The 243793-nt window shown below is 43.9% G+C and overlaps 1 protein-coding gene across 1 annotated transcript; it reads right to left on the bottom strand.

Moving 5' to 3' along the window:
- Positions 1–3922: 3922 nt before the first annotated feature.
- Positions 3923–142857, bottom strand: smpd3 (sphingomyelin phosphodiesterase 3). Its single transcript, XM_072279390.1, has 8 exons — positions 142683–142857; positions 86072–87705; positions 43492–43567; positions 40530–40676; positions 21559–21648; positions 20372–20435; positions 8313–8475; positions 3923–7294 (listed from the first exon to the last, which is right to left on the bottom strand). Exons 2-8 carry the CDS (start codon positions 87407–87409, stop codon positions 7193–7195), a joined length of 1980 nt encoding a protein of 659 aa, XP_072135491.1. The 5' UTR covers positions 87410–87705; positions 142683–142857; the 3' UTR covers positions 3923–7192.
- Between the last annotated feature and the right edge of the window lie 100936 nt (positions 142858–243793).

Here is a 243793-nt window from a genome sequence, read left to right as displayed (position 1 = left end):
CCCCATTTAATTTTTAAAAAATTGGATACGGCACAGAATAGGCTCTTCCGGCCCTTTGAGCCACACCACCCAGCACTCCCCCGATTTAATACAAGCCTAATCATAGGACAATTTACAATGACCAATTAACCTAACAATCTGTCTTTGGGCTGTGGGAGGAAACCCACATGGTCACAGGAGAGCATGCAAACTCTTTACAGGCAGTGGCAGGAATTGAACCCGGGTTGCCTGTGCTATAAAGCGTTGTGTTAACCACTATGCTACTGTGCCACCCCACATGCGCCCCCATTCTTCAGGTCCGTTCTGCTAGTTCATTTCTGGCGCTGATTCCATTACTGGACACCAAAGGAGCTGCAGGAAAGAAAGGATTCTGGATATCCAGAGTCATGGCTAATGTTGTGCTTTACTGATAAAACAGGTAAGATATACTTGGTGGGGGGAAGTATCAATAGTGGATTACACAAAAGTTCAAACCACTTCTCAGGTTCTATCGAAACAGGTGAGGAAAGGTGCAAAAAGTGCAGTCTGGACAAAGAGTAGAAAAGAGCATGTAAGTCTGAGTCATACTCTCACTGGAGACAGATCATGCTGTCAGTGTCGAACATCGAATGCAGCCTGAATGCTCTTCCAGTTTTTATATGGAAATTGTATTGACCTGTGTAAGAGCCAGGCTTTCAGTATTGATATCTGGTCAGTTGAATGTAAAGTGACATCTCTCAACTCTTTCTCATGCCTTGCTTCTACTTTCACTGCGACACTGGCTCAGGAACAACCCTGTCAACGTTTCTTTCTTGCCAGAAGCCGCTTCACCATCTTGTTTCCATTGTTTTTTGTAACAAATTTTAAGTGTCTTACTTTGTTGCTGTTCTTGATGTCATAAGTATGTATTTGTTTATTGTAGAACCAACAGGGAGCCTAAGACACGTCACTCGAGATTGCCTTTGCTGCTGTCTTTAATCCCGAGAATCGCTGTTCCTCAAATTCCATAGCTGTAGAGTGAGTGAAGCTCTGAATCATGAAGGAATAAAATGGCTCAAGGTGTTAAATAGCTGAGTCCTGTTACTCTTCAGATTGGGTAAAATAATGAATAGGGATCTTCTGCAGAGCGGCCCCTCATCTGCAAGTCCTGCCACAGGAGCTGTGATCTCCCAAACCCATCCTTTGGAATGAGTCCAGCAGGCACCCAATATTAACCAAGTATATGCAAGTCCCTGAACTTCAGCTGAGTGTTTGTGATAAACAATAATCCCCTCAGCTGCATGTAGCACCCTGTGGCGGACTGGTCTGCCAGTGACATTTTTCCACCCACACACACACATGCACACATCAGCTGGTTGATGGTTGGTACCAAGTTTTCAATTAATGATGCCGTATTGAAGTTAAAAAAAATTACTTATTATACATGGATATGAACTCCTGCAACAGATCCCCTCACTGTATGAACCTTCTCATCTCTCAGTTCCAAATTCTGAGCAGAACGTGTCCTGTGTTTGTGGACACTGGACCAGACTGAATTTTAGAAGTGAAACAACATGTTAGCTTCTTTATGAAAGAAACATGGAGAAAATGTATCTGTGAACTCAGGCCTTCAACTCATAGGCTGGGGAGATGGATTCTCCTGTCTTTATCTCAGTATGTGGGAACAACATATCTCTGAGGGCCAGGAAATCTCCTGCCTTCATGTCACTGGATCACAAACTCTCAGGAGGTCGTGCTGTGTGTGTGTGTGTGTTCAGGGGGGAGGTAGGTTGGGATTCTCATGCTGCATGTTGTCTCCATAAGTGTCTTGCCTTTAATTTCCATCATAAACTCTGTCCCCTAAATAAATCCACCCCCCTGCCAATTATTTGAAACCAAACCATGCTTTTTGATGTCGTATTCATTCTTGTGTTTGAGGTCTTGCATTCATTTCTTCACTAAAACTACCTTAGACCATCTCTTAACATCACCTGTGTTACCCTTACTCAGATCATCAGTTGCTCAAACCTTCAGCCATGCCTATGTTACTGCTGCTTGACCATTTTAGTACACTCATGACTGGTGTCCTTCTGCACTTTAAATGATCCCGCAACCCTGAGATTATTCAAACCTCTGCTGCAGTTATTCACCAAATCTCACATACACGTCAACCCCATGCTTGAGGATACACACCGACTAGTGATCTAAAATTTCTGCCTACGTACATCTACAGTTTCTTCCAAGAATTCGCAACATCTCCAATTCTGGCCGTTGACTCTCAATGTAAGTGCTCCTTGGTGGCTGATCACTCACCTGGCAATGCCCTAAGCTCTGAAATTCCTTCCTTCCAGCTTTTCCCCATTTTACAATGCTCCTTAAAGCATAATTTTCAATAACATTGTATCATATGCTGGGATATCTCCTTATTAAGCTAAATGTTGGGTTTTGTTGTTTAATCATACTGCTGAACTGCAATGAGATGCTTTTGCAACATCAAAGGTGCATTATAAATGGAATTTGTTTACATTTGTCTCATCGTGTGGAGACATTATGTCACTTATGTTATCTTCTTGCCTGCATCTCACCAGATCACTTGCCTTCTAATTGCATCTGAAACACAATGTCTTAAAAAATTTCCTCAATGTGAGGGGATATTCTCTAATGCAGTGTTACTCCTTAAATAGTTAATATTCTCTCATTTTGTATCTGCTTTCATGCAGAGGAACTCAGAAATACAAGCTAAATTGGGGTAGTAAGTTGGCTTGGAGTGTAACTGGGAACTTCACTAGCTGGTGAGGAGGGCTTTGCTTTAGGGTTGTTGGTTGGTTAGTTCACGGTTAAGGTCTAGATTGGTCATGTTGGGATTGGATTGAGAATGAGATGGGATGAGGAACCCATTAAAACTACCCCAACATTCCTCGTGGACTCATGAACCACTCTGCCAAAGGGCAGAAGATGTTGGAGTTGTACTATGTTCACAACAGTAAGCATCAGAAATAAGTTGGGCTTTGAGTCCTGATGAATGTAAGTTGAATCAGACCCTGGGCAGAGGATTATGCAGTGACTGGGATGAAAATGAAAGAAATGAGGGCCTTGGTGTTCTTTCAGATGGGACTTTACAGCTGAGCTCCATTGATCTTTTTGGCTCGGTGTAAAAGATCCCAAAGAGGAGAACAGGGGAATTCTTCCTGTTGCTTTGGCCAATACTTAATACACAGTCAGCATTACTAATGTGTGGCCTAGCTGCTAAGCCCGTTGGAACTGTTTCTACTGACAGGAGAAGGGTCAAAGGCGTGTTACTAGCACCTTAAAACCAGTTGCTTTGGGCAGATGGGGCTTGTCAGCTCCTCATTTAAGAGAAGAAAACTCATCTCAAACCTCCTCTGCCTTGCGACTATACCCACTCATAGGGAATCCTTAGGGAGTAAACCCCGAGGGAAAAATCCAGAGCTGGAGTCAATTGAGTTCAATGCTGACTGGCAACTCCTGTGATACTGCTGGTACCAAACTGTGTAGGTCTATACCGTGCCTTTCGATTCATCAGATGCATGGACAGGGGGAGCTTGCTACATGGCCAACAGCTTGCCTTCCATATCGTACCGCCCAGGCTTACGTATCTAGACAGCTAGGGTGCAATATCCAAGGTTGACCCTGACTGACAGAGGCCTCTGACTCTGAATACTAACATGTTTATCAGCTTGCTGCACATGGAACCTTGTTGACTGCAACAACTACATTAATTGGAAGGGAAATGCTTTGGTTTCTGGATACTTTCCATGCACAAGACAAGGGATATTAGATGGTTAGTATCTTCCCAGGTGGACTGCAACTATGCAACAGCTCCTGGAAAAGTCCACTGAGGAGACAGATCTAATGAGGCTGCCCAAGGTGTTCAAACTATTTTGATTCTCTATCCATGGCTGAAAGGGAATCCTGGTCTGTAGTTCAAGGGGTTCCAGCACAAGGTTGTTATGTTACCTAGCCTGATAATAAAGCTGAGTGGGTCATCAACCAGTCAAGTTGTTGGAATACCATTTACAGCAATTGGGTGTAAGGGCTCAGGAGCAAACTATGGACTTGTACAGAAGAGTATCAACATTTTCCAGTGGCCACTATGTGGCAGGTAGGTAGATTCATGGCAGTGAGACCAGCATTGTTGAATTTCATTGATGTTCCATCTCCAGGTGTACAATGGATTGACAGTAGTTAGCTGAGTCACAACTCAGCAGGAAGTTAAGTACCTGAACCACAGTCTGCTCCTGCCCACTTATGTAAGGACTGAGACCAGGGCTGTATCCTGCAGTGTTGTATCATTTGATTGACTTTACAACATAAATCAGTACACCACAGTACAGGCACTTCAGCACATGATGTCATTGTTGTTGTTCCTTTCCACATTGGGTGGCAAACTTGTCATTTCTTTAACAATTTTGTTTGCTTTTTACAAGGCTGAATTGCTAACTCAAGGCTCAACCCAGCAAGGATCACCTTTTAACCCACTCCACAATCAATCAAACCCTTCTCTTCCACATAGCTTGCCATTTTTCATTCATCCATGGGCCTATCAAAGAGACTCTTAAATGTCCCTAGTGTACTGCTTCTACCACAACCCATAGCAGTGCATTCCCTGCACTCACTACTCTCTGTTAAAAACCTTTCTCTGACATCCCCTCAAAGAATTCTTCAATCACCTTATAAATATTGTATTAGCAGTTGCCACCCTGGGTAAAATGTCTCTGGCTGTCCACTCTATCTTTGTCTCCTATCCTCATATACACCTCTATCAAGTCCTTTGCTCGAAAGAGAAAAGCACTAGCTCGCTCAAGATATGATCTCTAATCTAGGTTTAGTTACAGTAAATATAAACACAGAAGATGCTCGGTGTACTCAAGCAAATCAGGTTTGTAGTTCAATTCAGTTTATCCCTCCGCATATGCTGCCTGACCTACTGAGTGCTCCCAGCATTTCTGTTATCTGCCAGCTTGCAGATTTTTGATTTTCAGTTACTCCTTTAGGGAGCTGAAGGTAAAGGAACCCTTCGGAGGCATTGATCATAATATGATAGAATTCACCCTGTAGTTTGAGAGGGAGAAGCTAAAGTCTCATGCATCAGTATTACAGTGGAGTAAAGGGAACAACAGAGGCATGAGAGAGGAGCTGGCTAAAGCTGATTGGAAAGGAACACTAGCAGGGATGATAGCAGAGCAGTAATGGCTGGAGTTTCTAGAAACAATTTGGAAGGTGCAGGATAGATACATCCTAAAGAAGAATAAATATTCTAAAGGATGAATGACACAACTGTAGCTGACAAGTCATAAGGAGAGGAAAGATGAAATATGAAGGTAAGCTAGCAAATAATATAAAGGAGGATATAAAATATTTTTCTGTTCTTTAAAGAATTAAAGAAAGATGAGACTGGATATAGGACCACTAGAAAATGATGCTGGAGAAGTAGCAGTGGGGAACAAAGAAACAGTGGATGAACTTAATAAGTATTTTGAGTCAGTCTTCAACGTGGAAAACACCAGTACTATGGTGTTTCCATAACTGGTTGACTGGCCTCATTCTGCTCTTGCATCTTATGGACGTGGTCTTCAGTTAAACTTATGTTTCCTCCTCCCCTCCCCCTGTAACAATCCTGCAACAGTGCAAATCCCATTAGTGTTTGTGCCATGGTCACAATTCCAACCCTCCCCTTCCTCTCATTGGTTATCTGGTTTGTGCCTGACCTGTTAAGCAATGTAAGTCCACAAAACCTTGCCCTTGGCCACAGGAGGAGGTCACAATACCTGGGTTAACTAAGCCTTCTCCAGACAGGGTCCACAGTGCTTTCCCTCTCTCCTACACTTTGTGTGGTTGGCACCATTGATTGAAATAGTCATCTGGCAGTAGCAGTGGGCTACCAGGTCCCTCAAGTCTGCCCCACCATTCAATATGGCCATCGCTGACCCATGCTGGCCTCAGCTCCTTTTCTGTGCTAGTTCCCCATCACCCTCAGTTTCTTGATCTTCCAAATATTTATCTGTTCCCACCTTAATCAAATAATCTGGCTTCCACCTCCCCCAGTGCAGAGAATTCCAGTGATTCACTGCCCACTGAAGGAAGTTATGCACCTCAGTTTTAAATGATAAGCCTCTTATTTTACAGCTCTACCTCTTGTCTGTGACTCTCCCACCGGGGAAAACCACTCACATTCCTCTGACAGACTCTCCAGTGCTCACAGTGCGATAGTTACCATCAGATGTAGCCCTTGGCTTCATCTGATGCATAAGTCGGGTGGGGTGGGTGACGGGTGACCAGTGTCATTTGAAGATCCCTCAACAAATGCCTGCAAATAAAAGGCTGCCACAGATTTATTCCTGGCAGAACTGACAAGCTGGTTGGGTCCTTTCCTCTGAGCTGTGACTCAGAACTGATGCTGGTGATCACAAAGCAACTTTCTGCACCAGATCCAAAGGGATAGTGGTTCTTCTTCAACTCGGTCAGCAACTTAGCCCTCCACAAAGTGAGCAGAAACACAACGTGTAGGTGGAGATGATGGGACACGTTAACCTTCCCTTTGCAGGGCCCACGTTGGCTTGTCAACAAGGCTGTGGTGGGAGCAGCAGAATATGCCCAGGGCTGTAGCTCAGCAACTGACTGCGTATCCCTGTCTCCTGTTGGTGTCTGTCTCTGTCTCTCTCTCTCTCTCTCTCTCTCACACACACACACACACACACACACACACTCTTTCAACGATAGGACATGTACTAACACAATGTTGGGAACAGGACACGCACTAACACCGAAGATGTCACTGCCAAACGCATTGAAAGGCAAACAAAAATCGTCAGATTCATTAAAAGTTGTACAAAGGGTTCTGCAGAAAAAAACCACATCAACGACTCATGGACTTGTCAAAATCTAAAGTTGTGCTAGGCAGTTCATAAAAAAGAGAGGGGACACCTCAAGAGTGGCACCAGTCCAAGGCAGTGTGAAATATCCACGTCAGCTTCAGTTTCCACTCTTCCGGGAGTCCACAAGAAGGCCTCTGCCCTCTGCCGTAGAGCACGGAAATAACCAAAATTGATTGTTGCCCTCTAGGCCACCTTCTAATCATTTCTATAGACAAATCAAGTAGGATGCCTCAGGCCTAGTCAGCTTGGATGTCTTCTTTATCTGTGAGCCAGAAAATGAGGGCTCTCATTCCCACAAAGATACCACCTTCTCCAATGGTTTCTTCTTCCTCTGGAAGTCAAGGGTCCTCATCTCTGATGGACACTGAGAGACGCATGGCCACAGCCAGGTGATCGGTCAGGCCAGCCAGCTGGGTGACAAAGCTGAACTCCTCCACCTCCTGCACAGAAGCAGACAACAGACATTGGTGAGGCATTCATCATCAATGTTGCACAGAGCGTATCTCCTCCTGATGCCTGCTGTATCTACCAGGTGCCCAATTAACAATGTTGACTCTTGTCCTTACACCAGTTTACATAGTGCAGTACTCTCGTTCCCCTCCCTCTCCTCCTCTACCAACCCCCCACCCCCAGATTCATGGGGTTTGTTCCAAGCATCTGATGGTTGATGAGTTGCTGACATCAAGTAGGAAATAGTTTTCGTACTGGCCGGAAGTGGAGCATCGCAACATCAGAGCTTGTTTTAAACTTCTAAGCAAGAAGTAAGTTACTGAACAACAGTTGGACTAGCAAATATGCAGCAGCAATAAGGTAAAGGGATATGATTTTATGTAGCAAGTTATGATCAGGTATGTACTACTTGACAAGATTGGGGGATAAATGATTTGATCATAGTTTTCAAAATAGAATAAATACTTGAAATGAGAGCAGAGATGGGGATTCATTTACTAAAAACTCAAAAACAAGACATTAGGCCAATAATGCAAGTCTGTATAATAATATAGTATTTATCACAGATTGCCTAAGAATCCTTAAAGCAAAGAGGAGGCATCAATTGTTTTGTTTTTGAGCAATTGTTCAATATTCTCATTGAATATCTTGGCTGAATTTTGAATCTGCCAGGGACCAGCCACTGATTGTGCTGAGGAATGTGGCTCCCTCTCTGTTTCGGCTTCCTTTAGAATCTTGTTTCTCCTTTCATCGGCTCTCCCATCTTTAAGCTGTGGGAAGCCGTTTGCATTGTTGGATCAGTTCCCACCCATTGCTGCTCTCCCTGTACGTCTCATCCCCTTTGCACCGAGTAGCCATTCCATCCCTGTCTCCAGAGTACAGATAGAAGCCATTTGGCCCATTGTACTGGGGCCAGCTCTAAGGTGAGCCACCCAGTTGCTCTCTTTCACCTTTGCCTTTCCTATCAGGCAATATGAGCAGCGTCTTCAGTTGAAGGGTGACCCTTACCACTTTCCAGTCAGGGTTCAGGCCTTCCTCAGAGTACAGAGCATAGTCGATCCTCCGCCCACAGCCTTTCAGCGGCCCTTTCCTCCCTCTCTGAGAGGACAGCTGGTTCTTGCAGTGGGAGAACACCAGGTATTCCCTGCGACCCTCTTCGCTCTCCAGCACCCTGTGAAGAGGTGAAAAGTGATGGTGCCGTCAATGACTCAGCTCCCAAAGCAATGCTGGATGGAACTCATTATAAACTGACAGGGGGCTGGGGGTAATAGGACCATCTCTTTGTTCTGAATATCCAGTATTCACAGCTAATGCCATCTACTCCTGAGTCAGGGCTTCAATCTCCACTGAAAGCCCCTGGAGTCCTATCCGACAACCATAATTGTTATGTCAGTCAGTTTAGTACGATAATCGTGTGTGGAATGATAGGGAGTTTTGTCAGTGAAGTCAGCACAGGATACTCTCAAAGTGGCCAACAGTGTAACCATGTGGTCAATAGTGGTATCAGTACAGGAGTGAGGGAATTAGCAAATTGACAGAATATTTTTGTCTATTTGTAATGAGAGAGTGCCTCATTTAACTAATCTTGTGACATTGTTAAAAAGTTAAATTTGACCATAAGACCATAAGATCATAAGACAAAGGAGCAGAAGTCGGCCATTCGGCCCACCGAGTCTGCTCCGCCATTTTATCATGAGCTGATCCATTCTCCTATTTAGTCCCACTCCCCCGCCTTCTCACCAAAAATAACCTTTGATGCCATTTTATCATGAGCTGATCCATTCTCCTATTTAGTCCCACTCCCCCGCCTTCTCACCAAAAATAACCTTTGATGCCCTGGCTACTCAGGTACCTATCAATCTCTGCCTTAAATACACCCAATGACTTGGCCTCCACTACTGCTCCTGGCAACAAATTCCATAGATTCACCACCCTCTAACTAAAAAAATTTCTTCGCATCTCTGTTCTGAATGGGCGCCCTTCAATCCTTAAGTCATGCCCTCTCGTACTAGACTCCCCCATCATGGGAAACAACTTTGCCACATCCACTCTGTCCATGCCCTTCAACATTCAAAATGTTCCTATGAGGTCTCCCTCATTCTTCTAAACTCCAAGGAATACAGTCCAAGAGTGGACAAATGTTCCTCATATGTTAACCCTAGAAGATCATTCTAGTGAATCTTCTCTGCACCCTCTCCAACATCAGCACATCCTTTCTTAAATAAGGAGACCAAAACTGCCCACAGTACTCCAAGTGAGGTCTCACCAGCACCATATAGAGCCTCAACATCACAACCCTGCTCCTATACTCTATTCCTCTAGAAATGAATGCCAACATTGCATTCACCTTCTTCACTACCGACTCAACCTGAAGGTTAACCTTAAGGGTATCCTGTACGAGGACTCCCAAGTCCCGTTGCATCTCAGAACTTTGAATTCTTTCCCCATTTAAATAATAGTCTGCCCATTTATTTCTTCTGCCAAAGTGCATAACCATACACTTTCCAACATTGTACTTCATTTGCCACTTCTTTGCCCATTCTTCCAATCTATCCAAGTCTCTCTGCAGACTCTCCGTTTCCTCAGCACTACCAGCCCCTCCACATATCACCGTATCGTCAGCAAACTTAGCCACAAAGCCATCTATTCCATAATCCAAATCGTTGATGTACAATGTAAAAAGAAGGGGCCCCAACACAGACCCCTGTGGAACACCACTGGTAACCGGCAGCCAACCAGAATAGGATCCCTTTATTCCCACTCTCTGTTTCCTGCCAATCAGCCAACGCTCTATCCATGTATGTAACTTTCCCGTAATTCCATGGGCTCTTATCTTGTTAAGTAGCCTCATGTGTGGCACCTTGTCAAAGGCCTTCTGAAAATCCAAATATACAACATCCACTGCATCTCCCTTGTCTAGCCTACTGGTAATTTCCTCAAAATTTGGGTCTCAGGATGTTACTCCAGCATTATTCTAGTTAATATGTATGCAGGGACCAGATGTCAACATTAACATTGGAGGGTTTCTTACAACATTTAAGAGAAATCAGGGAAAATGGGTAAATCCTTAATGTAAAACAAACCTATTTATGGGTTGCAGTTGACCAGGTTCAACCTGTGTTTATGGTTCTGCTTCTGGAATAGATGAGGATAGCATAGAGCAACTGAATAATGGTGTAAGTAAATGTCAGTCACTGAGATGATAAGGCAGGTGAGGTTCTCTAGTTCCTTTCAGAACTGCTAACATCACCGTAATCAATACAGTGCTCACTTAAAGTACAGGAACTTTTCTGGCAAAGGTGTATTTGCTAAGTGTGAGGCCTTCAAGAGTGAAATTTTGAGAGTACAGAGCTCGTATGTTTCTGTCTGAATAAAAGGTAAAGATAACAAGTGTAGAGAAACTTGGTTTTCAAGAGATATTGAGGCCTTGGTTAAGAAAAAAAGCAGGTGCATCGCAGGTATAGGCAGGTAGGAACAAATGAGGTGCTTATGGAGTGTAATAAGTGCAAGAGAACACTTAAGAAAGAAATCAGGAGGGCTAAAAGAAAGAATGAGGTTTGCTTTAGCATGCAAGGTGAAGGAGAATCCTAAGGGATCTACAGATATGTTAAGAGTAAAAGGATTGTAAGGAGCAAAATCAGTCCTATGATAAATCAGAATGGTAATTCATGTGAGGAGCCAAAACAGATGGGGGGAGATCTTCAATAATTTCTTTGCGTCTGTATTTACTCAGATGAACACGGAGTCTACAGAGGCGAGGCAAAGCATCAACTTCATAGATCCTGTACTGATTAGAGGAGGAAGTGGTTGCTATCCTGGGGCAAATCATGGTAGATGAACCCCCAGGACTTGACAAGGTTTTCCCTTGGACCCTGTGGGAGGCAAGTGCAGAAATTGCTGGGGCCCTAGCAGAGAGATTTAAGTCACCCTTGGTGACAGGAGAGGTACCAGAGGACTGGAGGATAGCCAATGTTATTCCACTGTTTAAAGATATAAACCAGGAAATTATAGGCCAGTGGGTCTGACATCAGTAGTGGGAAAGTTATTGGAAGGTATTCTAAGGGACCAGATATATAAGCATTTGGATAGACACGGACTGATTAGGATAGTCAGCATGGCTAAGTGCATGGTAGGTCATGTCTAACCAATCGTATAGAGTTTTTTGAGAAAGTTACCAGAAAACTGGATGAAGGCAAGGAAGTAGATGTCTTCGTGGACTTTATCAAGGCATTTGACAAGGTCCTGCATGGGAGGTTGGTCAAGAAGGTGCAGCTGCTCGGCATTCAAGATGAGGTAGTAAATTGTACTAGACAGTGGCTTTGTGGGAGAAGACAGAGAGTGGTATGTTGCCTCTCTGACTGGAGGTCTGTGACTAGTGGTGTGCTGCAGGGATCTGTGCTGGGTCCGTTGATATTTATCATCTATATCAATGATCTGGATGATAATATGGTTAACTGGATCAGCGAGGAAGGCTATCAGGGCTTGCAGAGGGATCTGGACCAGCTGGAAAACAGGCTGAAAACTGGCAGATGAATTTAATATAGTCAGGTGCAAGATTTTGGACTGACAGGGTAGATAGGGTTGTAAAGAAAGCTTTTGGCACATTGACTTTCATAAATCAAAGGATTGAGTACAGGAGATGGGATGGTATGTTGAAGTTGTATAAGACATTGGTGAGGCCTAATTTGGAGTATTGTGTGCAGTTTTGGTCACCTACCTACAGGATAGATGCAAACAAGGTTGAAAGAGTACAGAGAAAATTTAAAAGAGGATTACCGGGTCTGAAGGACCTGAGTTATAAGGAAAGATTGAATAGGTTAGGACTATATTCCTCGGAATGTAGAAGATTGAGAGGATATTTGATAGAGGTATACAAAATTATGAGGGGTATAGATAGGGCGAATACAAGCAGGCCTTTTCCTCTGAGGTTGGGTGGGACTAGTCATAGTCATAGTAATACTTTATTGATCCCAGGGGGAAATTGGTTTTCGTTACAGTTGCACCATAAATAATAAATAGTAATAGAACCATAAATAGTAACATGTAAATTATTGCCAGTAAATTATGAAATAAGTCCGGGACCAGCCTATTGGCACAGGGTGTCTGACCCTTCAAGGGAGGAGTTGTAAAGTTTGATGGCCACAGGCAGGAATGACTTCCTATGATGCTCTGTGCTGCATCTCGGAGGAATGAGAGGTCACGGGTTCAGGGTGAAAGGTGAAAAGTTTAAGGGGAACATGAGGGGAAGCTTCTTCACTCAGACAGTCGTGAGAGAGTGTAATGAGTTCTCAGCACAAATGGTGCATACGAGCTTGATTTCACTGTTTAAGAGAAGTTTGGATAGGTACATGGGCAGTATGGACATGGAGGGCTACAGTCCTGGTGCTGGTTGATGGGAGGAGGCAGTTTGAATGGTTTTGGCATGATCTAGATGGGCTGAAGGGCCTGTTTCTGTGCTGTACTTCTCTATGACTCCAGGAACCTCTGCAGTGATCAGCTTCAGTCATTGCAGAACTCACACAGTGGTTGGTACAGAATCAGACAGACTGGTCAGTATCACTAGTATTGGAACTGAAAATGGTCATTGACTGTTTTCAAGAACTGGTCTCCAGCAGTGTTTCCAAGGTCAGTCAGTGAAGGATACAATGGTCACTCAGTGTGACCAATACAGAACTGAAACATACCTGCTGGAACAGACACTGTTTCCAAGGTCAGTCAGTGAAGGATACAATGGTCACTCAATACATACCTGCTGGAACAGACAGCTCAGTGGTCAGGCAGCATTGGTGCCTGGCACAGGATGGTTGACATTTCAGGTTGATACCCTGCATCAGGAGCCATCCAGCAGTTTGTTTTTTGCACCAGGTTCCAGCATCTAAAGACCCTCAACTCTCCAGTATGGAACTAATTGCTCACCTTGATCAGCACAGAAACTATAGCTACCCCGATAGCAACAAAGACACTAAGAAACAGATTGGGAAGCAGAGCTTTGTAAGGTGCAAAAATAACAGGGTTGCTGTTATGGGTGACTTCAAATTCCCTAATATTGATTGCCACCTCCTTAAAGCAGAAGAGCTGAATTTGTTAGGTGTGTCTAGGAAGGATTCCTGAACCAGATGCAGGCAGGCTGACTGGATCTGGTGCTAAACAATGAACTGGGTCAGGTGTCAGATCTCTTGGTGGGTGAATATTTCTGAGAGACACCACAACTCCTTGACCTTTACCATGGGATATGGGAATGTACTTAATTGGAGGAATGGGAATTCTGATGCTAGTAGGGAGGAACTAGGGAGGGTAAATTGGGAATGAATGTTCTCAGGGAATGAATGCATAACAGAGATATTGAGATTGTTTAGCAAGCACTTACATGGGGTTCTGCATTAGGTTGGTCCAATTCAGGAAGGGAAAGTTTGCCATGTATGATGTTGTGGGCATCACTGAATCATGCCCAGAAGAAGATTATAGCTGGGAGCTTAACATCCAAGGATAGATATTGTATCGAAAGGACAAGCAAGTAGGTAGAGGGGGTGGGATGGCTCTGTTGGTAAAAAAAAATGAAATCAAATCATTAGAAAGAAGTGATATAGGATCAGAAGGTGTAGAAGCATAGTTAGATCAAAGAAACTGCATGGGTAAAAAGATCCTGATAGGAGTGAAAAACAGACCTCCGAATAGTAGCAAAAATGTGATCTACAAATGACACCAGGAGATAGAAAACGTATGTCAAAAGGGCAATTTTATAATATTCATGGGGGATTCTGATACACACGTAGATTTGGAAAACCAGGTTGGTGCTAGATTCCAAGGGGAGAATTTGTAGAATGCCTAAAAGATGACTTTTTAGCACAGCTTGTGGTTGAGCCCATGAGGGGATCAGTTATTCTGGATTGGGTGTTGTGCAATGAACTGGAATTGATTAGAGAGCTTAAGATAAAGGAATCCTTTGGGGCCAGTGATCATAATATGATAGAATTCACCCTGCAGTTTGCGAAGGAGAAGCTAAGCTCTCACATATCAGTATTACAATGGAATTACAGACATCCCACGCCTCCCGGAAGTTCCGGGAGTCTCCCGCATATTGTTCCGGCCCGAAATGTTGACTGATCTTTTCCACGGATGCTGCCCGACCTGCTGAGTTCCTCCAGCATGTTGTGAGTGTTGCTTTGACCCCAGCATCTGCAGATTATTTTGTGTTATAGCAGCTCCCTGATGCCTGCAAATTATATACAATATCCCAGAAATTGATTTTTTTTGAGAGCGGGGCTGGGGGTGGGGGGTGTGCGGGTAGAGAGAGAGAGAGAGAGAGAGAGAGAGAGAGAGAAAATGAGAATGAGAGAATGAAAGAATGAATGAATGAGAATGAATCCTGATTGGTCTCTCTTTGTGCTAAGTAGACCTATCAGTTTTCTCTATGTGCGGGCTTTACAGCTGACCTCTCTCTTTCATTGTCCATCAGTTCAGTTTAGTGTCCTGCACCGCCATGGCAGAATGTTCCAAAAAAAGAAATTATAAAACGTACTTCACCCCAGACTCCACTAAAGTGTACCCCTGCCTAACAGGGGTCAAAAATAATGATAATGTTGCTCACTGCACTGTTTGCAACAGTGACTTTTCTCTTGCCCATGGTGGGTAAGACTGTAAAAGACATGTTGAGGTGAGTTTAACAGGTGTCATTCATTCATTAGCATAGCTAATGATATTTAAACTAGCTGGCTAGCTGCTAAGGAGCTACTCTATTATGTCCTACGTGATGAGGCCAAAGTCCCTGTAGACTTGCTTAAAGTTGTAAAAAAACAACTCCATGATAATATAATATAAGTACATATTTTAATGTCACATTTTCTGCAATAAGACAATATAGTAAGGATACACCTTATGCTTTTATTTCTTTTAGGGACCACAACATAGTAGGGAGGCTAAATCATTGACACAGACTGCTATGAGGTTGAGACTTCCGGTTGAGACCTCCCTGAAATGAGTTTTTGCAGGGTGGGAGGTCTGGAATTACAGAGGTATGATAGGGGAGCTGGGCAAAGCTGATTGGAAGGGGACACTAGCAGGGATGATGCAGAGCAGTAATGGCTGGAGATTCTGGGAGCAGAGGATAGATACAGATATCCCAAAGTATTCTAAAGGCAGGATGATGCAAACATGGCTGACAAAACAAGTCAAAGCCAGAATAAGATGTCAAAGAGAGGGTCTATACAGTAATAGACCAAAACTAGTGGGGAATTAGAGTATTGGGAAGCTTTTAAAAACCAATTTAAGGCAACTAAAAGTCATAAAGAGGGAAAAGATGGAATACAAAGGTAAGCCAGCCAACAGTATTGAAGAGGAGCCAAAAGTTTCTTCAGATATATAAAGAGTGAAACAGAGGCAAGAGCAGATATTGGAACCCTGGAAAATGATGCAGAAGATGTGAAGTCAGAATTCCGGGTTAATGGCAGGATTCTTAGCAGTGTGGAAGAACAAAATGTATCTTGGGGTCCACATCTATAGATTGCTCAAAGTTGTCATGCATGTTGATAGGGCTATTAAGAAGGCATAGAGTGTGTTGGCCTTTACTTTGTGGCTCCTGAACTCAACCCTCTGACTCATAATGTTACAGCTCTATAAAATCCTGGTTGGACCACACTTGGAATATTGTGTTCATTTCTGGTCACCTCATTATAGGTACGATGTGAAAGCTTTAGAAAGGGTGCAGAGATTTACCAAGATGCTCCCTGGATGAGAGAGCATGTCTTATGTGGATACTGTAGATTGAGTGAGCTAAGGCTTTTCTCTTTGGAGCAAAGGAGGATGAGAGGTGACTTGACAGAGGTGTACAAGATGAGACATTAATCAAGTCGGTAGAATAGAAAGACATACTTTAGACTTTTTCTCAGGGCAGAAATGACTAATATGAGGGGGCATAATTTTAAGGTGAATGGATTAAAGTATGGGGGGATATCATCGTTAAGTGTTTTCTTTTACACAGAGAGTTGTAGGTGCATGGAACTCACCGGCAGGGGTGCTGAATGCAGATACACTAGGGTCATTTAAAAAAAATTAGATAGGCACGTAGATAATAGAAAAATGGAAGTCCTCAGTGGGAAGGAAGGGTTAGGTTTATTTTAGAGTAGGTTAAAAGATCAGCACAACAGTGTGGGCTGAAGAATCTGTACTGAACTGTTATATTCATAGTGGCTGTTGGAGCTGATACATTGGTAATGGCCACAATACAAACTGATACAGTGCCATCTAACTACAGTGGTCTCAGCCAGGAACAAGAAATGGTCCCACTAGCCATTTGGTTTTGTTTGCAGGTGCAGCAGGCTATCAAGTAGGCCTTCACTGAGAGCAGGGAGGTTATGCTGCAACTGTACAGGGGACTGGTGAATCCGCACCTTGAGTACTGCGTGCAGTTCTGTTCTCCTTACTTGAGGAAGGATTATACTGGCTTTGGAGGTGGTGCAGAGGAGGTTCACCAGGTTGATTCCAGAGATGAGGGGGTTAGGCTGTGAGGAGAGATTGAATCGCCTGGGACTGTACTCGCTGGAATTCAGAAGAATGAGAGGAGATCTTATAGAAACATATAAAATTATGGAAGGGATAGATAAGGGTAGGAAAGTTGTTTCCACTGATAGGTGAGACTAGAACTAGGGTAACATAGCCTCGAGATGTGGGGAAGTAGATTTAGGATGGAGATGAGGAGCAACAGCTTTTCCTAGATGGTGGTGAATCTGTGGAATTCTCTGCCCAATGAAGCAGTGGAGGCTACCTCAGTAAATATATTTAAGACAAGGTTGGATAGATTTTTGCATAGTAGGGGAATTAAGGGGTATGGGGAAAAGACAGGTAGGTGGAGATGAGTCCATGGCCAGGTCAGCCATGATCTTGACCTACTCCTCCTCCTATTTCTTATGTTCTTTTGGCCAGTACAGAAACTGATACAGGATCTGGTGTCAGTGAATAATACAATTGCTGACACTTTTACCCTGCTGCTCTTGTTGTCTCGGACATTTCCTCTCTAGTCACACTTGCATTTTTCAGCTAGCCCCATTTTCTGCACATACAGTAATTCTCAGTCATAACAATATCTTAGGGAAACCTGCCAAACTTTAATTGACCCATTGATGTAGTCTGAGGAAAGATGAACTTCTTTGAAGATTACAGATTATCTTTAATTGTCACTGTACTTTGAAACATTCAGTGAAATGCGTCATTTGTGTCAACCACCGACGTGGTATGAAGATTGTGCTGGAGGTAGCCTTCAGGCACCACATAGCATACCCACAACTAACACTAACGTATATCTTTGGAAAATGGGAGGAAACCAGAGCACCCAGAGGAAACCCACGTTGTCATGGGAATAGCATACAAAATCCTCACGGACAGCGGGGTGAATTGAACCCCGATCAGTGATCACTACCGCTGTGAAGCATTGCACTAACTGCTATGTTATAGTACTGCTTTGGAGTGGAGGGGGCTGATGGGAGACTCGATATAAGCACACAAAAGGAAGGAGGACACAGAAAGCATGTACAGTATAATAGGAAACTTTTTATCGAACAAGTGCTGGCAGGGACATGTAACTGTGCCAGCACTGAACTCACCAAGGAACAGAAGACTATCGAACAAGTGCTGATAAATGAGATTGGTATGGCTGAAGGTTCAGTACTGTATAACTGTTTGAGTCAGGGGTTGAATTGTTAGAATCAAATAGCAAGTTCAGTGATCTGGGTATGATTGATATTAGTGGCCATCTGGAATAATTGTTCTGACTTCGCCTAATCCCTGAACCTCTCTCTTCCGGTAAGCCCCCAGCCTGGCTTTACCATCTTTTATACCTTGCATCTTCTCATGCAGAGGTCTGGTTACCTTTGATCACTTCTTGGTGATGTGACCCATCCCAGTCCCCCCTTCTATTTCGTTCTGGTACAAACAGTCTGTGTGTTACATCTGCACTTTCAAGTGATTGACTGTCTAACTTTCCATTTGCCAGAACATTGCTGGCCCAACCCATCAGCTCAACCAAACCCGTGACTTCACTATAGTTCCCATTAGATTCATGTTCTTCCACAGGACTGCCATCCCAATAGCAAAGCATGCAACTTGCATGCAATGAATATGGCAGGTGACAAGTTTACTTCCTTACCTGCAGAACCATTTGGAAAACTGAGTCATATAGATTGGTAGAGTTACAGATTAATTACACAGTCAGTTTGCACAGACAGAATAATAATAAAATCATTACGTAGTCATTGAGCAATAAAGTCAGAGGGCTGCCATAGTGTGATTGAGTGACAGAGTTGTAGTCATCAAACAGTCAAAGTCAGAGTAATGGAGGCATAGAGTTGTCATGGAGTCACCAAGTCAGAGTTAAACCTCAGAATTATTGAGTTGTTGAGGAGTTGTACAGAATGAAAAATGATCATTCAACCCAACAAGTCTTTACCAACCGACAACTAACTATTAACACTAATTCTTCTCTAATCCCTTTTAATTCTCCATCAAGCTCCCCTGTTTCTCCTAGCCACCTACACATTCAGTACATTTACAGTGTCCAATTAACCTGCCAGCCCTCACTCATGGGCCTCGCACAGATCTGCAAAAACTGCTTGCCATCCCAGTGTGATCTTCTCCCTGTCTTCTCCACCCTTAATGGAACACACATGAGAAGTTCATGGATTATTCATACTGCTATTGTCCACCTGCTGTTTCCCTCTGTGCACCCAAGACAAAACTTATCCAAGAAAGGATGTGCTGACATTGGAGAGGGTCTAGAGGGTGTATACGAGGATTATCCTGGGAATAAAAGAGTTAATGCATGAGGAGCGTTTGATGGCTCTGGGCCTCTACTCGCTGGAGTTTAGAAGAATGAGGGTTGGGGGATCTCACTGAAACCTATCAAATATTGAAAGGCCTAGTTAGAGTGGACATGCCGAGGATGTTTCCTTTAGTGGGCAAGTCTAAGATCAGAGGGCATAGCATCCTTTAGAACAAAGATGAGGAGGAGTTCCTTTAGTCAGGGAGTGGTGAATTGGTGGAATTGATTGCCACAGACAGCTGTGGAGGTCAAGTCATCGGTTGATAGGCTCTTGATTAGTGAGGGTGTCAAAGGTTAAAGGGAAAAAGCAGGAGAATGGGATTGAGAGGAGTAATAAATTGGCTATGATGGAATGGCAGAGCAGACTTGATGGGTCAAATGGCCTAATTCTGCTCCTATGTCCTGTGGTGTTATGATGTTCCTTCTAGCTCAGGTCAGAATCAACATCTTTCCTAAGTTCATTACGTATCTCACTCCAGGCTAACCAAAACCAACCAGAAATTGGACTGTACCTCCTCATTCCTGAACCCCATTTCTTGAGTTGGTAACCCCCTTCCGGTTATGTAGTTCTCCTTACCTTCTTCACTTCTCCCTTTTTTATACGGGTTGACGTCAGGTTCCAGTAGCCTTCCTGTAACACACCTACAGGCCTTTGTATTCTTGGATGTGATATGAAATTGAGTTGTGGCCATCAATGTTCAGTTCAATACTGTAACCTACAGTGGCCAGTACAGCAGCCGACCACAGTGCGGTCACTATGGGGCCAAAACGCAAGCTGATACAGTGGTGCCAGAGTACGACCAATACATGAGCTGATCACTATGTTTGCAATCCTGGAGGCAATCCAGATGTCATGCCAAGTGGCCAGTACAGGAACTAAAACAGTGCTCACTCAGTGTGGCCATTGGAGGGGATGAAAAAGAGGTCACAGTGTAAAGGCCAACTTACTGAACAATTAGTGGCTATTATATGGGGCCACTACAGTGGCCCTCTATAGCTAACACAATGGGTTCTGTGCCCAGTACAGGAGTGGAATATATTGGACACTCTTCAGTATGGCAGTAGATCACTGTATGTCCACTATGGATATCGTGATTGGTGACTATTAACTGACTGGTGCAGCATTACTAACTACCGAATGACTTTGCAGCAGTGTCGAACAAACATTAAGGGTGAAGGGGAAGAGGAAGAATTCTCTGAAACACAGCCACCTCCTCCCAAACCAGGAGTGTACAAACGTCTGGGAGAGGACTCTTACTTCTGCAGATTATCCGGTGTGATGGTATCTTCATCATAGAGTCCTTCTGGGTCCATCAGTGTACCTGCCATACAAATGCATGTCAGCCCTTCAGGATAAACACAAACAACCTCTCTGAAATCCCCGACACAAGTGAGTGGAACAGAAGGATTTTCAAACATGGGGCAAAGCCACGTCCAGCTTTAATCCCACGGTGATGTTGGACAACACCTAGGTACACAGACACAGCCTCATCTTTAGCCTGATGGGCTCCGAATTCTTACCTACTTTTCCCCAATTACCTCGCCCTTCTTTATCCTTTTTATAATATGGAAGCCAAAGCTGTTGCATCATTTGTGGATTCCATACTTCGAAGCCCCTCTTACTGCTCGTTTCCTGTGCTTCATGCACAGACTGAATGTGCCTGAGCTGAGGGAATCCGCTCAGGTTGGGATGGTCTTGAACAATCCACCCCAGTACACACTCGTCAGGGTCCGTGCTGATAGCAATCAATCAACTCAGAGTGTGTCCACATTTTTTGCTAAATGACCACAGTAACCTTGCCCACCCTACCCGTCCTCTTGTCATCGTCTCCACTGTCACCAAACTCCACCCCCGGGTAAAACCGGGGATGGGGGATGGGGGGGATGGGCCCTACTGCTGAGAATTGTCACCCGCACTCTCCTCACAGTCTCAATGTGCTCAGAACCTTGTTGTTCCACATCCCCACTCTAAGAATGGTGCCCTTCTCTCCAGCCCCACTGACAAAGGAGCAGAATTAGGCCATGCAGCCCATCGAGTCCACTCTGCCATTTCACCCTGGCTGATCCTGGATCCCATTCAACCCCATACACCTGCCCTCTCACCAAATTCCTTGATGCCCCGACCAATCAGGAATCTATGAACATCCGCTTTGTATATACCACGGACTTGGCATCCACTGCAGTCTGTGGCAGAGCATTCCACAGTTTCATCACTCTTTGGCAAAAAAAAATTCCTGCTTACTTCTGTTCTGAAAGGTCGCCTCTCAATTTTGAGGCTGTGCCCTCATGTTCCTCTCACCCTGCTGCAGCCTTCATCCTGCCCCACTGCATGGGCAGCCCTCATCCCTTCTTTCCCGCACCCCCCCGCACCCCGAGTTGTTTGCACCTCACCCCTGCACTACAGGGAGCAGTAACCATAGTTAGGCCAGTGGGGGACGGACTCACCAATCACCCAAGGCTGTTCCTCTCCAGGGCTCAGGCGGCAGGGATCCTTGTACTGGGTGAAGAGAGAATGCTGCTGTTCCAACTTGTCCTCTGCAAAGTGAAACAAATCAGGTCAGTGCTATATTAACATATAACAATTACAGCATGGAAACAGGCCATCTCAGCCCTTCTAGTCCATGCCAAAGGGGATGCCTTCTCGTTGAATAAGTGTTTGTAGAAAATCCCATGTTCACCACACTTTGCTCTCATGTCAAGATGAACACCAGATACAGCCAGTGACTGACAGACTACAGCTCCGTATTTATTATAAAACCACGTGTATGTCACCATATTCTACCCACCCTGAGACTTGCAGGCATTCACAGGAGAACAGAATACAACAGAAACAGTGAACTACTACACACAAAGACTGACAAACAACCATTGCAAAAGACAAACTGCAAATTTTTTTTTAAAAATGTGAATAAATAATACTGAGAACATGAGCTATAGAGTCCTCGAAAGTGAGTCTGTTGGTTGTGGGACCAGTTCGGTGTTGAGACGAGTAAAGTTATCCACAGTGGTTTAGGAGCCTGATGGTGAAGGGTAATTCCATTGACCACTAATTAGGGAAAAGGGTGACCAGGAAAGCCAGGAACTAATTACCTGCAAGCACAATTGTATTCTAGGACTGGAAACAGCCGGGGGGTGGGGGTGGATGGGGGTTGCAGTTAGAGCAACAGCACGACAGGAACCTGGAGACTGAGATTCAACTGGAAACTCTGGACTTGGACAACAGATGGTGAATGGAAAGAGCACATCAGACGCTGAACAGTACTGTACAGGAATAGGCCATTCAGCCCACAGTGTTGTGCCAAACCAGCAAACAGGGAAATCAAAAACACCCAACACTAATCCCTCCTACCTACACCATGTCCAAACCCTCCATCTTCCTTATGTCCATGTGCCTATCCAAATGTCTCTTAAAAGCCTCCAGTGTATTTGCCTCTACCACCGTACCAGGCAGCGCATTCCAGACATCCACAACACTCTGAGTAAAAAAAAATTTACCCCTCACGTCCCTCCTTGAAGCTACCCCTCTCACCTGCCCTTGGGTATTAAACATTTCAACCCTGGGAAACAGATGCTCTCTGTCCACTCTGTCTATGCCTCATAATCTTGTAAACCTCTGTCAGATCTCCCCTCAGCCTCTGGCACTCCTGAAAAACAACCCAAGTTAATCCAGACCCTCGTAATACGACATGCCCTCTAAACCAGGCAGCGTCCTGGTGAACCTCTTCTGCACCTTCTCCAAAGCCTCAACATCCTTCCTGTAGTGGAGCAACCAGAACTGTACACAATACTCCAGATGTGGTCTAACCAGAGTTTTATAAAGTTGCAACATAACCTCCTGACATTTGAACTCAATGCCTTGACTGATAACAGCAAACATTTCCTAAGCCTTCTTAACCACCTTACTGACCTTTGTATCCACTTTCAAGGAGCTATGAACATAGATCCCAAGATCTCTCTGCCCAGCAACACTGTTATGGATCTTGCCCTTAACAGTGTGCTGTCTCCTTTCATTTGCCCTATCGAGGTGCAACACCTCACATTTATCTGGGTTAAACTCCAACTCCCACTTCCCAGCACATCTCTTCAACTGATCTATATCATGCTGCATTCTTTGCCAGTCTTCTACACTATCCACAACTCCACCAATCTCGGTATCATCTGTAAATTTACTAACTCACTCATCGGCATTTTCATTTAGCTCATTTATATACAGTACATCAGAAACAGCAGAGGTCCCAGCACAGATCCCTGTGGAACTCCACTAATTACAGACCTCCAGCTCGAATAAGTCCCTTCAACCACTACCCTCTGTCTTTTATGAGCAAGCCAGTTCTGAATCCAAACAGCTAGTTCGCCATACACCCCATGAGGAACTTTGTCAAACAATGTACTAAAATCCATGTAGACAACATCCATTGCCTGGCCCTCATCAATCTTTCTTGTCATCTTGTCAAAAAATTCAATCATGTTGGTAAGGCGTGACCTGCCGTACACAAAGCCATGCTGGCTCTTCCTAATTTGGCCATGGATTTCTAAGTGCTTATATATCCTACCCCTAAGATTTTTGCTAGTAATTTCTCTACAACTGATGCAAGACTTGCTGGTCTATAGTTCCCAGGATTTTCCCTTGTTCCCTTCTTAAATAGAGGTACAACATGAGCCACTTGCCAGTCCTCCGGGACATTGCCTGTGGCTAGAAGGGACACGAAGATACTGGTCAAGGGCCCAGCAATCTCTGAAGCAAAGTACTCATTAAGTACCTCACTCACATTCTCCACATCCAAACAAATCTTTCCTCCTTTATCCTTGAGTGGTCCTACCCTCTCCCTGGTCATCCTCTTGCTCTTGATGTATGTGTAGAATGCCTTGGGATTCACCCTAATCCAACTAGCCAGGGACCTTTTATGTCCCCTCCTGGCTTTCCTAATTCTGGCTTCTTTATACTCATGTATGTCATTTGATTCTAACTTCTGAAACTTTACATACTTTTCCCTTTTCTTCTTGATGAAATTCATCACCTCTCTGGACATTCAATGTTCTCTTATCTCTCCATCCCCATCCTTCCTTTCAACAGGAATATACATTTCCGACACTCTGTGCAATTTATATTTAATTACACTCCACATGTCTGATGTAGACTTGCCAGAAAACATGTTCCCAATTAACTCTCCATAGTTCCTGCCTAATACCCTCATAATTTGCTTTACTCCAATTTAAAACTCTCCCACAAAGACCATGCCTGTCCTTATCTACAGCTATCCTAAAAGTTAAGGGGTTGTCACTGTTCCCCCACTGAAAGGTCAGTCACCTGGCCAGGCTGATTACCCAACACCAGGTCCAGTACAGCCCCTCCTCTTGTTGGAGCATCCAGATATTGTCATAGTCCAGTCCATGAAGTCCATATTCTGGTTCACGGTCCGGTCCAGCGACCCTTGCTCCAGGTTTTCCTATCTACCCTGTTTCTGTCTTGTTCAGCTAATTGAAGCAGCTGATGCTGGTTGGGACTGGCTGCATAAATAGCTCCAGAGACCAGGGCGTGGCTGCCGGATTGTTCCTGTCCTTACTCCTTGTATCCCTTCCCCTGCCCTCTGTTTCCTCGCCTGAAGCCCTGCCTTGTCTTGCTGGTAACTCTCGCCTCACCTGAAGTTCTTGTCTCGCCTTGCTTTGCCAGTAGCCTTGCCTTGTCTTGCTCTCTGGTCCTGGAGCCACACTATACCTAGCTCCTTTCCTGTCCCTTGCCTCCGCCCAGGTAAGCCAGGCCGTCTTGCCGTTACCTGGAGTTGGTTCTGTCCCTTCCTGTCCCTTGCCTCTGTCGGGTGGTGCTCTGCGCCCTGCCCAGGAGGAGCCCAGCCTCGCCTCACCTCAAGTCTGCAGCCTCCATCCTCGCCTCGCCTCAAGTCTCCATCCTTGCCTCGCCTCAAGTCTCCAGCCTCCAGCCTCGCCTCAAGTCTCCAGCCTCGCCTCGCCAAGCCAAGTCTCTAGCCTCTAGCTTCTAGCCTGAAGACTCCAGCCTTGTTTGTCCTGCCTGCCTGCCAGCCAAGCCTCATCCTTGCCTAGTTCTGGGGTCCCAGCCAGAGGCAAGACCCAGGTGCTGGGCCCTTGTCCAGTCTCTGGCTCGGAGTCCAAGCCCGGGCTCCCAGCTCTCTTGTTCAGTCCTGTTCCAGGTTCCTAGTTTTCCTGTCCATGTCCTTGCCATCGCCCTGAATCCTAGTCCTGTCCCTAGTACTTCAATGTCTGTGTCTTGCACTTGGGTCCGTTCCCAGCCACCGCCCTTATGACAGATATTGTTTTAAGAAACCTTCCTGGATACACTTAACAAATTCTGCCCCGCCTAAACCCCTTGCACTAAGAAGGTCCCAGTTTATAAGAGGGAAGTTGAATTTCCTCATGACAACAACCTTACTATTTTTACACATTTCTTGAATCTGATTAATATCATGTTATCCAGTAACTGAGTGATCACCACGACCTACACAGGCACCACAGGGTGGCTCAGGTGCACAGGCAATGGAGTTGCTGCCTGTCAGCTCCAGAGCTCTGGATTCAAACCATCACTGGTTCATGAAAAAGGATCTAGTGATTCCCAATGTATTCAATGAATAAACTCTTCTCGGGCTTCTAGCCGGGTACAGGTATCAATTATAGCCAATGGTTCAATGACAAACTCTGCTATCTTCAGAGATTATGCCTAGGCGTGTCTAGTCCAGTGGTATTTACAACCCCGTAGTCCGTCCCTCCTGATTGGTTAGTTCTCATCCAATCAACTTTCTGCTCTCCCACCTTGTTTACAATCGAATTCTGGTTCTTACTTAGAGCGAGACATTCATCTTTGTTAAAATTATTTTCCTCTAGTATTAATGGCTTCCTTTACCAGGTGGTCCTAAAAGCCATCGGCATGGCACAGTTGGTTTGTATCGTCAAAGTCAATCCTATGGCCATTGTGAATGCAATGTTCTGTGACCCCAATTTCTCCAGGTAACCCAAACAGATGTACCTCCTGTTCTCCATGATGTGGGTTTCCACTGTGTGTCCCGTCTGGCCGATCAATGTACGCAGCTCTGTACTCACAGGAAATCCTGTAAACGCCAGCCGTCCTGAGGCCCAGGTCATCTTTGACCAGCACAGGCTATGATTTGAGCTTCCTTACGGGTTTGTGGATGGTATTATTCCGATATTTCTTCAGGATCCTGGCAATCCTCCAGGAAACTGTGGAAATATAGGGAAGACAGGCCGTAGCGACAGGTTCCTCCTTGTTGTTAGATTGTCTGGTTTTTTGGTCAGCCCTTTCAAGGGCTCAATTCATTTTGTTCACCTTGTAGCCATTCTGTAGGAATGGGGTCAGTCCATCACAGGCAAAGCCCTTGCCCTCCAACTTACTATATGTTCTCAGAATTACTTATTACTTTTTTGCATGACTCGTCTTTTGCACACTGGTTGTCAGTCTTTTTTATTTATAGTTTTTCATAAATTCATTATTTTCCTCTAAATGACTGCAAACAAATGAGTATCAGGGTAGCATGGGGTATGTGCTTCGATAATACATTTACTTTGACTTGACCTCTCGTGCCATCTATTTGAAGTCTGCACATTCTCCATCTGACTTCATGGATTTCCTCCCACATCCCAATGATGTGCGGGCATGGTGGGAAAATTTGGAGGGAGGAGAGCTGATGGGAAGGTGGGGAAAATAAAAATGCAGGATCACTGTTGGGTAGGATGGTGCGAGTTGGAGTTGCTGAGGGGCTCCTCCGGAGGGCAGCAAAGAGCCACCCAGCGTATCAGGCAGTTCAGCTGCTGCCAGTAAACAATATTTAACCAGCAGCATTTAACCTGACCCAGCTGCCAGGATCCCCAGATGCCCCAGCACACCACCACTGCTGTGCCCACCTGGGGTGGGAGTACGGTCTGTAGCAGGCACAGGGAGAACAGTGCAGGTTGGGAAGATGTGCCCTCTAGATTTGGATGCCTCATTCTCCTGCACTCTGAGGAATAAGATTCAGCATGGCTAACTTCTGCCTTTACTTATAACTCAGGCCCTCCTGCCCAGGCAGTATCCTCATACATTTCTCCTCTCGACAGTGCTTTCCTTATAACAGAGAAGAAGACTGTACTCAATACTCCAGTTGTGTCCTTACCAATGCTGTGTTCAGTATAACTGCAACATAGTGGACCTATTCCTAAACTTGATGCTCTGACTGATGAAGGCCAGCATGTCAAACACCACCTTCACCACTGTGTCTAATTGCACAGCCTTCAACAAGTTGTACACTTGTATTCCCAGGTCCCGCTGTTCCACAATGCTTGTCAGTGCCCTGCCATTCACTGTACAGGTCCCACCCTGTTTGATGGTCCAAAATACATTACCTCACACTTATCGAAGTTGAAATCCATTTGCTATTCTTCAACTCATCTCCCTTCAATCTCTTGGTAATTCATTGTAACTTGTTTCAATCAACGAGACCCCTTTTTTCATATCATTAGCAAACTTGCTAATTACACCATGTACATTCACATCCTGATTATTTACATAAATAATGAATAGCAGAGATCCCAAACAGATACCTCCAGTCAGAGGATCAACCATTAACCATCACCCATTCACTCCGTTCATTCAGCCAGTTCTGAGTCCACCTCACTGGTCCCCACCAGAATCCCGTGGGACCTAACCTTAGATCAGCCTGCCATGCAGCACCATGGCAAAGGCCTTGCTAAAGTCCATGTACTGTGTACAACATCCACTGTTTACTTTCATTTATCACCTTACCCCATTGAAAGGCTTTAAAAGATTTGTCAGTTACAAGTTACAATACACAAAACCGCACTGGCTATTCCTAATCAGACCATGACTATCCACATGATGCTCAATCTTGTCCTCAGAATTCCCTCCAGTAACTTGTCTCAGTCCCCTTATCTGTCCTTGTTAACCTCCTCGAAGAATAAAGCTACATTAGCTGCATTTCAGTCATGTGGTACTTTGCCAGGGCTAACAACAAAGCAAAAATCTTCAAGACTGTAAATGCCTTCTTCCTTGTAATATACGTGTGATCCAAGACCTTACCACATATTACCCTCATTCCTTTGGAAAACATGATATTCCCCTTAGCAAACACTGAGGAGAACTAGACATTAAGTTCTCACCTATCTCCTGGGGCTTCACACTTAGGTGGCCTGATTGTTTTTAGGAGGACCTGGTCATCCTTTCAGTTAACGTAACAAAGAGTCTCTTGGGATTATCTTGAACCTTGCCTGCCAAATCCATCTCAACCCCTCTTTGCCCTCTTACGCCTTGCGTTAACCTTTTTATAATCATCAATGGCTTCATTCATACCCAGCTGCCTAAGCACAAAGTACACGTCCTTTAATCTCCTTACCAGAGCCTCAATATCTCTCATCAGCCAGAGTTCCCTGAACTCGGTGTGCCCACCTTTCACCCCAACAGGAAAATGCTACCCCCGGGCTCTTGCTATAAGCTTCTCACTTGCCAATTGTTCCTTTGGGTTTAAGTGGAGCCACCAGTTAACTAAGGCAAGATCCTGCCTAATGCCCTCAAACTTGGTCCAGCTCCAGTTCAGGACTTCAACATGTGGATTTATTATATATTTTTTTTCCACAACTATTTTAAAACTAATAGAACTGTGGTCACTGGACCCAAAGTGCTCTCAAACTGCCACTTCAGTTCCAAACTGCCTCATTCCATAAGAGGACTTCCCTTCCCGAGTAGCTTATTCGACGTATTGTCCAATGAGATGCACACATCTCATCCAGGCCCTTTACACTCTAGGTGGGTCAGTCAATACCAGGAATATTAAAATCTCCCACTGGCTCTACCCTACTATTCTCACAACTACATGCAATTTCTCAACCCATCTGCTCCTCAAGCTCCAGCTGATAATTGGGTGTCTATAATATACCCTACCAAGTGACCAACCTCTTGCACCTTATTTCTAAGTGCTACCTAAATGTTAGATGATCCCCTGAGGATATCCTCTGCTGTTACGCTCTTCCTTATCAAAAGGGCAGCACCTCTCCACCATTACCTGTTCCTCTGATTGGTACTCTGGGACATTGCACATCAAGTCCCACCTCCTCTCAGCCACGCTTCTGGTATGGCCACAATATCCCAGTCCCTAGAGACAATCCACACCATCAGGTCACCACCTTGCCTTTTAAGCTACATGTATTGAAACAGGTGCAATTGAAAGCAGTGGTCTATCTGCCCTTCTATTGTATACATGGCTATCCTGATTGCAAGGCTTACACACTTTGGTCTGCTGCCTGCATCCCAGTCTTCTCACTGATTTAGCTCTTTAGAGTTCTCCCCTCCTGCCCCCACCGGCTAATGTAGTTTAAACCCACCCAGGTGGAAAAAGCAAATCATCCCAATGGGTTATTGGTCCCCTTCTGGTTTAAGTGCAACCTGACCCTGTTGTACAGGTCACCTCTACCCCAGGAGAGATCCTCCGGATCCAGGAACCTGAATCCCTGCCCATGGACCAGTTCTTTAGCCAGACATTCATCTGGCCTACCTTTCTATTCTTGGACTCTTTAGCATGTGGCACCAGAAGTAATCCAGAGATCACTACCCTTGAGGTCCTGCATTTAAATTTCTTTCCTAACTCCCTATAGTCATCCTGCAGGACTTCTTCCTTGTTCTACCTCTGTCGTTTGTACCAACATGACCAATGACCTCTGACTGTTCGTCCTCACCCCAGAGAATTTTCTGCAGCTACCCAGAGACATCCTTGACCCTGGCACCTAGCAGATTAACACACCATCCTGGTGTTTCTTGCGGTCACAGGATCTCCTGTCTGTCCCCCACACCATAGATTTCCCCTATCACTATCGCCCTGTCTGACTGCATCCTTCCCTTCTCAGTGCCAGAGGATGAAAGAACATGCCCCTCAACACTATCAAGAGGGGTATAAACCTGTTGTGAGGGAAATGGCCGCAGGAGAATCCTGCACTGATTACTCACTCCCCTTATTTCTCCTGGTGTTCACCAACCTATTGGGTGTGACCACCTCAATAAAAAGCTCATCTGTGAAGCCCTTAATGCCCAGATGGTCCTTAGTACCTCAACATCCAGCTTCAGTTTCTTGATCTAACCTGCCAGGAGGTGCAGCTGGCTGCAATTCCCACAGATGTAGTCATCCGCGAGATCATGAGGTTCCCTCACTTCTCACATCTTGCAGGAGCAATACTCCACTGCCCTAACTACCATCCTAACTTTGCCAATTCAAGGACTCAGGATGAACAATAAAATAAAACCTTACCTGTGCCTTCTCAGTGAAGCCTTTTTTAAAGAGTCACTCTCACTCCCCGTAGCTGGGTTGCTTACTCCTCTTCCCACCAAAGCCTCAGGCACCCACTCTGCTTGAACCTAACTTATTCAACTACTTACTAACAATTTGCAAATGTTCCTCATTTAGAGTCCTGTAAGTGAGACTCACCAGCAAGTCCCGAGACCCACCTGTTTTAAATTATGTAACCAACTATGTGGTCATTGGTTAGTGTTTCATTGGTGGGATCTCTAGTCAGCGATGTGTGAATTGTGGGGGTGGTGTTACTGGACAGTGAATGCAGAGTGAGATGAGGTCCAGATGACTAAAGCTGTTACTGCACACAGCTGTAAAGTGAGACTGCTCATAGCACAGGATTAATTGGTCATCTCACATCAACGTCAATGGCACTTTGAGAAGTACATCACTGTCGATGAAGAGTGAATCATCTGAACTCTCACTGCTTGCCTCTAAAGTGTCCAGTAAATAAACATGGGCTCTTGGAGAAAGAACTAGATAGACAGAGAGATAGAGATAGAGATGACGATAGAGAGGGAGAGAGAGAGAGAGAAGAAAAAAAAACTAAATGCCATCAGATATGAAATTACAGACTGAACTGCTGTCCTCCCGATTCTGGATAAATAATCAGATACATGCTATAGCAATCCTTCACTTCAACATAAAGTCATAGCACATAGAAACGGGTCCTTTGGCCCATCAAATCCATGCCATCATTAACCACCCATTTTACACCAATCCTACCTAAATCTTATTTTTTATTCTCCCCACTCTCTTCAACGCCCCCCAGATTCTGTGAGTCATGTCCATGGATAAATTACAGTGGCCAGGTAACCCACCAACCTGCACATCATTGGCAGAAGAGATTCTGCAGATGCTGGAAATCTTGAACAACAGACACGAAATGCCAAAGAAACTCAGCAAGTCTGAAACAATTGACTGTCTTATTTCCTTCTATAGATGCTGCGTGACTTGCCGAGTTCCTCCAGCATTGTGTCTTTGTTGCTGCACAGTTTTTGGATAGAAATCAGGAGCATCTTGGGCAAACCCCTGGGTTCACAGGGAGGACGTGTAAAGTTCACATAGACAGCACCTGAGGTCAGCATTCAATCTGTGTCTCGAGCACTATGAGACAGCTCTATCAGCTGCACCACACTTGCTTGCTACCACAGACTTGGATTTAAATCCACTGCAGTTTTAAACCTGCCTTGATTATGTCAGAGGCAGGAGTGAAACACTCAGCTGTCCACCCAGTCTGGGGAACCAGGAGCCTCAGCTGGGACTCTGTGTGAGTAATCCTGTCTCAGTCTCAGTGGGCCGCAGGTTCAACGTCAAATTTATTATCAAAGTGTCACCATAGGAGATTCATTTTCTTGCAGGCATTTACAAGAAAGTAAAGCAGTGCAATAGAATTGATAAAAAACACTATACACAAAGACTGATAAATAACCAATGTACAAAAGATCAACTGTGCAAAATAAAGAAATAAATAATAGTGAGAAAAGAGTTGTTGAGTCCTTGAAAGTGAATCTGTAGGTTGTGGAATGAGTTCAGCGTTGAGGTGAGTGAAGTTACCCACACTGTTCAGGGACCCGATGGTTGTAGGGAAATAACTGTTCCTGAACCTTGTGGTGTGGGACTGAAGGCTCGTACATCCTATGAGAAGAGAGCACAGTGTGGATGGCGGGGCTCCTTGATAATGGATGCTGCTTTCTTGTCGCAGAGCTCCTGGCAGATGTGCTCACTGGTGGGGAGGGTTTTGCCAGGGAGGGACTGGGCTGCATCAGCCATTTTCTGTGGACTTTCAATTCCTGGGCATTGGTGTTTCTATACTCTGCTGTGATGCAATCAGTTAGAATACTTTCCACTGTGCAGCTATAGAAGTTTGTCAACGTTTTTGATGACATGCTGAATCTATGCAAACTTCTAAGAAAGTACAGGCACCGTCACCTTCTTTGTGATTCCATTTATTTGCTGAGCTCAGGCCTGAACCTCTGATATAACGCCAATGGATTTATAAGTTACTGACCCTCTCCACCTATGATCCCCTCGTGCAGACTGGCTTATGGACCTCTGATTTCTTCCTCCTGTAGTCAATAATCAGCTCTCTGGTTCTGCTGACACTGAGTGAGAAATCGTTGCTGTGGCACCATTCAACCAGATTTTAAATCTCCTTCCAACATACCAATTCATCACCACCTTTGATTTGGCTAGTTGTCAGCAAACTTCAAACTTTGGTTGGATTCATCCCCAGCTCCAGCGCTCTGTTACCCAGGAAAGTGGCCATCTCTCAGGTGAGTCGATAACTTAGGATCCCTCTATGCTCTCAGTGCAAGCAGACCCTTGTTTATTGGCATAACAGGTACATTCACCGATATTTATTTCTCACATAACACTAAAACAGATGATTTATTTCACTGCTCTTTGTGGGTTCTGCCTGTGAACAAGGTGGCACTCACTCGCAAAAAGGCCATTTAATTTGCTGGAAAATGCTGCCTACATATCCCGAGACTGTGAAAAGCACTGTGCAAATCAAGAGAAATAGTCAAGGTTCTGGTCTGCGACCTTTTGTTAGATTTCTTTGGACAGGACAGTGGTCGCCAGCCCAAATTGTGGACCTGTTCTCCCATCTCCAGAATTTCCACTCCTCTCAGACTTCTCCCTCCGGCCTCCTACCTTCTGTATCTGATGAAGGGTTATAGACAATAGACAATAGGTGCAGGAGTAGGCCATTCGTTCCTTCGAGCCAGCACCGCCATTCACTGTGATCATAGCTGATCATCCACAATCAGTATCCAGTTCCTGCCTTATCCCCATAGCCTTTGATTCCACTATCTTTAAGAGCTCTATCCATCTCTTTCTTGAAAGCATCCAGAGACTTGGCCTCCACTGCCCTCTGGGGCAGAACATTCCATATATCCACCACTCTCTGGGTGAAAAAGTTTTTCCTCAATTCTATTCTAAATGGCCTACCCCTTATTCTTAAACTGAGGCCTCTGGTTCTGGACTCACCCATCAGCGGGAGCATGCTTCCTGCCTGCAGCGTGTCCAATCCCTTAATAATCTTATATGTTTCAATCAGATCCCCTCTCGTCCTTCTAAATTCCAGAGTATACAAGCCCAGTCGCTCCAATCTTTCAACATATGACAGTTCTGCCATCCCGGGAATTAACCTTGTGAACCCATGCTGCACTCCATCAATAGCAAGAATGTCCTTCCTCAAATTTGGAGACCAAAACTGCACGCAATACTCCAGGTGTGGTCTCATCAGGGCCCTGTATAGCTGCAGAAGGACCTCTTTGCTCCTATACTCAATTCCCCTTGTTAAGAAGGCCAGCATGCCATTAGCTTTCTTCACTACCTGCTGTACCTGCATGCTTGCTTTCAGGGACTGATGTACAAGAACACCTAGATCTCGTTGTACTTCTCCTTTTCCTAACTTGACTCCATTTAGATAATAATCTGTCTTCCTGTTCTTACCACCAAAGTGGATAACCTCACATTTATGCACATTAAACTGCATCTGCCATGCATCTGCCCACTCACCCAGCCTGTCCAAGTCACCCTGCATTCTCATAACGTCCTCCTCACATTTCACACTGCCACCCAGCTTTGTGTCATTGGCAAATTTGCTAATGTTACTTTTAATCCCTTCATCTAATTCATTAATGTATGTTGTAAACAGCTGCGGTCCCAGCATTGAACCCTGCGGTACCCCAGTGGTCACCTCCTGCCATTCCGAAAGGGACCCGTTAATCGCTACTCTTTGTTTCCTGTCAGCCAGCCAATTTTCAATCCATGTCAGTACTCTGCCCCAATACCATGTGCCCTAATTTTGCCCACTAATCTCCTATGTGGGACTTTATCAAAGGGTTTCTGGAAGTCCAGGTACACTACATCCACTGGCTCTCCCTTGTCCATTTTCATAGTTACATCCTCAAAAAATTCCAGAGGATTAGTCAAGCACAATTTCCCCTTCGTAAATCCATGCTGACTCAGACTGATCCTGTTACTACTATCCAGATGTGTCGTAATTTCATCTTTTATAATTGACTCCAGCATCTTTCTCACCACTGACGTCAGGCTAACCGGTCTATAATTCCCTGGTTTCTCTCTCCCTCCTTTCTTGAAAAGTGGGACAACAGGAACTGATCCTGAATCTATAGAACATTGGAAAATGATTACCAATGTGTCCACAATTTCTAAAGCCACCTCCTTAAGTACCCTGGGATGCAGACCATCAGGTCCCGGGGACTTATCAGCCTTCAGACCCAACAGCCTATCCAACACCATTTCATAGAAACATAGAAACATAGAAAATAGGTGCAGGAGTAGGCCATTCGGCCCTTCGAGCCTGCACCGCCATTTATTATGATCATGGCTGATTATCCAACTCAGAACACCGCCCCAGCCTTCCTTCCATACCCCCTGACCCCCGTAGCCACAAGGGCCATATCTAACTCCCTCTTAAATATAGCCAATGAACTGGCCTCAACTGTTTCCTGTGGCAGAGAATTCCACAGATTCACCACTCTCTGTGTGAAGAAGTTTTTCCTAATCTCGGTCCTAAAAGGCTTCCCCTCTATCCTCAAACTGTGACCCCTTGTTCTGGACTTCCCCAACATCGGGAACAATCTTCCTGCATCTAGCCTGTCCAATCCCTTTAGGATCTTATACGTTTCAATCAGATCCCCCCTCAATCTTCTGAATTCCAACGAGTACAAGCCCAGTTCATCCAGTCTTTCTTCATATGAAAGTCCTGCCATCCCAGGAATCAATCTGGTGAACCTTCTCTGTACTCCCTCTATGGCAAGGATGTCTTTCCTCAGATTAGGGGACCAAAACTGCACACAATACTCCAGGTGTGGTCTCACCAAGGCCTTGTACAACTGCAGTAGTACCTCCCTGCTCCTGTACTCAAATCCTCTCGCTATAAATGCCAGCATACCATTCGCCTTTTTCACCGCCTGCTGTACCTGCATGCCCACTTTCAATGACTGGTGTATAATGACACCCAGGTCTCGTTGCACCTCCCCTTTTCCTAATCGGCCACCATTCAGATAATAATCTGTTTTCCTATTTTTGCCACCAAAGTGGATAACTTCACATTTATCCACATTAAATTGCATCTGCCATGAATTTGCCCACTCACCCAACCTATCCAAGTCACCCTGCATCCTCTTAGCATCCTCCTCACAGCTAACACTGCCACCCAGCTTCGTGTCATCCGCAAACTTGGAGATGCTGCATTTAATTCCCTCATCCAAGTCATTAATATATATTGCAAACAACTGGGGTCCCAGCACTGAGCCTTGAGGTACCCCACTAGTCACCGCCTGCCATTCTGAAAAGGTCCCGTTTATTCCCACTCTTTGCTTCCTGTCCGCTAACCAACTCTCCACCCACACCAATACCTTACCCCCAATACCGTGTGCTTTAAGTTTGCACACTAATCTCCTGTGTGGGACCTTGTCAAAAGCCTTCTGAAAATCCAAATATACCACATCCACTGGTTCTCCCCTATCCACTCTACTAGTTACATCCTCAAAAAATTCTATGAGATTCGTCAGACATGATTTTCCTTTCACAAATCCATGCTGACTTTGTCCGATCATTTCACCGCTTTCCAAATGTGCTGTTATCACATCCTTGATAACTGACTCCAGCAGTTTCCCCACCACCGACGTTAGGCTAACCGGTCTATAATTCCACGGTTTCTCTCTCCCTCCTTTTTTAAAAAGTGGAGTTACATTAGCCACCCTCCAATCCTCAGGAACTAGTCCAGAATCTAACGAGTTTTGAAAAATTATCACTAATGCATCCACTATTTCTTGGGCTACTTCCTTAAGCACTCTAGGATGCAGACCATCTGGCCCTGGGGATTTATCTGCCTTCAATCCCTTCAATTTACCTAACACCACTTCTCTACTAACATGTATTTCGCTCAGTTCCTCCATCTCACTGGACCCTCTGCCCCCTACTATTTCTGGAAGATTATTTATGTCCTCCTTAGTGAAGACAGAACCAAAGTAATTATTCAATTGGTCTGCCATGTCCTTGCTCCCCATAATCAATTCACCTGTTTCTGTCTGCAGGGGACCTACATTTGTCTTTACCAGTCTTTTCCTTTTCACATATCTATAAAAGCTTTTACAGTCCGTTTTTATGTTGCCTGCCAGTTTTCTCTCATAATCTTTTTTCCCCTTCCTAATTAAGCCCTTTGTCCTCCTCTGCTGAACTCTGAATTTCTCCCAGTCCTCAGGTGAGCCACTTTCTCTGGCTAATTTGTATACTTCTTCTTTGGAATTGATACTATCCCTAATTTCTCTTGTCAGCCACGGGTGCACTACCTTCCTTGATTTATTCTTTTGCCAAACTGGGATGAACATTTGTTGCAGTTCATCCATGCAACCTTTAAATGCTTGCCATTGCATATCCACCGTCAATCCTTTAAGTGTCATTTGCCAGTCTATCTTAGCTAATTCACGTCTCATACCTTCAATGTTACCCCTCTTTAAGTTCAGAACCTTTGTTTCTGAATTAACTATGTCACTCTCCATCTTAATGAAGAATTCCACCATATTATGGTCACTCTTACCCAAGGGGCCTCTCACGACAAGATTGCTAATTAACCCTTCCTCATTGCTCAAAACCCAGTCCAGAATAGCCTGCTCTCTAGTTGGTTCCTCGACATGTTGGTTCAAAAAACCATCCCGCATACATTCCAAGAAATCCTCTTCCTCAGCACCTTTACCAATTTGGTTCACCCAATCTACATGTAGATTGAAGTCACCCATTATAACTGCTGTTCCTTTATTGCACACATTTCTAATTTCCTGTTTAATACCATCTCCGACCTCACTACTACTGTTAGGTGGCCTGTACACAACTCCCACCAGCGTCTTCTGCCCCTTAGTGTTACGCAGCTCTACCCATATGGATTCCACATCTTCCCAGCTTATGTCCTTCCTTTCTATTACGTTAATCTCTTCTTTAACCAGCAACGCCACCCCACCTCCCCTCCCTTCATGTCTATCCCTCCTGAATATTGAATATTCCTGAACGTTGAGCTCCCATCCCTGGTCACCCTGGAGCCATGTCTCTGTGATCCCAAGTATATCATAATCATTAATAACAATCTGCACTTTCAATTCATCCACCTTATTACGAATGCTCCTTGCATTGACACACAAAGCCTTCAGGTGCTCTTTTACAACTCTCTTAGCCCTTATACAATTATGCTGAAAAGTGGCCCTTTTTAATGCTTGCCCTGGATTTCCTGCCTAATATAAATTTCCTTCAGTTCATCCATTACCCTAGGTCCTTTGGCCACTATTATATCTGGGAGATTGTTTGTGTCTTCCTTAGCGAAGACAGATCCAAAGTACCTGTTCAACTCATCTGCCATTTCCTTGTTCCCCATAATAAATTCACCCGTTTCTGTCTTCAAGGGCCCAATTTTGGTCTTAACTATTTTTTTCCTTTTCACATACCTAAAGAAAATTTTACTATCCTCCTTTATATTCTTGGCTAGTTTACCTTCATACCTCATTTTTTCCTCTACGTATTGCCTTTTTAGTTATCTTCTGTTGCTCTTTAAAAGTTTCCCAATCCTCCGGCTTCCCACTTATCTTTGCTGTGTTATACTTCTCTTTTATTTTTATACTGTCCATTACTTCCCTTGTCAGCCACGGCCTCCCCTTACTCCCCTTAGGATCTTTCTTCCTGTTTGGAATGAACTGATCCTGCACCTTCTGCATTATTCCCAGAAATACCTGCCATTGTTGTTTCATTGTCATCCCTGCTAGGGTATTGTTCCATTGAACATTGGCCAGCTCCTCCTTCATAGCTCCATAGTTCCCTTTGTTCAACTGTAATACTGACACTTCTGAGTTTCCCTTCTCCCTCTCAATTTGTAGATTAAAACTTACCATATAATGGTAACTACCTCCTAATGGGTCCTTCACCTCGAGGTCCCTGATCAAATCTGGTTTATTGCACAACACTAAATCTAGAATTGCCTTCTCTCTGGTAGGCTCCAGTACAAGCTGTTCTGAGAATCCATCTCGGAGGGACTCCACAGGCTCCCTTTTTTGGGGTCCAGTACCAACCTGATTCTTCCAGTCTACCTGAAATCCCCCATAACATAACCTTTGCTACATGCCAATTTTAACTCTTGATTCAACTTACACCCTACATCCAGACTACTGTCTGGGGGCCTGTAGATAACTCCCATTAGGGTCTTTCTACCCTTAGAATTTCTCAGTTCTATCCATACTGACTCTACGTCTCCTGATTCTATGTCCCCCCTCGCAAGGGACTGAATTTCATTCCTCACCAACAGAGCTACCCCACCCCCTCTGCCCATCAGTCTGTCCTTTTGATAGGACATATACCCTTGAATATTCATTTCCCAGGCCCTGTCCACTTGAAGCCATGTCTTTGTTATTCCCACAACATCATACTTACCAATTTCCAACTGTGCCTACTTTATTTCTTATACTTCATGCATTCATATATAATACTTTTAATTCGTTACTCTCCTCACCTTTCATATCAATTCCTATTTCACTTGGCCATACTGTACGATCCCTTCTTGAGCTTTCTGCTCTGTTGATTCTGTTGTCTATTGTCTATTGTCTTTTCCGCATAATAGCGAGACTTGCGGATATTTGGAAGATAAATCGCTATTAGTATATTACTGTCACATATACAGAGATACACTGCCTTGCTTACAGATCAAATCATTACACAGTGCATGGCGGTGGAACAAGGTAAGCCAATAACAGAAGGCAGAACAAAATACAATAGTTACAGAGAAAGTGCAGTGCAGGTGCAGGATCAAAATGAGATCGATTGTGAGGTCTATCACACTAGGGAACCATTCAGTAGTTTTACAACAGTGGGATAGAAGCTGCCCTCAAGTTTAGTTTTGCATGCTTTCAGGCTTTCATATCTTCTGCCAGATGGAAGACAGAATGCCTGGATGCTTGGGTCTTTGGTTATGCTGGTTGCTTTACTGAGGCAGTGAGAAGTGTAGACAGTAATTGACCGGTAAGAGTCAGTAATATTTGGGGCTGTAGAGCTGTAATCATTGCTGGTCAGTGATACTGCCAAGTCATTTTCGTAGTTAGAGAGAAATAAGGGACAGAGATAGGCCATTTGGCCCATCAGGTCTGTACTGACTGTCGAGTGCTCATTTACACCATCCTACATTCATCGCATTTACTTTTATTTTCCCCACATTCTCTTCAACTCCCTCCAGACACTACCGCCTACCTCCATGCTCAGGCCAATGTACAATGATGAATAAACCTACCAGATGTGACTGCTTGGAACGTGTGAGGAAACCCACGTGATCACGGGTATAATGTTTAGACTCTGCACAGGTCAGGATTGAAACAGGGTCTCTGATGCTGTGAGGCAGCAGCTGTGTACCTCTGTGTTGCCCCGAAGACACAGATCACCACCCCTCAGTGAGAAGAAAACATTAGTTTTAAGTTGCAGGTTGTGTCTTTGCTGACCAACTCTCACTCGTTTTTGCAGAGTGTTTTAAGATTGACTTCCCCGGAGGAAGTTTGGGGAGATCAGCAGCAGGGAAGATGGCAAAGGGGATAGATGTCCCGAATGGAAGTGAAAGTTTAATGGGGACAAACAAAGGAGTACCCGGACAATGCAAATCGATGACTGAGGTTCAGGCGACCTCATGTCTGAGTGACGGGAAAAGCTTCCACATTCTGACTCCTGGGAATCTCAGGCTCATGATCAGTGGAAAGGGATGGGTGATATGGAAAACTTCCAATTCCATGCACCAGGAGCACACAGAAATCCTGTATATAAGGAAAAAGTTGATCATCTCCCAAACCCACTTCTCCTTAGCACACCTGTGGAAGAGTCTGAAGTTCCCTCATCACCTACCTCAGAACGTAACAAAACTGGAGTATAAGCAAGTCATCCTTAATGTCGATGGGCCACCTAAGAAATGGTGAGATCTTACTTACCAACAACGCCAGCCTGAGCCCTGCTTCACACCACTGGCTCATTAGTTACACCACCAGCAGGCCCCAGCTGTTAGATTAATGCCACAAGCCAGTGTGATGCCTCGAGGAGAGGACTCACCCAAGGAGCAGTTATCAAAGTTGAGATCCCCACACAGGACATCAAACGCCAGCAGCTCTTCTGTGCTGGGTGAAGAGGTAGATTTTCGGAACTCGGCCAGCCAGTTCAGCAGGTGGTCCATCTGTTCACAGCGAATGGCAGTATCTCCTGGGTGAGAGACAGATGTGAAAAGCACTTAATTAAATATAGAGTCTGAGATCCGGAAAGCAAACAGCCACACATCATCTGAGATGTGCACTGCCTTTCTTCCGTGAACTGATATAACTGGGCACTTACAACCAAATTTTAACACTCATGTCCCAATGCTAGCATTTTGGTCTTGCCATGTTTAAGTATTTACTGACCCACAGTCAGTGCCTTTTTGAATTTCCTTCGGTAGGAAGAGGAGAGAATTGTGATGGAGAACTGGCATCTTTAAAAACATCCACTCTTTTCCAACAATACAAATTGCAAACAGGCTATTAAATCCCAGGAGATTAAAGGGACCAAGTGCAGGCTCGACTGATCTGTGCATTTGTTAAAATGCCAACAGCTGATGTCCGAGGTAAACCTGGTGCTTGATCAAAGGGCAGCTGGCCAAATTGGCCAAGCTGACATAACATAGATTAAGGCCTTAAACATCTCCTTCAGAGATTTCACATGGCGAAAATCATCTGAAATAAAACAGAAACTCTGGAAACACTCAGGCTGCATCTGTGGAATGAGAAAGAGAGTTAACACTTCAGGACAGAGACTTCTTGAGAACTGGGAAAAAGAAAACACAAGAAAATAGAAGCAGGATTCAGGTTGCCCTACTATTCAATACGGATCTGTCCCATACCTCAGCTCCTCTTCTCTAAATTCCCTGATTTTTCAAAAATGTATCCGCCCCGTCCTTACGTACCCCAATGATCCAGCCTCTGCAACCCTCCAGGAATGGATTTCCAGAGATTTACCACCTTCTGAGATAGAAAAAACTTTAGTTTGAAGTTGCATGGAGGGAGGGACGAATGGACAGGACGAAGGCAGTATCTCTGACAGGATCAGGCCAGGGTGTTGTTGGGAAGAGTTGTTACTGGGAAAGGATAAGCGTTACAAAGTAGAGTGATGTGTTGCAGATAGCAGGTCAAGGAGTGCTGATGGAATGCAAGAAATAACAACTGAATCAATTTCACAGATGGATGACTTGTGGCAAATATGACCGATCTGGATATAGACAGAGGAAAAGCATTGCTATCAAATGTCATCTCCTGCTTTAACACACTGTTCTATCAGATGTCTGGTAGTTGCAGTGGAGGACTCACTATGATCTCTAACGGTTCTCAGCTTTTGCTTCATCTGCAGCTTCTCCCTGTTCCACTGAGGCATGATCCTCCATGCTGTGCCTGACCTAATTTCTCACCAATTCTTGCATATTTGAGTCACGTGCAAAAATCAAATGATCTGCATGAGATTTCCTGAATTTCCATTGATCTAAGTAGTTCTTCACTCTGTGGACCCCTGACTTTTCCCATATCTCTTCTGGATGTCTGTGACTGGCCAGCAGTGGACAGGGTGAGCAGTTTCAAGTACATGGGTGTCAACATTTCTGAAGATATATCCTGGGCCCAACATATTGGTACAATTACAGAAAAGGCATGCCAGTGGCTATATTTCATTAGGTGTTTGAGGGGATGTGATCGAAGGTACTAGCAAGTTTCTACAGATGTAATGCAGAGAGCATTCTAACTGGCTGCATCACTGACTGGTATGGAGAGGCCATTGCACAGGATCAGAAAAGGTTGAAGAGGGATGTAAACTTTACCAGCTCCATCATGGGCACTAGCCACCCCACCAAGGGCATCTTTGAAAGCCGATGCCTCAAATTGGCGAGTAGTTCATTATCTGATGGTCATTCTTTTGCAACTCATCTGTTCATCAATGGAGGGGCGGGATGTTATTGGTCATACTTCCCACACTTGGACTGGCTCTCTGCCAATGAGGGTTGCACCTAGTCCTACTTTGGAATGGTCAGATTGGACTCTGGATCAGCCTTTCCCGATTTGGTTGTCTGAGCGCATTGAACATGCTGGTTGCATCCAAACCCTGCTCCCACTGACAAATCTACATGCTCGGCACAGAACTTGCTTCTGAAGTGCTCTAGGAAGAGCCACACTTAGCATACCCTTGATTTGTGAGCAGCCGAGATCTTCTGCAAGAGAAAAATTTGGGTGTCCTGGATGCTACTTATATCAGCCTTGTCCAACACAGGCATGCCGTGATAAAGGACTAGCTTTGGAGGAAACACACAAAATGCTGGAGGAACTCAGCAGGCCAAGCAGCATCTATGGAAAAGAGTAAATGGTTCATCAGGACTGGAAAAAGAAAAGATGAGAAGTCAGGGTAAGAAGGTGGGTGGAGAAGAGGAAGAAATACAAGGTGACAGGTGTGACCAGGAATGGTGAAGAGGTGAGGTAAAGAGCTGGAAAAAGATAAAGGGCTGGATAAAAGGGAATCTGACAGGAGAGGGCAGAAGGCCATGAAGAAAGGGAAGGGGGAGGAGCACCAGACGGAGGTGATGGGCAGAAAAGGGGATAAGATGAGAGAGGGAAATGGGACTGGGGAATGGTGAAGGAGGGCAATACTGGAAGTTTGAGAAATTGAAGATTTTCTCTTGTTTGTGATTAGCCTTGTAGGGGTTTCTTTAAGTAGTTTCTACAATTCTTTCAGCTGTGACTCTGGGAAATCATCAACAACCTGCAGCTTAAAAATTTATTTCCTACACTCTTTATATGGGAGCTTTGAGACAGCATCATCATTACTGGTGCTGGAAGAATTTACAAACAGCATTACAGAGAACAGTCAGCCTCCTGGTATCGTGCTTAATGAGATCACAAGCTGAAATCAGCAAAGACCTGTTGAACAACCAACACAATCTGTGCAAGGGGTAGGGTGTGAGATGGAGCAGTGTATGTAGACGAGGGCTGAATCAATGGAAGCTTACCTGACAGAGCTTGCAGGTGCGTGCAGGAAACATATCCCACAATTCTTTGGTCCTGAGCGGTGTTTCCAACGTGCACCTTGATGGGAGCAAGTGAAAAGGGGGTTACAAACATTTCCATCATGCTCATGACCACCACAAAACCTAACTTAGTCAATGCAGGAGGGAGTGCTGGTGGCTGCAGAAGTCAAGATGACAGATAACAGACCAACCCTTTCCAGTCTTGCCACCTTCTTGCAGAAAGATTGTTGAGGTAGGGTGGGGTCAGAATGACAGTACTTCAGCCAGGAGTGAAACTACTGGGTGAGAGGGGGAACTACAAAATCTCATCTCCTGGAACTGAACAGAACAGGCCCTTTGACCTGGAAAGTGATGCTTGTAATGTTAATTACAGAGGAACAAGAACTTTCCTGGGGGAGTGGGTAACTCTGGAATGCACTGTGCAGGAGCTGGCACCTCCATCATTTCAAAAGTAGTCACTAATAGAGTGAGGAGAGTGGTGATTAGAGTCAAGAATGGAAAATGTTTCACCAGAGCTACAAAGCTAATGGTTTGCTATCATAAAGGAGAATTAGACTATTCAGATGCAAAAGGAAAAAATGTTGCACCTTCTAAATTTTCAGATTAAAGAAAACAGAGTAATGCTTAGCGTACTGGCAGCCAGTGATACATTTTCCTCTGTAATGTGCTGGTGGTTGGATGAAAGTTCAGATTCTAATCACCAGAAACCAGCACTCAACAATTGATATCGTTCTGACTTTAACACAACTTCTGCAGTGCACAAAGCCTCGTATTGCCTCCTCCCCTTCATACTACATAAATGCAGAAATATAAATCCCTCAGTCGAAATGATGCATGTCAACCTCGTTAATTAAATAAAGCAGAACTTGTTATATATTGATGATTCATTACTATGTAACTGTACAGTGTTCCCATTATTCAACAAGGCAAGGTTTAATAATGTTTACAATGTACCCAATGGTTTGTTTGGCAGGGTTAGGATTAATCACTTTGCAACTTGTATCCTGCAAGGGAAAATTGTTTTATCAAGTTACCTGGGAGCTCCATAATAGTGGTGCCATGGCCTTTGTCTGAAGATTGAATCTTGTACGTTTTTTGGGGTAGCGTCCATGTTACAGGCACTGCACAGACACCCAAGTATTCACTACAGCTGGTGTAAAATTCAAGTCATCAAGACACTTGCCAAATTGGATCAGTCTGCTTTTGAAACCATTTCGCGGAATCAGAATCAGGTTTAATATTACTGGCGTATGTCATGAAATACGTTGTTTTGAGGCAACAGTATATAATTTAGAAAACTATAAATTGCTATAAGAATTATATAGGGTATATATAATTAAATAAGTAGTGGAAAAAGAGAGCAAAAGAAGAAAGAAAGTGAGGTACTGTACGTGGTGGGTTCATTGTCCATTCCGAAATCTGATGGCGGAGGGGAAGAAGCTGTTCCTGAAAACTGAGTGTGTGTTTTCAGGTTCTGCTACCTCCTCCTTGATGGTAGCAGAGGTGTTGAACGCTGAGGTATGATCAATAACGAGAAGCCTGATGTAGATATTCCTATTGACCAGGTGATCCAAGGCCAAGTGGAGAGCCAGTGAGGTTGCATCCACTGTAGACCTATTCAAATGCCCCATTTGAAACAGCTAAACCCCACAGCATCCAGCAGCCATTCCTGCCTTGTGACTGGCAAGTCTCTGAAATGGCCACAGCGCTGTAGTTCCATGTACTGACCTGTGCTCTAGCATGAGAAGCATGGCTTAATTATGACTTTAATAAGGTCAATTTCAGTGCTCAGCAAAGGTGGGGACTTTAATTGGAGGGATTCAAACACAAAATTGTGTTTAAAAAATAGGCATGGGTTTGGGAACTTAAGGTGTTTGGAAAGAAGGGAAGTTTGGAGATAGGTTAAAGTGATAAAATGAGTAATGCATGTGGCAGATTTGAAAAGGAGTGGGTGGTATATGAAAGCAGGGATGCAATGAGGTTCTTGTCTAATGTGGTGGAAGCTCAATGGTGGATGGATAGTCGAGGGCCTGAGAGGACCAGAGAAAAGGGCAGGATCCGCAAACTCAAGGAGAGGGCAAAGAACATCAGTAGAAATCATCTTTTGCAGAAAGGCACATCAATCTAGAATTTACTGCCTGAAAGTATGGTGGAAGTGGATGAAAAGGAAAGGAGAAAATTACAGGGCTATAAGGGAAACTGGGTGGATTGGATTTCAGGTAGAGAACCACATTTGATTAGAGAGCTTATGGTAGATGAACCCTTAGGAGGCAGTGATCATAATACAATAGAATTCACACTACAGTTTGAGAGGGAGAAGCTAAAATCAAATGAATTCACTATTTCAGTTGAGTAAAGACACTACAGAGGCATGAGAGAAAAGATGGCCAAAGTTGACTGGAAGGGGACACTAGCAGGGATGACGGTAGAACAGCAATGGCTGGAGTTTCTTGGAGTAATTTGAAAGATGCAGAATTGGTTCATCCCAAATAAGAAGCAGCATTCTAAAGTAAGGACAAGGCAACCATAGCAAAGCCAAAAACAGCATAAAAGCAAAAGAGAAGGTAAAAGTGGGAAGCTTTTTAAAACCAACAAGGCAACTAAACAAGCAATAAGGAGGGAAAAGATGAAATATAAAGTTCAATGAGTCGATACTATAAAAGAGGATCCCAAAAGGTATTTCAGATCAATGAAAAGTAAAAGGTGATGAGATGCTTTGAGAGGTTGGTCATGGCCAGGATGAACTCCTGCCTCAGCAAGGACCTGGACCCACTGCAATTTACCTATCACCACAATAGATCTACAGCAGATGCAATCTCACAAAGCCTTAGATCACCTGGATCATACAAGCACTTATGTCAGGATGCTACTCAGCATTTAACACCATCATTCCCACAATACAGAACCTGGGCCTCTGTACTTCCCTCTGCAATTGGATCCTCACCTTCCTAACCGGAAGACCACAATCTGTGCAGATTGGTGATAATATCTCCTCCTCGCCGACGATCAACACTAGCGCACCTCAGGGGTGTGTGCTTAGCCCAGTGTTCTACTCTCTCTATACCCCACGACTGTGGGAATGGAGATGAGAGGGCATACAGGAGCAAGACACACCAGCTAGTGGAGTGGTGTCACAGTAACAGCCTTGCACTTAATGTCAGTAAGGGAAATAAGCTGATTGTGGAATTCAGGAAGGGTGAGATGAGGGAACATGAACCAATCCTCATAGAGGGATCAGAAATGGAGGGAGTGAGAAATTTCAAGTTCCTGGGTGTCAAGGTCTCTGAAGATCCAATCTAGTCCCAAAATAACGATGCGGCTATAAAGAAGGCAAGAGGGCAGGTATATTTCATGAGGAGTTTGAAGAGATTTGGTTTGTTTGTCAACTAAAACACTTAAAAAAACTTATGTAGATGTACCATGGAGAGTATTCTGACAGGCTGTATCACTGTCTGGTACGGGCGGGGGGAAAGGGGCTACTGCACAGGACCGAAAGAAGCTGCAGAAGTCTAAGATTAGTCAGCTCCATCTTGGGTACTAGCCTCCACAGTATCCAAGACATCTTCAAGGAGCGGTGCCTTAGAAAGGTGACATCATCATTAGGGACCCCCATCACCCAAGGCATGCCCTCTTTTCATTGTTACTGTCAGGAAAGAGGTACAGAAGCCTGAAGGTGCATACACAGTGATTCAGGAACAGCTTCTTCCCCTCAGCCATCCAATTCCTAAATGGACATTGAACCCATAAACACTACCTCACTTTAAAATATATATATATATTATTTCTGTTTTTGCACTATTTATAAGGCATTCATACATATATATACTTACCATAATATATTTATTTATCTTTCTATATTAGGTATTGCATTGAACTGCTGCTGCTAAGTTAACGAATTTCATGACATGTGCCAGTGATAATAAACCTGATTCGGATTCTGAAGAGAGGCAAAAGTGAACAGAGGACCACTGAAAAACAAGCTGGAGAGGTGGTAACAGGGTACAAAGAAATGACAGATGAACTGAATAAGTAGTTTGCATCAGTCTTCATTGTAGAAGACACCAGCATATTCAGACAATTCAACCGTGTCAGGGGGAAGAAGTGAATGTAGTCGCTATTACTTAGGAGAAGGTGCTTGGGAAGTGGAAAGGTCTGAAGTCACCTGGACCAGATGGACTACACCCCAGGGTTCAGAAAGAGGTAGCTGACGGGATTGCAGAGGCATCAGCAATGATCTTTCAAGAACCACAAGGTTCAGGAATGGTTCCAGAGGATAGAAAAATTACAAATGTCACTTCACTCTAAGAAAGGAGGGAGGCAAAAGACAGGAAATTATTGGCTAGTTAGCCTGACTCCAGTGGTTGGAAAGAGTCCATGGTGAAATCATTGGACAAAGTCAGCATGGATTTGTGAAAGGAAAATCATGTCTGACGAATCTCATAGAATTTTTTGAGGATGTAACTAGTAGAGTGGATAGGGGAGAACCAGTGGATGTGGTATATTTGGATTTTCAAAAGGCTTTTGACAAGGTCCCACACAGGAGATTGGTGTGCAAACTTAAAGTACATGGTATTGGGGGTATTGATGTGGGTAGAGAATTGGCTGGCAGACAGGAAGCAAAGAGTGGGAATAAACGGGACCTTTTCAGAATGGCAGGCAGTGACTAGTGGGGTACCGCAAGACTCAGTGCTGGGACCCCAGTTGTTTACAATATATATTAATGACTTGGATGAGGGAATTAAATGCAGCATCTCCAAGTTTGCGGATGACACGAAGCTGGGTGGCAGTGTTAGCTGTGAGGAGGATGCTAAGAGGATGCAGGGTGACTTGGATAGGTTAGGTGAGTGGGCAAATTCATGGCAGATGCAATTTAATGTGGATAAATGTGAAGTTATCCACTTTGGTGGCAAAAACAGGAAAACGGATTATTATCTAAATGGTGGCCGATTAGGAAAAGGGGAGGTGCAACGCGACCTGGGTGTCATTATACACCAGTCATTGAAAGTGGGCATGCAGGTACAGCAGGCGGTGAAAAAGGCGAATGGTATGCTGGCATTTATAGCAAGAGGATTCGAGTACAGGAACAGTGAGGTACTATTGCAGTTCTACAAGGCCTTGGTGTGACCACACCTGGAGTATTGTGTGCAGTTTTGGTCCCCTAATCTGAGGAAAGACATCCTTGCCATAGAGGGAGTACAAAGAAGGTTCACCAGATTGATTCCTGGGATGGCAGGACTTTCATATGATGAAAGACTGGATGAACTGGGCTTATACTCATTGGAATTTAGAAGATTGAGGGGGGATCTTATTGAAACGTATAAAATCCTAAAGGGATTGGACAGGCTAGATGCAGGAAGATTGTTCCCGATGTTGGGGAAGTCCAGAACGAGGGGTCACAGTTTGAGGATAAAGGGGAAGCCTTTTAGGACCCAGATTAGGAAAAACTTCTTCACACAAAGAGTGGTGAATCTGTGGAATTCTCTGCCACAGGAAACAGTTGAGGCCAGTTCATTGGCTATATTTAAGAGGGAGTTAGATATGGCCCTTGTGGCTAAAGGGATCGGGGGTATGGAGGGAAGGCTGGTACAGGGTTCTGAGTTGGATGATCAGCCATGATCATACTGAATGGCAGTGCAGGCTCGAAGGGACAAATGGCCTACTCCTGCACCTATTTTCTATGTTTCTATGAATTGAATTGAATTAAGGATGAGGTTACAGGCTACCTGGGGGCACAAGATAAAATAGGCTGAAGTCAGAAATTCAGAAATCAGAGGTGCAACAGGACTTGGGAATCCTAGTGCAATATTTCCTAAAAGTTAACTTGCAGGTTGAGTTGGTTTGGAAGGAAGGCAAATGCAATGTTCACATTCATTTTGAGAGGACAAGGACATAAAAGCAATGATGTAATGCTGAAGTTTTATAAGACATTCGTATAACTAAATTTGGAGAACTGTGAGTTGTTTGGGCTCTTAACCTAAGGAAGGGTGTACTGGCATTGGAGATGGTCCAGAGGAGGTTCACAGGAATGATCCCAAGAAAGAAAGAGCTAATATTTGAGGAGCATTTGATTGCTTTGGGCCTATGTGCACTGGAGTTTAGACAAATGAGAGTGAATCCCATCGAAACCCATCAAATATTGAAAGGGCAAACAACAGGAATTCTGCAGAGGCTGGAAATTCAAGCAACACACATCAAAGTTGCTGGTGAACGCAGCAGGCCAGGAAGCATCTCTAGGAAGAGGTACAGTCAACGTTTCAGGCTGAGACCCTTCGTCAGGACTAACTGAAGGAAGAGTTAGTAAGAGATTTGAAAGTGAGAGGGGGAGGGGGAGATCCAAAATGATAGGAGAAGACAGGAGGGGGAGGGATGGAGCCAAGAGCTGGACAGGTGATTGGCAAAGCGGATGTGAGAGGATCATGGGACAGGAGGTCCGGAGAGAAAGACAAAGGCGGGGGGAACCCAGAGGATGGGTAAGGGGTATAGTCAGAGGGAGAAAAAGGAGAGTGAGAGAAAGAACGTGTGTATGAAAATAAGTAACGGATGGGGTACGAGGGGGAGGTGGGGCATTAGCAGAAGTTAGAGAAGTCGATGTTCATGCCATCAGGTTGGAGGCTACCCAAACGGAATATAAGGTTTTGTTCCTCCAACCTGAGTGTGGCTTCATCTTTACAATAGAGGAGGCCGTGGATAGGCATGTCAGAATGGGAATGGGATGTGGAATTAAAATGTGTGGCCACTGGGAGATCCTGCTTTCTCTGGCGGACAGAGCATAGGTGTTCAGCAAAGCGGTCTCCCAGTCTGCACCGGGTCTCGCCAATATATAGAAGGCCACATCGGGAGCACCGGACACAGTATATCACCCCAGTCGACTCACAGGTGAAGTGTAGCCTCACCTGGAAGGACTGTCTGGGGCCCTGAATGGTGGTAAGGGAGGAAGTGTAAGGGCATGTGTAGCATTTGTTCCGCTTACACGGATAAGTGCCAGGAGGGAGATCAGTGGGGAGGAATGGGGGGGACGAATGGACAAGGGAGTTGTGTAGGGAGCGATTCAGTTCAGTTAGTGCTGACGAAGAGTCTCGGCCTGAAATGTCGAAATATTGAAAGGCCTGGACGGAGTGGATGTATATATAATGTTTCCAGTAGCAGGAGAACCTAGGGCCAGAGGGCATAGCCTCAGAATAGAAGAACATCCTTTTAGAACAGAGCTGAGAAGGAATTCCTTTAGTCACAGGGTGGAGAACCCGTGGAATTCATTGCCATATACTGACATGGAGGCCAAGTCTTAGGGCATATATAGAGCAGAGGTTGATAGGTTCTTGATTAGTAAGAGAATCAAAGTTCATGGAGAAAAGGCAGGAGAATTGAGTTGAGGGGGGAAATAAATCAGCCATGATTGAATCACAGAGCAGATTTGATGGGCCGTATAGCCTAATTCTGCTGCTATGCCTTACAGCCACAGGGGTGTGAGACTAAGGCAGCTGTGTGAAGTATACATAAGGCTTAGTGAGCTAAATGTTCTGCTTCACTGTGGCATCATTATCAGCAGAAATCCTAGGATGCCTGTATTCCATTCTCAGTGATCTTCTTTACCATTCAATAGTAATTTGCATTTACTGTTTGGGAACAAACGCTGGTTTAAGGTTGCAATTAACCCTTAAGGAACAGAACAATGTATTTCTGTTCTATGGAAAGGATCACGCCTGGCACATGACCACCATTCTTTGCCGCTGCCCCTGCCCCTGCTGGAGGATACACTCCCAATGCAGAACCAACCCTCGGCTGTTTGTTGCACCTCTTCCAATAAATTAATTTACTGCATGTGGGCACAGTTAGCTTAATTACAGCTGAGGCGATTAGCTCCTGATTTACTTTTCATCAAGAAACTGCTGAAAACCCCAATTTATACTCAGTCCTCGTTAAACTGTATAATGCCCTCTCATTAGTTTTCTCAGTTAATCTGATTTAGAAGCCACATAAACAAGTGGCAAGGGTGCCCTGCTCGATGTCTGGGCACATTAACCACGGTGGGAGCAGGGGAACAGTCTCAGCACAAGATTTCCCTACAAACCACTTGTTCCTTTACCTTCAGTGGGGTACAAATCCCAAAGCTCCACCTCCCTTTGCCTCGGCGGCCGAAGGAGCTCAGAAAGCTGTCTTATCATCACCTTATCTAGGGCGGAGGGGGGATGAGCAATAAGTGCTGGCCATGCATTGTGAACGCATAAATGAAAAGATAAAGCCAGGCTGATGTGCATGGTGCACACCAAGACAACACTGCACTGCTGGAGGTGACATCTTCCACGTCCGGATTCAAGTTCAGATGTAGTTATCATACGTACATCGAAACATACTGTGAAATGTATAAACACAAGAGATTCTGCAGCTGCTGGAAATTCAGAGTGAAACAAACAAAATTGCTGGAGGAACTCAGCAGTCAGGCAGCATCAATGGAAAAGAATAAAGTTTCGGCCCAAAATATCAACTCTTTATTCCTTTCCATAGACGCTGCCTGACCTGCTGAGCTCCTCAGCATTTTGTGTGCGATTGAGCGGAACGTGTCGTTTGTGTTAACAACCGACACATCGGAGGATGTGCTGGAGGCAGCACACATTCTGCCATCAATATAGCGTGCTCACAATGCTCAGCAAAGCAACACTGAACACAACAAAACAAAACATCCCAAGCAACAAAGCAACAAGCCCCATTCCTCCCTCGTCATGCCACCCATCCACGCACATACACAGTCATCTAACCCCAGGACAGACTGTTTTCCATTGCCCTCTGATTTTATTCATCTCTCCTGTGGGGTTAAGCTTCTACATATTTACATACACATATACACCTGGAAAGTGGTGTTACAGGTAGTTAAGGCCATAAAGAGAGCTTTGCACATTGGTCTTCATAAATCGAAGTATAAAATACAGGAGTTGGGATGTTATTCTGAAGGGGTTGGGTGAGGGCAAATTTGGAGTATTGTGTGCGGCTTTGATCACCAACCTACAGCATGGAAAAATATCAGTAAGATTGAAAGAGTACAAAGAAAATTTACAAGGATGTTGCTGGGACTTGAGGATCTAAATTATAGGGTAAGGCTGAATTGGTTAGGACTTATTCCCTGGAGCATAGGAAAATGAGGGGGAATTTGATAGAGGGATGAAAAAATGATCACTGGTATATATAGGGTAAGTGCAAGCAAGCTTTTTCCAGTGAGATTGGGTGAAAGTAGAACTAGAGGTTATAAGGGTGAAAGGTGAAATATTTCAGGAGAATCTGAGGGAAACTTCTTCACTCAGACAGTGGTAAGAGTATTCTGCCAGACGAAGTGGTGGATGCAGGTTTGATTTCAACATTTAAGAGAAGTTTGGATAAGTACATGAACGAGAGGGGTATGGAGAGCTATAATCCAGGTAGGGGTCAATGGTCAATGGGACTAAGTAGGTTAATAGTTCAAGTTTAAGTTTATTGGCATTTCAACCGTATACGTGTATACCGCCAAATGAAACAACTTTCCTCCAGACCAAGGTGTACAACACAGAATGTATAACTCTCACACAACACCATAAATTAGTATTTCCACAAATAAATTAACAAATAGTAAGGTGCATTCAAACACAAGCTAAAGAGAAAACAGTATAAAGCTACTGGCGCTTCATACATGAGACCAGTAATCTCATGGCCTGGGGGAAGGTGTTGTTTCCCGTCCCAACAGTTCTTGTCCTAATGCTATGGCACCTCCTGCCCGACGGCAGGGTGTCAAAGTGATTGTTGGATGGATGGGAGGGATCATTGACAATGTTAAAAGGCCCTGCCTATGCAGTGCTCTGGATAAGTATCTCTGATGGGTGGAAGAGAGACCTCATTGATCCTCTCAGCTGTCCTTGCAGTCCTTTGTAGGGACCTGCAGTCAGATGCCCTGCAATTCCTGTACCAGACAGTGACACAGCTGGTCAGGATACTCGATAGTGCTCCTGTAAAAACTGGTTAGGCTGGATAGTGAGGGGGGGCCTCACTTGCCCCAGTCTCCTCAGGAAGTGGAGATGTTACAGTGCTTTCTTGACCAAAGAGGTAGTGTTGAGGAACCAGGTGACATCTCCCGGAAACTTGGTGGTCCTAACTCTCTCCACAGGCAGCCATTTATTTGCAGAACAGAGTGGTTGGTCTGCATCTTCCTAAATTCCACAATCACCTCTTTAGTCTTGTCCACATTGAGACTCGAGTTGTTGGACTTGCACAGTTCTTCCAGACGTTCCAGATCCTCACTGTACGCCATGTCGCCATTGCTGTTGATGAGGCCAATCACTGTTGCGAACTTGATGATTTGGTGGAACTGGATCTAGCAACAGGTCAGCACGGACTAGATGGGCTGAAGGGTCTGCTTCTGCATCGTAGCTCTCTATGGCTCAATGACAAGTAGCATGCAGACACATAGTCACAACTGTATGAAAAGCCAAGCAGTTACATGGCTGAAGATCGTACCTCTGTTTGAGAGATCAGGCCAGCTCCCTGTCACTGGTTTTAGAGTTCTCTTCAGAGGCTCTGTACTGACTGGCACACCATACAGTAGTGGAATAACAGGGAGATTCCAGGATGAAACCACCCCCCACCTCACACCACTCCTACCAACACCACAACCCCCCCCCCCACACCTTCACAGTGGACCACAATTGATCTCTCATTGGCAGCGTTCTCTGAAGAGAAAAAGAAAAGGTTACAGCACAGCCTCATCTGGTAAGAATCAATCTGACATTTGGTTTGTGTTTGCGAGCAGCTCATTACACTCGGTGATGGAGATGACGCATTCAATTGCTCCTTCATGAGAAAATGGAATTAGTTGCTAGGGACTGGAATCCTGAGCTGGTATACTGTGTTTTTCAAATCTAATAAGTTGCCACTCAGGTAAAGTAAAATTATAATTTCAACATTTAACACTATCAAAGCCCTTGAAGCATTTCACCACTTGACAATCTTTAGTGGGAATGCAAAATTAGCTGCTCTTTTAAAAATTAAACCAGTACCAAACAATTATATGACAGCCATTGCCTACCCTGCTGAATAAACAGCTAAACACAATTTGCATTTATATAGCATCTTGGCACATCCAAAAGCTTTTCACAGAATGGACTGTAGTTATTTTGCACACAGCTCACACGCAGAGCAATGAGATAGCTACTTGAAAATATATGTGCAAATGCTGGGAAACCTCAGCAGGTTGGGCAGAATCAGTTGAGAGAAAAGCAATTTTGTGTTTCATGCATAATGGCACAGCAGGCATGGCTGTCGCCCACAGCACCAGAAACCTGGGGTTGATTCTCATAAGACTGCAAAACTGGTTTATTACTGTCACATACCAAAGCACTTTGCTTTGCATACTGTTCAGACAGATCAACAGTGCAGTGAGGTTGTACAGGGTGATGGTGTAACAGAGGGGTGTCACATGGGGTGCCAGGGTAGTGCAGCGGTAAGCGTGACACTATTACCGCTCTGGGAGCAGAGAGTTCAAAGTTCAATTCCAGCACCATCTGTAAGGAGTTTGTACGTTCTCCCCGTGAGCACGTGGGTTTCCTCCGGGTACTCCAGTTTCCTCCCACGTCCCAAAGAAGTACAGGTTAGTAAGTTAATCGGTCACTGTAAATTGCCCTGTGATTAGTCTAGGGTTAAAAGGAGAGTTTCTGGGCCAAAAGGGCCTGTTCTGATCTGCACTGTATCGCTGAAAGAGACGGTGGGGGGTGGGGGGGGGATGGAGGGAGGGAGAGAGAGAAGGGAGAGACAGAGTGAGAGAGAGACTAGTTCAGTGCAGGCACACAATAAGGTGCAAGGTCATATCGAGGAGATTGTGAGGTCAAGAGTCCATTCTTATCACAAGAGGGAACAGTTCAATCGTCTTATAACAGGCAGATAGAAGCAATACATGAGTTTGGTGGCACATGATTTCAGGCTTTCTCTGTCTGATGGGAGGGGAAAGAAGAGAGAATGACCAGTGTGGGTGGGGACTTTGCCTGCTTTACTGAGGCAGCAGGAAGTGTAGACAGAGTCCATGGAGGGGAGGCTGTTTTTTTGTGGTGCACTGAGCTGTGTCCACAACTCAGCACTTCGAGTGACCTCAAATGCAGTTTATGTGGTGTTTGCATATCCTCCCTGTGACCGTGTAGGTTTCCCCTCACTGGCCAAAGTCATGGGAGCTAATTGGCCATTGTAAATTGTTCTAGAGTATGTGCATGGGAGGAGAATCAGGGAAGCTACGGCAGAGAGGATCACTCACTGGGAGTTAAGTGGGAGGATGATCTGAGAGCTGACAAAGGTACAAGAGGTCAAATGGACTCCTTCTAAATCACATGAAATTATAAGCGTGAACATTAGTTGTGGAAGAATGCTGGACAGAATATTTATGTGCAACCCGTCAGACAGAATGAGCTCTGAATGTTGCAACCTGTGTTTTCTGCTGATAGGTTGGGTGGGATGTGAACCAACAGCCATGGAAAGTGTCAGGACCATAAGACAGGAGCAGAATTAAGCCATTCAGTCCATTGAGCCTGCTCTGCCGCAGACCAAGTGAGCAGACGCTGTCTGCTCATCCAGAGCTCATCTAGACCTCTGCTGCCAATAGACGACCTCACACCAAATGCTGTTTGCCTATCCATTCTGTTCTCCACATGGGTTCTGGGTCCAAGAGCACCTTTCAAATTTCTTATTCAGATTCCTCCATTCCCTATGTGTGTTACAACACCTTGAGATCTCTGTACTATTCCAGCTCTGCCAGCTTGCACAAGCCTGATTTTAATCACTTTGACATTAGCTCCTGTGACTCCTGCTGACTAGGCCAAAGCTCTATAACACCCTCCTCACATCCTAAACTTCAGTGCCACTGTCAACCTCTCTGCAACTGTTGGTGCTTTTGTCAAGGACATTGAATCAATTACAAATGGATTATTTACTTCAGCAAAACCCCCTCAAATCCCACATGGTTTCAAGCATATCTTTTAAATCCACCCTCCACCTTCACTGCAATCAGCAGAACAAGCCCAGATTCTGTCATCTACCTGTAAACTTCTCTGACTTTTATCAGTACTGAAATTACCTTGGCTGAGTACAGCAATTTACTGTTACCATTTAAGTTACCTGCCAAGTTGACAAAAGGGAACCGAAAGAGGAAGCAGGCTCGGATTTCCAGAAGCATTATACAATATGTTACATAAAGGTAACACCATAAGACCTTAAGACATAAGGGCAGAGTTAGGCCATACAGCCCATCGAGTCTGCTCTGCCATTCCATCATGTCTAATCCCGGATCCCACTCAACCCCACACACCTGCCTTCTCGCTATATCCTTTGATACCCTGACCAATCAGGAAACTATCAACTTCTGCCTTAAATATACCCACGGACTTGGCCTCCACCGCAGTCTGTGGCAGAGCATTTCACAGGTTCACTACTCTCTGGCTAAAAAAAAATCCTCCTTACTTCTATTCTAAAGGGTCCCCCCTCAATTTTGAGGCTGTGCCCTCTAGTTCTGGACACTCCCACCATCGGAGTCATCCTCTTACATTCATCTTACCTTGTCCTTTCAATCTAGTCCTTTCAACACCTTATATTCCGTCAACACTCCGGTTGGAGGAATAACACTTTATATTCCGTTTGGGTAGCCTCCAACCTGATGGCATGAACATTGATTTCCCTAACTTCCGTTAATGCCTCTCCTCCCCTTCTTACCCCACCCCTTATTTAGTTGTTTGTTTGTTTGTTTGTTTGTTTGTTTATTTATTTATTTTCCTTTTTTTCCCTTTCTCTCTGTCCCTCTCACAACAATTCCTTGCCTGCTCTCCATCTTCCTTTGAGCTCCCCTCCCCCTTTCTTTCTCCCTAGGCCTCCTGTCCCATGATCCTCTCCCTTCTCCAGCCTTATATCCCTTTTGCCAGTCAACTTTCCAGCTCTTAGCTTCATCCCTTCCCCTCCTGTCTTCTCCTATCATTTCAGATCTCCCCCTCCTCCTTTCAAACCTCTTACTCTCTCTTCTTACAGTTAGTCCTGATGAAGGGTCTCGGCCTGAAATGTCGACTGTACTTCTTTCTATAGATGCTGCCTGGCCTGCTGCGTTCCACCAGCATTTTGTGTGTGTTGCTTGAATTTCCAGCATCTGCAGATTTCCTTGTGTTTGCCTTTCAATATTTAGTAGGTTTCAATGAGCACACATTCTTCTAAATTCCAGTGAGTACAGGCCCAAAGCTGCCAAATGCTCCTCATATGTCAACCCCTGTGTTCCTGGAATCATCCTCGTGAACCTCCTCTGGACTGTCTCCAATGATAACACATCCTGTCTGATATATGGGGCCCAGAACTGTTAACAATACTCCAAGTGCGGCCTGACCAGTGTCTTATAAAGCCTCAACATTATCTCCCCTTGAAATAATGCCAACATTTTATTTGCCTTAAGAAGGACATACTTGGACTGGAGACAGTGTAGAGAAAGTTCACTAGCTTGATTCCTGGGATGATTCCCAGTTGAAGATTGAAGACAGGTTGAGCAGGTTGGGACCGAACTCACTGGAGTTTAAGAGAATGAAGGTGACCTTAAGATTCTGAGGAGGAGTAACATGACGAATGGTGAAAGGATATTTTCCCTTGTGTAATTGAATAGAATTAGAGACACAGTTTCTGAATGAGGGGTTATATTGTATTTCTTAATGACATATTGGAAAACAAAGGTTAGTTAGCCAATAACATCTTCTCTCTTTCCAGCCTTTGCTATTTCCAACAAGATTGCTAGCAAATTGCCAACAGTTCTGATAGGGATATCTGAAAGGATCACGCAACTATGTGCTCCCATCGGAAAGGATCGTTTCCTGAGTTTGACCAATGTGTAGGCACCAACCATGGCACATTCTGACGAAGACAAGGAGGCCTCCTATCAGCAACTGGCTGAAGTAACTGATAATGACCCTAGGGCAGACAAGTTGCTCATCTTGGGAGATTTCAATGCCAGGGTAGGCAAGGATCACAGTACCTATGAAGGTATCATTGGCAAATTTGGTAAAAGCAAAAAGAACACCAATGGTGACCTTATGCTAAACTTTTGCGCTCAGAGGGAATTGTGTGTTACCAACACTTTCTTTTGTCAACCTGAGAAGAACTACTTCACCTGGATGCACCCAAGGTCAAAGCATCTCCACTTGCTTGACTACGTTGTGACTCGCAGAGCGGATATGCCAGAGGTTCTATCGACAAAAGCAATGCGTAGAGCAGAGTGCTCATCAGATCATTACATGGTACGATCATAACTTAGGCTTAAGCTGCTGCTGCCAAGGTGAAAAACACCCAGTGAAGCACCCAGGAAATTGGATGTCAACAAGTTGGCCAGTGAGGAACATCAGAGGAGACTTGTCACAGCATTGACATTATCTCTCCAAGAAGACAAAGACCCTCCCAATGACCTAACCAATATTGAAGAATGCTGGAAGCAGTCAGGAAAACCATCCATTCAACTGCAAGTGCAGTGCTTGGTCGCCCGAAGAGAAAAACTCCTGACTGGTTTCAAGAACAAAGTGATTCAATTCAAGAACTGTTGGAGATGAAACAAAGGCTTTATATGTGTCACTTGAAAGAGAACTCTGGAAGAAACAAAGCAGCATTTAAGGTTGTGAAAGGCAAAGTTCAAAGGGAGATCAGGGCTATGAAGAACAACTGGTGGAATCAGAAAGTGGAAGAACTGCAAGCAGTGTCAGACAGGAATGACTACCATGGACTCTTCTCAGGACTGAAAGCTATCTACGGTCCAAGAAGCAATACAGTGGCCCCAGTAAAAACTGCAGATGGGAGCAAGCTATGCGCTGACAGGAAAGACATCACTGAGCAACGGAGGGAACACTTCTGTGACCTTCTAAACCAACAAGGTGTGGCTGACCGCAATGCCTGTGAAAGGCTCACAACTAGACTGCTAAAAGAAGAGCTATGTGGACTCATCACTATGACAGAACTTCATAAAGCTTTAAAAGATACCAGAAGTGGTAAAGCACCCAGGCAAGACGGTATTCCATCAGATGTACTGAAACAAGGTGGTCCTGCTCTGAAGACTGAACTGTTGAACTTACATAATGCTTGTTGGCAGAGTCAACGTCTCCCTCAGGACTTCAAGGATGCGCTGATAGTCACCATCTACAAGAAGAAAGGCAACCATAGTGTTTGTGGAAACCACCGAGGAATCTCCCTTCTGTCCACAGCTAGCAAGATGATGGCGAAGATACTGCTTAACTGGCTCAAGATCATCTCAGAAGATGTGTTTCCTGAAAGCCAGTGTGGCTTTAGGGCTGGAAGAGCAACCACTGACATGATTTTTACTTTGAGGCAACTCCAGGAGAAGGCAGCAGAACAGCAGCAACCGTTGTACATTGTCTTTGTTGATTTCTCACTAGCATTTGATACGGTGGACAGAGAAACACTCTGGGAAGTGCTCAAAACTTATGGCTGTCCAGATAGGCTGGTCACGATGATCAAGTTGTTTCATGAAAATATGTCTGGCAAAGTATCTATCGGAGGAGGCATCAGCGAAGCCTTCATCATCAACCATGAGATAAAACAGGGACGCGTTCTTGTTCCAGCTTTGTTCACACTATATCTTGCTGCAGTTTTGGAAATAATGGACCATAATTTGGACAAAGGTGTGTACATCAGGACTCGCTCAGATGGAAAATTGTTCAACCTGTCAAGACTTAAAGCCTCAACCAAATCAAGAGAGATATGTGTCAGAGAGCTTCTGTATGTAAACAACTCAGCCCTGGTTGCTACTGATGTTAATGTGATTTAAGAAATTGTAGACCGCTTCTCGTTTGCTGCCACTCTTTTTGGCCTAAGAATCAATGCCTCCAAAACCGAACTTCTGTACCAGCCTCCTCCTCTGTGTAGTCCCAGTGAGACCCAACCACCAGTCATATCGGTCAACGGGGTAGCGCTGAAATGTTCTGACTCTTTCACATACTTAGGAAGCGCTGTGACCAACACCAACTCATCAGATCTGGAAGGTGAGAGGAGAAATCAATCAGCTACAGAAGTCTTTGGTGCTTTGCAGAAGCGACTTCGGTCTCATCACGACATTAAAATGGCAACCAAGGTCAAAGTGTATAACACAGCTGTTTTACCATCTCTGCTTTATTCAACTGAAACGATGACATTGTATCGGAAGCACATCAAGAAATTGACCAAGGCACAACACAGGTATTTATGCCAAATATTACACATCAAGTGGCAAGAGAGGGTGCCAGATGTGGAGGTGCTCAAAGGTGCTGGGACAGTCAGTGTAGAATTACTCATTACAGCTTCTCAGCTGCGTTGGACTGGTCATGTCACAAGAATGAGCGATGATCGTTTACCCAGAGCTGTTTTCCCTGGTGAGCTACATGAAGGAACGAGGAAGATGTGCTACAAAGATGTGCTCAAGCACCATATGAAGAACACTGACATGAATGTCAACACCTGGGAGAAAGATGCTTTGGACAGAAGAAGTTGGCACTGCATTGTCAAGAAGCCAATCCCAGCTATCGAGGAGAAAAGGCAGAAGAAATATGAAGCGGGTCATAAACGCAGACATTTGGTGCTAGACCAGTCAAATCACAAATACAGCTGAAGTGGGAGACAGTGCCGATCCAATGCAGGTTTGTGGCCCCTAAACGTGCCTGCAGAGACTAAACTCTCAGTACAGTCAACATCGAAATCACTGGACAGTCGAAGAATATCTCCTAATTATTGTTCTCCATGCATCCCAGGAACAACCCAACTAACCAAGCAACACATTCACTCTCCTAAAAACCTATTTATTTCTAAACCACAGTAATACTATGAGCTGGTACCCAACCACAACCCCTATATTAAAAAAAAGCAGCAGTAGAATCTCACAACTCCATCCCATTCCCCAATAAAACCCTATGTATCTCTGCTCCCTGCACACAAACCTTCCTGTCATGCTGGTCTCTGCAATCATAAGCACAAGAAAGACTGCAGATGCTGGAAATCCAAAGCAACACACTCATAATGCTGGAGGAACTCAGCAGGCCAGGAAGCATCTACGGAAATGAAATAGAGTGACATTAACCGGTAGAAATCCTAGACTACTAAATGTAACAGCAGAACAGGACTAGAGAGTGATTGAATAAAGACAATGGGAAAATGAGCTCTTCAGCTCACACTTTCCACACCAACTACCATCTCCACATTTATAGTAATCTCGTTTTATTATCCCACATTCCCTTCAACACCACCTAGATTCTACACTGATCTACATGGAAGTGGCAATTTACAGAAGCCTGCCAATCTATCAATCTGCACATTCTGGATGTGTATGTGGGAGTACCCTGAGGAAAGCCAGTGGCCTCAGGCACCACACCGGGGTCAGGGGTCAGGACTGAAACCAGGTCTCTGGAACTGTGAAGCAGCATCTCTACTGTCTGTACCACTATGTCATTGGTGTCAGTCACCAGGCATTAGTGGCTCCGATGTCAGCAGGGAAATTTCTCACAAAAAAAAAGCAATCTTTTCCACAACCCATTCTGACCAACTCCACAGGAGTGGAAATAGGCAAGAGAGGGAACACTGGGAGCAGGCCAGGTAGTATGTGTGGAGAGAGAAGCAGTTCATGTTTCAGTTCTCACATGCTTCCTTGGAACAGTCGAAGGGAGAAAATAAGTTGCTTTCAGGAACCGAGAAGGTGAGGGTGGGGAGAATTAAGGGAATACCCCTGACAGGGTGAGACCAAGTGTGTTAATGGAGCAGCACAAGAGGAGGGGATCATAAACATAATAGATTGAGCAGACACCAGAAATCCAGGGTAACAAACACAAAATGCTAGATTAACTCAGCAGGTCAAGTAGCATTTATGGAAATAAATCGCAAGCTTTGCCCACCATCCTTTCCAGTCCTGAAGAAATGTCTCCACCCAAAACCCTGACTGTTTATTCCTGTCCATGGAGGAGACCAGATCATGTCTGTGTAATGAGTTGCTAATAGCAAGGCTGTGGGGTATACCCAGCAGGGCATATTGTAAAAACAGCAGAAAAAAAACTGACCAAAAATCTCAGGCTGAAATGGCCAATTCTGACACAGACAGAAAAATGAGTGAGTTACCCAAGGTTGGAGAATTTGATATTGAATGCAGAGGCTGCCAGGTGCCAAGACGGGTGATAAGCTGTTCCTCTAGCTTACATTGGCCATTGTCGTGACAGTGCAGAGACGGATGGTATTGGACCAATACGTCAGAGTGGGAGAGGGATGGTGAGTTTAGGTGGCAGGAAGTTGAAAACGCAGGGTCGCTCCTGCAGATTGAACTGCAGCGCTCTGCAAAGGGAGCTCCAATTCCGCATTCGGTTTCTCCACTGTAAAGGAGACCACGTTGTGAACACCAGATACAGTACCTGAGAAAAGTGCAAGACAACCGCTGCTTCACCTGGAAAGACGGGTCTCTGGATGATAGGAAGGGAGCGATGAAAGGCCAAGGGCGCGTTGCTTGCTGCAGAAAGGAAGGTGCCATAAGAAGGGGAGTCGTAGGTGGGGACAGAAGAGCAGACCAGGAATCCGTCCCTTCAAAAAGCTGGAAGGGGAGAGGGGAATGCGTGTAGGAATCCTGTCGTAGTTGCGTGGATGATCCGCTGAGTGAGAAGGCTGGTGGGATGGAAGGCAAGGAGAAGGGTAACTCTGTCCCTGTTCAGTCCAGGAGGAAAGGGCTAAGAGAATGGTGGGAAATAGAAAAGAGAGCTCCGTCCTCTGTGAAAAGAATCCAGGATCTGAAATGCTAATTGTTTCTCTTTCCACAGATGCTGCCTAACCTCCTAAGAGTTTCCACCATGTTGTAAGCACTGGGATCAGAACGGTCTTCAAGTAACCATGCTGACTGATTCTTTCCTCAGTGATAAGGTAGATGGATCATACTTTGTAGGAGAGTTGGCTTGCTTGATCTGAGCAGAACACTGGCTCCTCTGCTCTTTCTTCAGCTTGGACCATTTCATGCCTCCATCAACCCTTATCAATGCACCAGGAAAAACATCCTGTCTAGGATGTGCTTGGTAGAGGGAAGGTGGTCCTTCCCATTCACCTGGCTTCACCTATCACCTGCTGTTTTGTACTTTTATCCCAACCACCTCCCACCTCTTTATTCTAGTTTCTTCCCATTTCCTTTCCAGTCCTGATGAAAGGTCTCAGCCTAAATCAATACACTGTTTATTCCCCTCTTTAGATGTTGTCTGACCTCCGAAGTTCCTCCAGCATTTTAGACCATAAGACCTTAAGGAGCAGAATTAGGCCATCCGGCTTATCAAGTCCGCTCTGCCATTTCGTCATGGCCGATGCATTTCCTCCTCGGTCCCTATCTCCTGCCTGCTGCCTGAATCCCTTCATGTCCTGACTAATCAAGACTCTATCAACCTCTAAAATATACTCAATAACGGCCTCCATAGCCGCCTGCGGCAACGAATTCCACAGGTTCACTACTCACTGCCCAAAGAAATTGCTCCTCATCTCCGTTCTAAAATGGTGCCCCTCTATTCTGAGGCTGTGTCTTCTGGTCTTAGATTCAGAATCAGGTTTATTATCACCGGCATGTGACATGAAATTTGTTAACTTAGCAGCGGCAATTCAATGCAATATATAATATAGAAGAACAAAAATAAAAATAAAATAGTAATTATAATAATGAATAACAATTCTGATTTGATGGAGACAGACGTGAGAGTACGGAGGAACATCTGGAAAATTTCTGAAATGCCCGCTTCGCTGCCACTGCTACTGTATGGTAACTGGAATCTCCGGAGCAGAAGGCCTCGAAATCCTCGGCTTTGTGTGTTTCAGCGGCTGGGGCGAGGTCGAAGGGGCTCGACAGAGGATGCCGCTCGGGAGGCTGTATCGGAGGGGCTGGTCGGAAGCTCGGAGTTTTCGGACGGATGGACTCAGTGTTGGCTGTGGTCGGCTGATTCCAAGGTATCGGCAAGTTGACAGTGCCTGGAGGTTTATGGCAGGGAGTTTCTCCCTTTTGCCGCCTGCTATCGGGGACTCGGGAGTCGATCAACTCGGGACTTTGAGACTTTTTTTTACTGTGCCCATGGTCTGTTCTTCATCAAATTATGGTATTGTTTTACACTGCTGTAACTATACGTTATAATTACGTGGTTCTGTTAGTGTTAGTCTTCGGTCTGTCCTGTTTTCTGTGATATCACTCCAGAGAAACATTGTATCATTTCTTAATGCATGTATGCATTTCTAAATGACAATAAAAGAGGACTGAGTGTTCTCATAATCTAAATAAATAAGTAAATAAATTACAGTATACAAATATTGAATAGATTAAAAATCGTGCAAAAACAGAAATAATATATATTTAAAAAGTGAGGTAGTGTTCACGGGTTCAATGTCCATTTAAGAATTGGATGGCAGAGGGGAAGAAGCTGTTCCTGAATTGCTGAGTGTGTGCCTTCAGGCTTCTGTACCTCCTACCTGATGGTAACAGTGAGCAAAGTGCATGCCCTGAGTGCTGGACGTCCTTAATAATGGACGCTGCCTTTCTGAGACACCGCTCCCTGAAGATGTCCTGGTTACTTTGTAGGCTAGTACCCAAGATGGAGCTGACTAGATTTACAACCCTCTGCAGCTTCTTTCAGTCCTGTGCTGTAGCATTCCCCCCTCCCCCCATACGAGACAGTGATGCAGCCTGTCAGAATGCTCTTCGCGGTACATCTATAGAAATCTTTGACTGTACTTGTTGACATGCCAAATCTCTTCAAATTCCTAATGAAGTATAGCTGCTGTCTTACCTTCTTTATAACTACATCGATATGTTGGGACCAGGTTAGATCCTCAGAGATCTTGACACCTGAAACTGCTCACTTGCGCCAACCAACCTGCAGGAGTTTTCAAGGACATTTTCAACCTCCCACTGCTACAGATGGAAGTTCTCACTTGCTTCAAAAAGGCACCAATTATACCAGCACCTAAGAAGAATAATGTGATCTGTCTTAATGACTATCACCTGGTAACACTCACATCTACAGTGATGAAATGCTTTGACAGGTTGGTCATGACTAGACTCAATCCCTGCCTCAGCAAGGACCTGGATCCATTGCAATTTGCCTATCGCCACAATAGGTCAACGGCAGATGCAACCTCAATGGCTCCTCACACGGCTTTAGACCACCTGGACAATAAAAACACCTCTGTCAGGATGCTGTTCATTGACTATAGTTCAGCATTTAACAGCATCATTCCCATAATCCTGATTGAGAAATTACAGAACCTGCGCCTCTGTATCTCTCTCTGCAATTGGATCCTCGACTTCCTAACCGGAAGACCACAATCTGTGTGGATTGGTGATAATATCTCCTCCTCGCTGACGATCAACACTGGCACACCTCAGGGGTGTGTGCTTAGACCACTGCTCTAATCTCTCTATACCCATGACTGTGTGGCTAGGCATAGCTCAATTACCATCTATAAATTTACTGATGATACAACCATTGTTGGAAGAATCTCAGGTGGTGACGAGAGAGCGTACTGGAGTGAGATATGCCAACTAGTGGAATGGTGTCACAGCAACAACCTGGCACTCAATGTCAGTAAGACAAAAGAGCTGACTGTGGACTTCAGGAAGGGTAAGACAAAAGAACACATACCAATCCTCATAGAGGGTTACCAGGTACTCCATCAGGAGCTTCCGCCTTGCAAGAGTTCATCCTCTTTAAAGACAGCCTAACATCAGCCTCTGAGACAGAGAACACAGGGTCACCGGGTGCAGCAGGGATCTTCAGAGCTGTAGTTATATTCTTCCCTTCAAAGCCGGCATAGAAGGCATTGAGTTCATCTGGTAGTGAAGCATCGCTGTCATTAATGCTATTGGGTTTCTCTTTGTAGGAAGTAATGTCTTGCAAACCCTGCCAGAGTTGTCGTACATCTGATGTTTCCTCCAACCTCATTCGAAATTGTCTCTTTGCTCTTGAAATAGCCCTCTGCATATTATACCCGGTTTTCTGGTACAGGCCTGGGTCGCCAGACTGGAATGCCACAGATCTAGCCTTCAGCAGACAAGATTCCTCCTGGATCATTTATAGCTTTAAGTTTGGGAATGTACAGTAAGTCTTTGTAGGCACACACTCATCCATACAGGTTTTAATGAAGTCAGTAACAACTGCAGCATACTCATCCAGATTCGAAAATGAATCCCTGAATACAGTCCAGTCCACTGATTCAAAGCAGTCACGTCGGTGCTCCTGTGCTTCCCTTGTCCATACCTTCTTGGTCCTCACTACTGGTGCTGCAGTCTTCAGTCTCTGATATACTCAGGAGTAGAAGTACAGCCAGGTGATCAGACTTCCCGAAGTGAGGGAGTGGAATAGCACGGTAGGCATTTTTGATGGTGGTGTAACAGTGGTCCAGTGTTTTATTTCCTCTGGTATTGCAAGTGATCTGTTGATGGTAATTGCTTAGTGATTTTTTCAGACTGGCCTGGTTAAAAACCCCCAAAACAATGGTGAAGGCATTAGGGTGCGCTGTTTTGTGCAAGTTGATCCCATTGCTCAGATTATCTAAAGCCTGACTGTCATTGGCCTGAGGTGGAATGTATACCACAACCAAAATGATCATGGAAATCTCCCGTGGTGGGTAAGATGTTCCAGGTCTAGATATTCCGCCATTCACCCCCCCCCCGCCCCGGTTTTGTGTGTGTTGCTTTGATCTCCAGCATCTGCAGAATCCCTTGTGTTTAGAATGGCAACTGCTCAGCAAATGACTGCATATAACTTAAGAGTTATGCACCCCAGCCACCCCAGACATTTTCTCTTCCCCCCACCACCCACCCACATCTTCTATGTGGCAGAAAATACAAAAGCCGGAAAGCACATACCACCAGATTCAAGAACAGCTTCCACCCCAATGTTACAGGACTATCCAATGGTTCCCTCGTACACGTGACTTTATTGTCCAGTACTAGGGAACCATTCAGTGTGCTTATTGTTTACCTGCATTGCACTTTCTCCGTTGCTGCTACACTTTATTCAGCATTGTTATTGGTTTCCCTTGTCCTGCCTCACTGCTCTGTGTAATTACCTGAACTGTAAGAACAGTATGCATGACAAGTTTTTAACTGTACACAATAATAAACCAATTCCAATATTCAGATTACCTTGTAACACATTGATATGCTACTGCTGGAGCTTCTACTGAATCAGCCCACGATAAGCTGATGGCTGGTTCCTCTCTAACTTTGAAGGATTCTTTTGAGGACTGCAGCTTTGCGACTTGCCCTGTCCTTAATTCTTCTGGGGCCTGATGGCGCTTGTACAATGCGTCATAGTTAGCCGTTAAACACAGCAGAGAGCAAGCAAAGGCTCTGCTTCGATTAGTTCAAGACCCATTATTCAGCACTCTCAGTGGGGAGGGTCCTGTGCTCTTTCCTCACATTCACACAGCGCGCGATGTATCGCTGGTATATTTTTTGGGGCTCGTGAGGCTGAGAGATTGCAGTGTTTGAAATGAGACAATCATTCTGTTAGCTCCACTACAGTTCCAGGGTGACTAAGGGAAGGCAATTTATTTGACAATGGTGGTGAGATTCTTTACATTCTATGGGAAGGTGGCTAATTAAAGAAGATAGATTCTACAGCTTAGACTAGGACTAGATATGTAAACGATGGGAAAATCTGCTTCCTCTGCCTTTGCTCCCTCAGCAGTTCCTAAAGGCGAGTGGCAGAAACACACTCATTGAACACACTCTAACAGCCGTTAGTCTTGTCTGAATGAGTCACTCATTCTGAAAGTACGCCACCTCTTACTTAGTACACTGTGAATTGTGCTGAAATGGATCAATTTATCACTCAGATGGCAATTATATGCTGAAAATTCACAAAACCCAAACACCTCCCTGAGCCCACATCCAAGTCTGACATTTCAGATTCTGAATCACCACTGTGTTTAACATTCAATCACACCCCCGTTTATGTGCTTTCTTGTTCTTTGCTTATTTTCTCATTTTTCCTCATTATCACAACCTTTCGTCATTTTATAGAACATAGAACATAAAAAAGTACAGCACAGAATCATGCCCTTTTTCATCCACAATGTTGTGCCAAACCAGCTAAAAAGCAAATAAAAAATCCCAAATACTAATCCCTCCGACCTACACCATGTCCATATTTCTCCACCTTCCTCTCATTCATGAGCCTATCCAAAACATCTCATAAAAGTCTCTAGTGTATTTGCCTCTAACGTCCCACCAGGCAGTGCATTCTAGGCATCCATGACTCTCTGAGTAAAAAAATTTCCCCTCACATCCCCCTTTGAACCTACTCCTCTCACCTTCAATACATGCCCTCTGGTATTAGACATTTCTACCCTGGGAAACAGACACTTCCTGTCTACTCTATCTATACTTCTCATAATCTTATAAACATCTGTCAGATCTCCCTCAGCCTCCGCCACAACAGAGAAAACAACCCAAATTTATCCAGCCTCTTATAATAGCACACACCCTCCAAACCAGGCAGCATCCTGGTGAACCTGTTCTGCACCCTCTCCAAAGCCTGAACATCCTTCCTATAGTGGGGTGACCAAAACTGTATGCATACTCCAGATGTGGCCTAACCAGAGTTCTATAAAGTTTCAACGTAACATCTTGACTTTTGAGCTCAATGCCTTGACTGGTAAAAGCAAGCATTCCATAAGCCTTCTGAACCACCCTATCGACTGTGTAGCCACTTTCAAGGAACTTGGATCCCCAGACCTCTCTGCTCAGCAACACTGTTAAGAATCTTGCCCTTAACAGTGTACGGTCTCCTTGCATTTGCCCTACCGAGGTGCAACACCTCAAATTTACCTGGGTTAAACTCCACCTGCCATTTCTCAGTCCATATCTGCAAATGATCTGTGTCATGCTGCATTCTTTGCCGGTCTTCTACACTATCCACAACTCTACCAATCTCGGTATCATTCACAAACTTACTAACCCACTCATCCACATTTTCATCCAGGTCATTGATATACATCACAAACAGCAGAGATTCCGGCACAGATCCCTGTGGAACACCACTAATTACTGATCTCCAGCCTGAATCAGTCCCTTCAACCACTACCCTCTGTCTTCCATGTGCAAGCCAGATCTGAATTCAAACAGCCAATTTGCCACGGACCCAATGTATTTTAATCTTCTGGATTACCCTCCCATTAGGGACTTTGTCAAACGCCTTACTAAAATCCATGTAGACAACATCCACTGCCCTACCCCCATCAACCTCTCTCGTCACCTTGTTAAAAAACCTCAGTCAATTTGGTAAGACATGACCTGCCATGCACAAAGCCATGCTGGCTGTCCCTAATTTAGGCCATGGGTTTCCATATACACATATATTGTATCCCTAAGAATTTTCTCCAGTAATTTCTCTACAACTGATGCGAGACTCACCAGTCTATAGTTCCCAGGATTTTCCCCTGTTCCCTTCTTAAATAGATGTACAACATGCACCACATGCCAGTCCTCCAGGACCTTGCTTGTGGCTAGAGAGGAGATGAAGATACGGATCAACGTCCCAGCAATCTTGTCTCTTGCTTCCTTTAATAACCTGGGGTAAATTCTATCAGGCCCTGGGAACTCATCTGCCTTAGCACTCATTAGGAGGCCCAACACTTCCTCCTCCTTGACCTCTAAACGCCCTAACGTATTTATACACTCAGCACTGATCTCCTGGTCCTCCATATCCTTTTCCTTGGTAAATACTGAAGCGAAGTACTCATTAAGTACCTCACTCACATTCTCTGCATCCAAACGATCTTCCCCCCTTTATCCTTGAGTGGTTCTACCCTCTCTCTAGTTAGCCTCTTGCTTTTGATGTATGTGTAGTATGCCTTGGGATTTACCTTAATCCTACTTGCCAAGGACTTTTCATGGCTCCCCTGACTTTCCTCATTCTCTTCTTTAGCTCCTTATACTGCTCATGTGCTTCATTTGATCCTAACCTTTGCATACATTTCACTTTAATTAATCTGCATGTTTTTAGGACAGGGGAGGAAACTGGACCATCCAAAGAAAATACACAGGGTGCAGGCTCCACACCCAGAGCAGGAAAAGTCAAGATCAAACCCAGGACGTTGGAGCTGTGAGACAAGGGCTCTACTGTCTGCACTGCTGTGGTGTGCTAAGTTCCACATTCTAACCATTTTCTGGGTACGTAGCTGCAGTGTATAACGTATGGCGTAAGTGTGGATGCCCAGTGTAAAATGACATTTTGAATAAACCTGTCACAAACAAGGGAAAATCTGCAGATGTGGAAATCCAAGCAACACACACATGCACAAAATGCTGGAGGAACTCAGCAGGGCAGGCAGCATCTATGGAAAAGACAGTCGATGTTTCGGGCTGAGAGCCTTTCCTCAGGACTGGAAAGAAAGATGAGGAGTCAGAGTTAGAAGGTGAGGGAGGGGAGGAAGAAACACAAGGTGACAGGTGAAACTGGGAGGGGGAGGAGGAGGGGTGAATAAGGAGCTGGGAAGTTGATTGGTGGAAGAGATACAGGGCTGGAGAAGAGGGAATCTAGTAGGATTCCCTCACGACCATTCAGGGCCCCAAACAGACCTTCCAGGTGAGGTGACACTTCACCTGTGAGACTGTTGGGGTCATTTAGTGTATCTGGGGCTCCCGGTGTGGCCTCCTGTATATCAGTGAGACCCAACATAGGTTGGGAGACCACTTCGTTAAGCACCTATGCTCTGCCTTCCAGGAAAAGTAGGATTTCCCAGTGGCTACCCCTCCATTCCCCATCCCCTTTTCCCTCTGTCATCACACCACCTTGCCTGCACTCTTTGGTGTTGCTCCCTGTTTTCTTTCTTCCATGTGTTTCTGTCCTCTTCTCTCAGATTCCCTCTTCTCCAGCCCTGTATCTCTTTCACCAATCAACTTCCCAGCTCTTTACTTCATCCCCCCCCTTCAGGTTTCCCCTATCGCCTTGTGCTTCTTCCTCTTCTCCCCCCACCTAACTCTGACTACTCATCTTTTTTTCTCCAGTTCTGAGGAAGGGTCTCAGCCCAAAACGTTGACAGTACTCTTTTCCATAGATGCTGCCTGGCCTGCTGAGTTCCTCCAGCAATTTGTGTGTGTTGCTTAGATAAACCAGTTGTGTGCTGTAGCAGCAGCTCTCCGTGTTTCTCTACATACACTGCATTGCTCAGGATTGAAGGCAGCAGGCAGATCAAGAGGACATGGAAGAATAGCATAAGAAAGGTAAGTCTTTGAAGCATTGGTGAGCTGCATCCACATGCTTGTGGTCACATAAAGGTTAGTCCAGATAAAATGCTGAATTGTCAGAAACAGCACAATTGAATAAGAAGCACAGTGACAATGGGAACATGCACAACAGTGCTCAAGCAGAAGAGCAGGAACAGAACAAAATGGGCCCTCAGGCCCAAGCTGATTGCATTGCAAGCTTCAGTGTTTCCATTTGGTGGGTGTAAGAATTAACACCGCTGGGCTCTGATACAAACCATTGCAACAATGGCAGAAGGAGGTACTTCAAGAGTACTTGGGGATGGGCAATGAATGCTGATCTTGACAACATTCTGTAAAATGAACATTTAACACAGCTACAGTATGACAATTTTAACTCAATCTTCTCAATAGAAGATGCCCAGGCACAAGGTACAAAATGGACATAAAATTCTCTGTAACTTCCGCCACCTCCAACGGGATCCCACCACCAAGCACATCTTTCCCTTCCCCTCTCTCTCTGCTTTAGCAGGGATCGCTCCCTACGCGACTCCCTTGTCCATTCGTCCCCCGCATCTCTCCCCAATGATCTCCCTCCTGGCACTTATCCGTGTAAGCGGAACAAGTGCTACACATGTCCTTACACTTCCTCCCTTACCACCATTCAGGGCCCCAGACAGTCCTTCCAGGTGAGGCGACACTTCACCTGTGAGTCGGCTGGGGTGATATACTGCGTCCGGTGCTCCCGATGTGGCCTTCTATATATTGGCGAGACCTGACGCAGACTGGGAGACCATTTTGCTGAACACCTACACTCTGTCCGCCAGAGAAAACAGGATCTCCCAGTGGCCACACATTTTAATTCCACGTCCCATTCCCATTCTGACATGTCTATCCACGGCCTCCTCTACTGTAAACATGAAGCCACACTCAGGTTGGAGGAACAGCACCTTATATTCCGTCTGGGTAGCCTCCAACCTGATGGCATGAACATTGACTTCTCTAACTTCCATTAATGCCCTCCTCCTGTTCTCACCCCATCCCTTATTTATTTATTTATTTGTTTGTTTGTATCCCTTTTTTTTCTCTCTCTGTCCCTCTCACAATTACTCCTTACCTGCTCTCCGTCTTCCTCTGGCACTCTCCTCCCCCTTTCTTTCTCCCTCGGCCTCCCGTTCCATGATCCTCTCCCTTCTCCAGCCTTGTATCCCTTTCGCCAATCAACTTTCCAGCTCTTGGCTCCATCCCTCCCCCTCCTGTCTTCTCCTCTATCATTTTGGATCTCCCCCTCCCCCTTCCACTTTCAAATCTCTTACTATCTCTTCTTTCAGTTAGTCCTGATGAAGGGTCTCGGCCTGAAACTTCGACTGTGCTTCTTCCTATGGATGCTGCCTGGCCTGCTGCGTTCCACCAGCATTTCATGTGTGTTGACAAAATGGACACTCTTCCTTTCTCACCAGTTTGGTTAGATTAAAGTCAGGACAAGCAAAAGTCTTGCTTTAGCAACAAACAACCATCACAGAAGCCTTCTATAGATACCAAACTTCTATAGATGCACAGTGGAGTGAATCCCAACTGATTGCATCACGGCCTGGCATAGCAACACCAAAACCAAGAACAGCAAAGTCTGTAAAAAGTGGTGAATACAGCCCCGTCCATCACAGGCAAAACTCTCCCTATCGTTGAGCACACTTATATGAAGCACTGCCATCATCAATGACCCCCACCAAACAAGCCATGCTCTCTTCTTGTTAGTACGACCAGGCAGGAAGTACATGAACCTTAGGTCCCACACCACCAGGTTCAGAAACAGTTATTAACCTGCAACCATCAAGCTCCTGTAACAGTGCGGATAACTTCACTCACCTCAACGCTGAACTGATTCCACAACCTATAGACTCACTTTCAAGGACTCTACAACTCACCTTATCGGTATTACTTACTTTTAAAAAATTTATTATTTGACAATTTGTCCTCTTTTGCACGTTGGCTGTTTGTCAGTTTTTCATTATATATACAGAATGTTTTCTTAAATTCTATTGAATTTCTTTGTTGTCTTGTAAATGCTTGCCAGAAAGTGAATCTCAAGATAGTATATGGTGACATATGATATATATGGTGTACATTGATAATAAATTTACATAGAACTCCAAACCTCCTCTAGTAATCAGAAGGCACAGCATGGGTTTGGGAGCCAGAAAGAACGGTGCAAACCGAAACTGTAGAGACTGCAGCCCAACAGTGCTCTGAGAAAGTGATTTAATCCACTGAAGACAAACTATCGCCACAAGGAATTATTGGGAATTATAGATCAATGTGAAACAGTTCGAAAAACAATAACTTTACACATTGCTGTCCTGTTTCCTGATATTTCTCCATCACATCATGCATCCAAAGGCCAGGAGGGAAAAGGCTTTCTCTTGCACTATTTATAGCAGTCAACAAAGCAGCTTAGAGTACTTGTGTAGATATGATTATTCAGTAAATCGTCCATCTCAGCACAGACCAGGTTACCAGTGGTCATAATCTTAAAGCCGACACACATGGTAACAGAGATCCTGCAGGACAGAACGGTCTCTTCTTGGACGTTATTTATCTACTTTGTAATATGTAATATGAACTCAGCCATATCAGTACGAGTTTGTCAGTCACTTGTGGAACAGTCATTTTAAAGTGACATACTTAGTGAATGAATCAATGTCCTGAAGATGGGCCTGGCCCAAAACATCAATTTTTCATTCCCCTCCATAGATAGATAGATACTTTATTGATCCCAAAGGAAATTACATTGTCACAGTAGCATTACCACTTCACAGATAAACAAATATGAGAAGAGAAGTAAGAAAGAGTAAAAATTAGGTTACCTCAGACAGTCTGACAGGAGGGGTCATCACTTCCCCAGCTATAGGTTGACTCATTATAGAGCCTCATGGCCGAGGGTAAGAATGACCTCATATAGTGCTCTTTGGAGTAGCACAGTTGTCTTAGTCTATTACTAAAAGTGCTCCTCTGTTCAGCCAAGGTGACGTGCAGAGGGTAAGAAACATTGTCCAGAAATGGCAGGGTTTTCTGGAGGGTCCTTTGTTCTACCACAGCCTCCAGTGTGTCCAGTTTGACTCCTATAACAGAGCCAGCCTTTCTAATCAGTTTATTGAGCCTCTTAGTACCACCCGTGTTGATACCATTGCCCCAGCACACCTCCGCGTAGAAGATTGTACTGGCGACAACAGACTAGTAGAACATGTGAAGGAGAGGCCTGCATATTCCGAAGGTCCTCAGTCTCCTCAGGAAGTAGGGGTGACTCTGGCCCTTCTTGTACACAGCCTCTGTGTTGGTGCTCCACTCAAGTCTGTCATCCAGGTGCATCCCCAGGTACTTGGAGGAGCTACTGATTTCCTCCAGCATTTTGTGTGTGTTACTTTGCATGTCCAGCATCTGCAGAATCTCTTGTATTTACATTTTAAATTGAGGTGTGTAGGCGCCTCTTCTTGCAGAGGGTGGTGAATTTCTAGGGCTCTCTGCCCTGGGGAGTTGTGGAGGCTGGAGCACTCAGCATATCAGGGATGTTAGGTTAACTATCAGAGTTGGGGAGGGGGTCTGGTTCAGATCAATCATGATCAAAACAAATGGTTGGGCATGCTAGAGGGGCTGAGTGGCCTACTGCTCCTATCTTTTCATAGTGCTAAAAAAAGGCATCCTTTTTCACCACAGATAAGTAGTTAACAAATCTAGTGAAGGGTGTGGCGTGCTGCCCCAATGCAATTCTCCAGGATCACAGTCATCAGCGGCAACTATTCAGAAGAGCTGGAAAAATGGGGTGAAGGTGATTGTCTTTAACTTCACTGGCTCCCAGGCAATAAAAGAACCTGACAGAATTTTAACCTGGTGGAAATCTGCTAGAATAGGAGATGCAAAGAAAAAACTGAATGAAAGTGTAATCAGGTTGGTGGAACACCGACCTCCATGTCAGGAAATTGTGGGATCAACCTTCTCTCCTTCAGGCGATCATACATAAACCCACACACAAACAAACATACATCCAATATAAACACACCACCCACACACGTATACAATCATAGACACACATGCAAACACTGATATATAGACACCGTACGCACAAAGACACACATTGCACGTACATACACAAACATAGCCCCAGCCTTAGGCAATTATATTGTCCTTTCCTCCCCCCCCTGTATTTGCCAGTGAGTGGGCACTGTCCTGAAGCATGTTTGCGCAGTCAGGTTGCAAGCACTGACAGCACTTTGCTGTTGAGGTTGCAGAACTTTTGCCAGGGCTGCAGACGGGAACTGACTGGCCCAGCTGCACACTGTCGGTGCAGCACAGGAGCAGCAATCCCTTAATGGTTCAGCATGCTCACTCCTTACCTACACCGTTGTTCTCCGGTGATTTCTAGCCACGTTATCAGCTGCTGAATCAGAAACAGCAGACACACAGGCCATAGATATGGCATGAAATCTCCAGTGAGTCAGAAAGGAAGCCGTGAGTCATTGAGTTCCTCAGAATAAACTTAATAACGCACCTGCTGTGAGTTTACAGAACCTCCATTGCTGACAGCACAGCCAGCGGGGGGGGGGGGGGCTTGCAAAAGCTGCACCTGGTTAGCACTAAACAGGCTCTGATGCAAAGGAAGAGTTGTAAGCACAGCAGGGTATCCCACTGGCCCTGTAAACTGGTGCAACCAGCCATCACTCCATGTCTGGCAAGTGCTTGTCTATAAATGAGACCTTCCAGTGCAAGTCTGGGGACCAAGAGCAGGAAATGTTTCCAGATTTGACCTCTTGAAAGATCTGTGCATGCATGCATGCATGCAAACACACACATACTCACTCACACACTCTCATAAACACACACGCTCACACATACCCACACACTCTCATACACACACACACACACACACTCACACACACACGCTCACACACTCATACACACATACGTGCACACACACTCACACACACTCACACGCACACACACACACACGTACAGACAAGAGTAGATCTACATACAAACAAAAATATAGAAACATAGAAAACCTACGGTACAATACAGGCCCTTTGGCCCATAAAGCTGTGCCGAACATGTCCTTACCTTGGAACTACCTAGGTTTTACCCATAGCCCTCTGTTTTTCTACGGTTCATGTACCCATCCACAAGTATGCACACATGCAAAGCACTGACATGCATCTACACATAAAAACATACACAAACATATCTCCTACATACACACAAAACACACACACAAAGGAACACGTGTATACTTGTGCGCACACACATACAGACCCCCACACCCCAAGACATAAATGTACGTGCACATACAGAGGCACAAATGCCATACATAGGCTAACACTCTCAGCTTGGCTTGGCTCACATAGCTAACTGGCAGAAGGGCACTAATGTATGAATTAGTTGTCTACATACTGATGAAATAAGGTGGAAACTCATTAATATGCAGCTGTCTTTATAAATAAAAAATAAATGCCTTGGGTCTGGGTACTTCACTGGAGAAACAATAACTGCTGCTCTGTGAAGCTCCGGGAGAGATGATGAGTGGTGAGGTCTGAAGGGGACAGCTTTTTGGATTCACCCCCTAAAACAGGGGGCTGAAAGATATTGATCAAGCAAAGTGGATATGTGGCCGATCCACCAGAAAAAGCAGAGCTGGTTTCCTCCCATCACAGAAGTAGAAAATACTAGAAAAACTCATCAGGTCAGGTCACATCCATGAAGAGAGAAAGAAAGTTCACATTTCAGGACGATGATCTTTCATCAGTAAAAGGAAAAGTTGGAAATTAAATTTGTTTTAAGTTGCAGAGAAGGGAGAGGGGCTAAGAATGAATGTCTGTGATAGGATGGAGACCAAAGGAGACTGAATGAGAGAGTGAGAGAGGGTGGGGAAGGATTGTTAATATAGGTGACCTCTCTGGAGAGTGCATAAACACAATACTGCAACTGTGAGGAGCCTTTCTTTCAAGCCATTTCTGAATGAGTTCTGAATGATGATTAGAGTTCGGCCACTGTGAGGGCATCTCGACTGCTGAGACAGGAGTGATTTTGACTCAGGTATGGAGGCAACAGAGGCTGAGCAATTTCTCTCCTGTCCAGCATATTGATTTTTTGGAAGTGGCACCTAGTATGCAAGTGAGAAAGACTGAGAAAACACCAGAATCATGACACAACCTTTGTCTACACTGGGATTGGGCCTGGGGTGGATTTAGGGGCTAGGATCCCAGGTCACTAACATGCTCAGCTGGATAACCCTATAGGATCTGTCCGTAGCAAGGACGTTGAGAATGCAGCTGCTGCAAAGTACAGTATATCACCTGATACCATGATACAAGGAGATGCAAGTAAATAGTCACGAACGAGCAGGAACTCTTGCAGAGTCCTGCTGTACAGGGTCATAGAGTCAAAACCAGACCCATCCACTCAACACGTCCATGTACTCTGTTAAGCACAAGTATTCACGAGGAGCTCAGCACTTCGGAGGGATTGTTTACCGAAGTGGGGTTGTGTGGGTATCAAAATTTACAGGAAGGAAATACTTGAGCACTTCCACGTGTTATTTCTGGGATAGAGCCAATGAAGAGAGCTTTTCAAATAACTCTACTGGCTAGGAATAAATAGAGTGAAAGACTTCACAGGGAAATGTGTATAGCTCTTTGAGAGCAAAAGGAGCCCATCCTGGAGCCAAGGGAGTTGCTGATCAGATCAGAAACTACTGGGTGACTACCAATTATTTTCCATCTCCCTAGAGATAGACTACTCCTATTCAACTGCATTCTCAGCCGTCAATCCCAGGATGAAGGCCCATCTCCTCTGTCCTCTTGATCTATCTAACAGCTTCTAATGTAACAGAGATTGGAAAGCATACGGTTGGCTATAAAACACTTCAATTCTCGCTTCTCATTGCTACCAGCAGGAGCTCGAAGACACACACTCAACACTTTAGGAATATTTTCTCTGCCAACAGATATCTGAATGGACAACGAATCCATGACACTACCTCACTATATTTGCTCTACTTATTTATTTTCTTTGTATATTTCTTATTGTAATTTACAGTTTATTTGATGTATTGCCCTGTAATGCTGACTGATGTCAGTGATAATAAACCCAATTCTGAATACCTCACCTCAGACATGTAAACAGAGTAAGGAACTACTCCTGTTCTATTTCCTAAATTTTATGCATTTAACTTACAATATGTCTTTGTCTCTTCTTCAACACACCTTAACCACTGGAAAGGAGTTCTTTCTGTCCACTGTCCCCTCTTTTCATAATCAGAAAGGCTTCTTTCTCAGTTGTTAAACCCATTCTGACGTGCAGATGCCAAGCAGAGGGGAGCATCAGAGACATTGGACCTTCAGCCCACTAAGTCCACACTAACCATTAGTTACCCTTATCCTACACTAATTCTATTTTATTTTCTCGGCATTGCTATCAACTCTTCCCAGTTTGTAGTATTGAGTTTTAAAACTAGAGGCAGTTTTAGGAGTCAGCTGTTTTTTTGAAGCAATAGATGTATTGTCATTCTGGAATTTGCTTCACGTATATTTTCTGCAAGGGAGACTGTCAGGCACAGAAACAGACCCTTTAGCCCATCAAATCCATGCCAACCATCGAATAATAATTATACTAAAACAACAGGAATTCTGCAAATGCTGGAAATTCAAGCAACACACATCAAAGTTGCTGGTGAACGCAGCAGGCCAGGCAGCATCTCTAGGAAGAGGTACAGTCGACGTTTCAGGCCGAGACCCTTCGTCAGGACTGATGATTAGAGTTTGGCCACTGAGTGAAGGTATCTCGACTGCTGAGACAGGAGTGATTTTGACTCAGGTGTGGAGGCAACAGAGGCTGAGCAATTTCTCTCCTGTCCAGCATATTGGATCATTATACCAATCCCACTTTACTCTGCCCACATTCCCATCAGATTCTACCCCTCATCTATCTAGTACAGTGTTGGCCACATGTCTTTGGGACCGGAGTGTGTAGTGGAGATCCAAATACTCACAGGGAGAAACTGTAAATGGCATTCATGGACTCAGGGTCTGGACTTTTTTTTACGTGGCTGTATTTTACTGCCATCTTACATGCGCTATGCGTGTTTTGCGCTGTGTGTGACTGTTGGTACTTGGCCCCAGAGTAACACTGTCTTGATTATCTGTATTCATGGATATTCATGTATGGTTGAATGACAAGTAAACTTGAATTGAACTGAATGGAAACACAGGCAGCATCCCAGGTCAGGACTGAACACTGGTCACTGGATCAGTGAGGCTGCTGCTCTATCAGCTGTGCTGTGCTGTCCAAATGCTATTGCTATGGTTTCATCTTGACCCATTACTCAAACTCCAGTTTATGTTCCAACCAACTGTAATAAAGGACAGCAAAGCCCATTTTGTTGATTCCCAGCTGGATTGAAGATGGCCTGAGTCATTTCCTGCTCTGTACACGTAGATGCTCTGACCACTCCATGTTAGATAGAGGCTTGAGGTAACCTGCTGGACACCTTGTACAACCTAGTGGTCCAAATCAACGAGGGGAATTTAAAAGTATTTTATTGAGATACCGTGCAGAATAGGCCCTCCAGGCCCTTTGAGCCACACTACCCAGCAGTCCCCTTCCTTAACCCCAGCCTAACGATGGGACCATCTACAATAACCAATTAACCTACTAACCGACACGTCTTTGGACTGTGGGAGGAAACCGGAGCACCTGGAAGAAACCCACACAATGTCCTGGGTAGAAGGTACAAACTCCCTTACAGGCAGCGATGGGAATTGAACTGGGATTGCCTGCAAATGGGACGACCACTGGTTAGACTTTGTGGGTCTAACCAGTGGTCCTCAAAGGGGACGAATTATGGCCCAAATAAATGTGCTCCAGTCTACTCAACTACATAACTCTTAACCAATGCTAGTCTCCTCAGAATCCTCTGATTTCATTGGAAAGACGAGCAATGACCTCTCCCAGGCCAATATCCCCTGTTTTGAGGCCCTGTGAACACTCAGTCAGTTACAGTAGGCCCACACCAGACTCCTGAAGAAGAAGCTCTGTAATAGTAAGAGATTACTGGGAAGACAGCGGAGAAGATTTGAAGATTTACAGCTTCCTTGAAGAAAAGCAATATTCTACTGATTACTGGGGCTGTCTAGCCCATGTTTGCTCAAGGTGCAGGAGGGGTAACCTGGACAGTGCTGGGAACCCCAAGGCCATGCATTGTGACCCAGAAGGAAAAGATATCCCAGCTAGGCACTTCCTACCCATCTGTGGAGGAGTCTGCAGTTCCCACATTAACCCTACTAGCCTCCTTAGAACCCATAAAACTTAAGCAGAGCTAAGTTATTTGCAATCATACAATATTGCCTTAGAAGAAGAATTCAGCCTTTCAGTCTCTTGTGTGGTTCTTCATTAGGGCTCTTTGAAATTCTATTTCTACATAAATCTCTTTCCCAGGAATCAACTGGTGTCTCTGAAGAGCACCAAACATCCTGGGTCTGCTAACAGCACACTTGACTCAAGGCATCCTTCATGACTTACCACAGTACAACATGAATTTCATAAAGTACATTATGTAGCGGTGGACAGAGCCAGAAACAGGTGAAAGGGAGGCAGGGGTTTGGGGAGAAAGTCCAGGGACCTGGGGTAAGGTTATTGGGTCTTATGATAGCTCAAAGTGAAGGCTGGATGTTGGGGATAGTAGGTCGTTCCTTAAGATTGTTATAGCCGGGGGGGGGGGGGGGTGCGGTATAAGCTCCCACTATCTATTAAATGCTCCCAATGATATGTGTTTCAAACGGCCTCTGACAACCAGGTCCATCTCCTGGCCTTCATGTGTGTCTTAACTACTAAGCCCGACATAACTGTTTCTACAGACAGGAGAAGTGATGAAGGTGGTTTACTGGCGTATCATGGGGATCGGTTCGGGAGTAAACCGCAAAGGAAAATCCAGAGCTGGAATCCCTAAGGCAGTCCTGCACTGAGTTCAACGCTGACTGGCAGCTCCTGCAATGGCATTGGTGCCAAACTCTGCCATTCCTTTGGATTCATTGGCTGCCTGGACAGGAGGAGCCTGCTAGATGGGCAACAGCTTGCTCTCCAAATTGTACTGCCCCAGCTTGTGTATCAGGTAGTCAGCCTGGGCACAACATCCATGGTCAGCTCCCTCACACCACCCCAACACCTCCACCCTGCCCCAACCAACAGCGGGCCTCAGAGTGGTTAGACTTCATAGTCAGGGGATGTGATTAGGGTTAGGTGGCATATGATCAGTGGTTGGCTGGAAGTGGGAGGGATGATTGATGGCAGGCACAAAAGGAGTGAGGATCAATGGTTGCAGGAGGCGACATTGCTCGAGGAGGTGAGAATGATTGGGGTAGGGTCAGTGGTCGGTTGTGGATGACTCACTACCAGGAGGTGCTTTTGGGCTGGGTAAGTGTAACGCTTTTTGCCAGTGTTGCGAGAAGCTGGCTGATGACATGAATCATGTATGGGTGACTTAAAGTAGTGTGAGCGCTACACACCCTTGGGAGTCAGTGTGCACATCCAGGGTCCCCTGTGAACTACAAACAAGAGACCTAGGCTTTAAGCAACTCTTAAAAGCAGCCTGCCCTCTCTTATGAAAGATCTCAGTCGGGGTTATCCAGCGTCCTCCTTTCCAAAATCCCAAATTTGGCTAATCCAACTTATTCTCTTTATCTGAGTAGTTTCACCTTCAATTAAGTATTCCAAGCAAAATCCTAATCCATCCATTAAAACAAGCTGCCTCTAATTACTTGGGTTAGCTACGTTCAGAAGTGGATATTACATTGGCTGCTTGCCGGCAAAAAAGCATTCTCAACAGATTCCTGCAGTCTCGTTTCTATAGCCTTCTATTATTTATTCACACATTCCTCAGGATTTCTGGATATATCCCATCAGTCTCCACACATCTGTCTTTCCGTTTAACTCAATAATCGGTTTACCAATTTAGCATTTACTTTACTGCTTACCAATGCAGAGTTCCTACTTACCTTCCTGCTAAGTTCTGCTAGCAATAGAAATTGTGGACTTTGTGTGACCCCACACTATTCATCGGCAAAGCTGGAGGCTGGCCACAGGAATGTGATTGGATGTCCCTGAGTGGGCAACTTGATAGAAGTGTACACAATTACAAGAAGCATTTCTCAGGATGGAAATATCAAATATTAGAGATCATAGGTTTAAGATGGGCAGGGGTAACTTTAAAGGAGATATACAAAAGCAAATTTCTGCTCAAGGAGCGGCAGGTGCTTTGAACATGCTGCCTGAGGAAATGGTGGAATCAGATTTAACAGCAAAGCTATATTGGCACCATAGTTGGCATAGACAAGGGCCTGTTCATGCACTGTACTGTTCTATGCTGTTTCTATCACCTGTATTCATGGGTATTCATATATGGTTGAATGACAATTAATCTTGAATTGTGAACCAAGATCCTCAGGGGTCTTAATAGGGTGGAATGCAAAGAATATTTCCTTTAGGAAGCACTTGTAGAACCAGGTTCTCTGTTTAAAATTAAGGGATCTTCCACTTCTGACACAGATGAAGTAAAATAGTTGGAACTCTCTTCCTCAGAGAGCAGTGGAAGCAAAGTACTTGAATATTCTTAATGCACAGGCAGCCAGCATGTGGAGGAGAGTAGACTCCAAAGAAACTAGTTGGAAAATGGATTAATGGATTTCCCTGGGAGCTGGCATAGTTTTAACAGTCCGAAATGCCTTCTTCCAAATGAAAGAAAAATGGAAGAAAGACAAGAGGATGAAAGAGGTGAAGTTACAACAGATTAGTTACTATCTTATGAAATGGACAATCAGTATGCAAAATTCATCATGCTCTTTCTCTGGGGATCCCATCCAGTATTTAGGCATTTTCCTTTCACAAAGATATTGGTAAAATGCTTTACTGTTCTTTTCAGTATTTTGAGGCACCTCCTTCCATTGTTCCCCAACTCCAAAGAACCTGAACTGGAATAGATAACAATGATGCAAAGTGACCACATACCATTTCAAAGGACCATTACTGGACATGTGTTGCCAAGCGCCAAGGATGAGAAATGTGTCAAAGCAAACCGGTCAGGTGTGCTGACATTGTTCCAGCTATCGGTGTGTACAATCTGAAGGGCTGAGTGGATTCAAGTCCTGCCTCACACCTTCGGTAGCAAAACTGGCAGTGGCAGGGGACACTTAGCCCCACTGCGCTTACCGCGAAGACCTGCGGCTTCATTCAATTCTTACAATAGCTTGTGCGACTCATTCGTATACTGCCTGTCAGTGGGAATACCCAGCAAATACTGAGCCCACTCTGCACAGCCTCGCTCAGTTCCTCCTTCCTGAAGTGTGAGCTACACACTCCAGAATATAGTCTCGTTCTTTCTCTCCTGAAGGCACAAATCAGCATTCAGTCTCTGTTCGTGCATATAGTGTTGTGAAGTCAATCTTTCTTGAGCACTCACACACTCAGTTTCTTGCTCTGGGTATGGCCTCACTCACTTACACTCAGTGGCCACATTATTAGGTATCTCCCGTACCTAATAAATTGACCATTGAGTTATGTAAATGGTCTTCTGATGTAGTAGCCCATCCACTTCAAGATTTGACATATGTGATCAGAGATGCTCTTCTGCACACCACTGTAGTAACATATGGTTATTTCAGTTACTGACACCTTCCTATCAGCTTAAATCAGTCTGGCCATTCTCCTCTGATGTCCCTCATTAACAAGGCATTTTCATCCACAGGACTGCCACTCACTGGATGTTTTGTTTTCACATCATTCTCTGTAAACGCTGTGTGTGAAAATCCCAGGATAGCAGTAGTTTCTGAAATTCTCAAACCACCCCGTCTGGCACCAACAAGCATTCTATAGTCAGTCACTTAGTTCACATTTTTCAACATTCTGATGTTTGGTCTGTGACGGGGACCTGAATTACCCCTATGAACTGTGCTTTTGAAAAGAGAGAGAGAGAGAGTTGTTCAACACAGACACCTTGTTTAAAAAGAGAAAGAGAAAGAAAGAGAGAGAGAGACAAAGACTAACTTTTGGATTTCTGCTGAGTTGGAGAGAGAGAGGGCACTGAGCAGCTCTTAAGTTGCTATGGTGACCAAGGGCAGCGTTATTTGTTGGACAGTCGATATTATAGTTTCTCTGGAGTATGCTTATACTTTCTCCAAGGACATTTGCCTGCTAGTACACTCGTACACAGACAAAGAAAGGAGGAGTTATTTGAATGACAGTTGGTACTCAGTACGGTGAGATAAATAGGAGGTCAGATGATAGACCTGCAGCACATGTTTTTGGATACTGAACAGGCTTTGTTGTGCCCACAGAAAAAGTGGGTTTTTGGAGCATCGATCAGTGGCTCTTGCAGTGAGAAAAAGGAGCGACCGGTGGGGAGTTGTCCATGTGTCCAACCCTTACCTGGGTTGATAGCTGCACCACAGAGAAACGGTCCCCTTTGTTGTGGTCACAGTCGGTGACTTTTAAAGGATTTCAGAGGACAGCGAGAAGATTGACAGAGTCAGCTCACCTGAAGACTCAAATCTCTCCCTCTCTCTCTCTCCATCACTACTCAACTCAATACCATGAACTGAACTGAACTTTACTCATTATCATAAGACTATCTATTTACCCCTAGACTTGAAGAAGCTTGGTTTTCATATATATTCCACACTTACTGATATATAATCATTGCTAATCTGTTTGATTTATCTGCATTTATATTACTATATTGCATAGTTACTAATAATTATTATTAGTTAATAGCCATACCAGACTCCAAAGTGTTTTGCATATTTGCTGGTTCGTTAACCCGTCACAACAAGTGAACCTCTTGACCATGTCTGCATGCTTTTATGCATTGAATTGCTGCCACATGATTGGCTGATTAGATTTTTGCATTGACAAGCAGGTGTACAAGTGTATCTAATAAAGTGGACTCTGAGTGTACTCCCTTTTGAGTATTCTATCAATTGGTCTCTTCCACTCTGGATACTGTACATCACTTTTCTGAGAGCAGTCTTGCTCAGTCAGCCCTTCCTGAATGAAGTCTCCCTCAATCCATCCCTCCAAAGGATCAGTCACTCCTTCCCAACTGTGCTGTCACTCAGTGTCTCTTGCTGTGTGTGCTGTCAACGTAGTTTTCCCCTCCCAGCATCTGTCAATATTTCCCTTCCAAATGTAATCTTACTCTCTCCCACTGGAGTGAAGATTAAGTTCATTCCTCCCTCCCAAGTGTAATGTCAGTCAGTCCCACCCTCATGGTCCTCCAGTCCTCCAGTGTAACAGCAGATATTTCCAGTGCGGGACGCCTACCTTCACAAACAGGGCTCCCTTGGCTGCCAGCGAGTCCGATCCTTTCCCATTGGGATAGCACTGAAATTCAACATCCAAAATCGGGTAACGGCTTGCAAAAAAGAGGCCGCTGTTTAAAAACTTGAAGCTGCAGCAGCTTTGCCAGGCATAGCTCCCCACGTCGTACAACACGTACTGGAAGTACGGGTTCAGCTGCGCTTTCAACTTCGCCGCCGCTCGCTTATCGAAGACCTCCTGCAGGCAGAGAAAGTCCAGGTTGGCGGGGAAGAAAGCTGAGAGCTCGTGGTCAAATGTCTCGCCCTGATGCCTCTTCTTCTTCAGAGAGGACTTCTTCATGACGGAGGGCTTGTGGACAAACTTGTTGTTGGGGGCGGCACCGCTCTCCGTGCTCCCGTCAGTGATCCTGAATTTGATCAGGGATTCCCTGGAAGCGGTGTTGCTGTCCAGGCTATTCCTGTCCCCTTCTCTCTGCTGGTGGTTCTGTGTCTGGTCGTTCTGGTTCTCAAGTTCAGCCTCGCCCTGCTGCCCCGCAGGCTCAGTTACCGTCACCTGTACAGTGCAGACGTCCACCTCCGTGCCGGGCAAGGGAGCCGCCTCCTCGCTGCAGATGAGGACGATGCAGGATTTACTGTCTCCATCACTCTGCTCCCAGCTCAGCTTGTAGTCCTTGCCATCCTCGCTGCAGTTTCCAATGAAGTTGTCCCCTTTGTAATCCATGGAGGAAGTCCGCTTGATGCTGGCGCTACTTGGCCGGCTGTTCTCGCCGGGCTGAGGGCAGGCCAGGCTGCTCCAGCTTGCAGCACTGATGGACGTGTTGGTCGGGGAGTCGATGTAGATCTTAATCTGGGGCCGACTGGCACCGTTGCGGATCCTCTTGCCCACCTCACAGGACCTCAGCTGGGTGTTGGAGAGGTTGTTTAACCGGGCCAGGGAATCGGGCAGAAAGCAGACATTGGCCGTGGCGAAACAGAAGCTTCTGCTGTCCAGAGCCTTCCAGCTGCCTGGCCCCATGCCCGCACCGCTGTCGGAGCCGTCCTCAAATCTGGAGTAGATGTAGGGCCTGCGGGCAGACTGGAGAGGGACCCAGATGACAAAGCCGACCAGAGCGAATGGCAGGGAGGCCAGTAGCAAGGCCAGGCAGATGGGGGTGACAATGGTGAGGCAGAGTGCCCTCAGGTAGCATGGATCATCTCCCCTTTGATGCTTCTCGTAGGTGGTGGGCAAAAAAGACACCAACAATCGGTCGGTGAACCAGTAGCAGGGAAATATGAGCCCCCAGGACAGGGAGTGAAGGGTCTGTAGGAAGGAATTTGGAAAAGGAGATGTGTACAAAACCATGGCAAATGAGTGATGGCTGTAGGCTACCAGCTCCTACATCACGCCAGAGCCATCACTGTCTTCAGGAGGTCTATGGGTGTCTCAGATGACCATGTGGTTAATCATCTGGGAGACATCTTCACTATCCTCATTTCAAGGGCAAATGATGAAGGAAAAGTGGCAGTGTTTAATCTGCTGCGTCTCAGAAAGTGGCGCACAAGGGTTCCATCTGGGTCTTTCCCTGCTGATCCATCCAACGTCCATGGGAAATACTTCAGCACAGAACCTCGTCCTTCAGAACGGCAGCAGGAAAGCACCTGTAGGAAGAGCAGAACAGAGTGAGATCACTGAGAGCACAAACACGGCCACCCAATGTCCCGGGGTGCATACGATAGGCCCAGTTCCTGTTCTTACTCCGTTACATTGTGAGCAGTGCTGACAGTGACCCTGAGTGGCTTCACAACATTTGCACTGGTGGTTTACATGGCTGCCATCCCAAAAGTAAAGTCAAGTGAGCTGCATTTCTCCAACCCCACCTGCAAGCACCTGAGGTAAGACCAGTTGACTATCAGTGACCCTCTGAGGCTCGAGGGTCACCATCAATAACCCTCTCAGGCAGGAGAGGTTCCCTATCAGCAACCCTCCGAGACACGAGGTTCACCATAAACAACCAGGTGTCCACAATCAATAATTGTCTAACACACAAACAGCAACAACTGCCTCAGGATGAGAGATTCATGATCAACCACTGGCCAAGAAACAAGTGCTTCAAAAAGTGGTTCTCCATCAACATTTCTGCAGCAGAAGGGGTTCATTATTAACAAACACCCTCAGACTCAGGCAATATCCTTCTTGTACATGAGGAATTACTACCAGCAACTCAGAGATACAAAAAGTGCTAATGCTGTCATAAGATGCTTCCCATCAATGATGCATAAGAGGTTCCATATTACTGAGTATTGAAGCAGTTATTAATACTGGGCATCAGCCTCATATATGGTCTATGTTCCATATATATGAAGCTGATGCCCAGTATTAATAAACAGCTGAGACACAAGCAATGTGTGACCAGCAGCCATCCAAAACATGACATGTGCAGTGATGTCTCAGACAGAAGAGGTTCACAGTCAATAATCATCTGAGAAATAAGTGGTTTGCTGCACACAGACACCTGAGGTAATCACAGTCAAGAACTCCTGAGACACAAGAGCACACATAAACAGCTGGCTGCAACGTGAGAGGTCCTGTATCAACACCTGTCAGAAACAGGAGTCTCACACATACCAATAACCATCATAGAGTGGAGAACATTATCCACTGGGGCTTCTCAATTCTCCTCCCTTACTTCATACCCCCCTCTCCCACTCACCTATCTTCCCCCTCACCTCGTTTCACCTATCACCTGCCAGCTTACTTCATCCCTCCCCCACTCACCTACCTTCTCCCTCACCTCGTTTCACCTATCACCTGCCAGCTAGTCCTCCTCCCCTCTCCCTGCCTTCTTATTCTGACTTCTTCCCCCTTCCTTTCCAGTCCTGGTGAAGGGTGTCAGCCCAAAGCTTTTGACTGTTTATTCCCATCCACAGATGCTGCCTGGTTTGCTGAGTTCCTCCGGCATTTTGTGTGTGGTGGTGTAGACACATGCCTGCTTTCCTTGTCTTGCCAAGTGATCAAAGATCTGGCATGCCCTACCAGAGGTGCGAGCCACAGGGTGTTCTGCAAATGATTTGGTGGAGAAGCGAATGATTTGGGATGTGGACAAGTGCTGAACGGCCTTGCTGTATGTGGGAGTTGTTGGACTTGCCCATCCACACAAGTGGGGAGTACTCCATCTCTACAAGTGAACTGAATGCTTTGGGTGCCAGGAAGTGATGTATTTATTGCAAAGCACCCAGCTTAATTGCCTGCTCCTATCGGCAGAGCATTTGCGTGCCTGATTCGTTAAGTTTAGAGAGTTATAGCAGAGGAGCAGGTCGTATTGCCACCAGGTTCATGGCGGACATCAAGTGATGAATCCCATTTTATTCTTCCCACATTCCGACAAACATCCCCCTGTTTCTACCACTCTCTTAACAAAGTATTTGCAATCTGGAGTGATCAATTAACTGACTAGCCCGCACAGTCTTCGGCATATGGAAGGATTGGAGCACCCAGGGGACGCCCACATCAACATAACAAGGATACTTTCTATATAGACCATGGAGGTTATGATTGAACCTGGCTATCTGGAGCTATGAGGCAGCTGCCCAAACTAACTGTGCTGCAAAGCCATGCATATTGTAAAGTGCCATTTCTCTGCTGCCTTGTAAACGGCTATTATATCAAAATTGCATTTTAGGCTTGATATCAGTACTTTAAGCATAATACAGCTCTATCATTTCCTTGGTATCCACTGTTATGAAACATCACTTTTACATTATTAGTTCTCTGGGCTACATCTTGTTACTACTTCTCTTCATTTTTGCTAAGGGCTGGCTTATCAAAGAAACCATAGTAACACATCCATACCATTATAATATGTACCTTTGGTGTATTGCACCATAACCCAGCATTACTGTATCAATATTGTACTTCAATGCAATCTAGTATCACAAGATCTTTGCTGTATCCTATTGCAATATGCCAACATCGTGTCATTGTAACAGACTATCATTATATCATTAGTTGTGTGGTGAAACAGCACTACTACATAATGCATTGCACAGTACGACAACATTATACGTTGTTATTGAACTGACAGACATCATCACTACATAGGGTGCTTACTTTTGCCATTAGATTAATCATAGATGTGTTGCAAGCCTCTATCAACTTGCTCCTTGCAATGATTGTTCGGATCTCAACGTACAATTTCACTGTCTGGCTCCTTGTTACGTTATGCCCTTCAGCCAGTACTCAAACACTGTCCATTTGTGAAGTGGCTGACTAATGCTGTGTAAGGCTGGAGGCATTTCCAGTCTTGTGCCCAGAGATCAGCTCAGCATCCTGAGCTCCGTCAAGCTGCGTGCAAAATCTCATTCTTTTCAAAAGGCGGAATTGGGAGGAGTTCCTGAAGGGTGGGGGAAGCTGTACAAAATATTGACAAGTTTGGGTTTCTTTTTCAGGATGGCATCTATTAGGTGAAAGGAGTGATGTGTTCTCCTTCTGAGAGCTGTCTCTGCTGCTTGGAAAATAATGGATATTCAATTAGCTGAGGCAAATCTCAAGCTTACACAGCACATGTGTGGAGCAAGGAGGGATTTAATGATCACTCCTCATGTTATCTTCTGCACATTCACAAGAAAAAAATTCTCAGTCCAAACCACCTACACACGATTTCCTTCTTATAACTTAGAAATGGGGAGACATTGGGCAGGCTGAAGGGATAACCTGAGAGAGGTAGATAAAACTTTAAGAAGCATAGGGAGAGTCAAAATTGTTTTTTTTTTGGTAAGAGGATCACAAACAAAAGAGCATAGGCTTTAGGCGAGGGGAAGGAATACTAGAGAACATTTCAGGGCACTGATTTTTTATACAGAGAGTTATAATATCTGGAAATAGCTGCCACAGAGGTCTCTTGTTTAATGGGAAGCAATCCTTATATTTAAAAGCATTTAGACAGTTACTTGATTAAGCAAAGCATAAAAGGATACAGTATGGATGAATGGGATTATTGTAAATGGGCACAAACGTGATGGGATTAACAACCCTATGACTCTAAATACATTCTTCCTTCTGTAATATCTCTGGTTTAAGACCATACTTTATTTTATTAATACAGTATTGCTGTTGGGTTTTTTTATTTTCTCAAAATGCAATGTGTTCCTTTAATTACATCATACAATTGAGTAATTCAGTTGATTGATAAATAAGGCTTGTTGACTTAGCCATCAGGATATGTCTTTTTAACATTTGGCCGATAAGATGCCCCAGGACATCCCAGAGGGACTGGGGGTAGCCATTTTCTGGAGAGAGCTGGAAGAAGGAGAGAGATGAAAGAGTGGGGACAGCTGACAAACATTAATGAAGAACGGTGAAGAATGAAGAATGGTAAAATGCTTACAGAACCCATTTGGAAGGACAGATACGGCTGTTGGAAAATCCTCATGCAGACAATGATCTCACAGAGAATATACAGATGACTTTTAATTAGCTAGTTATCACATGATCTTGGAGAAAGTTCAACGCCTTGTCCTTGTCCTTGTCCTTGGATGTTACATGGATATTTATCTGTGTTTCACTTGGACTGTGTTTTCAGGCAGAATTGTTTGGTACTGTAAGTAAAAGAAGTGAAGCAAACCAGATTGATTATGCAACAATGAGCTCCAATGATTATGCGCACACCATTGGCAAATATATGTGTAATGGGTCCTTTCCTTTCTTTCCTTTGTTCTAGTTTAAAATATTTTGTTAATACAATTTCAATGGAAGCTTATATTGGTGTGAGTTAAACTGTTGCTTCCTGCTGAACGGTAAATTTGCATGGGGGTGTCAGTGTCCAAATAAGTGATAGCCTTATTTTCCCTTAAAGGGACATTCACACTTTTCTGTTTGTATTTACCTGAATCATATTTACCCTAGACATGTTTATTTTTTAGAAATAGCCTTTTCATCATTATTCTCATGCATTGTAGAATTATGTTACTGTTGGTATGCATTCACAGAACGAGCTAAGCTATTATGAGCCTATGGTGAGAGGGTTACACTTCATTAATATTGATCCCAGGTTCCTCTGATGTTGGTTTACTTGATTTCTGGGATTAAAGACCTTCCCATTCTGGTAATCAAATGTGTCTCATTAGGTCATAGGGAGCACAAAGATTATTGAGGGAGGGGTGGTCTGGATAAAATAATTAGCAAGCCTCTGAGCAGCGAAGGCATAAAGAAAAATGGCAGGGGGCAGATTTAAAACCATTGATAGAGGATTAGGCAGGAGACAAAGAAATACTTACTTACCTTGAAGGTGGTAGTTTGCTTGTATATTGAAGGGCCCACAACCTGCAAGGCTACAGACCTAATGCTCGAAGTGCAGTTAGATTGTCAAGCTCTCTTCAGGTAGCAAATATGCAATGGGCCAAATGTCCTTCTCCTGTCCAGCAAATTTTCTTTGGTTCTTTGAAACGAAGATGGGTCCTTCTCTTTACTCAATACTTCAACAGCTTACCTAATTAATCTACTCTTCCTCTCCCTGTTGAGACGGTGAATCACACAGAGAGGCCGGCTGTTCAGTTAATCCACCATTAAATGCAAGTATTGAGTCTCTCAGCACTCCAGCTGATGTTGTCAGTCAAACCCTACCTCCGACACAGGCAAATTAGTAGCTGGGTGCTAGGTAGGGCAGGGCTGAAGGTGGGGAAGAGGATTTGGTGGGGAACAGATGAAGCTTTAGGCTGCTTGTTGAGTGCTTGCTCAGATTGCCAGAATAAAGTGTCTCTTTGTTGGTAAAAATTCTCTCCCTACAGCAGCTTTAATAGACAGACTTCCCTCCGTTGATACCCGAGCTGACTGGGACGAGTTGCGGAAGTACCAGGTGAAGAATGAGCCCCTGTTGAGGAGCAGGCTCTCATTCTGCCTGAAGAAGGCTGTGCTTTGTCAATCACACAGTCAAGAACTGTTTCATTAATCATTCTCCAGCCAGGTTCATTGCTGCAACATTTATATTTCCCACACTAATGTTAATGCTTTCTTCAATCATATTTATTTCCACTGGGTTTTGAGGTATCAATGTTGCTCTGTGGCTGGTCGCTCTGACTTTAGACAACCACAGAAGTGCACACAGGGTCTGGCTGCAGCAGCAGGCTGGAAGTTACAATCTGTCTAGGCACCTTTAAATCTTATCTACCTTTTCATGAATCTAATTTAAATTGTTATGATAATGTGGACCAGTATGATAGGAAGACCAGAAAGACATAATATTTGAGTATTATGTAAATGGCGAAAGGTTGAGAGATGCTAACGTACAAAGGAATCTGGGTGTCCCTGTAAACCAATCACTGAGAGCAAACATGCTAGCGTAGCAAAGTATGATGCGCTGGCCTTCATCGCAGGAGGTTCTCACTACAGGAGCAAGAATGACTTAATCCAGTTTTGCAGGCCTTTGGTGAGATCCTACAATATTGATCACCTTTCCTAAGGAAGGATATGTTTGCCAGAGTGAGCAAACCCTGAAGTTGTAACAGTCTGATGCTTAGGATAGTGGGATTGCCATATAAGAAGAGATTGGATCTACTAGCCTGTTTTCACTAGAGTTCAAAAGAATGAGCCAAGATCTCATTGAAATGTATACCATTCAGGTAAGAAAGATATTTCTCCATGCCAGAGAGTTTGAGAATCAATGGCTGAAGCCTCAGGATATGTGGTAAGGCATTTAAGATGGGAGTGAGAACATTTTTCTTCACTCAGAGGGTGTTGAACTTGTAGTGTAATTAATATTTCAGTAATATTTGAGTAAGATTGTAAAGCATTAATTTTAATGTTTTGTTTGCTTACATAATGCATTATGGGTTATACCTAATGTAGGATTTGCAAGTCACTTTATGTGCTTAGCAAAAGCTAGCCCTTTACTTCCATTTCAAACAAAACCAAAAGCAGTTGCCTTACACTGACATCATTACGTCAGATACCGTCTCTTAAAGTGACTATAACAACTTAATGATGACGTTTCTGAATTTTGTAGACCAGTTTATATTATGATCAATGTGCCATCTGTCACCCATTACATTTCTCTTCACAGTCTTCCCCACAATTCACCAAGATCGGCATTGTGAGTCTGTCTGCAACTCCTACCAGCCACTTGGCTCGGGTCCCATGTGCCTTGGTTGGAGTAACAGCTTGTACCTCTAGCTCGCCCATGGGTGGGCTGACACACACATGGTCATGTCGTGATGCAGGGGGAATGGTAGTCTCGTGATGCAGGGGGAATCCACGTCTCGGTGAGCCGGTTTAAGGCGATCTACAGAGATACATTAAAGGTTTACCCCTTCTATCTACAACAAAATTCTTTACGCCCCGTTCCAAAATGTGGAACGGGCCATCGTAAGGGGCCTTGAGGGGTTGGTGATGTGCATCATGGTGGACAAAAACGAAAGAGGGAGGACGTAGGTCAACTGGAACCAAAGAGCGCTGTACACCATGATAGGATGTAGGAATAGGTGTAAAATAATTGAGTTTACTCAGGGGGCGGAACGCTGCTGCGACGCGACCAGGCGGTTGTGGCATCATGAATACAATCACCAGGCAGCCGTAGTGGCTGCCCGTACTCTGCAGATGCTGAGATCAAAGCAAAACTCACAACACGCTGGGGGAACTCAGCAGGTCGGGCAGCATCCGTGGAAACGATCAGTCGATGTTTCCACGGATGCTGCCCGACCTGCTGAGTTCCTCCAGCGTGTTGTGTGTGTGGCTGCCCGTACACCAACTCAGCTGTGGGGCCATTCTGAGCCCCAGCAAGACCCACGGGAGACGATCGTGCCAAACCTCGTCCGTCAGAGAGGCCCTCCGAGCAGCCTTTAAGGAACACACGGGCCATTGGACTGAGGATGATCCACCATGGTGTAATGCAATTTAACATCAAGGTCTGGGCCATTACCGCCCAGAGGTCTGACGTGAATTGGGGACTGCAGTCGTTAGAAATATCAGATGGGGTGCTGAACGGAGCGACCCAGGTGTTGATCAACATCGGAGCCATGCCTGCAGCTGTCGCTGATGCTAGGGCAGCAACCTCCGGCCACCTGGTGTACGGTCCACCATGGTAAGGAGAAGCGTGAAACCACAGGGAATGGGGGAGAGGACCAACCAAGTCTCTTTAGATTCTTTAGATTCTGGACTAGTTCCTGAGGATTGGAGGGTGGCTAATGTAACCCCACTTTTTAAAAAAGGAGGGAGAGAGAAACCGGGGAATTATAGACTGGTTAGCCTAACATCGGTGGTGGGGAAACTGCTAGAGTCAGTTATCAAAGATGTGATAACAGCACATTTGGAAAGCGGTGAAATGATCGGACAAAGTCAGCATGGATTTCTGAAAGGAAAATCATGTCTGACGAATCTCATAGAATTTTTTGAGGATGTAACTAGTAGAGTGGATAGGGGAGAACCAGTGGATGTGGTATATTTGGATTTTCAAAAGGCTTTTGACAAGGTCCCACACAGGAGATTCGTGTGCAAACTTAAAGCACAGGGTATTGGGGGTAAGGTATTGATGTGGATAGAGAATTGGTTGGCAGACAGGAAGCAAAGAGTGGGAATAAACGGGACCTTTTCAGAATGGCAGGCAGTGACTAGTGGGGTACCGCAAGGCTCAGTGCTGGGACCCCAGTTGTTTACAATATATATTAATGACTTGGATGAGGGAATTAAATGCAGCATCTCCAAGTTTGCAGATGACACGAAGCTGGGTGGCAGTGTTAGCTGTGAGGAGGATGCTAAGAGGATGCAGGGTGACTTGGATAGGTTAGGTGAGTGGGCAAATTCATGGCAGATGCAATTTAATGTGGATAAATGTGAAGTTATCCACTTTGGTGGCAAAAACAGGAAAACAGATTATTATCTGAATGGTGGCCGATTAGGAAAAGGGGAGGTGTAACGAGACCTGGGTGTCATTATGCACCAGTCATTGAAAGTGGGCCTGCAGGTACGGCAGGCAGTGAAAAAGGTGAATGGTATGCTGGCATTTATAGCAAGAGGATTTGAGTACAGGAGCAGGGAGGTACTACTGCAGTTGTATAAGGCCTTGGTGAGACCACACCTGGAGTATTGTGTGCAGTTTTGGTCCCCTAATCTGAGGAAAGACATCCTTGCCATAGAGGGAGTACAAAGAAGGTTCACCAGATTGATTCCTGGGATGGCAGGACTTTCATATGATGAAAGACTGGATGAACTAAGCTTATACTCATTGGAATTTAGAAGATTTATGGGGGATCTAATTGAAACGTATAAAATCCTAAAGGGGTTGGACAGGCTAGATGCAGGAAGATTGTTCCTGATGTTGGGGAAGTCCAGAACGAGGGGTCACAGTTTGAGGATAAAGGGGAAGCCTTTTAGGACCCAGATTAGGAAAAACTTCTTCACACAGACAGTGGTGAATCTGTGGAATTCTCTGCCACAGGAAACAGTTGAGGCCAGTTCATTGGCTATATTTAAGAGGGAGTTAGATATGGCCCTTGTGGCTAAAGGGATCGGGGGTATGGAGGGAAGGCTGGTACAGGGTTCTGAGTTAGATGATCAGTCATGATCATACTGAATAGCGGTGCAGGCTCGAAGGGCCGAATGACCTACTCCTGCACCTATTTTCTATGTTTCTATGTTTCAACCACAAGTCCGTGACTGCTGCCCTGTCAGCCTGGACCAGCTACCATGCTGGTGTAGTCAACCCCGATGTGTATGACATCCACGGCAGACCATGAGAGGCAATCAGCCACAGCATTATTTTTCCCAGCGACGTCCTGTACGCCATCGTGAATTCCGAAATGTAGGCCGAGTGGCATTGCTGCCATGCAGACCGAGTCTGACATCTTGGCTATCGTATGCTCCAGAGACTGGTGGCCAACGAACTGCCGACCCTCCACTGGAAACCGGAGGGGGGCGGGCTGAAGACGGAGAGCAGCTGCTACACACCTCCAACCAACTGTTCATGCACAGGGTAGTCCGAGGTGTTAGTAGTGACGGCCAGCAGGGCCGCATTCGAAACAGCTCCTTTGAAGTCGTCAAGTGCTCTGGTCAGGTCGACTGACTGTGCAAACGATTCGGGGCGCTGCTTTAAGCGCACTATACAAGGAGGAGCGTAAGTTCAGCAGCTCGTGGAATGAAATGAATGAAAGTTCATAATAGCGGCGACTTTTGACAGCAGTGGTGTCGCACCTTCTGTGGAGATGTGGCGGCCGAGAAAGCCAATAATAAACAACCCGAACTGGCAGTTAGTGGGATTAATAATCAGCCCATGTTGGCTGAAGCGCGTGAAAAGTGTGTGGAGATGTGATGTGCTGGGTCCAGGTAAACAAAAAGAATATCTACATTTTTTAACACAGAGTCCATTAATTGCTGGAAAGTTTGTGCGGCATTTTTCAGTCCAAATGACATGTGCAGAAACTCAAATAGGCCAAACAGGATTGTAACAGCAATTTTGGGAACATCCTCAGCGTACACAGGCACCCGATGGTAGATCCTGATTAAGTCCACGTTAGAAAAAAAAATCTTTCTGGCTAAACGTGCTGAAAAGTTTTGAATATGTGGATCGGGGTGGTGGCCCCGTTACGGCGGTAATCGCCATGTTGTCAGCAACCACCATTAGACTTGGGGATCATGTGCAGGAGTGAAGCCCAAGTGCTATTTGACTTGTGCACAATGCCAAGCATTTCCATGTTGGCAAACTCAGCCTTTGCGCTGGCCAGCTTTCTGAGTCAATTCTACACACATGGTGAGCCCGATATGGAAGTGAGCTGCTTGACCCCATGCTTTGTGACTGTAATGGAAAATGTGGGCTTGGTGAGGTTGGAACTTCACCGAGAAGGTGCAAGAATTCACATGTGGTAGTGCATGTACTAGACTGCGTCGTCATGGGGAACTCACTGGAGGTATAAGATAATGATCCTTTGCGTCCACATGCCGGCAGTTCTGAGGATCTCCTAACAGTCCTGTGCTACCATCTAAGTTGAGAGCTCAGGTGTTGGAGGATCCACATGCCAGTCAAAATGAAAGCACTGACTTGAAGATTTGTCTGAGGGTCTAGAATAGATCAGATCAAGCAGCTTGTCATGCACTGTTCACCCCCAGAAGAAAGGTGCCCAGAGCTGTCAGACCCCTTCCTGCAGTCCCAGACCCAACTCCTACATCCACCACAGAGGAGCCCCAGAGCCCAAGATTGTTTCACAATCACAAGTCCTGCCTGAGTGATCCCCCTTTGTAGGGAAAGATGTTATCCCACCAGAGTAAGAAATCCTCCACAGTAATGAAATCTTTAGGCCTGAGGGGGACAATTTAAAATTAACTGTGCTGTGGATGTTTACATTATAGTTGTATTATATAGTATACTGCATGTGTACACAGCACATAATGACTAGAGAGCAAAATGTTACATATTTCAGTTGAGATGCATTCTATATTGAGTTGGAGTTTATAGCTAAGCAGGGAGGAGTGTTACATATTTAATATTTCAGTAATATTGGAGTAATGTTGTAAATCATTATCAACATTATTATGTGTCACATAGTATAATGTAGACGATCATGATTGTTCTTGGCAAATTCTACAAAAGTGATTTGTCCTTGCCTTCTTCTGGGCAATGTCTTTACCAGAAGGGTGAGACCAGCCATTATCAATACTCTTCAGAGGTTGTCTGCCTGGGATCAGTGGCTGCATAACCAAGACTTGGGATATGTACCAGCTGCCATATAACCATCAACCACCTGCTCCCATGGCTTCACGTAACCCTGATCAGGGGTGAGGGGGTGGCTAGACAGGTGTTACACCTTGCCCGAGGGTGACCTGTAAATATATCATTTGATAAAACATTCTTTGTTCATATAATGCATTATTGGTTATATGTAAGAAGTACGTGAATGGCATACGTCATTGTGCCACCAAGTCATATGTGCGCCTCACTAAAGTAAAACTGAATGTACACAAGTTATCTTGGTTCCCGTGTTTTTCTTTCAATTAGTTTTATGTCTTGGAGTGACAAAACATAACAGAACCTGTAGAATTCTCTACCACAGAAGGGGAGAGACCAAGTTACTCAATATATAAATTCTGCTAAGAGATGTGTGAAAAATTATAAATGCTGTCCAAATAAATGTTGTTTGTGTTGCCTGGAACCAGTTCTCTTCTGTTCTCTCTCTCTCTCTCTCTCTATCTATCTATCTATCTATCTCTCTTATTCCTATTCTTTGGAATGTAGACAGCTGACACCAAACTATGGTCTTCACAGAATTACGATGCAAATACACTTGCGCAATTTGTCTTAGTGCCCTATAAACTATGGGGAAATGAACATTCCCAGACGACTCATATGTTAAAAGTAACACATGTAAGATTGGGGGTGCACAGTTTCCTAACGTGCTTACCTTGTGGGTCTAGGAATAGGCAATAATCCCCCCAAGTGGCCATCATCTCCTCCATCACCTCCATTCAGAGCCCTAAACAGTCCATCCGGGTGAAGCAACAACTTCACCTGCGAATCTTCTGGGGGTTGTCTATTGTGTCCGGTGCTCCCGATGCAGGCTCCTCTACATTGGTGAGACCCGTCATAAATTGGGAAACACTTCGCTGAGCGCCTCTGCTCCATCTGCCAGTGGCCAAACAGTTTAATTCTGCTTCCTATCCCAACACATCATTCATGTGCCACGATGACTCCTCAGGGTTGGAGGAGCAACACCTTACATTCCACCTGGGTAGCCTTCAACCTGCTGGCATAAATATCGATTTCTCCTTCCAATAATTTTTTCCCTCCCCCTCCCCTCTTCCTCTAATCCCCACTGACCTTTTACCTATTCTCACTTGCCTATCTCCTCCCCCTGGGTCCTCTCTTCTTTCCCTTTCTCCTGTGGCCCACTTTCCTGTCCTATCAGATTCCTTCTTCTTCAGCCCTTTACTTTTCCTACTCACCTGTCCTCTCTTCCTCCCCCCTCCCCAACTTTCTATTCTGGTGTCTTCCCACTTCCTTTTCAGTCCTGAAGAAAGGTCTCAGCCTGAAATGTCGACTGCTTACTCTTTCCCATAGATGCTACCTGACCTGCTGAGTTCCTCCAGCATTTTGTGTGTGTTGCTTTGGATTTCCAGCGTCTGCAGACTTTCTTGTGTTAATAATATGTAATGCATGCCTTGTTGTTATTCCAAACAAACCATTGACACTGGCATCTTGCCAATCAAATCATCCCAATTCATTACTTTTTGCTGCTACCACTGGCCAGGGATGACTAGCCTCCACATATCAAAAAGTGGAAAGATCAATGTGACACAGGGAGAAGTTAGAATTACCACACAGGAGGGGGGTTTCCACCTTCAGCAAATCCAATAAGGTCAACACTGCAACTGTATGTGTATCCAGTTTATTTAATGGTTGTTGGGTTTGGCGGGGGTTGGGGGGAAGGGTGAGCAACTGGTTAGGTTGAATGGTTGAATCTACCTTTACTTACATCTATGGGCGAATTATTCTTAGAATCAAATATTGTAGGATCAAAGGTTCTTAAAGAATATCATAATGAGATGTATTCAAGTAAATGTAATTGAGTTCTCATAAGGTTTTCACAACACAAGATATCCAAACATAATACTCTACAGGAGAATGGAGGTCCGACTGTCATGGGTCATATAAGCGCCACATCTGTGCAGCAGGTCAGTATTTCATTATAAAACCATGGTATGATGCCTGGAACCTCGCCAGCTTTATAGCAGCAAGCTGTCACTCTGAATCAATAGAGCAGCTAAAGACTTCAGTCATTCTAGGTTCAATTCACAGCTGCTTTTCTACAATAGAGGCTGTCATAAAGAGATGCAGTGCAGAAAGAGGCCCTTTGGTTCAGAGAAGTTATGCGGAATATCAGTCACACTCATTTATGTTAATCTGATTGTATTCTCCACATACTGTACACTTATCCACTCCCTCCAGATTCTGCTGCCCTCACCCACACAGTAGGGGCAATTTAAAGCGGCAGGTTAAATGTTTGGGGAGTGCGAGGAAACTGGAGCATACAAACAAATAAATAAATAAATCCATCTAGATAATCAGATGGATTAATTAGAAAGATTCAGTGTTTCCGGCCCTTCGAGCTATGTCAAGCCATCCAGCAATCACGGGACAAATTGCAATAACCAATTAACCTACCCACCGGTACATCTTTGGATTGTGGGAGGAAACCGGAGCACCCGGTGGAATCCCACGCGGTCACGGGGTGAACGTGCAAACTCCTGAGGGGCAGCAGTAGGAATTGAACCTGGGTTGCCTGTACCATAAAGCGTTGTGCTAACCACTGCACTACCATGTCACAGGGAGATCATGCAAGCTCCACAGTCACCACCCTGGTCTCCGGCACCGCAAAGCAGTGGCTCTTCCAGCAGCCCCACTGTGGGTCTGAAGGCTTTAAATGGTTAACTGGATGTCAGCACATTTCACTGTTAATGTAATCACTGGGAAAATGCTGCCAAATCTACTTCATTTAAATTAATTGCTCAATACTTGGGGATTATGTTTGGTTATTTTGCAAGGAATATATCATATATTTTAGTTGCTAATTGGTAGAGTAATTTTTCTGATGGGTTTAAAGAAACACATTTGGACATTTGGTTCTTCAGCTTTCGAGTGTTGGCAGCCTTTATGTTTTCTGAAAGGATTCTCTGTCACACAACACATCACAGTGAGATGTCAGCATGTGCAGTTCAACAGATTAATATCTCTGATGCCCAGATTATCCCCTAAATCATAATCTCACAGCTGGGCTTGCAGCATCACTGAAACCAGACACTCTTCAGGAACAGTCAGGCAATGAGTTTTTTTAAATACAAGGAAAGGATTCAATAGTGTTAATCCTTAAAAGATTAAATTGCAATCGATGCTCTGGGGGCTTGGATTGTCACGAGTTGTGGTTACAAAGCGTGGCAATTTGAGCTGCATTGATGGAGATGGATGTTAGTCTCGACTATGTATATACATATATAGAGCAGGGATTAAGTTGGCCCAGGCCAAGCTATGTGAGAAAATATGGGCTTCCAGTATCATACAGTGGAATGGTTGGCAGACACAACCTGAACTTAAACGGTACCTTTGCTTTACTAAAATGTCAATTCACAGAAGTTTCATCAGATAAACTCTGACACCTCAGATTGAGGGTCTCTGATCAGAAGCACTAACTGTTTCATACTCCACAGTTGTGACATGACCTGCTGAGTGTCTGCAGCATTTTCTATTTTTACTTCTGATTTCCAGCATCTGTGGCTTTTCCTTCTGTTTTTTTTAAATTCTGATGCTCATTCATTTAAAGGGATTCAGGGCAGATATTCAATAGCATGGTCAAAGAGGTGGGTTTGAAGGAAGGTGGTGAAAGAGGAGAGAAAAAGAAAAGCAGAGAGGTTTGGAACTTAACTGGAGATCTGGGATCTGAGAGGTTGCAGGTACAGCTGCACATTGTGGAGTAATGTCCTTCAACACTGAAGGGTAGGTCAGTATTGGAGCTGTTGCAGAGAACTCAGAGACTGATAGAGACACACCAAGTTACAGAGCTACAGAAGTTGTACCTTCGAGCACCTTCGCACCATTCGCAACAGGGAGGAATTCCCGGTGGAATACCATTTTAATTGCATTCCTCATTCCAACATGTCGCCCATGGCTTCTTCTACTACCATGATGAGATAGCTCTCAGGTTGGAGGAGCAACACCTCATATTCCGTTTAGGTAGCCTCCAACCTGATGTCATGAACATCGATTTCTCCACCTTCTGGTAATTTCTCCCCCCTCCCCCTTCTTTCCTTTTCCATTCCCCATTCTGGCTGCCACTCACTCCCTCTCTTCTTCTCACCTGCTTATCACTTCCCTCTGGTGCCCCTCCTCCTTCCCTTTCTCCCATAGTTCACTCTCCTTGCCTATCAGATTCTTTCTTCTTCAACCCTTCACTTTTTCCACCTATCACCCCCGTGTTTCTTCAACCCTTCACCTTTTCCACCTATCACCTCGTGCTTCTCACTTCACCCATACCCTCCTACCTACCTTCCCCTCACCTGGTTTCACCTACCACCTTCCAGCTTGTACTTCTCCCCTCCCCCCACCTTCTTGTTCTGGCTTCTTCCTCATTCATTTCCAGTCCTGATGGAGGATCTCAGCTCGAAATGTTGACTCTTTATTCCTCTTCATAGATGCTGGCTGACCTGCTGAGCTCCTCCAGCATTTTGTGTGTGTGTTACTCTGGATTTCTAGATCCGCAGAAGCTCATGTGTTTAGGTTAGAAGTAGGGTGCAACAAGTTCAATGAAGGTCGAGAATACTGAAATGCTATACTATTTGGTTTGACTACCTGGAACTGTTTTTCAACCCAGCTGGGGTTAGCTGAGATGCTTAGGCAAACACATGTCTTTCCACCACACGCACACACTGGCAAGGAGAAAGGGGATTTCAAGACAGGCAACACAAGTGAGGTGGCTGGCTGCAGTCCACATTTTCCAGACTTCCTCAGACCAAGATAAGCAAAATTTCCCATACAGTGACACCACATCACCAGAGGGTAAACTGGTAACTTAAAGCATTAGAAGTTGTATCTCACCAGCCTACTCAACTCCACCTCATCTCCAGATATTGGTTAGTAGGTGACTGTGCACATTTACATTTATTACAAATCAAAGAGAAGACTCTTTCCCTCAGGAGCTAGGTGTCACAGGCAAAGCACAGTGGATAGGAGGAGGGAAGTTTATGATCTGGGAATGAGGATAAGGTTGGACACAGGTGAAAATGAGCTACACAAAAAGATGACCATGCCTCCTGGAACAATAACCAGATGAAGCACCTAGATGCTGGGCAAATGCTGTATCTGAAGGAGATCCAGTTTGTAAATTCTGTGGCCAGTGATTGACTAAATCCACTCAATGAACACATGTAAAGCACTCCTTTAATGGTAAAACAGGTGCTCGCTGCATGGGGCTCCATGCATTCTTCCCGCCCCAGCGCACAGGCTCCAACTTGCATGCTGGCCAGCATTGACTCTTCCCTTGTCTCTGTCTGATCATTCAATCCCTTTCCCCTGTGTTTTTTGTTCATTCTCAGTTTTTCGTTCAAAGTTAGCTATTTGTAGTAACACAAATGACAATCTCACAGTCATTATCTGCACATTTGTCTGGCATTAGTGATATTTTAGTGCAACTGTTACATTAAAGCCCACTATGATTTTCTCGTTTTTGCCTGATGTACACTGGGATGTCCAATTTTGGTGTCTTGGTTACTTTGTTGCAATCTCATACTGTGTACACCCGGTTTAGGATTTATGATGCTCTCACACTATGATGAGTTGTTGCAAGGGTCAGGGCTTCAGTCACAGTCATAGTCATAGTCATACTTTATTGATCCCAGGGGAAATTGGTTTTCGTTACAGTTGCACCACAAATAATTAAATAGTAATAAAACCATAAATAGTTAAATAGTAATATGTAAATTATGCCAGGAAATAAGTCCAGGACCAGCCTATCGGCACAGGATGTCTGACCCTTCAAGGGAGGAGTTGTAAAGTTTGATGGCCACAGGCAGGAATGACTTCCTATGAGGCTCTGTGCTGCATCTCGGTGGAGTGAGTCTCTGGCTGAATGTACTCCTGTGCCCACCCAGTACATTATGGAGTGGATGGGAGACATTGACCAAGATGGCATGCAACTTGGACAGCATCCTCTTTTCAGACACTACCGTGAGAGAGTCCAGTTCCATCCCCACAACATCACTGGCCTTACGTATGAGTTTGTTGATTCTGTTGGTGTCTGTTACCCTCAGCCTGCTGCCCCAGCACACAACAGCAAACATGATCGCACTGGCCACCACAGACTCGTAGAACATCCTCAGCATCGTCCGGCAGATGTTAAAGGACTTCAGTCTCCTCAGGAAATAGAGACGGCTCTGACCCTTCTTGTAGACAGCCTCAGCATTCTTTGACCAGTCCAGTCTATTGTCCATTTGTATCCCCAGGTACTTGTAATCATCCATCATCTCCACATTGACCCCCTGGATGGAAACAGGGGTCACCGGTACCTTAGCTCTCCTCAGGTCTACCACCAGCTCCTTAGTCTTTTTCACATTAAGCTGCAGATAATTCTGCTCACACCATGTGACAAAGTTTCCTACCACAGCCCTGTACTCAGCCTCATCTCCCTTGCTGATGCATCCAACTATGGCAGAGTCATCAGAAAACTTCTGAAGATGACAAGACTCAGATTTGTAGAAATACTGGGATTTCTTCTGGGAAACATATGACCAATACAAAAGGGATGGTTTGCACCTGAACTCGAGAGAGGCCAATATTCTTGTGGACAGGTTTATTATAGAGTAATAGAGCACTACATGACAGAAACATGTCTGTTGGCCCATCTAGTCCATGCCGAACTGTTATTCTGCCTAGTTTCATCGACCTGCACCTGGATCAAGGCCCCCATACCCCTCCCAATCAAACTTCTCTTAAATGTTGCAATTGAACCCACATCCACCACTTCTGCGGGCAGCTCGTTCCATGCTTGAACCACCTTCTGAGTGAAGAAGCTCCCCCTCAGGTTTTCCTTAAGTACTTCACCTTTCACCCTTAACCTCTAGTTCTAGTCTCATTCAACCTGAGTGGAACAAGCCTGCCTATACTTACCCTACCTAGAGTACTCAACTTTGTGTACCTCTATCAGATCTCTCCTCATTCTGCTACACTCCAGGAAATAAAGTCCTAATCTACTCATTCTTTCCCTATAACCCAGATTCTCAAGTCACAGCAACACCTTTGTCAACTTTCTCCACACTCTTTCAATCTTATTGATATCTTTCCTGTAGGCAGGTGACCAGAGCACCACACAGTACTCCAAATTTTGCCTCGCCAACATTTTATACAATTTCAACACAATATCCAAGCTTCAGTACTCAATACTTTGAGGATCAGTGTGCCAAAAGCTCTCTTTGCAACCTATCTACCTGTGACACCACTTTCAAGAAATTATGAATCTCTATTCCCAGATCCCTTTGTTCTACCACACTCCTCAGTGCCCTACCTATAGATCAGTGCCCTGATCTATTGACTCACTACATTCATTCACAATGTATGTCCTTCCCTGGTTTGGCCTCCCAAAGTGCAACATCTCACATGTGTCTGCATTAAATTCTATCTGTCATTTTCAGCCATTTTTTCTAGCTGGTTCAGATCATGCTGCAAGCTTTGATAGTCTTCCTCGCTGTCCACCATGCCCCCAGTCTTAGTGTCACCTGCAAATTTGCTGATCCAGTTTATCACACTAACATCCAAATCATTAATACAGATGACAAACACCAATAGACCCAGGACTGATCCCTGTGGGACGCCACTAGTCACAGGCCTCTAGTCAGCAAGGCAACCATCTGGCTTCTCCCATTAAGCCAGCATTGAATCCAACTCACTGTACAACTTCATCCTGAATGCCAAGCGACTGAATTTTCTTGACCAGCTTCCTATGTGGGACTTTGTCAAAGGCCTTGCTAAAGTCCATGTAGACACCATCCACAGCCTTTCCTTCATCTACTTCTCTGGTAACTTCCTCGAGAAACTCTATAAGATTGGTTAGAAATGACCTACCATGCACGAAAGCATATTGATTATCCAAATACTTATATATCCTGTCCTTTAGTAAAACTTCCAATAATTTACCCACTGCTGATTTCAGACTCACTGGCCTATAATTTCCAGTCTCACTCCTAGTGCCTCTTTTGAACAATGGAACAACATTCTCCAGTCTTCTGGCACCTTAAGGGTAATTAGGATGTTTTTTAATACCTCTGCCAGGGCACCTGTATTTTCTGCACTGGGACAAGCCCTGAGGGGGACATCTTATCAGGCCCCGGGGATTTATCCACCTGAATTTGCCTCAAGACAGAAAGCACCTCCTCCTCTGAAATCCATATATGGACCATGACCTCATTGCCATGTTGCCTTATTTCTATTGACTGTGTCCATTTCCTGAGTAAATACAGGATCAAAACATTCATTTAAGATCTCCCCATCTCTTTCAGCTCCATGCTTAGATGACCATGCTGATCTTCAAACAGATCAATTTTGTCCCTTGCTATCCTTTTGCTCTATTTTATCTGTGAAAGCCCTTGGGATACTCCTTCACCTAGTCCGCTAGAGCAACCTCATGTCTTCATTTAGCTCTCTTGATTTCCCTCTTAACTGTTCTCTTACATTTCTTATACTCCTCAAGCACCTCATTTATTCTTTGCTCCTATACTTATTATGCACCTCCTTCTTCTTCATAACCTGTGCCTCAAAACCCCTTGAGAAACATGTTTCCAAAAGCTGTTCGTCTTGCAGGACTAACAGAACCATACAAATTCTGTACTCTCAATATTTTACTTTTGAAGGCTTCCCACTTACCCAGCATCCCTTTGCCAGAAAATAACCTATCCCAAACCAGATCCTTTCAGATGCCATCAAAATTGGCCTTTCTCCAATTTAGAATCTCAACCTGAGAACCAGTCTTAACTATCTCCTTATCTATCTTGAATTAATAGATTTATGATCACTAGATCCAAAGTGTTTTCCCACACACCATTCTGCCACTTGCTCTGTCTTGTTCCATTACAGGAGATCCAGTATCGGACCTCTGTACTGGGGAGAGTTTAACCTAGGCTTCCAAAGGGATGGGAACCAGAGTGTTAGGTCAGAGGACGGAGCAGTTGGTGTAAAGGTAGATGTGATGTGCAGAGAGTCAGAGGGGAAGGATAGCCAGTAGGTAGGGCATAAATGCAGTCAGTTGGATGGGCATAAACGTGTTTATTTAAATATGAGAAGTATTAAGAACAGGGGCAAAGAACTACATGGAATTATGACATTGTGGCCATAAAGAGACTTGGTTGTCACAAGGGGAGGAATGGCTGCTTGATATTCCGGCGTTTAATGTCATGGTCCGGTCCGTGAAGTCCGCATTTCGGTTCACGGTCTGGTCCTTGGACTCTGGACTCCGGGTCTTCTGGCTGGCCCTTGTTTCAGTTGGGCTTAATCATAGGCACCTGATGCTCGTCTTGAGGCTGGGAATATAAGTGGCCCTGGGTTTGTGTGTGGTTGCTGTTTCATCTCGTCAGTATCTTGTTCTTGCTTCTGTGGGGTTAGTCATAGTCATAGTCATAGTCATAGTCATAGTCATAGTCAATTGATCCCGGGGGAAATTCGTTTTTGTTACAGTTGCACCATACATAATAAATAGTAATAAAACCATAAATAGTTAAATAGTAATATGTAAATTATGCCAGGAAATAAGTCCATGACCAGCCTATTGGCACAGGGTGTCTGACCCTCCAAGGAAGGAGTTGTAAAGTTTGATGGCCACAGGCAGGAATGACTTCCTATAATGTTCTATGTTGCATCTTGGTGGAATGAGTCTCTGGCTGAATGTACTCCTGTGCCCACCCAGTACATTATGTAGTGGATGGGAGACATTGGCCAAGATGGCATGAAGTCAGGCTGTCTTTGCTGTTACCCTGTGGTTGGATCTGTCCCCTCCTGTCCTTGCCTCTGTTGGGTAAGTCAGGCTGTCTTTGCCGTTACCCTGAGGCTGAACTTTCCTTCACCTTCATCCTGAAGCCTTGCCTGCAACCTTTGCTTGAAGCCTTGTCTGCAACTTCACCTGCGTCCTTACCTGTACTGCAGTCAAGTTCTACTGCTGGAGCAAGACTGGAGCCTTGCTGTGTCTAGATAAGGAACTGTTGTTTGTTGTTTGGAACTGTCCCTGTGTCCATGCCTTTGCTAGGTAGGTCCGGCTGTTTGCTGCTACCTTCTGTTGGGAACTGTCTTGTCGTGTTCAGCATTCTGTGTAGAGCCCCGGCCCCAAGTCCTGTTCTCAAGGAGGGGTCCTGGCTCTGTGTTCTGTGTACGAGTCCCGGCCCTAAGTCCTGTTCCCAAGGAGGGGTCCCAGCTCTGTGTTACTTGTCCCTGTGCTCCTGTCTCTCAAGTCCAAGGCTCCATGTTCCAATGCTCTAGACCAAGGCTCTATGTTCCTGTCCTGCCCAAGACCAAGGTTCTGTGTTCTGCGTTCCTGTCATCCTAAGCCCAAGTTTCCAAAGTTCCTGTCGTCCCAAGTCCAAGGCTTGGCTGTTCCTGAGTACCTAGTCAAGGCTTTGTGTTCTGGTCCTGTGCTGGAGTTCCCCCATCCTGCTCAGGAGTCTCGTTCTGTCCTGTAGCCTTGCCTAGTCCTGTCTCCCAAGACCATGTCATGTCTTCGCCTAGTTTCAGAGTCTGAGCCTGAGTGAAGACTCAGGTTCTGGGTCCTTGTCCGGTCTCTGGCTTGGAGTCCAAACCCAAGCCTCGTCATGTCCTCACCTTGAGGAACTCAAGCCACGAAGAACCTAAGCCTCGAGGAACCCAAGCCATGTCCAGTCCTGTAGCCACGTCACGTCCTCACCTAGTTCCGAGGTCCGAGCCCGAGTCAAGACCCAGCTTCTGGGTCCTTGTCCAATCTCTGACTCGGAGTCCAAGCCCAGGCTCCTTGTTCCCAGTTCCTTGTCCTGGTCCTGCTTGCCTAGCCAATGTCCTAGCCCAAGTCTGTGTTCTTGTCCCAGCTCTCTAGTCAAGTCCTGTTCCTAGTACTTCAGTGTCTGTGTCTTGCATTTGGGTCCGCTCCCAGCGCCCCCCGCTATGACATTTAGATAGTTCAAAAGGGATAGGGAAGGAGGTAAAAGAGATGGGGGTAGGGGAGTGGCATTGCTCATCAGGGGATAGTGTCATAGCTACAGAAAGGCAGGATGGCCCATAACGGTACAGTGCTGTACTTGCTGTTCTACTTTAAATGCCCTATGGCTTGAAACAAGGGGTAGAGTTCCGGAGGATGTGCAACCTTGACAGTGAGAAGTTTAGGACTGATGCTGATGGAAAGCAGGGCACAGAGCTCAGAGAATGAGCAACTGTTAATTTCACTATATTCCCTCAATATACCAATTAGAAGGACAAGGGCAGGTGATGGAAACACCAGCACCTGGAAGATGTCCTCCATGCCACACACCACTCCCAGCTGGAAATGTACTGCTGTTCCTTCACCATCACCGGGTCAGATCCTGGAACTCTCCCTCACAGCATTGAAGGTATACCGCGCCCTCAAGGAATGCAGGAGTTTAACAAGGCAGTTCACCATCACCTTCTCATGGGCAACTAGGGATGGAGAATTAACTGCTAGTTCAACCTGCAAAGATCACAGCCCTTGAATGGGTTAAAATATTGTGACTGCTTTAAAGAGTGACAAGGCTTGTATCACGGAGTCAAAGGGATATGCAGGGTGTAATTACTTGTAGGGAAGAAACTAAAAGAGAATTAGAACCACTGGTTAAATCCAATAATGCACTGTATGACAAACAGATCCTGCGGGTACTGGAAATCCAGAGGAACATAGACATAATACTGAAGGAACTCAGCAGGTCAAGCAGCATCTATGGAGACATTCTGGGCCGAAAACCTTCATCAGAACTGGAAAGGGGAATGGGGTGGTGGGGAAAGAAGAATTCAGAATAAGAAGGTGGAGGGAGGGGAGGTAGAACAAGTCGGCAAGTAAAACCAGACGAGCAGGAAGGTAGGTGAGAGGGAGGATGAAGTGGGAAGCTGGGAGGTGATTGGTGGAAGAGGGAAAGGGCTGTAGAAGAAATCTGATAGGAGAGAAGAATGGACCACGGAAGAAAGGGAAGGAGGAGGGGCACCAGAGGGGAGTGATGTGCAGATGAGAAGAGAAGGTGGAAGAAGGGAGCCAGAATGGGGAATAGAAAAAGAGAAGGGAGGGGCTGAAACTGTTAGAGAAATCGACGTCTGTGCCATCAGGTTGGAAAATGAAATAGCTACAACCAGTTCCCGTTTGCTTACTGGTATCCTGTAGATTTGACAAGCACAGCCAGCAGTGAACACTACACGGACACTATTGCAGCTGCTGCTTTAGAAAGGCATGGGATATCAATATTTTCTGTCAATGCTCTTTGTGAACAACACAAAGACTGGGTGAAGTAGAGGCTGAGAACGCTGGAGAAACTTCGCTCTCATTTGCAGAAATAATCCTGGTGTTGCTGTAGTAATGTCTGCATGGCCCACTATACTGCAACAGTAACCTGAGCTATCTCCTGCAGGTCACGTTTGCAGGAATCCATGTACAAACTTCTCCAGCAATCTCAGTCGACATGGAGATTGCCATTAGTTTGACCTACCCAGTACACCGTAAATGTTTTTCACGAATAACACATGTTCTTCTCTCATGTTTGATACATTAGCTGGTTACTTGTGGTTCTGATAGCTGTTCAGATACTGTTCTCTATCAGGCCAGATCTTGATACAGAGAGGAGGGCTAAATAAATACCTTGCATTTGAAAAGCACCCTTCACAACAAGCCCTCATTATCAATGAAACATCATCATCAGTATGCCATTCACCACGATTATGTTGCAGCAAGATACAAATGTTCTGTAAACCAATGAAACACTAGGTGAGGGACACAGTACCTCACAGCGACAAAGCTCAAGAAGGTGACATGAAGATTGGATAAGCCAGAACTTTTAAATTCTCTGCTCAGAGAACTGCTAATACTGAATTATATTAAGTATAGTCAAGGCTGAAATGAGTAGAGGAAATAAGGGTAATAGGAAGTGGCTTGAAAGTCTAGTTGAGCCCAAAGATAAGCCATTTTATTGGGAGATGGAGCAGCCTCTGTGGCCAAATCCTGTTCCTGCTTCTTGTGAACATGGAGTAAAAGATGTCTATCCTGATCAGGCCTAGGGGCTTTTGGAGGAGGAGAATCTTGAGGGAGGTAAATCTCTTGGAAAGTATATACTGTAACACTGGAGATGCTGTAATGTTCTTTGACTGAAGAATCACACACACTGAAACTCAGAGACCTCTGCACTAGAACATAAAGTGAGACATTCTCACTCTGTAGAACTCACACTGAGGCATTCCCACTGAAACACTGACATTTATTCAAGCAGGGAACTTCACAGCAGGCTTTCTTGCATTCATCTTGAAGGGCAGCCCTGTAACTGTAAAAGTATAATGCTGGTCTCTGAACAGCAGGCATTGATAATGCTGATGGGACTCGATATGAGTGTGTAGAGCAATAGAGTAAACCAATTAGAAACTTACCTAATCTTATAAGAACACAGGCTGAAATGGCTTTCTTCTGTCAGGTCACTGTTGGTACCCAGGGGAGCAAACCCAGAATCAAAATCAGCTTTATTATCACTGACACATGACATAAGATTTATTGTTTTGTGGTAGCAGTACAGCTGGCATATGTCGTGGAATTGACAGTCCCATGGGAAGATGGTGTCGAAGATTCTTATGATAGGGGAAAAGACCAAGTACTCTGAACTGGCAACTGAAGCTCTCCAGAATGGCTGGAAGACCAAGATTTTCCCTGTAGAAGTGGGATGCAGGGGATTCGTTGCTACATCTATGAACAGTCTATTGAAGAAGATGGTGGTGAGGGGTCACTCCCTCCAACAATCAGTCAAGTCCTTGTCAAATGCAGCAGAAGAAAGCCGCAACTGGATTTGGATTAAAAGGAAAGACAACAACTGGGCTGCAAGATGAAGACGGGAGGGTATGGAACCGAGGGGGCAGGGTATATCTGGGATGCCAGGTAGCACCGTTGAGCCCTCTGGAGACGTCGTGGGCTTATCAACGAAACGTCAAAGAAGGAGGGTGCCCACCTGATGACCCCGATGACGTACCTACCCTCCCTCCTTGTCACCACTCCAAACCCACTGCCAACATCGAGAGTGCCGACTTACCATAGGGATTGAAACATCAAGTCCTAGTAGCTCTACTATAAACTACAAAAAGAAATATATAAAAACAAATAAGTAGTGTAGAAAGAGAGCAAAAATATTGAGGTATTGTTCAGTGGTTCATTGACTGTTCAGAAATCTCAAGTGGAGAGGAAGAAGCTGTTTCCAAAGTGAGTGTCTATCCCATCAGTGGTGTTTCCCATTCTGTATTTCTGTGCATAACATGCTTTCTCACCCAAATCCCCTTTGTCGTTTACCTACAAAAAGTGATAGTTTATATATTTTGAAGAAAAGTTTAAGGGTTTCCAATGCCTTATTGAACCCTAGGATGCTAGCATTAAGGTTAGAGAGAGACTACAATCCACTGGGAACAAATAGAGAGTAAAAGAAAAGTTTGAGTGTTGCAAATCAAGGAGGATTTGGGTCTAAGCTTTGAAAGTCGCATAGTAAAGCAAGCAAGGATTGAAGAGGGCAGCAACTGGGGCTTTTAACAGTCATTCAACATTAAATAAAATGAGAGTACTAAATAAGTTAAGCAAAAAGGCCAAAGATATTTAAAAGCATTCAAGGAATAGATCAATAAGGAAATGGAACTGGTAAATATCAATTGGGACCTTGAGATAGGAGGATGAATGAGTTAGTACAGGATAATTAGAAATTGATAGGGTACTTAACAAGCACTTTGCTTCAGTGATTACAAAAACAAACCTAATTAGGAAGGAAATACATTCCCAAAAGGTCAAAAAAAAAGAGAAATAAATAAAAGTTTGCATCTTGTCACCACAACTCCCAGCCAGTGTAGATGTCATTGGGTATTAACCTTGTCAATCAAAATTGGTGCCTGTTCTACGTAGCTGATTGATTGAATGCTCCTGTGTTTCCAGATTTAATCACATCGAGTTTGTTTTCTGAGGGCCATGCAGAGAAAACCTGATTTAATTTGGACTGAATTATGTTTCTCAGACAGACCACTTCAATCCAGATCAATGGTCGCACTCCTGATCAGCAGCCATCGTACAACCTGGGTGTAATTCATTTACAAGACAGTGTACAATCCTCCCCAACCCCCAGCCACCCTCTCTTCAGTACTGTCTCCCATCCTCAGCCCATCCCCAGCAGATACATAATCCTCCTCAATTTACAGACTCCTGCCCAATGTGGCAGACACATACCCCCTCTCCATACTCCCGTCCTGTTGGTGGTGGTCCTGATTCCCAGTGAAGGTATGAGGTTCAGATAGGTTGGGGTACATATGGAAATTACATTCAAAGGGATGAATGACATATAGGCAATGGCTAATAATTAAAGAAACAGTACATAACTTTATGGAAATGTGCCTTCCTTTGAGGCAGTGTTCCATCCATGGATTCCAGAGAAACTAAAGGTAGTTTCATATCTAATGAAAAGTATTTCATAAATAATAGTAAGCCTAAGAGTTGTTTTCAGAATTAAGAGAACTTGAGGGAGAACTCAAAATGGGAATAAAGATTTAAACAAATAGAATGTTTACAGGAGACAGAACATGACTTCCTGGGAATACTGGACAACCAAGAGTCCAGTGCAAATGAGGAAATAAAAGAAATAATTATTAACAATAAGATACAATTAGAGAAGTTAATGAATTGATCAGAAAACTGATAAATCCCATCATTACTCATACTCTCTGATCATTTATATCTCATAGTTTTGAAAAAAGTGGTTTTAGAAGTGGTGAATCCTCCATTTTGATGATGGCTCCAGAGCATGGGGACTGATAGATCTACAATGTTTATGATTCAAGTATAAGAGCCAAGGTGTATTACCACAATTATATAGGGCCTTTTAAGACCACACCAGGAATACTGTGCATAATTTTGCTCTCATCTACTATAATCATTCTACATTTTAAAACCTAAATTTTCTATCTCTAAGAATTACTAATAATATTCTTATAAATCTTCTTACAGGTCTGACAACCTTCCATTTGCTTGAAGCTGATATACCGAGCCAACTCACGGACCCTAATGGAACTGACCAGCAGGCTTGACCATGTGGAAGCCAGCATTAACCCCAGCAAACCTCCACCATCCAGCATAATCAAAAACCCTTGCCACAGCAAACATTCTGTCTTCTCCCTGAAAGCACATACCACCAGGATCAAAGATAGATTCTGTCCCATTGCTATCAGACTCATGACTGGACCTCTAATATGACAAATGATCTCTTGGCCTCTCAATCTACCTCATTATGAGCTTGAACCTTATTGTTTAGCAGTAGCTTTTGTACCTTATTCTGGTTCAATGCCCTGTGTAATGATTTGATCTGTATAAACCATATGCAAGACGAGTGTTTCATGGTACATGTGACAATAATAAACCAATGCCAACCATTTTCCACATTCCATAGATTCTGGAATGGTTCTTACAGATCGATGGGTAGCAAATGCGATCACACAATTTAACATTGGTGTAGAATGAGAGAAGGGAACTAAATGGTTAACCTAATTGAGGATCCGATAATAAAGAATGTGACATCATATCATTATTGAGCAATTATAACATCAAATCATAACATTATTGAGCAAAATCACTGGATTTATGAAAGGGAAATGATGTTTAACTAATCTACTGGAGTGCTTTGAGAATATTTTCAGTAGGGTATAAGACTGTGAGGAGGGAATGTAATGGATGGAGTATAATTGGATTTTCAGCTACCATTCAGTAAGTAAATTGGTAGTAACACATAGAAAATACTGGAGGAACTCAGCAGGTGGACAAAGCTAGAACATACGAAATTTGGGATACAGTGGAGACCCAAGAAGCTGCAGACGCTAGAATCTGGAGGGAAGTAACAAACTGCAGGAGAAACTCAGCAGGTGGAGCAGTTTCTGACCATACACAGGTCAAAATGCCAACTCTCCCTTTATCTTCACAGGTACTGCCCTACTGGTTGAAATCCCCCAGCAGTTTGTTTCATTTTGGAATTGGGTGTGGAACTAGCATGGATTAAGAATTGATTCATGGATAGAAGACAAAGAATAGGAATAAACAGGCCCTTCTTTGGCTGGGAGGATGTGACAAATTCAGTACCACAAAGATCAGTACTTGGGCTCCAATTATTCCCAATTTGACTGACAGACCCAGTGCAACTATACCAAGCTTACAGGTGACACAACATCAAGTGGAACGACGTTAGCGACAGACACAAAGAGGCTTCAGGGACAGAGACAAGCTAAGATGGAGTAAGATGTGGAAACCACTTTAATTACAAAAATCATGAATACGTAGAATTTCTTAAAAGGCGAGAGTTTGGTAAATGTTGATATTTGTAGAAACCTGAATATCATTGTACTTAAACCATTGAAAGTTAACATAACAAGTTAAATGTTACATTGGCTTTTATTTTAAGATAAATATACAAGAGCAAAGATGTCAGGCTTTTGGAGACCACACCAGGAATAGTGTGCACCATTTTGATCTCTGTATCATAAATTTGCTAAAGAGTGAGTAGAGTGAAGATTCACCAGATTGGTCCCAGTAATGGTAGGTCTGCCGTATGAGGAGAGATTGAGTAGGTTAGATCTCTTCTTTAAAGATTGCTAGAATGAGAGGCAAAGACATTGAAAGAAACTGCATTTGGAGAAGGCTTTGCAGCGGTGTGGTGAGGCTGATGTTTTTGTTGAAGTAGGAGAGAGGGGCTGGGTAAAAGTAAGGGCTTGTTCATTTAGGACTGAAATGAGGAGGAAGTCCTTCCGTCAGCAAGTGATGAGTCTTTGGAACCCTCTACCCTGGAGAGCCAGTCACTGAGTTCCTTTGAAAACAGATAGATGGATATCAAAGGAATCAAAGGTTATAGGAACAGAACAGGAAAAAGGTGCCCGTAGTGGTCAATCAGCCATGATTCAACCATAATGCTGGTTGTCCCAAAGCTTCTCCACCAAACTGTAACACCACCCACCCCCAGAACTCTGGTCACCTGCCTATCCATCACTCCTCTTCACAACACATACAAAATGCTGGAGGTAGGCATCATCTATGAAGAAAAGTACAGTCGACGTTTCGGACCAAAATCCTTTGGCAGGTGCTGTAATTTTTTCCATAGCTGCTGCCCGGCCTGCCGAGTTCCTTCAGCATTTTGTGTGTGTTGCTTGGATTTCCAGCATCTGCAGGTTTTCTCTTGTTTGTGATTTGACTCCTCTTCACAACGTCCTTGGCTTCCCCTCTGGTCCTCCCATCTCCTTACAACCTCCCCCATACACTTTCCTGACACTCCAATCTCCAGGCTCCCTCCACAACCCTCTGATCCCCAATGCCAGTCTGAATGTTAGGTACACTTCACATGTTCCTGACCCCATCACCCCTTCCCTGCCCTGGATACTATCCAGAGCCATCTTGCTCCATCTGTTCTGGGCTGTCTTCTGCGAGGTAGTGGGGAGAGTTTGACAGCAGGATCAGGATTAATGTCAGGTTTGAAAATGGTGGGTATGTGAAAGGACTAGGGTGCTAACAGTAAAGAAAAAATATGTATTTCTCCAGCTTATAATTGTATCCTATTAAGGTCTTAAAACTATTTTACATGAATTACTCCTTTCATTTTGCACTCCACCATCTTTCAGCTTTATTTGAGACCTCCAGAAGCGGACCATAGACGTTTCATATTTCCCTTATGACACAGAAGGAGCCCAGTCAGTGCACTGATTGCTAGCTATGCCAGCTCAGAATGCAATCCCATGTCTCCACGTGTTTTCCTGTCACCGATTCTCTCTCACATGCTCATTAACCACCCCCCCACCTCCAATTCTGACACCACCATACACTGCAATAATAAAGCGTACAATGTAGAAAGGGGCTCTTGGCTCACTACAGTCACAGCACACTCATCTACACTAGTCCCACTGGCCCACATTAGGAACATATCCTTCTATGCCTTGCCTATTTAAGGGTCTGTCCAAATGCCTTCTAAACATTGCAAATCTACTTGATTCCATCAACCCCTCTGGCAGCCATGTCCGAGGGGTAATTTAGAGTAGACGATTAACCACCAACCAAACGGGATGTGGGACATGGCTCTCCAATCTCAGTGGCTCTCCCTAATGCTCCAGTGTCCTTGACTATGCTTGAAATTCTTCCAACCATCATGACACCCGCACAAACCCCCTTATCTCTTTGACTTCCTTCTCCCAAAGTCTGCTATCCATGTCCAAAGACCTATTCATGTGACAGGATGTTGGTGATCTGAGGGGAATGGAGTTTACAGTGCCATCCTTGAGCCTGGGAGCCAATGAGCATGACAGTCAATGGGGAAAATTTGAAAATAGAGTGGTTATTGTTTTTTGTTTTAGATATCCTGCACTGACATTATTTCTTTCCCTCTTTGAAAGCTGCAGATTTAAATTTAGTCTTATGATAATTAATGTTGATCGTTGATTCCAAATCAACGAAAATAGTTAATATTGGCATGCAAGTGAAGAATGTGTGTACAAAAGATTAAAAAGTCCAGATATGCAGCATAGAAAATTCTTTGCAAAAATTGGTCTTTTCAACAACTCAGATCATTTGAGCATTTGGCACATTATCTCTGCGGATAGCATTTGCTTTGCTCTAAATTCTTTTTAGAAGCTCCTTTTTTAATAAGAGTTTTCTGCTCACTGACTAGAGAGACACTCAGCACTGCATTCATACACTCCCAGTAAGGGACTCTGCGTCAAGTACCACTAACTTGGTGGTCCAGACTGCCTGTGTAGGGAGTCTAAGTGCAAATCATGTCCTGACAGCAATCTTTATGCATGAGTCCATTCTCTACAATAGTTACCCAGCAGGTTGTCTGAACACAGCCACTAATTTAGTGTCAAATTCATTCTCCGCTTAATCAATAAACTGCAATTGTATCACATGGTTTGTAACAAAAAGATACGTAGTTTTATTAGCTGTATAACAATGTGCCTGAAAGAGGTGATTATTAAATTGAGTGACGTTTAAAAATTGTTCTCTGTACTTTAAAAATCCAAAGGGAAAGGATTTTCTTCAGGCGCTCATCGGGTTGATTAAGTGCTACAGAGTGCTTCCAGTAGATAAATCCTGGAAATGAAGCCTTGATGCCTGATTATTGGCCAGTATTTTCATTGCTGCGAAAATCCTCATTGACTGCTGGGATCAGGAATTGTTTCAGGCACCTCGGTTAGATACCCTTTGTTCCACCCATCCTTCCACCTTCCCTGCTACTGACACTAATTTGTCTTCCTCTTTTCCAGTTCTGATGAAGGTTGCCAGACTTCAAATATTAACTGTTTCACTCTCCAAATATACTGCTTGCCCTGCTGAGTTTTTCTGACCTGCATTTTCGGTTTTTGTTTCAGATTTCCAGCATTTGTAGATATTTTGACTTTTTTTAATGTTTAGTATGTTCCTGCTAATCACCTGGTTAGTAAATGACCCAAACATTTCATATAAAAAGAAAGGCTTACATTTATGTTGCAATATATATAGCTCAGGACATTCCAATGCAACCCATAGAGTCAAAGAACCATACAGAACAGAGACAAGCTCTTCAGACCCCCTGAATTTAGACAAATTTTGAATTTTGAAATGTGATCTCTGTTAAAATGTAAGAAGCACATATTCAATATACACAAACAACATGGTCCTAAGCAATGCAGATAAAATGCTGGAGGAACTCAGCAGGCCAGGCAGTATCTATGGAAATGAATAAACAGTTGATTTTTTGGTCCACGGTCCCTCTCCAGGACTGAAAAGTTAGGGGGAAGGTACCAGAATAAAACAGTGGGAGGAGGGGAAGGGGGCTAGCTGGAAAGTGATAGGTGAATTCGGGTGGGTTGGAAAGATAAAGGGTTGGAGAAGAAGGAATCTGATAGGAGAAGAGAGTGGAATGTAGGAGAGAGGGACCCAGGAGGAGGTAAAAAGAGGTACGAGACCAAAGTGGAGAACAGAAGAAGGGTGGGGGGAGAGAAAAATTGTTTTATAGAAGGAGAAATCAATATTCATGCCATCAACTTGGAGGCTACCCAGATGGAATATAAGGCATTGCTCCTCCACCCTGATGGTGGCCTCGTCATGGCGCAAGAAGAGGCCATGGACTAACAATAGAAGAGGGGGGAGGGGGAGGGATTTTTTTACTGTTAGGAGAAATAATTGAAGAGGAATGGTCCTAACCAGTAATGCTGGTTGAGAAATAAACGTTGCCTGGGGTCCCAGGATAATCCCCCGATTTTCTTCTGAATTAAAATTATGGGATCTTTCATGTCTATGCAAGCAGACATGGATCCGTTTGATGCAACACTCCCTCAGTACTTAGAAATATCAATTAGAGATGGAATTAGCAGAAATTGTAATTGGGGCCAGAATTTTCATTCACTTGGACAAGTATGGATTGGCTAGCAAAAGCCAGCATTGATTTGTTAAAGGAAAATTGTGTTTAACCAGGTTGGTAGAGATTTTTGATAATGTAATGGAAAGAATTCATAAAGGAAGTGTGATACATATATTCTAAATGGACTTGGAAAAAATAATAGATGAAACAAACCTGTAATCGAAATTGAAGCCCATGAAAAGCACAGTAGCAACAGCGATGTAAAATTGGGTAAGTGACGGATAATGGAATGTAGGAGTGAATGACGCTCTCGTTAATTGGTGGAAGTATGGAGATGGTGGTAGGGCCAGTGCTTTTCTTAACCTCTATTAATAACTTGCATCTGAGTGTAGAGGACACAATTTACAAATTTGCAGATGGTAGAAAATTGAGGAGCATACAATAGTAACAGACTTCCAAATGATGTAGTCAGGCAGGTGGAAAGTGTGGACGTGTGGCCGATTGAATTTCCTTCATGAGGAAATGGAGCATTTTCTTAAACAGAACAGCAGGGCTACTATAAACTAGAAGGCACAATTCCAAAGGCAGAACAGTAGCAGAGAGGTCAGGGTGGATGTGCATGGGCAGCTGAAAGTGGCAGAGCAGGAAGAGAAAAATAAGTTCACAAGATTTTGTATTAGTGCTTAGGATTCTGCCATTCAACTTGACACTAGCGACGGTTTACAGTGAGCAACTAACTCACCAACCTGCAAGTCTTTGGGATGTGGGTGGAAACCAGAGCACCCAGAGGAAACCACATACTTCTCGGGAGAATGTGTGAATGCCACACAGACAGCACCAAAGGTCAGGACTGAGCCTGGTTCCCTGGAACTATGAGGTAGCGAGCCTACCAGCTGTGGCACAGTGATTCTGTTTTCTTTAGGTTGGGAAGGTCAAAGGCAGATATAATTGTGCCAAGTGATGGTTTTATTTGAAGACAAGGTACTAAAAATTGATTTTCCCAGTTTAAAAAATGTACTTACTTGTCTGCCTAACACTATTTTAATAAGGTCAACAAGGGCTGCGATATTAAACAGAGCCAATTACAGAACAGTTTTGTTGGGCTGTCCCGTCTAACCCCATTCTGTTCCAGAAACAGTCGACATCACTGCAAAGCTCCCAATGAATTTATACGGCTGTACTTGGTTAACACACACACTCACACAAACACAAACACACTACCAACACCACCACCGGCACCAAGAGGGGGATATCTTCTGTATGAAATGATGGAGACCCTCCAGGCCACAGTATGGTGCTCCTGCCAAATAACTTGGATAGGATCCATAACTGCCAGATCTGGGGAAGCCTGCAGTGACAGCAAATTTCAATTAGCAACTGCCCATTTCTGTGGGCTAGAACTGGAATGTTGAAGTCCAGTGTTGTGGAGCAGGGAGTGAGAATGACCTCCCTAATGAGATAGAGAGCTGCGAGCTGTGACACGGTGTTGACAGATAGCTGTGTCTCGCACTGATCCTGAGGGTAGGAAGCACAGGAGGAGGGTGACCTTGACTGTGAGACATAAATCCAGGCTTCTGTGCAGTCACAGATCTCAGCAGAGTGAAGATTTCTCAGAGAAGTCTAGTTTAGAGCTCAGTGAGGTAAAATTACAGAATGCAGTCCAGATAGAGGGTGTGGCATTGAAGGTTAGTGAGAAGAGGATGGAAAGAATGTAGACTGGGCTAAGAGCTAGGTGGGTGAGGTGAGGGTGGGAGTGAGGTGAGGATAGGCGAGGGTGGGAGTGAGGTGAGGATGGGGATGAGGGTGGTTGAGGTGAGAGTGGGTTGACCTGCAGATGAGGAGAGGTGAGGATGGTTTGAGGTGAGGATGGAGAGAGGGTGAGGGTGGGGAGAGGTGAGGATGGGGAGAGGTGAGGATGGTTTCAGATGAGGATGGGGAGAGGGTGAGGGTGGAGAGAGGTGAGGATGGGTTGAGGTGAGGATGGCTTGAGGTGAGGATGGGTAGAGGTGAGGATGGGGAGAGGCGAGGATGGGCTGAGCTGCAGATGGGGAGAGGTGAGGGTGGAGAGAGATGAGGGTGGGTTGAGGTGAGGGTGGGTTGAGGTGAGCATAGGTTGAGGTGAAGATGGGTTGAGGTGAGGATGGGGAGATATGAGGATGGAGAGAGGTGAGGATGGAGAGAGGTGAGGATGGGTTGAGGTGAGAGTGGGTTGAGCTGAGGATAGGTTGAGGTGAGGATGGGTTGAGGTGAGGATGGGGAGAAGTGAGGATGGGAAGAGGTGAGGATGGAGAGAGGTGAGGATGGGGAGAGGTGAGGATGGAGAGAGGTGAGGATGGGGAGAGGTGAGGGTGGGTTGAGGTGAGGATGGGGAGAGGGTGAGGGTGGAGAGAGATGAGGATGGGTTGAGGTGAGGATGGGGAGAGGGTGAGGGTGGAGAGAGATGAGGATGGGTTGAGGTGAGGATGGAGAGAGGGTGAGGGTGGAGAGAGATGAGGATGGTTTGAGATGAGGGTGGAGAGAGATGGGGATGGGTTGAGGTGAGGGTGGAGAGAGATGAGGGTGGGTTGAGGTGAGGATGGGGAGAGGTGAGGATGGGGAGAGGTGAGGGTGGGTTGAGGTGAGGATGGGGAGAGGGTGAGGATGGAGAGAGATGAGGATGGGTTGAGGTGAGGGTGGGTTGAGCTGAGGATAGGTTGAGGTGAGGATGGGTTGAGGTGAGGATGGGGAGAGGTGAGGATGGGTTGAGGTGAGGATGGATTGAGGTGAGGATGGGTTGAGGTGAGGATGGGGAGCGGTGAGGATGGGGAGAGGTGAGGGTGGGTTGAGGTGAGGATGGGAAGAGGGTGAGGGTGGAGAGAGATGAGGATGATTTGAGGTGAGGATGGGGAGAGGGTGAGGGTGGAGAGAGATGAGGATGGTTTGAGGTGAGGATGGGGATAGGGTGAGGGTGGAGAGAGTTGAGGATGGGTTGAGGTGAGGATGGGGAGAGGGTGAGGGTGGAGAGAGATGGGGATGGGTTGAGGTGAGGATGGGGAGTGAGGGTGGAGAGAGATGGGGATGGGTTGAGGTGAGGGTGGAGAGAGATGGGGATGGGTTGAGGTGAGGGTGGAGAGAGATGAGGGTGGGTTGAGGTGAGGATGGGGAGAGGTGAGGATGGGGAGAGGTGAGGATGGAGAGAGGTGAGGATGGGAGAGGTGAGGGTGGGTTGAGGTGAGGATGGGGAGAGGGTGAGGGTGGAGAGAGATGAGGATGGTTTGAGGTGAGGGTGGGGAGAGATGGGGGTGAGGGTGGAGAGAGATGAGGGTGGGTTGAGGTGAGGATGGGGAGAGGTGAGGATGGGGAGAGGTGAGGGTGGGTTGAGGTGAGGATGGAGAGAGATGAGGATGGGTTGAGGTGAGGATGGGGAGAGGGTGAGGATGGGTTGAGGTGAGGATGGGGAGGGTGAGGGTGGAGAGAGATGAGGATGGGTTGAGGTGAGGGTGGAGAGAGATGGGGATGGGTTGAGGTGAGGGTGGAGAGAGATGGGGATGGGTTGAGGTGAGGGTGGAGAGAGATGAGGGTGGGTTGAGGTGAGGATGGGGAGAGGTGAGAATGGGGAGAGGTGAGGATGGGGAGAGGTGAGGGTGGGTTGAGGTGAGGATGGGAAGAGGGTGAGGATGGAGAGAGATGAGGATGGGTTGAGGTGAGGGTGGAGAGAGATGAGGATGGTTTGAGGTGAGGGTGGAGAGAGATGAGGATGGTTTGAGGTGAGGATGGGGATAGGGTGAGGGTGGAGAGAGATGGGGATGGGTTGAGGTGAGGATGGGGAGAGGGTGAGGGTGGAGAGAGATGGGGATGGGTTGATGTGAGGATGGGGAGAGGGTGAGGATGGAGAGAAATGAGGATGGGGAGAGGTGAGGGTGGGGAGAGGTGAGGGTGGAGAGAGATGAGGGTGGTTTGAGGTGAGGATGGGTTGAGGTGAGGATGGTGAGAGGTGAGGATGGGGAGAAGGTGAGGGTGGAGAGAGATGAGGGTGGTTTGAGGTGAGGATGGAGAGAGATGAGGATGGTTTGAGGTGAGGATGGGTTAAGGTGAGGATGGGGAGAGGTGAGGATGGGGAGAGGGTGAGGGTGGGTTAAGGTGAGGATGGGGGGAGGTGAGGATGAACAAGGTAAGGTTGCTGAGCCCTTTTCTGCTTGCTGTGATGTGGGCCCTGTGGGGTGTTTGTTGTGGGTCCATGCCATCTTTGAAGATCTGTGTTAGGTTGGCACATGTCCTTTGCAAGTCCGTTGTGGTTGTTACAAAACGTTAGAAGATGCAAGGAGGCTTAGTGTTCAGTGTACGGAGAAAACTGCCAGGCTGCAGAGTGCTGTTTAGCAGTGTGCATGTTGGCACTGACTATCCCAATGAATAGGACTTCTGAGGCTTCATCAAGTTCCTCCATGGGTGAAGAGTGAGTGCCATTTTTCTGAACAATGGAATTGGAAGGGTTATTGTGACATTTTCAAATGTTGCAGGTTAAGTTTATTTCCAAAGAAACACTGGTGGTGGAGGATGAAAACTTCAAGTGAAACTACCCAAAAAGCAGCATCAAATCTACTTCCCTCTGCTTTAATGCCAATTTCAATTCTGCAAGGCTTTTCTCCCCTCCCTCTTACACACAGTAGATGCACGCTGGTACCATTCTGCCAAGATCTGGTGATCTATCACAGTCACAATTTATCTCTTTTGACCAACAGGGTTGGTGCCTGATCCTGCAGAATAGCCAAGTGCGATTCTACTGATACCTACATCACTGGTGGAGGCAAAACAACACCCTCAAGCAGTGACTCTGCAACCACAAGCATACATCTGCTCCATTATCAAAAGAACTCTCAATAACTATTACTTTCTTAACTTTTCACCTCCCTCTTTCTATAGTTGGTACTGTGGGTGCACACCTCAGGGAAGTCTCTTTATCCCCATCAGCAAACAGAACTTTGTACTTGTTTCAGATCTGTAGCTTGTGTGGGCATGAGGGGAGGGATTTATTCCCGTGAACTATCTGCTGATCTCCTGATTTGTCCCTTTCCTCCTACGCTCTCTTAAACTGTGGCATCACCACCTGTGATAGCTATTCTGGAAAACGCAGCCTCACGACTGAACTGTGGCAATTTCAATGCCTACAAACCTGAAGGAAGATTATCAATTCAACACCATGACCTGGAAATTCGATGATGCTGCGTGAGCTACTTCGAATGCCAATGGATTGAGCTGAGATATAAACTTCACAGTGAAACACTGTTGGGATTTCCTCACATGCATAGCAGAAAATGCAGCCTTGAATGACATGCCTTAGTGTGTGTGCTCTGCCTACATGCCAAGTACATCAGGCATGCGTGTTCATTTGCATCACTATTGCAGCACTGCAGGGGAGAAATGCACTGACAAGAAGCCTTGGACTAGGGGCCTGGGGTCTGCTGAAGTGCTCACTGAAAAGTTGGATATGTGTGGGACGGCGGGGCGGGGGTATCCCCACTACTCTGAATGCGCTCCCAGGTGCCTCTGTTGTCATGGGAACCAGTGCCAGTGTAGGACAGTGTCTGTTCCCATGTTTGTTAGGTCAGTGGGCACACGCCCCCGCTGAAGACAATGTTGGCTAAGAGTTGATACAATAGGCGTCCCAGCCATGGCAAGATGTTGTCTAGGTAAGCCTGTGCTTCCAGCTAACTCCTGACCATAAAACAGTGTGTAATCCCACAGAGCACCAGCAGATTGCAGTAGTTAAAATGTAACATCCCTTGCATGTTTTGAACTCAAGCATAACAGGGTATGTGGCATGGGTACTGGACAGAGCTCATGTTCAATAAGGTAGAATTACCGTACCCTTAGAAAATCAACAGAGTGATCCCCCCGTCTACTACAAGTTCTGTAAGTCTCTCGTGACCAATAGGATGCAGCTCAATTCTGAGGAACATCGACTGGTATCACTGTGATATCTTACTATCTGTTGTGAGTATCATTACAAACACATTTCAAAAAACTTATTAATTAGCAAATTAGTAAAATACATCCAGCATTAACACTGGGAATGATTCCAGTAACAGGAATTTCACACTGTCAGATACACTGGGAATGATTCCAGTAGCAGGAACTCCACATTGAAAGATATACTGGGAGTGATTCCAGTAACAGGAACTCCACACTGTCAGACACACCGGGAGTGATTCCAGTAACAGGAACTTCACATGGTCAGACACACCGGGAGTGATTCCAGTAACAGGAACTCCACACATGGTCAGACACACTGGGAGCGATTCCAGTAACAGGAACTCCACACATGGTCAGACACACTGGGAGCGATTCCAGTAACAGGAACTCCACACTGTCAGACACACTGGGAGTGATTCCAGTAATAGGAACTCCACATGATCAGACACACTGGGAGCGATTCCAGTAACAGGAACTTCACACTGTCAGATGCACTGGGAGTGATTCCAGTAACAGGAACTCCACATGGTCAGACACACTGGGAGTGATTCCAGTAACAGGAACTCCACATGGTCAGACACACTGGGAGTGATTCCAGTAACAGGAACTCCACACTGTCAGATACACTGGGAGTGATTCCAGTAACAGGAACTCCACACTGTCAAATGCACTGGGAGTGATTCCAGTAACAGGAACTCCACATTGTCGGATGCACTGGAAGCGATTCCAGTAACAAGAACTCCACACTGTCAGATACACTGGGAGTGATTCTAGTGATAAGAGTTTTCACTCAGTATAGCCAGCAGTGTGTGTCTGGCACTGGGATTTACAGAGTGTTTGGCAATGATGTGTCTCTGTTATTGGGCTTTATTCCCAGTAGACCGTCCATGTCACTGTGATTTGTTTCTAGAGTATGCATTTAATTTGGTAACTGGACATCACTCCCAGTACAAGCTAGAAATACACTACTAGATACATTTGGACTAATCCCACTAATTGACCTCTACTCCAGCAGACACATTGCCAGTGATCTCAGTAATGATGCCTCCACACTCTACATTCTCCCTGTGACCTCCTGGCCCTCTTTAGGTGCTCTCATTTCTTTATGTATCCTAAAATTTTGCAGGTAGGTAACTTCAACTTAAACTTGGCTATGTTAAATAGCACCTACTCTGTTGGTGAATGGTAAAACCTGGGGGGAAGTGATGGAAAAAAATGGGATTAGTGTAAAAATGGGTGCTTGTTGGCTGGCTGTGGATTCAGTGAGCTGAAGGTCCAGTTTCTATGCTGTGTCTCCACAAATCAATGATGTCCAGCATCAATGTTTACTCTTACACCCAAAGGCAAATGAGACCATGCTTCACTGGAAGATACGTGACTCTCAAAGTCACTTTTCCCATTCTTCATTTCATTATAGCTAATAAACAAGCATTCAATCAAGATAAAAATAGTCTTTTCAAAAGTTCATATTACTTATCACTCTTAATGTTCCCTACAATGTAACCTCTAATTCGTAGGCTCTCCCAGGACAATCCTGCAGGGTTTGTAACCTGAACGGCCTGTGCAAGTGCTTGCACGCAGGTACGATTTGCAGGCATGTTCCTTACTGACCTGACTCCCGTCACTGCAGGAATTCTTAGAATTAATTACATCAGTGCGCTCTCCTTGTGCCATATGCAAGACCCAAAGAGTTGTTCATACTGGCTGAAGGTGACAGATGCAAACAGATGGCAAGAGGGACTTGCACAGTTGTTCCCGAGCCAGCAACATCATCTGCCTCAGTTACTACAGGAAACAGCTCAGTGAGGAATAAGCTCCTTTCTAATTCAGTAGGTTATTTTTGATAAATTAATCATGTCCACCGATGGGCATGATACTTAGGAAAGAGATTCTGCCTGCAGCCCACCTTCTGGACAGCCAGAAATAACTGAATGATTCATCACAGAGGCTTCACATTCCATGTTGTCCGGTCAGGAACAAAGCAGCTTTGGTGGGGACGCAAATAAAACCCAGCAGCTGAGACTCAGTAGTGCTGTAATGTTAATGATTGAGTCACACACAGGATGTCACATATCCCAGAATAAACAGTGCACTAACACAGATTCATTACACTTGCTGCACACAAGCTCAGGCTGATGTAGGGACGACTGGGTAAAATGGAATAGGTTCAAGAGTACATCATTTGGATCTCAAGTGTAGATAATAACCCATGTGCTTCAAAACCGCCTGCATACTTTGGCTCTGCGATCCTTAATATCCACACTCAACAAAATCTGTAACCACAGTTTCAATGGTGCATGGTTTCTGAATTCAATTAATTACACATTTCTATTTCAATGAATGTGCCTGTCATACAGACATGCTGAAAAATCCCATTCTGACATGTCTATCCACGGCCTCCTCTACTGTAAAGATGGAGCCACACTCAGGTTGGAGGAACAACACCTTATATTCCGTCTGGGTAGACTCCAACCTGATGGCATGAGCATTGACTTCTTTAACTTCCACTAATGCCCCACCTCACCCTCGTACTCATCCGTTATTTATTTTTATACTCACATTCTTTCTCTCTCTCTCTCTCTCTCTCTCTCCTTTTTCTCCCTCTGTCCCTCTGACTATACCCCTTGCCCATCCTCTGGGTTCCCCCCCTCTTTCCTTCTCCCTGGGCATCCTGTCCCATGATCCTCTCATATCCCCTTTGCCAATCACCTGTCCAGCTCTTGGCTCCATCCCTCCCCCTCCTGTCTTCTCCTATCATTTTGAATCTCTCCCTCCCCCTCCCACTTTCAAATCCCTTACTAACTCTTCCTTCAGTTAGTCCTGGCGAAGGGTCTCGGCCCGAAACGTCGACTATACCTCTTCCTACAGATGCTGCCTGGCCTGCTGCATTCACCAGCAACTTTGATGTGTGTTACTGAAAAATATCTGGTTGATTCACTGGGTGTTTCTGACCAAGTAGAGAATTAAAGACTGAAAGTGTGTACTTCTGAATATTTAGTGAATACAGGCAGATGCTAAGCAATAGACTCAATCTTGTTTCTGAAGAACCCTGAATATATACCATGCCAAGTTACTTCTTGTTTAAAGCCACATTTCAAGTCAAGGTAGGCAACTACTCAACAGGCCAGTCTTGGCCAAATTTTTAATTCATTATCAATATTACTAGAAGTGACTCTGGTTATTATCAAGATGCAATTAGCAACTGCTTGCTGTGTATAAACTGAGTGCCACACTTTTTAATTTTCAGCAGTTCCACACTTGAAAATTATTTCATGTAGGGTGCTCAAGACATTCAGAGGTAGTGAAAGGTAACATGGCTGTTGCATTATAATTCTAAGGCTATAAGTGCAAGGAGGAGAAATTTAAATTTGGTTACCAATGCTAAACAAGATTTCAGTGATCACAGTTAGCTGTTTTTTGCCTCCTATAGATTTGATACGATTATAAAACAGTAGCAAATAAAGACAACCTTATCCAAAATCTTGACACAAGTTGCCTATTCCTTATCCAATCTGGTCTTTCCTCTAGTGTTAATGCTGCGGAGTGGCTGTTATCAAGGCTTTGCATCAAACTAGTCCGTTCTCTGTGCCCTCATAACAGTCAGACACTTAACACAATATACAGAGACATACTTTGCACAGGTTCACCTGACCTAGCACACTTTACATGGAGACACTTCAGACAGACCACATTTAGGCACATTGTAAATATGGGTGCATGCCGTTAATACTTTAGAGTAGGAGTTCCCAGCCTTTCTTATATGATTACGCAAAGTGTTAGTGGACACTAGGTTGGGCATGTCTTCATATTTTAGACTGCCAGAAACATCAGTCATTGAGAACTGCTGCTCTATTCTTCAGATTGCAATGATGCTGATTGTGCAGTCACTAATGAAGGCATTCACATTAAAATATTTCACAAGAATCCACCTCTCCAGCTTGATCTCCTGATGGGAGAAGTTTTACAGGGATTACAATTCTGCATTAGGTTGTCAGTATTAGGTGTCTGTCTGACGGGTCCTGTTTTCTTTAACCTTTCCCACTCACTCACTAGACAGGACAGGGAAGCAGCTGACTCTTCCTCCAGCCCCTTCTATCCCATGCCATGCAAGTCAGTTCATGCAGCTTCAACCTGAGTATTATTAGCTCACTCATCTGAAATAAGGAACTTTCCTTGTCTTAATGTTTTAATACTGCACTGGAAAAAGAATCTCAAAAAAAATCTGAGCGTTAGTTTTAGTAGAATATTGCCCTATCTAATATCCTCTCATTTATTGAGGGGTAAGGATTTATCTTGTATACAAATATGGAATGGAAATGAGACTGATGGGAATTCTTTGGGAACTGACATAGATTTGATGGACCAAATGGCCTCCTTCTCAAGCTGAAGGAATAAAGATTGGACCAACGAGTGCCATTTATCTATTGTTTTCATCTGTTTTGCAATAGAGTGGGTGCACTGGGTGACAGAGAGTTGTGAGCTCAGAGCTTCAGAGTGTACCTTCGCAGATGTAGCTGACTTCAGTAGTTTGCTGAAGAGGTGGACCCTGCACACACTGAAACACAGACCACAGAAATAACAAAGGAAACCACACACAGAAAGCAGACAGGAAATGCCCGACACAAAACAACATATCACGCTGCACACAGATGCAGCAAAGTTCACACAACAAAACACAGCACAGAGACACTTTGCTTTGTGTAGAATCTGCACAGTTTCCTTGCTTTGTGTTGCTACTGAAGAGTGCATACAAGTAAGCACTGCATGCAGAACCTAGAAACAACTAAGTCTGCTCCAATGGGCAACTCATAATGTCTGCAACAAAATGACTGCATCGCTTCATTTAGACTTTCCACCCCTGTTATGCACTTCCCCCATAACTGGATTAACAATTCGTTGTGGCTGTGGTAGTGGGGCATTATCTTCTACTGCCTTCAGAGTGTAAATTTATATTTCTATGTTCATTGCCATTTCTACACGAGTAGCACTATTTTTGCATGCTCTGAATTCAATGTTGTAGTTAAATTGGATAATAGCTACCACATCCTTAAATCTGGCATTTGTGGTGATAGCAGGCACTAGCCCCAGAACAGTCAGCAAAGGCTGAGGTCTGTAATGAACATGAATGGTCTTCCCAACAAGAACTGGTGAAACCATATGGCTCTGATATTAGCTCCAGTATCACCTTCTCTATCTGGGTGTTACTTCTTGTTTTGTAAAATGTAAGCAGTTGTCTTCTGCTGGTCACTGTCTCCAAAATGGCTAATTGCTGTTGCAAATGCATAGTTGGAAGTACCACAAGTTAGTTTTAGCACATAGTTGCCGTTATGGAAGTGACTCACTGTTGAAGCTTTCCTCACCCAGGTCTCCTGCTGGTCTTCACCCACCATGTTCTTTAACAGTTGATAAAGTGGAGTTAGCACTCTGGAAAGGAGGGGCTGAAATCTGGTGCAGTTATGGATCATCCCGAAATGTGACTGGTTTTCAGGATCATCTTCAAGTTTCTCTCCCACTGAATATGGCCTCAAATTTCTATTTAAATAGATGAAGCCTAATCATTCACCTGCAGACCCAAATAAACAAGTTCCTTCCACACAGTTACTTTCTTCAAGCTTGATATTCTGTTCAACAGCTCTGAACATTGCATCAAGTGATGAAAGGTCTCTGCGACTTTGCAATTAAAGCATCACCATGATTGCACATATAGTGTGGCAGCCTTACATACATGTAATGGGCTGGAATATTTCTGATGAAGATTTTGCTCTCTACAGTAGCTTGATATGAGTGCAATTCCATGTGGGTCTTAACTGTCAAGGGGCGTTGGACTTGTTTGTCTACATTAATTCAGACAAAGGAATGAAAGAGGACCAATTGCAATTCAGGAGTAGATCCCGTGATGGGCAGGAAGATCTGCTCGTCATCCACCTCTACAGAATGGGTCACTTTTTAATTTCCACAGAGCCAGACAGTCTTACCCACCCTTGGTAGCACCATGATGGGTGCTGTCCAGTCACAGTGGACACTTTCACCAAATCCTTTGTGTCTTTCCAGTTTATTTAGCTCTTCTTCGATTTGGACTATAAGTGAAAGTGTTACTAGTTTAGCTTTACAACAGATGAGTCTGGCATTTCACTTGGTTGGTACCCTTCAATGCCTGTATGAATTCTTAATGTATATTGTTCTTTTATATATGATTGTGGTGTATTCATATTAAAGACTTCCTTCCTCATCCTCAGCTCTTTCAGTCAGTCTGTTCCTATGGTTTATTTACATAATCACTAGCCTTGCCTTTTGCACATTACAGAGGTCTGCATTCTTAGAGCCTCACTAGAAGATATGTCAGCTTTAATGCATTTAATTCATTTGGAGATACAGCAGGGAAACATGCCCGCAGTCCAAAGGTGTACCAGATAGTAGGTTAAATGATCATTGTAAATGGTCCCATGATTAGGCTAGGGTTAAGTTGGTGGGTTACTGGCAGCACAGCTTGAAGGCTCATTCCACACTGTATCTCTAAATAAAATAAAATAAAACAAATAAAATACGGCCCAACAAGTCCATGCCACCAATTACACCCATGTGACCAATTAACCTACTGACCTGTGGGAAGAAACAGGAGCACCTGGAGGAAACCCACACAGTCATGGGGAGAACGTACTGACAGCGATGGGAATGACCTTGGTCACTGGCACTGTAATTGTGTTACGCTAACCACTACAGTACTGTGCCATCCTCACTTCTTGATAACTGTAATATCTTGCCATACCCTCCCTTCTGCTGGTAAGTCCATTCAGGCTTAGGTGACCCAGAAAAGACATGGACACTTTTGCTCTTGGCCTGGATACTGTGTGTACATTATGCTACATGCATGCTTGGAGACCATTCCCATTGCCTTTCCATTCCAAGATGAAAGGTAATTTGGTGTATTTGCTGGGTGGCATGGTAGTGCAATGCTTTACAACGCAGCAATCAGTGATGGGGGTTCTATTTCCACCACTCTTTGTAAGCAGTTTGTATGTTTTCCCCATGACTGTGTGGGTTTCCTCCAGGTGCTCCAGTTTCCTCCCACATTCCAAAGGCACATATAGGTTAGGGTTACTAAATAGTCGGCATACAATATTGACACCTGTGGACTTCCCCAGCACATCCTCACACTGTGTTGGTCATTGATGGAACTGACGCATTTCACTGTAGGTTTCGATGTACACGTGACAAACAAAGTTAACCTTTAATCTTGTTAACCTCATCAGTTAGTCTGCAACAACAATACATAGTACACAATTCAAGAATGTACTTAAATTACAATGCTGCAAAAGGTTGTTTCTTAATGACCATGTAATTGTTAATCATCTCCTCTGACCTCTGATCCTCCATAATCTCGATGGCACTCGAATGAAATGGCTTTGTTAAATAGGACATCAACCACCCCACAGTAGTTGACAGCTAGGTTGGCCAACATCCCATAAGTATCGGACTCTATTGCTACCAATGAGTTCACCTTCTTGTGTTCACACGTGGTCTCACCGAGAGCATTTTCTGCCCTTCGACGTTGTCATTCTCCCTGAGTAACTTCTAATGGTACAAATGGATAGACTTCTCGTTCTGTTGAAATTACTGAGGCTCTTCGGAACTGGACTGTGTTCCACTTCAAGAGTTTCTTAACTTTCTCTTTTATTCACAATAAATCCTGCAGTTGCCTTTTATTACTAGCCTTTCAACTCCAGTTTGCTGGAGATTCAACTTGCTGTGATTAAACACGAGCTTCCCAGACTGCCACTGGAGCCATGCAGTCACCCACTGCCCTGGAGCAGGGCTTCCCGGACTTTCAGGCCATGGACCTCACCATTAACAAGGGGGTCCATGGACTCCAGGTTGAGAAGCCCTGCTCTAGAGTCATACAGCATGGGAAAAGGCCTTCTGGCGCACCGAATCCTGTCCAAGGATCAATTTTACACAAACCCAACACTGTTCCTATTTTATTCTCCCCCCATTCCTATCAGATTCCCCCTTCCCAACTCTACTACTTGTCTAGCAGAGGGAATTTTTGCAGAGGCCAGTTCACCAACCAAGCCGCATATCTTTGGGTTGTGAAATGAATCCAGGACATCTGGACGTAACAGTAGAGTTATGCAAACTGCACACTGACAGGACTGGTGATCTGGACCAGAGCACAGGTCACTGGAGTGCTGAAGTTCCACTAGCCAGACGGGTGACATTGTCACTTTTACTGCTCCTGACTGCCAGTGCCAGTGCAAAATCTATATGAATGGTTCCCAAAAGGGGCAATATCACATCCCGCCCCCCCACCGCCAACCCCCCCACCCCCCCGTCCACAAGGGGGACTGGGAGTTTCTAAGGAGACGATAAAGATAAAGGGGGTGGTGAGGGAGATGCTCGATAGCAAGGGGGGAGGACAGTGCAGCTGAGGGACTGCGGGCTTAATTTAAGAAATTAATTAATAATTATAAGCATTTGATCCTCAGAGCCTCACATTTGATTACAATGACCACGCAATCACCTCGTTTCTTGCAATCACCCCTCACTACCAATCTGTCAATGGATACGTGCATTAAGGTACGTTTTAAATGTGACATGAACATGAATAATTCTCGTACACGTCTAATGAAATGTACAGATACCTTGATATAGCTGGGCTACATTAATTGGATTACATAAAAACTGCGGCTATGACAACACTAAGAGCGAAATGTGACATCTAATGATGCTGGGAAAAATATCTAAAGGTCCAGACATTAAAAGAGGAATTAGAAGTGAACTGTGTGATATTTTGTGTTGTTGTGACATCAATGTGCAGAACAGTAGAGAAAGGAGGCTTTACATCTTCGACCTTGCAATGTGATCACGAGAAGTTCCAGACTAGTTATTTTGCCACCCAGAACATTAAACATAGTTATGGTCATGTGTGTTCTGACAATCAATACTTGGAATGTTTGCGTATCAAGAGCCAGCCCTCACAGTGCCATGTTAAAATGTCTTGCATGTTTGGGTATTGTACTCAGAATATCAACGTGAACTACCGTGTCTCAAAAGGAAGTATTGGAATTTTCAACATTGGTCTTATCACTTTAGGGCAATGAGTATAGGAGTCGGGTCATTATATTGCCGTTCTACAAGTCCTTGGTGGGGCTGCATTTAGAGTACTGTGTACCATTTTGGTCACCATTATAAGAAGGATGTGGTTAGACTTGAAAGAGTTCAGAATAGATTTATGAGTATGTTGCCAGGACTTGAGGGCTTAAGCTGTAGGGAGAAGTTGGCGAAGCTACGTCTCTATTCCTGGAAGTCAGGAGAATAAAGGGTGATCTTATAGACATGTTTAAAATTATGAGAGGCATAGATGAGGTGGATGTTAATGGAGGGGAGACCAAAACTAGGGAGCAGTGGTTTAGGGTGAGGGGAATAAGATTTAAAAGGGACCCAAGAGGCAACTTTTTCATGCAGAAAATGGTGAGTGCATGGAATGTCTATTGGAGGAAGAGATTGAGACAGGTACACAGCATCGAAAGTTTAAATAGTGACGTGGAGGGGTCATAGATGCTACTTAAAGCATGCTCCTCACATTATTCACCCTCCTCAATACTACAACAACTTGCTTTCTGTGGTTTTAGACTTTTAGACAATGTTTAACAACCACTGGCTTACTAAATTTTGTTTATCCCTGCACATAGAGACTATGTGTCTATGCTCTTTGCAATTAAGATGCTTTGTTTTGATCTGACACACTTAGACTGAATGACTCCCGTTTCACTGGTAACAGGACTTCCCACCACACCTGATCTTCATACCATTCAGGTTCAGGTGACCCAGAAATAACGTGGACACTTTTGCTCTCAGCCTGGATACTGTGTGTACATTATGTTACATGCACGCTTGGAGACCACTCCCATTGACGCAGCTACCTTACCTGTCCATTCTAAGATGAAAGGTAACTTGGTTTATTTGCTGGGTGGGGTGGTAGCAACACAGCAGTCAGTGACCAAAGGACCTTATCCAATCTGTATCACTCTACAACTCTAAAATGTGCTCCATGGAACCATATGTTCAGAAACCAAAATGTAGGTAAAGGAACTTATTGTAGCGAATAAAAATGGATTTGATCATCTATAATTGTTTGGTGATCATCCGATAATATAATCTGATCTACGTATCTGAATTTTGGGAGATACCTCTACTTGGTCTGCCATACATGTTTGCTCATGCTAAGGATATGTAGATCTGTTACACCTACCACCCCAGACTCCCAGTGGCTCTCTCAAGCACAGAGAAATTGTAAGGATAATCTTTAAGGTTCAAAGACCAGTGTTGTTAGATTTCTCTGTGCAACACGGAGTTGAAATCAACATAAAATTACCTTTTACCATATAGTAAGCCCTTGCAGCTGCACAACACTTGCCATCTTTGCAGCCAGCATCAGTACCAAATACAACACCAACAATTCTCTCCCACCTATGGGACGGAGAGGGCAGCGATATGGATATTGCAGTTTTGGAGGGCGTAGAGGGAGGTTGGCATGGTGTTCCCAGGGAGTTAGAGGGATCCAAACAAGCCAGTGAGGAACAGTGATGGCAAGAGGTGCACTCCCTCTTCCTGAGAGCCACAGAGACCGTTGAGAACTATGGCCAAGCACTCCTGGCAGAAGTCAGGATTTTAGGGCACAAGCACAGATAGTTAATGCCTCCTGCTTATACCTGCTCTGCCTACTCCTGTGGACTGAGGTCTCTTCTGTCTCAAATACAGAGTTTGAGATACCTTACCAACATGCTAGTGTGTAATGTGCACAAATATTGTGACAGAGGTCAACAGTAGAAGTCTGGAATATTCCTGAGGCTGAGAGTGACAATGATGACAATCTTTATAAGCGGAGCAGTCAAGGACATAAAGCATAACAGGCAATGCAGAGATCACAGGTATCAGACAGGGCAAAGCACCAAGTTCATTGTTGACACAGTTTCAGGGGAATCACAATTCATTTAAAGTAGGATGTTTCTTCTTTAGACCACTAAGGTTGAAATTTTCACTGCAGACAGAACTTGCTTGTTTCACTACTGCTGATGTCATCTTGGGCATACATAGCACATAGAAGAGTACAGCACGAGAACAGGCCATTCAGCCCACAGTATTGTGCGGAACCAGCTAAAAAAGAGATCAAAAACACCCAATACTAATCCCTCCTACCTACACAATATCCACATCCCTCCATCTTCCTTATGTCCATGTGCCTATCCAAATGTCTCTTAAAAGCCTCGAATGTACAGGTCGACCTTCACTAGTCCGACTACCTGTAATCCGGTTCCTTCGATAATCCGGCACTGATTATGCTTAATGTGATCCTTCTGTAATTCGGCATTTTCACTAATCCGGCTCTTCTCAGGTCCGAATGGATTAGTGAAGGTCGACCTGCATTTGCCTCCACCACCATAGCAGGCAGTGCATTCCAGACATCCACCACTCTCTGAGTAAAAAAACTTACCTCTCACATCCCCTTTGAGCCTACCCCCTCTCACCCTCAATACATGCCCTCTAGTATTGGTCATTTCTATCCTGGGAAACAGATGCTCCCTGTCCACTCGATCTGTGCCTCTCATAATCTTACAGACCTCTATCAGATCTCCTCTCACCCTCCTGGGAAGTTTTACTCCAGGAAAGCTGGCATCAGGCCAAACAAAAATCCTGATAAAAAGCCGGACACGTGCCCTGACTCCCAGAAATGTGAAAAGTTTCTGTGCTTGGGTTAGACTAGGTTTCAACTGCACTGTGCTGTTCTGGAGTTCTACCAAGTGGCTTGTAGGCCATGGTTTCAGCTGGTAACACTCCAGCAGCACCCTTTTCCATACTTAGGAGTCACTAAGCTTGGGTCCCATGAAAGGCAGAAGGCATTTATCAGTAAAGCAGAAACTCCTCCTATGCATAATGCCCAGGAGCGTGGTTGAAGCCTGTGAAGCATCAAATGCCGAACAGGTAACACTCTTGCATTCTGAGGCAGGACACTGTGGCTTTCATTCCAGGTACCTCAGCAGAGCTAGAACAGTGGCCAAGTAACATGAAGGTTCAGTCCTGAGCTTGGGTGTCGGCTGCGCCGAACTTGTATGTTCCTGTGATCATGTGGGTTTCTTGTATGTTCCTGTCATCATGTGGGTGCTCAGGTTTCCTGCCCTCGCGCAGGCGGGTAGGTTAACTTGCCATGTGTAGGTGGGTGGTAGAATCGGGGAGCGGGGGAGGGGAGTTGATGTGGGGAGAATAAAATGGGATTAATGCAAATGAATGACAGATGATTAACATGAATTTGGTAGTTTGAAGGGTTTGTTTCACTGCTGTATCTTTTTATGATTCTATGAAATCAGTCTGACATTTGGCAATTAAAGACATCATGTTTCAGATGAACTGACGCCTCTCCTTTCCTGTCAGTTCTACATAAAGGGCACTATTCCACAAAATGCGGCAAAGCTCTGGAACAACATTTAAGCTTCCACCAACTTGAAAAGCAAATTCACTGGTCATTATTACATTGTCATCTGTGGAAGCTTGCCAGGCACAAATTTGCACTGCTGTACCAATGATAAAACACTTTGAAAGTGGATGATTGGGCTGTGTAGGAGGCTGAAAACAGGGAGATCAGAGAGGGAGTGCGATGGAGACCCCAGGATATCCACCCCAGTAACCTTGCATGTTGGGAGAAAAGAGTTCACAGCAGGGAAAGTGATTAGCCTAGGATCTAGATCATTATATACATGATGAGAGACAGGTAGAGAGAGAGGGGGAGAGAGAGGGGGAGAGAGAGAGAGAGGAAGAGAGAGAGTATGTGTGTGTGTGTGTGAGAGAGAGAGAGAGATAGCGAGAGAGAGAGAGATAGAGATAGATAGAGATATCACCTCTGTAGCCCTGGCAGTGTCAAATTGGTTCAAGCTGGCTCTGACCTTTAGACTAGCTGCAGGATAGCTGCTTCAGGCTCTGTTTATAGTGCATAGAAGCAAGCTTTAATATTTAAGGGCAACTTAAATCATTCAGAAGCTCATGATTATTCAAGAATAGACCTAACTCTTGTTTCTGTTGGTTATCCCAATGCCACTCTTAAACAACCATCTGTAAAACCAACCATGTTTTGCTTTCCCCATCTCCTCCCTCATGGCTTCTCTAAGTTTTTTTTTATCATTCAGGGAGAAAATCCCTAATTCTCCAGTCTATCTTTGGAAAGGAATTCCTTCTTACGAAGTGCCACTCCTAGAAACCCCTGGGGCGCCACAGTAGGGTAGTGGCTAACACGACACTATTACTGCTCAGGGTTCAATCCCAGCATCCTCCGTGAGGTGCTTGTACGTCCTCCCTGTGGGAATGCGTGGGCTTTCTCCAGGTGCTCCGGTTTCCTCCACAGTCCAAAGACTGTGGTTAATTGATCATTGTAAGTTGTCCCACGATTAGGCTAGGGTTAAATCAGGAGTTGCAGGGTTGGCGTACTTCAAAGGGCCTTTTCCACACCGATCCTTTAAATACTGTAAATGATAAATAATCAAAACCTCTTCAGCACCTTCCTATAGTCCTGATATCCTTTAAGATGTAATGACAAAGACTGGACAGAATCTGGAAAAAATGAATGCGTATGTTTTTGGGAATTGTATATCAACTAACTAAAAAAAAAGTTTTTTTCTCTGTCTGACCATGGATGTTATGGAAGATTTTCCAGGTGTCCTTGCTTCTGAAGTCAAAGTCAGCAGTACCCCTTCCAAGTCCCAATCTTCCAGTCTTTCCTTTGCTTCGATCTGTCATGTGAATGTTAGGCTTAAACTGACCGCTTCAGAAGCAAATCATAAGTGAAGATTTTTGGGAAGTTACCTTATGAACCACAGCTGTACGTGCTGTTGCTATCAAGAATTCACCATGGCTGGGATTGTGTCAATGGTACAAAGTCAGTTTGGAGTCTGTATTATAGCATCAGATGTGGGAAGGGAGCATCTTTGAGAAATACATGTCCATAAAACTGGCACTAGTAGAGCTGTTCCTCAATATTGCAACAACCTGCGCTCACTCTTCACCCTGGGTGTTGTCTGTTTGAAGCCTACAAGCTCTCCTTGTGTTTGTTTGGGTTTCCTACGGGTGCTCTGGTTTCTGACTACATCCCAAAACGATGCAAATTGGGAGATTAATTGACCACTGTAACTTGCCCTGAATGTGCAAGTGAGTGAGAAAATCTGTTGATGGGGAGAGTAAATATAGGATTAGTGTAAATGAGTGCTTGATGATTGATGAGGAGCTAATGAGCCAAAGAACAGGAATTCTGCAGATGCTGGAAATTAAAGCAACACACATCAAAGTTGCTGGTGAATGCAGCAGGCCGGGCAGCATCTCTAGGAAGAGGTATAGTCGACGTTTCAGACCCAGACCCTTCGTCAGTCCTGATGAAGGGTCTCGGCCTGAAATGTCGACTGTACCTCTTCCTAGAGATGCTGCCTAATGAGCCAAAGGGTTGCTTTCTGTGCTGTTTGGCTCTGGAACACTGCTTCCAGTAAGGTGGTGGCATAGTCAGACACAATGGCTACCACGAGGCCAACCAAAGGCGTTATTGTCTTTTTTAAAACAAATTTGTTACGATCGCTGGACCCTACTAGACATAGGACCTTAAAATACTGCAGATCTACCCCATGGTAAAGAAACTGAAGGAGCTGGACTTGGTGCGGACCCTGCTGCTGTCTGTGTCAGACAGGTGTTGTTGCGTGAAGGCAGAATGCAATCTAACAGCAAGTGATTGTCTTAGTCGCTTTTGTTGTGATTGCAAGACCCTGTTGCACACTGGTAATGTGGGAGTTACAAGTCCAAATCACCGTTTTATTGGGGATCGGTGGGGGGACCGGATGGCCTTGGTTGTTGTGAGGACTGGGCCTCAGGCCACGGTGTTGCCTGTTTCTAGCTACTCACAGGAGAGGCATCGGAGTCGGTGTACTCCACCGGAATGCCAGAGGTGGTATCGTGTGGCGTGGTGTGACATCCGTGCTGGAGTTGGTGCTGCCCTCCAATGTTCACTTAGCAGAAAACAAGATGTATTGTTTTCAACTGCAGACTGCTGCAGCATTCATGGACTCTGGGACTTGGACTATGTTTTTTGTGTATGACTGAATTTTATTGTCTTATATGTGCTATGTGTGCCTTGTACTGTGAATAACCGTTGGCACTGTGTTTTGCACCTTGGCCCCAGAGTTATGCTGTTTCATTTGGCTGTGTTCACAGGTATTCATGTATGGTCAAATAATAATTAAGCTTGAACGTGATTATACTACACGTGCAGCCATTCCTGTTGTTTCTGTTAATGCAAAGTATATTGAGTTTGAAAATTTACACCAATCTTTTAAGAGAGAACCAATTCCATCAGCAGGATGCTAAAAGCAACATTTTCTAACAACTTCTGGCTTGTAATTTAGTCTGATTGAAGCTACCACTTGTTGTGTAGCATCTAATAACAGATAAATTGGGGAAGGCAGTTTCCTTCTACCTATCAGTGGCCCCAGGAGAGATTCTTACTCTACTTTAAGACATAATCCATGTACTTTAATTTCAACAAAGAACTGCAACTCTTAATTGCTGTATCCCACTAGCTCCAGTTATAGAAATGGGACTAGGAAATCTGGGTGATGACAGTAGTGCAGAGGGGAAGGGTGTGGACTCTCCTTTCCCAACCCCAGGGCATTCTCAAGAAAGGCTCATCTGCTCTCCTTGAGAAAATGCTGCTGGAATTTTTGCCTTTACCCAAGAGGGAAGAAGAAGCTCTAAATGAATTTGAAATCAGAATTGAGATGGTGATGTTCTGGATTAAAGTTGAGTGCATCTGTCTCAGCTGACTAGGTAAATTCTTCAGTTTTAGCTTCCCTCTCACTAAATAGTGGTGAATCTAACTGCAAAGGCGAGTCACACAAAATTAAAGGAAAACAATCCAACAAGGCTTTACTGGATTCCTTCGCAGGCAGAGGGTCCAAAAAACTCACAAAGTCAAAATTCAAGACATTAACTAAAGTTCCAAAATAGGAAACTCCTACAAGGACAAAACTTCACTTACAAAGATGATTCCAAAACTGAACAAAGAAATAAGGGACAAGGAATTTATATAGGGCTACAAACAAAACACAGGTGATAACCATGAACTAATAGTTAGCCTAATAGGCCGGTGAGCAGGAAGGGGTTGGCCTTGTCATCTCTGCCTCCCTCTAGTGGCCAGTTTGAGGTGAGACAGTGCTGCCACAGAGTCAGTGTGAGCGACTCCATCTGAAACGGATTACACAACTTTTTAGAAGTCTGGCAAAGATCAAAAGATCATCAGTTGCCCTACGTACTTGCACTGCAACAAGCAAAATCCTGTACTGAGCCATCAGTCTGCTTGATCAGCCCAGCTTAACCGTGTCAGCCTTCCTGCTCCCTTCAACCTGTTGTCCCATCCACCTCCACTGTTCTCAGTGCTTAGTGGCTGTAAAAATGATATCAAGCCAAGCCTTGCCCCAGTACAGAATACAGCTTAATCTCTGCAGTGTCTGACGCTCTGACCAAAAACTAATGCGATCTAGTAACTGAAAATGAACAGACCGAATGGATCTTTGTGCGAGTTTCACTAATGCTAACATTCTTCACTTACTGCACAAGAACAGCGAGTCCTCCCGTAGTGATGCTGGGCGTTGTTGATTATCACTCTTCACTGATCATTTAAATTTATCAAGCTGCACACAGTTTGCAGAGCACCTGATTAAGGCAGTCCAAGTGCCCGATGAACTGGCCTACCTATCATGGTGCCTGCTCTTGATATGGTACAGTCACGGTGAACAGGAGTATGTTTTGATAACGGATGCACATACTTCTCACTTCCTGCTTTCTCGACGCAGACATGGTAGACTCACCACACAACCCACAGGGGGCTGGGCCTCTGTGCACCCTCCCCCCCACCAACCACCCCTGCAAACCTCGGCTCTGTGTTGCCACAGCTTCACAATCACCGTGGCAGCTGAGCGGCAGCTTGTCGACAGAGGCAGAGGTGACCTACTGAGAAGCTGATTATCAGCTTGCTGATTATCAGTCTGCTGCGAGATCATGCCCCAACTTTACAATCAAACCTAAGTACATGGAGCCCTGCGTAAATTGAAAGGAAGTTATTTATTATGTTCCTTCACCAAACGTTATGATATGTGATCTCAGATCCACCCTTCTTCATACAGTGCACAAGAGATTCTGCAGATGCTGGTAATCCAGAGCAAATCACTCAAAATGCTGGAAGAACTCAGCAGGTCAGGCAGCATCTATGGAAAGGAATAAACAGTCGATGTTTCAGGCTGAGACCCTTCATCAGGACTGAGTGGATGTGGGGAGAATGATTCCTATAGTGGGGGAGTCCAGGATCAGAGGGCACTGATAGAGTGGATGTGGAAAGAATGATTCCTATAGTGGGGGAGTCCAGGACCAGAGGGCACAGATAGAGTGGATGTGGAGAGGATGAGTCCTATAGTGGGGGAGTCTAGGACCAGAGGGCACAGCCTCAGAGGAGAGGCACATCCCTCTAGAACTGAGATGAGGAGGGATTTCTCTAGCCAGACTGTAGTGAACCTGAGGAATTTATTGCGGAGGCCAAATCACTGGGTCTATTTAAAGCAAAGGTTGATACGTTCTTGATTAGTCAGAACATTAAAGGTTATGCAGAGAAAGCGGGAGAAAGGGGTTGAGAGGGATACTAAGTCAGCCACGACTCAATGGGCTGAATGGCCTAATTCTGCTCCTATATCTTATGGTCTTAAGGCTTACTTTAGCTGGGGCCAAGTTTCACAGAGTGATGGAGTCATAGACAGATACTACTTGGCAACAAGGCCTTCATCTCATCTGTCCCAACCAACAACCGCCAACCATCCCCATTACATTTCTTCTTTCCAGCTCTTCTTTACACCTTGCTCCTTCAGGTGAAACTCAACAATGTGTGCCAAGAAGCGATTCCAATGGAGTGGCCGTCACAGCAAACTCGACCTTTTGGTCCAGCTGCATTTCTCTACAGTCTCTAGCAGGAGCAGCTGGATAACGATCAGATAATGAAGGATATGATATTGGAACACCTTAGAGAGAATAACGTGATTGAAAGTCATTGACATGGATTTACAAAAGGAAAATCAGTTTAGAATAATCTGTCGTGTTTCTTTGAGGATGTGACTGCAGCATAGGTAAAGGTAAAAGGGTGGATGAATGTATCTGGAATTTCAGATGGCGATTGACAAAACCTACACAGAGATGGTCTGTCAGCTTAGAGTAGATGGAATCAGAAATAGTGTACAATATGAGAGCAACAATGACACACCTAGTAGTGCAGCTGTCTCAGATCTCCAGCGACCCGGGTTTAATCCTGATCTCCAGTACTGTTCATGTGTAGTCCCTGGGACCACATGGGCTTCCTCTGGTTTCAGAATCAGAATCAGGTTTATTAACACTGGCATGTGTCGTGAAATGTGTTAACTTAGCAGCAGCCATTCAATGCAATACATAATATAGAAGAAAAAATATATAAATAAATAAATAAAACAATTACAGTACATGTGTATTGATTAGATTAAAAATCATGCTAAAAACAGAAATAATATATATTAAAAAGTAAGGTAGTGTTCAAGGGTTCAAGCGTTCAATGTCCATTTAGGAATTGGATAGCAGAGGGGAAGAAGCTGTTCCTGAATCGTTGAGTGTGTGCCTTCAGGCTTCTGTATCTCCTGCCTGATGGTAACGGTGAGAAAAGGGCATGCCCTGGGTGCTGGAGGTCCTTAATAATGGACGCTGCCTTTGTGAGACACCGCTCCTTGAAGATGGCCTGGGTACTTTGTAGGCTAGTACCCAAGATGGAGCTGACTAGATTTACAACCCTCTGCAGCTTCCTTTGGTCCTGTGCAGTAGACCCCCCTCTCCTCCCCATACCAGACAGTATGGCGCATCTATAGAAGTTTTTGAGTGTATTTGTTGACATACCAAATCTCTTCAAATTCCTAATGAAGTATAGTCGCCTCCATGTCTTCCTCCAACATCTCAAAGACCAGTGAGTTGGTAGTTTAATGGGCCACTCAAACCTGCCTAAGCGTGTAGGTGAGTGGTAGAATGATGGGAGTTGTGGGGAGAATAAAATGGAACAAGGCTAGGATTGGTGTAAATAGATGCTTGATGGCTGGTGTCAACCTGATGGGCAGGACCAGTTTCTGTGCTGTATGAATCCAGAGAACTGACTATTGGACAACAAGTGGGAACGAATATGCATCTTGCTGTGACTGGGGGGCTACTGTGGAGATCAGTGGAATTCACAATCTATATTAACAATGTGACTAAGGGGTTCAGTTGAAGATATTAAACGAGGCAGGACCATGAGTAGGAAGGAGCCTTGTTATACAAATACAAAGAATGCTGACCGTGCTATCCCATGTCCACACTTTGGAAAGTCCGATCACCTGGCTGTACTTCTACCCCCAGCACATGGGCAGAGACTATAGAACCCGTGATGAGGACCAAGGAGGTACAGTCAAGGGAAGCAGAGGAGCTCTTACAGGACTGCTTTGAGATGCTGGGCTGGACAATATACAGGGATTCACCTTGTAATCTGAATGAAATTGCCACCGTTGTAACCGACTTCATCTAGACCTGTGTGGACAAGTGTGTGCCTTTGAGAACATACTCAAACGAAATATCATGGATGAACTAGGATACTCGGAGTCTGCTGAGGGCTAGATCTGTGGCATTCAAGACCAGTGATCTAGAACTATACAAGAAGTCCAGATACAACCTACGGAAGGCTATTTTAAGAGTGAGAAAACAATTTCAACTGAGGTTAAAGACATAATCCGATGCACCTCAGCCCTGGCAGGGTTTGCAGGCCATTACAAAACCTAACATCACAGCTGTGATGCTTCACATCCAGATGTGTTCAACACCTCTTATGAAAGCTTTGAAAGGCCGAATTAAACTAAACCTGTGCAAATACCTGCAGCATCTGGCGACTTGCGATCTCTGTCTCGGAGGTCGACGTCAAGATATCTTTTAAGAGGGTGAACCCTCGAAAGGCATCAGGCCCTGATTGTGTACTTGGTAAGACACTGAAAATCTGTGCCATCCAGCTGGTGGGAGTGTTCAAGGACATCTTCAATATCTCACTGCAGCGGGTGGTTCCCACGTGCTTCAAAAGAGTGACAATCATGCCAGTGCCCAAGAAGAGCAGGGTGAGCTGTCTCAATGACAGCTGCACTCACATCTACTGCCATGAAGTGCTTTGAGAAGTTGGTCATGACCAGAGTCACCTCCTGTCTAAGCAAGGACCTGGACCGCTGCAATATGCTTATTGCCATATTAGATCTACAGCAGATGCAATATTATCTGCTCTCCACTCAGCCTTGGATCACTGGACAGTAGCAATACCCACATCAGGCTGCTGTTTATTGATTACAGCTCAGCATTCATCACAATCATTTCCTCAGATCCAATCAACACCTGGGCCTCTGTACCTCCCTTTGCAACTGGATCCTTGACTTCCTCACCAGGAGACCAGCCAGTGTGGATTGGAAATAGCATTTCCTCCCCGCTGACAGTCAACACTGGCACATCTCGAGGATGCGTGTTTAGCCCACTGCCCTATTCTCTCTACACCCACAACCATGTGGCTAGGCACAGCTCAAATGCCATCTATATTTGTTGATGCCACAACTATTGTTGGCAGGATTTCAGAGGGTGAAGAGGAGACGTACAGGAGCAAGATAGATCAGCTGGTTGAGTAGTATCACAGCAACAACCTCTCACTCAACGTCAGTAAGACCAAGGGATTGATTGTGGACTTCAGGAAGGGGGAGTCGAGGGAACACACACCAGTCCTAATCGAGGGATCAGCAGTGGAAAGGATGAGCAGATTCAAGTTCCTCGGTGTCAATGTCTCTGACAATCTATCCTGAGCCCAACATTTTAATAAAATTACAAAGAAGGCATGACTGTGGCTATATTTCATTACGAGTTTGAGATTTGTTATGTCATCAAAGACTGTTGCAAGTGTCTACAGGCGTACCATGGAAAGCATTCTGACTGGTTGTATCACTGTCTGGTATGGGAGGGGCACTGCACGGGGTTGGAAGAAGCAGCAGAATGTTGTAAACTCAGCTAGCCTCCCCACCACTTCAGAACGCGATGTCCCCTTCTCATTGCTACCGTCACGGAGGAGGTGCAGAAGCCTGAATATACACATTCAGCATTTCAGCCAGAGCTTCTTCCCCTCTGTCATTAGATTTCTGAATGGACAATGAACCCATGTACACTACCTCACTATTTTTTAGCGCTCTTTGTACGCTACTTATTTAATTTATTTATGTATATATATTTCTTATTGTAATCTATCATTTTAAAAATTATGTACTGTTGCCACAAAGCAACAAGTTTTATGACACGTGCCAGTGATACCAGACCTGATTCCGATTCTGACTCTAAAGGAGGAGGTCAAGATGTTTCAGAGGGGATGTATGTGTGGCAACGTTGCAAACGGAATACAATGTGGGGTGAACATCCAGAAAAGGAGACTATCTGTTCAGTGGTGAGAGTCTCTGACAGCCCAGTGAGTCATTAGGACAGAAAATGGTATGTTAGCTTTTACATGAGCGGATTTGTTTGTAGGAATCATGGAGCATCTTGTAGTTATGTCGCGCCTTGGTAAGACTGCATCTGAGAGTACATTTGCTGTTTTCATTCAAGGGACATGGGTGTCACAGGCTGAGTCCGCATTGAATTTCCCAACTCTAGTTGCGCTTGAGAAAGGGGTGATGGGCTGCTGCCTTGAACCGCTGAACTCGTTGATGTGTGGCTACACCCACAATCCATGAGGGAAGGAGTTCCTGGATTTTGACCCAACAACAGTGTATATTATGTACAGCTTTGATCTCTGTTCCAAAGACAGGAAACAACAGCTACATGTAGCAATAATTATTCTGTTTTATTCTATCCACAAAAGGAAGTTAAATCTCCAGGCACTCCCTTAAGAAGAATTTTGCAGGATACAGATCACTGGCTGTATTAATACACTGGAGAGTGGAGATATCGAGACATTGGTACTGAATACTATGGAGTTTCTCTCTAGTATAGAGATGTTACTCCTACATTCAACAGTGCAGACTCTGAGATACACACTGACTGTGCTGCTAACTAAAAGAGTGCAGAAACTGTAACTCTCCGAGGTAATAGTAGAGAAGCTGCAACTGTCAGAACAGTGGGGAATGCAGGCACTGAGGTACAACCTGAGTGTGTGACACAGGAGGCTCCAGACTGACCCGTGAAGAGACGGTGTCAGTACTCCAGTGTGCAAGCATAGGGGAAACAGACTGATGGTCCTGGGGCAGGCTCAGACACTGCTGTGCACAGACACTCAAAACTGTGCAGACATTAAGACACGTGCCGCAAGTAACACGTGACACTGAGGTAGGCATTACCAGTGCTGTTACAAAAGGGAGAGCAGACACCAGGACAAACATCAGCAGTGCTGGAACCTTACAGTATGGAGACACTAGGAAGTAGATCAATAGCCTGGTAGCCTGGGGACAGCTGAAACGCATACTGACTGATGGCTAGCATGAACTCGTAGTCTGAGGACCCTGCCTCTGTGCTGTGTGATTCTATTGGAAGCCTGAGGCTGAGATACGTGGCCAGAGAGCTACAAGGTCTTGAAATCTGGCTGATCAGAAACTGGAAAAGGACACACTGGTGGCTGGAGTCTGAAGGACAGCCCATGACAATCTGATCCGCCAACCTCAAAATCTGAGTCACTGGGTTATAGCACCAGGGATCACCAAAATTATAAATGTAAGAGATCCTGCAATGCTGGAAATCCAGCGTGACACAAACAAAATGATGGAGGAACTCAGTGGGTCAGGCAGCATCCATGGAAAGGAATAAAATCACCTGCTTCCCAAAATCCAGCATCCATGGAAAGGAATAAGATCACCCGGCTTCCCAAAATCCAGGGTGATGCAAGGGAGGAGTGTGGTAACCGGCTTGTGCAGGGGTGGTGAGAGGATTGATTTGATTCGCAGTTGCCACCAGCAATCTTCAAGTGCAATCTGGAGCCCGGAGCAGTGGAGTGATGGCTAATTGCTGTACAAAAAAAAATCCAAAATTCAGTTCAAGTAATCAATTTCTCAGAAGTATGCACAAAGGGCCTATCATTGTCTGTATCTGTTTATTCCTGTGTTTTAAAGATGGATATGTTATTTGTTTTTTCCCAATCTACTGCTGGCTTCCCATAGCCCACTGACTTCCTTGTGCTGAATGGTAACACCTTACTAGTCTCCAGGAACTCCAGGACAAAACGGCTTCAAATCCTGGGGATTGTGGAGTCTGACTTAACCTTACTAATGATATTAATAATAACATTTTGAGTTTCGCTGCTTCTGGGGCCTTTTTCCTTGTGAATATTTTGAGAAAATCACTATTCAGAAGCGTTGCTATCTTATCCTCACCCTCATAAGCAGAACCGGACTGTAATGTTCCCACCTCCTTCATAAATGTTCTCTTGCCATTGTGGAATGTAATAAACATCTTACTGGAACTACGACCTTTGCTCTTCCTCAGCCTTGTATGTTTAATTTTTTTAACTTGTTTCAGTATACTGCTGAAATGCACATTTATAAAAAGTCCACAGAGAGAGAAGACATTTTCCTACTTCTTTCATGTTTAATTTCTTTGGTAATCCTCATTAAATCTTGTTTGAATAACATGTTTGCTGACCTACTCGCCTTACAATCACAGATCGATCACAAAAGAGCTTCATTTGTTTTCTCCTAAGATGATGCCAAACTTCCTCCTCCAGTCTGTCTGTTTCAATTCTTCCCAACACTCCTTGAATTTAGCCTTAGAATTTCATAATTTGGCTAGTAAAGTGGTTCTACACCATTAGTAGAGGAGTCCCATGTCACTTTAATCTCAGTTCCTCAGTAGTAACTCTTACACATTTCTTGTTCTTTTGTCTAGTTAATTTATGAACACCTGTCTGTGGTACCCACACCTGGTCTTCAGAACAAAAGGTCCAGGGTTCGAATCCAGCTGGCTCCTTGCACGCTTTTCATCCATGCTGGGTTGAGCATTCAGCTAGCAAATCAGCTTTGTAAAACAGTCAAGTACTAAAGAAATGGCAAGGTTTCTGCCCAAGGCAGAAGGAGGGATTTTATGAACTTCCACTTATGAATATCAGTTACTCAGATAATCATAGTTTTTTATAAATTGATTCAAATGATCTGGTCTCCAATGTGACATTGGCAATGCATTTTTCTATGCAAGATGAGTGGAAAACATTTCAAAGTATCTTTTCTGGGGGAGCAAGAACACAATACAAATTATGGATCTGGTCTCAGTTGTAGTGCTGGCAATGCATTTTTCTACACAGGATGAGTGAAGAACGGTACAGACTATCTTATCTGGGGGAACAAGACCACAAAACAAATATCTGTATGTGTGGGCAATTGTAAGATTGTGAGCATACTTTTTTATCTGAATGTTTGTGTACCTTGAGTTGGTGTGCACACACACATGTATAATATCTATTTCTGTGACTGCATGCATTATTTGCAGACAGAGTGCATATGTGCACTTGAGTATATGAGCGATTATGCATTTGGTGTTTATTGAGTTTGGCAATTCATGTGCGTCCATTGGTATTCTCATGTCAGCTTACATCAAGTAACCACAAATAAACACAAGCACTTATCTGAGAGTGTCTGCAAGTAAATGGATCTCAGGGTTTGTATGGCGACATAAATGTACTTCGATACTAAATCTACTTTGAATGAGCTGTTTAGAGAGATTGAATCACTTTCTGCCTGTAACAATAGAATGAGAGTGAATTCATAAATATGTACAATGGCATGTGTTTAAATGTGTCCGAGTGAACTGTGAGAGCATGCACCTAAGGTAGTTAATATGAGACATGTTCAAATGTTTCAGCTGGACTGTGTGTATGTAAAAGTAAGTGTGGATAAAATTATGCAAGCCTGAATAAGAAGTGCAAATGCAAGACAGCAGTGCATTGACTAAGTCTGTGAGTGAGTGAGTGTGTGTGTGTGTGTGTGTGTGTGTGTGTGTGTGTGTTTTATGTCAGGACTCACTGTGCATGTGTGTGCAACTGTAGTGAGATCGAGTGCACTGTATTTGTCTGAGTGCACTGGAATAACTATGGTGCCTGTTAATGAGTGTGCCCACATGCAAATCTTTTTAAATGTGCTTCCAAGAAAACACATGCGGACGTACTGTATATTGTTGACTGTGCCCACGAAATTCTGACTGTGCACATTAGAGATGTTAGATCCATATGCTGGTATGGTCAGACTCATGTGCTGGTACGTGCCTGATGAGAGCAAGTACTAAAGGGCTCGATGGCGGGGGGGGGGGGGGGTGGTGTAGTCCTGGTCACAAAAATTAAGCACGTGCCTCCAGTATAAATGGATGCACTCATAGGCAGTGGCGTTGTCCCCTACAGAAGTTATGTATCATGGATGGAGTGCCAGGCATGAAATTCCAATCTCCAGATTTGATCCAGCTTCAAAGTAGCATTAAATAGTGATCAGCTTCTGGACTGCATGTAACACGGACTGAGTGCTGTTTAAAATATGCCAATGGCCCAGGACTGAATGTTAAGGGAGAACCTACCTGTGAATAAGGCAGCACACCAGCCTTACGAAGCTATTCTAAAGGAGCTTATGATGGAACACGTGATTCTGTTTACCCAGTGCCAATCAATCCCTAAAGCATATCATGTAGAAAGGCAGAAGGCACTCAAAGGCTCTTGGCCCTTGTGCCCGTAATGACACTCAGAAATGAGCAGTCAGTGAGAATGCTGCTAGCAGCTACATTAGCACACAACCACCTTCCTTACCACATTGCCATGGTGACAGTTGTTTAAGTATTTATTTGGTTTCTCTCAGCAACTGGGTGGAACTCAATGAAACAGATAATGTGCCAGCACAGGACGAGGTAATCAGGGAATCAGGGGCACTCATGGGCTCACAGAACCCTTTTACAAGGGGAGACATGCTCGAATTAATACCAGAAGCACAGAGAATTTGGTTCACGCAGCATCATGTGCTCTGGATCACTGGTGTGCCCAGTTCCAAAATTGGTTATTTTGCACAGGTAACAATCCCACATCCGAGCCAGGAAGCCACGATTAAAGACACAGTTCAGTGATTCCGGTCTTTAACCAAGTGCATGAACGAGGGAACGTCACACTGTCTAGTGCATGGGGTAGTTAACTCAGCTACAAACAATCTGCTGGAGGAATTCAACATCTGTGGGAGTAGGGGAACTGTTGACATTTCATTTTGAAACTCTACATCAGGACTGAGAGGCAAAATGGCCAGCATAAGGAGGGGAAGGAGAGTAGTGAGATAGGAATCTACAGTGGTTGGTGGACTAAGGAGCGTTCCACCAAATATCTCCAACTCCTGTCCCACTACTCCTCTTCCCCTCTTTATACTGGCCACCTTCTCTCCACTCTCAGTCCTGATGCATGGTTTCGACCTAAAAAGTTGACAATTCCTTCTCTCCACAGATATTGTTTGAACCACTGATTTCCTCAGCCGTTTGTCTGTTGCTCGATTTTCCAGTATCTGTCAACTCTTGTGTCTCCAGCTCTTTAAGCCCCCGGGATCAATAAAGTATGACTATGACTATGACTATGACTATGACTAACTGAGAACTTCTAAATAGATGATCAAAAGACCTTCACCTGATCCTTGTTCAGCATCACTGTAAGGTAGGACCAGAACAGAAACAAGCAAATATTCCAAATGAGGTTTAACCAAGGGTCTTATGGAGGATCTTAGAGAATTGCTGATTGCATGATTACACATCCTACCACACTTTATGATTTTACTAGAACTTTGAAGCTCTCATTATGAGCTTCCATAGACTCTTATATGGTGAAATGAGGTCCGTCTCTCTCGTAAGTGCCATAATCCACATCCCTCCATGGTCTACATAAGGTTAGCTTTAGCTCAACCCCTGTGCACCTAGTAATTATCCTGTCAAATATAGGTTGCAGGTTCCTAACAACTTCACAAATCTCTGTCTCACAGCAAGACTTGTGGCTGTGCTTCAACCTTATTTGGATTGTTGAAGAACAGCGTGAAGAGCAACACTGATTCCTATGGGCCCATGAGCAACAACTCTCCTGCATGCCAGGAACAGCTGTCTTGGCCACATGTTTATATTAGTACACAATCACATGCTGCCTTTCACACACATACCTACAGCCGACAGAATGAAGAATACGATAGCTTACATACAGCCAAACTTTAAGGTAGAACATGCTTTTGATAAAAAGAATTATCAAATTGTCAATTATCAATTGAATTAATAATACAAGTCAATTTAATTTAAGTTAAATACTAGTTAACTTGGGACACATTGGGACCAGTACATTTTGGCCCAATTAAGTGGCTGCCCCAATTAGCCAAAGTTTAACGGACATAGTTAAAAAGGCATAAAAAAATGACAAACTATCATTTATCTGAGTAACAAATTATGTATTTAAATAAAATGCAGAACAAATTAGAACACTAACAATACTACTAAAGTACTATAAAACTGTGCATTGGTTCCTAATAGTTATCAAAGGAGGATTTCATCCAGTGTACACTGCCCTGTTCTTTTCTTTGACTGCAAATGAACAAAATCAGTGCAGACACCTAGTGCAGATAATAGACTGCCTTCATACAATTCTTTTGACAATTGCATCTCCAAATCTTCATTTTCACTGTAACATTCAAGATGATTGTTGATAACTTCAAGTCACTTGTCGTTCCTAATCTGTTTAAGTAATGAAATCATTTCACTTTCACTGCTGGCCATTTCTGGCAACTACTGGTCTCAATGCATGAAACCATAGTGAGTAAAACAGATGTGAATTGTCTCGCTACTTATTTCTCATCAGCTATCAGTGACAAAAATTGCTGCTTTTTGAACACAAACACATGTTACTGATGCTATTTAAAAAATGTTTGCTCTGCGCACAGTGTAATGTCTAATGGCCACACAAGTTCACATGATTGACACCAGTTTGAAACTGTTTAGCAACAGTCTTCTGTCCCAATTAAGTGGCATAGTGTCCTAAAGAAAACAAAGAAAATCCTGGCTATTTTTTCAATTAGTTTTTGCTTTTTAAGAGTTGTCCCAAATTGGCGGCTGCTGCAATTAACCAATGGCCCAATTAACCGGCATCCACTAAATAACATATCAGGATTATGAAAGGGTGAGCAGCTTCAACTTCCTGGGTGCCAATGTCTCTGAATATCTATCCTGTGCCCAACATATTGATGCAATTACAAAGGAGGCATATCAGCAGCTACATTTCATTAGGAGTTTGAGGAGATTTGGTATATCGCCAGCAAATTTCTACAGATGTACTGTGGAGAGCATTCTAACTGGTTGCATCACTGTGTGGAGTGGAGGAGCCACGGCAGAGAATTGGAAAAAGCTGCAGAAGTCTGCAAACTTAGCCAGCTCCATCATCAGCAACAACCTCCTCACCATCGAGGGCATCATCAAAAGGCAATGCCTCAAAAAGACGGCATCCATCATTAAGAATTTCCCGTCACCCAGAACATGCCCTCTTCTCATTGCTAGCATCAGGGAGAAGATACAGGAGGCTGAAGACATACACTCTATTTTTAAGGAACAGCTCATCCACCATAGATTTCTGAACCAACCCATAAAAATTACTACCTTGCTATTCTTCCTCTCTTTTTGCACTACTTATTCAATTTAATTCTTTTTAATATATTTATTATAATTTTTAGTTGTTATGTATTGTGCTGCAAAACAACAAATATCATGATGTCAGTGATATTAAATATGATTCTTATTCAAAATTTTATTAATTTAGAAATTGTTCAATTCTAGCTCAGAAACTGAGAATGCTGGAAACGCCAGTATCTCCAGGAACAGAAACAGAGAGAAAGTTTCAGGTCACAGACCTTTCATCACAATTGGAAAAAGTGCAAAGGCAAACATGTTTTAAGTTGCAGAGTGAGGGAGAAGTGAAGTCAACAGAAGGAATGCCTTTGATAGAGTGTGGACCAATGTTGTCAAAGCAATCAAGACTTCAAAAAGCAAGAACAGGAACAAATGGATACAAAGACAAACTACTTACCTGAACTTGTTCACCTCAGTTTTATGTTGGGGAGGGGGGGGGGGGTTGTAAAGAAGAGGGTTTGTTCTTTGAGCTTACGGCAGTATCATTGGAGCAAAATAGGAAGTGGGTAAAAAGAGATCAGAGTGGGAGTGGATGGAGGATTAAAGTGACACCCTGAAAACTGAACAGTGGCATCTGCAAAACAAGCATCCGATCACATTCTGGTTGATGGCTGTAATATATAATTGTATAATTTACATGATTAATCCTGCCATTGTGTAGCATTATGCTCATCTTGGGCAGATGTTGATGCAACAATCTGAAGCATTCATGAAACATGTTCACATATACTTGAAATTTTGCAGTAAACTAATCTAATCTAATCTAAAACCTAATCTAAAAAACTCTCAAATTAAATCTGCCTAGTGTGTAAATAAAGAGCAGCATTGGATTTTTGAATGGGTTGTTATGATATTTCATTACTAAAACTCAAACTCTGTCCCAAATCCATCTCAATCATTACTGAATGATTTTTTTGAATCCCATTGCCTCTACCTGTATCGTTCATTCGTTATGTGCTGTGTCATATGATGTGGGTGACCATGCTCGTTCCATGACCATGACTGTTCTTGGCAAATTTTTCTACAGAAATGATTTGCCATTGCCTCCTTCTGGGCAGCGTCTTTACAAGACAGGTGACCCTAGCCATTATCAATAACCTTCAGAGATTGTTTGCCTGGCGTCAATGATCATATAACCAGGACTTGTGATCTACACCACCCGCTCCTGTGGTTTCATGTGACCCTTGTCGGTGGGGGGGGGTGGGGGGGCTAAGAAGGTGCTTCATCTTGCCCAAGGGTGGCCTGCAGGCTAGCTGAGGCAAGGAGCCCCTTATACCTCCTTTGATAGAGAAGTATCTCCACCCCATACATACAGTATATGATTTTAAATACAACAATGCACTATCAATACCTTAATACCTTAATATTTAGGCCTTAAATACCTAAATATACTCGAGTGATTTTTTTATGAATGGAAATGAAAAGCAAGAGTAAATGAAAATTTAAAAATGTGCAGATGTTGGAAATTCGATACAAAAAACAGGAGATATTGGAGAATCTCAGCCAGTCAGACGCATATGTGAAAAGAGAAATATAACAGTTTAGCAGAACTGGAGAAAGAAAGATGGAAGTTAACTTTTGATTCAAAAGAAGGTAGGAAGGAAGATGCAGAGCAAAGAGAATGCTCGTGATAGGATGAATTGAATTGGTTTAACTGGAACAGTTATCATCACGCTAAACTTCCAGGGTTGTATAATGAATTGATAATGATAATGTGATGGGACCTGCCCAACATGTTAGACCTATGCATGTAAAATTAAAATAAAAACCGATTCAATATGATAGAAACACAGAAAATGAAAAATGCTGGAAAAACTGAGCAGGTCAGGCAGCATCTATGGAAAGAGGAAGAATCAATATTTTAGGTTACCCTTCATCAAAACTGGGAAACTGAGAAGTACAAGTTATTTTTTCTGTAGGAAACAAAGTGGGGAAGAATGTGTAGAACAAAGGGAACATGTGAAAAGATGAGTCAAAATGGTTTAATAGTTGTAGACACCAGCACATTAAATTTTTGTATAATGCACTGTTATTGGTAAAGTGATGGAACCCACCTGCCAGGCTAGCCTTACATGCAAAGGATAAGAAAAACTGAAGCAACATGCAGAAAATGGAAAACGTTGGTAAACTGAGGTCTGCAGCCTTTGTAAAAAGAGAAACTGTTAATATTTCAGATAATAAAGCTCTGTCAGACCAAAGGGGAAGAGAAATCGGTTAGTGATGAACTTCAAGACGTCATTGCTTGATATTGTGTGTCCACACATGGGAGATGTTCACAGAGATCCTGCTAGCTACAAACTAGGAGGTTCTCTGATTTAAGCCAGGACTGGGTTTGGGAAATGGAGATGGAGAACCTGCCAAAGTGCACCCTTCCATTAATGCATTGTTGCAATAGCTTCTGGAAAAATGGATTCATAGCTCTGCTGCTCGAGGGCAGTGTAATTAACATCCTGCAGGTCTAGTTCTGCTCTCATTAATGAGTCTGTTTTTCTCGCCAGAAATAGCACTGGCTCAGTGTGCCACTAAGCTCAGTTAGTGACCATTCATTATGGACTAATACACAATCAGCTAGTATTTGAAAGTTTGATGCACAGATTAAAGGTTTAACAGGCCTTTCAATAATCAAATCTGCGCATTTATAGGAGCAACATACATTTTGCAAAGTGCTGATGTCAGAGAGCCTGCAGAATAGAGGTCAATGCTGTGTTCAAACTGTGCTCAATTTACAGCTTTAATAAGATGCTTTTAAGCAATATCAGCCGAGTTTCATACGTCATCCTTTGCTTAATAGCTAACAGAGAGGTTGGAGATGTAATAATCTTGCAATGTTAGACATAAAAAGAATGAGATCTCACAAGGAGAAACCAATTACATGAGGCGGGCAGAAGCATGTTAACCAGCACCCAAGGTGTATGTTTAGCTCTTGGTTTGTATGTCGTTGCCTTGGGAGACTGGATTTGGTTGGGACAAACACTAAGGAACACTCAAGTCAGCGAGTTGTACAGCATAGAACCAGGAACGTCCGATGACCCCATCAATGTTAACCATCATGCTTATTTATACTAATCTGACTCAAGTATCTTTCAAGATGCATCTCAAATGAGGTCCTGATTATACTCAGCTGGCTACATCGTGCAGGTCACATTGTCATAGTCATACTTTATTGATCCCGGGGGAAATTGGTTTTCGTTACAGTTGCACCATAAATAATAAATAGTAATAGAACCATAAATAGTTAAATAGTAAAATGTAAATTATGCCAGTAAATTATGAAATAAGTCCAGGACCAGCCTATCGGCTCAAGGTGTCTGACCCTCCAAGGGAGGAATTGTAAAGTTTGAAGGCCACAGGCAGGAATGACTTCCTATGACGCTCAGTGCTGCATCTCGGTGGAATGAGTCTCTGGCTGAATGTACTCCTGTGCCCACCCAGTACATTATGTAGTGGATGGGAGACATTGACCAAGATGGCATGCAACTTAGACAGCATCATCTTTTCAGATACCACCGTGAGAGGGTCCAGTTCCATCCCCACAACATCACTGGCCTTATGAATGAGTTTGTTGATTCTGTTGGTGTCTGCTACCCTCAGCATGCTGCCTCAGCACACAACAGCAAACATGATCGCACTGGCCACCACAGACTCGTAGAACATCCTCAGCATCATCTGGCAGATGTTAAAGGACCTCAGTCTCCTCAGGAAATAGAGATGGCTCTGACCCTTCTTGTAGACAGCCTCAGTGTTCTTAGACCAATCCAATTTATTGTCAATTCGTATCCCCAGGTATTTGTAATCCTCCACCATGTCCACACTGACTCCCTGGATGGAAACAGGGGTCACCGGTACCTTAGCTCTCCTCAGGTCTACCACCAGCTCCTTAGTCTTTTTCACATTAAGCTGCGGATAATTCTGCTCACACCATGTTTACACACTGTTTACACACTCAACACCTATTAGCACTACTTTTGAGAGGGAGGTCACTTACTTAAGCTTGTGTAGCTAAAATCTAATGCACAGTCCTCATCATCTTGAACACATCAGCAAATAATTCACATGCACAAAGCCATGTGGCTATGCCCAATCAGTCTTCAATTTTCCAAATACAATTAAATTCTGTCTCTCAGAATCCCTTCTCACCACTGATGTAAGGCTCACTGGCTTATATTCCCTGCTGCCCTTCTTAAATAAAGGCACACCATTAGCAGTCCTGCAGTCCTACTCTTTCTCTTCTAGGAAGCAAACCATTTAACGGGGAAAATGTTAACCTACAGTATCTCTGTCATCAGTAATCCAGCAAACACCATTTGCTACCCTTTGATCTTATTCTCCAGACATGTAAAGGGTACCAAATCTGAAAGGATCAGCAGGTAATCTGCCCTGGATTTATCTCTGATGCTTTGTTCAGCCCCTTAACCAATTCACCTGTCGATAACGGGCAAGAACCTGGTCATCAGGTGTGAGGTGCTCTCAGGGCTGCTGTACTTGGCGCAGGTCCGGCCCGTACCCCGCTCCTACAGCTCGGAAGTCACCCGGGCTGTCTTCAGATTCGTCTGGGGATCCAAGATGGAGCGGGTGAGACGGACCGTCATGCACAAGTCCCTGGACAACGGGGGGAAGAACGTCCCCAATGTCGCCCTCACCCTGATGGCCAGCTTCGTATGTGGCTGCATCAGGTTGTGTGTAGAACCCAGGTATGTGGGCACCAAGTACCACTATGCGCCCAGGTTCTACCTGTCGCCCTGGCTACGAAGGATGGGTCTGGCCCCAGTCAGCTGGTCGTTGCCGACATACCTGTCCTACGTAGCAAAGTTTTCCAGGAGAACGCCTTTGACCACAGGGCCATCAGGCAGTGGTCGGCACGTAGTGTCCTGCAGGCACTGCAGGAGAAGGACGTGATGGACACAGTGGGGTGGTTCCCTGAGCAGACTGTCCAGTTCATCTGGCAAAATGCCTCATCGCCAGATCTCACCAACAGGCACCAAGACCTCGCCTGGCTGGCGGTGAGAGGGGCCCTCCCAGTCAGAGCCCTCCTGTACGCCCGGAACGTCGTCTCCGCACCCCACTGCCCACGGGAGGACTGCAGTGAGGAGGAGTCTGTGCCCCACCTCTTTGCACACTGCCAGTTGGCAAAGAGGGTGTGGATGAGGATGGACGGGCTAGTGTCACGTTTTATCCCCAGCAGCTGCGTAACAGAGGACTCTCTGATCTACGGGCTGTTCCCGGGGACGCACACGGAGACCAACATCCGGTGCTGCTGGCAGATCATCAACTCGGTGAAAGACGCTCTTTGGTTGGCCCGAAACTTGATGATCTACCAGCACATGGAGATGTCCGTGGGAGAATGCTGCCGACTGGCACACTCTCGGCTGCAGGAGTACGTGCTGAGGGACGCACTGGAACTTGGTGCAGCCACCGCAAGGGCCCGGTGGGGAAGGACCACAGTATAGGTTTCTCCACCCGTGGGAGTGGGAGGGGTCAGTGGGCGGGGAGTATACCCCTCAACAATGATATGCTAAGCTGAACTACTGGAGTGCCATGTGGGTGGCTATAAATACGGATATGTACTGAGTATAATGGAGACGTATGTAAAGGGTGAAAAGTTATTGAATGTTTTATTGTATATATTTATTTTTGAATAAAGTATATTTTGAAATTAAAAAAAAATCTGTTTGGTTTGCTGCCCCTAGTTACTTTCCCAACAACTTCATCACAAAGAAAATGGTTGTCCTGAAGTCAGTGCAGTTCGCAAATTGACATTTCTTTGTTCCTGAGTTGTTCATGTATACAGGAATGCATGGGGTGACTGAACTTGGTCTGAAGATGTACGTAAATCTTACTCTGAAATAATGGTGTATTCTAAACCACAAACATTGAACTAATCTTCATGCAAAGCTGCTCATAAATATTTTTTTAAATTATTCACTCACAGAAGCGGGTGTCATCAGCAAGTGCAGAGTTCAATGCTCATTCCTGTTTTTCCTTGGTAAGATGGTGGTAAGCTACCAGTATAAACCTCCTCAGAACATATAATGAACATTGCCCTGTGATACAGTTAAAAGCAAAAGACAAAGGTACACTTCCAACTCAAGTTGGTGTGTATTTTGGAGGAGAACCAGAGGAGACGTCTTTCCATGTGCACCTCGCCCTTTCCCTTTATGGGTTTGGAAGCAATTTGGAATTAGCATTAGTTCATACTTCTGGTGGTGGACACCATGGCCTCCATGAGTTCATAAGATAGGAGGGTAGCACATGTACTTTTTTCTAAATGGCTCCAAGTGTTGTGAATGACTGGGGCAATATCAAGAATTCTATGTCACTCTCCTGATTTGTGTTTGAAGTAGCAGCAAGTTTTGGGGAGTAAGGAGGTGAGTTGCTGTCACAGTATCTGACCTACTCCTGTACCCTCCATGACATTGTGCTTTGGTTAATAAATGACCTCAGGATATTGATAAAGGGATTTGACAATGGTAATCCCAAAGGTTTCCTGCCTACAAAATTCTGCTTTTCAATTCCACTAATGAAGGGTAGGGTAAGATGAACATGCAAGCAGCCCCTGCAGGCTCTCCAAATCACACAACAGAGATGGCTGTTTCTGGTAGTTAGAGCTGAATAAGTTACTTCATTTATGCGAGGTCTAAATAACCACGGAATGAGAATCAGCATCAAGTTTAATATCACTGGCATATGTCATGAAATCATTTGTTTTACAGCAGCAGTACATTGCAACACATAATAAAAGACTATAAATTACAACAAGTATATGGACTGTATGTAAAGAAAGAAATTATATTAAGTAAGTAGTGCAAAACGAGAGGAAAAAATACTGAGGTGGTGTTCATGAGCTCATTGTCCATTCAGAAATCTGACAGGAGAAGAAGCTGTTCCTAAAGCCTAGAGTGTGCATCTTCAGTCTCCTGTACCTCTCCCCCCGCCTCACTCCGATGGCAGCAATGAGAAGAAGGGATGTCCTGGGTGATGGAGGACCTTAATGATGTACGTTGTCTTTTTGAGGCATTGCCTATTGAAAGTGCCCTGAATGCTAAAGAGGCTAGTGCCCATGATGGAACTGAATGAGTTTGCAACTTTTTGCATCTTATTTCCGATCCTGCGCAGTGGCCACTCCACAACAGACGATGATGCAACCAGTTAGAATGCTGTTCATGGTACGTCTGTAGAAATTTACGAGAGCCTTTGGTGACATACCAAGTTTCCTCAAACTCCTAATGAAATATAGCCATTGTTGTGCCTTTTTGTAATTGCATCAGAATCCTCAAAGACGTTGATGTCCAGGTCTTTGAAACTGATCACTCTTTCCACTGCTGACCCTCAATGAGAACTGGTGTGTGTTCCCTCGAATTCCCCTTCCTGAAGTCCACAATCAATACCTTGGTCTTACTGATGTTGAGTGCAAGATTTTTGCTGTGACACCTCTCAACCAGCTGACCTACCTCGCTCCTGTACGCCTCCTCTTCACCATCTGAAATTCTGCCAACAATAGTGTCATCTGAAAATTTATAGATGGTGTTTGAGCTGTGGCTAGCCACACAATTATGTGCGTAGAGAGAGTAGAGCAGTGGGCTAAACACATGACATTGAGGTGTGCCAGTGCTGACTGTCAAAGAGACAAGATTGTCTGCAAGTCAAGTCCATTTTCTGAGGAGGTACAAGAGGAAATGAACAATTTAGTTATCAGAAACTCTCATGTAGAACTTCACTATGTGATAAATTTATTGAAGAAGCGGTTGAAAGTGGTTGGACCCAGAATATAAGAAGCAGGTGCTTCTTGAATTAAGTCTTCTTAATGTTCTGAAAGTTCTCTGATGTGGGTTATCAGTCTCGCCTCTCTATGAGAGGTTGTGAAGTTAAGAATCAATCTAGATGAGGTAATCTTGTCCAACACTGCAATGTTGAACTCCATGCTGTCAAAAGTACTGCCACTTAGGTAGGAAATTAAACTCCTGCCATCTTCCATGGAGATAAAAATATAACCTCTTTTAGTCTTGCATTTTGATTTCTAAACCTTGATTAGATTACCCTAATTGGGAAAGTAGATATCTTTGTATATAAAATCTAAAGATCTCTCACTCACAGCATTCACAGAGTAATATAGAGTTTGGTAATTCAATAACTAAAGCAGGAAGAACTATCGCAAAATTTAATTTAATAACTACAATGGGATTTTACTTCATCTTTGAAAGGCAGTCAACCTGATCTTTTCATTCATATAATGTGATCAGCCCATCATCCAGCAACCTATGGCCTCTGGTACAATGCTATCCTCCAAAGATTCATGGAAAAAACTTGGAAAATGTGCACCTCTGTCTATATTTTGGATCAACTATTGAAGGCAAACATTAACAATAAAAACTCACTATTGCCTTTCATGCACTAATGTAATCAATGGTCGTTTAAGGAAAAAGGGTGCTTGAAGATCAATACTTCAGCTCATGGTCTAAGCGGCTGTGATCCCCTGTCTTTCTCAGACCTAGACAGCCTAGCTCCTCCAGGCACCAAATTCACTGCAATCCACATCAGTGTCCTTTCCCAGGCCAACAACCCAGCAGTGAGGCCCTGGTTGCACTGTTCAGACCATGTCAGTCACATCCCCAACCCTTACCTTAAACACCAGAGATCTGCAGATGCTGAAAATCCACAGTCACACACACACACACACAGTGGAGGAGCAGCACCTCATTTCCCATCTGGGTAGCCTCCAACATGAACTTCAAATTCTCCACCTTCCAGTGATTTCTTCCCTTTCTCTCTTTTACCATTCCCCATTCTGGCTCTCCTCTTACCACTTCTCTTCTCCTCACCTGCCTATCACCTCCCTCCTGTGCCTTTCCTCCTTCCCTTTCTCACATGGTCCATTCTCCTCTTCTATCTGATTCCTTCTTCTTCAGCCTTTTACCTTTTTCCACTGTCACCTCCCAGCTTCTCACTTCATCCCCACACACCTGGCTTCACCTATCACCTATCACCTTTGAGCTTTGTCTCCTTCCCCTCCCTTCCTCTCACCTTCTTATTCTGGCTTTTCCCCTTCCTTTCTCGTCCTGATGAAGGGCCTCAGCCAAAAACGTCATCTATTTATTTCCCTCCATACATGCTGCCTGACGTGTTGAGTTCCTCCAGCATTTTGTGTGTGTTATTCAACACTTATCTGCTGAGGGTGGTTTCCTGCTGTGGACTCCTTTCTGCTGCTGGGTTGCCTCAGTTCAAAGAAGCAGAGCCTGTTGGCATTAAAACTAAAGGGCTGCTGTACCTTTAGCCACGATAACAACCCGAAGTAACAGAGGTTCTCCTGGAGGACTGATTAACTGCCCTGACTCTGGCCTGGGGCCACTTACTTAACTTAGAAACAGATGCTTGCAAAGTAAATTTGGATCAGGATTTGGAACTTGACATCTTAAACACCGCCCCCTCCCCAGTCCTGATGCTCTCCTCCCCTTTAATAACACCACTGATCTTTCTAATGCTCAAATATGATGACTGTCTCATGCATATTGCACTAATACTTCCTGGTCACTCACAGCCTCAAAATTAATGTAGTGATCCTCTCACCCCTCTCTTCCCTCCCTCCCCTCACCCTCATGACTTGCCTTTTACCTTCCTCTGCTTCCTCATCTCCTTCCCTTTGCTCCATGATCTACTTTCCTCTCCAGATTCTTCTTCCTCAGCCCTTTATTGCTTCCACCTATCACTTCCCAGTCTCTCAGATCAATCCCTTTCGTCCCTTTTCTCTCATCCACCCACCTTCACCCTCACCTAGTCTCACCTATCACCTGTCAACTTGTACTCCAATCCCCCCACCCCACCCCCGGCTTTCTTACTCTTGGTTTGTCCTCGTCCTGATGAAGTGTCTCAGTTTGAAATGTTGACTTTGTTTTCCTCCACACAGATGCTGCCTGATCTGCTGAGTTCCTCCAGTATTTTGTGGGATTTGCTCAAGACTTCCAGCATCTGCAAAACCTCCTGTCCTTTGTTTACCTTTTGCCTTGGTCATTGCGCTGGAGTTTTTGACTAACATCTGGTGAACGTCACATTGCAAATCTGCTTTCCAGGAGTGTCTGAGTTTACTTCACACAACTTGACTAAGTGAACAACACAGTCAGTAGAAATCACGAGCCAGTGTCTCAGTGACAGAAATGTGGGTTGAAGTCAGACCTTGCCTGCTCTCCATGTGACAATGTGGAATCTCCAGGCTGTTCTGGCTTTCGCTCACATCCCAAAGCAGGTTTAGTAAAGATTAGCTTTATTTGTCACATGTATGTCAAAACATACAGTCAAATTCATCTTTTTGCATCAAAAAGGGTTGTGCTGGGCAACCCACAGGTGTCACCATGTCCACAATTCACCAATCCTAATCTGGATCTCTGAATGTGGGAGCAAACTTGAGCACCCAGTGGAAACTCACGTGGTCTTGGGGAGAACATACAAATTCTTTACAGGCAGTGGTGGGAATCAAACCCTGATCAGTCATCACTGGCGTTGCAAACCAATTGGGCTAGCGGGGGCACTATCGTGCTGCCTCACTTTGGTGGGTGGTAGGTTGACTGGCTGCTATAAGTTGCCCCTCGCGAGCAGGTGAGTGTTAGAGGTGATGAGAATGTGAAGAGAGAGAAATTAGCATAGGATCAGAGTGGAGTAAATGTGTGGCTAAGGGTCAGTGCGGACTCGGTGAGCAAGAGGGTCCATTTCTGTGCATCTCTCTATGACTCTGCCACTCTACACAGCACATTTCCCTGGCCGCTCTGCCTCAAGTGAGCTGTTAAAGGTCACAAGTGGAAGTGGAACTTTAACGGACAGTGAATGAATTGTCCTCTTGTTCACTCCAGTAGCAAACACCGCCATTTCCCTTGCTGACCAGCTTCAGTTGTAACACCCAAATGACGTAGGTCATTCTCATCCGCTTTTTTTGGGATCCTGATTGGGATGGAGGGAAGGAATGTCAGCTGGAATGTGGGAAGATCAGTCAAGACTGTGTGAGATGACGGTGTTCTGCTGGATGAGAGTTGGATTGAGATTCAATTGCACAATTGTGGAAGGTTCAGAGCACGTTATCCCTTCAATGTGTCCAGCTATCTTGTCACTATGGCGCCTCAGTGCATTTGGAGCTTCCTGAACATCTCTCAAGCGTAGTACAGATCACTTCGCTTGTTCTACAATCTTGTCGACCTCAGTGAAACAGAACTTCCCAAGCAAAATGCAATCTAGCTTGGGAGTTTAGCCACATAGAATCATACTGTCATACTGTTATGGGTTCTTAATGCCAACAATATCCATGCCAATCTGCAAGTGTGCATCTCCGCTAATCTGAGGCAATTGATGCAAGTGAAGAATCCCTCAGCAACTTCATTTCAGAGTACATCATTTAAGCAGAGCGCTCTCAAGTCCTGATGTGAAAGTGACATTTAAAGGAAGAACTTAAATTTGACAATGAGCTTGGTTAAGATACACTGGAAAATTTGAACCACATTTTGTTACAAACTTCATTCTCATCACTGGTGTCACTTCATTCTCAGTTTGTAAATCAAGCTCAACTATATTGTTTAGGGCCTCTTTGGTGCCATACTGAGCTGCTGCTACGGCCTCAGCATTACACAGAATCTCCCTCAAATTCTCCTTTATCCTTTCCTTGTTTAAAACCCTCCTTAAAACCCAGTGATCAGGCTAAATTTGGGCACCTCATCCTCCTATTATTTCCTCCTTTGGCACGGTCTTGGACAAGCAGTTTAATATATCTTTTAAAAGGCACATCAGAGGATTTTGTGGTGAATCTCAAGTAAGGATGAAGGTCATAAAATACTTTTGGTAAGATGCATGGAATTCAGTTACAGGAGGGATGAACTCAGAGAATAAGTTTAAATGATATGAAATCAGTAGAAACTGTCTGTGGGGAAGACAAATCTCAGGGTTGTACACTGCACACATACCTTGAATCCTTAGAAAGACAGTTAATATGTCTGCAAGTTGAGTTCAGCATAAAATGTATGAAAAGGAATATTTACATGAGTACAAATTCAAATTACTGCATGTCTTATTCAATGAACATGCCCTTGTATAAACACCACAGGCACTCAGATCTATGCAAGGCGAGGCAACATAAGTTTTTTGGTTCTGTATATCAACAAAGATACAGAACAGTGCACTATATATAGTTCAGGTGTAAAATAAAAGAACAAGCAAGCCAGAAAGAGGTTTTTTTTCTTATTTTAGTCTACAGAATAGCAAGGTCTGCTTTTATTGTTGACTCCCAACTGTACTTGGGAAGGAGGTGACAAGCAATCCATGTAATGAACTTGTTCCCTCAGTGATGTCTTTAGTCTCTAAATGGCCGGGCAGGTCTCTGCTTTGCATTTGTGTTTGGTCAACCACACTGTTTAGAGTCCTGGATAGGTAATGGCAACTTTTCCTTTCCTTAAAGAATATTCGTGAATTGGACTGGCTATTATCACAGATCACCAATAATGACACCATGTTTTTAATCTGGATTTATTAACCAGCCAAATTTAAATTCCTACTGTCATGATGTTACCCTGATATCAGGTCTCCAGATTATTGGCCAATGCCTCCTCTTCACTGCTTAGCAGCATAATCATCAGGTAACTGAATAAGAAACACACATACACACAGATGAGGAAGAAGAGATAAGTTTGGAAAAGGACTTTTAAAATTTGGAAAGAAAAGAAGAAATACAGATTGAGTACCCCTTATCCAAAATGCTTGGGGCTGGAAGTGTTTTAGATTTTGGATTGTTTCAGAATTTGGAGTGTATTATGTGATAACTTTTTGACTCTAAATTTATTTGCTACCTTTAAGTAGTCTTGGTCTTACACTTGTTCATCACACATAGTGTATGGTCAAACACTTTGGGAGAAGGAACAAAAGCACAGACTATTTTCTGAATGGGAAGAAAATTCAAAAATTCAAGGTGCAAAGGGGCTTGGGAGTCTCGTGCAGGATTCCCTAAAGGTTAATTTGAAGGTTAAATCGATGGTGAGGCAATGTTAGTGTTTATTTCAAGACGACCAGAATATAAAAGCAAGGATATAATGCTGAGGTTTAATAAGGCATTGGTGAGGCCTCACTGGGAGTATTGTGAGCAGTTTTGGGCCCCTCGGAAAGGGTGTTCTGACATAGGATGGGGCTCAGGGGAGGTTGACAAGAATGATTCTGGAAATGAAAAGTTTATTGTGTGAGGATGGTTCTGGGCCTGTACTTGCTGGAATTTAGAAGAGAGAGGAAGGATCTCGTTGAAGCCTATCGAATGTTGAAAGTGGATGTGCAAAGGATGTTTCTTTTTGGTGGGGAGCCTAGGATCAGAGGGCACAGCCTTGGAATAGAGGGATGTCCATTTAGAATGAAGATGAGGAGTAATTTCTTTAGCCAGAGGGTGGTGCATCTGTGGAATTTGTTACCACTGATAGCTATACAGGCCAGGTCATTCAGTGTATTTAAGGCAGAGGTTAGTAGGTTCTTGATTAGAGAAGGCAGGAAAGGTTACGGGGAGAAGGCAGGAGAATGGGATTGAGAGGGAAAATGGATCAGCCATGATGGGAAGGTAGAGCAGACTGGATGGGCTGAATGGCCTGATTCTGCTCCTGTAGTTTATGGTCTTTCTATGTACTTACTATACACACCATTAATATAATGAAAATATAGTGTGTGTGTAGAGTAACAAAGGCAGCACAGCAGCATCAGGAGAGTACCGGGATTAGCTCTTCAACAACAACACACAATGGCAGGCTTCAGTCTCCATCTACAAAGCCATGTTTTGGTAAAAGGTTACAATTAACGGTATTTGGATTTTACTTTTTTTAGGTTTTATGTAAAGTATAAAAAATCAGCATTGTAGACTTGCTGTGATGTTAGATCTTAAAAATCTAATGCTGTGCTTTTTCTTAAAAGTTCTGCAACCAAGCCGACCAAATATTGACAGTTACCTTCAATTTTCAGTTCGTTATCATAGATCTTTGCTTGTTTCATGATCAGCATACCGTTAAGCAGCATATGTTCAGCCCGACATTCGTTCTTTCAATACATGATCGACATTCTTCTAATATTTGTATATCTGTGTACTTGTAATGCTACTGTGACCCTGTAATTTCCTTTGGGATCAATAAAGCATCTACCTTCCTATCTATCTATCTATGATTGAGATCGTCATCTTTTTGCTTTATGCAGTGTTTCTCTATTTTTCATTAACTTCTGTTCATTACATACGTGAGGTCACATCTCAGAACTGTCTATGGTGCGCGGAGACCTGTGTATCACCTGGGAACCTCTCCAGTGCCCTGTGGAATTTTCTATTTGAGACATCATGTCAGCACTTAAAGAAGAAAAACTGAATTTCAGAGGTTGTTGGATTTTGAAATTTTGGATGGGGGGTGGGGTAGGAAACCTGCATTAAGCTAAAATATTAGAAAATATATAAAGAGAACACAGTTTTTCACATGCAAATAAGGAGCATGTTGGGGGCCATTAAAGGAAAATAAATTCAGAACAGAACACTGAATCAACAGGGGTACTTAATACAGTAAAACCCCAAATAGCTGCTGTCCAGTTTTTGGGAATACTGATAGCTCTACCTCTGGCTCACCATGTGTGGATTCTTAAGACACTTTGAGGCCCTGGTTCCCACATTTCTCTCTAACATTCCAGACCCCTGGTTCTCATGGTCTCTTTAATATACTGGGGTCTGATTCCCAGCTTTCCATCAACAGACCAGATCCCCTGTTTCCAAACTCCCATTAATAAACCAGTGCCTCTCGCTTTAACATACCGGGGCCACCCCACTTCCCACATTCACTTTGTATTGATCTGTGCTCTTCATTTTGTATTCTTTAAGTTTACTGAGTTTGGCAGAACACTTATTATTCCATTGAGGATCATTTTACAAAAAAGTGAGTATTAATTGGGAATAATATCCAACTGTTAGGAAAATCTGTCAGCCCCTACAGCTTTAAAATCCTGAATGAGTTTATATGATAAGATTTACCTCAGCTTTAACTTAAACAGCCAACAATGAGGAAACATTAGGAGTTCAGGAACTCAAGGGAAAATTATAACAGTTAACATAAAAAGTAAGAAAGTAGTGAGTAATCTATCCAGTCCTGAGGACTAAGACCAGGACTGACAGATTACACATGAATTTATTCAAGGAAGCCTGTGAGGAAGTAGCTAAGGTGATAATATTTATTGAGAAATGTTGTAAGGAAAAGGAACAGAACTGAAAGGCAATTCTTATCTTTAAATGGGGAAATAGAATTCACCCAGGCAGCAATAGAGCAGTTAACTTAGTGCAGATTGCACAGTGTGCTAAAAGATCAGGCATTAAAAACTTCTAGAAAGGACCAGGGTAATGAAAAAGGGTTATCTTCAATGACGAAAATGGCTGTGGTTCTCAATTTATATGAATGTACCTTTAAGAGTTCCATATATTATATGGTATGACTTACATTTTTGTACAACTCACCACTGCTTATTGAATGCTGATGGGTTCCAACAAAGAGTATTTTATTGGCAGTTCTATCCTTGTTACTTGTTGAAGTGAACTGCAGTGCAAAAAAAGTGATTGGTCACTAAAATAGAAAGGTGCCGTACATCAGATATGTTACTGCATATGTGCACTTTTAGAAGATCTTCAAGAAGGTAATGTAAGAGCTTTGGGCTGTGAGGCAGTTCATGCAGAGTCAGGAGTCATATAGCAGAAAGTATTGAAAGATGCCAAAAAAAACTACAATATGTATATAAGATGTTGCACAATACTAAAAAAGTAAAGCTTAGAAATTTTAGGAACGTTATCCTAGAAACAGAGTGGTTGAAGAGGTAGGAAAGAATAGATTAAGATTTTACTCATTAGAAGTTTAGAAAGATGGCAAAGAGTTTGATAGTGTATATAGAGAAAAGATACGCTCTGAGATGACTGGGTCAATAATCACTTGTCAGAGATTTAATATAATTACCTAAAAGACTGGAGGGAAGGTGAGGATTTTTTTTTCAGATTTATTGTGATTTGGACATTCTACTTGAAAACATGTTGGAAGTGTACTTTGTTTGTGGGCTGGCTGGTGGCGCAATGACATCAGCGCCGGACTCTGGAATGGAGGTTCCCGAGTTCGAACCCAGTTGGGTCCGCTCCCGAGTATACTTTCCATCCGTGCCGGGTTGAGAGTCGAGATCACAACTCAACCTCATAAAATAAAGGGAAAAATACTGCGAAATGTCTGTGTGAGGAGTGGTGCGCCACACAGTCTCTCTCTCTCGCTCAGCACCTTGTAGAGACATCGTCCTGCCGACATCGCACACGCACGGACGGACGCACGCACGCAGACACACATGCACAGACGCAAACGCACGCATGCCAAAATAAAAAGGAAGTGTACTTTGTAGATGAAGTTTCTGAGGGAGAACTTCTTCACACAGAGGGTGGTGAGACTGTGGATAAATATATGAATGGGAGAGGTATGGAGAGCTATGGTGCAGGTGTAGATCGATGGAACTAGGCAGAATAATAGTTTGGCATGGACTAGATGGGCTCAAGGGCCTTTTTCTGTGCCGTAGTGTTCTATGACACTATAAATAACTTTAATTAATAAATATCTGGACAACTAGTTAGGAATTGTGAATTTATGGATAAAAAGCTAAGTTTAGAACCAAGTATGAAAATATTTTTAATACAGCAGCAAGGGTTGTGGGCTGAATGGCCTCCCTCTGTGCTAGCAACATCCATGGTACAGTGATGACATTTTTTGAAGTGCACTGGAATTTCAGTATCTTTCACTTAATGGTCAGACATGCAAATCCATTGAATAATTTCCCCCTGCAAAAAGAAGGAAATGCGGTTGACAAATTGTTAAAGATTTAATCAAGTGTATAACAGATGGTTTCGTTTTACTACAGTGCTATGTCGGAGGGACAATAAGAGTGAAAGAGATAACATATCATCCACTTTAAGTTAGTCAACAAAACATTAATTACTTGCTGTTGCTGAATGGATGCTTTCTATTTACCAAGGATTAGAAAGATTTCCTGGATTGGATTAGATTGGCAAAACGCAACTGAGGATTCCTGCAAAATTTCCCTTCAGCTATCAGAGTCGTTGATTAGTGTACAAGGTCAGGTTCATGTCCAGACACCTAAGAGGCTGAAGTCATGGATTCCAGTAAGATTCAGTTGCAGTGGGGAAAGAGAGGTCCTACTGTCCTATTTACAGATATTTCTAATGATCACAATATCCTACTATATATTAAGGACTTAAAAGTACTGCAGGTCTACACCATTAGCAAGCTGCTTGCTGGTTGAGGAACTGAAGAAGCCGTGCATCATGCTGTTGCCGGAGTCGATGGAAGCTTACAGTCTAATAGCAAGTGGCTGTCTTGGTCGCTTTTCTTGTGACCGCAAGACCCTTATGCTAACGTGGTATGCTGCAAGTTGGATTCACAGAGTTATTGGCTGAGAGCAGGGGCGGGTGGCAGGGGAGCTGCCAGGCCTTAGTCACAGTGAGGGCTAGGCCCTAGGCCTCAAGCCACGATGTCGCCTGTCTACAGCTGCCAGGAGAGAGCTGTCGAAGCTGGTGTGCTCCACTGGGGGGTGGGCAGTGTGGTGCGGTGTTCAGGATGGAGTTGCTGCTGCCCTTCCAGTGTTTCGGCAGAAAACAAGCTCTGTCGTGGTCAACTGCAGATTTCGGTGGCACTCAACGGACTCAGGGCCTCAAGCTGCAGGGAGAGAGGCTGTCTGTTTTCAGCCACCAGGAGAGAGGCATTCGAGCCGGGGGTGGTGTGGCCCAGCATCCAGGCTGGAGTTGATGCCCCCCACCCCCAACTGTTTGCTCAGCTGAAGACAAGCTCTATTGTGGTTGACTGAAGATTTCAGTGGATTGAAAGGTCTGAACTGTTTACATACATATCTTGCACGGCTGTATTTTATTGATATTCTATATGTGAGAACTAGGCCTCAAGCCGTGGTGTTCCCTGAGAGAGGCATCAGAGTTGGTGCGCTCTACTGGGGGGGGGGGGGGTGGCTGGCATCCAAGTTGGAGTCGGTTTTGCCCCCTCCCTAGTGTTTGCTTGGCAGGAGACAAGCTCTATTGTGGTTGACTGTAGGTTGATGGCACAAGTTTTGAACTTTGTTATCGCACAATTGTGATACCACTTGTGCTTGCTATCTTGTGTGTGCTTTGTGCTGTGTGTGACTGTTGGTACTGTGTTTTACACCTTGAACCCGGAGTAACGCTGTTTCTTTTGGCTGTATTCATGAGTATTCATGTATGGTTGAATGACAAACTTGAACTGAATTGATAGAGGACTGATTTGCTGCACAAATCAGCAAATTCTGCCACCGCCTTTCAGGTCCAGCAGCGCAAGTTCAATCCTAACCTCCAGTGCTGTTTATGTATACAGTAGTCTGCAAAGGACTAATTGGTTTTCCCCAGGTACTCATGTTTCCTCCCAGATCACAAAAGAGTGTTAATGAGTTATTTTAAATGATCACTGTCATAAGTGGGGGTAGAAGAATCAGAGTGGATTTGGTGGGCATGTGAGAGAGTGAATGGAGGACAGGGAAATAAGGTGAGAGCTAAACTGCCGGCCAAAGATTTAATGGGCTAAATACAGGTTTCCCCCGCCATCCGAAGGTACAGCGTTCCTGTGAAATGGTTCGTAAGCCGGAATATCGTGAAGCGAAGAAGCAATTATCATTTATTTATATGGGAAAATTTTGTGAGCATTCGCAGACTCAAAAGTAACCTACCAAATCATGCCAGATAACACATAAAACCTAAAATAACAGTAACATATAGTAAAAGCAGGAATGATATGATAAATACACAGTCTATATAAAGTAGAAATACTTCTCCACAATCATTACTGAACTGTTCTCCGTAGTGAAAATCTCACGCAAGCGCCATCGGCAGAAACACAGCGCAAGCGCTCTCCAGTAATCTTTAAGCAATGAAGCTGCCAAATCATACCAAATAACACATAAAAATACACAGCCTATATAAAGTAGAAATAATGTATGTACAGTGTAGTATCAATTACCGGAATCAGGACAGCGCAGAGCACACTGATGATGGTGTGTTAGGCTGGGTCGTCGGAGTTTGGGTGGTGCAGTAGCCCCCACCCTCCGGGCAGCAAACCAATACCGATCCGTGAAGCATGCAGGGGTACAGCGGTAGCCGGGAGGCACACAGCACATCTTTAAGAAAAAAGCCGAAGTAAACAAGCTAATTAATTAGCATGTTTATTTCGGCTTTTTTCTTAAAGATGTGCTGTGTGTCTCCCGGCTACCACTGCATTCTCCGTGAATCGGTATCTGTCCACTGCCTGGGGGTTGGGGTCGTGGGACACTGGGGTGTCATCTCATCATCGATCAGAGCAGGCAGCTCATCTTCTCCTATCACTGCCTGCCTCGATGTTGAAGGTCGAGGTTCGTCGTCTGCTGTGGCTGATGTGGAAGGTTTGCTTGACTGCTGAGCCTCGTACATTTTTCTATCACACAGTTCTTTGTAAGCACTCAAACCATCTTGCAAATATGCCCTAAAGCTACGTACCCTTTCAAAATTAAAGTTGTACTTTATCACTACTCATTGGGTTTCAATTGTTATCCTTTCCTCTTCTAATTGCATCAGCTCTTCATCTATCAGTTCTTGGTCATGGGATGCCAAAACCTCTTCAACATCATCTTCGTCAACTTCCACAAGCCAAACTCACGTTGTCCTTACTTCGTTCATCATGATCAAAACGCTTAATTACGTCTAGTTTTACGCTAAGTGTAACGCCCTTACAGCTCTTTTAGGCTTTTCCAGTACCTTAGAACTCATCTTGCTAACGGCTGCTCACAGGCGCGTGTTAAAGCAATGTCAGCTAGAATGTCGTTCCGAATCCGGGGGAGAGCGGCTGCTCGGGAGTGCACTGATTTTTTTCGTGCGCTGCCTTTCTTCGTAACAGTGAAAACACCTTCTGTTAGTGAAAACAGGGAACTAATGTAGATCTTTCGTAACAGTGAGGTTTCGTAAAGCGAACGTTCGAAAAGCGGGGGACACCTGTAGCCTATGACATGACGAAATTGTAAATGAGAACTTCTTGTGCACAATAATCAAAGTGCAAAGCATTTGACAATTAAAATTTTATTCAAATAAGTTAATACTTCCTGAAATAAATTCAAGCAATGTTTATGACTATGAAAGGCTGGTCATGGAAAGAAGCTTTTATAAGCAGCTATTATCATCTCCCACTCAATTCACTAGAGATAGAAAATGGCTAACCAGAATTCTTTGAAAATAACCATAGTATCCCACCAGTTAAACTTCCTTGATTTAAAGATATAGGCAGGGTCTAAGGCAATGAGAGCTTATCAATGAGACATTAGGTTTTGAGTTATACGATACCACACTCCAGTATAAAATAATTCATCACCTAATCTAAGCAACGTTTTGGCCAAGCCCATGAGTGAGGGAAATGTTTTGGCATGAAAGGTCACATATTCATCACACTCATCAACATCATCATCATCAGGTGCCGTGCCCGGATTGAACTTTGACTGTCATGGGCCATACACTCCTGTTTCGAGTCAAGTGGATTAATTCACTGGTATTCATTTCCAGTTCTCTGGCTGCTCTCTCCATCATCATTTGCCTTTGTCTTCTTCTTGCTTTCTTCCATTCAATCCTTCCCATAATTACTGTGCATTCTAACTCCTCTTTCCTAATCACATGTCCAATGAAGTTACGTTGCCTTTTCATGATCTCAGACATTATTTTGCTCACCTTTATGAGAATGAAGAGTATACTGGCCAATACTAAACTAGGCATTCATAGCAAGAGGATACTAAACTCTGGTATTTATAGCGAGAGGATTCGAGTACAGGAGCAGGGAGGTACTACTGCAGTTGTACAAGGCCTTGGTGAGACTACACCTGGAGTATTGTGTGCAGTTTTGGTCCTCTAATCTTAGGAAAGACATTCTTGCCATAGAGGGAGTACAAAGAAGGTTCACCAGATTGATTCCTGGGATGGCAGGACTTTCATATGATGAAAGACTGGATCAACTAGGCATATGTTCTCTGGAATTCAGAAGATTGAGGGGGGATCTTATTGAAACGTATAAAATCCTAAAGGGATTGGACAGGCTAGATGCAGGAAGATTGTTCCCGATGTTGAGGAAGTCCAGAATGAGGGGTGACAGTTTGAGGATAAAGGGGAAGCCTTTTAGGGCCGAGATGAAGAAAAACTTCTTCACACAGAGAGTGGTGAATCTGTGGAATTCACTGCCACAGGAAACAGTTGAGGCCAGTTAAATGGCTATATTTAAGAGGGAGTTAGATATGGCCCTTGTGGCTAAAGGGATCAGGGGGCATGGAGGGAAGGCTGGTACAGGGTTCTGAGTTGGATGATCAGCCATGATCATACTGAATGGTGGTGCAGGTTCAAAGGGCCGAATGGCCTACTCCTGCACCTATTTTCTATGTTTCTATGTTTCTAGACATGACAACCCATCTCAGAGTACTGAAATGTTACATTTATCCAGTTATGTTATATAGCTCAGAATGTTGGACAATATCTAGTAACACGAGGAAATGAATTGAAGCAGCAGAGATGTGGTTTTTGAGGAGGATGCAAAGAATATCATGGACAAAATGAATATCTAACGAGGATGTCATGAACAGAGCAAGCACAAAAAGAGAAATTGATCACACTAAAAGTCGCAAAAAGGAAAGTGCACCAGTCTCGAACTTTAAACTGACCTTGGATTGAGCACACCAGTAATTAGTTTGCAATCAATCTCATGGATGCAGCATCTCTAACAGCATAAGTCTATCATTGACCTCAAAATATGGCTACTTACATCAATTTGATCAATTTGCCTTAAAAGTCACAGAAAACACCACCCAATGATATACGATGCACCGCTTTCCAATCAAAGAAAAGTCAGCAAAGCTACACAAAAAAAAATCAGACCACTTAGTGGAAAAATAAACAAAGCTTTTGTGCCTTCAGATTACTTTATTTACACACAGCTCAATGAGAGGGTCATCATGGTGTAAAATCAAGCACACTAACAGGTGACAGTAACTACAAAAATGGCCTGACTTCTGCACAGAGGCGTGTATGAAGTCTTAATTACAGAACTGTTACTATGGCACATTTTGGTTGCTGTGGTAAAGCTCACATTTGGTCATCAAACAATGACATTCTGACAGGCTGCATCACTGTCTGGTATGGAGGGGCTACGGCACAGGACCAAAAGACCACAGAAGGTTGTAAATCTAGACAGTTCCATTTTGGGTACTAGCCTACAAAGTACCCAGGACGTCTTTAGGGAGTGGTGTCTCAGAAAGGCAGCATCCATTATTAAGGACCTCCATCACCCAGGGCATGCCCTTTTCTCACTGTTATCATCAGGGAGGAGATACAGAAGCCTGAAGGCACACACTCAGTGATTCAGGAACAGCTTCTTCCCCTCTGCCATCCGATTCCTAAATGGACATTGAATCTTTGGACACTAACTTACTTTTTTTAAAATATATAGTATTTCTGTTTTTGGACATTTTAAAAATCTATTCAATATATGTAACCGACTTACTTGTTTATTTACTATTTTTAAAAATTTTTTTCCTCTGATAGATTATGTATTGCATTGAACTGCTGCTGCTAAGTTAACAAATTTCACGTCACATGCTGGTGATAATAAACCTGATTCTGATTCTGACTTCAGGGTGCAGAGGTGAACCAGAGCTAATGCCCTGCTACTGGATCACTCATTCTTCAAAAGATGTGAGAAGTAGGTACAGTGGATTCCAGTTAATTGGGCATCGGTTCATTGGGGCAGCTTATTTGGTACAAGCCTTAAAGAACAAAAACTAATTTAAAAAAAAAGCCGGGATTCCATTCCTTTATTTGGGACACTATGCCACTTAATTGTTGGTTTACAGTCAAAAGAATTCCTCTGTCAATAGGTATCAGGAACTAATACATATTTTTATCGTACTGCTGTAGTATTGGCAGTGTTCTAATTTGTTCTGTATTTTATTTGTTACTTTGTCTGCCTCATTTATCCCTTTTTGACTATTTTCATGAAACTTTGGCTGTTTGGGGCAGCTACTTAATTGGGCCAAAATGTACTGGTCCCGATGTGCCCTTATTGAGCGGAATCCACTGTATTCAGTTATGTGGTAATATGCAGCAAGTTACATTCATACTGTCAAGTTCAATGCTGTTAGACATTACACTGTGCTAAGAGTGAATAGTTTTAAATAGCGAGGGTTATGTACAGTATGTTTCTGTTCAAAAAGAAGTGATCTTTGTCACTGATAGTTGCTGAGAAATAAGCAGTAAGACCACTCAGAACTGTTTTGCTCACTATGGTTTCAAGCATTCAGATTTGGAGATGCCAGAATCGCTGGAGTGAAAATGAAACAATTCCACTACTTCAACAAGTTAGGAACTACAAAGAATTTGAAGGTATTGACAATCATCTTTAATATTACAAAGAAAATGAAGATTTGGAGGATGCAATCATCAAAAGGATTGTATGCTTTTGGTTTAAAATGGCACTGGTGAAGCGTTGCGACAACTTTCTGGCTACAAACAAGGCTTTTAACTACTTTATTAATCGCACTTTTTCTCAGAAATGATCACTGCTGTTAATAGCCTGTAACTTCCCTTTCAGAGTTGAGCTTTTGGTCCGCCTGTATGACCTGGCATTTTTGCAGTGTGAACTGAAGTATCAAAAGTGCAGGATGGTTATGGCGTGCTGGGTATGGGCTATGTTGAGGCAGTGGGGCCTGAGCCCGCGCTCAAGATGAAGGAACGACCCACTATTTGGCCAATTTAGGCGTTGGGCAAATTGGAAAGTTCAGGGTGTCAGGGCTGGTGTTCAGCTTGCTGATCTGTGAGGCTTACTGAGCTGAACTGAGGCTGTGGCTACAACTAATGGGCTCTTGGGACTGGCTGCAGTCCTGACTGGCTCATGGCTGTGGACTCACTTTTGTGAACTTCAGTTCCAAATGTTATTTGCTTACTTTTATTGTTTGCATATTTTGTTTTTTTTTCCTGCACGTTTGGTGTATGATATCTTTTTTAATGGTTCCTATTGAATTTCTTTATTTTGTGGCTGACTGTAAGGGGACAAATCTCAAGGTTGTATATAGTATACATACTTTGATAATAAATGTACTTTGAACTTTAATCTTTGACAGCAGTCCGTTATCTGCACCAGGTGAATGCACTGATTTTTCTCATTTACAGTCAATCAAAAGAACATGGCAGCATACATTGGATAAATTTCTCCACGGATAACTATTAAGAACTAGTACAGTTTTACTGTATAATACTGTAGTACTATTGATAGTGTTCTAATTTGTTCTGTATTTCATTTAAATACATAATTTGTTACTCTGTTAAATGGTAGTTTGTTGTTTTTTATATCCTTGTAACTGTTTTCATGAAACTTCTGCAAATTGGGTCAGCTGTTTAATAAGGCCAAAATGTACTGGTCCTGATGCATACCAATTAACTGGAATTGACCGTACCATAAATCTTAAAGGTTAAATAAAATTGGATATACCTGTTCATATATATATATATATATATACACACATTTGTGTGTGTGTGTATATGTATGTGTGTGTGTGTGTGTGTGTGTGTGTGTGTGTGTGTGTGTATGTATATATATATATATATATATATATATAGTACTGTACAAAAGTCTTTGGCATATATATAGCTGGGGTGCCTAAGACCTTTGCAGAATACTGTACATTGTCTTTCCAGTTATCAAATAACACTTAATACTACTGAACTAACACAAAGCTAAGTTTCCCAACTACCTTCCCATTTTAACCAATACACAGTACTGTGCAAAGGTCTTCGGCATCCTAGCGATAGTATGTGCCTAAGAATTTTGCACAGTACTGCAGGGCATGGATATTCCAGGCAAGGTCGGCACTTAACGCCCATCCCTCATTTCCCTTGAACTGAATGGCATGTTTGAGAATTTTAACAGAATCGTGCAGCACAGAATCAAGCCCTTCTGGCTCATCTCCTCCTTATCAACCTTATGCTTGTCTGCATTAAGCCAATATCCTTTTATGCCTTTGCTATTCCAGTACCTGTTCAACTGCCTTTAAAAGCCTGTAGTTGTAATTGCCTCTGACAGCTTGTTCCAGATAACCACCACACTCTGAAATTACTTCTCAGATCTACTGTAGGAGGCAGTTGATCATATTTGCTATTGGTCTGCAGGCACATATGGGGAACTCCACATCAAATGGAAAATTTCCTTCCCTAAACAGCATTACAGAACTGAAAGAGATTTTGATAATTGGATAATCATCATTGATATTTTCATTCCATATATCTAAAAACATTAACTGAATTTACTCTCTCCGGTAGCCATGAAATTACTCAAAATTTACCTCAAGGCTTCTGAATTAGTTTAGAAGTGCAACCTCTAGAGTTTCATATTGAGTGACATGTAATGAGACATGATTCATTGGTAGTATCAGATTCTGATCCAGGTATGGGTAACAAATTTCCACATTGGGACGATGAGAAATTCAGAGGGTAACTTGCAACTGTGGCTATTCCTATACTTTCCTTTTCTTTTATGTTTTTCTGCTCAGAAAGTCTCAGCAAGAGTCTGTTGTCTATCACTTACGTAGCATAAACAGAGTGGCAGGAGCAAATGATTAAGGTGGATGAGGAGTCAATCGGGCAGGTTGCTGCTATTTTAGGGTATCTTTGAGCTTTGAGAATATTGTAGAAGGTCCACTCAGTGTGGAACGTGCCATCCTACTCCTTGCATGTTGCAGATTGTGCTGAAGTGCTGAGGAATCGGGATAGTTCAGCTGGCACAGAAGACCCCCTATCCTCAGTGCTGGAGCTGGTTATGCAGGAAATACAGAGATTGGAGACTGCTTTTACGTGGGCCCTGCACAGAATCAGCTGGTGCATCTGTTGGTAGCTGACATAGTTAACAGTATTTGCTCAATCCATGGTTCAAATCAGGATTAGATCTGAAAACAGTTGTCAAATAAAAACTTTCAAAGAACTGTGGCAACACTTGCGGGCTGTCCCCAGCACATTCAAAGTTTTTGTTGGCTGTTAACGCTAACGACACAGTTAACTATGTTTGAATGTACATGTGATAAGTAAATGAATCTGGAAGTGCTGGTGCATGAGATGGAGAGGGGTCCATCATGCACAGAAGCCTAGAAATCATCCTCATCCATAGTGAAGAGGTCGTTGGAGGAGATGACACTTGATTCCCAGGATTGAAGTACCAGGTCCATGGTCATGCATAGCTCCTCTTCTCTGTAGAAGAAAAGGGCACAAAAGAGACTGCAGGCAGAAACCAGGGGAGGAGAAGCCATTCCATTGCCTTGGGGGTGTTGAGGAAAGTGTGCTAGCAATTACAGATGTAAAAGCTGAGAGGTCGCAGATGAAGGGGTATGCTTGGGACTGTGGAGGAAAAGGGTGCTGCTGATTACACTCCTGACACTAGTGGGGGGGGGGGTCACTCAGATCTCACATAACTCACGTTCCACAATATTATCTCTTTATGCAGGCTGCACATAGCTTTTACTTGATCCCAGCCCTCAACAGAACCTTGTGCCTTTCTCTTTTCACATATCAGGCATAGCTAGACAAGGAAAGGATGTGGAGCGTCAGTGGATACATCCCACTTCGATGAATTGTGGGCTGGGCAGCTAAAGCTGAGCGCAAGCTCACAGTAGGTATTGAATGAGATTCACAGAAGGAGATCTACTGGTTGATGCGAAGCTCACTGCACTCCTGTGCTGTGAATAAGGACCGGCAGTAGGAACAGGTTCTCCACAGAGCGCAGAGCTTGGAGCCCATGTGTCAACATACCAGATTTCCCAGGATCCACAACTATCATCAGGATTGTGATAGCCTCAGGTTGAAGCTTTTCAATCCAGAACTCAGGATGAACCTTCTGTCCATTCCTCAGTCTCCGCCACATCTGCTCTCAGGAATGAGGCTTTTCATTCCCAGAAAAACTGATATGTCCCCCTTCTTCAAAGAAAGGGGCTACCCTCCCTTCACCATCAACGCTGCCCTCACCCGCATCTCTTTTATTTTGCGCATGTCTGCCCTCACCCCATCCTCCCACGGACACACCAAGGAAAGGACTCCTCTTGTCCTCACCTACCACCCCACCAGCCTCCACGTCCAGGACATAATTCTCAGTAACTTCCGCCATCTCCAAAGGGATCCCACCACAAGCACATCTTTCCTTCCCCACCCCACCCCCAAGTTTCCGTGGGGATTGCTCCCTTGTCCACTCGTCCCTCCTCACTGATCTCCCTCCTGGCATTTATCCTTGCAAGCAGAACAAATGCTACACCTCCTCCCTCACGACCATTCAGGGCCCCAAACAGTCCTTCCAGGTGAGGTGACACTTCACCTGTGAGTCTGTTGTGGTCATCTACTGCATCCAGTGCTCCCATTGTGGCCTCCTATATATCAGTGAGACCCGACGTAGATTGCGAGACCACGTTGTCAAACACCTTCACTCCATTCGTCACAAAAAGCGGGACTTCCCAGTGGTCACCCATTTCAATTTTATTTCCCATTCCCATTCCAATATGTCAGTCCATAGCTTCCTCTACTGCCACGATGAGGCCACACTCAGGTTGGAGGATCAATGCCTCATATTCTGTCTAGGTAGACTCAAACCTGATGGCATGAACATCAATTTCTTGAAGGATCTCCCCTTCTCTCCTTCACCATTCCTGTTTCCCTATCTCACCTTTTCTCTTTGCTCCTCACACTCCCCTTTCCTCCATTGTCTTTTGTCCTTCTGCAGCCCTTTTTCTCTTTCACCAATCAACGGCCCAGCTCACACCCTCCCCCTCTCCCAGTTTCACCTATCACCTGCCTCCTCCCCTCCCCCACCTTCTTAACCTGAGCCCTGACCCCTTCCTTTCCAGCCTGATGAAGGGTCTCGGCCCAAGACGTCGACTGTACTCTTTTCCACACGTCGCCTGGTCTGCTGAGCTGCTCCAGCATTTTGTGTGTGTTACTCAGATTTCCAGCATCTGCAGATTCTCTTGTGTCTGCAACTATCAGCATTGGTAGAGTCACAAGCAGAGAAACACCTTATTTGGTCAGTGAGTCTATGCAGACCACCAAACACCCATTTATGCCAAGTCTATTTTATTCTCCCCATACTCTCATCAATTCCCCTCCACTCACCTGCAAACAAGAGACAATTTACTGCCCCAAAGTCTCCGGGGTGTGGAAATAAAACATGAGTACCACACAGTCACAGAGAGAATTTACTACCTCCATGCAGACAGCCCCACTGAACCCGATGACTGAAGCTGTGAAACAGCAACTTCACTAGCTGTGTCACGCTTCACTGCTTCCAAGTTTATTCACTATCTAACCAGTGGCTGAGTGTACAGCTATTAGATTTTATAGCCTGAAACTTGATGCAAGCAATATTGTCGAATACCCTTCTCTGCTCTCCTGTATACTGTACTTCAAGCAGTTTAACCACTGAACAGTGAGGACTTTTGACGAAAGCTCTGTAGAATATTCGTACATTTGTCTTTGAGTGAAAGCAGCTTCAGTCAAACAGCATTTATAAACCAAGACATGACTGCCAGGTTTTGAGGGGGTGCTTGACTCAAAAATGAGGAAGGAAAATGTTAAATAACATCACTAGCCCTCGGGAAACAACAGTGGTTAAAAGGTTCATCAGTTCATCAGTGTTTATTCAGAACACCAAAATCTTTTCCGTCTCTCAGGGCATGGCTTCTTTATTTTGTGACTGAACTGTTCTCTGTAGAAATATGTTCATTATTTTGTAATGGGGCCCATCAGACAGAATGAGTCCAGGCAACAGTGTAGTCCCCGCAGGGAATAAAACAAATTAAGGCCGATATCGAGTTACGTTTACATAAGTAATTCACGCATTTCACTGCGAGCAGCAAGCAGGCATTGTCAGTTTCTATTACATTCTCAGAGCAGATCTGTGGTCCAGCTGCAAACACTCACTGGCCAGGTAAGGCTTGTTTGTTTCCAGTTTTAAGCATGGACCATGAGTGAACATTTTTCTCACGGCTTGAGCTACTCAGTAGCCTGTTTGCAAAGTGAAGGTACGCAGAGTCAGCAAACACCAGCACAAAATGAAGGATGGCAGGTCCCTACCCCACCACCTGAAGTAAATGTATTAATTTATTGAGATACAGCACAGAATAGGCCCTTCTGCCCCTTCGAGCAACACCATGCACCAATCCCCCAATTTAATCCTAGACTCATCACGGGACAATTTACAATGACCAATGAACCTACCCACCAGCCCATCTTTGACTGTGGGAGGAAACCGGAGCACCCGGAGGAAACCCACGCAGTCAGGGGAGAACGTCCAAACTCTTTAGAGGCAGTGGTGGGAATTGAACCTGGGGCGCTAGCACTGTAGAGTGTTGTGCTAAATAAATTACACTACCATGCTGCCTTATTAAGAAGCAAATGTAATTGTGGACAAGTGTTAAATCCATGGCCTCTGCCCAAGCATGAATAGATAACTGTGCCATGCCACAGCTTAGGTGGGTGGGAGATGATGATTCTTATACCATGTTGATTTGACATCAGTCCTCCCAACCTCGCCCATAACAATCCAGTTTATACTAAGTTTCAGTGCTATACTTACAATTTGGTTGTGCCTGTGCTGAGTAGTTCTAATGGTAGATACAAGATAGTTCTTAGGATCTGTGTGCTCTGCAAACTTGCAATGGGAGATGCTGGAAGAGTGTGAGTATTCCTCTCCATAGATGCTGTCTGACCTGCTGAGTTCTGCCAGCATTTTGTGTGTGTTACTCTGGGTATTCCACTTACATGCTCCTCTCCATTTCAGGCACGGCTGCATGGAAGGGTCTCGGCCTGAAACGTCGACTGTACTTTTTTCCATAGATGCTGCTGGGCTTGCTGAATTCCTCCAGCATTTTGAATTTCCAGCACCTGCAGATTTTATCTTGTTTGAGCAAGACCATGGTGCTCTGAGCTGAGGGCTGCGGAGCCACAAGGAATATGCTGGAGATTACCATAGGGCTACTGAAGCAATACATCCCTATTGCTGCACCTCCACCACAAATACCACTTTGGTTCAAAAGGTGACTTGCTACCTCCTTTTGAAGGATAATTAGGGATATCCATTAAAAGTATTGTCCTGTCATTAATGTGACCATACTGTCATACTGGCACTCACTATGCCTGTTTCTGATTTTGATCTCAGCGTCCAGTTGGCCTCAGTTGATGAGAGAAAGGTCTAAATAAGCTATCATTCAAAACCAGACTGGATATTTTCTGACTAACCATTGTCACTAATTGGGTAGCAGTAGGATTGGTACTGGGGCTTCAGATGTTGGTGTACAGAGGAACCAAGAGTGTCAATGTGCATAAGTAACAAGCTGGCACAGTAACTCCTGAGGCACAGCCAGCTTCCATTCAATCCTACATGCTGTTCTTGCTCATCATTCTTGTGTCATGTCTTGCTTCTACGATAAAGCAGTTTTGGGAGTTCTGGAAGGCTGCCTGGGAACGTTGAGTGTGATTTCTTGGTGGACAAGTTGTAACGGTGACATCCACGATCACGGCTGGGAGAAATTCCTTGCTTGTTCTTGAACAACACTGGCTGAGAAATGGGCTTCCAGCAGAACTTCCTTCAGAAATACCGTCCACTCAGGGCTTCTAAAATCTCAAACAACACTGATAAACATCTGCTCAACCACAAGACGGAGTTGCTCCAATTTGTTATCACACCTGTTACTAAAATCCCTCAATGATAACAGTAGCTTAATTACTCAGAACCAAAACATATCATTTAAATGAATTCAGCATGTGATAGCTGTTGTAATATGCCCCCCAACATGCAGCAAATTACTTGCTTGCTCCACAGTCTCAGCAGAATGAATGTTGAACACAATCTACATCATCATGTGGAGATTATTATGGGAAATGAGTTCTTGTCGCACTTTGTCAATTATAACAGAAAAGGAAGGAAAATGTGATGAACAGTTGAGTAGGTGCAGTATTTGTTGCAGTGTTTATAGCCTCCGGTGATCTGACATACACCTTAAGGAAACCATGTGGAGTTAGAACTGTGGTGATGGAACATAAAAGTTGCATACACCCACAAACCTTAATGCCAACTGTGCACATTCAAAAGAGGTCAGATTACTCATTCCCAGCAAAGATCAGATCTCAGAAATGTAAATGCAGCTGTCAAAACCCAAACATCTGCAGCTTGTTCTTTCCATCATTAAACACTGCTGTAAGGATCTTCATTTTGCCATAAAAGGGTATCTACCCACAATAGCATAGTGGTTAGCACGATGGTTTACAATACAGGTGACCAGGGTTCAATTCCTGTCACTGCATGTAAGGAGTTTGTACGTTCTCCCCGTAACCATGTGGGTTTCCTTTGGGTGCTCTGGTTTCCTCCCACAGTCCAGAGATACACTGGTTGATAGGTTAATTGGCCATTGTAAACTGTTCCATGAATTGTCTAGGATAAAATCGGAGGATTGCTGGGCAACGTGGCTGGAAAGGCCATAAGAGTCTGTTCCATGCTGTGTCTCAATAACTAAAAAAACTCAAAGACAAGAGGTACTGCAGATGCTGGAAATCCAGGGTAACACACAAAATAGTGGAGGAACTCAAACTGAAACATTGACTGCTAATTCCTCTCCTTGGACGCTGCTGACTTGCTGAGACCCTTCATCAGGACTGGAAAGGAAGGGGAAGAAGCCAGGATAAGAAGGTAGGGGGATGGAGGATTGCAAGCTGGCAGGTGAGAAGTGAAGCCCAGTGAGGGGGAAGATAGGTGAGTGTGGGAGGGGGAATAAAGTGAGAAGTTGGTAGAACAGAACAGGACAGAGCAATGGGAAGGATTTCCCAACAGCTAACCATTTTAATTCCACTCACCATTCCCACTCTGATGTGTCAGTCCATGGCCTCCTCTGCTGTCATGATGCGGTCACTCTCAGGCTGAAGGAGAACACCTCATATTCCCTCTAGGTAGCCTCCAACCTGACGGCATGAACATTGAATTCTCTAATTTCTGATCATTTCTCCCCCCTTCCCCTTCTCTTTTTCCATTCCCCAGTTTGTCTCCCTTTTTCTTCTTCGTTTCTCCTCACCTGCCCATCACCTCCCTCTGGTGCCCCTCCTCTTCTCTTTCTCCCATGGCCCACTCTCTTCTCCTCTTCTATCAGCTTTTCTTCTTCAGCTTTTTACAGTTTCCACTTATCGCCTCCCAGCTTCTCACTTCATCCCCACCTATCTTCCCTCTCAGCTGTCTTCACCTATCACCCACCAGCTTGTAGTCCTTCCCCCACCCACCTTCTTATTCTGGATTCTTTCCAGTCCTGATGAAGCGTCTCAGCCCGAAACATCAACTGTTAACCAAACGTCCAAACACTTACACTGTTTAAACCTCTTCAACCTTTCAGATGTATAGATTCACCCTAAAGTTGGGTCTTTATGGAGCATAGACATGGACTGAGAGGTGGAAAAGGAAATGGTTGACAAGTGGCCTGGAACAGTAAACCATGATATTGAAAGTGCTACAACAGATTACATCAGATTATCCCCTATCAGACCAGTCAGTGTTGAGGCAAACTCAACACTGGAAATCAAGCTGTGATGGAAAGTGATGTTGGACCACGGGCCTGATGCACAAGTAACCTTCAAGCGACTAATCGAATGCTGTGTCAAATCATGGATCTGAGTCGTAGAGTCAAACAGGTTAGAAACAGGCTTTTAGGTGCAATTAGTCTATACTGGCCATCAGTTGTCTTTACTAACCCCGCTTACCAGCAGCTGGCCTAGGGCCTACTATGCCAAGTGATTCAAGTGCTCATCCAGATGCTCATTATAGGCGATGAAACGACGTGCTTCCCTGAATCAGAGTCAGGTTTATTATCACCGGCATATAACGTGAAATTTGTTAACTTAGCAGCAGCAGGACAATCCAATACATAATATAGAAGAAAAAAAATAAATCAATTACAGTAAGTATATATATACTGTATGTATCTCAAATAGTTAAATTAAAAATAGTGCAAAACCAGAAATAAAAGTGAAGTAGTGTTCATGGGTTCAATATCCAATTAGCAATCAGGTGGCAGAGGGGAAGAAGATCCTCCTTGCTGATGGTAACAATGTGAAAAAGGCATGCCCTGGGTGATGGGGATCCTTAGTGATGGATGCTGGCTTTCTGAGGCACCGCTCTTTGAAGATGTCTTGGATACTGCGGAGGTCTTGGATACTTTCTGTAACTCCTTTTGATCCTGTGCGGTAATTACCACCCCCCTCCCCATACTTGACAGTGATGCAGCCTGTCATAATGCTCTCCACCGGACATCTGTAGAAGTTATTGAGTGTTTAAGGTGACAAACCAAATCTCCTCAAACTCCTAATGAAATATAACGGCCGTCTTGTTTTCTTTATAGCTGCATCAATATGTTAGGACCAGGTTAGATCCTCTGAGATATTGACACCCAGGAGCTTAAAATTGCTCACTCTCTCTACTTCTGACCCCTCTGTGAGGATTGGTTTGTGTTCTCTCATCCTACCCTTCCTGAAGTACACAGTCAGTTCTTTGGTCTCACTGATGCTAAGTGCAAGGTTATTGCTGTGACACCCTCGCTCCTGTACACCCTCTCATCTCCATCTGAGATTCTACCAACAACGGTTTTATCATCAGCAAATTTTATAGACGGCATTTGAGCTATGCCTAGCCACACAGTCATGGGTATAGAAGGAGTAAGCAGTGGGCTAAGCACACATCCCTGAGAGTCACCAGTGTTGATCATCAGCGAGGAGGAGATATTATTACCAATCCACACAAATTGTGGTCTTCCAGTTAGGAAGTCAAAGATCCAATTGCATTGTGAAATACAGAGGCCCTGCTTTCGTAGCTTATCGATCAAGATTGTGGGAATGATGATGTTAAATGCTGAGCTATAATCAACGAACAGCATCCTGACATAGCTGTTTCTTTTGTCCAGGTGATCTAAGGCCGTGTGAAGATCCATTGAAAATGTGTCTGCCATAGACCTATTGTGGTGACAGGCAAATTGCAGTGGATCCAGGTCCTTGCTGAGGCAGGAGTTAATTCTAGACATGACCAACCTCTCAAAGCATTTCATCACTGTAGATGTGACTGCTACTGGACGACAGTCATTAAGGCAGCTCTTGGGCACTGGCATAATTGTTGCCCTTTTGAAGCAGGTGGGAACTGCTGACCATAGCAGTGAGAGGGTGAAAATGTCCTTGAATACTCGCCAGTTGGTTGGCACAAGTTCTCAGAGCCTTACCAGGTACTGCTTTTGTTCTTCCTTTGTTTTTTCTCCATTCTGACACAATGAAGCATCACCCTCCTGCTACTCCCGCACTGTTGCCACTTGTCTGCTTGTTTCAAATGGATAAGCAAATGGCCAATGCTCTATGAAACAATTCACATCACCATCTACCACTTAGACTCAGAGAATCATACAATTACACTGTCTGGAAACAGGCCTTTCTGCTGATCTCACCTGCACCGATCAAGAAACTTGAAATGGGTCTGTACTTACTGGATGCAAGACTTCATAAAAATTGTTGAGAGAGAAAAATGTCAGTGGTCTAAAGCAGAAGTTCCCAATTTGGGGTCCATGGATCCCTCGGTTAATGGTAGGGGTCCATGTCATAGAAAGGTTGAGAACCCAAAGTATGCTTGAATTTGGACACTAAGTGACTGTTAAGGAAATCCTAGGAATAGACTGGCTGGTTGAAAACAAAATCAACGAGTTTCCATGTCCACTATGTCAAGCAATCACAACTGAAACCTGCAAGAACCGATACAAATACCAGAGATAGCGAATGTTAGTGTTTAATTTCTGGACCTCACTGGTGATCAATCATTTACAACTGCTGCTGATTACATTGTGGTGGAAAGTTGTCACTTCCACATCTGTAAAACACATCTGTATACTGCTTGGAGTTCCATAGGCAATGAGGATGAATGGAAGACTAGTCACACAAGAGACTACAAATGCTGGAAGCTGGGGCAAAAAAAGCAAACTACTGGAGGAACTCAGAGGGCTCAGCAGCATTTGCAGAGGCAAAGGGATTATAACGTTTCAGGTTGTGACCCTCCATCGGGATAAACGACTGGTATTAAAACTGAAGACCCCAGAAACTTCAGGTGCAAGTCAGCCATCTATTCAGCTTTCTTCTCTATTAACATGGCCTAATCTGCTGGGCATGTCAAATAGTCATGTGTGCCGCACCTTTTTACATTCCTTTTTGCATTTTCAATCTCTAACTGCCCATCTTGTAGTTCACTTTTCCATTTTATTTTTCCTTTTTATAAATGCTCCCCTTAACCCATAGTCAGACGACTTCTTTAACCTATGCCCATGGTCATTTCTGCCTCACCCTATCACAGATATTCTGTTTGTCCTCTCCACCAGCCCCTACACCCTCCCACCTTTTGTACAACTTGAAAATAACTTGTTTCTTTTCTTTCCCGATCCGATGAAAAACATGAACCATTAACTATTTCTCTTTTCAGATACCTCCCTACCTGCTGAGTATTGCTAGAGTATGTTTTTATTTTCAGATTTCCGGCAGCTGCAGTTTTTTAAAATAGGTTCACTTACCAAGAATGTTGCCTTTGTCTATCTTAACACATGTTAAATTAAGAAGCCCTCAAGCACAAACAGTACCAAAATAGAGACAAACAGTCCCTTTAAAAGAAAAATTTCTGTTCCTGAAGATAATACATTATATTTCCCAGCAGTGGGCAGGCTGGAGTTTGTGACAAGCTGTTTGCTGACACCATGCTTACAGCAAACAACTGCATTATCTACGCACTACTAAAGTGCTATCGCATGTTTTGGAACAACACTCTACATTCACACCACCAATTATACAGCTTACTGGATACTTGGGTAACAGTTATTTTTCTGTCAAGGTAGATGGCTGACAGATAATCAACAAGCAATTCAGGAAAAGCTCATAGACTGCAACAGGAACAAGTGTGTTCAGCTTGATAGATTGTTACTAGTGGTTCGCCAAAGGGATTAGCTGCAATTTATATTAATGACTGGTGTAGCATACCAAAGTTTGCTGATGTCACAAACCTCGGAGAGAAGGTGAGCCATAAGGGAGATGTGCACCAGGCATAGGAGCAGAATTATGACATTCAGCCCATCTAGTCTGCTCCGCCATCCCCTCATAATCCTGCTTGAGATACCAGGTCTTCTTCTGCCAGTCCCTTAAACTGAAACAAAGGATCATTGGCAGGTCAGCTTTTTTTGAACTACACTCCTAATATGTGGACTTCAGTGCCTAAAGTGATAAGGGTTGCAGATTCAGCTGACACTTTTAAATGGCAGCTCAATATCTATTTATTTAACCTTGCTTTTAACTAACATATTTTTATTTTTTGTTTTCACGTCTGTACTTTAATCCATTGTAAAGCACTTTGAACTACGTCGTCTGTATGAAAAGTGCTCGATAACTAAGTTATCACGACAGGTTTATTTCCCCTCTCAGCCCCTTTCTCCTGCCTTCTCAGTGTAACCTGATTAACCTATCAGCCTCCACTTGAAATGTACCCATTGACTTGATCTCCAATGCCGTCTGGGTCAGTGAATTCCCCTGATCCACCACCCACTGGCAAAAGCATTCCCTCCTCATTTCTCTTCTACAGGGACGTCCTTGTACTCTAAGGCTGGGCCTTCTAGTCCTAGATTCTTTCCACAATTGGAAACATCCTTCCCAGATACACTCCTTCTGGGCCTTCCAATATCTGATAGGTTTCAGTGAAATTGCCCCTTATTCTTCTCAACTCAAGTACAGGCCCTGATTTTAAACAAAATATATCATTCAGTGTAATTTTTGTATTACATGAGTGCATCTCTTACAGCATTCATCTGTGGGCAAATTAAAAGTGTGAAAGAGGATGGCTCATGTAATGCCACAGAATGTGCTTCAGTAGGAAGAATCAGGAAACAATATATAATTTTGATGGTAAATGTCAGAGCCTGAAGGGTCTGTGTGTGCAGGCTAAAGACAAGCTGAAAACTGACATACGGGTAAGACAAGTAATTTGGAAGGCAAACTGCATGCAATAATGTGAAGAAGCTCAAGCACAATTGCTTTACTAGAAGAAACTGAGGTAACCTTATTGAGACATGCAGGAGTTAAAGAAGAATCGACAGGGTAAATGTCAAGTGACTTGTTTCCTCAAAGTGGACTTTCTAGACTTAAGTGGATTAGTCTCAGCATAAGTGATTACTATTTACAATTGAGATGAGGAATAATCTCATTAAATACAGGTATGCGTCACTTAAAGTCCACGATACGTTCTGTGAAATCGGACATTATGTGATTTGGACGTTGTGCGACCACCGTATTACTGTATATACTTAGCAAACCTATATGGAGTACTGCAGCGTACCTGTATTGACTAAATAGCCAAGACTTACACTAAAACTGTATACGGTACACTATACACATAATGCTACTGCACTCAAGAGATGCGCGATATACAAGATTGGCTACGTCTGCTACGTCACGTTCTCCAATTGGGACTATGGATGTATATGCAATCGGACGTTAAGTGGCGCACACCTGTAGATGGTTACAAGTATTTGGAAATCTCTACCACAGAGGTCTGTGGATGATGACTCATGGAGGATAGTCAAGAGTGAGATCAATAGATTGTTGAGCAGTCAGGGCAACCAGACGATATGAAGATCATCCAAGTGGATGAAACATTGACTCAAACGGAGCAGCTGGTTTCAGGAGCCTAATCATTTTTTTTTTCCTTATGTACAGGCAGAATATGCTGCTTATTTTTTCATCATGTTACTCAGGAAAAAAACTGTCTGATCCTTGATTCCCATGTCAGGGACAGTTCCAAATATTCTTAGCTTATTTTACTGCCTCTTTCTAGTCACATCTTTTATATTCTTTCCTTTTAACTGAGTTTCTTTTGCACTCCCATAGCAACACAATAATGTAGTCCACGATACAAAAATCTGTTTTGTGAATTTTTTTTCCCAAAATATCCTTAGCCCTTCATGGAAGATCCTGACTTAATGCTTTTCATTATCAACTCATCAGTAATGGAAAGAATCATTCAGCAAATGCATTATACCTTTTCAAAGTATTTAACCTTCTCCCTTATAACAAAGAAGTCTAGTCTAATGTACTTTTTTTAAAAAACTGACCTTTCATTCTTGATGTAGCTTTGGCGAATTTTGCTTCAGGTTTTCCACTGTTCTAATATCTTCCAGTATGACAGTGATCAGAGCCATGCAATATGATAAGCTGTTTAGGCAGATTAATCCATTTCTTGATTTGAAACTCGATGGTCCGGCATAAAGCCAAAATTATACTTGACAGTTTTAACACCTTTTACTACCTAAATGGCTATTTTTATGAATTTTGTATTTTGCTCTGTCAATAACTTACTATTTAGGAATAATCTCAGGAGATTATTTCTTATTTTTTTGCATGTACTGCTTCAAGCATACATATACATTTTCACACATTTCCACATTTACCATTGATGCAGGCAGTCTGTACTTTCTTGCAATCTTTATCTATTCCTGATGTGGAAGCAATTGGTTAGATGCCTCTTGTGCTGCAATTCCAATGATAAAGCTAGCTGTGGTACAGTACCAGGGATGGGGAAGATCCAATTGTAGCATGCATCACAACAAATAACAAGAGCATGATGAGGTTTGCCTTTGTTAGAAGGTGTTGAGTATAAAAGTGTTGTAGAGATTGCACAGGACATCGATGAGACCTGTTTGAGAAGCAAGGGGACATTTAAAAGCAGAACTTAATGCTGCTCATTTCCAGTCTAGTAGTAGTTAAGCTATCCAAAAATTGTTACAGAAACAAATAAACGTGTGGCTGAAGGACTGGTGTAGGAGAAAGAGTTACAAATTTAAGGGGATTAGTGAATACATAAGAGCAAGGAGCAGCTCGTCCAGGAGACAGAATCCACTTAAATTGGCCTAAGACTACTAAAGTGACGAAAAGAATAATGAGGCGCTACACTGATATGGAGGTGGGGTGTCATGGTAACGGGTTTCAATATGAGTAAATTTAAGTTTGAAGAGGCAAGGACGTAGATCAAAAGAACAATAAGATATTAGTGACTTACATCATGGAAAAACAGATGAATTATTAAAATTTTCATACATTATATCAAAAAGCACAAAGCGTTCATAACAAGACATGGCACAATATAAATACAGGTGTGACTCAATAGCCATTATGGGGGATTGACTGCTGAGCAGAACAAGGTTATGAAATAGATATCCCAGGTTATGAAATTAGTAAAGGCAGACACAATGGAGATCAATAGAAAAGAAAAAGATAGTCAAGATAGAATTAGGCCCTCCTTTAGAGCCAGTGGAAATGCTTCTAAAGCAGAGTCTCAATAATAATGGAATAAATATGCCAGTCAATTTGCACACACGGAAACTATCGAACAGTGCTGAGGTAATTAGATCAATTGCATTTGATTGAAAAATAAACAACATTCAAAAAAATGCTATACAGTATTGAAAATCTCACAGGACCAAAAAGGCCAACTTTCTTACATTTTTTTTTGGAGCTGGTAACAGCAACACTCCAGTAAAACTTCAGTTTCAGCACATAGACTGCATGATCAAACGACAATTACAACAAATTCTCATGTTAAATAATTGCCTCCAACAGGAACTAATAGACATCAGACCACTCAGTCCCTCAGATCTCTTCTGTCAATTAGATTTTGACTGATCTCCATCTTAATTTCCATAATGTTTAAAATCCTGGACAATAAAGATCTATCCAAGTCAGTTTTGAGACTTCTAAAAGAACACCATGGTAAACAAAATATTGTCAATAAGATGTTCTGGGCTGTCATGAATTGCTCAAAAGGTCTCCTTTTCCTCCCTACTTGGTCTGGATGTTTAACTGATGCATTTTTGATCCGCTTGCATTTTGCAAAGGAGATCTACGTTTCCGCTGTCTTTTTGGGGTTAGCAGCTGCTTCTGACATCACCCACGTCAACTAGCTCTGATCAAAAGATTATGCCTCATTTTTCTGTAGTTCTCCACTCTGCTATCCAAACAGAGGACCCACCTCTCCCCCCTCCCCACCCATCATTACCCCTGAATCATCGTTAGAGGGAAGGAAGATGAGAGGATAGAAGTGTATAAGATAAGAGGCATAGATAGAATGGACAACCAGCACGTTTTTCCCCCGAGTGCAAATGCCTAATACCAGAAGAAATCCTTTTTGGAATGGAGGAAGGTTTAGGGGAGATATCTGAGGTTTTTTTTTAATATACACAGAGTGTGCAAAGTATTTGGAATGCACTGCCTGGGTGGTGGTTGAGCCTGATATATTTGATTCACGGTGGTAACCTGCTTCAATGACTACCGTCCAGCAGCACTTACATCCACCCTGATGAAGTGCTTTGAGAGGTTGCTGATGAAACATATCAACTCCTGCCCAAAGTGACTTGGATCCACTCCAGTTTGCTTACCGTGAAAATGCTCTTCGTTGAATACAGCTTGGCATTCAATACTATCATCCCCTCAAAACTAATCAATAAGCTTCAATACCTCCTTGTGCAACTGAATCTCAACTTCCTTACTTCCAGACCCCAGTCAGTTCGGATTGGAACAACATCTCCTCCACAGTCTCCCTCAGCACAGGTACACCAAAAGGCTGTGTGCTTAGCCCGCTGCTCGACTTGCTTTATACTTATGACTGTGAAGCTAAGCACAGCTCCAAAGCCATATTTAAGTTTGCTGATGATACCAATGTTGTTGGCTTAATCAAGGGTGGTGATAAGTCAGCACGTAAGATTTCATTGATTCTATTGTGTTTCTTCCATTTACTGCTATTTCCCTCAAGAAAATGAATCTCATGGTTGTATACAGTGACAGCTTTGTATTTTGATAATAAATTTACTTTGAACTTTCAATTCATACCCCATCTTATCACTCCCTTCCTCTCATTCACCTACAGTCACCTTCCTTCCCTAAGACACACACACACATACACACACCCACACACCCACGTGCACACACACACACACGCGCACGCACACACACACACGCACACACACACACACACACCAAGCACCTCAGTCCCTTCACTTCTCCACTTTCAAACAAATGTTGTGGTACTTTAGGAAAACATACTACAGAGAGGAAAAGTCCAAGTAGAATGATTAGTGGATTAGTGCAACAATGCGTATACATTAGGATATTTGGAGAGCTCTTAACGGACAAAGAGCTAATTGAACAGTGTCTATCTGCTGTAAATGAAAATGACAAACCTTACTGCAGACCAAATTACACAAGTACAGTGGACTCTGGTTAATTGGGACACATCGGGACCAGTACATTTTGGCCCAATTAAGTACTTGGCCCAAATAGTCAAGGTTTCATGGTAATAGTTAAAAAGCTATAAAAAAGACAAACTATCTGCATAGCAAATTATGTATTTAAATAAAATGCAGAACAAATTAGAACACTGCTCATACAGGACTATGAAACTGTGTATTGGTTCCTAATGCATATCGACGGAGGAATTCATCCCTGTCGCGCTCTGACTGTAAATGAATAAAAACAGTGCAAACACTTAGTGGAGATAATGGACTGCTTTCATACAATGCCTCCAAGGATTGTATTCGCCAAATCTTTATATCCATTGTAATACTCAAGATGATAATCAATACCTTGAAGTCCTTCACAGTTGCTGACTTGTCGAAGTAGTGCTATCATTTTATTTCCCCTCCCGGTAATTTCTGGCATCTCCAAGCCAGAATGCTTGAAACTGCCGCGATTAAAACAGCTCTGAATTGTCTTTCTGCTTATTTCTTGCCAACTATCAGTGATAAAAATCTCTGCTTTTTGAACACAAACATGCACAACTGACGCTATTTTAAAACTGTACACTGGAAGCACGGTGTTGTGTCTAATGACCAAGCAAGTGTACACGACTGACTAGTTAGAAACTATTCAGCAACAGCCTCCTGCTCTAATTAAGCAGAATAGTATCCAAATAAATGAAGGGAATCCTGGCTATTTTCTCAATTAGTTTTATTCTTTAGGAATTGTCCCAAATAAATGGCTGCCCCGATTAACCAATGTCCCAATTAACCGGAATCTACTGTATTGTCTGATCTTGCTGCCTGCAGTTCCACTTGCTGAGAAATAGTAAATGGAATGGAAATTCAGTAAAAATGGCCTCTTCTGACCATTTGACCCAAGTTAAATTGTTAGCCACACTTTGCTATTCAAAGAATGATACTGGAATACTGAAAACTAATGTAGACAATAATATTGCAGACAAAAAAGCACCTACAACATTATCTGTCACTCTCATTATTTGATCAGACCAAGTTAGCAACTTGCATTCAGTCCCAAGCTCAGGGTCTCTTATGTGTTGGTTGAACTTTTGCAATACCAAACCAGCTCAAGACCCCAGTTTTAATTCTTCAATCAGGGTTGCAGACCTTGCACATGCACAGTGTTGCTTAGGGACATCCCAATCATTATTAACATCACTTCAGAAGTATGGATGCCTGCTTCTTCCCCATGACCTTTCATGTTGCACATTCATTTTTATTCTCCCTTTTGCTATCCAGCCCCTCTTCTCTGATTACATTTTTATTTAATAAAGTTATTGTCAGTTTACATATTGCCCCTTTGTTTGTAAATTAAAGTCCTTCCTTTAACCCTGACAGTGTGATTCACCAGAGTGCCAGCACAGTTCAAATAAAGTCCAACCCAACAGCTTGGTCTATCCTCAATGTTGGTACCACTGTCTCATGAACGAGAACTCCTTTTAAGCACATAAATACCTGAGGCGTATATTTACTTATCTAATCTTATTTTACCTTCTGCCAGTCTGCAGGTGGTTCAGATAATAAACCTGAAAGTTTAATCTTCTATGATTCTGTTATTTAGTTTTGCCCTTAGTTCATAAGTCCTGAACAAAACTTCCTTATTCGTACCAATATTGCTAGTGTTTACAAGGACCACGAGAACTGGATTCTTCCCCTTTCACATCACATTCTTCTCCAGGCCAGAAAAGATGTCCCTAACCCTGGACTGTGCAGATAAAACAGCCTTCAGAACTCTTTGCTGCAGAGATTCACATGTGTGCCCCTAACTATGTTATCACCAGGGACCATTATATATATTTTTTGGTAATTTATTTTTTATTGAATTTCATCATCAAACAAACATTTCCACAAGGTGTATTTCAGACCCTGTACATGTACTGTATATCATATAATCATATTTGTCACAAATCTCCACATAATACTTATCTGAGGTATACACTTATAGAAAGGAGAGGAAAGAAAGAACAATCGAAAGAAGAAAACTATGTACAGAGTAGGGAGTGATCTTTTTTTTACAACATATTCATTGACTTGTGAGAATAAAATCAGGCCTATGAGGTGTTATGTAGTTAAACCATTTTTTTCCAGTATGAATAAAATTGTACCAACTTGTGATTACCAGATGCTGTTATCTTCTCCATTTTGTAAACGTCCACTGTAATTTCCATCCATACCTTTAAAGTTGGTCTCTCCTGTGATGACCATTTCCTGGTAAGGGGCTTTTTACCAGCCACCAGCAGTATATTCATTAAATATTTATCTCTTTTCAACCATTCTTGAGGTATAAAACCAAAATGTATGATCTTACTCTCTAAGGGTATTTCACATTTAAAGATGCCTTGTAGGGCATTATGTATCCCACTCCAATAGTCTTTGATAACGGGGCATTCCCAGAAAATATGATAATGGTTTGCATTTTGATTTCCACAATTTCTCCAGCAGACAGGGGGGTTACTATTATAATGGGATTTCTGAGAGGGTGTAATAAAATATCTTATCAAGTTTTTCCACCCGAACTCTCTCCATTTCTGTGAACTGGTACACTTCCATTGATACCTCCATATTAATGTCCAGTCTTCCTTAGATATTATTAGGGACCATTATATTTTTCTTGCTGTTGCCACATCCGCACCCTGACTGACCCCCTCTGCCATGGTGCTATGGGCATTTTGCACATCTTTCCTGCAGTCCCCTCTCTCCTCCAAACTGAGAGCAAGATCTTTGTACTTGACACGCAAGTGTTAAAAGCTGAGGCTCCTCCAAAGCTATTATTTGGATCCTACCATCTGCCTCTTTTATCCCTGGCACTGATTACATTTGGAGTAATTAATCAAAGGCCTCCTGAAAACTTTGTAACTTTTCCTCTCCATAATATGTCAGTGACTGAAGCTGACACTGTAGCCTACTAACTCTGAACCAAAGTCAGCCATTTTAATATAACATCAAAGTGGGTTCCATTTGCATGACCAACAAAGTTCACATGCATTTCAGATGAAATACACTCACATGTGCTTAGCTGAATTTCTAAACTAAAGGCTCCCTTACTACATAGTTGATGAAGTCCAACCATTTTCAACTCCTTAAACACTGTCCTGAGAAACCCCGCAGTGATATGCTGGGGCTTGGATGATTAACCTCCACCAGCAACAATCTTTATGCTGAAATATGACTGACCATAGGAGCACTTGGCAAGGCCTGAAGTCCATTGGAGGACCGCTTTGTCGAGCACCTCCCTCCATTCACAGCAAAGAGGATTTCCCGGTGGCCAAACTTTTTAATTTCAATCCCCATTCCCAGACTGACATGTCACTTCATGGTCGCCTCCCACTACCACCATGAGGCCACTCTCAGGGTGGAGGAGCAACACCTTGTATTCCACCTGGGTAACCTCCAACCTGATGGCATGAGCATTGATTTCTCCAACTTTTGGTAAGGTTTTCATTCTCCCCCTTCCCTCTTCTTCCATTTCCCACTCTGGCTTTCCTCTTCATCTGCCTACTAACTCCTCCTGGTGGCCCTCCTCCTTCCCTTTCTCCAACAGTCCAATTTCCTATCAGATTCCATCTTCTTCAGCCCTTTACCTTTTCTACCTATCACCTCCCGGCTTCTCACTTCATCTCCCTTCTCTCACCTATCTACCTAGCCTGTACTTCTTCCCTTCCTTCCACCTTCTTACTTTGGCTTCTTCGCCCTTCCTTTGCAGTTCTGATGAAGGGTCTCGGCCCAAAATGTCAATGTTTTATTCCTTTCCATACATGACACCTTCTATCACTCTGTTAAAGATTGAAAGCAGACTGTTTGGGGAATAGTTAACTGGAAGAGATCTATGCAGCGTTTGTACTGGGCGTACATGAACACGTTCCCACTTTCAGGCAGGTGACAGTGGTAGTAGTACTGGAATAACTTGGCCAGAGGCACAGCACGACCTGGCAGGAGGGCTTTCACTCCTAGAACATAGTAAATATTTATTCAGTGATACAGTGAGGATAGGCCTTCCTGACCCTTTGAGCCACACTGACAAACCTAATTAACCCTAATCTAATCACAGGACAATTTACAATGACTTACCAGGCACATCTTTGGACTGTGGGAGGAAACTAGAGCACCTGGGGAAAATCCAAGCACGTACAGATGGTGCCAGAACTGAACTCCGAAACAGACTGAGCTGTTTTAGTGTCACTCTAACAGCTACGCTATCGTGGCACCCACATATAACACATTTTTGGTGATTAATAGTCTAGTGATTCCCATTATTGCATAGCAAATGAATATGGATCTGCTCTGAAACTAATATGGCAAAGGAGTCGGAATTCAGGCAGAAAGACAGGGGAAAATGATGCAGAGACCAAAGGAAAATTGAATTTAATTGAATTGACCTTATTACTTACATCCTTCACATACATGAGGAGTAAAAATCTTTACATTACGTCTCTGTCTAAAAGTGCAATATATATTAATTTGTAATAAATAGTATGTAGAACAAGACAGTCAATATTACATAGAAATACAATTGTCTGTTTGTAGTTGGGGTGGGTCAGGTCCCCAATGATCCTTTGGGCCCTTTTTACACACCTGTCTTTGAAAATGTCCTGAATATTGGGAAGTTCACATCTACAGATGCACTGGGGGTTCAAAAAAGTCTGTTACGTACCCCGTAACTGGGTTGCCAAACCAGCAGAAATGGATCACTCAGTTGGAGTCTGGATTACTAGAACTAAGAAAGTTTTATTAAAGAAACAAGCAACACAGTAATCGAAAGGATAATAAATGCAACAGTTCAGCAATGATAAACACACATGTGCAGAGAATTAAGATAACAGCATCAATCAAGCTCTATCGTTGTCTAGGGGTAAATGACCAATTTCAAAGTGATGCAAAGTTCAGTCCAATTTAGTTCAGTTCGCAGTAATCGTTGCCAAGGCGATGGACACCGTGGGGAGAGAGAGAGATAGAACGGGAACGACTGATCATTCAGACACGGCTTCCACTCACAGACCGGCGATATGGCTCACAAGCAGCTTTCGGGCAGGTCCTTGGTGATGTCACCTGAGGTCACCGACTGTGACCCCTCCTCCAGATGCGGTCGATCCTCTGCAGTGAACCCGGCACCCAAGCAAGGGCAGACACACACCGGGTTCCCGCTGATTGTACCTTTCCACCCTGTGCGTTTAAGGCTTGGTTCCGCCACCAGCCTTCCAAACGACTCCCGCCGACTTGCGGGGGGGGGGCACCGCTTCCAGGGTCTTGTTACCTCGTGGTGTCATGTGTCCTGCCTTAGCAAACTGGTCCCTTTTTATCCCCCTGCTGGGGTATCGCCTGTCCATCACTTCAAACAGTTCAGGGTTCAAAGGGGGAGTCGATCTTGACAATATCCAGACTGATGGCTCCTTCATTAACACCTCCAAATGCTGCTTCATTGTGTGCCTTATCTCTCCCTCCCCTGAGGACAGGTGGCAGACCAACTGCTGATGCCACTGGTGCTAGCCCAGGCCAGCAAACATCTTAATTTATGTGTATTCTCGTCACAAGTCGAATGCAAAGAAATGTTGCTAGGTTCTAGACACTATTATACTGTAGACACGATAACACTACAGCACGGTACAGGCCCTTCGGCCCTCGATGTTGTGCCGACCCATACATTCCTAAAAAAAAGTACTAAACCCCCATTACCCTGTAACCCTCTATTTTTCTTTCATCCATGTGCCTGTCTGAGAGGCTCTTAAACCCTAATGTTTTAGCCTCCACCACCATCCCTGGCAAGTCATTCCAGGCACTCACAACTCTGTGTAAAAAACTTACCCCTGATGTCTCCCCTAAACTTCCCTCCCTTAACTTTGTACATATGCCCTCTGGTGTTTGCTATTCATGCCCTGGGAAACAGGTACTGGCTATCCACCCTACCTATGCCTCTCATAATCTTGTAGAGCTCTATCAAGTCCCCTCTCATCCTTCTACGCTCCAAAGAGAAAAGTCCCAGCTCTGCTAACCTTGCCTCATAAGACTTGTTTTCCAATCCAGGCAACGTCCTGGTAAATCTCCTCTGCACCCTCTCCATAGCTTCCACATCCTTCCACTTCCACATCCTAAAAGGACAGTGAGTGCAAGGGCACTTTATCTGAATTCACATAGTATTTGAAGCAAGGGCAGTGAACTTGTGGCACAAATCAGTACAAAGGGGTATGATTTACTGACCATGACAGAAATGTGGCTGTAGGGTGGAGATGACTGGGAAATAAACATCCAGAGGTATTAGGCATGTAAGGGTAGGCAGGAAGATAAAGGAGGTGAAGTAGTGCTCTTAATTTAGGATGAGATCAGGGCAATAGTGAGAGATGATACAAGGTTTAAGGAGCAGAATGTTGAGCTAATCTGGGTAGAGATTCAGAATAGTAAAGGTAAAAAAAATTTAGTGGGTGTTGTCTATAGGCCACAGAATAATAACATTACAGAGACACAGGCAATAAATCAAGGGATATCCAAAGCATGTAAGAACAAACTGGGTATTGTCATGGAGGGTAAAACTTGCACGTAGATTGAACATATCAGTTTGTTGAGGTACTCTTGAGGAGGACTTCATAGAATGCATCCGTGATAGCTTTCTTGAACATCATGTTAGTGAACCTATAAGGGAAAATGCTGTTTTAGTTCTGGTCCTGTGCAATGAAATAGGTAAAATTACGATCGTACAGTCAGAGTGATTGAATTTCTCATACAAAAGGAGGGTGCAATAATTTGATCTAAAATAGGGGAGGCTACATTGGGATGAAAGAGGAGCTGACTAACGTAGACTGGAAGCACAGGCCATATGTTGGGATAGTTGAGGTACAGTGGAACACCTTAAAAGAGGTTTTTCACAGTGTTCAGAAAAAGTATATTCAAATTAGAAGAAAAGGCAGCAAGGGTGGGGACAGCCAGCCTTGAATTACTGAGGAAATAAAATAAAGCCTTCAAACAAAGCTCTTGCATACAAAGTCCCCAAGTGTAGTGGAAAACTGGAAAATACAGAAAATTTTGAAAAGCAACGAAGAACCACTAAGCAAGCAATAAGGAAATGGCAGATACTATGAAAGTAAGCTAGCACAAAACTGATAATAAAAGATCTTATAAAGTGGAAAAGGGTGGCTAAAGTGAACTTAAATTCCTTGGAAGATGAAATGGGGAAACTAATATTAACTAATGTGAAAATGGCCCGGGTCGTGAATTTTGTGTTGGTTTTCACGGTGGAGGACACATCTACCATGCCTAAGGTATAAAACAGACAAACTACCATTTAACTGAGTTAGAAATTATGTATTGAAATGAAATATAGAACAAATATAAACACTACAAATAATAACACTGTGTTATAAAATTGTATTAATTCCTAACAGTTATCAATGGTTCACTGCCATATTCTTTTGATTGATTGTAAATGAACAAAATCAGCACAGACACCTAGTGCAGATAATGGACTTCCTTCAAGGACTGCATTTTCCAAATCTTCATTTTCATTGTAACATTCAAGATGATTGTCGATACCTTCAAATTCTTCATAATTCCTAATAAGTCGAAGTAGTAAAATCATTTCATTTTCACTTCCGGACATTTTTAGCAACTCCAAGCCTGAATGCTTGAAACAGCAGTGAGCAAAACAGTTCTGAATTGTCTTACTGCTTATTTCACGCCAACTAGCAGTGACAAAAATTGTGACTGTGAACACAAATGCAACTGATGCTATTTAAAAACAGTTTGCTCTAAGCATAGTGTAGTGTCTAATGGCCACACAAGTTCATGCAACTGATGCTAGCTAGAAACTGCTTGGCAACAACTTTCTGTCCCAATTAAGCAACATGGCGTCCCAAATAAACAAAAGGAATCCAATTATTTTCTAGACGACCACCACCATCACCACCTCAGTTCTCTGCCTCCACCCCTACCCCCTACTCTCCCGCTGCTGGCAGCTTGCTCTTTCCGAGTGATAGATCAGTCATATTATGGTTGACCCTGTGCCACCAAAAGCGCACATGTTGCCAAAGCGCATGGACTGGACATCAGTAATGTCAAGTTGTCAGTGGATAGTCCAGGTCTCCAAATATGTGACCCACAGAGGAAGATGTGTTGCTTGAACTCTGATAATATTCTGTTACATATTACCATAATTTGGTATTTTAAAGGTCATAATCCTCACACCCCTCCCCTGATGCACCCCTTTGCTCCCCTGGATCAATTGTGTGTCATTCAGTTCCTCAGATTCATTCGGACAATGATTGGTTGATGGTTGATGGTTGATTTGACCTTTATTTCCATAATCATTCAGATCTCGGACACCAACAATCTATCAACCTCATTTTTCAAACTTCCAAAGAACCACCAGCTTTTTGTGATAGACTTCCAGATTTCTCCCCTACTTTGTGTACGTGACCCACCTTCTGTGGCAAACATTTAAAAGTAACAAGAAGATCAAGAGAAGCTGCAGGAGTGATGTTTTCTCATGAGGGAACAAGCACTTTGACACTAACGGCACCCAGAGGGAGATCAGCCGTGCTCCCACACACAGTGTGGCAAACGTCTAGGCAATCTGCTTTAGTGATGCTAGCTGAGGAATAAATGTCAACCACAAACTGGAAAATTCACTCCTATTCCTTTTTGAAATATTATTATGGAACCCTTTACCAACCAAAGCAGGTGTTGGTTTAAAAATACAACCAAGTATATTCCTGCAACAGTGTGATACTGCCTCAGTAATGAAATAAGCAGCAGCTATGATCTTGTACTCGTGTACTGGATTAAAACCTCACTCTATAACCTCAGGATACAAGAGCATTTCAACTGGGCACATTTTTATACTATCTAACTACACAAATCATCCGCAGGTGGTTCTGATTTCTGTGAACTAGTTCAAAAACTTTAATTGCACAAGAAGTGATTCCACTTTGCAGCCACCAGTCTCAGACAGGATGGAATGGTGGAGCCTCCTTCCATACTCCTGTCATTACAGCTCAGTTGTCATCAAAGAAACAGACAGGGAGATTAAAAGGACCAAATAAGAGAAATAGAGAGAAAGATAGATTAATAAAAAAAAAGAGGATGAGTATATTGATGGAACAAAAACAAGATAGAGCAATAGATGAATGCCATTGCTTCAGGTAGGTAACTAATTATAAATAATTGAGGTTAATCAGATAGTAATTGCAGCAATTTACAAAGCTCATGCTCAAGATCAATAATTGCCTTTGCCGCATTTCTTTTTATGCAACTAAATGTAACACCTCAAGATGCATGTAGAAAATACCAATTCAAGCAGCACTTCTTTCTGACTCACAATGGCATGCATCAATGGGGAATATTGTCTGTAATTGCCCAGAACTCACAAGTACCAGTCAGCGTTTACACAGACAAAGGGTACCGCTTCACAGCTGTGGTGTTTGTCTATGGAAACACCACTGTTTCAACAGTCCAGGAAATGTGTCACAATCTTATAGGTTTCTGCTCCAGCACATAGCAACACAGGGTGCTGAAGTACATCTGACCTCCTGCTGCACCGTCGTCCTCAGTGCAGAGCCCAGAGCGGTTCCTGATCACACCAAACCTCCCCATTTCACAACTGACTCCTAGATTTATGCCAGTCACAGCTTTTGGTGCAAACTACAATCTCATCTTTTTGAATGGGAGGCAGATCTTTATTAAAAAGTAAATCAATCTGCATGATTTGTTGTCTTCTTTTTAATATTTTAGTTAATAGTAACTTTCTCAATTACTATACCTAGGTTGAATGTACTTTCAAATAAGATTATTTCTGAAATTATTTTAAATTATTTAGCAATAGTGGTAAGGCCTTCTGAAACATTGTCAGAAGTCATCGGAATGGTCTGTGGCAGGGACTCAGTGTGAGGCACCTGAGGCCAACTCACTCCAGCATTATAACTGCTGCAGCAATGAGACCCTGTGGACTTTGGCGACCATGCAGGAAGGTGAATGCAAGGTGCAGGCTGAGTCAAGGACAAACTGGCCCATTGTAGCACACCTCAGTGTCTGATCTGCTTCACAACATATCATGTGTACCATGACAGAATTTACAAGCCCAACTTGGACAGAAGTGTTACAAACTGTATAAGGCACATCAAACAGAGTTTAATATCTTGATCTGATTGTACTATAGTGTGATTTGGATTTGATTTTAGACTTCAGGAAGGGTAAGTCAAGAGAAGACATGGGGGGAGGTGCGGTTGGAGAACAAGCTTAGTAGTTGAATGGATGAGCAGCTTCAAGTTCCTGGCATCAACATCTTGAAGGATCTACCTTGGGCCCAACATGTGGCAATCATGAAAAAGGCATACCTGTAGCTCTGCTTCATTGGGAGTTTGAAGAGACTTTGTGTGTCACTAAAGACTCTAGTGAATCTCTACAGATGCATAGTGGAGAGCATTCTGACAGGTTGCATCACCGCCTGGTGTGGAGGCTCCACTGCACTGGATCTACAGAGCTGCAAAGCGTTTTAGATTCAGTCAGATCCACCATGGGTACAACCTCCCCGCCATCAAGGACACCTTCGAGCAGCAATGCCTCAAGGGGGTGGCATCCGTTGCTAAAGAGCCTCACCATCCAGGACGCGCTCTCTTCCCACCACTACCGTTTGGGAGAAGGTACAGGAGCCTGAAGACACACGTTCAACATTTTAGGAACAGCCTCTTCACCTCCAACATCAGATTTCTGAACAGTCCATGAAACCAGGAACTGCTGTGTTATTTGCCTTCTGCCCTTCTATATATTTTTGTAACTTAAAATAATTTTTATGCCCTACACTGTGCTGCTGCCTAAAACAAAATTTGACAACACTTGTCAGGGATAATAACCCGATTCTGACTATTTAGTAATTAAATATTTTTTTCATAATCCACGTTTGGGGATGGTGAGGTGCTCATGTTAGAGGAATTTATGGAAGTGTTTTCTCATGGCTTCAGTCCTGATTCCCATCACTGATTGTGGAGTCTGGGCATTCACCCTGTGATGAGGTGGTTTTTATCCCGTGCTCCAGTTTCCTCTCACATCCCAAAACGTCCAGCTTGGTAGGAGCAGTTTTATTATCACTGGTTTATACTGTATGGCATTAAGTTTGTTGTAAGTTCCTCCTATTGCGTAGCTGAGTGGTGTGGGGATTTGCTGGTAGGAATATGGAAAGAATGCTGGATATGTGTAAAAAGATGCTCAATGATCTTCACCAAAGATCCAAGGTTTCTATGTCTCTATGATGGTACTACCTTCAGAGGATAAAGTCAAGTCATTCCTATACCTCAGCCAGTTACATTCCAAAGACTAGATCGTTTAATGCCCCAGATTGCCATCTGGCTGCCCCAGTCCAGGTTCCCTACTTACCTGATGTCCCCAGCACAATCCAGCATCGTGCAGGACTGTCTTGGTCCAGGCAGCTGCTCCAAGTCACAAGATCAGAGAGTCAGGTTGGTTCTCACTGTCTAATATGACGTGAAATTGGTAATAGAACAGAGTGAATATGTAAAATTACTATAAATTACAAAGTAAATAAACGGAGTAAAAATGGAATAATGGGATAGTGTTCAAGGGTTCATGGACTGTTCAGAAATCTGATGACAGCTGGGGTGGGGTGACTCTGCCCCAGTCACATAGAGGCATAATCTTTGGCTGGGCTTTGGGAAGAACCCTGACATTGACCAGAGGCCTTGTATATCAACTCCAGAAAAGAAACTATCCTTTTGTCGGAAAGCTTTAGAACTTCCTGATTTTTGTTGGGAATAATTATTGATTTATACAAGAAAGTCGACATGCATTTTACACACTTACACATGCACTTTCAATCTCCTGTTGAGTGCCACACCTTTGTGATATCATTTATAATTATGCTGTGCCAGCACCATTGTTACTCTATTCAATGTATTCAAGTTAAGTGCATTTTCACAGACACTAAACCAACTGGACATGGTTTATTAAAATATTATGAAGAACAGCACATCCAGCCATTCCTGTAAATGGTTAAATGGCAAAGTGCAATGTTCTAAACCTTTAGCAACTATACTCAATGTCTGCGGAATGCTGACATCTTATTCAAGCTTTCAACTGCTGTTCATGTAACCCGAAAACCCTCGGATTTCAATCCATTAGGATCAGATATTATATCTTCTCTTGCAAAGTTCATGTTGTATAATGTGAAAGGCTGTTGCCTGGTAACAATTCTGAAACATTGCTACACAATTTATGTTTATGGTTTCTCCATTTCCCAGGTATAAATCCAGGGTGCTCTATTTCTCCAGATATGGTTCAAAAAAATCAACGTTCAAAGATGCTGTACAATCTCAGCAAGGTTTCCCTAGTTTTGTAGCCCAGTTCTTCACTTGCATCTTTGTTGCATGCTGTGCAGGCATACATACCTACTGGCCATCATGAACTCTAAACACTACGATTACTCTGAAAACTGAGGTCAAAAATAATCTGCATCTTTGGCCTTACCAAACTGAATGACCTTATGGTGTCTACATGATACCCCATCTGCCACTTTCTTCCCACTCACTTAACCTTTCACATTTTTTCTAATCTTTTATGTGGTACTCTGCTGAAAAATCCAGATACATTATATTCATTGATTCCTTCCATTCTACTCTGATAGTAACATGTAAAAGAGTTACATGGGAAATGATTTTCCTTTCAGCAAACCACTGGACTTTGCCTGATAATATTATGAATTTCTAAGCATTCTGTTATCACTCTTTCACTTGTACTCCAGTATCAAGCTGACATCTGACAGCAACTATAGTGGTCCATTGTTTCTCAACTTTCTCTTTACAGCGCTAAAAACTTCCTGCCTTCAAGCTGCTGAAATGGAAAGAACCTAGGAGACTTCAGTGGGTCATAAGGTATGCATTCAGGATCTCTGCAGCTATCTTGTTTATAATCTTTAGATGTGCAACACCAGGCTGGTGGGCTTCCATGAAATGAAACCCCATTCTTCAATACCAATCTTTGAGCTGCACATATAGACCTCTCTGTTTTGTTTAAATTCTTGTCAATTTGTGAGCGATTTAGGTTATAATTCAGAGATTATTATGCTTGAGATTCCACCATTTAATTTTAACTCTGCTTGAAATCTTAGCAGACTATCATTACAAATTTTACCCATACTGTGAGTAACCCTTCAATTTCAAAGAGATACCTTTAACCTCAATGCTGAGAAGGTAATAGACTGGTCCTGAACTTATTTTCCATCTGGCGTAGTTTGCATTTTGTTGTTTGATTGTTTGTGGTTTTTGTATTGTTATATTTATGCTCTATTCTTGGTTGGTGCGGCTGTAACGAAACCAAATTTCCCTCGGGATCAATAAGGTATATCTATCTATGTAATAGTTGTCTCTTCCTGTATCACAGTGCATGTCGACAGCACATGCACACCTATCTACTCTATTCCTCCAGAATGCATGCACCATCTTCCGCTCTGTTCAACTGAGGTGGAAGTATATTTTTTTTAGATTATGTGGACACGCAGTCCTCTTTTATTGTCATTTAGTAATGCATGAATTAAGAAATGATACAATATTCCTCCGCTGTGATATCACAGAAACACAGGACAGACCAAGACTGAAAAACTGACAAAAACCACAAAATTATAACATATAGTTATGAAAGTGCAAACAATACCATAACTTGATGAAGAACAGCCATGGGCACGGTAAAAAAAGTTCAAAGTCTCTCGAAAGTCCCACATCTCACGCAGATGGGAGAAGGAGGAAAACTTCCCCTGCCATGCCCGACCACAGTCCGACTCTGAGTCGTCCGAAAACTTCGAGCCTCCGACCAGCCCTCCGACACCGAGCACTGAGCACCATCTCTGCCGAAAGCTTCGACCCCAGCCCCGGCTGCCAGCAGCAGGCAAAGCATGCACTGTCCGTCCTCTATTAGAACCAGGTTGGGAGGAAAAGAATGTACAAAGGGAGAGGATGGAAGGCCAGAGAGATTAAATGTTGAAAGAAATGATGGTTCCAGTCAATAGGCAAAGTCTCACAATTAGGTATTTCCATTTTTCAGAGCAGTTATCTATTGGTTCACTGAGATTGCCAAAGTTACAAGCCAATTAATGGCACGGGCTCACTGAGAGTCATTTTACCATACATCCCTAGGAGAAAATTAAGATCAAGAAGGTGATGAATAACAATAGTATTTGGTTGCAAGGTCTTGTGGCGAACTAAAAGTGAAATTTAATTTTGAATTTGACTTTTTTTATTGACAGAGACTGTCAATAAAATTCTCTCTCTCTATCTCTCTCTCTCTCTCTCTCTCTCACTCTTCTCTTCTTCGGTTGTCCATTGAAATCTGAAGACGACTTCCACTCCTTTAACGGTGAGATCTTTGATGACTATACAGTCCTATCCTGGACCCAGTGGAACATGTATATGTAGTAGTGGTGGCAACCATGGCTGCATTTCTCCTGGCTCTCTTCTGATGTTCTTTCCATCTCCAGAATACGAACCCCGTCCCTACACAGCTGTCGCCAAGCGGTACAGTCAGCAGCAACATCCTCCAGGTCCTCGGGTCTGATCTTGCACTTCCTTAAAGCACGTGCGTGCACACAAACACACACACACACACGCGCGCGCACACACAAACACACACACACACACACGCGCACACACACACAAATACTCTCTCTCTCTCTCTCACATGCACTCGCTCTCTCTGATATCCCACAAGTGCTGTATCATCAGCCCTCTACTCTAGTCCCTACACACTCACAACTGCCTAACTCCATCTACAAGTTTATAGGTAAAACAAACAGAGTGCCTGTATCTCCAATAATGATAAATTGGAGCACAAGAAGGAGAGAGAGTGCCTAGTGACCTGATGTCATGACAACAATTTTTCCATCAATGTCGCAAAAGAATTGGTCAATGATTTCAGGAAAGAGAGTGCCCTTGTTTGCATCAATGATGCTGAGGTTAAAAAGGTTGAGAGCTTCAGGAGAAAACATCACCAGCAGCCTATTCTGGTCAAAAAATGCTGATATCACAGCCAAGAAAGCTCACCTACACCTCCATTGCCTCAGCAAGCATGTCCCTAAAGGGTAATTTGCAGATTGACTCAATGGTGAGGAAGGCAAATGCAATGTTAGCATTCGTTTGCAAGAGGACTAGAATATTAAAGCAATTTTGTAATGTCGAGGCTTTATAGGGTACTGGTGAGGCCTTACTTGGAGCAATTTTGGGCCCCTTATTTAAGAAAGGATGTGTTGCCATTGGAGAGGGTTCAAAGGAGGTTCACAAAAATGATTCTGGGATTGAAAGGCTGATCATAGGAAGAGCATTTGATGGCTCTGGGCCTGTACTCACTGGAATTGAGAAGAATGATGGAGAATCTCATTGAAACCTATTGAATGTTGAAAGGCCGCAATAGAGTGAATACAGAGAGGATGTTTCCGATAGTGGGGGAGTCTAGGACCAGCGAGCACTGCCTCCCTTTAGAATGGAGATGAGGAGGAATTTCTTTAGCCAGAGGGTGGTGAATCTGTGGAATTCGTTGCCACAGGTGGCTGTGGAGGCCAGGAAATTGGGTATATTTAAGGCAGAGGTTGATAGGTTCTTGATTAGTCAGGGCACAAAGGATTGTGGGGAGAAGACAGGAGATTGGGACTGACAGGGAAATGCATCAACCATGATGAAATAGCGGAGAAGACAAGATGGGCCAAATGGCCTAATTCTCCTATATCTTAGGTCTTATGTCCCCTTTGACCCTCACCAATTTTTAATCAAGGCATCATGGAAAGCACCCTATCTGGATGCACAAATACACATCAAAGTTGCTGGTGAACGCAGCATCTCTAGGAAGAGGTACAGTCGACGTTTCGGGCCGAAATGTCGACTGTACCCCTTCCTAGATATGCTGCCTGGCCTGCTGCGTTCACCAGCAACTTTGATGAGTGTTGCTTGAATTTCCAGCATCTGCAGATTTCCTCGTGCTTGCGCTAACTGGATGCAGTATGACTTGGTTTGGCAACTCTTCTGCTTATGACCACAAGAAACTAGAGAGAGTTGTGGACTCAGCTCAACACATCAAGGGAAAACAGCCTGCCTTCCATGGATTCTGTCACATTTCTCACTGCCTTGAGAAGTCAGCAAAGATCCCACCCACCCCAGACAATCTGCCTTCCTCCACCTCCTGTCGAGCAAAAGATACAAAAGCCTGAAGGCACATACCACCAGGCTCAAAGACAGACTATATCCTGAAGTTATAAGACAATTAGATGGTTCCCAAGTATGGTAAGATGGACTCACAATATACCCTGTTCTGACTTGGACCTTACTGACTGCCCACACAGCATTTATAGAGACTGGGGCATAAAGAGGGCCCAAAGGATCATTGGGGACCTGAGTCACCCCAAACACAAACTGCTCCAGCTGCTGCCATCTGGGAAATGGTACTGCACCATAAAAGCCAGGACCAACAGGCTCCAGGACAGCTTCTTCCACCAGGCCATCAAACTACTTAGTTCATGTTGATTCAACTGTATTTCTATGTTATATTGACTATCCTGTTGTACATAATATTTATTATAACTTATACATTACACATTTAGACAGAGGTGTAAAGATTTTTACTCCTCATGTATATGAAGGCTGTAAGTAGTAAAGTCAATTCAATTCCCTGTGATTATTTTACATAGTAATACCTCAGCCACACCATTATAATGAATTGGTCTGTATCGACAGGATGCAAGAAAAGTTTTTCACTGTAACTTGGTGACAATAATAAAGCAATTTAAATGTGGAAATTGCAGAGTCAAGGTGCCATTGAGTTACAAGAGCATTTCAGTTACTCTTCATGGTTCACTGCATAAGTCTGATAGCGCTAAAGAGACCAACAGAAGGCTTCTAATTTCACTTCAATGAACCAATTAGCCGTAAACTTATTTGTTTTAATTTAGAAGCTCTTGTTTCAGCCTTCAGCTCTCGATGACGTGACACTTTTATCATGAAATGACTTTTTGCTTTACAGATCACTTCAAATAAACTGTTGTACTGGTATACAACCTACACTAAACAATAATCATTACATTTAATCTGTGGTTCATGACAGAATTGTGATGAGACTCTTCAACATCAGAGACATTATATAAATTCAGCCATTACTTTTACTACTCTGCCCCATTCACACTCAAAGCAGTTGCTGGAACATCAGCTGAAAAATAACAATAACATCTCTTTGGATACTACAAATACCAATGGCAGGAAGGCTCTTACAGGTGTGTAGGAATGACTCACGTCAGGTTTTCTGCACTTTCGCCGATGACACAGCTGTTCTTGGCAGAATCTCAGGTGGTGATGAGGAAGTGGAATGGAGTGAGACAGGTAGGTCAGACAGTTGAGTGGTGTGGCAGCAGCTTACCTTACACTTAACATCAGTAAGACCAAGGAATGGATTGTGGACTTCAGGAAGGGGAAAAAAATTAGGAGAACACAGAGCAGTCCTGATTGAGGGGTCAGCAGTGGAAAGAGTGGGTGGCTTCAAGTTCCTAGGTATCCACATCTGAGATCTATCCGGGGCCTAACATAATTGTGCAATTACGAAGAAGGCACGCCAATGGCGATATTTCATCAGGAGATTCAGTATGTCACTAAATTTCTACAGATATACCATGGAGAGGATTCTGACTGGCTGCACCACTGCCTAGTCAGCACACAGGATCGTATAAAGCTGCAGAGGGTTGTAGACGCAGGCTGCTCCACCATGGGCACCAGCATCCCACCACCAACGACATCTTCAAAAGGCGATGCCTCGAGAATACAACCACCACCATGAAGAGCTCTCACCATCCAGGACCTGCCCTCTTCTCATTGCTACCATCAGGGAGGTGGTACAGGAGCCTGAAGAGCCACACCCAATGTTTTAGGAACAGCTTCTTCCCCTCCACCATCAGATTTCTAAAGGGTTCATGAACCCATAGACACCACTTCCTATTTTGCTCTCTTTCTGAACTATTGATATATAACTTTCTGTAACTTGTAGTGACTTTTATGCACTACACCGTTCTGCTGCTGCAAAACAACAAATTTCATGACATGCCCGAGATAATAAACCTGAATGTGGCTCTGCATTATTTTGTGTTCTTTTTGTTTTGCTTCGACTTGGGCTCTTGGGCAGGGTTAATATCTCTATTTCTATCTGCAGATTCTGTGAATTCCTGGTACTAAAGCTGGGAAAATGAAGCAGTAAGCTGTCTATTTTTAACTACTCGACATACTCTATGCCCATGCTGTCTGAAATGGGCAAACAGTGGGTCACAGGGTGATAGCTATGGGGGGTTTTGAGGAAGAGTTAATAGGGAGAAAGAGCTTCCATTGATATGGGGGAGATAGGTCCAAGAAGACTAGGGAGCTGCGATAGTCTGGAACACACAGATTGAAAGATGGTAAAAGCAGTGTGGTAGAAACAGGATGGTAGAAACTTTCAAATGGGCAATATGTAAATGGAATAGAATTGAAAGGCTGTAGGGAAAAAGCAGAGGAAAAGGACTATTTGTACAATACCTCAAGAGAGTATGAACATATAAAGCATATAAGCACCTCTCTAATTATAAATCCACAAATAAAAATATTTCCACCTGGCTCAAGTGGAAAAAAAGCAGCAAGAGGTTCTCAATTCTGAGCATAATGCTAGTCTTTTGTAAATTATATTATTCTTCAGTTAAAATTTCTCATTGTGTGAGCTAGACTTAATCTGCTTTTGACACCTGGAAGTTTCAAATACCTTTCCTTGTCATGGGACTGTTAAACTGAATCGTTCTTTCAAAGATTTTTAAGGTGCTGCTGAATTCAAACAAAACATTCAGTTGTTCTCAATAAAGAACTTCTTTCCCAGAACAAAACTTTTGAACAGAGGACCAATTTTTTCTGTTCGTGGGCAAAATTTAAGAGGTATTTTTCGACAGTATAAATTTCCCTGGCTGCACCCTATTGCTATGTAACTAAAAATACCCAAAGGAAGGGTTTTGAAAGATAATCAGTGTAGGGCTGAAAGCTGTTAGTGAATGTGGATGTCGCTGTAAAATGGGTGAAGGGGAGAGGGAATGGGGGAAGAATGGGTGAGGGGGGAGAAGGAATGGGGGAAGAATGGGCAATAGCTGCAGCTTCATCATCACACATGCATTAGGAGTTGGAGTCCGAGCATCAATTAGCACTTAATCTGGTCAAGTGGAACATGTGTTACAACACTAATCATTAGGAAGCACATCTTAGAAAACAAAGAGTAACCACATGCTTCAAATACACATACAGATTTGCATATAATATTGTGCCCCAGCTGAATAGCCCTGGGATTGAAAAGCAAGGTTTAGCAATTCTATACTGAGTTCCTGTCTTCCCTGCTGGTATGAAATCCTCAAATGTTTAGGGTTAAGTTTATGGCCAAGGAAAATGATCCATTTCAACATCAAGGACAAGAAGTTACAAATAATAAACACAAGAGATTCTGAGGGTGCTGGAAATCCAGAGCAACACACACAAAATGCTGGAGGAACTCAGCAGGTCAGGCAGCATATATGGAGAAGAATCAACGGGCAACATTTTGGTCTGAGACTCTTCATCGGGGCGGGAAAGGAAAGGAAAGGAAAGGGGAAAGTGCCAGAATAACAAGATGGGGTGAGGGGAAGGAGAGAACAAGCTAAAAGGTGATGATGGGTGAAGTTAGGTGGGTGGGGGAGGGAGGATTCGGTAAGAATCTGGGAGGTGGTCATTGGGAAAGGCAAAGGACTGGAGAAGAAGGAATCTCATAAGAGAGGAGAGTGGATAATGGAAGGGGGGAACCGGGGGAGGTGATAGGCAGGTAAAGAGAAGTGGTAAGAGGACAGAGTGGGGAATAAAAGAAGAGGGAAGGGGGAGGAGAAAAAATACCAGGTTAGAGAAATCAATATTCAAGTCATCAGGTTGGTGGCTACATACAGTAGATGAAATTTGAGGTGTTGCTCATCCAGCCTGAGAGTGGCCTCATTGCTGAAGAGGAGGACACCATGAATGGAAATGGGGATAGGAATTTAAATGTTTGGCCACTGGGATATTCTGCTTTTTGCAGATGCCACTGTTTACGTTGGGTCTCACCAATGTAGAGGAGGCCACATTGGAAGCACTGGATACAGCAGATAACACCAACAGATTCGCAAGTGAAGTGTTGCCTCACCTGGAAGGACTGCTTGGGGCCCTGAATTCAAGTGAGGAGGGAGGTGAATGGGCAGGTGTAGTATTTCTGTCACTTGCAAGGATACATGCCAGGAGGGAGATTAATAGGGAGGGATGAATGGACAAGGGAATCCTGGAGTGACAAAATCCCTGCGGAGGGCAAAGAGTTGAGGTGGAGCTGGTAGTAGGGTCTCATTGAAGATGATGAAGTTGTGAAGAATGATGTGTTAGATGTGGAAGCTCATGGGGTGGTAGGTGAGGACAAGAGGAATTCTATCCCTGTTAAGGCAGTGGGAGGACAGGGTGAGCATGAATGTTCAGGAAATGGAGGTGATGCTGGTGGGGGCATCAACAATGGTGGAGGAAGGAAAATCCCTTTCTTTGAAAGAGGGGAACATCTCTAATGTCCTGGAAAGGAAAATTTCATCCTGGGAACAGATGCAGTGGATATGAAGGAACTGAGAAAAGGGAATAGCATTTTTACAGGAGTTAGGGTGGGAAGAGGTATATTCAAGATAACTCAATTTATTAAAGATATCAGTAGACAGTTTGTCTCCAGAGATGGAGACAGAGAGATCGAGAAAGGGCAGAGAGGTGCCAGAGATGGACCAAGTGAACTTAAGGGCATGTATTATGTTCTACAGACATTAAACATGTCTAATATATTTGCATAGATATATAAACCAACAAATATCATTGGCCTTATCCGAGACGGTGATGAGTCTGCATACAGACGGGTGGTGGAACGGCTGGTCCTGTGGTGTGGTCAGAACAATCTGGAGCTAAATGCGCTAAAGACTGTGGAGATGACAGTGGACTTCAGGAGGAGCCCCCCAACACTCCCCCCACTCACTATACTCAACAGTATTGTGTCTACTGTGGAGACCTTCAGGTTTCTGGGTGTCACAATCTCCCAGGACTTGAAGTGGTGACCCTACACGGACACTCTTATCAAAAAGGCTTAGCAGGGGTTATATTTCCTATGTCAACTCAGGAAGTACAACCTGCCTCAGGAGCTGCTGATTCAATTCTATTCAGGGATAATCCAGTCTGTTGTCTGTTCGTCCATCACTGTCTGGTTTGGATCAGCTACCAAACAAGACAAGAATAGACTCCAAAGAACCGTCAGGGCTGCAGAAAGGATTATTGGTGTGAAGCTGCCCTCGATCCAGGACTTCTATGCATCTAGAGTCAGGAAGCGAGCAAGCAGCATCATTGTAGACCCATCACACCCTGGACATCACCTGTTCCAACCCCTTCCTTCTGGTAGGCGCTTTAGATCACTGTATGCCAGGACAAATAGGTACAAGAACAGTTTCTTTCCGTATGCCATCAGTCTTATGAACACTTGAATTTTAGTCTATTATAAACCAAGTCCACCTGTACATACATAGGTATACTTCATTGTATATAGTTCACGATTATTTGCACTATTGTTTGTTTGCTTTTTGATTCTGTACAGCGAGAGCTCAGGGAAACCGGCATCAAATTCCCTGTATGTGCCCACATACTTGGCGATAATAAAGGATTCTGATTCTGATATACCACTCTCCAACTAGTTCAAAGTTGCTAAACTTACAACTTTCAATCATATATTTACTCACCCACATTTAGGTGCAATTATTTAAGAAAAAAACATAAATACATTCAGCAAAAATGTCTGTATAGGGGCTAGCTAACGGATATATAAGATCGTCTCTGCACAAAAATTAATATGTTGACAAACAATACCACTATAAGCAAATAAGTAATCACAGTGCAGTTACCCATCAATTATCGTTCGCATATTTCCCCCATCTGATGCACATTCTAATGTATATATAGGAGATAATGCATTTTGAATAGGGGGATTAATTCTTGGCAGTGGATTGACACACTGTGCAGGCGCGTCCTACTTTGGCATCAGCTAGTTATGTTCTGCTGAATGACTGCAGCTTTCTCTAAAATGATAAATAGAAATCTATGTAGGCACAATTAAAGTGCTTCCCTTAGAGGCACATGTTATTGACATGTTATTAGCAGGAACATCCTGCCTAATGGAGCACATCTGAAACTGTACACTGTATCATTTAGAACTTCCACGAATCGAACCATCAAGCCAGTAAAAAAAAACACAAGAAGGGTTTGGAAGGTGAAAACAAATCAGCAAATACTGGTTTATTTGTGAAATGAAAGCTTTGACATTTGAGAAGTTGGCTCTCTAATCAAAGTGATTCCTAATTGCTGACATTCACATGGCTGGATTGATCTCCAAGAGATGTTAATGCATGGAATACTTCAAGCTGCACATTGTCTTTTTTAATTCATTAATCTGATACAAGTCTTGCTGCAAGGATAGTATTTATATATCATTAAGGTGATCGGGCTTCTTGAAGAGTTGCAATCTGAATAGTAGTGGTACTTCCACAAAGGTTATTTATGATGTTCCAGGGCTTTGCCTGCGCAAGATGAAGGAATGACGATACATTACCCAAATGGCCCGTCTCTGTGCTGTATGATTTGCTGAGCCTATAGATGAGACAGAACAATGGAGAGAGATCCAGGAAAATCAAGAGTACTACTAGAGAAAGGAATACATAGACACAGGAGAGAAAAGTGTGGTTTACATCGGGAAACTTGCTACCCTCTTGGATGAAGACTCTTGTTAATTAAAAAGGACAAGACTGAAACTATGAATAAATGCTTGACTATTGTTTTCTTTGATACAGCTGAGGTGCCCATTTCTTAAAATAAAGAAATATGGGACAGAAGACTAAACTAATTCCACTTTGATATTTTTTAAATAAGGAAATATTGGACAGATTTAAACTAATTCCGTTTTGATATGGAATTCCTGTGGCTATTCAGCTATTTAGCTCAGTGCTCTATAATGCACTAAATTGAAGTTGATAAAGTTCTCGTGCTTTTTTTTTTGCACATAGACACAAATTTAATCCATCTAAACGAAAAATTCTGGTTCTCTGCAGATTGAGGTGAGGACTGTCATATTGTTTCCTTGTTTGCTGGAGACAGTGGAGGGTCGAGAAGAAGCAGTGGACGATCAGTGGAAAGTGAAGAAGGCCAATAGAAAAGCAGCAGAGAGGCAAATCTTCTCAGCTAGGTTATACTTCATTTTTGAAGGCTGGGCATCTAACATTTAATCCACTGGCACCAACATCTTTCTCATTGTAAAACATAATAAAATTCAGCAAAATAATCAACAAACATTAAAAAGAAAATTAAAGCAAAACTTGCTGAAAATGCCTGGCAAGAATGCCAGGAACTAAACAACTTTGCAAGTGTGAAAATTAAATATTGATTTGTCTTCTCCTGAAGCAAATGACTCATGCTTTTTTTTTGTAATGCAAGGTCTGCTTTTCAATGACGTTGCCATTTTTATGTATGGAAAAAGCCAGAGAACATCAGCAATCAATTAAATTGTGGATGGCACAAGAGCCAAGTCCAATCCGTTGGCACATGGCATCTTGACAACTAGATTTTAAACAAGAACAAAGCTTGTCCTTATATAGTGTGCTTGGTGTCAAAGGAATACCTTCAAGCAAATGTGACTCAAAGCGAGGAAAAATGATCAAAAGCCCTGAGGAGGAGGTAAGCTGAAGCACCTTAAAAGGAGGAAAACAAAGTAGAATGATGGAAAGGTTAGAAGAAGAACCAAATGAAGAGAAAAGGTTCCTGAATTGAAGGAAATTCAGGGAAAGGGAAAGATCAGGGCACAGAAGGATCGGGAAACAAAGACATGATTTATAAAGGCATTACTTAACCAACAGCCATTATAGGTTGGTGAACAAAGTGATGATGGACAATGAGACGATGCGAGTTAGGACACAAGCAGGGAATTGTGAATGATGTCAGATTTACATAGGGTAGGGTGGTAGAAGCAAGCCAGGGGAGTTCAGGTCTAAAGTTATCAAAGCTAAGGACGAGGGTTTCAGTGCCTAAGGCACAAGAGTTTTATTGATGTGAATGTGGTTTGATGCTGATCTCAGGGTCAAAATGACGTAAAGGCTAGGAACAGTCTGGTTTAATATCAGGTGCTGATAGAAAGAGGACCGGCACAAATGGCTGGGCAAAGCAGTCCGAGTCAAGCAGCTTGGAAACAGCCCCTTTGGCCTGCCAGGTTCACACTGACTAACGGGCACCAATTTATACTCACCCCATTTTACCTCCCCCATATAACCATAAACAGTGGTCGGATTCCACCACTCACCAAGCCACACACCTTTGTGATGTGGAAGGAAGTCAGGGCCCCCGGGGAAACCCACACAGTCACACAGAGAAGTGTACGTAATGGAGGTCAGGACAACACTCTAACCAACTGTTCCCCTTGACCTTCAAAGGTACTACACAAGTGTGATATTTTCCCCTTCATTCCAATCTTTTCAATCTTTCCAGAACCTGTTTCATTCATTGATTAACTAACTGTCATTAAGTTTTTAAGGTGATTTACTAACCAGAAATTCTTTGCTCTTACATTTGTTTTACCACTGAACATATTAACCTTTCTGCTTTATGAAGAACAGGTCCAGGGTATGCAGTTGGCATTTGGTATAAGCACTTACTTAATAGTGTGAACATGGCTTTCAGCACAGTGACAGCGACTTTAAGGATTACAAACTGCAGCTTCAGCTAAACAGCAAGAGCTATCAAGGCTGGGTTACAGCTGAGGAACAAAATTTCCGGGCATTCTCAAGGTTCTGGAATCATACACTCATCCAGAAACACTGGAAACTGATCACTCTAATGTTGTTGCCTGTCATCAGGGAACATTCTCCGGTTGCTCCGGTTTTCTTCCCACAATCCAAAGATGCACCAGCTGCTAGGTTACCTGGTCATTGTAGATTGTCCCATGATTAGGTTTGGATTAAATCGGGGGAATTGCTAGGTGGCGTGGCTCGAAAATCTGCAAGGGCCTACTGAGTGCTATATCTCAATAATAATAATAAATGGTTAAAATCCTGGGATCAGGGATGTTCTACTTCCACATAATTTACTATACTGTAAGTAAAAGATCAAATTGGTAACTTTAATAAAATTTGCTCATACAAGAAATTATGTGCAACTGATCATTATCATAATAACAACCCTTTGTTGCAGCAGTAACCACAGAGTTAGCTTTCTCACTTCAAGTTCAACTTCAAACTCAAGTTCAACTTCAAATTTACTGGCATTCAACTCTACACATGTACACCGCTGAACGAAGCAACGTTCCTCAGAGACCAAGGTGCAAAGCACAGTGCATATATCACATACAGCACATAAAGTAATACTATCACAATGTACTAACAGATATAAAAAGTATTCAGTAGATGTACAAGTTGACATAAAGCGCATACACGACGTATAGTTAACTATACAACAGTATTACCGTTACTGGCACTGTCAGAAGTAGTGTATATTGGATGCTAGCAGCTTGTTCTGAAGTCTCACAGCCTGGGCGAAGAAGCTGTTACCCAGCCTAACAGTCTGTGCTTTTATACTGTGGTATCTTCTGCCTGCTGGGAGGAGGTCAAAGAGATTGTGGGACAGATGGAAGTGGTCCTTCACAATGTTGAATGCTCTGCATATACAGCACTTCTGATGCACATCCTGATTGGGGGTGGGGGGAAGATAGAGACCCCAATTATTCTCTCAGTAGTCCTTCACAATCCACTGCAGGGTATTGTGGTCAGATTGCATTGCAATTCCCATTGTAGATGGCGAGCAGCTAGTCCGGTCACTCTCAATGGTAGAATGTGGTTTTAAGGGAGGGAGTGAAGCCTCACTCGCTTCAATCTCCTCAGGAAGCACTAAGGGATCAGGTGAGATCATCCATGATGTGCACTCCAAGAAACCTGGTGCTCTGGACTCTCTTCATAGAGCAGCCATCATGGCGCAGTAGGAGATGGTCAGCCTACAGCTTCCTGGAAATCACAATCATCTCTTTAATCTTGTCCACATTGAGACTCAAGCTGTTGTGCTCACAATCGGCTGTATCTCCTTGTATGTCGACTCATCATTGTTGCTGATGAGGTCAACCACTGTTGTGTCATCAGCAAACTTAATGATGTGGTTAGAACAATACAGCCGTTTTCCAGCAGCAGGCTAAGCACAAAGCCTGGGGAATGCCAATGTTCAGCACGGTGGAGCTGGAGATGTTGCTGCCAACACGCACTATCTGAGGTGACAGAAGTGCATGTTGTTGCTTTTAGTAAGGAGAAGATGCTTGGGAAGATGAACGGTCTGAAGGCAGTTAAACCACTTGGACCAGATGGACTACACGCGAAGGTTCTGAAAGAAATAGCTGAAGAGATTGTGGAGGCATTAGTAATAATTTTTCAAGAATCACTAGTTCCTGGAGTGGTTCCAGAGGAATGGAAAATTGCAACTGTCACTCCACTCTTCAAGAAGGATGGGAGGCCTATGAAAGGAAATTATAGGCCAGTTAGCTTGACTTCAATGGGTGGGAAGATGTTGGAATCCAATATTAAGGAAGAGGTTTTAGGGTACATGGAGGCACATGGCTGATCCTTTTTTCCTCTCCTCAGCCATACTCCTGGCCTTCTCCCTGTAACCTTTGATGCCATGTCCAATCAAGAATCTATCAAGCTCTGCCTTAAATACACCCAACAACCAGGCCTTCACAGCTGCCTGTGGTAACAAATTCCACACATTCACCACCCCCGGCTAATAAAATTTCTCCGCATCTTTGTTTCAAATGGACGCCCCTCTATCCTGAGACTGTTCCCTCTTGTCCTAGACTCTCCCACCTTTCGACATCTAACCTGTGTAGGCCTTCCAACATTCAAAAAGTTTCAATGAGATCCCCCCCCTCATCTCTCTAAATTCCAGCATGTACAGACCCAGAGGCATCAAACGTTCCTTGTATGATAATTCTTTCATTCCCGGAATCAGCCTTATCAACCCCCTCTGAAATTCTGCAACGCCAGCACATCAATTCTTGTATGAGAAGCCCAGAATTGTTCATGTACTCAAGGTGAGACCTTAGCAGTGCCTTATAAAGCCTCAGCATCACATCCCTGCTCTTGTATTCAAGACCTCTTGAAATGAGTGGTAACATTGCATTTGCCTTCCTCACCACCAACTCTACATGCGAGTTCACTTTTAGGGTGTTCTGCACAAGGACTCCCAAGTCCCTTTGCATCTCAGATTTTTGGATTTACTCCCTGTTCAGAAAATAATCTGTACAATTATTTCTACTACCAAATTGCATGACTGTGAATTTTCCAACACTGTATTTCATTTGTCACTTTCTTGCCCATTCTCCTAATCTGTTTAAGTCCTTCTGAAGCCTACCTCTTTTCTCAACACCACCTGCCCTTCTACCAATCTTTGTATCATCTGCAAACTTGGCAACAAACGCAACTATTCCATCATCTAAATCATTGGTATAGAGCATAAAAAGAAGTGGTCCCAAAACTGACCCCTGTGAACAATACTAGTCACTGGCAGCCAACCAGAAAAGGGTCCTTTTAATCCCACTCACTGCCTCCTACAAATCAGCCAATGCTCTCACCATGCCAGTAACTTTCCTATAATACCATGGGCTCTTAACTTGGTAAGCAGTCTCATGTGTGGCACCTTGCCAAAGGCCTTTTCTAAGTCCAAATATACAACATCCACTGCATCCCCTTTATCTCTCCTATTTGTAATCCCCTCAAAGAATTGCAACTGGTTCATCAGACAAGATTTTCACTTAAAGAAACCATATTGACTTTGTCTTATCTTGACCTGTGTCACCAAGTACACCATAACCTCATCCTTAACAATTGATTCCAACATCTTCCAAACCACTGAAGTCAGGCTAACTAGTCTATAATTTCCTTTCTGTTGCCTTCCTCCTTTCTTCAAGAGTGGCGTGACATTTGCAATTTTCCAGCCCTTTGGCACCATGCCAGAGTCCAATAATTTTTGAACGATCATTACTAATGCCTCCACAATCTCTACTGCTACCTCTTCCAGGATCCCAGAGTGGAGTTCGTCTGATCGTGGTGACTTATGTAGCCTTAGGTCTTTTATGTGTGTTGCTTGAATTTCCAGCATCTGCAGAATTCCTGTTGTTTGCCCTTAGGTCTTTCAGTTTTTTGAGCACCTTCTCCATTCTAATAGTAACTGCACCGACTTCTCTTCCTTCACACACTACAACATCAGGCATACTGCTTGTGTCTTCCACAGTGAAGACTGATACAAAATACTCATTAGTTCATCTGCCATCTCTTTGTCCCCATTATTATTTCTGCGGCCTCATTTTCTAGCAGTCCTATATCCACTCTCATCTCTTATTTTTTGCATATTTGAAAAAGCTTTTGCTATCCACTTTGATACTGTTTTCTAGCTTGCTTTCATATTTCATCTGTCCCATCCTAATGATTCTTTTAGTTGTTCTCTGTAAATTTTTAAAAGCTTCCCAATCCTCCATCTTCCTGCTAATTTTTGCTTTGTTGTATGCCCTCTCTTTCGCTTTTATATTAGCTTTGACTTCCCTTGTCAGCCACAGTTGTACTATTTTGCCATCTAAGTATTTCTCTGGTTTTGGAAATCATCTAACCTGCACCTTCCTCATCTGTGAAATTATCAGCTTCTCTTGTTCATCATAGACCCTGAACCAGTATCTCTTAGTATAAACACTAGAGATTTTACAGATGCTGGAAATCCAGAGTAACACATACAAAATGCAAGAAGAATTCAGCAGGTTAAAGCAGTACCTATGGAAAGGAATAAACAGTCAGTGTTTCAGGCTGAGACCTGATGAAGGGTCAACAAGACATCAAGAGATTAAAATTGAGATTTGCTGATTGTGCTGATAAAGCTATTGACATGAAGTGCTTCAGTGTTATAGTTGTTGCCTCTGAATGTGCAGAGATGTGAATAAAGAACTGGAATATCATCTGTAACACACACAAACTGCTGGTGGAACTCAGCAGGTCAGGCAGCATCTGTTAAAAGGAATGAACAGTCAATGTTTGCATTATTCATCAGAATTGGAAAGGAAGGCAGCAGAAGTCTGAATAAGGCGAGGGGAGGGAAAGAAGGTCGAGCTGGCAGGTGATAGGTGAGACCAGGTGAGTGAAAAGGCAGGTGGGTGGGCTGGGGGGGATGGGAATGAACTAAGGAACTGCGAGGGTATAGGAGAAAGAGGTAAAGGACAAAGGGAGAAATAATCTAATTAGAGAAGACAATAGATCAGGAGACAAAGAAAAGGAGGAAGGGGACATGAGGGAGGCAATGGACAGGTTAGGAGAAGAAAAATGATAATCAGAGTTAAGAAAAAGAAAAAAGAGAGACGGCAGGATGTGGAGAAATAACAGGAAGCTAGAGAGATCAATGTTCATGCCATCAACTTGGAGGCTACTCAGAGGAAATACGAGGTGTTGTTCCTCTAACCTGATTTTGGCTTCATGACCGTAGAGGATGTCATGGACGGACAGGCCAGAATGTGAATGGGAAGTCAAATTCAAATGGTGCCCACCAGGGGATGCTGCTTTTCGCAGCGGACAGTAGGAGAGTGCTCAACAATGCGTCTGCATCGGGTCTCGTCAATGTACAGCAGACTGCACTGGCAGCACTGCATACAACAGATGGCCTCCGCAGATTCACAGATGAAGTGTTGCCTCACCTGACAGGAGTGTTTGATGCCCAGAATGGTGGTGAGGGAAGTGCAAGGACAGGTGTAGCATTTGTCACATTTACAGGGATAGATGCCGGGAGGGAGATCAGTGGGGATGGACGAGTGGACAGCGGAGTCATATATAGAGGGGAACTCTATCCCTGTTTTGGCAGGATGTCAACTGTTTAAGATATTTGTAGTGAACAGAAATAAAGTATTAAAGAATGAGATGAGACATTAAACAAATATTGTGTAAAAAATTTTACATACCAGACATAGAGGGAAACAAACGTCTAATGAGAATGAGCGATTTAAAATAATTAATATTAACAAAGGCACTGGAGAAATTAAGGTGATTAAAAGCTGACAGATCCCTGAACCTGATGTGCTACATGCCAGGGTTGTAAAAGAGGTGGCTACACAGATAATGCATATATCAGTGGTGATCTTTTAAAATTCCCTCTGGCCTGGAACTGTCCAGCAGATTAAAAGGTAGCAAATCTAACTCCACTATTAAAGTGAAAATAGGGACCAAAAGACCATTAATTCCAGAGAAAATTCTGGAATCTATCAAAAAAAATGGTATGCTTTATGTATGTATAAAAATTTGAGCATTCCACGCAATATTTAAAGATTCAAAGTGCAATTGTTATTTGTATGCAGTATACAACTCTGAGGTTTGCCTTCCCACGCACAGCATCTGCAGGCTGTAGCACTATACTACCCTGATCAAAACTGCATAAAACAGCAACATATAAAAGGGATGACCAGAAACCAGAAATATTTCATAGCGTGAACTACAGACCATGTCAAGCAAACCTTGCCCAAGACCCATGGACTCTGGCACCATCCTCTGGCGAGAGCAGAGAGCGAGAGCACCTGAGGAAGATGGAGAGAAAAGAGGAGAGAGGGGAGAGAGGAGAGGGGAGAGGGAGAGAGAGAAGAGGGGAGAGGGAGAGAGGAGGAGAGAGATGAGAGAGAAGAGGGGAGAGGGGAGAGAGGAGAGGGGAGAGAGGAGAGGGGAGAAGGCAGAGGGAGGAGAAGAGGGGAGAGGGGAGAGGGGAGGGGGAGGGGGGAGAGGAGGGGGGAGAGAGAGGAGAGGGGGAGAGAGAGGAGAGAGAGAAAAGGGGAGAGGAGAGAGAAAAGGGAGGGGGGAGAGAAGAGGGGAGGCAAGAGACAAGAGGAGAGAGGGGAGAGAGAAGAGGGCAGCGGGGAGAGGGGAGAGGGGAGAGGGGAGGGGGAGAGAGGAGAGAGGAGAGAGGAGAGAGGAGAGAGGAGAGAGGAGAGAGAGAAGAGGGGAGGGGGAGAGAGAAGAGAGAAGGGGGAGAGAGAAGAGAGAAGGGGAGAGAGGAGGGGAGAGGGGAGAGGAGAGGGGAGAGGGGAGAGGGGAGAGGAGAGGGGAGAGGGGAGAGGGGAGAGAGAAGGGGAGGGGGCGAGAGAAGGGGGAGGCAAGAGAGAAGAGGAGAGAGGGAGAGGAGAAAGGGGAGAGAAGAGGGGAGCGGGGAGAGGGGAGAGGGGAGAGGGGAGAGGGAGAGGGGAGAGGGGAGGGGGGAGGGGAGGGGAGGGGAGGGGAGGGGAGGGAGAAGAGGAGAGGCGGTGAGAGAAGAGGGGAGGGGGCGAGAGAAGAGGGGAGGCGAGAGAGAAGGGGAGAGGGGAGAGGGGAGAGGGGAGAGGGGAGGGGGGAGAGGGGAGAGGGGAGAGGGGAGAGGGGAGGGGGGAGGGGGCAAGGGGAGAGGGGAGAGGGGAGAGGGGAGAGGGGAGAGGGGAGAGGGGAGAGGGGAGAGGGGAGAGGGGAGGGAGAAGAGGAGAGGCGGTGAGAGAAGAGGGGAGGCAAGAGAGAAGGGGAGAGGGGAGAGGGGAGAGGGGAGAGAGAAAAGGGGAGAGGAGAGAGAGAAAAGGGGAGAGGAGAGAGAGAAGGGGAGGGGGCGAGAGAAGAGGGGAGGCAAGAGAGAAGAGGAGAGAGGGGAGAGGAGAAAGGGGAGAGAAGAGGGGAGCAGGGAGAGAGGAGAGGGGAGAGAGAAGAGAGAAGAGAGAAGAGAGAAGAGAGAAGAGAGAAGAGAGGGGAGAGGGGAGAGGGGAGAGGGGAGAGGGGCGAGGGGCGAGGGGCGAGGGGCGAGGGGCGAGGGGCGAGGGGCGAGGGGAGAGGGGAGAGGGGAGAGGGAGAGGGGAGAGGGGAGAGGGGAGAGGGGGAGGAGAGGGGGAGGAGAGGGGGAGGAGAGGGGGGAGAGAAGAGGGGAGAGGGGAGAGAAGAGGGGAGAGGGGAGAGAAGAGGAGAGAGGGGGTGAGAGAAGAGGGGAGGCAAGAGAGAAGAGGGGAGGCAAGAGAGAAGAGGAGAGACGGGAGAGAAGAGGGGAGAGGGGGTGAGAGAAGAGGGGAGAGGGGGTGAGAGAAGAGGGGAGGCAAGAGAGAAGAGGAGAGAGGGGAGAGGAGAGGGGAGAGGGGAGAGAAGAGGGGAGCGGGGAGAGAGAGAGAGGAGAGGGGAGTGGGGAGAGAGAAGAGAGAAGAGGGGAGAGGGGAGAGAGAAGAGGAGAGGGGAGAGGGGAGAGAGAAAAGGGGGAGAGGAGAGAGAGGAGTGGAGGGGAGAGAGAAGAGGGGAGGGGGTGAGAGACGAGGAGAGGGGGAGGGGAGGGGTGAGAAGAGGAGAGAGGGGAGGGGAGAGAGGGTAGAGAAGAGGGGAGAGAAGAGGGGAGTGGGGAGAGAGAAGAGGGGAGAGGGGAGAGAGAAGAGGGGAGAGGGGAGAGAGAAGAGGAGAGGGGAGAGAGAAGAGGAGAGGGGAGAGAGAAGAGGAGAGGGAGAGGGGAGAGAGAAAAGGGGGAGAGGAGAGAGAGGAGTGGAGGGAGAGAGAAGAGGGGAGGGGCGAGAGAAGAGGAGAGAGGGAGGGGAGGGGTGAGAAGAGGAGAGAGGGGAGGGGAGAGAGGGTAGAGAAGAGGGGAGAGAAGAGGGGAGTGGGGAGAGAGAAGAGGAGAGGAGAGAGAGAAGAGGAGAGGAGAGAGAGGAGAGGAGAGAGAGAAGAGAGAGGGGAGAGGGGAGAGGGGAGAGGGGAGAGGGGAGAGGGGAGAGGGGAGAGGGGAGAGGGGGAGTTGGACACTCATGCACCTTCTGCTTTTGTCATACTTGATTTCAATCTGCCTCGACAATTTAATCAGCAGCATCGATAAGAAATGGAGTTGATCATGGGTAGTACCACATTTGAAAGAAAAAGATGAGGGAAATGAAGTGAAAGAAGTAGTTTCGTGAGCCATCTGAAGAATGACACCCTTGGATGCACTGTTTGCCGGCCCCATCTTCTTCTGTTTATCAATATGATGTTATTAAGAGAAACTGGTATTTTGTAAACCTAATTGTCATGTTTTAATAAAGTAACAGGGCAGCAGATAAGTGAAGGAATACTGAATATATTTCACATGTTTCCCCACGGTTTTCAGTAAAGTGCTAGATTAATGTTTGTGACACAAAATCTGATGAGGGATAATATATTAATATTAACATAATAAATTAATGCAATTAAAGGCCGGTTCAAGGACAATAAACAGAAATTACAAAATAGAACACGAGGGAATCTGCAGATGCTGGAAATTCAAGCAACACACATCAAAGTTGCTGGTGAACGCAGCAGGCCTGGCAGCATCTATAGGAAGAGGTACAGTCGACGTTTCAGGCCGAGACTCTTCGTCAGGACTGACTGAAGGAAGAGTTAGTAAGAGATTTGAAAGTGGGAGGGGGAGCAGGAGATCCAAAATGATAGGAGAGGACAGGAGGGGGAGGGATGGAGCCAAGAGCTGGACAGGTGATAGGCAAAAGGGATATGAGAGGGTCATGGGACAGGAGGCCCAGGGAGAAAGAAAGAGGGAGGGAGGAAAGCCCAGAGGATGAGCAAGGCGTATAGTGAGAGGGATAGAGGGAGAAAAAGGAGAGAGAGAAAAAGAACACACATATATATAATAATTAAATAATGGATGGGGTACGAGGGGGAGGTGGGACGTTAACGGAAGTTAGAGAAGCTAATGTTCATGCCATCAGGTTGGAGGCTACCCAGACGGAATAGAAGGTGTTGTTCCTCCAACCTGAGTGTGGCTTTATCTTTACAGTAGAGGAGGCCGTGGATAGTCATGTCTTAATGGGAATGGGATGTGGAATTAAAATGTGTGGCCACTGGGAGATCCTGCTTTCTCTGGCGGACAGAGCGTAGGTGTTCAGCGAAATGATCTCCCAGTCTGCGTTGGGTCTCGCCAATATATAGAAGGCCACATCGGGAGCACCGGATGCAGTATATCACCCCATCTGTCTCGTACCCCATCCGTTTTTAATTATTTATTTTATATACAGTATATATATGGTCTTTCTCTCTCTCTCTCCTTTTTCTCCCTCTGTCCCTCTCACCATACCCCTTGCCCATCCTCTGGCCTTCCCCTCTCCCCCTTTCTTTCTCCCTAGGCCTCCTGTCCCATGATCCTCTCGTATCCCTTTTGCCAATCAACTGTCCAGCTCTTGGCTCCATCCCTCCCTCTCCTGTCTTCTCCTATCATTTTGGATCTTCCCCTCCCCCTCCCACTTTCAAATCTCTTACTAACTCTTCTTTCAGTTACTCCTGACGAAGGGTCTCGGCCCGAAACATTGATTGTACCTCTTCCTAGAGAAATTACAAAAATTTACTTTTGAGGCTAGCTGGGAGCCACTAGTTGAGTGTCACTATCACCACCACTGGGTATCGACTTCAATGAAGACCGAGGCTTTTATACTCGTGGTTGGTTCTGAACATAATTATATAGTATAATAAGAAGGAAGATGAAAGAAAATGCAAGGGGATATAACAGGTTAAATAAGTGGATAGGAAGACAGCAGATCTGGTGAGATAAAGGGGAAAGAATTGAAATATTTATTTTAAGTGGCAAAAAGGTTTAAGCATTGGTACTCAAAGGGATACAGTTAACCCTCCACACCATCAGGTTCAGGAACAGCTTTTACCCCTCAATCATCAGGCTCTTGAACCAGTGGTGAGAACTTCATTCACCTCATCACTGATCTGTTCCCACAACCAATGAACTCTCTTTCAAGGACTCTTCATCTCATGTTCTTGATATTTATTGCTTATTTATTTATTATTTCTTTTTTTTTGTATTTACACAGTTTGTTGTTTGTCCGACCCATTGGGTATGGTCTTCATGGATTCTATTATGGTTCTTGGATTTACTGAGTATGCTGCAAGAAAATGAATCTTAGGGATGTATATGATGACATAGATGTACTTTGATAATAAATTTACTTTGAAGTTTGAACAAATTAGTTTAAAGAATATATTCAGAGGTGCAAATCTTGCCTCTCTGGTAAATGCAACAGCCTTTTCAACAGCAAGATCCAACTACTTAACATGAAATTAATGAGAGTTGCTTTGTCAAAGCAAATCTTGATGGGAGGAAGTCCAAGAATTGTGTTCATGTTTGGGCTTTGATTCCTGCACGTTATGTTGGTTTCCAGAGGCTCCCATAGCATGGAGCTTTCAACTAAACATATAGAAATATTCTGCTTACTATTTTCTTACTGAAATAAATAGTCTTGTATTTCATCTGCATCAGAAATCCAAATGCAGATTGATGACTGGCTGTAGAACAAACTCGTTCAATGAGCAAGGTTATCAGCAGGCTTTCAGTTGTCTGCCAATTTAATCATTCATTCCCCTCCTGTTCTATATTTTTTTTATGTACTCTGTTCCAAAGGTGCTCAATGTTACAGCCTTACAGACTCCACAATTTCAGACAATCAGTTATTCTGGTCTACTATCTCACATTTCCAGCATTCATTTTTTCCCCCTTTGTGGCAACTTCAGATTCCATTCCTCTCCTTCTAGTTACTACTTCCAAAGGCACATCTTTCACTGACTTGTCTTTTGCTTATCACTAAGTTTTCAACCACCCTCTGTTTCAGTTAGCTTCACTGTCAACTTTGTCATTAAATCTCAGCTTCACTTTTGTTCTTATCTTCTTCACTTCCTTTTTGTTATGCTCTACTCCCTTTCTCGTATAATTTAAAACATTTTAAAAATGTCTAACATTCCCAATTCTGATTAAAGGTGTTTGACCTGAAATGGTAATTCTATTTTTTTCCATAGATGCATCCTATCAGACCTGCTGAATATTTCCAGCATCTGTAGTATTTTGCTGACAGAACCTTACAGTTCTCCTCATTATACTCCATCCATCATCTTCCTACTTACTAAGCTCAATAGATGAGAAACCAACTAAAAATTGGAGAATGATTTAAATAGCTAGTTTTGTCAGGCCTTGACAACTTTATGTTTACCTAGCACTTAACAAAATTGCCTCAGAAGCCAAATGACATGCAACATAATTACAGATTTCAAACACGACTACAAAGTCTTTAATGTTGAATTAAATGGCTTTTCTGACAATGTTATTTTTCAATTAATACTATATTTCATTCCATTCCAGATTGTCTTCTCCCATTGTTAAATGGGAGCCATACTCACACACAAAGTATAACCAATTCTGTAATATAAAGGATGACATTAGTTTATTCTTCAGTATAATCTATAAAAATGTAAGAAATTGAACCAGGCATATAGTATTTGGTTTCTCATCCCATCTCTGCCATTCAATAAGACAATGGCTGTGCTTTTACGTCAATAGCACTGCCCAAATGACCAAATTCCGGAGGCCATAAATATACAAAATATTCCTGGTGCAATCACACCAGCATCCTTAGTAACTAGAGCAAGACATCTCTACTCATATTCAAATTCACTTGCAAACTGTACATCAACCTTTCTATTGCTCAGTGAACCTGAATATTGACTCTCAATGATTTATATAAAAGGACATGTGACTCTCACTTTCTTATTTTTTGACCATGCATGAAATATGTACAATGGAGACCTTATTTGTTCACATTAATTTGGTGTGGTATGTTCTTACCCATTCATTTAATATATCTATATCCCTCAAAACCTCAGTGTATATTGTCAGAAATTGTGGATATATGATGCCTGATATATCCTCATTAGAATCATTGACATAGTCTATAAATGGCTGAGACTCCAGCACTGATCCCTGCACTCCCCTCTGGTCCCTTCCAATGCAAAAATAACACATTTATTCTTAAGCTGTTGTCTTGTTATTACGTAAACTTCAACCATCAAATGCCTCTCAGTAACATATAGACTAATTTTGTTTAGTAATCTCTTACGCAACACTGTTGCAAAAACTGTCTCAAAATTAGAATGCATCACATCAGTTAGTTCATCTTTACCTTTTTTACCAGTTACAACCTCAAATAACTTTAACAGATTTTTCAAACATGTTCTCCTTTTTGCTTACCCATGATGATGCTGCTCAATCTTATTATTTTCCAAGTATCCTGTCATAATAATAAATTCCAGCAATCCCTTACTGCTTCCATCAGTTGGAATTCCATTCTTCTTTAAGTTATTCCAGTGTTTTCATTTCCACTATCGTACATATTTTGCACACCCATTCTCTAAATGAAAAAGTTTCAATGTGAATTCAAAACTACCAGTCACTGCTCTGATTCATAATTCACTTGTCCTCATTTGAATCAATATTCAGAATCTTCTCTGTCTAGTCTGGACGACTTTAGTTTTATTTAATAAAAATGAAAGATGCTTTTCACCACTGGAATTCTATTCTGCAATAAATTTTCAACCACTATTTATATTCTGCCTCCACAATGCTGCATGTAACTCTCTAAGTGAACATTCTGACTAGTGTGTAGTCATGTGTCTACAGTGTACACTGGTCACTAGCCTAATAGAAGTGGATATAAATTGGAAGAGGAAACTGAATGAAAAAAAGCAAATGGTGTGTGCAGTGAATTGAAAGGAAATGAATATAATGATGCAATAATTAAGGGAAGTCATGAACTACTAAACATTCTGTGGAGTTGCCATATTTGTGGTTATAACCAAAACTACTTGTCAGATTTCACAACATTCATGCATCATATATTAAAAGCAGAGGAGAGAGAAGTCCTGATACCAGTAATGGAAACCAAAATTATTTAAAGAAAGCTTGAGGATAATGAAAATGCCACTTATATTTGGTTGACAATGGTGCTGAAAACTAAGCGGAATCAAAAGGACGAAACTTGCGGTGAACTGTCCCAGAAGATTTTTTTAAATTGTAATCCATTGCAAACATGAAGAGTATTTTTTAATCCATTAACCTTCATAAATCCCCAGGGATCCAGCTGCAAGTATCTAGTCTATGTTCTTAGATGACAAAAAAAAATGAAAATTAGAGAAATATTGAAATGGTCAATACATCCTCTCCAAAGACATAATTTAGAAGAGTTCACAGTACATCATGTTATAGAGACAAAAAGTCTCTGAAATATGAGACACTATTTGTCAGATACTCTTTAATAACCAAAATTAATTGCATTTGCAAAATTGTAGTAAGTAAAGCAATATCACTCAAAACTGAACTCTGAAGCTCAGAAATTCTAGCCCTAGCTATACTGACGCAACCTTATGAATGCCAATTATGTCACCTCATTTAAGGTTGAAAAATCAGAATTGATCTTATTTTATTATGGTCATCGTTCTTCTGTCATTTTATGTCAGCAATCAGCCTTGTAGCTTTTCTCTTTATGGCCTGAATGCCTTTGTTGTGCATCTTGTAGCACCGGGTGTGCACTAACCCGGGAGTGCACACTTGTAAATGGGATTCTTTCCACAAGTTCAAATTCAAAGTCATTAAACTTTTATTGTTACTCCAGAAGTTATTGGACGGGTTAGAAGTTCCGAATGAGAATTTCCTATTCATGCTTAATTCTAAATAGGATCCCAGCACCAGCCCCTGGGTCGATTCGTCCCCTTCTCGCCACCCCGATGGGTGCCCCTCAACATGAATTGTTTTCTATCCTCTGACTGGTTTATAATTCATTCCCATGCGAACTCTAATCGCGTCGAGTTTAACTAGTAGAGTTTCTTCCCTTCTCGATATACATATTCGTCATTTTTTTGGAGAAAGCTCCTAAATGAACTTTCTTAAATGACAGCAATACCTCAGCAATCCAACAAAAGTTCCAGCAGCATTTTTCACTTTCACTGTTCTGGGAGGCAGACGTTCTTCAGACAATGGATACACGGTATCTTAGAATACTAAGGTTCGTAGTTGGTAAGCGCGACATTTTCAGATAGTTGCAGTAAATTACTGAATTTCCTTTGACAGGCTAATACTCTCCCCGGGGGGGGGCGGGGTACAGAGACCCAGGGGTACGGCTATAAAAACCCGACGCGGGAGGAAGATAAAGAACACGGACTCCGAGGGATTCATTCTTCACTCGATCGGAAAGTCGCCAGCGCCTGCCCCCTAGCGGTGTGAACGCCGCCAGAGTGTGCAGAAGGACAAAGAGCAAGAAATCAAATTCAAGCTAGATACAACTTCCTGCAGGAGTCCAAGTTAGATGGGCTTCAAGTCCAAGGAGGCGTTTCTCAGACAATTACGATTGCCTCTATTTTCATTCCATCCAACGCAAGGTTAGGGAGGAAATTAAAACCAATTGCAATTTGAGGGCAAGTGCGAGTCCATTGGGGTCCATGATAAACATGGAACGGGTCGGGGGTAGAACAGGGAAACAAATTTGCCAGATAATTAGAAAAATGACCGTGGCCGCAGTGTGATCCCGGGTGGAAGCCATGGAATAGCTTCTGGATAAAACAATGCAATAACATCCATTGCAAGAAGTTAAGCAGCTGCACTACTACGACCTCTCAAAGGATTCCCTATTTTATTTTACTCTCTGGGCAGATAACGAGGTAGATGAAACGGATAGGTGCTAAAAAATAAAGACACTTCTCCGGGAATGATTTTTTTCCTGGCAGAAATGATAGCGATACCGATCACCAAGGGGAGTAATAGAAACGCAGAGTTGGATGGCATAGCAAAGTCAGTACAGAACAAAGAGCGAGGAGGATCAAAGAGTAAAGGAGACAGAGAATAGGCGCCGGGGTGAAAAAAAAACACAGAAAAGACAGAGACAATGTAGAAAATAAATTCTATCAAACAAAAACAAACAACATCAATTCTACAACTCTTGACTTTGCCAACTCGTATGGAGATTGTCGGACAGTAGGAAACTAGGGCTTTGGCAACGCCCTGGATGCAAAGCAGGGTACCAAAAGGTTGCGAGTGGAAAGAGGTAATACAAGTGCCACAGCCCCTCTGATAAACACAACGCCTTATAGGAATATAGACCGATAATATAATACAGTAATATAGACCTATAATATAACAACGCCTTATAGGAATATAGACCGATAATATAATAATGTAATAATAACGCCTTATAGGAATATAGACCGACAATATAATAACGCCTTATAGGAACATAGACCGACAATATGAAAGGATTTTTAAAAACGAGGATGATAATCAGCCATTCCCACAGCACAGAAAATGTACAAAGGCAGTTCCCTCAAGGGAACAGCAGACCCACCCCAACGGCCACGTACTTCGATCACTGTGTTGGGCATTGTGCACTAGATATTATACAACACATGTAAGCCTTCTGTTCAAATAAAATACAGTATAGCCCCGGGCTCATCGCGTAACAACATTCCATTTGCCACGTCCCAACACAATAAACAGGAGAACCCAACGTGCACCGATTATTTCTTTATGCTAGTGCGTGCGGGTATCAGGGAAATACAGTCTGCCAGATTTCATTGACGAAAATAGACTTACACTTACACATCAAAATCCTACATTCAGATATAGTCTTTCCCCGTATACACCGTTAACACGATTTATTAAACTGTGATTTAATTACACTCTACTCATAAAAGCAATTTTCAACCTGCACGTGTGAAAAATTAGAAGAGAGCTGAAAGGCGGGTTACAAGTGCAAGTTCGCTTGTCTTTACCGACAATACAAGTCTAGGCAATCCGCGAGTGAGAAAAGAAATTTCAGTTGGTAAAGAAAAATACAGTACCTCGTGAAGAACCAAGTCTTCGGTCCGGCCGCTGTGTTATAAACCGTCTGAATGTAGAAGAAACCCAGTTGCTACTATAATTATATATGTTTGGTAAGAGCCAAACAGACTACGGTTTTACTTCGAAATTCTGCAATAGATTTATTTGATTCAGCTCAGAGTCAACCACAATCATACTTTTTGTGGCGATAAATCAGCTCCAAATATTCCTTCCACTACCGCCCCGTTGTATAATTAGCGGGGATTAAAATTGCGGTCACAGCTGGTAATTTCTGTACCAGTGCTAGAATATAATCTGTGTTAAATTCGGCTTGTTTCTGGTTGCATTTCCTATGGGCTAAATGCAGTTAGTGATTGATATATTATGGTCGACCCCCTCTCTAGTTTAATTATTGAGCAGCCGGCAATCAACCAACTCCCAGTGTTCAATACATTCTGTGATTGCACATAGCAAGCTTGAGGTTTAGTTTCCTTGGCGGGATGCAGCTAGTCTGAATACAACCTCTTATAGTAGGTCCCTGTATTTGTGGTGCCGCTCCGACTCGCAGTCTGTGAATTGATTGCATGCTTGCTCTCACCCCCCCAACCCAACCCACCCCACCCCACCCCACCCCACTCCACCCCACACTTGCAGCACCACCCAGCTGCTGAACAGCTCCGCGTCATGACGCCATCGCACCCAATTTCGACGCCAGCTCTCACAGTACCAAACGCGCCTGCGCCAAAGCCGGAGCCATTGTGGGAAAAGAAGGCGTTGTACGATGGACTCCTCACGCACCATAGCCTTCACTGCGATGTGGCGATAATGTTCCTTCTGCATCGTGTGGTTTTGACTGAAGAAGTCAGGCCAGTTTTCGACGCAGTCAGAATATTGCCTTAGCCTGGCAGGCTAGCCGGCCGGCGCATGCGCGGCTCTGAGCGGCAGGCGGTGGGTGCGGTTCGCGTGAGAGCGGGAGCTGTCCTTACCGTGGTGCTGAACTCGGGTTCCAGAGCTTCTTCCCCCAAAGCAACAGGTGGCCCGATATTGCCGCAGCCGAGAGATCAAGCACCCTGTCTGGTTCCATTGTCATTGCCGCAGCTCCATCTAAAATCTACAGCATTTCCGAGTGCAGTTATGCCCAGTACAACCAGGAGAAAGAAACGAATTATTAATCAAAAAAAAGGAGCGTACCACCAGTTAACCATCACTATAAGCCGAATAGCTAATGGGATGTAGCTCTTATCGGGGATAGGAGGTAACAGCCACTCTTGCTGTTACTAATTTTAGTTTTATCGTTGTTGCGTTACAGCTGAAAGTAATGGTAAAGTAAAACCCTGGAAAAGTTTCTTGAAGAGTCCCTTCTGACTAATAAACCAATAGTATTGCTGGGGGAGGGATTCATAATTTAAAAATTAGGTAAATTAATAGCTAGTATTTTATAACTGGTAAAAATGACCACTTTTCATCAGAACCATTAAGTCAACGTGCTCAAATTAGGAGTAATATGTTGAGATATGATTAATAGATAGAAAAATAGAAGTAATATCAATGCAAACACGAGGAAATCTACAGATGCTGGAAATTCAAGCAACACACACTAAAAATGCTGTTGAATGCAGCAGGCCAGGTGGCATCTATAGGAAGAGGTACAGTCGACGTTTTGGGCTGAGACCCTTCATCAAGACTCAACCGTAGGTTGGGTAGTGCTTCAGTGATCACTATTTTATCAATAATTTGGATGTGAGTTTCAAGTACAGTATATTGGAGCAGCGTGGTGGCATAGTATTTTACAGTACCTGTGGCCCGGTTTCAATTCCCGTCATTGCCTATACGGAGTTTGAATGCTCTCCCCGTGACTGCATGAGTTTCCTGGTAGGCTAATTGCTCATTGTAAACTGTCATCTGATCCAGCTTAGATTGGATTGGGGGATTGCTGGGCGGTGTGGCTTGGAGGGCAGGAAGGGCCTCTTCAGTGCTAAACAAATAAATAAATATTAAAGCTAGTTGATACAAAACTGGTCGCCAATGTGAATGGTGAAGTAGATGGAATGAGGATTCAGATAACTAAGTGAATGGACAAGGATATCACAGATAGAACATAATGTGGGAAAAATGTGTGATCATGTACATTGTAGAAAAAATAGAAAAGCTAGGTACTTTACAAATGGTGAGGGATTGCAAGTATTGGTCCTAGCGGCTACTCAAACAAACCAATTCTGCTGCTAGAGACCAGGCAAGGGGAGTTGTCTTGTATGATGCACCCTCTGATCACTCCAATAATAATGTTCAATAAAGTCAAAGAAATGTATTTGATCCTTTACTAGCAACTAGCAGAACGTTGAAGCTTGAAGCAATGAAAGATAATATAAAAACCAGCAATATTGAACATATTGTAGATTGGATTTCAAATGCATCCCAGGAGCTGCAGACTGGAGTTGATTGCAAATCAGACAATACTGATTAACATACATCTTGGGTGTCTGGAGTTTTGGTCTGAAGATTGAGGTGTGTGAAAACTATATGTAATTCAAAGGAGGTATTGTAGATACACTGTAACTATTGAATTGTCCTGCTGTTACCTCTGATCTTTAGCATGTAAAATTCATGTAATATTGGGTTGACCAGGTCTCTACTTCCAAGAGTGTCTCAATATGATTTCTGGTCACTCGTTTTTGTTGAATAAAACACTTCTGTATCTACTGGCTTAAGTTTCTCTCTGGTGACTTTGTTCATGTCACAACAATACTATAATAATTACAACTACATACTACCAAAATGCAGGAGACATGAAATCTTAACAGGTAAACTAATTTGGTGGTGACCATCACCCAGTTTTGCAGAACTTGCCACCAGCTCCATGAACTTGTGATCTTCACTTGACAAACCAGGTTGTTCCTGCTGACTACGTTGAGAGAAATCTGTCTTGAATTGCTGCTGCCAAAGTTCATCCAAGTTCAAAACTGAGATCCTGTTAACTGTCAGCTCTGGCCAAGTGTAGTTTCTTCCATCACATGATCCATTAGCAGTCTAACCCAACATTGTTCTGATTATATAGGATCCATCATTAACACTGCAAATCACTTACAATGGCTGCAATGCCTTAGGCACATTCATTGCTATCAGCAGCTCAATTTCTGGCAAATGAATATGCTTTAGGTGAGACCATTCAATAGGTACATTTAATGTCAGAGACATGTATACAATATACGTCCTGAAATTATTTTTCTTTGCAAACATCCACAAAAACAGAGACCCCTCTAACGAGGAATGTTCCCTTTGTGGACAGGCATACTTTCCTGTGTATAGATATTAGGCAGTTCACAGTAGTTTACAATTCTAGGCCAGCCACTTTCAATTCTGAAATGATGTATCTACTCACAACCTTCTCTTGACTCACGGAGTGTAAGAGAATGTGTGTTCTTTTTCCTGTCAGGTTGAGCTTGCTCATGATGCTCTCTGTACAGAACACTGCGGCAGTTCCTTGAGCTAGAAAAGCATAAGCAGCCACTGTCTTGTTTGACTTCACCTGACCTAGAATGATAGGAAGTTTACAATCATGATCAGCAGCCCCCCGTGAGGCCATTAGATATCAGGGCATTGCGCACTGCTGTGCTTGATTCTTTGACAGCTTGTTTCGACACCCTTTTCATCAGAGTGAATATGAAGTATGTTGGGATGCTTGCCAATGCACACCTTGCATGAAAGACACTTCCTGCAATCCTTGCTGATGTGTCCTGTACACAAAAATACAAAGCAGACACTTTCTTTTAGGAAGGCAATCTTCTCACGATAAACCTTTTCCTGAGAGCATGAATCCAAAGTATGTTCACACTGGCAGAACAGACAAACACTTTTGGCTGACGAGACCATTTCCCTTTCATTAGTTCCAGGCTCAGTTTTAGCTTCACTTTTCCTGCTAGCCACAGTAGTGGCAAAGCTGATTCCTTTAGCTTTAGAATGAATTTGTGACTCAGTTTTGCTCACGCCTTTGCTTACTGCAGGTGGTGTAGCATCGTGTATATTCCCAAACACTGGGTGTGTAGCAATCTTTACTTGCTTTTCAATAAAATCAACAATGTCAGTGAAATTATAATCCGGAGGCGGAGCAGAGTGATGATGGCGCTAAACGGCAACTCCTTTGCTTGCATCTTTGGAAACAGCTCTATTTCCATCTTTAATATCTTTATTTTCCCCTTTCAGGGTCCTTTTGAAGACCCTGATCTGGAGTTATACACTGGCTTCAGTTCTTTGCAGGAATGGGACCTGCTCTAGGGGTTTCAGAACTGGTCGTTGTTGTTCGGCCTAAGAGTCCGGCTCGGATTTGGAAGCCTGGGATCTCGGGGCTTTGGAGACGGGTGGATCAAGGGTCAGTGTCACGGCAGGAGACCCATGTGTCGTCGGGGGAGTTGAAATACCTATGGCTGTGTGCCTGGAGACCCCAGATCTTTGAGAGCTTTGCAGCTACAGATCTTCATGATCTGTCTGAAATCGTGACCTCATACATCAGATTTTGTGAAGACATGTGAATTCCAACAAAAACTTTTGGCACATTCAACAACAACAAGCCCTGGTTCACATCACAACTCAGGCAGCTTCGTCGAGAGAAGGAGGAGGCGTACGGAAGAGGGACAGGATTCTGTGCAATCGAGCCAGGAACACACTGACAAGGGAGATTAAGGCAGCGAAGAAGCACTACACTGGAAAACTGCAAAACAGGTTTTCAGACAACCACCCAGTGTCAGTGTGGAAGAGGCTCCAAGAGATCACCAACTCCAAGAAACCATTCCCCCAGGCTGTGGAGAACCATCAACGGGCTGACGATCTGAACAAGTTTTATTGTAGATTCGACACCTTCATTCCCCCACAGCCAAAACACAGACCTACCTGCAACCCCCATCATCCATCACCCCAACATCTCAGTATCTGCTTTCTCACCCCACATTACAAAAACTGCTCCCCCTACCCCCCCTTCACTTCAACCCTCTTGTGCCTGCAGTCAGGATCTGTGAGAGGGAGGTGAATCAGCTGTTCCGGAGGCAGAAGACCAGGAAAGCGCCAGGCCCAGATGGCGTGTCGCCCTCCTGCCTGAAGACCTGCACTGATCAGCTGGCCCCCATCTACACACGGATCTTCAATAGATCACTGGAGCTCTGTGAAGTCCCTCATTGCTTCAAGCTTCATTGCTTCATTATCATTCCAGTCCCTAAGAAACCCACTATCAAGGGACTAAATGACTACAGGCCTGTTGCCTTGACATCTGTGGTCATGAAGTCCTTTGAGAGACTAGTGTTGTCTCACCTGAAGGACATCACAGGCCCTCTGCTGGACCCCGTGCAGTTTGCTTATTGGGCAAATAGCTCAGTGGATGATGCAGTCAACATGGGACTGCATTACATACTACAACACCTCGACAACCCAGGAGCTTCTGTGAGGGTCCTGTTTGTTGACTTCAGCTCAGCGTTCAACACCATCATCCCAGAAATCCTCCACTCCGAACTCACCCAGCTCACTGTCTCCCCCGCCATCTGTCAGTGGATCACAAGCTTCCTGACTGACAGGGTGCAGCAAGTGAGGCTGGGGAGCATCATTTCTAGCACCCAGACAATCAGTACCGGTGCCCCCCAGGGATGTGTGCTCTCCCCACTGCTCTACACTAATGACTGCACCTCACTGGATCCATCTGATAAACTCCTGAAGTCTGCAGACGACACAACTGTTATTGGCCTTATCCGAGACGGTGATGAGTCTGCATACAGACGGGTGGTGGAATGGCTGGCCCTCTGGTGTGGTCAGAACAATCTGGTGCTAAATATGCTCAAGACTGTGGCGATGACAGTGGACTTCAGGAGGAACCCCCAAATACTTCCCCCACTCACTATACTCAACAGTATTGTGTCTGCTGTGGAGACCTTTAGGTTTCTGGGTGTCACAATCTCCCAGGACCTGAAGTGGACACCCAACGCGGACACTCTTATCAAAAAGGCTCAGCAGAGGTTGTATTTCCTACGTCAACTCAGGAAGTACAACCTGCCTCAGGAGCTGCTGATTCAATTCTAATCAGGAATAATCCGGTCTGTTCTCTGTTCATCCATCACTGTCTGGTTTGGATCAGCTACCAAACAAGACAAGAATAGACTCCAAAGAACCGTCAGGGCTGCAGAAAGGATTATTGGTGTGAAGCTGCCCTCGATCCAGGACTTCTATGCATCTAGAGTCAGGAAGTGAGCAAGCAGCATCATTGTAGACCCATCACACCCTGGACACCACCTGTTCCAACCCCTTCCTTCTGGTAGGCGCTTTAGATCACTGTATGCCAGGACAAATAGGTACAAGAACAGTTTCTTTCCGTATGCCATCAGTCTTATGAACACTTGAATTTTAGTCCATTATAAACCAAGTCCACCTGTACATACATAGGTATACCTCATTGTATATAGTTCATGATTACTTGCACTATTGTTTTGTTTACTTTTTGATTTTGTACAGCGAGAGCTCAGGGAAACCGGCATCGAAGGGTCTCGGCCTGAAACGTTGACTCTACCTCTTCCTAGAGATGCTGCCTGGCCTGCTGCATTCACCAGCAACTTTGATGTGTGTTGATCAAATTCCCTGTATGTGTCCACATACTTGGCGATAATAAAGGGTTCTGATTCTGAAAAAAGTGACGTAATGGATTTTTAACATCATAAGCCAGTGAGTTGTTTGTTATATCTCTTCGCTCACTGGGAAAATGGAGACACCTCTTTCTCCCTTATTAGGGAAAGAGAGAGAGCCTGTGGTGTGTCGTATACTGAGTGAAACA

Source organism: Mobula birostris, chromosome 15, assembly GCF_030028105.1.
Source record: "Mobula birostris isolate sMobBir1 chromosome 15, sMobBir1.hap1, whole genome shotgun sequence".
Classification (NCBI taxonomy): Eukaryota; Metazoa; Chordata; class Chondrichthyes; order Myliobatiformes; family Myliobatidae; genus Mobula; species Mobula birostris.
This window is presented reverse-complemented; position numbering and strand designations above follow the sequence as displayed.

What these genes read in the sequence shown, in the direction of transcription:
- smpd3 (XM_072279390.1), bottom strand. Translation starts at nt 87,409, where the DNA reads ATGGTTTTGTACACATCTCCTTTTCCAAATTCCTTCCTACAGACCCTT. An exon ending in GGAACAGCCTTGGGTGATTG is followed by an intron (nt 20,436 to 21,558) that starts GTGAGTCCGTCC and finishes TTTGTATGGCAG; the next exon opens with GTACACTGATGGACCCAGAA. An exon ending in TGAACCCTGACTGGAAAGTG is followed by an intron (nt 7,295 to 8,312) that starts GTAAGGGTCACC and finishes GCTTCTGTGCAG; the next exon opens with GAGGTGGAGGAGTTCAGCTT.